The sequence below is a fragment of the Pleurodeles waltl genome, chromosome 12, assembly GCF_031143425.1.
Source record: "Pleurodeles waltl isolate 20211129_DDA chromosome 12, aPleWal1.hap1.20221129, whole genome shotgun sequence".
Lineage (NCBI taxonomy): Eukaryota > Metazoa > Chordata > Amphibia > Caudata > Salamandridae > Pleurodeles > Pleurodeles waltl.
The window spans coordinates 510,980,035-511,196,215 of record NC_090451.1 but is presented as its reverse complement, the minus strand read 5'-3'; the positions used below and the strand labels follow the sequence as shown (position 1 = coordinate 511,196,215).

Below are 216,181 nucleotides of genomic sequence, written 5' to 3'. Positions count from 1 at the left end.
TGGATGCTGCTGTGGCCCAGGAGGGACCAGGATGTCGCAAATTGCGTCAGGGGACAGAGGGGACGTCGATCAAGACAAGGAGCCCTCTCAGCAGCAGGCAGCACCCGCAGAAGTGCCAGAAACAGGCACTACGAGGATGCATGAAACGGGGCTCACCCGAAGTCGCACAAAGGAGTCCCACGTCGCTGGAGAACAACTTAGAAGGTCGTGCAATGCAGGTTAGAGTGCCGTGGACCCAGGCTGGACTGTGTACAAAGGATTTCTGACGGAAGTGCAAGGAGGCCGGAGTAGCTGCAAAAGTCGCGGTTCCCAGCAATGCAGTCTGGCGTGGGGAGGCAAGGACTTACCTCCACCAAACTTGGACTGAAGAGTCACTGGACTGTCGGAGTCACTTGGACAGAGTTGCTGGATTCAAGGGACCTCGCTCGTCGTGCTGAGAGGAGACCCAAGGTACCGGTGATGCAGTTCTTTGGTGCCTGCGGTTGCAGGGGGACGATTCCGTCGACCCACGGGAGATTTCTTCTGAGCTTCTAGTGCAGAGAGGAGGCAGACTACCCCCACAGCATGCACCACCAGGAAAACAGTCGAGAAGGCGGCAGGATCAGCGTTACAGAGTTGCAGTAGTCGTCTTTGCTACTATGTTGCAGTTTTGCAGGCTTCCAGCGCGGTCAGCAGTCGATTCCTTGGCAGAAGGTGAAGAGAGAGATGCAGAGGAACTCGGATGAGCTCTTGCATTCGTTATCTAAGGAATCCCAAGAGACAGAGACCCTAAATAGCCAGAAAAGAGGGTTTGGCTACATAGGAGAGAGGATAGGCTAGCAACACCTGAAGGAGCCTATTAGGAGGAGTCTCTGACGTCACCTGATGGCACTGGCCACTCAGAGCAGTCCAGTGTGCCAGCAGCACCTCTGTTTCCAAGATGGCAGAGGTCTGGAGCACACTGGAGGAGCTCTGGGCACCTCCCAGGGGAGGTACAGGTCAGGGGAGTGGTCACTCCCCTTTCCTTTGTCCAGTTTTGCGCCAGAGCAGGGCTAAGGGGTCCCTGAACCGGTGTAGACTGGCTTATGCAGAAATGGGCACCAAATGTGCCCATGAAAGCATTTCCAGAGGCTGGGGGAGGCTACTCCTCCCCTGCCTTCACACCATTTTCCAAAGGGAGAGGGTGTAACACCCTCTCTCAGAGGAAGTCCTTTGTTCTGCCATCCTGGGCCAGGCCTGGCTGGACCCCAGGAGGGCAGATGCCTGTCTGAGGGGTTGGCAGCAGCTGCAGTGAAACCCCGGGAAAGGCAGTTTGGCAGTACCAGGGTCTGTGCTACAGACCACTGGGATCATGGGATTGTGCCAACTATGCCAGGATGGTATAGAGGGGGCAATTCCATGATCATAGACATATTACATGGCCATATTCGGAGTTACCATTGTGAAGCTACATATAGGTAGTGACCTATATGTAGTGCACGCGTGTAATGGTGTCCCCGCACTCACAAAGTCCGGGGAATTGGCCCTGAACAATGTGGGGGCACCTTGGCTAGTGCCAGGGTGCCCTCACACTAAGTAACTTAGCACTCAACCTTTACCAGGTAAAGGTTAGACATATAGGTGACTTATAAGTTACTTAAGTGCAGTGTAAAATGGCTGTGAAATAACGTGGACGTTATTTCACTCAGGCTGCAGTGGCAGGCCTGTGTAAGAATTGTCAGAGCTCCCTATGGGTGGCAAAAGAAATGCTGCAGCCCATAGGGATCTCCTGGAACCCCAATACCCTGGGTACCTCAGTACCATATACTAGGGAATTATAAGGGTGTTCCAGTCAGCCAATGTAAATTGGTAAAATTGGTCACTAGCCTGTTAGTGACAATTTGAAAGTAATGAGAGAGCATAACCACTGAGGTTCTGGTTAGCAGAGCCGCAGTGAGACAGTTAGTCATAACACAGGTAACACATTCAGGCACACTAATGAGCACTGGGGCCCTGACTAGCAGGGTCCCAGTGACACATACAACTAAAACAACATATATACAGTGAAAAATGGGGGTAACATGCCAGGCAAGATGGTACTTTCCTACACAACCCCCCCCCCCCCCCCCAAACGAAGGACAATAAGACTAGCCATGACCTGATGAGTCTTCATTGTCTAAGTGGAAATATCTGGAGAGTCCATCTGCATTGGAGTGGCTACTCCCAGGTCTATGTTCCACTGTATAGTCCATTCCCTGTAGGGATATGGACCACCTCAATAATTTAGGATTTTCACCTTTCATTTGTTTTAGCCAAAGTAGAGGTTTGTGGTCTGTCTGAACAATGAAGTGAGTGCCAAACAAGTACTGGCTCAACTTCTTCAGTGCCCAGACCACAGCAAAGGCCTCCCTCTCAATGGCAGACCAACGCTTTTCTCTAGGGGTCAACCTCCTACTAATAAAAGCAACAGGTTGATCCTGGCCCTCAGAATTAAGTTGTGATAGGACTGCCCCTACTCCTAATTCAGATGCATCAGTTTGGACATAGAATTTTTTAGAGTAACAAGTGCTTTTCAGGACAGGTGCAGAGCACATGGCCTGCTTCAGCTCCTCAAAAGCTTTCTGACAGCTAGCTGTCCACAATACCTTTTTAGGCATCTTTTTGGATGTGAGGTCATTAAGAGGGGCTGCAATGGAGCCATAGTTCTTAATGAACCTCCTGTAATACCCAGTGAGGCCTAGGTAGGCTCTCACCTGAGTCTGAGTAGTAGGGGGAACCCAATCTATAATAGTTTGGATTTTCCCCTGTAGTGGTGCAATCTGTTCCCCACCAACAAGGTGTCCCAGATAAACCACCTTCCCCTGCCCTATCTGGCACTTTGAAGCCTTGATAGTGAGGCCTGCCTTTTGCAGGGCCTCTAAAATTTTCCATAGGTGGACCAGGTGATCATCCCAACTGGAGCTAAAGACAGCTATATCGTCCAAATATGCTGCACTAAAAGCTTCCAGCCCTTGCAGGACTGTGTTCACCAACCTTTGAAAAGTGGCAGGTGCATTTTTCAATCCAAAAGGCATTACTGTGAATTGGTAATGGCCTCCAATGGTTGAAAATGCAGTTTTAGGTTTAGCATCTTCTGATAATTTGATCTGCCAATACCCTGCAGTCAAATCAAAAGTGCTTAGATACTTGGCAGATGCCAGTGTATCTATGAGCTCATCTGCCCTGGGTATAGGGTGAGCATCAGTTTTGGTTACCTGGTTGAGACCTCTATAATCTACACAAAACCGCATTTCCTTCTTTCCATCCTTGGAATGAGGTTTTGGTACAAGTACCACAGGAGAGGCCCATGGACTTACAGAGTGCTCAACCACTCCCAGTTCTAACATTTTCTGCACCTCTTGCTTTATGCAGTCTCTGACATGGTCAGGCTGCCTATAGATCTTACTTTTGACAGGCAAGCTGTCTCCTGTATCTATAGTGTGCTCACACCAAGAAGTGGTACCTGGCACAGTAGAGAAGAGTTCAGAAAACTGACCCAGGAGATTTATGCAATGGTCTTTCTGCTCAGCAGTAAGACAATCAGCCAAAACTACACCTTCCACAAGAGCATCTTGTTCTCTGGAAGAGAAGAGATCAGGTAGAGGATCACTGTCTTCCTCCTGTCCCTCATCAGTTGCCATGAGTAGGGTGAGATCAGCCCTGTCATAGTAGGGTTTCAGGCGATTGACATGGAGCACCCTATGGGGACTCCTGGCAGTGCCTAAGTCAACTAAGTAGGTGACTTCACCCTTCTTTACAACAATTTTGTGGGGTCCACTCCATTTATCTTGGAGTGCTCTTGGGGCCACAGGCTCCAAGACCCACACTTTCTGCCCTGGTTGGTACTGAACCAAAACAGCCTTCTGATCATGCCATTGCTTCTGGAGCTCTTGGCTGGCCTGAAGGTTTTTACTGGCCTTTTTCATATACTCAGCCATCCTTGATCTGAGGCCAAGTACATAATAAACTATATCTTGCTTTGGAGCTTTTAAAGGTTGTTCCCAACCCTCCTTGACAAGTGTTAGTGGACCCCTAACAGGGTGTCCAAAGAGGAGTTCAAAGGGGCTGAAGCCCACTCCTTTCTGGGGTACCTCCCTGTAGGCAAAAAGGAGGCATGGTAAAAGGATATCCCATCTCCTGCGGAGTTTTTCAGGGAGTCCCATAATCATGCCTTTGAGAGTTTTGTTAAATCTCTCCACCAGTCCATTTGTTTGTGGATGATAGGGTGTAGTGAACTTCTAAGTTACACCACACTCCTTCCACATGGCCTTTAAGTAAGCAGACATGAAATTGCTTCCCCTGTCTGATACTACTTCCTTTGGGAAGCCCACCCTGGAAAATATTCCCAGGAGGGCCTTTGCCACTGCAGGTGCTGTAGTGGTCCTTAAAGGAATTGCTTCAGGATATCTTGTGGCATGGTCCACTACCACCAAGATAAACCTATTGCCTGAAGCAGTAGGAGGGTCAAGGGGGCCAACTATGTCAACCCCTACCCTTTCAAAGGGAACCCCAACCACAGGCAGTGGAATAAGGGGTGCCTTTGGGGTGCCACCTGTCTTGCCACTGGCTTGACAGGTTTCACAGGACTTACAAAAAATGTTTGTGTCCTCAGACATTCTAGGCCAATGAAACAAGGGAACAAGCCTGTCCCAAGTTTTCATTTGACCCAGATGTCCAGCTAGGGGAATGTCGTGGGCTAGAGTTAGGAGGAACTTTCTGTACTCCTGAGGAATCACTAACCTCCTGGCAGTTCCAGGTTTAGGATCCCTTGCTTCAGTGTACAAGAGGTTGTCCTCCCAGTAAACTCTGTGAGAGTCACTGACATCCCCATTAGCCTGTTTGACAGTTTGCTGTCTTAGACCCTCTAGTGTGGGACAGGTATGCTGTGCCACACTCAGCTCCTCCCTGGCAGGCCCCCCTTCACCCAAAAGCTCAGCAGTGTCTGCTTCCAGCTCCTCTGGTGTAGGTTCTGCACAGGGTGGAAATTCTTCTTCCTCAGAAGTAGAATCCACTGTAGAGGGAGGGATAGTAGGAAGTGCTTTACTTCTACTAGCCCTAGCTTTAGGGAGCCCTTGGTCCATTGTTCCAGGATCCAAGCTTCCCTGTCCTTTTTGCTTTTTGGCCTGAGCCCTGGTTAAAGCAAAAATATGCCCTGGGATGCCCAGCATTGCTGCATGGGCCTCCAACTCCACATCTGACCAAGCTGATGTCTCCAAATCATTCCCTAATAGACAGTCTACAGGTAAATCTGAAGCTACCACAACTTTCTTTGGACCAGTAACCCCCCCCCCCAGTTGAGATTTACAACAGCCATGGGGTGGCTAAGTGTGTTGTTGTGAGCATTGGTTACTTGGTACTGGTGACCAAGTAGGTGTTGTTCAGGGTGGACCAGTTTCTCTATCACCATAGTTACACTGGCTCCAGTGTCCCTGTAGGCCTGAACCTCAACACCATTTATTAGGGGTAGTTGCTTGTACTTATCCATGTTAAGGGGACAAGCAACCAAGGTGGCTAAATCAATAGCCCCCTCAGAGACTAACACAGCCTCTGTGGTCTCCCTAATCAGACCAACCCCAACTAAGTTACCAAAAGTGAGCCCAGCTACTCCCTTGGATTGGCTATTAGTAGGTTTGCTCCCACCACCACTGCTATTAGTAGGGACACTAGGTGTAGCAGTAGGGGTTGTAGTGGTAGGAGGCTTGGTGCTTTTCTTTGGACAACTGGGATCTGTTGTCCAATGGCCTTTTATTTTACATAAATAGCACCATGGTTTCTTTTCTTTGTTTTGATTTGAAGAGGATTTGGGCCCACCACCCCCACCAGAGTGTTTTTGTGGGCCTGATGAAGACTCATTTTTAGATTTGTCCCCACCCTTGTCAGAAGACTTACCATCCTTCTTCTTGTTGCCATCTTTGTCACCCCCTGTATGAACTTTTCTGTTCACCCTTGTTCTGACCCATTTGTCTGCCTTCTTTCCCAATTCTTGGGGAGAGGTCAGATCAGAGTCCACCAAGTACTGGTGCAACAAATCAGACACAGAATTATTAAGAATATGCTCTCTCAGGATCAAGTTATACAGGCTGTCATAATCAGTAACTTTACTGCCATGTAACCACCCCTCCAAGGCCTTCACTGAATGGTCAATGAAATCAACCCAGTCTTGTGAAGACTCCTTTTTGGTCTCTCTGAACTTTATCCTGTATTGTTCAGTGGTTAAGCCATAACCATCCAGGAGTGCATTCTTAAGAACTGTAAAATTATTGGCATCACTTTCTTTCACAGTAAGGAGCCTATCCCTACCCTTTCCACTAAATGATAGCCATAGGATAGCAGCCCACTGCCTTTGAGGGACATCCTGTACAACACAGGCCCTCTCAAGTGCAGCAAACCACTTGTTAATGTCATCCCCCTCCTTATAAGGGGGAACTATCTTGTGCAGATTCCTAGAATCATGCTCTTTTGCAGGATGACTATTGGGAATACTGCTGCTGCCACCATGGGTTTCTAAACCCAGTTTCTGTCTCTCCTTCTCTACTTCTAAGGACTGTCTATCCAAATCCAGCTGTTGCTTCTTGAGCTTCAGTCTGGTTTGTTCCACTCTCAATCTATTGAGCTCCCTTTCTAACAATTTGTCATCAGGGTGGGTGGGAGGGACATTCCTAGACACAGAAGTATGGTGAGAATGGACAGAAGGAGACCTGTCCCTTACAGAAGGCACCCTAACAGCTTGGCTAACAGTGTAATGTGAGAGCACACCATCTGTATGATGTGACCCAGCATCTGTACCAACTATGCTAGACTGTCTAGTAATGGGCAGGCTAGGAAGTTTCTTTCCTGAATCTTTTCCTGGGGGAGTCCCTGGATCAGATTGGGAACCATTTGCTACTTTTTCAACAGATGTGGCCCCTATGGCCTTATCTTGTTCTCTAAGCATGTTAAGCAATAATTCCAAAGAAGGATTCTTCCCTACACTCAAACCTCTTTCTACACAGAGACTCCTTGCTCCTTTCCAGCTAAGGTGGTCATATGCAAGTTTGGACAGATCAACATTTTGGCCTGTGCCAGACATTTTAGAAAGAGTTTAAGTGACAGAAAAAGTGATAAAAAAGTTTTTAGAGATTTTAGAAAGTCAGAAAAAAAAGCTTTTAAAACTTTTAAGAACTTTTAGAAAGTTTAGAAGTACTTTTCAGCACTTTAGAAAAGAGTGAAAAGAGGAAATGCAAAACTTTTTAGTTATGTGTACATACACTGAACTTGTTTTGTATATTTTTCTCTTATGAAAAGTACAATGACAAGAGTGGTAAGTAGTCTCAAAGCACTTATCCCGCCGCTGCACAACCAATGTAGGAGGCTGGACTGGCTTGTAGTGAGTACCTAGGGGTACTTGCACCTTGCACCCGGCCCAGTTATCCCTTATTAGTGTATAGGGTGTCTAGCAGCATAGGCTGATAGATAATGGTAGCTTAGCAGAGCAGCTTAGGCTGAACTAGGAGACGAGTGAAGCTCCTACAGTACCACTTAGTGTCATATGCACAATATCACAAGAAAACACAATACACAGATATACTAAAAATAAAGGTACTTTATTTTTATGACAATATGCCAAAAGTATCTCAGTGAGTACCCTCAGTATGAGGATAGCAAATATACACAAGATATATGTACACAATACCAAAATATGCAGTAATAGTATTAGAAAACAGTACAAACAATGTATAGTTACAATAGGATGCAATGGAGACACATAGGGATAGGGGCAACACAAACCATGTACTCCAAAAGTGGAATGCGAACCACGAATGGACCCAAAACCTATGTGACCTTGTAGAGGGTCGCTGGGACTATTAGAAAATAGTAAGGGTTAGAAAAATAGCCCACCCCAAGACCCTGAAAAGTGAGTGCAAAGTGCACTAAAGTTCCCCAAAGGACATAGAAGTCGTGATAGGGGAATTCTGCAGGAAAGACACAAACCAACAATGTAACAACGATGGATTTCCAGTCGAGGGTACCTGTGGAACAAGGGGACCAAGTCCAAAAGTCACAAGCAAGTCGGAGATGGGCAGATGCCCAGGAAATGCCAGCTGTAGGTGCAAAGATGCTGCTACTGGATAGTAGAAGCGTAGGTTTCTGCAAGAACGACAAGGGCTAGAGACTTCCCCTTTGGAGGACGTATCCCTCACGCCGTGGAGAGTCGTGCAGAAGTGTTTTCCTGCCGAAAGACCGCCAACAAGCCTTGCTAGCTGCAAATCGTGCGGTAAGGGTTTTTGGATGCTGCTGTGGCCCAGGAGGGACCAGGATGTCGCAAATTGCGTCAGGGGACAGAGGGGACGTCAAGCAAGACAAGGAGCCCTCTCAGCAGCAGGCAGCACCCGCAGAAGTGCCAGAAACAGGCACTACGAGGATGCGTGAAACGGGGCTCACCCAAAGTCGCACAAAGGAGTCCCACGTCGCCGGAGAACAACTTAGAAGGTCGTGCAATGCAGGTTAGAGTGCCGTGGACCCAGGCTGGACTGTGCACAAAGGATTTCTGCCGGAAGTGCACGGAGGCCGGAGTAGCTGCAAAAGTCGCGGTTCCCAGCAATGCAGTCTGGCGTGGGGAGGCAAGGACTTACCTCCACCAAACTTGGACTGAAGAGTCACTGGACTGTGGGAGTCACTTGGACAGAGTTGCTGGATTCAAGGGACCTCGCTCGTTGTGCTGAGAGGAGACCCAAGGTACCGGTGATGCAGTTCTTTGGTGCCTGCGGTTGCAGGGGGACGATTCCGTCGACCCACGGGAGATTTCTTCTGAGCTTCTAGTGCAGAGAGGAGGCAGACTACCCCCACAGCATGCACCACCAGGAAAACAGTCGAGAAGGCGGCAGGATCAGCGTTACAGAGTTGCAGTAGTCGTCTTTGCTACTATGTTGCAGTTTTGCAGGCTTCCAGCGCGGTCAGCAGTCGATTCCTTGGCAGAAGGTGAAGAGAGAGATGCAGAGGAACTCGGATGAGCTCTTGTATTCGTTATCTAAGGAATCCCAAGAGACAGAGACCCTAAATAGCCAGAAAAGAGGGTTTGGCTACCTAGGAGAGAGGATAGGCTAGCAACACCTGAAGGAGCCTATCAGGAGGAGTCTCTGACGTTACCTGATGGCACTGGCCACTCAGAGCAGTCCAGTGTGCCAGCAGCACCTCTGTTTCCAAGATGGCAGAGGTCTGGAGCACACTGGAGGAGCTCTGGGCACCTCCCAGGGGAGGTACAGGTCAGGGGAGTGGTCACTCCCCTTTCCTTTGTCCAGTTTCGCGCCAGAGCAGGGCTAAGGGGTCCCTGAACCGGTGTAGACTGGCTTATGCAGAAATGGGCACCAAATGTGCCCATGAAAGCATTTCCAGAGGCTGGGGGAGGCTACTCCTCCCCTGCCTTCGCACCATTTTCCAAAGGGAGAGGGTGTAACACCCTCTCTCAGAGGAAGTCCTTTGTTCTGCCATCCTAGGCCAGGCCTGGCTGGACCCCAGGAGGGCAGATGCCTGTCTGAGGGGCTGGCAGCAGCAGCAGCTGCAGTGAAACCCCGGGAAAGGCAGTTTGGCAGTACCAGGGTCTGTGCTACAGACCACTGGGATCATGGGATTGTGCCAACTATGCCAGGATGGTATAGAGGGGGCAATTCCATGATCATAGACATATTACATGGCCATATTCGGAGTTACCATTGTAAAGCTACATATAGGTAGTGACCTATATGTAGTGCACGCGTGTAATGGTGGCCCCGCACTCACAAAGTCCGGGGAATTGGCCCTGAACAATGTGGGGGCACCTTGGCTAGTGCCAGGGTGCCCTCACACTAAGTAACTTAGCACCCAACCTTTACCAGGTAAAGGTTAGACATATAGGTGACTTATAAGTTACTTAAGTGCAGTGTAAAATGGCTGTGAAATAACGTGGACGTTATTTCACTCAGGCTGCAGTGGCAGGCCTGTGTAAGAATTGTCAGAGCTCCCTATAGGTGGCAAAAGAAATGCTGCAGCCCATAGGGATCTCCTGGAACCCCAATACCCTGGGTACCTCAGTACCATATACTAGGGAATTATAAGGGTGTTCCAGTCAGCCAATGTAAATTGGTAAAATTGGTCACTAGCCTGTTAGTGACAATTTGAAAGTAATGAGAGAGCATAACCACTGAGGTTCTGGTTAGCAGAGCCTCAGTGAGACAGTTAGTCATAACACAGGTAACACATTCAGGCACACTTATGAGCACTGGGACCCTGACTAGCAGGGTCCCAGTGACACATACAACTAAAACAACATATATACAGTGAAAAATGGGGGTAACATGCCAGGCAAGATGGTACTTTCCTACATTGTGATTCTAAAATAAATTAAGAAAATATATTTTTCTATATATAAACTATTGGCCTGGAGTTAAGTATTTGAGTGTGTGTTCCTCATTTTTTGCCTGTGTGTACAACAAATGCTTAACACTACCCTCTGATAAGCCTACTGCTCGACCACACTACCACAAAATAGAGCATAAGAATAATCTAATTTTGCCACTATCAACCTCGAAGGGGAACCCTTGGACTCTGTGCACACTATCTCTCACTTTGAGATAGTATATACAGAGCTAACTTCCTACACACACCAGAAGTCAATAGGCCTACATTTGTTATTGCTTTTCTACAAGTTAATGTTAAAAGACCTCTACTATGTACTCCTGACAGGATAGTACCTTTTAACAAGTGCTATTTCTTTGTGTTTTACTGAATCAGATTTCAAAACTCACCTTCTCCTGGTAGGGTTGCCACCTGGCAGTTTTATTATTGCCATGAACAGTATTTTAATGCCCCAGCAGCTCCACAAATTAGGATAAAATGTGATTAAAGTCAGTATTTTCCCCTTACCAGTGCAGACTTAGAACAATAAATATATAGAAGAAAACACATTGAAGAGTGTTCTAGAGCTCCCTTAATTATGCCTGAACGATAACTAAAGTAAACAAAGATGGAAAGGCTATGTTAAAATTGAAATAAATACTATTTTATACAAAGGGACATTTAAGTGTCATGTGTGGGCCTTTGGAGACTGCTAAAACATGAACATATAGACAGTATGTTTCTCTTGGAAAGGTGAAAACTCTACCTCCGAGACTGAATCTTAAATGCTCAATCCCACCATAGATCCATTTAGGAATACTTGGAACTTATTGTGAAGCACAATTTTACACAAGACACTTGCGGCCTCAGTTAGATTTGGAGGATGAGATACTTCATCACAGATGTAATGAATATCATGCGCGCCTTATTTCAAGTGCCATAAGATTGAATTAATTTGTAACAGGATATCTGTCATGTTTGTGATGGAGTATCCCATCTGCCAAACTCTAAGTCAGGTCCCCAGACATAAGAGGTGCACATTAGTCAATCAGTATTAACTGCACAGTTGTCACTGATTGCCTCAGGAACTGAATAGGAAGCATTATATAGTTTGAAACAGCCAGTGGTCCTACAGCTAATACTGAATTATTACATCTCTGATTTCTGAACACTGGGATCACATAACTTAGAAATGCACCTCTAGGGTTAAAATAGGATTCCATTTTAAAAGGAAACCTTTACCAGGGTTCACTAACACTTTGTGCCTGATTTGGTCACAAAAGAAACACAAACCTAGTTCAAAATGTTGTAGTGGGATTTAAGTTCCAACACAAATTGTTTTTTGCAGTGAACTTTTGCCAAAAATAACACAAAGTTAACGCAATACACTACTTAATGTGAAAGGGGCATACTATGTGTTCTATATGGGTATTCCCACAAAACCACACAGATTTTTTTTTTTACAAATCTCTATCTGCTAACATTTGTAGGTAAGGATTTTCACAAAAAAAGGTGATTCCTGAAGGCAGAAGGAACGGGTATTACAAAAATTGCATTCAATTTGGGTCCTATTCATATTTACAAAATTAAAAATCTCTGGAATCAAATACAATATTTCAGGTGTTAGGTGCAAGAAGGCTTGGGGTGCTTGTGCCTTTCAAATCAGAAATGTTATAGAACGTAACAAAAGGGTTTAAAAATCATCCCACCTGGAGCCTGGAAAACTCCTTTTCTTCAATTCATGTGAAAGCCAGATCAAGGTGGCCAGGGCCTCCCCTGTTAAAGATACTGTGTGTTTTTTGTTTTTTTAATGAACAACAGCTTTCTCCCAATTCTCTAGGTCAAAATGATACTGTTGCTGCTCACCATGAGCAGGAGAGTGCCTCTCTGAGATCCAGGAGGAGAAGGTGGTGTGGACACAGAAGTAAACAACTCTTACATCCCTGTTTCCCTACTCCTAGTGCTGCTCCTGCAGCCTCTGAGGCTAGGGGTCGCAAGGAAAGTGCCAGGGGTTACAGGGGCAAACCAGGGGTTGCAGCTGCGACCCCTGTTGACATCTAAATGACATCCATGTGTTAGAATCACACACACTCTAGTAGTTGCATGCTTCATCATCTGGGCACATGAGGATGCGGGTGCTTAAATAGGGGTAAAATCTTTTCCTCATAGCAAATACGTTTGGTATGGGATAGTTGTATGTGTAGTCTGGTATTAAATCAAAGCGTTTTTTTGTTTGGGCGCACAAAATCTGCAATATGGAGGTAGGAAGGTTGTTGAATTTCATGCAAGCTTGAGAAGCATGCCTTGTAAAGTCAGAGAATCCTGTGTAATCTCCCTTGTTCATTGTAGCATCCAAACACTTCTTACGATTTCATTACAACCCTGTTCTACCATAACAATAACACAGCAAAAGATGATTTCAAAAATCCTTTTCGCCTTTGTTAACCATGAAGGTATTCATGAGGTTAATAAATGCTATGTAGAAACCTACTATTCTAACGACAATGTGATTTGCTCCTTTATGCTTTTGATTTGTTCTGTGCTATATAAAACTTGAAATAAGATAGGGATAACATAAAAGTGTTGTGGGACTGCTGCCATAGGTACAATGTTTGAGCTTGTGCAACGCAATAAGACATAGGTAAAAGAAATGGCAAGTGTCAAGGATTACCAGATGCTCAGAATTGTACTAACATAGAAAATATTGTTATTTGTACAGGGCAGTTTAAAATTGGAAAAGTAGCAGAAGCCAGGGTTTTTCTGCTCTGTAATATAAACTTAAAACATCAAAATTTGAGGAACCAAGTTACTTCAAAAAAGTAAGATTTAAGCCTTTTTTAGCCGCCTTCAAGGTTTGGGCTCAGATAAAACGGCGTATGGGACTGGGAAAGATTACGGCTTATACACCAATGAAATTTTCAGCTATCTCAAATCACATCTTTAGGGATCCCATAATAGATTTTTGGCGCTCTAGGGGAATAAACAAAGTTGGAGACTTGTATTGTAAATCCGGTTGTAAATCATTTACGGAATTGCAGTCCCAATTTGGCTTACCTAAGTCCAATTTTTTAAAATTTTTGCAAATAGGAAATCTTTTACAGTCTCAGAAGTATGACAGAGTACAGTTGTCGGAGATCCCGGTAGTTGAGGCTGTTAAAAATGGTGCAAAGATTGGCAAGCTATACAAGTTACTAACAGAGTTACAAGTAGATGATATGGTACAACAGAATGAGCTGGATTGTACGAATTGGGGTGGCTGGAGAATGGGTGGACCAATCTTTAGCCATGGCTGATACAACATTTCTATCAGCTAATTTGAAAACCCAGCATTACAAAACATTGATGGACTTATATTATACTCCAGCAAAGCTGAAAAAGTGGGGGACATCCTCTGGAAGCTGCAATCGATGTGGGGGAGTTGAAGCTGAGATAACGCATATGTTTTTTGCATGCCCAATGTTGCAGGGAATATTAAACGAGATAGAGGTATTCCTTAAGAAGATCACGCATTGCAATATTCGGGTTACTGTTATGCTGGTAGTATTAGGAGTCGTGGACTCACCCGAAAGTATGGAACCTGCACTGTATAAAATAAGGCGATTTTGATTTCTGTCAATGGCAATATACCGCCTATGTATTGCCACAGATTGGCTCAAAAAAGAACCCCCCACGTTTGAGGGTTGGCGCTCTAGATTACTTGCCATCTATAATACTGAATTAAGTCTTTATAAGTTAAAGGGTCATAAGAAGAGATATAGAGGAGAACGAATGTGGGCACCATTGACTAGATGGTTGGAATATCAAGACACAGTGTAAAAAAAAATTAATTGTTTCGATATGTGATATACATAACTGTTTTATTTTTTAAGGTCCTCTTTCTCCCGTTGTTTCGTTTGTGGGTATTTTTCTTTTTTTTCCCGTTTTTTTGTTGTTGTTCCGTTTCTCTGCACGGATATACTATGTCTTCTTCTCTTGTTTATTTCTTGTATAACCCCCTCCCTCCGACATATTAAAAAAAAAAAAAAAATGAAAAATAAAATACAAAAAGACACTTCAAATGGAGATTAAAGCTGCTTAGACTATTTCTAAGTGATTTAAAACAAACAAAGACAGAATTGTCATGTTTAAAAGAAGATAGCTATTTGTACAAACATTCCTATTCAAGTATCAGTTGAGCTGGTAAATAAACAAATGGTCAGTAATTTTCTTTGCGACAAGTACCACGGTGTGTATACACAGTGATGCTTGTGACTAGTTTGCAGCAGCTCTGTTAGGGTTGTGAGAGCAATACATATTTTCAGGTCTGTAATCTGCTGAACTCTGACTTGTAGGGAAGGTCGGACTGGTCAATGGAGTCCTGGCTATAGCGAATTTGCACCCTTTGTGTTTGCTGACTAATTATTGATTTGCCTCAGCTGCCACATAATCTATCATCTACTGCACAATCTGTAGATGTTAACAAAACAAATTGTTTCAACACAAACGGATCAAAAATTACTAAAAACATGGAACACTTTTTGCTGCACAGTAGAAGAGCTGTCACGAAGGTTGGCTGGTCATCTTTCTGTTACTTATCGCTATATTTGGGTTCCAAAGTGGTACTAATGAGGTGAAACCTTTGCCCAGATAGTGTTAATGTGTGAAAATGACAAAATAACAAATTGTTAATTATGGGGTAATACTATCAAAAAAATTGGCATTATGCCACATAATTTGTCTTTTCTTGGAGCATAATTTAGTAAACCTTGCCACATAACTTGGTCCTACCCCACTGTATAATCCCAGTGGTCCTGCCAATAAGATAATTTGGCTGAACCAGAAGGTTTGATCTTGCAGGTCAGTAGGAGGGCCAATTTTGGGGCTGTTTGTGCACACACACTCCCATGTAAACACCCACCCACCAACCTGCAAGCACGCACACAACATACATTTAAAAGCATGTTTTTAATATGAGCTGCCACTGTGTTCCAGGCACTGACTTTGCCGCCTCTGAGGACAGGGATTGCAAAGGCATTATTAGGAGTCGCAAGGGGCAAGCCGGGGTTCGCACGTGCGACCCTCTGGCTGCCCCTAAATGAGGTCCATGGCACGAAGTCCCCAATTCCTTGCAATTCGTTGCAAGGAACCTATACAGATATATTTGTACAAGTTCAATATGTCCCTGATTTGCAAATAGGGAACCGTTTTCTGATTCACTGATGAGGGCCACTTTAGTTTTTCTGTCCCAGTCCGATCCTGCCGGCAGCTAAGCGCGCCCTGCCTTCCAGCGGTCGAAGCCTGCACTGCTAGGCCGTTGTCACTGCTGCTGCCTGTCAGTGTTGGCGCCTCCTCCAGTATCTGTTCATTTTCTCCAGGCTGCCCCATCCGTCTCCATTAGCCTGACAGGAGGCTGGAGCTGCGAGTCCTGTGAGGCACTTGGTACCTCCCTAATGCGTCCTGAGGGAGACCAATGTCAGGCCCAGGCCCAACCTCTAACTTCAGCAGCTGTACCTGTCCTCCTGCAAACCCAAGCCTGAGCTCTGCCACTTCTGATAGCTGTAAATTCAAACCAAATAAACTGTACACAATACCTCCCTTCCCGCCCTTCCCCTAATCTCACCCAGTCGTTGTGCTACCCTGCATTCCTCGCCATCTCTTCGCCCTCGCGCTCCCCGGGCCTGGCAATGTCCTCCTCGCCATTCTCCTGTCAGCTCCCGGCTCTCCTCGTCGCGTTTCTTGTCTCGCATTTCCACTCTTTCCCTTTCCTAGCTCCCTCCTTTCTCCTCCCCCCCTAAACTCATGGCAGCCCCTACCCCGCCAGTCTCCTGACTCCCATTTCTTGACTGTTTTGTGCGTTGGTTCTAATTTCAGTTTATTTGTTCTCATTTGTTTTGCTTCCCTTTTCTCTCTCCGGTGTCTCTCTGCGCTGTCTCTGTCCTTTCTCCGTCCGTCCCTCCATGTCTCGTCCTTCTCTCACATTCACAGGCTCCCCATCCCTTCTCGCGTTTTCCTTCTCTCTCTCTCGGCCCCTAACTCTCCCCTCGAGCTCTCCTAGCCAGTGCCCGAGGACAGGTACTCACTACACCAGGGCGCCACCAGCGACATAACACGGAGCACCTGTTTGCTACTGAGGGGTTCAGGGACTCTCCCCGTGGGTCTGCTGGTGACGCAGACACACTCAGCAACAGCGGAGCTATGGGTGACAGCAGACGCACCAGAAGAGCAGCGGGGGGTGACAACAAACACACTGTTCACCAGCAGATATGAGGGTGACAGTATACACATGCAGCAGCAGCGGAGCTCAGGGTGACAGCAGACACACAGAGGTCAGAGCGACAATGTATACAAGTTCCTATAGCAGTGACAGGGCCCGGGTAACAGTAAGTACTCGTTGCATCAAGAGTGACAGAGCTCTCGGGGTGACAACAGTCACACGTGGCACCAGCAGAGATCAGTGGGATAGCAGACACACATTACACCTCAGATAAGGGTGACAGCAAACACACACCAGAGATCAGGGTGCCAGCAGACACACACGACACCAGCAGAGCCCACAGTTACAGCCGACACACATGGCAGCTCAGAGATCAGACACCCATGGCACCGGCAAATATGAGAGTGACAGTATACACATACAGCAGCAGAGCTCAGGATCACGCAGACAGAGATCAGGGGGACGGCAGACACGCATGAGATCAGGGTGACAGCAGACACACATGTCACTAGCAGACATAAAGTTGACAGCTGATCGCACTGCACCTCAGAGATCAGCGTGACAGCAGACAGGCAACTCTGCTGAAAAGTGCCGGCACTTTTTTTGCAAATTAAAAGCGTAGGGAGTGTTTTACCTCCCCTCGTTCTCCTTTCCCGTTCATCCCACCCACGCTATTCCCTTCTCTCTTCCTCTCTCTATGCGGCTCTCTCGCCTCTCTCCTCTCCCTCCCTCCTTCCCCGGCCTCACCCCTCTCGCGGTGGTAATTACAGTGGAGCCAGCTGCTGTCTGGTCCAGGCTCTGCGTGGGCCTGGCTCGGGCGCAGGCCTGTCTGGGCCTTTTGGAGCCCTCGAGTCTCTGCAGGGGCCTAACTTCAGACGGGCCGGACTGACTCTCTCCCCTGTGACTCCGTCTGGACCCAGAGAGCAGAACCAAGCTCCAGTTCGCCAGAGAAATGCCCGATAGAATAAAAGGCCATTCTGGCCCCTAGGGCGCAGTTGGGGACCACGTGGGTTCTGCGAGGAGAGCTGTGTGAAGTTTTTACAAAGCAAGTTGAGTTTTGCTAAAATCCCTAAATACCGCCCTACTCATGGTCGAGTTTCCTGTTTTCCTACATATCCCCCTTGGTTTAGTTTGCCCCACTTACCAGACAGATGTGGTGTTGTTTACTCGCAAGTTACATTTTAAAATCAATTCCTCCTGACTTTGAAACTGGATGAATGTTTATCTTTTTCTCTCAATCTTTGAAAATGGGAGGTATGTCTGTACGTAATTTCCAAGTAAGCAAATGCGCAGTTAGCGGCCTTATGCAGCACGTGTGGGAAGAACAATGCCAGATTTGATCTGCTATCAAATTATATGTAAGTAATTTATAAGTAAGCAAGATTACAACTGGAGACTCGAAGACTGACAATAATAGGCAAGAAATGACACTCGTGGTCGATTTATCTACCAGTTCATACTGGGTTACAATGTTTATGTAAATACTAAGTAAACAGGGTAAAGCCGGAGACCATTCTGGGCGTTTGTACCAGGAAGAGTGCTTAATGTGCAGGTGGTGGGCTCAGAGCGCATTTTGGACATCGTAATTTGTTTTTCGTCATCCGATTTTGACCAACAGCAAGTTAGAGGATGGTGGGAAAAATAAAAAAGGCGAGGAAAATAAATATGTGAAAAGATTGACAAAATGTGAAAGCGGTATGAAAAATAATCTGCAAGAGTTACATAAAGTGGCAGGAAGTGTAAACTCATTGAAGAATTTGAAAAGGGGTGAGGTGAAATTCGACAATCCTTTCATTCGGAATCCTCAGTGCCAGCATCTAAGAAAAATGTTGGGCGCCAGCACTTTGCTGTTTTTTTTATTATTTTTTAAATATATATATATATACACATATATATATATATTTTTTTTTACAAATCAAGCACTGGCCAAGAGTAGGCAGACTAGGTGGGTTTGGTGATACATTGAACCGTGTTCAAATCTGTGTATGCAAGTAACTGAAAGAAGAAAACATGATCGCTCTAGAGAAGTCAGTGAAATACGAATTCTGGGAGAGGCAGGTTACATCTGTCATACAGGGTCGGTATCACAGTGTCAGGAACAAGCAAGTGGTTAGTGGGCATGGCGGACGTACCAAGATAAAACGGAAGACAGAGGGATTTTTTTTCTTTTGGTCGACGTCAAGCGCAGACAGATGGGCCAGACCATTTCGCTATGACTGTGTCTTTAAACCCAGTCTATATAGTTCTCCCAATTTCCAGAAGGGTGTGACGGCAGCTCTAGAAACGGGCAGCCACTTTGGGATTGGCACGCCAGGAGGGATACTACTCGCATCCCTGCTGGTGCCATCCACAAGGTGGCGGTCACGCCCGCGCTGCCAACCAAACCCCTCATTAGATAAGCGCTTCAGCAAGCCCGGCCCGCTGCACGCCCCCCCTCCGCCGCCGCGCAGTGGTGCCGTCCGGGGATGGGAGGGAGATGTCATCCTGTGAGCTGTCATTGTTATTTTCCAGCCGGGGATGCTGAAGAGGTGAAGGAGCTGCCGGCCGCGGGGGGCACCGAGGACTAGGGACGTGCCCCCCACAAGGAGGAAGACCAGGGCAGCCCGAGGGAAAGGGGGGTCAGGAGACCGAGGGGGGCGCTGGAGGAAGGAGAGCCGTGATCACCGGACCCTCCCTTAGGCACCTGCGCCCCCCACCATGGCCACCAACCTGAGCGATATCATCAAGCAGGGCTACGTGAAGATGAAGAGCCGGAAGCTTGGGGTGAGTGCGGCTCATGGGGAGGGTGCGCCCTGGGGAGAGGAGGGTAGAAAAAAATGGGAGGGGGCTGAGAGGGCTTCCCGGGCCTTCGGCGGCAACCAGTGGCTGACATCCATAAGCATAAAAAGGGGGGCACGATAAGTAAAGATGAAGGGGACACAGTCCGTGGTCTTTTGAGGGAAGCAACGGGTGGCAGCTGCAGGGCGATCAAGAAAAGACATCTGTGAACACGACGGAATGCATTGGGTGACATCCGTAGGGGGTCCCGGGTGGTCATAGACGACATACACGAACGAGGATAAGCATCACTTACAAGGGCGTTCATAGGAGAGAGCCCTGGATGAATGAGCAGCACACACCTGTGGACTGAAGCGAATCTTGGCGTTTCCATTTTTTTGGCGATAAGAGAGCTGAAGCAACGGGAGGTTAAGTGATTGGCCCAGTCTCACACATTTCAGCGACGTGGGGAACCGGGATTTCAGTTTATGTCTCCTGATATTCAGTGGTCTCGTTTATAGTTAGTGATAATGGAAACTCTTCCAATTTCTGGAATCATCCGGCTGTATTTCCTCGATCATACTGTCCCCATCGTAGAAGAAATTCCCCTGGTGGATTCTCTAGATCTATAATTTCTTCCAGAAATTGGAGAACAGTTCAATGCCACCGAAGACCATATAAGACCCTTGTGGCTTCAGCATCCGATTATTACCTGGGAAGTAGGCGTGAACAACACAGGCATTATCCAAATAGTGTCTCGGATGCTCTGGGTGACATTGTACAGCATTTGGGAACGATGGGTGTCACCCATAGGCCGTGGTATTCATATGGTATCTGGGGTGCAGTGCCTGAAGAGGGCAAAGAAGATGCCATTCAGTGAGCATTTTGAGGGGAATGGCTGAACGCCATATGGCATCTGGGGTGCAAAACCTGAGGAGGGCAAAGAAACCCTCCATCGAGGTATCTGGAGGGGAATGGGTGAGCACCATGTGGTAACTGGGGTGCAATATCTGAGGAGGACAAAGACACTATCCATCGGGTATCTTAAGAGGACTGGGGGAAGGGTCATATAGATCTGGGGGTGCACTGCATGAGGAGTGCAAAGATACCTTCCAGAGGATACCTTGAGGGGAATGGGTATGCGCCATATGGTATCTGGGGTCGTGGGTGACCAGGTCATGGGTAACATCCGGAGCAGTATCGCTAGCATATCCGTTGGACGTGCTCAGCATCAATGTCGTATTTGCGGATAGGTTTTGCCGTGGGGCACGGCTACACCCTTGTGCTATGTGGAGAACAACAGGTAGCGAGGGCTCATGCACAGTAAGTAGATACATTATTTGGGGGCGACTGGTGACTTGGATATGGTTCTTAGTTGGTCGTGAGCGAGGGGGGCATCCCCCATGTGGGTTCCCAGGAAGGCGATGCTCAGGTATAGCCAATGCTTAATTTGTAAATAAAAAGGTGCCGGTGCCCAAAGCCGTCCTCAAACACTCCGCTGCTGCAATTAATGTGTGAACATGGAATACTCAGGGAGAGTAATCCTGAAGCCATCTCGGGCCTCTTCAATCCATATAAAGCCACTCCCTGTCCCTCCAGCTCACTCTTGCAGCTTTCTACTTTCTCTCTTTGTGACGCTTTTTCGTTTTTCCCTTCATCCGTCTTTCCCATGTGTCTTTTGCTCGCAGCAAATGCTTGAGGCAGAAGAGTAAGCCCCGGCCCTCAAAAATAAGTGCCGGTGCTCAGCACCGGAAACAACAAGCACAAATTACGCACTAGTGTATAGAACAGCCACAGGTATTTTTAAGGACTACTGGTGATTTCGGGGACTGGCGGTGACATTCGGAGCACAGGTAGTGACCTGGGACTTACAAATGCGTTCGGCACTAAATAGGGGACATTGTAGGCAGCGAACAGCGGCGTCAGTATCAATAGTGTAGCAGGTGCAGTGGCAAACCAGATGTTGGGGAAGCATTTTCTTGGCTTTCAGAAGGGCTCGTTACTCCCCGCAGCGCCACGGGTAGCAGAGATTTTCTTTTAGGATTCTACACTTGATATCCATGCATTGTAGATGTTACCGGTGCCCTGACGCCGATCCTTAGGACACTACATGTGATATTTCAAATATGTAAGGCGACAACGAGGGCATCACAGCTGATATTTTTGGCACATGTGATTTGAAGTCGCCTGGGTAGCTTGCGGAATACTCCGGGTGATACAGAGAGGAATGCCGGTGACACTGGAGCGACACCTGTGCTATCCGCCCTCTGTACAAGGGGCGGTTGCAAGTAGAGATCCCTGGCATTAACAGGGCGAATGAAAGGCAGTAGGTAGAATAACCCCTCATTCTCCTTCTCTTCTTCCTAGAGTGTTTTCTTTCAGTGAGAGGCCAACGATGGAATGGGACTGTAAAATTAACCTGCTTACTATTTAAAGATGCGTTTAGGCCACACTCCCCTGTCACCAAAAGTGCCTATACCATTAGAAGCCCAAAGGTCGAATATGTACAGAAACTGAGCTACTGCTAGAGTGACCACGGAGAGAGGCCAGGAATTGAATTGCTTGAGGAGTAACCAGTGCTCTAACGAATCTGGTGCCTACAGAAAGAGGCCAAAGGACTTTACAAAGGAGAACATACCGTCAGCTCCACCCCTGGTGTTTAGAGAGTAGCGCGGCTACCCCCCTCCCCCGAAGTGTTAATCAGAGGACTGACTCCTCTGTCGCCTCCACTCCCGAGAGGGTTAATTACTGAGCGGGCGCTGCCGTCCCTTCTGGGCTCCCGTTTTTCCCATGTCCCGAGAGCCAGTCCCCCTGCACGTGTGATAACGTGCAAGTAGAGGCACGCTGACAGCACACACTGCACCTGAAACACACTGCACCTGCAGAGGTCATGCTGACAGCGCACACTGCACCTGCAGAGGACATGCTGACAGCACACACCGCACCTGCAGAGGTCATGCTGACAGCACACGCTGTATCTGCACACACTGCACCTGCAGAGGTCATGCTGACAGCACACACTGCACCTGCACACACTGCACCTACAGAGGTCAAGCTGATAGCACACACTGCACCAGCACATACTGCACCAGGACACACTGCACCTGCAGAGGTCAAGCTCACAGTACACACTGCACCTGCAGAGGTCATGCTGACGGCACACACCGCACCTGCAGAGGTCATGCTGGCAGCACACACTGCACCTGAAACCCACTGCACGTGCAGAGGTCATGCTGACAGCACACACTGCACCTGAAACACACTGCACCTGCAGAGGTCAAGCTGACAGCACACACTGCACCTGAAACACACTGCATCTACAAAGGTCATGCTGACAGCACAAACTGCACCTGCACCCACTGCACCTGCAGAGGTTAAGCTGACAGCACACACTGCACCTGAAACACACTGCACCTGCAGAGGTCATGCTGACAGCACACACTGCACCTGCAGAGGTCAAGCTGACAGCACACATTGCACCAGCACACACTGCACCTGCTGAGGTCAAGCTCACAGCACACACTGCACCTGCAGAGGTCATGCTGACAGTACACACCGCACCTGCAGAGGTCATGCTGACAGCATACACTGTATCTGCACACACTGCACCTGCAGAGGTCATGCTGACAGCACACACCGCACCTGCAGAGGTCATGCTGCAGCACACACTGCAATTGCACACACTGCACATGCAGAGGTCAGGGTGACAGCACACACTGCACCAGCACATACTGCACCTGCAGAGGTCAAGCTCACAGCACACACTGCACCTGCAGAGGTCATGCTGACGGCACACACCGCACCTGCAGAGGTCATGCTGACAGCACACACTGCACCTGAAACCCACTGCACGTGCAGAGGTCATGCTGACAGCACACACTGCACCTGAAACACACTGCACCTGCAGAGGTCAAGCTGACAGCACACACTGCACCTGAAACACACTGCACCTACAAAGGTCATGCTGACAGCACAAACTGCACCTGCACACACTGCACCTGCAGAGGTTAAGCTGACAGCACACACTGCACCTGAAACACACTGCACCTGCAGAGGTCATGCTGACAGCACACACTGCACTTGCAGAGGTCAAGCTGACAGCACACATTGCACCAGCACACACTGCACCTGCTGAGGTCAAGCTCACAGCACACACCGCACCTGCAGAGGTCATGCTGCAGCACACACTGCAATTGCACACACTGCACCTGCAGAGGTCAGGGTGACAGCACACACTGCACCAGCACATACTGCACCAGGACACACTGCACCTGCAGAGGTCAAGCTCACAGCACACACTGCACCTGCAGAGGTCATGCTGACGGCACACACCGCACCTGCAGAGGTCATGCTGACAGCACACACTGCACCTGAAACCCACTGCACCTGCAGAGGTCATGCTGACAGCACACACTGCACCTGAAACACACTGCACCTGAAACACACTGCACCTACAAAGGTCATGCTGACAGCATAAACTGCACCTGCAGAGGTTAAGCTGACAGCACACACTGCACCTGAAACACACTGCACCTGCAGAGGTCATGCTGACAGCACACACTGCACCTGCAGAGGTCAAGCTGACAGCACACATTGCACCAGCACACACTGCACCTGCTGAGGTCAAGCTCACAGCACACACTGCACCTGCAGAGGTCATGCTGACAGCACACACCGCACCTGCAGAGGTCATGCTGACAGCACACACTGTATCTGCACACACCGCACCTGCAGAGGTCATGCTGACAGCACACACCGCACCTGCAGAGGTCATGCTGCAGCACACACTGCAATTGCACACACTGCACCTGCAGAGGTCAGGGTGACAGCACACACTGTACCTGCAGAGGTCCTAGAGGTCATGCTGACATCACACACCACACCTGCAGAGGTCATGCTGACAACACACACCACACCTGCAGAGGTCAGAGTGGCAGCACACATCGCACCTGTAGAGGTCAAGCTGGCTGCACACACTGCACCTATAGAGGTCAAGCTGACAGCACACACTGCACCTGCAGAGGTCAGGGTGGCAGCACACACCGCACCTGCAGAGGTCATGCTGAGAGACCACACCGCACCTGCAGAGGTCAGGGTGGTAGCACACACTACACCTGCAGAGGTTGGGTGACAACACCAGCTGACAGCACACACGCACCTGCAGCGGTCACACTGACTGCACACACCGCACCTACAGAGGTCAGGGTGGCAGCACACACTGCACCTGCACAGTGCAGACTGACAGCACACACCGCACCTGCAGAGGTCAAGCTGACTGCGCACACTGCACCTGCAGAGGTCAGAGTGACAGCACACACTGTACCTGCAGAGGTCCTAGAGGTCATGCTGACATCACACACCACACCTGCAGAGGTGATGCTGACATCGCAAACCTCACCTGCAGAGGTCATGCTGACAACACACACCACACCTGCAGAGGTCAACCTGACAACACACACCGTACCTGCAGAGGTCAAGCTGACAGCACACACTGCACCTGCAGAGGTCAACCTGACAGCACCCACTGCACCTGTACAGGTCAAGCTGGCAGCACACACTGCACCTGCAGAGGTCCGGGTGGCAGCACACACCGCACCTGCAGACGTCAGGGTGGCATCACACACTGCACTTGCAGAGGTCATGCTGACAACACACACCACACCTGCAGAGGTCAGGGTGGTAGCACACACCACACCTGCAGAGGTCATGCAGAGAGAACACACCGCACCTGCTGAGGGCATGCAGAGAGAACACACCGCACCTGCTGAGGTCAGGGTGGTAGCACACACCACACCTGCAGAGGTTGGGTGACAACACACACGCTGACAGCACGCACCGCACCTTCAGAGGTCATGCTGACAGCACGCACCGCACCTGCAGAGGTCATTCTGACAGCACGCACCACACCTGCAGAGGTCACGCTGACTGCACACACCGCACCTGCAGAGGTCAGGGTGACAGCACACAGCGCACCTGCAGAGGTCATGCTGACAGCACACACCGCACCTGCAGAGGTCAGGCTGACAGCACACACCGTATCTGCAGAGGTCACGCTGACTGCACACACTGCACCTGCAGAGGTCAGGGTGACAGCACACAGCGCACCTGCACAGGTCATGCTGACAGCACACACCACACCTGCAGAGGTCAGGCTGACAGCACACACCATATCTGCAGGGGTCAGGCTGACAGCACACACCGTATCTGCAGGGGTCACACTGACAGCACACACTACACCTGCAGAGGTCAGGTTGCTGACAGCACACACTGCACCTGAAGAGGTCAGACAGACAGCACACACTGCACCTGCAGAGTTCAGGGTGACAGCACACACTGCACCTGCAGAGGTCAGGGTGACAGCACACACTGCACCTGCAGAGGTCAGGGTGACAGCACACACTGCACCTGCAGAGGTCAGACTGACAGCACACACTGCACCTGCAGAGGTCAGACTGACAGCACACACTGCACCTGCAGAGGCCAGACTGAAAGCACACACTGCACATGCAGAGGTCAGACTGAAAGCACACACCGCACCTGCAGAGGTCGGGGTGACAACACACACACTGACAGCACACACTGCACCTTAAGAGGTCAGACTGACAGCACACACTGCACATGCAGAGGTCATGCTGGCAGCACACACTGCACCTGCAGAGGTCATGATGACAGCACACACTGCACCTGCAGAGGTCACGCTGACAGCACACACTGCACCTGCAGAGGTCACGCTGACAGCACACACCGCACCTGCAGAGGTCACGCTGACAGCACACACCGCACCTGCAGAGGTCACGCTGACAGCACACACCGCACCTGCAGAGGTCACGCTGACTGCACAAACCGCACCTGCAGAGGTCATGCTGACTGCACAAACCGCACCTGCATAGGTCATGCTGACTGCACAAACCGCACCTGCAGAGGTCATGCTGACAGCACACACTGCACCTGCAGAGGTCATGATGACAGCACACACCACACCTGGAGAGGTCACGCTGACAGTACACACCGCTGACAGCACACACCGCACCTGCAGAGGTCACGCTGACAGCACACACCGCATCTGCAGAGGTCACGCTGACAGCACACACCGCACCTGCAGAGGTCACGCTGACAGCACACACCGCACCTGCAGAGGTCACGCTGACAGCACACATTGCACCTGCAGAGGTCACGCTGACAGCACACACCGCACCTGCAGAGGTCACGCTGACAGCACACACTGCACCTGCAGAGGTCACGCTTACAGCACACACCGCACCTGCAGAGGTCATGCTGACAGCATACACTGCACCTGTAGAGGTCATGCTGACAGCACACACCGCACCTGCAGAGGTCATGCTGACAGCACACACTGCACCTGAAACACACTGCACCTACAAAGGTCATGCTGACAGCACAAACTGCACCTGCACACACTGCACCTGCAGAGGTTAAGCTGACAGCACACACTGCACCTGAAACACACTGCACCTGCAGAGGTCATGCTGACAGCACACACTGCACCTGCAGAGGTCAAGCTGACAGCACACATTGCACCAGCACACATTGCACCTGCTGAGGTCAAGCTCACAGCACACACTGCACCTGCAGAGGTCTTGCTGACAGCACACACCGCACCTGCAGAGGTCATGCCGCAGCACACACTGCACCTGCACACACTGCACCTGCAGAGGTCAGGGTGACAGCACACACTGCACCTGCAGAGGTCATGCTGACAGCACACACCACACCTGAAGAGGGCAGACTGACAGCACACACCGCACCTGCAGAAGTCAAGCTGACAGCACACACTGCACCTGCAGAGGTCCTAGAGGTCATGCTGACATCACACACCACACCTGCAGAGGTCATGCTGACAACACACCCCACACCTGCAGAGGTCAGAGTGGCAGCACACATCGCACCTGTAGAGGTCAAGCTGGCAGCACACACTGCACCTATAGAGGTCAAGCTGACAGCACACACTGCACCTGCAGAGGTCAGGGTGGCAGCACACACCGCACCTGCAGAGGTCATGCTGAGAGAACACACCGCACCTGCAGAGGTCAGGGTGGTAGCACACACTACACCTGCAGAGGTTGGGTGACAACACCAGCTGACAGCACACACGCACCTGCAGCGGTCACACTGACTGCACACACCGCACCTACAGAGGTCAGGGTGGCAGCACACACTGCACCTGCAGAGTGCAGACTGGCAGCACACACCGCACCTGCAGAGGTCAAGCTGACTGCGCACACTGCACCTGCAGAGGTCAGGGTGACAGCACACACTGTACCTGCAGAGGTCCTAGAGGTCATGCTGACATCACACACCACACCTGCAGAGGTGATGCTGACATCGCAAACCTCACCTGCAGAGGTCATGCTGACAACACACACTGCACCTGCAGAGGTCAACCTGACAGCACCCACTGCACCTGTACAGGTCAAGCTGGCAGCACACACTGCACCTGCAGAGGTCCGGGTGGCAGCACACACCGCACCTGCAGAAGTCAGGGTGGCATCACACACTGCACTTGCAGAGGTCATGCTGACAACACACACCACACCTGCAGAGGTCAGGGTGGTAGCACACACCACACCTGCAGAGGTCATGCAGAGAGAATACACCGCACCGGCTGAGGGCATGCAGAGAGAACACACCGCACCTGCTGAGGTCAGGGTGGTAGCACACACCACACCTGCAGAGGTTGGGTGACAACACACACGCTGACAGCACGCACCGCACCTGCAGAGGTCATGCTGACAGCACGCACCGCACCTGCAGAGGTCATGCTGACAGCACGCACCGCACCTGCAGAGGTCATGCTGACAGCACACACCGCACCTGCAGAAGTCACGCTGACTGCTCACACTGCACCTGCAGAGGTCAGGGTGACAGCGCACCTGCCGAGGTCATGCTGACAGCACACAGCGCACCTGCAGAGGTCAGGCTGACAGCACACACCGTATCTGCAGGGGTCAGGCTGACAGCACACACCGTATCTGCAGGGGTCACACTGACAGCACACACTGCACCTGCAGAGGTCAGGTTGCTGACAGCACACACTGCACCTGAAGAGGTCAGACTGACAGCACACACTGCACCTGCAGAGGTCAGGGTGACAGCACACACTGCACCTGCAGAGGTCAGACTGACAGCACACACTGCACCTGCAGAGGCCAGACTGAAAGCACACACTGCACATGCAGAGGTCAGACTGAAAGCACACACCGCACCTGCAGAGGTCGGGGTGACAACACACACACTGACAGCACACACTGCACCTGAAGAGGTCAGACTGACAGCACACACTGCACATGCAGGGGTCATGCTGGCAGCACACACTGCACCTGCAGAGGTCATGCTGGCAGCACACACTGCACCTGCAGAGGTCATGATGACAGCACACACTGCACCTGCAGAGGTCACGCTGACTGCACAAACCGCACCTGCAGAGGTCATGCTGACTGCACAAACCGCATCTGCAGAGGTCATGCTGACTGCACAAACCACACCTGCAGAGGTCATGCTGACTGCACAAACCGCACCTGCAGAGGTCATGCTGACTGCACAAACCGCATCTGCAGAGGTCATGCTGACTGCACAAACCACACCTGCAGAGGTCATGCTGTCTGCACACACTGCACCTGCAGAGGTCATGCTGACAGCACACACTGCACCTGCAGAGGTCATGCTGACAGTACAAGCCCTGCAGAGGTCATGATGACAGCACAAACCGCACCTGCAGAGGTCACGCTGACAGCACACACTGCACCTGCAGAGGTCACGCTGACAGCACACACTGCACCTGCAGAGGTCACGCTGACAGCACACACCGCACCTGCAAAGGTCACGCTGACAGCACGCACTGCACCTGCAGAGGTCACGCTGACAGCACACATTGCACCTGCAGAGGTCACGCTGACAGCACACACCGCACCTGCAGAGGTCATGCTGACAGCATACACTGCACCTGTAGAGGTCGTGGTGACAACACACATGCTGACAGCACACACTCTACCTGAAGGAAGGTCTCCTGCATAGGGTAAAGGTGAGTTCCAATACCCTGAGTGCCCAACTGCATGTATGTAGTATCTTGCCTTTTGATATCCTCCCACCCCCCAGCGTCACACTAGTCTTGCATGTGCGCAGACGTGTGGCCTGTTTCTGAAATTAGTAGGCCCTGGACTTGTTCTGTGAGCTGGAGGTGTGCACTAAGCATGCCCTTAGAACTGGCAGTAGACTACTATCAAGTTCATGGTTTTAGTATATAAAAAGATGGTGGCATCATACTGTGTTCTTAAAATCAACAATGTGAGCAGTCCTTTTTATTGAGTCACTAGGATGGAGACCTACATGCCCACTTGTGTAACATTCAAATTTTATGTTCTTACCAAGTTCCTTGCAAATTCGCCCAATCTAAATACTAAAAAGACTGAACTCATTCTGCTCTCTCCTGAGCTCACACAATTCTTCAGCCCTGACTAGCTTAGGCATCTAAACATTACCAAATTATCTTCCTTTCTTTCACCAACAGTCTCATCCCTTGAAATCACACAAAGAAAATTACTAAATTAGCTAACTTTTGCCTCCAGGTTTTTTACAAAATGAAGCTGTTCTTGCAGTCTGACCCCTTAAAAGCTGCAGCCCATGCTCTCAATTTTCCATGTCTGGCATTCAGTAATGCTATCCTGCCAGGAATCTTCCAGTCTGCTGTTTTCCTCGTAATTCTGTCTTATAGGCCTCAGGCAGACTTTGATCCTCGTCAAATAAATTGAATCTCTTCAATCTTAACTGAGTTACACTAACTCCGTGTTGAGGTCCAAATCAAATTTAAGATTAGGTATCTATCCTACAAAGCAGTATAAGCAAGATCCCAACCATACCTGGCCAAACCTCTTTAATATATCTGGAGGCATGAGAAAGCTCAGAAGCAAAGACAACCTACTTCTGTAAATCCCTTTATTCAGAACCACCCTTATCCTGCATCAGTAATTCTCCGAAGCTGCTTGCCTCCTTCAGAAAGATGTACCTGTGGAAAGTAGGGCCAAACCCACCTATAAGTCCTTTCGCCATTGCGTAAAGACCCATCTCTTTAGACTATATTTGACCCATTGACTGTTTGTTGTACTATAGTTGAAGATGTGGGTAACCCATTTTATTATTTCTACTATTAAACTGGTTGCTTTGATGCTTGTGTTCATTTTCCTTCTTCTTCCACTAAACTGCCTTCACCCTACCCCCATTACACTTCTATTTCGCTTCCCACTTCTTCTCTTTACATACCCCATCCCTTCTTCTCCGCCTTCCCTTTACCCTCTATACTCCATCTTTCACCCCTTCCCCACCGCCTCCCGTTGCTTCCTCTCCTCATTTCTCTGGCCCCTCCTCTTTCCACTTCTTCCCTTTACCCACCCCACCCCTCCCTCTCCACCTTGGCCTGTCCCCACTGCCACCCTGTTGCTTCTTCTCCTTCCTTCCTTGGTCTCCTGCCTTTCACTTTCCAGCATTTCCCCACCCACAGCCAGTTCCTCTGTCCTTGGCCTTTACCTCATCCCTTCTCTCCCTCTTCTGGCTCCCTTCCACTTCTAAGGCTGCTTCCCTGTCCTTCCCTCCTTACCACACCCCAATCTCCCACCTTTGCCTCCTCCCATCTCACTCCCTTTTCTTGCACCATGCACTATATACAATTGTTAAATAAAATAAAATCATGCAGATGGATGGGCTGCTTTGTTGTGTGCCCAGTTTTCAAACCTTTCAGCATCTTTCTAGAATGGGCAGTGAAGGCAGAGGTGTGGTCAAGGCAAGTGCTGCACCATCTTGACAATTTTTTGATAGTATGCAAGAGAGGGGGTTGCAGAGAATGGTGTTCTCTGAGCAGCAGTGGCTCCTTCGATATGGCGGAGGAATGACACCCCCCACCAGCAGCAGCTGCTGCAAACCTTTAACAATGAAAGGATAATAAACTATGTTTATTATCCTTTCATTGTTAAAGGGGCAGAGCCAATGGGAATGCCGGGGATGAAGGGAGTGCACTCTGCACTCCCCTCAGTGCGAATGTGTGTTTGGCCGGCCGTCTCGAGTCGGTCAAACACACATGCGCACTGTGCTCTCTCCAGCCCGGCACTGTGTTGACAGGCTGGAAAAAAAAGGCACAGGCTCCTAGTCTGCCTGGGAGAGGCCTGGCTGGGTGCTCCAGCCAATCCTAATTCTGCTCTGAGCAATGTCAGGATTGTCCGCCTGTGCCTGCTGAGGGAACAGAGGAGCGGCGGCGCAGGCCGCATGTACGTTTTTCTCTCTATTTTTTCTATTATTAATATTCCCCCCCCCCTGCTGCGCACCGCATCGGCCCTTGTGGCCTCCACGAGCCGCAACTGTCTCTGAGTACAGTGGAAAGGGGTGTAGAAACGTTTGGGTGCTGTTGACCTTTGGGAAAATGAGTTGCCCATCCACAAGGATAACATTTTGGGCCTAGGACTTGATTCAGTTGCCCTGATTTCATGCCTTCTGAAAGACAAGCTAGGCACATTGAGGGACCTACTGAGATAAGTGGCAGGGAAGAAAGAGTGCAAATACAGGAAAATGCATCAAGTGCTCGGCCATCTGAACTTCATGTATATGGTGGCAGCCCCGGATCAGGCATTTTGCAGTCACATGGTCTTGTCTATGAAAGGGGTCTCAAAACTGCATCATAGGCTGGGACAAACTGAAGGTTTGAAGTAGAACATATTAATTTGGGTCAGATTTCTGGACATCTACAATGGAATGACTGTGTGGCTCCTGACTGACCCTCTTACAGTACAGATATGATGCCTTGGGGTGGCTAAGTTCGGGCTATGATGGAAGGGACATTGGTTTCTGAAGTGGCCGGCAAGTGGAAGAAACACAATTCCAGCATTACCTTTTTTGGAATTGTTCTTGATCTTACAGGTTGCGAGGTTGTGGGGCAGGATACTGGTGAACAGGGAGGTGATTTTAGTCATAAGCAATAAGGCAGTCGGTGTGATCAAGCAGTCAGTTCTGGACCGTTGGGTCCTGCATCTGCTGAAAAAACTAGTGGTAAGATGTCAGCAGTGAAACACTGCGTTCTGCTCTACACGCATCCCAGGATTGAAGAATGGTACTGCTGACTCACTGTGTCTATTCCAGTGCTTGAGATTCTGTGGGCTGCCACCTTCTGCGGACGGACAAGGGGAGGAAGCACTGGAAGATATGTGGGCACAGAATGGTGAGGGCATTGCAGCTAATGGAGAGCTTTCTGGCTAAGTCTAGGGGACATTCATATTGATAAGCATGGGTTGGAGTTCATCAGGAGTGGAACGACAAGGAGAGACATTGATGAGACAGAGATGTGTGGTTGGTGAACTTTGTCATAGAAATGGATGGAAAAAAAGCTGTCCCCATTGACCATATCAAGAAAAGTGTCAGGGATAGCATTTTATAGAAATTGTGTTCGAGGCTACGAGCTGAATGGTGGCAAATATTTGAGGAGAATTGTTGAATGGTGGGGTCGGGGGAAGGGTAGAGCAGAAGAAAGAAGGAATGCCATAACAGTGGACATTCTGGTGGACATCATGGAACAGGGAAGACCCAAGTTCACATCCACCTGGGAGACTAAGCTACGTTATGCCATCTGTGTGGTCTTGGTTTTTTGGGGGCTTTGAAGGTTTTGAAAGTGGCAGTGTCAAGAAACTGTCAATGCATGAAGTGTGGGGATGTAATGCAGGAAAGGAGTGGTCTGCAGTTCATGGTGCACAGGAGCAAGACTGATCGGGGATGGGGAATGCAAGTGTACTTGGGAAAGTCAGGCAAAAGATACTTTTGGCAAGTGCTGGCATGGAAGAAGTATGTTGGAATGCGAGGCATGGAGATAGGGAATATGTTTAGGCATGAGCGTGGAAGAGGGTGATGGACAGGCAAGTTTTAAGGGTCTTAAGGAAATGCTTTAGGGATAAGAGTTGGCCATCAGAACAATACTGGCCACACTCATTCATGATATGGCAGCAACAGATGACACGGTTTAGGATGGAATAAGGAGAGACTGGAGAGTTTAAGCTGTTGGAAGTCACTGAAGGTCCAGGAGTAAGTCTAGTTCAGGTTAGGGTAGAGAAGGACTTAATAACGAGGGCATTGTTTCTTCACAAAAGAGAATTGAAGAAGGTGACAAGGATTTATGGTCACTCTATAGTAAAGTAGTAAAGTGGGCATGGGAACCTGCAAAGCAACAGTCATGTAGGCAGTAGATGGGTGTGTATGATGAGAAGGTGCTGGTGGTTCACCATGGAAAAGGGGGCATGAGATGGGAGCCATCTATTACCCATGCTTACAGAGTTGAATGAGTAACGCCTCTGGCTGCATACAATACTAATACACTTAGAAGACAATGATTTGGCTCGGATGTCGGGGTTAGAATTGTTGAAGATGATAAACAGGGACCTGAAAGTGGCACAGGGAGCACTGTGATATTTTTCTGGACCCATTTTCTGAGGAGGGTATAGAGAGGGGCTCATAAGTTGGCAGCACCAAATGGGGCACGCAAAGAAGTAAAAATACGTCAGCTTTCTGTAAAGCCAGAAACGTGGTTGCAGTGCAACATGAGGCAAATGATCAGTGTTCTTCAGGTAGAAATGGGCACACTTGTCTCTGCTGGGGAACAAGATGTCCCTGTTGAAGTTGCTAGAGATACTTAAGAAGTAGTGGGGATGGATGGCTGTAGAGTAATAGTCTGGGGGTGTGGTCTGAGGGTGGGGGGACAGGGAGCATGCACCACATTAGGCAGGGGGAGACCAGGGAAGGTTTATGAGTTGAGAAGTAGGGTGTGAACCTCCTTCCTGACCCCAGAATATTGATGGGGCACAATATGGAGGTCATAATATTGGAAATAACATTGACAAATAAGTAAATCTACATTTTCCATACCTAACTCCAAATATATGTACCTAAGCATTACACATACTTTCAAGGTACTCAGATGTGGTGTTAGGAATAGTAAATCTGTACTTCCCTATGTGGCTTTACATTTCAATATTTTGTCCCTCAATATTCTGTTCACAATATTCTTGTACCACAGTATTCTTGGGGGGGGGGGGCAGTATTCAGAAGGACAGACGATAAGAGTAAGGAATAAGAACAGCAACAAGGAAGAAAACTGAGCAAGCCTGGGCTGGCAGGTTGGAAAGGAAGCTGTTTTGGATTATGTTTGAAGAATAGGAGTGTATTAGGCACAACAGTAATGAGGGTTTGGCATTAAGGAAGGGAGAGGAGATTAGACACACTGGAGTGAGTTTTTTAGGAGGGAGGGGATTATTTAGAGTTGATTTGTTAGGACAATGTTAGGGACCTTAGTGAGTATGACCTGGCTAAAGGATTTGTTACTGTCAATGCTTAATTTGTTAACAAAAAAAGCAGGGCCTTTGTCAGGAGGCCACAGCAGCTTGCACCATCTGTTGCTCTGGCAGTGCTGCCAATGACAATACCAACTCAACTACTAATCATCACACGCTAACAAGTTTGACAATTAATACTGTTTCAAGCCCCCAGAGCAATAAGGATGGCTTGGGAAGCAGCTATTGGCCACTCTTAATATATATATATATATATATATATATATATATATATATATATATATATATATATATATATATATATATATATATATATATATAAATATATATATAAATATATATATATGTATATATATATTTTCAGTTAAAAAATGATTGTTGTTGTGCTCAACCCTACTTAAGCAGACAGCGCCACCATGTGGCAGACTGTCATAAGAGCCGGTGCTGACATTTAAGTGCCCCAGTGTCAAGCACTGGAAACCACCTGCTCACATTAAGCACTGGTTACTGTGAGCTCTGTTTGCTTCACAATAAAGTTTTATCCACGAGATGAAACTGTGTCAGGAGACGGTCCTTCCCAAGGTTCTCTGCTTAGTTTGGGGTGTTCATGTAACAGTCCAACTCATGACCATCCCCTCCTTCTTTTTTTCAAAGGTTGATGTAATGATAAATACTAAGTACACAAAACAGCTGCCACAAGGAGAGACGCATAGAGTGCAAGCTGTTACTATATTATAGACTGTGAAAAACGCTGTCAGCGGGGCTGAGAAAAGTGTTACTTAGAAGAGATTTACTTTCAGAAAAGAGCGTTACCATGATGAGAATGTCTGTGTAAAATGTCTGTCTCTCCCGTGAAGACTGTTATTAGCCTGTCTTTGCACCAGCATGTATCTGACAACTGTGGGGGGATGTTGTCTTTTTGCACCAGGTTAAATATGAAGGCAGTACTTTTTTTGCATGATTGTTGCTGCTTGCGTGATACCATATGCAGGAGCAAAGCTTGTTGCTTAGACCTAAAGTAAAGTTGTGCTCCAGAGCAGAAAATGGAGCAAAGTGAAGTTATACTATTGTTGCTATGACTACATTATACCAAAAGAAGAAAGCACACTGTATCTACTTTTCAAATGGACAACATAGGAAGAATGTTGACACAGAGCGGGGTGGCCAACGCCACGTTTTTTCATATTTGTCCCTCTTTTCGGTTGCCTGTCCAGTTGCCTAACCTCAGCTGCTGGTGGATGGTGGTGGATATCTGCCTGATGGGAGGCCTTGAAACTCTTGGTAAGATGCCCACCCCACCACAATTTCTGAGCCGTGAAAGAGGCGTCTCTCTATGGTTGGGAGATCGGAGCTGCAGCACAAGAGGGATCCTGCATAATGTAGCTTTAGACATGTTAATCGGGAATGTGGACACCTACAGTTAAACAACCCTGAATGTGTGAGTGAAAACCATGCAGAGGGTTTATGCCGGGAAAAAGGCCCTGATGATCAGTTAAGTCTCCTTCAATGTGCACACATATTGAGCGATCTGGGCACAGAGCCACAGGGAGAGTATGATGTTTCCCCAGTTCTAACATTTAGTAGAGTGGAGACCCGCAATTGTAAAGCAGGACTGCTTATTCAAAAGGTAATTACTTCACCACCATATTACATTTTGGTGACTAGACCATGTTAGTGGGCACTGTCTACCCAGCTTCCACCGAGGTAATATTCAGTGCACGTTTTACCACAATGTATTAACAATTTATAGATGATTTTTAAATCTTCTCCATCTTACACAAAAATTGTGCACAGGGGAATCAGCTAAAAGGAAGATTGCGGAAGAGCACTTAATTTAACCAAATGGAGAGATTGAGAATAAAATCCACGGCTCCTATTTTCACAGTTTCCAACTCGCCCATTAAACCACAACTGGGGTGAAAGTGATTCTGACTACCTTCCCAGGAAAACGTCTCTATATTGTAGGCCAAGCAGAGATCAATAATTCAGTGTGTCTTTCCAGCATATTTAGATAAAGTGGTAAACCCAGGATTAGGTGTTAAATCCATGAGTGATGTTTGCAGACCCAATTAACTGCCCACCTTTCAGGGATCTTGCCAATGTGTATCTTTTTTATGTAAGCTCACTACCAATATTGAGCCTATTCCTAAGCCCCTCCCCCCATATTTTCTTACAAAGGGTAAAGGCACAAGTTGATTGAAAGACATTTTCTTTGGGCCGTCCGGCAGTTGGCGGATACTGGGCAGGATCTGTGGTAAATATTGTTGCTTAGCTTTGGGGTTTCAAGCCTTAAGATTGTTTCATTCCATTTAGATGATGGAGTTATTTATTTTGCAACCTTCTCTCTCCAAAGCTGCCAAAAGCGAGCATTCAGAGCTTACTCAAGGGGGTGGTAAAGGGGTTGGAACTCAAAAAGAGTGTGGCACAGTAATCAGACTCGACCAGCTCAATATCAGGCCAAGTGATAAATGTAAAAGAGTGGCCTGATTTAGTAGAGGGAAGTGTGGACTTAAACCCCAAAATGAGCTTCGCGACTAATAATCCCCCCACTCCCCCACGAACATCTTATAAGGTGTCTGTGCTCACAGACCCACACGTGGTGTCTCTATGCATGTGTGCAAAGTTTCCTGCGAAGTGATAATAGAAAGTTGGCATTCCTAACACCAACTCAGTTTGTTCCATTTATTTTTATTTGAGCAGCAAATTGGGCCTAAATTCAGTCCGTGCCCAGCTTTTATTTATTTAAGAAAATGAAATAGTTTTATAAACAACAAACGCGATATTTTTGCAGCGTTTTTACAACATCTTTCTCCCGTTTTGCCGTGGTACAAAAATCTTTCTGTAATATGGCTGCATCAAACTCTGCTTGTGCCATTCCATATTATACAAGCAGCAAACAAATAGTCAAAATTAAGTTTCTTTTTAGTTACACTAGCACAAAGTTCATGCACCATGTCCCTGCTGCTGCTCTAATTGGTTACATAACTCTTACAGCTACTCTTTAAAGATTGAATGGTCATTAAAAACTTCAATTATGCTGAATAGATTTTTTGCAGCACCAGCATTCCTCTCAAGCGCCTTGAGGGCGTAGCAGGCTGCACTCTTATGGTGTGTGCCATTACAATGGCCAAGGTCGGATAGGCTGTTAAAAACTCTACTGTAAGTCCTTGGGTGTAGTTAGACTGCCACCCTGAGAATTCTCTGTCTGGGGTGTGACATTGTATCTTTAGATAGATTGTACAACTCTGTGCCAAGTATCTCTTCATTCAGTCTAATGCTGTGGCATTTCATCTGAGCCGACGCGCCACTACACAGGAGGCACTAGGCCATTAGTCAGTCTATGCACAAAAGCTCTCTTTACCAAACTGTCTTTACTATAGAGGTGAGTGTCACTAGACTATCTCTATCCTGAAGGTCTTTGTGTGTTTATATTATCAGTTCGTTGGCTCTGTGCCATAAACCTGACTGTCCTCTGAGCCCAGTATTATTCGCCTCTGGTTGACTGAAGATTTGCATCCCTGGACCTTTTTTTTAGGATGTCTGGGACTAGACTACCCCAAATAGACGGATCGCCGTGTTTACACTGTCTTTGCACTATTGTATGTTGTTACACTTTCCCAACTCTAAGGGCTTGATTACGAGCCAGATAAAGCTGTATCTCTGGGGGTGATGCAACTCATCTTGATAACGACTGGCCCTGTGGTCCTTCTTCTACGTTTTCCAGTTGTGTGAACCCTGGACTCGATTTTACAGCCCTAGGCCCCGCCCCCTATAGCATGAGACAGGACAGAACGCTCCCCCTTGCCTGGCACCTGTCTCCTCTGCCCTTTGACACCCTCTTCAACCGCCTCATGAGCAGGTGGTACACGGGAGTGGATATTTCAACGAAATCGGGACTGCACATGCAGATTTAGGCCTGGTAATTCTCAGTGTGTGAAATTTTCCCAATAGCATGACTAAAAAAACATAATAGCCGAGGGTAGGTCCTGGGATACTGGCTAGACAAGCATTGACAAAGCTAATAGGTTTTGCCTATGCAATATCTATTGGCTTTGTCAATGTTTTTTTGTATGTTGCACAGCAATTGAGATTCTGTGCAACATGGCCTAAATGAAATAAAACAAAGCACTGGGATGCAGTCAATGCTGGCTGCATCACAGCGTTTTTTTCACTTTAAGCAATGTAAAAAAACATTGACAAACCCCACAGATTTTGCAAAAGCAAAACCTATTGGCTTTGCCAATGCTTTTTTTTTAATATTTACTTTCAACCAACACGAGGGAGGAGGGTAAGGAAAGACCTCGGAGGATGGAGGGGTGGGTGATACCACAGGGAGCATTTTGTAAATGGTGGAGTTAGAAAAGCATGCAAAATACAGTGCAAGATTCAGCACAATCTTATTACCTGTCTTTTTCTCTTCACATCCTTGAATGATATGTGGAGAGGTAAAAAAAGAAGCGCTCTGACTCGCCCAGTGCTGACCGCATTATAGCACTTTTTTTTTTACTTTCAAGCAGCATAAGGGAGGAGAGTAGGGAAAGATGTTGGGGGGGTTGGATGATACTATGGGGAGCGGGAAGTGGATGGGGGAGTTTGAGAAACATACACAAAAACAGCACAGGGATCAAACAACATGAAGGAGGAGCGGGTGGTATTGGAAGGGACTTCTAGTAAAACCAGGGTATGGACAAGAGGGCACACAAACTACGACATAGGAGAAGGGTGGGCAAACAACCAACATGGGAGGAGGGCGGGAAAACAACAGACAGCGCAGGAGGGGTGGGTGGGGGATGAAGAAGATAGTAATTAAAACAAATAGTACCTGCACAGGTCTGTGGCTAGTGTATGGACACCAGAAGCAGTACATCCAGGCTCCACAGCACAATGACCGAGGCGAGCAGAAGGTGTTGACCAGCAAGGAGCCAGCCAATGGTAAGTAGAGCCATGTGGGAGCCAGCCAATGGTAAGTAGAGCCATGTGGGAGCCAGCCAATGGTAAGTAATGTGATGTAGGAGCCACGTGGGAGCCAGTCAATGATAAGCCAAGGTAAGTAATGGGTGGGCTCAAAGCCCGTTCCCAGACTTTTTTTTAAATACAAGCGATTTTGTAAGCACAGCGCTAGCGTTAGCCTAAAAAATCCAGCTCACTCGTAATCAGTGCCTAACTAACATTGCTCCTAAACTGTCTTTGTTTAAGAATCAGTACTTCCTTTTACGCCTGTTCACTCAGTTCTTGATGAGGCAAAGATATAAAGAAAAGAGAGACTTCTCTGTCTCTGTTAATGGATTTCAGCTGTGAGACTAGGCATCATCTTAACGTCAACAGTACTCGACAAATCCACTCACCCACTCACTATGGCAAGTCATATTTTATCAGGGCAGGCTATATTTAGGGTCCACTCACCCCTTTTGGTGAGCTGACAAACAAAAGGTGTTCTTTTATCTCACAACGTGAACGAGCAATAAAGATGCCTTTAAATCTTGTTTTTATCTTGTCACATTTATTTTGTTTTCGGAGACGGAGGTCGAAAGTTAGTTTACATCTACAATCACTTTTCCTTCTCTGACTGCAAAGTTCAAGGACCTTGTAAGGGGAACTGTCTGACAAAAGTGCTGTACAAAAGGTGTGAAATGAAAAAGGCTGTAGGGTGTCACATTTTATTCTAACACATATTTAAACAGCTTAAAAGTGAACTGTACAAATATTTCACAATACATTTCAGTAGTTATGAAAACCCTGGTTTTTAATTCTGTGTGATGAAATAAAATATCGCAATAGGATGAAATCAACTCAGAACTTGGTTATGTGCAAATGCTAAATATGTTTGCTAAAACTCAAACTCAAAAGATTGTTTATACACTATATAGTTCTATAAGTAAAACTGCACGTTAGTGGGAATTCAATGGAAAATGTGCTGTCTCTAAATGACAGTGCACTACTACCTCATGCTTTAGTAATATGTTTACTAAAAGTGAGTTTTAAAGATGAACTGAGAAACATTCCTGCCCTTGCCCTGGTAGCAATGGTATTAGCGAACTAAGAGGCCATATGTACCCTATATGTGGGCTAGATTCTTATTATGCATGGAGCAAATGTTTAGTCTATTAAATCAAACAAAATAGTTTTTTTGTACAGCAGGAATACTGAACTCACATATTGGAAGGTGCTCTCCTATGTAATAATGAAGTAAAAGGCAACTCTGCAAAATAATATATTTGCCTAGGATGACATAATGAGACCAGTTTATGGGTCAAGTACATTACAGTTAGGTCATGTAGATTATTCAAGTTACTAGACTAGTAACATTTGAATGATTTTACAAGGCCTGGTCCACTGTTTCCTTGTTATTGAAGGGCAGGAGGCGTTGCTCCTTACTCACACGCAAAGGAGATCAGGAACGGCTTCTGTCCTCTCCTGAACATAGGAGAGCAGAAATAGCTTCCACTGCCCTCCCCTGGACATAAGAGAGCAGGAATGGCTACATCTGTCCTCTCTTGGGCATGGGAAAGAAGCAAAGCCTCCCTTCCTTTGTCTGGGGTTGGGGTAAGTAGGGATGATTCCACAACTCCAGCCCCCACCCCGGAGGCTTGTAGCACATGCCTGCTCAGGGACTATATATCATTGGTATTTAGGTTGTGTTTTTCATTTCTCTTGTGAGGCCTAGAGGGATCCACACATCCATTCTTAAGCACTAGTATATCCATTGTTTTGTAGAGCTACAAAATGGTTTATGGTGATGATGATGGTGACGATGATGACGGACTGTAAGGTGGCCTGCTCTGTCTATGAGGACGCCGGCCTCCGTATTAGTAGAACCTCATGCAAGCACCTAAAGATGCTTTAGTGCCCAGATTCAGCTTTGCCTGTGCGGGTGGTTGATGGGAACCCTTAAACTTTGCTATATAAATAAATGTGCTGAACATAGCGTTGACACAGACTAAAGGAAACGCCAGATTTGTGTGTTGGCTGAGTGTGGTTGCTCCCTGAATGGTCCTGTCACCTCCTTTATTGTTACGACGCCAAAGATATAATTTGATCCCTCGCTCATCCATTTCTGTCCCCCAGGGACATGTGGTCAGTTCCGTAACAGCTCGATGAAACTAGAGAGTGCCTGGAGGAGCGCCAAACCCGATGCCTCGAGCACTTCCATGTCATGTTCTCACGTGTCCAATCACTGGCGGCAGCTGGATCGCGTCTAAATAAATGATGATTCCCTGCTCCACGGGACGCGCCTGCGCAGATCACTCTCTGTCTGTGAAAGGTGTCTCTGTTGTTTCTCATTGGAACATGACCACTGTTACATAAAGTAAAATTGTCAGAGGGTGCCCTGCCAATAAATCCTGCTCGTTGCTCTGTGACGAGCCTGGCTCTGCACTATTCTGTCTTCTGATAAGCTGCTTGTAGTATAAGTGTCCATATGGTTTTAGACTATTTTCAAACTAGGTAGGGCATTGTTTTAGGTTTTGTGGTAACTGCAAATCTTCCCATTTCTGGATAAAATGCTAAATGCGAAAGAGAATCCTCCATTGGGAACTGGTGGAAAATTATGGCACTAAATTCATCTCCTGATTTAGCTTATCTTCTAAAAACTGTAGTTGCAAGTGACGGAAACTCTGACAGGATTACCTCTGCTCTAAGACAGTTTCTTAGCGTCATCATCTTTAATGCTGTGGGTTTAAAGACTGGCTTTTACAGTGATACAGTGCTTTAAAGCCACATCCGAGCCAATGGTGTGTTCATTATTGTTGCACTAAAGCTGTTTTATCACAGAGTTTCTGCATCAAAGCTCGGTTTCAGGTCTGCGGAGGCCGGCGATCATTGGACAGTTATATGTCACAATATTGCAATCAAAATATTGATCTACAAAAAATTGTATTCCCCATATAGATTACTACCATATCGTCAACATAAGTGCATATAGAGAAGTATACATGTACTAGTCCTAACACCATATCTCCTTTCCTTGACGAAATTGTGGTAATCCATATTGTGGTTGCAATATTTTGTAGGTTGGTAACCCCCATCTTAGACAGTCCCTAGTCTAAGGCTTCATGTTAGATGATAGCCTCTATACTGATAGGACATCTGTGCTCTAAAGCTATATATATATATATATGTATATATATATATATCGGCCCAGCCCCCTGCATCACAGACACTCCAGCTGCTGGTTCACAGTAACAGAATATGGCTCTGTCAAACAGGATTGTCTGCCACTGAAGCCAGATTTGTGTACATATTTATAAGTTCTTATATCTTGTATATGAGATTCATTAATGCAAAGCCTTTACCATGAAAGCGGGTGCTGTATGGAAATGTAGTGAGCTCGGATTGCGTTGCATTACTGACAGTGGTTTCAGTTTGAAAACGTGTACACATAAAAATGTAACACTTTTGAGTTACCTACAATGCTCCGAGAATGGTCCCTAATTATAGGCAAATATATGCAAAAGCCTGGAAGCAAAATTCGTGATTATTGGCCTTCAAACTAAAAAGGCCACACAAAAAATTAACTTTGAAGAAATTATTTCGCTATACCATTTTGCACCTTGGATATCATTTCTCCAAGGCATCACTTAGTAAAATGTGTGTGATGCTAGACTGTATTTTTTTGTTTTGTTTCTAAAGATTAATAATAGTGAATCAGTGTAAAACGGTTATGTACAAAATTATGGTCCATATAATATTATGAGCAACATTAAGGCCACCATGAAAATAAATTAGGGGCACAATTTTTAAAGACCGGCACAAAAGTACACCTGCAGGTATATGCCCTTGCATTGGTGGAAATTTAAGACTTTAAGGAATTCACAGCAGTGGGAACCATACTCCTAGCAAACAGTTTGTGAATTTCATTTTTTCATGATCAAAGGTACAAGCACATATTCGCTCATGCTAAAATCTGCTGATTGATTTGTTCTTACCAAAGCCAGACTGGTCGTACTGAGCATGGGTGTTGCCCCAGGAGACTGGAAGATTGTGTGGCCACTTTTGTTACTAAGGGCCAGTTTTGTACCAGTTCAGCAGTTTTAATAGCACTGCAGAGTTACTTGTATATCCAATAGTTTTCAGGCAACAATAAAAGTGGCAAGATAACTCTGGTGGTTAATGTACCTGCTGGAGAGAGAGCAGGGTTTAGTCTATTGACAGTTTTGACTCATCTAAGGTAGCACAGAGGGTTAATATGCCTGCTGCAAAGAACGTGTACTATGCAGATGACAGACCAGTATTTTATGTGCAATGATTAGTGGGATACTGCTTTTGTCACTGATATCCATTTGTTACAGAGATCCTTTTGTTACTGTGCAGTTCATAAGATAAAATCCTAATATAGCACAGTGAGCGATGAACTGCCATCAAAGAGCTGCGCGCGAACTGCATGGATCAGGTTTGAAGGTTGTGTGTTTTACCCGTCTATAAGTATCCTAATTTAGCTAAAAAGAGCTTGGGTAGAAATAAATAATTAGTAAGGTCAGCCCTAACCACTATGTTACATTTTTAAACCCTGAGTTTATGCTTCCCCAGACCAAGCACACTTAAAACCTCCTACCAGTATGGATTGCAAGTGAATCCTACGCCTTATACTACCCTTTGTGTTATGTAACATTTTCTATACCCTGATCTACACATGTATGATTCATTGTCTCTGTATGTGTGTGTGATGTAAAGTGGTCCAACACCCTGTGCTGGTAAGAGAGGCGCTATAAAACAAATGAAATACATGTGAGAGAGGGGCTATGGAGAGATGAGAGGCATTGTTAGAGGGTGATGGTGAGGGAATCATTGAAGCACCCCAATAAAGATTTCTGTATCCTGGTGCACTCTAAGGTAATCATTTACTATGCTTTAAAAACGAATACAATTGAATATTTAATGACAAATGTGTTTGTTGAATGCACAGTTTTTGCCATTTTCCCCCAAATTTACTTGTGTGGGGGGAGAGCTCCCAAAGCTCCATTGTAGTGGTCAAGCTGACTTGCTATGCACCCTATGGGGGCTGGCCTGACAAAATTTGCCAGGGCTGCTTTGGGTTCCCAGTCCGGCCCTGTTCTTGACAACCCCTACTTTTCCACCATGGAAAATGCTTTACTCATGCTCTTGTCAGGACTAAAATTCCAATCTTTTTCAACGTGTTAAGAGATTGGAGAGGGTTTGGTCCATGCCCTTAAATATTAGTTTTTTGGGTGTTCACAGACTCACAAGGCATTCCAACCCTGCATCTACTACTTCCCACCTACATATTGTTACTGTATTACGCTCTGCAGAAAAGTGGCAAAATCTGAGTCTTTCCAGAATCCAAAACATGATATAATGTGAGCACTTGTATAATTAGAGAGGGTATGATCAATGCACTAATATAACGAGAATGCTGTCATAAGTTGTCACTTCAATGCATGGCACAAAAAGGGGCAAGTGGATTTTTTACAGGTCAAGTAGATTTCTGAAGCACCCACCCCTTGGACAAGTACTATTGTATAAAATTCCACACCCTGCTTTTTGTTGTGACACCATGTGTGCTGTTAACTAACATTGGCAAGTTACATAGTTGGTAAAGAATCTCGTTAATTGTACCCTTTACTCCACAGTGAGAGTGGAGTGCTTTTAGGGCAGGGTTAAAATGGTTGTGGTTCCAGAGGTTGAGGCATGCTTTGGATAGCTGGATTTGAACCCACTTCAGTCTTTCTAGGGAGACCTATGTAGATTATAACAGGCCATTTCCAAGCATCTAGTCAACTCCACTCTCTGGTTAATCTGCAATACAGTATTTTCCTTAGTAGAAAACGTTGATTTGTATCTTTATTTGTGGTGGGAACGACATACCTGTGTCGAAAATGATCACCAGATTTCTAGATTTATTTGGGGTAGTTCCTATAGTGTAGCAAGGTATGTGTGCTTTCAGATAGATGTTTCTTGGGGTCACGGACTCCTACTACCAGAATCTCATGTTGGAGTCAAAAGTAATACCTGGATAATTAAAAGTTCTAACCTTGGGAATTTCACTCCCACATCTAGGGTATACCGTAGATTTGTAAAAATAAATTGTACCGCTAATCATTGTAAAAGATATAGACAAATTAACTTTTAGACCAAGATCCTCCACAAAAGAAGTAAAAAGGTGTCAAAGGATAGGTACTGGGCACTTCCCAACCTGTGGCAGGTCTTTCTTCCTACTCACTCAGTGATTTTCTAGACCATATATATAGAATAAAAAGAGGTATGGTGCCAACATGCAGTCTTGCCTCCTTGCCTTACTCCCTGGTTAGAACATATGGATGGTGAGCATTCCCCGCCTGATTGTAACAGACTTTTACTGCTGTATCCTTGTACAGATGCCTAAGCAGGTCAACTAATGCTGCTTCAACTCCCATCTTTTCTAGCATGGACCACCATTTTGTATGATTTACGGTACTAAAAGCACAGAAGAGGTCTATGAAAGTCAATTGCAAAGAACCTCTCCTGGCGTTGACATATTATCCAATCAGCAATAAGTTTAAGGACAGTTCCAGTGTACCCAGCCTGGGACGAAAACCTTATTGAACATCGGATAAAGGTTTATTTTGTTTAGCCCAGTACCCAAGTCTAGATAAAAGGGGTGAGGCCCTATATTTTCATAGAAGAATCAATTAATGAAATGTGTCAATAACAACTCGGCTGATTTCTAGCACCCTTTTTAAAGATCTGAACTACTATTGCTTCACTCCAGGATCTGGGCAACCCTCCCCCAATAGTTTCTGGAACTACACTTGTAAGTAATGGGGCCCAGACCACTACATTCTGTTTAAACACATCCACAGGGATGCCATCTGGTTCTGGGTCCATACCCAATATACTCTTATATAGACATTTATTACTTCCAAAAGTTCTACTTAATCGCTTAACTTTTGGGCCTTTTCCTCGCTGACTCTAGATAAAGATATCTCCATGTCTAAATTACCAGTTGTTCCTTCTGGGGCAAAAACCCTTTCAAAATGGGCTACCCAATAGTGCCCAGAGATATGGCATTCAACTTTTGAATTAATACCATCTGTTTAAAAAGGGTGATTTATGACTTCCCAGAACTTTCTATTGTCTCTTAGATTGGCTGATACATCTAGATCTTCTCAAGCAAATCCTCTGAATTCTTGTTACCTTTGATCTAAAGCTGCCTTTTCTTTTAAACTTGTCTAGCTTGTCCTGTAGCTTTGTTGGTATCAGGAACAGCTTTAAGAGCCGCTTTAAGTTTCCTATGTGAAGATGAACAAGATGCACTGAACCACCTATATAAAGTAGAGGGTTCTCACTGGTTTCCTAGATATGAGCATCTCAGATATAAATTGGCAAACCTTCCCTTGGGTATCAGGAATAAGCACATGATTTGTCTCTGAGGTCAGACATGTTATAATCGTTCTCTCTTTTTTACCAACTAGTCTTTGAGGAATTGGGTAGAATCAACGTTAGCCCATTTTTTTCTCAGGCCACTATTTGTGGAGTAATGCATTGCCAATTCTTCTGAAGGGCTGTCCCTCCCTGTTGCATCAAGGTTAATGACAAGTGCTAATGGTTTATGATCACTTATAACATTTGATATGAGATTAAAGTGCACACTTAAAGGAGACAGGACAGAAGAAATTAGGATAAAATCTGTGGATCTACTTCGACCAATCCCAGCCAAAGTAGGAATGAATGAGTTAGCTCCTTACAAACAAATCATTGGCAAATATCAGATTATTCTCAACAACTAAGCTGTTCAACGCATTACCATATGATGGGTGTTTATAATGCAAAATAGCCTCTCCCCACCCATCCACTAAGTCACATATGGGTTGGCCATTAAAACAACATTTCATAATGTTAAAATCTTAGCATTTCTGAAACCTTTGTGTTTCTGATGGTTTTGTATCTTCCTTGTTGTATCTTCCTCTGGAGGGCAAAGACCTACAATAGCAAGAGAGACATATTGAGTAGATTCAGTTGTGCTTTTTAGAAAGGGATGCTGCATGACAGACTGGTGTGCTAACTCTTCCGGTGTGCTTACTCTTCCAGCTAAGGCACAGGCACAGTCATGCCTATATGCTTAATTTTTTGACAGACATCCTTCGTTTTGGCAGAAACATTTTGGATCAGGTGAAAGGAGAATTAATGTATGCCTCCTATTAACCCCATGACTCAGGATAATAAATACAGTTGAATTTCAGGTGTTTGGTACCTAGTGGTGGCACACCCTTCGCCTCGATTTCTGATCTTGGTTCCCTTGTTCCTGAGCCATTGTCAAATGAAAATGCACCTCCAGTAACTCAGAGAAAGAATGTTCTTTATTTCAGAGAAAAGTTGTCAAATAACATTGTGTGGTACTCTATCAAACCTTCATTAGGTCGCAGAAAACTGAGCTATATGGTTTGCTAAAGACAACTTGTTTACTTTTCTTTTTCTGATTTCAAAGTGAGAGGATTTTTGTGACAATCTTGCTCGATAGTTGGGGTACAGAGGAGTGGTTTCTGGCACACAACAACATTTAAATGAATTGTGTTAGTATTTCAGAATATATCAGAATTATGAATGCATAAATTAAGCACATTTTTGGTTATTTCTGAAGCGTGTTGGATACAAATACTTTAATATGATCAAATGAAGCATTAAACTAGGTAATGCAATCTCCGTACATTTTCATGTGTGCAAATGTAATGGTCATTCCAGTTGAAAATGTGTTGTCTGTAATGGCAGTGTGCTACCACACATTGAACACTCCAATTGATGTCACGTCTACTCTGCACCGCTCCACACCACTGCACACTACACTGCACCACTGCATTCTGTACCACTCCATGCCACTTCATGTTACACCACTTCACGCTATGCCTTTCTACTCTAACCTGTACCACTCTATGCCAATGCACTCTTCACCACTGCACTCTACAGCACTCCAGTTACGCCACACCAATCTACTCTGCACAACTCCACTCTATGGCACTGTATTCTGACACTCTGCAACACTGCACTCAATGCCACTGCACTCTATGCCAATACGCTCTATGTCAGTGCACGTCACTCTATAGCACTCAGATCTATGACCATGCACTCTACTCAAATCCACTGTACGCGACTCTAATCTACTCTGCACCACTTTACTCTACGCATTATGCTCTGCCATTCTACGCAACTGCACTCTATCCTGCACCACTTGTCTCTATGCCACTTCATCCTTCTCTGAAACAGTCTACTGTATGCCACTGCAATCTATGCCATTCTACTTTCAACCACTGCACTCTACGGCAATGCACTCTCCACACCTGCACTCTGTCACTGCACTCTACATCACTGCATTCTACTCTGCATTACTGTACTCTATGCCACTGCTTTCTCCTCCACTCTGCTATACTCTTCTCCACTCCATGCTACTCAACTCTACTCTGCACCACTGCCCTCTGCATCACTCAGCTCCATGCCACTCCACTCTGCACCACTCTACAGCACTTTACACCACACCACTGCACTCTGCGCCACTTCACTCTGCACTGCTGCATTGTATGCTGCTGACTTCCTTGCTATTGCACTCAATGCCACTGCAATTTACCCCACTGCACTCTACACCACTGTATTCTGCAACACTCTACACCAATGCACTCTACACCAGTTCCACCCACCTCTATGCCAGTCCGGTGTATGCCACTCAACGTGACTCTGCTCTATGCCACTCCAATGCACAACACTCTCTACCACTCCACTCTACAACACTCTACTCTGCGCCATTCCACTATACGACACTCCATCCATCTCCCCTCTATGCCACTAACTTTTAGCCATGCTGAACAGCAGTCAACGTTGATGTGCAACATGGCTAAATTACATTGGCAAAGCCAACAGCTCTTGTATAGGCGAGACCTATTAGCTTTGCCAGTGATTCCTTTTGGAGATGATGTTAAAAAAAATCCTGTGGGTGAAACCTTCAGGGTCATTCTACTTTCTGGGAATTCTAAATGCATACTAGTTTTAGAGTAGATAATTTCCACAACAATAAATGTAAATCAACAGTTAAGGTAAGGCGAGAGGTTGATGCTCCTTTAAAACTTTCAGTTGTGACAGGAAAGTGGAAAGCAGCGTGGCTAACGAGATGTGTAAGCATCAAACTAAGCGCTGTAAATCCCTTCACTTAGCCAGTTTCTAAATCCAAAACAGCTTGTTTCTGCAGTTTGTTTGTCAGTCAATAAAGTGTCCATCCAGATCAAGTAATTAGGCTGACTGCGATGTTGCCAATGACTTCATTAAGAGCTGGACTTTAAACTTTAATTAGGGTTTTCTAAGCTTGCTGGCAGCTGAGTGCTATCGAGGAAAGGCCCTTATTTTGAAGCTTGTGCATGGGGATGAGTTCATGGATGTTTTTCAGCAGAGTTCCAACTCAATGCACCAAGCTTTCTATTCCACCTTATAGGACTCCAAGAAATGGGCAGGCCACAAAAAGCTTCTCAGAGGAAGAATACATGTTAGCCTGGGAGACAGGAAACACATTTAACGAATGTGAATGATGGATCTTGATGGTAGCAGGCTTTGTGCAAAACACAGAGACATGAACTGAATATTCTCCTGGGCGGCCACTGAAAGGCTCTCAATCAGTGACATGCACCCAGCTTCCAATGCACATCAAGCTTTACCTGCAAACACTGACGATTTGATTTCGAGTGTGTGCCTTTGAAATTAAATAGCTTGCACAAACCACAGCTTCAATCTGAAGGTCCAGAGGTAGCATAATTTATTGACGGTGGTAGCACAAACTAGGTAGGAGCTGACGTCAACTGGACCACGTCAATGGGCAGAGCAAAAAATCCACCACCCACTCTAAAGTATCTTTGGCTCCATTTTAGTGGGATGGATGGACAGTAAGTATATCCTAGTCTAGCCACTGATGAACTGAAGACGAGAACAGCAGTTGAATTGATGCTACTGTTTGCAGTACGTGGCTGTACTTGATTTATATCTTATTTGCATTTGAATAAAAATGGAACCCCAAAAAGCAACTCAATTGAGGTAGACTAGGGCGAAGATCCTGACTGAAAAGTAAATGTGCAGAATCCAAAGATATTCATTAATTACTCAGTATTGCTTTGGTATGAGGCCCACGTGATATATAATCTGCAACTCTGCAAACAAAGTGAATTCACTCCCTCTAGTTTTGGTTTATAAATTGCATATCAGCTAGTCTTCATGCAGATGATGATGGTCTCCGTAGCTGGTGAATCCTTCTGGGCTCCTTGATGAGCTGGATTCTGTTCTCCTTACCTTGTCTAGGTCTAGCAGTAGGTAAGGTCTTTTGATTAAACTAAACTATTAAAATTATATGAAAAATATTCTTACATGTAAGTGCTTGTGACCAAACCTCTTCATCTATTGTTCATTGTGTCATTCACACATTTCTTCTGCCGCCTAGAGCATGCAGCATGGGGCAATGAGTCAGTTCACTTCAGTCATTGGCTAACTTCACTGTGAGTGATAGCATTCAGTTCTTTCCCAAGCAGCACATCCACACACAAAGTAGTTCTCTTCAGTGCCAGGAACTGCAATGACATTGTGTGCTTTTTGAGACCATATAATGTTTCCTGATTGCAAAAGGCATGACAAAACCAACATTAGCAAAGCCAAAAGTGTGACAACCAGTGCCACATCTACTGGTTGCAGATGCTTGTTCACTTATGTGTTAGATTATTTATAGATTGAATTATTTTTCTCACAAGAAAGTAGTGGCTAGGAAGTGAAGGATGATTTCAAAAAGAGCTCTGCACCCCCCTGCACGGACACACAAAGAAAGTCCAGAAGAGATGAACTTGTACTTGACTGATAAATAAATGCATAGTTAATAACTCACTGATCAGATTAAGAATGTATGAACAGGAATAGCAGAAAATCCTTTCTTTCAAAGATTAGGCTAATCAGAAAATATAACACAGATTCTGGGTTAAGGATAAGATACGGGCATTTCCAGAAGCCCACAGAGGACAGGAGGGCTCACATCTAAGAGACAGTTGCTTCCAGAAAAATGTGCATTCTGTGAAAAGATGTAGTCTGAATGTTCAGCTGCTTTTAATTAATTTACACCCTCAATTTAGTTTGAATAATTTTGTAAAACACCTCTGTAAAGCTGAAAAGGGCGGTGGAACTCATTGCTCTCAATGAGGAAAGGCTGTGAGCACTGTTTGTCTTAATGTGAGTACTCTAAAGCTGAAGACTGTATGCAATGGTGGATTCTGAAGGTGTCCATAAGTGGTCCACGAATAGAACCTCAAAATGTGTCCTGGAGCAAGAGGGTGGAATAGCAGTCATTTCTTAGAATAAACCAGAAAGATGCATATAATGTGGGGCATGCACCCTTTTCTGGGTTGTGGAAGGTGGATCTGTAGGCTCGAGGCCTCTGTATACATGACAAAGCTCTGCTCATGCCCTGTGACCACTGTGCAGGGGTCGCCTCTGATGCATTCTTGGATAGAGCAGCAGGAGGAGCATCTAGTCTCTGCTGCGGACCTCTGTGAGCCCACCGAAGCCAGACGCGATGACTCTTGGACACCAAAACAAAACAAGCTGCAGTCAACCATGCCCCTCAGGAGCCCACACCACACCATCTGCTCTTCCTAATGTCCCCGCTGGCATTGCAACCAATTGTTTCTGTTGAATGTGCTGCATCTCATGGACCTAACTAGCTAAGTAACACCACTCACTTCAGTGGCGCACAACATATTCTACTTTGGTGATTCCTCTCCTCAGTCCCACCAGGGAAGGCTCTGTATCCAACCATTTTTGTTTAAATTATCAAACATCAATCCTGGCTTAGTCCAGAGGCAACCCCTTATAAATAGGGGCTTTATGCATCAGCCCTCGCCTACCACAAGTCTGAGACCCCTCCCTGGAAGGTATTTTTTCATTAGATTTAAACCAGTGACCCCTCCCTGGAAGATAACTCTTCAGTAGATTTCCACACTCCCTGGTGGCTGGGGGAAACAATGCGACAATCCACCGTAGGAAATTGAGATTACAGTCGCAGGCGGGTCCGATCTATTGGCTTTCCTGGGCTCGTTCCACATCTAAAACCTTTAACTGCAGGAACCCTTTGACTCCCTTGGTTCATCGCTTCAGCCTTGCTAGTGGTCCTCGACCTCTGGTGGAAAAGTGATCATTGAAAATAGTTTTTTAGATGGACTTTCTAGTGTTTCATTTATCAAGTAACCAAAACAAATGACCCCCTCCCAGTTCTATGATTTACTGCTTAATCAAGCTTTCAATTATATTTTGTTCAACATACAATTCTCATGGTAGGTATTTTAACCATATTTTCATTCCAAGAGACACACAATACAGACAATAACATTTCTAACTTCAAAAGGAAACGTAACCTCTGTAAAGAATACCATATTCCAGCCCTCATTAGTTCTGCGTTGGTACTGTACAGTGGAGACAACATTGTCTATCTCAGTGTTTTAACCACTTCGCTGCCAGGCCTTTTCCCCCTCCTGTGCCAGGCCTTTTTTTGCCTATTTGGGGCAGTTCGCGCTTAGGCCCTCATAACTTTTTGTCCACATAAGCTAACCAAGCCAAATTTGCGTCCTTTTTTTCCAACATCCTAGCGATTCTAAAGGTACCCAGACTTTGTGGGTTCCCCTGAAGGAGGCCAAGAAATTGGCCAAAATACAGTGAAAATTTCGTTTTTTTCAAAAAAATTGGAAAAAGGGGCTGCAGAAGAAGGCTTGTGGTTTTTCCCCTGAAAATGGCATCAACAAAAGGTTTGCGGTGCTAAACTCAGCAGCTTCCCAGCTTTCAGGAACAGGCAGACTTGAATCCGAAAACCCAATTTTTCAACACAATTTTGGCATTTTACTGGGGCATACCCCATTTGTGCAATTTTTTGTGCTTTCAGCCTCCTTCCAGTCAGTGACCGGAATGGTCATGAAACCAATGCTGGATCCCAGACACCTAAACATTTCTGAAAAGTAGACAAAATTCTGAATTCAGCAAGGGGTCATTTGTGTAGATCCTGCAAGGGTTTCCTACAGAAAATAACAGCTGAAAAAGAAATATATTGAAATTGAGGTGAAAAAAACATAAATTTTTCTCTACTTTTTACTCTGTAACTTTTCCCTGCAATGTCAGATTATCGAAAGCAATATACCGTTATGTCTGCTGGACTCCTCTGGTTGCGGGGATATATAGGGTTTGTAGGTTCATCAAGAACCCGAGGAACCCAGAGCCAATAAATGAGCTGCACCCTGCAGTGCGTTTTCATTCTATACCGGGTATACAGTAATTCATTTGCTGAAATATAAGGAGTAAAAAATAGCTATCAAGAAAACCTTTGCATTTCCAAAAAGGGCACAAGATAAGGTGTTGAGGAGCAGTGGTTATTTGCACATCTCTGAATTCCGGGGTGACCATAGTAGCACGTGAATTACATGGAATTTCTCAAATAGATGTCTTTTTTACACACACCCCTATATTTGGGAGGAATAAATGTAGAGAAAGACAAGGGGCAATAACACTTGTTTTGCTATTCTATGTTCCCCCAAGTCTCCCGATAAAAATGATACCTCACTTGTTTGGGTAGGCCTAGCGCCCGCGACAGGATATGCCCCAAAACACAACGTGGACACATCACAGAAAACAGAGCTGTTTTTAGCAAAGTGACTACCTGTAGATTTTGGCCTCTAGCTCAGCCGGCACCTAGGGAAACCTACCAAACCTGTGCATTTCTGAAAACTAGAGACCTAGGGGAATCCAAGGAGGGGTGACTTGTGTGGCTCGGACCAGGTTCTGTTACCCAGAATCCTTTGCAAACCTCAAAATTTGGCTAAAAAAACACATGTTCCTCACATTTCTGTGGCAGAAAGTTCTGGAATCTGAGAGGAGCGACAAATTTCCTTCCACCCAGCATTCCCCCACGTCTCCCGATAAAAATGATACCTCACTTGTGTGGGTAGGCCTAGCGCCCGCGACAGGATATGCCCCAAAACACAACCTGGACACATCACAGAAAACAGAGCTGTTTTTAGCATAGTGACTACCTGTAGATTTTGGCCTCTAGCTCAGCCGCCACCTAGGGAAACCTACCAAACCTGTGCATTTCTGAAAACTAGAGACCTAGGGGAATCCAAGGAGGGGTGACTTGTGTGGCTCGGACCAGGTTCGGTTACCCAGAATCCTTTGCAAACCTCAAAATTTGGCTAAAAAAACACATGTTCCTCACATTTCTGTGGCAGAAAGTTCTGGAATCTGAGAGGAGCCACAAATTTCCTTCCACCTAGCGTTCCCCCACGTATCCCGATAAAAATGATACCTCACTTGTGTGGGTAGGCCTAGCGCCCGCGACAGGATATGCCCCAAAACACAACGTGGACATATCACAGAAAACAGAGCTGTTTTTAGCAAAGTGACTACCTGTAGATTTTGGCCTCTAGCTCAGCCGCCACCTAGGGAAACCTACCAAACATGTGCATTTCTGAAAACTAGAGACCTAGGGGGATCCAAGGAGGGGTGACTTGCGGGGCTCGGACCAGGTTCTGTTACCCAGAATCCTTTGCAAACCTCAAAATTTGGCTAAAAAAACACATGTTCCTCACATTTCTGTGGCAGAAAGTTCTGGAATCTGAGAGGAGCCACAAATTTCCTTCCACCCAGCGTTCCCCCACGTCTCCCGATAAAAATGATACCTCACTTGTGTGGGTAGGCCTAGCGCCCGCGACAGGATATGCCCCAAAACACAACGTGGACATATCACAGAAAACAGAGCTGTTTTTAGCAAAGTGACTACCTGTAGATTTTGGCCTCTAGCTCAGCCGCCACCTAGGGAAACCTACCAAACCTATGCATTTCTGAAAACTAGAGACCTAGGGGAATCCAAGGAGGGGTGACTTGTGTGGCTCGGACGAGGTTCTGTTACCCAGAATCCTTTGCAAACCTCAAAATTTGGCTAAAAAAACACATGTTCCTCACATTTCTGTGGCAGAAAGTTCTGGAATCTGAGAGGAGCTACAAATTTCCTTCCACCCAGTGTTCCCCCAAGTCTCCCGATAAAAATGATACCTCACTTGCGTGGGTAGGCCTAGCGCCGGCGACAGGAAACACCCCAAAGCGCAACGAGGACACATCCTAAATTTTGGAAAAAAACAGAGGTGTTTTTTGCGAAGTGCCTACCTGTAGATTTTGGCCTCTAGCTCAGCCGGCACCTAGGGAAACCTACCAAACCTGTGCATTTCTGAAAACTAGAGACCTAGGGGAATCCAAGGAGGGGTGACTTGCGGGGCTCGGACCAGGTTCTGTTACCCAGAATCCTTTGCAAACCTCAAAATTTGGCTAAAAAAACACATGTTCCTCACATTTCTGTGGCAGAAAGTTCTGGAATCTGAGAGGAGCTACAAATTTCCTTCCACCCAGCGTTCCCCCACGTCTCCCGATAAAAATGATACCTCACTTGTGTGGGTAGGCCTAGCGCCCACGACAGGATATGCCCCAAAACACAACGTGGACATATCACAGAAAACAGAGCTGTTTTTAGCAAAGTGACTACCTGTAGATTTTGGCCTCTAGCTCAGCCGCCACCTAGGGAAACCTACCAAACCTGTGCATTTCTGAAAACTAGAGACCTAGGGGGATCCAAGGAGGGGTGACTTGCGGGGCTCGGACCAGGTTCTGTTACCCAGAATCCTTTGCAAACCTCACAATTTGGCTAAAAAAACACATGTTCCTCACATTTCTGTGGCAGAAAGTTCTGGAATCTGAGAGGAGCTACAAATTTCCTTCCACCCAGCGTTCCCCCACGTCTCCCGATAAAAATGATACCTCACTTGTGTGGGTAGGCCTAGCGCCCGCGACAGGATATGCCCCAAAACACAACGTGGACATATCACAGAAAACAGAGCTGTTTTTAGCAAAGTGACTACCTGTAGATTTTGGCCTCTAGCTCAGCCGCCACCTAGGGAAACCTACCAAACCTGTGCATTTCTGAAAACTAGAGACCTAGGGGGATCCAAGGAGGGGTGACTTGCGGGGCTCGGACCAGGTTCTGTTACCCAGAATCCTTTGCAAACCTCAAAATTTGGCTAAAATAACACATGTTCCTCACATTTCTGTGGCAGAAAGTTCTGGAATCTGAGAGGAGCTACAAATTTCCTTCCACCCAGCGTTCCCCCACGTCTCCCGATAAAAATGATACCTCACTTGTGTGGGTAGGCCTAGCGCCCGCGACAGGATATGCCCCAAAACACAACGTGGACATATCACAGAAAACAGAGCTGTTTTTAGCAAAGTGACTACCTGTAGATTTTGGCCTCTAGCTCAGCCGCCACCTAGGGAAACCTACCAAACCTGTGCATTTCTGAAAACTAGAGACCTAGGGGGATCCAAGGAGGGGTGACTTGCGGGGCTCGGACCAGGTTCTGTTACCCAGAATCCTTTGCAAACCTCAAAATTTGGCTAAAAAAACACATGTTCCTCACATTTCTGTGGCAGAAAGTTCTGGAATCTGAGAGGAGCTACAAATTTCCTTCCACCCAGCGTTCCCCCAAGTCTCCCGATAAAAATGATACCTCACTTGCGTGGGTAGGCCTAGCGCCGGCGACAGGAAACACCCCAAAGCGCAACGTGGACACATCCTAAATTTTGGAAAAAAACAGAGGTGTTTTTTGCGAAGTGCCTACCTGTAGATTTTGGCCTCTAGCTCAGCCGCCACCTAGGGAAACCTACCAAACCTGTGCATTTCTGAAAACTAGAGACCTAGGGGAATCCAAGGAGGGGTGACTTGCGGGGCTCGGACCAGGTTCTGTTACCCAGAATCCTTTGCAAACCTCAAAATTTGGCTAAAATAACACATGTTCCTCACATTTCTGTGGCAGAAAGTTCTGGAATCTGAGAGGAGCTACAAATTTCCTTCCACCCAGCGTTCCCCCACGTCTCCCGATAAAAATGATACCTCACTTGTGTGGGTAGGCCTAGCGCCCGCGACAGGATATGCCCCAAAACACAACGTGGACATATCACAGAAAACAGAGCTGTTTTTAGCAAAGTGACTACCTGTAGATTTTGGCCTCTAGCTCAGCCGCCACCTAGGGAAACCTACCAAACCTGTGCATTTCTGAAAACTAGAGACCTAGGGGGATCCAAGGAGGGGTGACTTGCGGGGCTCGGACCAGGTTCTGTTACCCAGAATCCTTTGCAAACCTCAAAATTTGGCTAAAAAAACACATGTTCCTCACATTTCTGTGGCAGAAAGTTCTGGAATCTGAGAGGAGCCACAAATTTCCTTCCACCCAGCGTTCCCCCACGTCTCCCGATAAAAATGATACCTCACTTGTGTGGGTAGGCCTAGCGCCCGCGACAGGATATGCCCCAAAACACAACGTGGACATATCACAGAAAACAGAGCTGTTTTTAGCAAAGTGACTACCTGTAGATTTTGGCCTCTAGCTCAGCCGCCACCTAGGGAAACCTACCAAACCTGTGCATTTCTGAAAACTAGAGACCTAGGGGGATCCAAGGAGGGGTGACTTGCGGGGCTCGGACCAGGTTCTGTTACCCAGAATCCTTTGCAAACCTCAAAATTTGGCTAAAAAAACACATGTTCCTCACATTTCTGTGGCAGAAAGTTCTGGAATCTGAGAGGAGCTACAAATTTCCTTCCACCCAGCGTTCCCCCAAGTCTCCCGATAAAAATGATACCTCACTTGCGTGGGTAGGCCTAGCGCCTGCGACAGGAAACACCCCAAAGCGCAACGTGGACACATCCACAATTTTGGGAGAAAACAGTGCCTACCTGCGGATTTTGGCCTGTAGCTCACCCGGCGCCTAGGGAAACCTACCAAACCAGTGCATTTCTGAAAACTAGAGACCTAGGGGAATCCAAGGAGGGGTGACTTGCGGGGCTCGGACCAGGTTCTGTTACCCAGAATCCTTTGCAAACCTCAAAATTTGGCTAAAAAAACACATGTTCCTCACATTTCTGTGGCAGAAAGTTCTGGAATCTGATAAGAGCCACAAATTTCCTTCCACCCAGCGTTCCCCCAAGTCTCCCGATAAAAATGATACCTCACTTGTGTGGGTGGCCCAGGTGCCTGCAACATAATAAGGCCCAAAACCTGAAGGGATAGAAGGGATAGCACAGCAAGTTTATAAGGGCATATTCTTTTATACATCTTTAGACGGACTCTGCTTTGGGGACCCACATAAGTGAGGTGTCATTTTACTTGGGAGACTGAGGGGAAAACTGGGGAGTAGGAATTTTGTGCTGGAGCGGTGATCCTACTAAGAAAAATCAGGAAAATATGCTTTTTTATGCAAATTGTGAGGTTTACAGAGGAGTCTGGGTAAGAAAATGTTGGGGGAGCCACACAAGCCACACCTCCCTAGACTCCTTGGGGTGCCTAGTTTTAAAAAGTTTCTGGGTTTTGTAGGTTTCCCTACATGACGGCCGCACCCAGGACCAAAAACATAGGTGGGCCCTCCCCCCCAAACACAGGTATTTTTGGAATATATCACTTTGATGTGTGCACATACGTCCGTGATGTGCCAAACACTAAAATTGTGAAAAGAAACACACTTAGGTTATGTGAAGAAGACCCCTCACCCACCAACCAAGTTGGTGGCATGCTTCATCATCGGGGTCCCACCTGAGGCACCTAGCGTGTCTCAAGTGTGCTGCGACGCCTGATTACAGCGGAGCAGGTTTTGTCATTTGTACCACACATACTGGTTGGATTTGGCACGAGGGTGAGTGATGGTTCAGTAGATCAAATTTTATTAACAAGAGATTTCACAAAAGTGAAATGCACTGGTAATAACTGAAAGGCCAAAAAACTGAACCAATGACTCACAGCTCGTGAGCTGTAAAGCCACGACAAGGCACCAACCGCTTTACAGTCCATTCACACACCTTTCATACATGACATGCACTAGACCATTCACGCCGCCAGCCACGGGCCCAGCACATTACAAGACTCGCATCCACAGACAGCGCCAGTCAAGGGCCCATCACTTTCATACGCCCACATGCCTGATACAGCAATCACACCAGCTGATGAGTGTGTGGACTGGCGTTTGGCCGGCACTGCCAGCCAAGCGCCACCCCACCCACACCACCAGCCAAGCGCCACCCCACACACACCGCCAGCCCAGCGCCACCCCACACACACCGCCAGCCCAGCGCCACCCCACACACACCGCCAGCCAAGCGCCACCCCACACACACCGCCAGCCAAGCGCCACCCCACACACACCGCCAGCCAAGCGCCACCACACCCACGCCGCCAGCCAAGCGCCACTCTACACATGCCATCCCCTTTTTTTTTTTTTAAACAACAAAGAAACCACTAATCATAAATTAGTACAAAACTACAAACACAAAAGCTCTAACTGAATACATGACTAATGCCAACCGTGAAACCGAACATATAAAAATATAAAACACCAGTTTACGCTCACGGAATTTCCCAATAATTCTTCTGTGTGTGGTAGCTCCTGAAACAGCCACCCACACACAGCCCAGGCTTTGAAGGACAATCAGGGCAGTACATCCTAGTCTCCTTCCTGATACCTCTTCGAGCACAGACTCTACATCTCTTAGCAGGAAAGTTTTTTTTGGCCGTGGGAGGAATGTGCTCAGCAAAGTGACGATCTTTCAATCTAGCCACATCCTCCACCACTGCTTCTCTAGGAACTCTTGCCTGTTCCAGCACAACAAGGCTAGCTATGATAGACTCCTGAAATTTCACAAATGTCATCCTTGACTCTGGAGAACTATCCTTAAACACAACAAAAGCATTAAAAGTTGCCAAGTGGAACAAGTGAAGCGCTAATTTCTTATACCACACATAAGACTTACGAGCAGCAGTGTAAGGTTCTAACCTCTGATCTACTCTATCAACACCACCCATGTGCTTATTATAGTCTAAGATGCACACAGGTTTGCTCACTTCGGCAACCTGACCCCAAACAGCCACAGGTGAAGTACTCTCATCATGGATGGTGCTTAGCATGTATACATCCCTCTTGTCTACAAATTTCAGAGCTAGCAGCTCATCATTCCGCAAGGCACTGCACTGTCCCATCTCAAGTTTTTTACAGACAAGCTCTTTTGGATAGCCTTTCCGATTAGAGCGGATTGTGCCACAAGCAACAGTGTCCACTCTGAACAACTCCTTGAACAACCGAACTCCAGTGTAGAAGTTATCTACATATAAATGGTGACCTTTGTTAAACAGTCGTCTACCAAGTTCCCACACAATTTTCTCACTAACTCCAAAAGTGGGAGGACAACCAGGGGGGTCAATATTGGAATCCCTACCAGTGTAGACCCGGAAATTATAAACATATCCTGTACTACTTTCTGACAGCATATACAATTTAATTCCATACCGTGCCCTCTTGCTAGGAATGTACTGCCTAAAAACCAAACGACCCTTGAACAGGACCAAAGACTCATCTACAGATATTTCTTTCCCTGGAACATAGATCTCTGAAAACCGATCTACCAAATGATCAAGGACAGGTCTAATCTTAAAAAGACGGTCAGAATCAGGATGATCTCGTGGCAAGGCTAAAGCATTATCTACAAAATGCAACATCCGAAGAAGAAGCTCATACCGGTTACGACTCATGATGGCAGGAAATATAGCAGTTGCCATCAAGGGACTAGTAGACCAATATGAAGACAGCGACGGCTTCCTTATCAGCCCCATCAAAAAAGTTAAACCCAAGAACTTTTTCAACTCTTCCAGATTTGTGGGAATCCACCGGCTAGCTCTAGAGTGTGGCCTAAGTCTGGCAGCGTTGTCCCTCAAAAACTGCTCTGCATACAAATTAGTCTGCTCAACAATCTCTTCCAAAAATATATCGTCCATAAACAACTCAAAAAAGTTGACGGGCAAAAAGTTTTCCGTATTAACTCGACACCCTGGAAAACCAGTAAACGCAGGCAACTGTGGCTGCTCCATGTTTGGTGCAACCCATGCGTCAGGTCTTCCAATGGGAAGCCTTTCAGCCGCTGGCTCCTGCACCATTGGCACATCACTGTCCTCCTCTAAAAAAAATAGGCCTCTCTGCCCCCAAGGGGGGCAGAACTGCCCAAAAATACATGAGGGCCCCTGGGGGCGACCCTTGCCCAAGGGGCCGCCCCCCAACACAAAAAATACACATCAACAATAAAATCCCTGGTGTCTAGTGGCTTTCTGCCCCCCTTGGGGGCAGATCGGCCTAAAAATAGGGCCAATCTGCCCCCAAGGGGGGCAGAAACGACAATAAATACATTGCGCCCCTGGGGGGAGCGACCCTTGCCCAAGGGGCCACCCCCCAACACAAAGCACACATACATACATACTATTTCTGGCGCTATTGGGATTCTGCCCCCCTTGGGGGCAGAAAGGCCTAAAAAAAATAGGCCTCTCTGCAGAACTGCCCAAAAATACATGAGGGCCCCTGGGGGCGACCCTTGCCCAAGGGGCCGCCCCCCAACACAAAAAATACACATCAACAATAAAATCCCTGGTGTCTAGTGGCTTTCTGCCCCCCTTGGGGGCAGATCGGCCTAAAAATAGGGCCAATCTGCCCCCAGGGGGGGCAGAAACGACGTAAAATACATTTGCCCCCAAAGGGGAGCGACCCTTGCCCAAGGGGCCGCCCCCCAACACAAAAAATACAAATCAACAATAAAATCCCTGGTGTCTAGTGGCTTTCTGCCCCCCTTGGGGGCAGATCGGCCTAAAAATAGGGCCAATCTGCCGGGCAGAAACGACGTAAAATACATGTGCCCCCAAAGGGGAGCGACCCTTGCCCAAGGGGCCGCCCCCCAACACAAAAAATACACAGCAACAATAAAATCCCTGGTGTCTAGTGGCTTTCTGCCCCCCTTGGGGGCAGATCGGCCTAAAAATAGGGCCAATCTGCCCCCAGGGGGGGCAGAAACAACGTAAAAAGCATGTGCCCCCAAAGGGGAGCGACCCTTGCCCAAGGGGTCGCTCCCCTACACTAATATTCACTCACACACACACACATACAGAAATCCCTGGTGTCTAGTGGGCATTCCTGCTGCCCGATCGCATCGCGATCGGGCAGCAGGAATGCTCAAAGAGACATCGAGGGAAAGGAAAACCCTTTCCTTTCCCTCGATGCCTCTCTGAGAGCACCCCCACCCCGCACGAAGGTGAAAAACTCACCTTCTCCCTTAGACGCGCTGGAAGCAAATGGCTTCCAGCGCGTCATTCCCCGTTTCCATGAAATCAGCGCGCGATCGCGCGCTGACGTCATAGGGGGGGGGCGGGTGGGGGTGGGCGTGAAAGGGGAAGGGATTCCCCTTTCAGCCCTGGCCTGGGGGTGTTGGGGGGCGGCCCTCGGGGGAAGCGCTAGCGCTTCCCCCGACTGCCAGTCCCTGGACGTAATGGTTACGTCCATGGCGCCACACGGGCGCTGCCATGGACGTAACCATTACGTCCGTGGCGGGGAAGGGGTTAAAGGCCCTCCCTTGGGGCAAATCCAGCCTCATTTTTCCAAGTCACTTGGGCTGCGCAGCCCACAACACAGAGATGCTGTTTGACCTTCCTGATCTCCGCCTCGTTGCCTAGTCTTCGTTCTTCTGAGGTCTGTGGAAGCACTTGTTCTCTCGTCCCTTCTTCATCTTTAAAAGCCAGGGATGTAGCTTCCCATTCCTTTGCAAAGTCGGGCTTCCTCAGTCTCTTTTAATATCCCTATGTAGAATGGTACTCTAATACTCAGCCCATTTCACTACAGCTCGTCTCCACTTAATGACTGGTGGGAATGGGGGTTCCCTTCTTTTCCAACACACTGCTACTTGCCGCTTTGCCAGCATGAACACAAGTGCAAGGAATCTATTTATGGCTCTACTTGCAGTAGGACAAGGGTGGGCATCGAACAGGCAATTCTCTGCCGTGCAGTCCAGTCTCCGGGCCATGACTTTGTTGACTAAGTTTGTGAGCTGTAAGCAATCATTTTTCAAATTGGATCCCAAAAATCAGAATACGTTTTTGACACATAGGGCAATCTACCCCAGTGCTCGAGAAGTATTAATGTATGTGATTATTGCAAGTACTCCATTTGAGCTCTATCCCTCTGTAATCATGTGGTCACCCAACACTCGTGGAGCTTCAATCCCGAGGGAAGCAACTAGACTAACATTGCCTGTGTTCAGGCATAACCCTTAGGTGAACGGTGGAAGTCGCTTCTTTCACCACTCTATAAACAGTGGTTAGTGAGTATGCTAGTGAAAGCATCTACCACGTCAATTCCATGGCGCCACCCAAGCCCACAGGAAGTACTCAAAGATTGGCTAATCTTTCTGCTCTCACTGGACAAGTGTGGCCCATGCATAAATGTGCAACTGTGATTCTACCCCAACTCCTCATTGTACTGGACAACGCGGTCAAAGGGTCATTGCCCTTGCTACAGGCATTGATGCACTCAAGTATGAGATTCACTTGTTTGAGCACCAGGAATGCTGCCCCTGTGTACAGACAGAGGAGACACTGCTGAGAAATGTATCCACCTGGCAAAGGAAGTTACTCACAGCAAATAAGACCCCCTGCTACTAAGATTCTACCATGTTTCACAAAGAAGAATTGTTTGTCCACGTTTTTAACTTTAAAATCCTGCTTGAATGTGTGGGTCTTATAGAAAGCTCACAGAGCTGAAGGAGTTATCCTAAAAAATAACAAAGAGCTGGTGTTGAAAATGATTGCAATTTAACGGTGTTGTATACTCAGCAGATACGCTAAGACAGGAGGTAAAGTGAGTTAGCTGCTCTGTAAAATGGGTGAAATTGGGCATAAATATTTTAAATCAGTGCTTTATGAGACTGTCAGTAGTGTGACAGAAACAAAAACATTCTAACGCTGGAGACATTATACAAGTGAGGGAGGATCTAGTGATGTAAAAGACAAATACTGAAATGGCTACCTAAAATCTGGCAGGAATGGGTATAGGTAGCTCGATCTCTTGGATACTTACAAATCTTCGGATAAATTATGTGCATGGCTATTTAAAAAAAATAAAATGTGTTTGCCTGCTTGATTTGGACTGCTTACTCCCTGAAGAAGGATTGCTTCTATATGTCCCGAAATCAAACACATAAAAAGTTATCGGCCGTTTCAGGCCTCCCAGGGAGTGATGTGATCTCTGTCACGACCATATGGTGTTGAATCTGGCGAGGGTGGATATGTGTAGCTTGATCGCTTGGATACTTAAACATCTTCGGATGAATTGTGCATTATGTGCATATCTAGTCAAAGAATACAAGGACACACTGAAATGCCCCGACATACAGGACATACAATACAAGATAACTCACTTTTTTGCTCCACATTTCAGGACATACAATACAAGATAACTCACTTTTTTGCTCCACAGTTGTGACCCCTAGGATAATTATTTAAAACCCCAACTCTTTTCGCTACAGGTAGAGAGGCAAGAATAGGTTTCACAACCATTTCAGGGGTGCGCCAATACAATTTTTGATTAGGTGTAGGGGGACAAGTTATATACCACTAGGAGCTGAAGAAGATTTATAATCTACCTCCTTACCTGTAACAACTTGTACGAACTCAAGCTTTACTTCCTTCATGAGACGTGCCTCAAAAAAAGGAATACGTGAATTAACTAAGATGGCTGGAAAATGTGGAACAGAGGGTGGTGGTTCTATACCTACTAGCATTCGGACAAAAACGTACCAGCCCACACATAAAACATGGGCAAGTAGAATATTTGAGGGATGTAAATATTTTGAGAACTCCCTTCATAGAAAACATATTGTAAAAAATCAGAAGAAACGCAATGGAGATTGTCACTTGGCACTCCAAAAAGGGGCCCAGTACAACCCATGAGTAAGTAATAGATAGGCAGGGTTCCATAATAAAGTTTCCAGCTTCAAAGTATTGGAAGATTCCAAAATACTAGTCTCTCATTGAGATCGATCACAACCCTGCCAAACCGATCGGTCATCTGAGAGATTGCTTGATTACCATTGAAGACTATGTAATATTTAAGAACTCACTGAAGGTGCACCTTTTCTGCTGGTTCACGTTCTTGACTCTTGGGTAGGACTTGAGACTATCTCTTCTTATTGTGCATGCTATGTGATATTGAACTATGACCACGGATTTGTAGGGCTCAGGAAGTCTAACGCAACAGAGTTTGTTTATTGTGACCTTGACTTACCTGGAAACTAATGTGAGTACAAGATATCTTCTACAGGTGCCCCATACAGGCGCCCCATACAGGCACAGGATATTCTATCTACCTGTGAAACTAGTAGGCAGCCACCCCCCACCATCTCCAGAACCATTCACCTGGTGAATGCTGTAAAACCAGTGATAGTGCCATTGACATTTTCAACGGGTTGGAAAATCACATATTACACACAATATAACTAAAAAAGAAAGAGTGGCATTACTTAATTTGTGTAATAATGAATCATTGGTTATTAAAGAGGCGGACAAAGGAGGGAATAAAGTGATTATGGATAGAGTGAATTATATTAATGAGATCAATCGACAATTGACTGACGAAGCATCATACATTAAATTGAAGAATAATCTTCTACCCCAGATTGTCCGTGACTTGGAGGCATTGTTACATGGATGGCTGGAAGAATGCTTAATATCTGATTTAGAATACAAATATATCCTCAACAAACATCCTAAGGCACCATGTATTTATACGCTGCCAAAGATACACAAACATACAACAATGCCACCGGGTAGACCGATTATATCAGGTATTGATTCACCAACTGAAGCACTTTTTGAATACATTGACAGCTATTTACAACCATTCGTAATAAATCTACCTTCTTACTTACAAGACACACGTGATGTCTTGATGAAATTAGAGGATGTCACTTGGTCTCCAGAAATTACTTGGGTTACTATGGATGTCAGTTCTTTATACACATGCATACCTAAGTCCAATGGCTTACAGGCAATTCACCACTTTCTTTCCAACCGATCAGCCTCCTATCTGGAACATACGGATATGTTGTTGGCAATGATTGACTTCATATTAGAAAACAACGTATTTATTCATGAAGGAATATGGTTCAAACAGGCACAAGGAGTAGCTATGGGTTCACGATTTTCACCATCATATGCTAACCTATATATGGGCTTATTTGAAAAGACACATATTTGGGTGAATGGACCCCCAAATTTGGCTGAAGTTTCTGGCTGCATTTTCAAATCACAGTGAACTTTGTAATTACAAGCAGAACTATTCCTGACTGAATCCTATGATTGGACTGAACTTTATTTTCACAAGCAGGACCATTTCCGGATGGAGTTATCATGGACATTACTGTAGTTGTTTTTTTAATCATTTGTATGTAATGTGCATTGTGAGGGTTATACTTCTAATGTTGTCTAGGGTGTTGTAATGATTTGTTTTCCGTATTGAAACTAGAGAATTGGTTTCTACGGGTTGCAATTTTTAATGTTTATGTAGATATATATTAAAAAATTGTATATATTTGTTTTGCCACATACATGCAGTTCTTTTTTCTAGACTGCCTCGATATGACTATATAAAATATACATTATGGTGATTTCAGTAGATGTAAGAATCAATTACATATAGTTTTTGAGTGCTCCACATGTTTTTCTATGTATAATGCTGCAAAACCATCAGGATCACATGTAAAAGCACTATTTTGTAATTACGTTGTGGTATTGGTTGCGCATGCCATACACTTGCAAACGACTTAGAATGGAGGAGGATGGAATGTGGAACGTGATAAGCCGGGAGAGGGGACGTTAACTGAAGCCTAAGTGGGAGGTGCGTTGACCTGCTCTTACAATAAAGGAATTACTTAACTCAACTGAAGCTGCAGTGTATCGATATATTCTACATAAATTTGGCGACGAGCGGAGAAGTCGTTTCCACGTTGCTGTATTGAAGCCTTCCACGTTGCAGTGTTGGACTTCGTGACGCTGTTGGTAAAGAGCAGGTTTGCACCAGTTACGGCCGTACGTTTGCAGTTGTCTTCTTGTTACCGCTGACCAGTCACAGTGTTTTTTTAACAGCACCATGAAGCTGTTAAAGTACTGGGGAGCAGCCACCATCACTTGACATTCAATGATGTAACATGCGGCTGCCATCTTTGAATCAGGTACTGGACGCAGTGCCTTGAAGGTCTGTGGCAGCCATTTTGGAATCAGACAGTGGACGCGGTGACGGTAGGAAGCTGTGGTGGCCATCTTGGAGTCAGGCTGTGGATGCGGTGACAAGTAAGGCTGTAGCCCCCATTTTCTATGCACTTCCACTATATAGTGCATAGTAATTAAAGACACCAACAGTTTAAGGAAGAATTAACTTTATTTTTGTTGCTATTGCGAGCAGGTGTGCGCTGGTATTTTCGCTCACTCCTCCAGTTCCCTCGTGGTGATGTGTAAGGCTGTAGCGACAATTTTCTTCACATTTCCACTATATAGTGCATAGTATTTAAAGACACCCAGAATTAAGGAAGGAATTAACTTTGTTTTTGTGGCTATTGCGAGCATGTGTGCGCAGGTATTTTCGCTCACTCCTTCGGTGTCCTTCCTCCCCAAAGCGGGGGAACCTGCTATGAAATGGGGAGATTGGAAGGACTATTTTTTTTTATTACATGGCCGCAATTGAAGAGGAGAGCGATGATGCGTTTTCCAGTGCTAGGAAGAAACTAATTTGTATACATTGTATGGGTCCAAAGGGACAGAGAGTATACACTTAGATGGAGAAGAAACAGAGAGCAAGCGAGTAGTCAGATGTCTTCAAGCATGAGTTGGAGGACTTAGACGCATATTATCAACCAGTTGTGTGTGCTGCTGTAGACAGATACAGTTTTTCCAACGCAAGGAAGGCAAAGATGGGACTGTTGAAGACTATGGGCCTGATTACAACTTTGGAGGACGGTGTTACTAGTAAGAAACAAACTGCACGTACAAGTGACATAAAGATGAGTCAGCAAGGGAAAGTTGCTGTATGTTACAGATGTGGCAATAAGGGACATTATGCAAGAGACAAATGCTGCCCTGCAGTCAAATCCAAGTGTGCATTTTGTGGAGAGTTAGGGTATTTCACCAAGGTGTGTAAAAAGAAGGCTAACAATCCTATGGTTAAGTGTGTGGAAGAGGTTCAAGAATGCCATGCTGTAGAGTCTGAGTCTGAGGAGGATGATTGTGTTCTAACTATGGACAATGTCGTCTTAAATAGCAACGGGTTGCGGGGTAAGCCAGTTTGGAATATGGAAATAGGAGGGGTTCCGATACAAATGGTTGCAGATTCAGGATAACCTTTCACCATTATTTGTAGTGATGTTTGGGATGAGAAATGTGCTGAATTGTATGTATGTGATTTACCCCTCTCCCCCTCTTTGTGTACAACTGGTTACTTTTACGGGTGATAAGATCCCTATGGTGGGTTGCATAAATTTGTTGTTTGAGTTCCAAAGCAGGAAGGCACCTGGTGCTTTGTTGGTGGCAGAGAAAGGATCTTCTGTCTTGGGCTGTAAAGACCAAGGAGCATTAGGAGTCATTTTGAACTCGAATTGTGACACACAGGTTCTATCGTTGGAAGAACCGGGTAAGCTCTTAGAGAGGGAGTTATTGGAAAAATTCCTGCATGTGTTTTCTGGTAAGGTTGGTGAACTGGTGACGTTTAAACATTAAATATTTGTTAAGGAATGGGTTACTCCTGTTTCTCACAAGGTAAGGAACATTTCCTTGAGTGTAAAGGATGCAGTTATGGAGGAATTGGAGAAATTGGATAAAGAAGGCATAATTGAACTAATTGAAAGTGCTGAATGGTTGGCACCCTTAGTTGTGGCTCGTAAGGCCAATGGGCAGATTAGGCTCTGTGTGGACTTGAGAGAGGTTAACAAGTGCATTGTTGTCGGTAAGTTTCCTCTGCCCAAGATCGAGGAATTACTGACTAAACCGAAGGGGTGTCAATGGTTTTCTACTATCGACCTTAAGTCGGTGTACCATCAAATCTGTTTACATGGGGCTAGTAAGAAATCAACATCTTTTATTACGCCTTTTGGGTGTTATAGATTTGTTCGCATGCCATTCGGTTTAGCCTCCGCAGCAGCTGTGTTCCAACGACTCATGCACAAGTTGTTGAGTGGCATTGCAGGAGTCACTTATTTCCAAGATGACATACTCATCATGGGGAAAGATAGATGTGAACATGACACCAGGCTACAGAGAGTTATGGAAAGGCTTGCAAAAAATGGGCTTACAGCAGAATTAAATAAGTACAAGATTGTTAAGAATCCGTTACGTATTTAGGTCACGTAGTGAGTAAACATGGTATCCTTCCAAAGGAAAGTATCTTGTCAGCAATCAGAGATGCTCCTGCTCCGAAAACAAAAGATGATGTTAGATCTTTTCTGGGTTTAGTAGAATTTTATGCAAGATTTGTGGAACATTTTTCCTCTAAAACTTATCAGCTGAGACAGTTGATTAAGGAGAGGCAAGATTTTTTGTGGAATGCGGAATTGAATAAGGATTTTGAGCAAATCAAAAAAAGATTTGTTCGGCTATTCCCCTGCAGGGATTTGACAATCAAGAGAGGAGTATACTCACTGTTGATGCCAGTGGTAAAGGCCTTGGGGCAGTGCTTACTCAGATGTCATGGAAGGGTGAAGAAAGTATAATTGCTTTTGCTTCACATGCTTTATCCCCTTCTGAATAAACATTTTCTGTTATCAAAAAAGAAGTGCTAGCGGCTTTGTGTGGAATGGAGAAATTTAGGCATTACCTTTGGGGGTCGAAATTTGTGTTGAGATCAGATCATAAACCTTTGGTGAAGGTTTTAACTACCCAAGGCATCACAAAGGCTACTTCCTGCATTGCTAGATTGTCATTACAGTTATTGGATTATGTTTATGATGTAGAATATCTTCCTGGCATTAGGAATAAAGTGGCAGATTATCTGAGCTGCTCTCCTCTACCTTTCCAAGAAAGTGATGGAGGTGAATGGAATGAGTATAGTGCTGCCTTTGCTGATGTGGTGGATGATGACCAAGACGAATTGGAGTGTAGTGTGGTCAATGAGATGGAATGGATTGCTGCTTACAAGAGTGATTGTACCATACAAGAGATTATGGGCTATGTCCGTAGTGGGTGGCCTTGTAAGAGTAAATTGAACCAAAACTAAGTCAAATGGTGGGAAGTCAGGGATGAATTGACCGTTAATAATGACAATTTCCTCATGAAAGGTGTGAAAATGGTACCTCCCAAAGTGCTTAGAGAGAAATTTCTTGCGATTACCCATGAAGGACACTTGGGAATAGTCAAATCGAAGAAAAGAGTGAAAATGTTGTATTGGTGGCCTGGTATAGATGGAGATATAGAACGAATGGTGCAGAATTGCGTGGTGTGTGCAAATTCAGACAAGTCTTTGAAAGTGTTTAGACCAGCTCTAGGTATGAGTTTGTGCCCAGAGAGTCCTTGGGAAGATGTAGCAATATCTAATTCTGCTGGTGACGATTATGGAGAGTACAAGTATGTGATTTTACTGCTAGATCTTTATTCAAAGTGGCCTGAATACAAAGTGTGCGAGAAAATTGACTCATCTACTGTGATGTCGTTTGTGTCGGGGGTGTTCTTGAGGGAGGGCATACCCAGATCTATTTTGAGTGATAATGGGCCACAATTTGTGTCTGAGAAGTGGAAAAAGTTTTTATCCAGGAATGGGATTAAGATAAAACATACTCCGGTATACCATCCAGCAGGGAATGGTGCTGTAGAGCGCTTCACCGGGTGATAATGGGTTCTGTTCAAGCAGCCATTCGTGCCGGGTTGGATTGGGAAAAGGAACTTGTATTCATGATGTGGGCTTATAGAATCACACCGATGGTTACAGGATGTGATCCTAAATATTCAAAATATTAAGAGGTAAAGAGCCATTTACTAAAAATAACAGAGCGTGGCTAAAACTGAAAATTCAGAGCAAGCGGTCCCCTGCTATGGTCAAAAGCAACATTTTGAAAGCACAGGAGATTTTTAGAGAACATTATAATCATAGTCACAAAGTTATGGAAGTCAAACCTGTGCTTGGTGATTGGGTTAAAGTTAAATTGATGTGTAAAACTCAGAAGGGGGCCAGCAAATTTTCTGACCCACTTCAAGTAAAAATAATGTTCAGGTGTTCAGCGTTACGGAGTGATGGGAAGATTTGGCAGTGAGGTAAATTGTCCAAGTGCAATGACAATGTGAAGTGTTGTGATATGAATGAACAGAGGAAGTCTAGTTCTGATTTTGAGTGGCTGGAGCCAGAAGTAGAAGGTGAAGATGAGCATTTGCAAACAGATCAAGAACAACCTAGTACTCATGGCCTACATAGGCAATCCACTCTTTCAGACGTCCGTAATGAGTTGTCATCAGCTCAAGCGTTTCAGTCAGTTGTCAAACACCCCTTGCAGTGATAACCAAGAGGTGTTGCGGTTACTACACGTTGTGGAAGGGTGGTTGGACTGTCAAAAAGTATCAGGATTTTGTGTCAGACATTTTAAAACAAATCTGTTTTGTTGCTTTGTATTATTGTGCTTCTATTTATTTTTTTATTCAATTGCCTATTTTTGTATTATTAAAGAGAGGGGATGTGTGGTATTGGTTGCGCTTGCAAGTGAATACACTTGCACGCAACTTAGAATGGAGGAGGGTGGAATGTGGAACGTGATAAGCCGGCGAGGGGGCGGTTAACTGAAGCCCAAGTGGTAGGTGCGTTGACCTGCTCTTACAATAAAGGAATTGCTTAACTCAGCTGAAGCTGCAGTGTATCGATATATTCTACATGTGCCCCTTGCAGGTACAGGATATTCTATCTACATGTGAAATTAGTGGGCAGCCTCCCCCCCCCCCCCCCCCCCGCCCTCTCCAGAACCATTCAGCTGGTGAATGCTGTAAAACCATCAGGATCGCATGTAAAAGCACTATTGTGTAATTACGTGTCCGATCTAACACCGGCAACCTGACAGCAAGATAAATTCTCAGGGTATATTGACACCTGGCCACCAAAGCGGTGTCCATTTAATTACAGAATAGGATCAGACATGATTTTTTTCACCAGTCCTAGGCCCTGATCCTCACCTAGCTAACGGGCCACAGAGAGTGCTCGAGATGTTTGACACTCAAAAACAAGTGTGTGAAAAGGAACAGCGGTTGCATAATCCTTGGTGGCATATTCTGATAAACTCAAAGGAATAAAGATACGGACTCAGAAACGCTGCGTGTACTGCAGGATATGCTCTGCTCCCTATGGATTTCAAACTAACCGTTCGCATATAAGGCGTCATTTAAATAATAGAGGATAGTTTGCATATTTTCTAGTGCAGTGGATGGCGCTTGTTCTGCCACCGGGAGGCCACACACTCCACACACTTACAGATCCCTGCCAGCTTGGCGGCGATCGTTTTGTGCAAAGTGCTTCCGCTGTAATATCAAAAAGTGTAACAGTGTACTGCTGGTTAGCTGCTATGTCAATGTGGCTGATCAGCATTTTTTTGTTCTACGGAAACAAACCTTCAAAGTGTGTGTGAGGGGAGGGTTTTTGCAGTACAAAAAAAATCAATGGTCCAGATGCACACAGAGATTTTTCCATGTTTTTGTATGCAATTGATCACCTTTCCTGTTGTATGTGCCTCAAATGGTGGTCCCTGGTACAAAAAATATGCAGCTGTAAGTTCATCCTAAATGGGGGGGAGGCTTCAGACAAATTGACCTGATGGTTCTATGACGAATGAGCTGCTAAGTTATAGGCTTTGCTGTTGGAGACCTAGAGGATTCCCCACCTCCAAGTGCCGTAGGGTACATTGAGTTTGGTGGTCCCATTCCTATGGCCTCTAACTTACCCCAATAGTATATAACAGTGTTTAAAAATCTGCTGCTGTTGCTTCTGCCACGACTGTTTGCTCATATGTTCAAGGTTATCATCTCTGACCTCAACTACTACAGTGGCATCTATACAGGCCTGTGGCCAAAGGACTAGTTAAACTACAGAATGGGCATAACGATGCACTTCAACTCCTCTTCAGCCTGAAACCCACAGATTATATCTTCCAATGCCTGCCATCCTGGTCAAGCAGAGGGCGGAATTCAAAGACAGCTGCTTTGTTCACCATGCCTGGCACAGCTCGGTGCCCCACTATCTAGTCAACTGATTGTACTACTCCACCTGACCAGAGGCCTAAGGTTGGCTACCCAGAACAGACTTGTCAGCTGCATGGAGAAGTGCAAAAACATTTCTGGCAGAGATCTACATGTACAACTTTCATACTTAGCAATACCTTACCTTAAAATATCCTCTTCCAAGAGGATCTGATGAAATTCAGAAATTGCCTGAAAACCTGCCAGTTCAACCAGACTTTTTGCCTGATCTAATTGTTTGCATTTGATCGTCGACCAACTGTTCTCTTCACTGCGGGATGAGCCCACTCATCCCTTTTTCATATCCCATGTCCTTGGCACTGTGTAATAGCACTGGATACACAAGAGTTTGTTGGCATCACAAAGATCCCAAAGTAGATGTCCTTTCTAAAATGTGAAATACCGGGAAAATTAACGACAAAGGGCCACTCACGAGGTCCTTTTTAATTCCGATGGTGCCAATAACAATTTCTACTCACTCCATTGGAATTATGAGATCCTCGTGGACACTGCTGAACTGAATGTCTGGTGACAAATGAAGAATTCCTAGGTTGAGCAGACCTGAAATTGCTAATTCCCTCCATAACTCCTCAGTTCTCAGGGGATCACCGGGGTTCAACCTGCAATCCCTGTTAATTCTGCACCCCTGTAGTTATCAAGACGCCTGGTATTGTTATTGTGAACTCCAGGAGTGCAGAATTAGCAGAGCTGTATCCAGGACTACAGTAATGAGTCCTGGAGTGGGCAGACCCCACTGGCACTCTAAAGATGTTTCTATTAACCATTACACATATTTAAAACATACTGCAACAACTATACACGCTATAATCCGTTGCATACGAGGTTTAGGCGCCAGACCCACGGCCACAGGACGCGTATTCGATCCCCTAATCCCAAAATGCAATAATCACCAAACTCAAAGAAAGTCCCTGATTAAAGTTCAATGTCCAGCTGTTAAAAGGCCTCCGAGAATATCCCAGTCAGCTGTCTAATTACTCAGGCTGGGAGGACACTTAATTCATTGACTGGTCATCAATGAAACTGCCTATTGTAAGCACAACCATTAGAAAACTCGATTACATCTAAGAAGTTTCCGCGAGGGTGGCAGATAGGACCCGTGTTTACAGGTTTTTGCGAAAGCCCCTCAAGTACTTTTGTCCCTTTGCATCAGAAATACCACCCATGGGTGCAAAATAAAACAATAGAATATGAAAATGCTTTATTAGTTTAAATACGTATTCGCAGACAAAGCTCCATTGAGTTATTTTGCACTTTACAGCAATCATTTTTATTAGTTCCAATGTTTTTGAGTTATGGTAAATATACCTGTAACAAAACATATAAACAAACATGCGAGACTCGGGAACAGTTGTGTATGAAGACAAATTGCCTGTATGTAGGTCCTGGAGAAATATAAAACAGTGGGCATAAAGGGCATTGTGGTGGACTTTTACAAAAGTACATAATTATAACAGCACACTTAATTTGAGACCTGTACAAAACTCAGGTTATTTACATTATAGCAGTCGTATTTACAGTTTGAGAGGGAGGGAGACAGCACGATTTTAAGAGAAGCTCAACAGTCTTTGATCAAGTGCCGAAGGAGGGATCAGAGTCCAGGTCTCCGGGTTTTGAGGTCAACGCAATATGAATCGCCTAAAGACCATTTCATGTGTAACCACCCCTCGGTACCATGCCGTGGCCGGAGCCTTCTCCAATGCAACAGCAATATGGCCCTGGAGTTGGTCTTTGAGTCTGCTGTCCTTAGCACTTAATTGACATCGAATGGTCGTTTCTGGCATATATTGGTCATTCATTGCATGTGATTAGCATTTTTCGCATATGATTGTCAACAGAGGAATAATAAATTAACACCTGCCAGAACCCTGAAAATAACAGAACTTTGTGGAGTAAACTTACAGTTTTCACTGAGAGTGGTAAGAATGGGGAATGGGAGAACATTAGCAGCTGCTGGTGCTCTTTGAAGGTGGCGGCCATATTGCTTGCCTTGATGAGATAGTCAGATGATGGCCGCTGGCTGTGAAATGGCTCATGTGAACCCTACCAGTGCTTTCATTGAGGGCCACCACACTTGACCACCATCCAGGAAGGTTATAGGTTCATCATCCCCAAGATCATTTAGAGAAAATAATTGTGAAAATAGTGCGTTCTTCAGCACATTTGTATAAAAAAAGGTGTAAACATTAAAAGGTGCTACAGGTAATTCAAAAATGCGATTTCACATCCCTATCATTTACTACAGCTTCTATTTACACTTCTACCTTTTATTGTTCTATTCTGCCCCTTTCAAGGAGATTCTCAATCATGGTATGTGCAAATATTTAATACCAGACAATTGTGTCCTAAACATTGTCTGACAAAAAATATTGTATCCTAAATATGATTTACAAAAATATTGCCATTGGAACTAATAATAGAAATGTACACGCAATGGATTGATATTTTAGGTTACTATATTTATGTTAGACAATATTTTTTCTCGATATTCTTACATTCAACTAATACCCCAGAAACATAAGAGTTAAAGCATAATCTTTGACGAAATCAGACTGAATAGCTGTTACAAATGGGGTTCCTGGTTGGCTAGGGTAAGCACCTAAGCCAGGCAGTAACCACCACTCTAGTCATGGCAAGGAGCTACACAGCTCAGATAACCCCTGCTCACCCCCTTGGTAGCTTGGCATTAGCAGTAGTCGCAGCTCACAGTGATTCCTGGGGGTGGGGCGGCACGCGGAGGTGGGGGTATTGACAGGGGCATGGGAGGAATTGATAATTAAATTAACTTACCTCTGCTCCCGCGCTCCTCTCCTTCCTCTGGATGCTGCAGGCACAGGCTCCCAGCCTGCCCTGCGGCCAATCCTGACGCTGCTCAAAACAGTATCAGGACTGGCTGGGAGCACCCAGCCAGGGCGCTCCCAGGTAGACTGGGAGCCTGTGCAGGCTCTCTCAAGCCCGGTAACTGTGTTGCCGGGCTTGAGAGAGCCGACTGCACATATATTTTAGGCCGGCCCGAGAGGGCCAGCCGAACATACATGCGCAGTGATGGGGAGTGCACAGCTCTCCTCCTCAGTGCATGTCACCCCTGCTGCCCCGCCCCTTTCATAGAAAAGGATACTAAACATAGTCTATTATCTTTTTCTTTGAAAGGTGCTGCATCTGCCGCTGCTGGCAGGGGGTTTGGAGTGGGGGGCAACGCTCCTCCACCTTATTGGGGAGCCGCCCCTGACTAGCAGTCAGGCTTATCTCCGAGGCAATGTGTAAAGCGTATGCACAACACACACAACCCAATGACGCAATAAATACACTACAAAAGAGACTTCATGACAAGTTATGTAAAAATTAAGTGTGTTGCATAAAAACCATAGACCAAACCGACATGAATCAGTAATACTTTGCCAAACAGGCAATTGTCAAACCATCATAATGCAACTAAACTGAAGCATTTCCATAGTGCACCTGTCATAAACAGTACCTTCCCAATGCCTGTGATGCAGATCCTGAAATAGGCTTGTTATGATAGCCAGGCAAAAACGACATATCCAATCAGGGTATAACATCAAGCATCAGTAATAAGGACAACAAACTCCATAGGGGGAAGGCAGAACCTAAAGGAATCACTCCCAAAGCATTGCCATATACATATGGACATCGATCATCCCACCCTGAGACACAGCGCTCCTTTTATAAATTACACAGTACCCTGTCTCTGACATAGTTAACAGCCACAACTGCACGGCTACTATGGTGAGTATTAGTGGTAAACCGGAATTAGCAGGGCTGGGATCTCTGACAAGGACTCCTTCCCGCCCTGCCAGTTGATCTAGGAATGCACCCACAAGGAATGTGCAAACATGGGGGGAAGGGTGTTCACACCTCCTATGCAGACAGGGAGATAGTTCCTGATCTCCTGGCATTGAACCAGCGAAAAGGCCGCTGGGGCCAGGAGCTTCTCTGCTCCTAATACATCAGGGCGGTAGCTAAGAAGAAAACACACCCTGTCCAGTACAGGAGCTTCCACGCTCCTGCCATGGTAAATGCGGTAAGCACCTAGCACTAACAGGATCGAGGACCTCCGTCAAGGATCGCCACCCTGTCCTGCTGTTTCAGCCGCAAAGACCCCACCACGAGGGAGGGTCCAGACTCCCTCCCTCGCTGGAAACCTGATCAGTCCCCGTGCTCAGCCTAGCATAGCAGCTGTCCGTGTCCACGTGGTGCAGCTGCCATTTCCAGTGCTGTGTTGCGAGGCACCCCAAGGTCTCTTCCGATTCGGGCGCATCGTGCTCTAATGGGGCGGGCAGCCCACTTCACAACATGGGATGCTGGATCTGTTGTCAGCCTCTTGGGGCTCAATCCAATCTCTTTGGGCTGCGGCGGTGAAAAAGCCCAACACTAATGGCAGAGCGCACCCTCGCTCCAGAATGCAGTGGCCAGAGTGAGATCCTGTTTGTGCCCTGGGAGCACTAAATTGTGCGTGCCTCATTAGTGCTACAATTCTAAGCACTTGAGTGGGAAGGGTATGCCCAGACATGGGTCACGCGCTTGCTGTGCCACCGGATTCAAGCTAGCCTGGCTGCTGAGGGGTGATACCCTGAAACCGGTCCCAGGATGCTTGTTTCTGATCCAGGGAGGACCTGGCCTGGCAGTTTGGGCTGGACGGTTCCCATGAGGAACAGGGTCAAGACTGATTTGCATATGGCTGGGTCCATATTGGAATGGTATGGCAAGCAAAAAAACTGCTGGGCTAAACCCAAATCTGTGAGTAGGGGTGAATGTTTGATTTGTTCTGCATTCTGTCCATCATCAGTTGTTTTTAGCTTTCTAAAAGTGGCATTTCTACAATAGTAATAAAAAGTCCACCTACACCAATAAGCAGGATTTCTCGTTACCATTCCAAACATACTAAACATGCCCACGCCACTCCTCATAGATCAGAAATTACCACAGAGACATATATAACGGAATTCCTAAAGAAAACCTACGAGAGGGGCAGCACTTACAGCGGTGAGAAACCAAGTTGGCTGTTTGTCACTACCAGGACATGTCACCCACGAAGGCAAAGTCCTACCTTTTACCTACATAGCACCCTGCCCATAGGGTTACCTATGGCCCACCTTGAGTTCCAGGCCTGAAAAGTAATTTTAGATGCCAAGTCAAGGTGGCAGTAAAATGCAAATGCAGACCCTGCAGTGGCAGGCCTCAGATAAGTTTGAAAGGCTACTTCTGTGGGTGGTGCAAAGCTGCGCTGCAGGCCCTCTAGTAACATTTAATTTACAGGCCCTGGGTATATGGGATACTCTTGTACAAGGGACTTACAGGTAAATTACAAGTGCCAATCAGGTATAAGCTTATCAACCCAAGTTTTTAAAAAGAGAGAGTACATGCACCTTATCACTGATCAGCAGTGATAAGATGCACAGAGTCCTAAAGCCACCCAAAGAGGGTCAGGAAAACAGGAGGTGGGAGGCAAAAAGTTTGGGGATGTCACTGCAAAAAAGGCCAGGTCCAACAATAGCCAACTGCAGTATATTCACTATAGCCATCCAAAACATGGAAGGTGTTTATAATCCCACGAGACTCCATGTGCTGTGAAGTGTAACATCTAAAGTCTCAGACAGAACAGAGGTGATAGTTTTGATTTGTATGTCTTAAGAAATGGCAATTAGCACACAGAGGAGCAATGTCAGAAATGTAGGGCCTAATTTACAAGTGAGTGGTTTAGAAAATTCTCCGATTGCTGGAGTAGGTACTAAATAGGGATGAAAATCCACTGATGGATTTTCCTCTACGAAATCATCCATGTAGGTTAGTACATTTAACTCTGGATTCTTGGCTATGTTTAGCATTCCCTAGGGGAATCTGAAGATTTTTCATGGCTGCCCAACTTGAAAGCATGCTACAGATTTGCAGATTTAAAACTGGGATAATGATGATACAATTGAATGATGTGCTTCCATCGGTGGGCAAAAGGTAAGTGCATATGAGAAATGAGGCAGAAAGTGTTGAATGAAGTGATCGGAGGAGGTATGGCCTAATGGCTGTAGTTTAATTAGACCTAGGCTCTAGACCCAGCTTAGCTTACCAGCTTGACCACATTTGTGTAAATATAGGAAAATCTGTTTGCCTTACTTTCAGTATTTGCTAGAAAGCTTGGAAAGAAGCCTAAAAACAGTATTATGCACTATTAAAAAAAACTCAGAGATCTGTATTTCTCTTTACAACGTTGCAAGAAAACAAGACAGAACAGAAGGTGATGTTAGGCATGGAGATTCTCACTAGACCGGTTTGACGAGATTCATGAGTTAATAAACATGCCAGAGGCAAAAAAATTGTGACCTCTGTGACAGAGAGGGAAAGGATCCTCCAGTGAGGAAGGCAGTGGAGCAGAAAGAACAGCTGTAACAAAACTGGAAACAAGGCAACCACAATGACTGATAGGATGAAGTTAGATACACACCGTGGTAGCTAATGCAACAAGGTAACTTTCTAATGTTTTTATTGGTGATTTGTAAGCTACAACTACTGCTCATGTACTTTTTCAGTATTCCTCAGGTGGAGTCTAGTGTACAGTAAGACAGAGGGATTGTAACACGAAGATGATTTTACAAAACCCAAACGTCGCTGTGCAGCATGTGTGGTTGTGGATCACAGGTGGTATATCTCTCCTACCATCACACCACCTTAATTTGTTCTTCTTCACAGCCTGTCTTGGATTTGGGAGTGTGTCTCATGAAAGTAACCACTCATAGGCATAGAGACAGTTCATATGCTTGGTGGAAGAGGATTTTATTAACCTTTTGAAAGTTAAAGTATACTTTGTCAAGCTGTTAGGATAGTCTTGGATCTGTTTTAGCTTGGAATTGGTACTGTTATTTTGGCCAGCATGGTTCTGTTAATAATGTTGTACCAGTGAGACTGGGTATTTAGGCTCTGGGCCCTTGTGTTTGCGTAAAAGAGCTCATGTCTTAAAGAGTCGGTTGCTTGTAATTTTGCAAGCCAGATTAACATTACATTTGCCACTATTCCAGGTTATGGGGCCCTTTGTCTCAAAAGTTAAGACAAATCCATATGATGTTAGAGTGGCGGCAGCTGCCAGGAAGGGGTGGGTGGGCAATAATTTTTTTTTTAATGTACCTGCCACTTCGGTGTTCCGCCACTCCCACCGCCTCAGTTCTTCTTGTCTTCTTACTCTGTTCTCCATCCAATCCTGATGCTTCTCTCATGCTGTTACCCAGCATGAAAGAAGCACCAGGATTGGTCTGAGCAGGCTGAAATGCCACTCAGGGAGAGGGTGAGAGACTGTGCTTGGTCTCCACCCGGCTGTGCAACACAGCCGGGTGGAGATCTCTATATGTGCATGTCAGTTTGACAACCTCAGGTGGCCGGCCTAACTGACATGTGCACTTAGAAGTGCACATGCTACGCCTCCTCCACCTGCTGACACAGAGGATGCTGGCCCCGCCCACCCCTCCCTAACTGAGCAGAAAAATGCTACGCCTCCTCCACCTGCTGACACAGAGGATGCTAGCCCCGCCCCTCCCTAACTAAGCAGAAAAATAAAGTGATAATAAAATACTTTTATTATCACTTTATTGTTCTGCTTTGAGCAGCAGGATGACACTCTTCCGCCATAGCGGAGTGGCCACCCCTGTGATGTTATCCTTCAAATGAGCTGTAAAACTATGTGTTTGAAAACCTTTTTTTGAGAGCTGCTTATTCTGCCTATCCTCTGGAGGTCTTAAATGTATTTACATTGCCTAACTGCTATTTTGTTCGTTAAATTTACAGCACTTGGATGCTCATGGTCTTGGCTGAGAGTTGTGCTCAACAAATTCGTAGGTTAATGTGTGTGTGTGTTCACTGTGTTCTAGACCCAGGACATTCTAGCTGTCTGGTCTCGTTTCAGCGCCTTCAGAAGACCTGTATCTTTTGCATATATTCTTGTGGTGGTGTATATAGGATAACAAAGACTTACATTGAGTCCACTTTGTTCCTTTTTTTGGTACAGTGTTCAATGACGTAGAAAATATAATGAAAGGTTGGACTTGGCCTGCCCATTTTTTGGGACTGAAGTTAGCCTAGACTTATTAATTTTACTAAAATTATATGTATAATATACTCATAGGGCCTTTCAGCCAGCCCCCTTCGCCCTTTGGTCTGTTATTTTGTCATTCCCATTTGTATTCCACCCACTATAGCATATAGCAGGGGGTAGTGGGTAAGCACATTTTAGCTGTTGGTTGACTTCACTTGAAGTGACAGCATTCTGCTGTTACACAAGGAGTAGATGTGCACACAAAGTAATTCCCTTGAATTCAAGGATCTTGTGCGATGAAGCGTGCTTTTTGACACAGAAAATATATTTGCTGTTAGCCAATTTGTTTTTTAATATTGGTTGAGGACCCATCAGCTCCCTCAAACATAAAGTTTCATACAAACCATTGTAAAGCAAATATTGAACAAGACAAAAGCCTGCCAACATAAAGTTTCATACAAACCATTGTAAAACAAATATTGAACAAGACAAAAGCCTGCCAGCCGGCACTGGGCGTATTTTGCCAATGCTTGTGTTTCTCTTGGGGCGAGTATAGAAAGCACACTAAGATAGGATGTCAAGGATACAAGACTCGGGATAACATCCAGGCTTATGTCACTGAAACATTATGACATCCCTCCTTTACTGTGCTGCAGTTTTTGATGGATGCTTTAATACTGCTTTGACATTTCAGTAATAGAGCACCCTAGCCCAGAATACTTCAGCAGGATACAATAGACAATGGACAATAAAGTATGCAATCACGATATTAACACACGTTGTTCCCAATTTATGGTGCAAAACTTGTAAACCCGGGGCTCACCCTACACCTCACAGCATAGTGTTGGATAGCCCTAGACAGCCTGCAGTCTACTCAAGTTAGAAGTGCCTTCCTGCTTGCCTGATTGGACCCATTTCTACTGAATGCTGTATTTAAACTTAAGGGTTGGCAAGCACCAAAGAATTGGCCTGCTGAACTTTATTTGAACACAGTTCAGCCCTGAAACCACCGGAGGGACTGCTGATGAACCACTCAGCAGTGTTTACAGTCAATTTCTTACAGACTTTACTTTTATTCATTCTTGATGAGCACTGAACCTTTGGCAAGTGAGCGGTTGACCTGTTTTACTTATGCCTATCCTTATTGTTCGCACCCCTACTTCTTCATTTACTTCATCTCTTGCTGTGCTATGCCCATCAACAGGAATAAAGGACTTTAGTACCTCTACAACATACCCCTGAAAGTGAATTAGCGCTAGTTTCTCCAGCATTCTTAACATCAACAAAGTACTAAAAACAATTTTGGGTGAGAGATCGCTCATCAGGAACTTATTATTATTGCTGGATATGGTTCTTTATTTTCTACCTATTGGTTTATACTTTGCTTAATTGTATGTCTTTTTGTATGCCCTATGCCGATCTGCATCTACTGTGTACTGCATACTGACTTTGTGTCTGATAATTGTATTTAGCGGTGGTCTGAGTTACCATTTTTACTTGGGAACTCTGTACTCTAAGGAGTAAACTCCTGTGTGCTGTTGGTGTGTTAGGCAGTATACTGTGTGAGTCTTGCACCGTATGGCAATGTTACTTACAGTGGGGGTTATGACTTTGGCCCAAATGTGTCTTACGTTTACCTGAGCCTACAGTTTCTGGTGATGGGGCAGGGATCCTGCAACCCAAACTGTACCTACATTCATGTTGCTGGTGATGGGCATTTGCACTGTGCCCAAACCCTACTTGCTTTTACTTGTACTGGGTTACACCAGACATTACTTACTGTTACTGGTGATGGGACACCTGTGTTGCACCCAAACCATACTCATTTTTACATGTCTTGGGGCATAGTTTTGCACCCAGCTGTTGATTTGTGAATGGCTTGTTATTTGCAACCCAAACAATACTTACATTTCTACTGCTTACTATAGCTGCTGAAGGGGGCATTTTCTTTGTGCTCAGGCCTTTTATTTGGGGAATCTGTGTTGCTCCCACAGGGGCATATGTTTTTGCACTTTATCATATCTACCTTTGTGGTTGGTTGATGGGGATGGTGTATTGCACCCATTGGGGCACATGTATTGCACCCTTGTGCTACATTATAGAGTCTATGTCTCTAGTTTGGGATGACATTAATTTTGCACCTCAATATTTTATTTTCGGCTGAGGGGGGAGAGTCTGGGGGGTTTTCCCATGTAATTTCCTCCCCTGTTCTTAGTATTTCCGTTTAGGACTTTTAGTCTATGTGATTGCTATTTCTGATCTTGTGTTATCATGATTTCCTTCTCTGGTCCATTTATTTTATGTATTGTGTGAATGAATTTGTACTTCCATCATCTGTCTTCTTTTTATGAAGTTTAACATTCCTCCTTATCTGCATTGTTATGTTATATTGTTTCCATAAAGAAGGAAGGTGTGTGGTGCCCTTATTTCTATGCCATGCATTTTCTCCCTAGTAATATGTCCCCTGCTGCTCAGCCAGTGTGACTGTGTGGTAACAGAATGCTGCTGTGTGCATGAATTGAGTGAGTGTCAGTTGGAATGCGTGCGCTGAGCAGCAAGCATGCTGCTCCAGGTGGGGCCTTTCTGCTACCTTCATAACATCTTCTACCTGTAACCTGAGACTCCTACCTTTTGAATAAATCTTATCCTGTTTCACCTGTTCTACTGTTTACCCCTGCATCATCATTTACCACACCATTCATACCCCACCACTGGAGATCCGCTGCAGTGTCTTAAGAGTTCTTGACTGACTCTGAGATTCCCATTGTGTTGACACCACTGCCTGCGGATGCACCACTGTAGGACCCTGATGTGCCAGCATGCATGAGTGACCAACAGAATGCAGGAAGCGAACAGACCGACCAGGCGTAAGTCTTTAGGATTGGAACAAGCACCTCATTCTGCAATATAGGAATCATAGCCTGAATGTCTGAAATCCTCTGAGGAGGAGGGTAGACATAATTCACTGTGGTGTCCAGTACTGCCGTTATATACCTCCTGGCAATAGATCTCGACATCGCGTGAGCCAACACAGGCTTCTGCCACACCTCCAACACTGACTCAATCAAGGCCTCATTGAATGGTAATAAAGGCTCTGAAGTGGACATCAAAGAATGAAGGACTTTCATTAGTAAATTTAATTTCATCTCCGTTGTTGGAAGAGGCAAGTCCAACATTTAAGCTGCCTCTCTTATTACCCCATGGTAAGATGTAACCTCAGGTGGAGGTATGCCCCTGGAGATAATAACTCCCACTCTGAGGGAGTGACTAAACCACTTGCCCCGTCTATATCTTTGAATGCCTGGTATGGTATAGGAATTTCACCCCCTTCCAGTTCAGGATCCTCATGTGAGTCTAAATATTGCTGATCTTCTAGAAGCCTCAAAGCCTCCCTACGAGACCTCAAACTCGAATCCAGCAATGGCATTGGAAGAGAAAATACCAGCATCAGTGATGTCAGTTGCGGCACCAGTGAAGCCGGTGTCAGTGCCAGTATCCAAGATGTAGAATCCATTCAAGCTGGCGTTGAGTGACACGACGTCGGCTGTGACCTCTCCGACATGAGTACCGGTGCCACTGGCGTCGATGTTTCCTGCCGAGAGTCAGTGGGCGAAAAAGTCACCGTCCTCTGCGCTGTCGAAGGCCGGGGGTACTGGGCCATTGGCATCAAGGGTAGGAATGGAGCCTGCCTATACGAACCAGGAAACCTCCAAAGGAGAAGGACAACGGACCCATGGGGCAAGCAGGCGCACCAGAGGGGAACACACCCTGTTGAATATGCTATACATAGCATTTAAGAGGTTCCTCAGGTCTGTCCCAGGAGTTGTGTAAGTAGGATACTCACGGGTCTGTTGAGGAGGTCAATCAGTTCCTGATGTTGGCGTGACCACTTCAGCCTCCCAGTCTGGTGGAGTCACCAGAGAAAATTGGGCCACCAGAATCGTAGGTGATGCCGAGATCTTCACTAAGAAGGCGCTGGGGAAACTTCAGGCGACTTCAGAGGAAGAGTTAGAGACCATGACTCATTTCCCAAGATAACCGGTGCCAGGACTTCGTAGTAGTAGATAGAGGTCGTGGACTCACTTCTCAGGAAGACCGACACCAGGAACCATGACGTTGTCTCTTTTTATGCAACCTCAAAGACCGATGAGACTGTGACTCTGCCCGAGATCAGGATCTGTGATGGCTTTGTTTGTCCTTCTTCGCCTTGGACAATAATAATTTTACTTCTCTCTCCTTCAGAACCTTAGGGTTCATATTCTGCCACAAAGCACAGCCCCCAACATCATGATCAGAGCTAAGGCTCCATAGACAATCTTCTTGCGGATCTGTAACTGACATCTGCCCTCCACATTCCTGACAAGGTTTGAAACCTGACCTTCTCAGGTGGAGACATTGTTGCCTATCAAGATAACAAATCCTCGATTCCCTCGAAACAGTGTAACCAACACGGAGAGGTAGGAACAACAGTTACGTGCCGAAGGCACAGAAAAAAATGAAATTACGTCAGCACTCTGGCGAGGACTTACGGCTCTGATGACGTCAGACTGAGTCGCGTGCGGAGCAGTGCTATTGTGACGTCCTTCTCGATGAGGACAGCTTGAGAGAAAACATTGCTGTTGAATACTGGCTCATTGGGGTATTCAAAAGGTGAGGAATCCATCAGTAGATGTATCCATCAGAAATGGGTGATTGGCAAATAGCTGAATAACTGTTGCTTCTGGTTTATTTGTGGGGATCTGACAGAGTGGGAGAAATGTTTTTTAGAAGGATGCCAGCTGTTTCTTCCAGGATCTGTTCTGATAAAAAAGCTGTAGCACAAACAGAATGTATCTGCATCAGTTTGGGGAATAAACCTACTTGATTGCATTCATATATGAGAGAGAGCTAGAAGTGATTAACAGCATGGAATCTTGCTAGTGTGCATGGATGTCCGGCATGGTTGCCCTACTTGGTGAGCATCCTTTGTCACAAATCCGATCTCTTTCAACAAAACTTTGCCTACCTAGTGAGGCATGGCTCGTCATTGGATCCCTCATTTCTGGATCGCATCCAGAGGTGCCAATGTCCTTTTGTTTCCTATTCCATTTGTCCAGGAAGTTAATGTGAAGATGGGGTTGAATGCTCTAGCAACATCAGGGGTTATAGTCAACAGCATATGGCCTAGACTACTGTTGTATATGGGGTGGCCCTTAGATTATCTTTATTATTTTGGGCACCCTGTCACAGATAAAAAGCAAGAGAGAGCTCAACCCTCTTGAGTTTTAATTAGGTTTTTCACATCCTGTCCTATATCCACTCTTGAAGGCCATCATTACCAGTTAGGCAGGATAGGATTGATTTATCAAACTTGATAAATACCATTACCCCAGAGTGAAGTATTTACCACTGTGTCACATTCCACCACCTATTCTGAGTTTCCAACTTGCACGTGAGTGATTACACGCAGAATCAATAATTAGCACACCAAATTCCTTGTTTCGTTTTTTTTTTTTTGTACTGACTGCTCCTCCCATTAACATTTGGCAGGTTTGACCTGCTGGAATGTATCTGTGGAAAAGAGTGAGGGTCTGATAATTATGACACACCTCTTAATTACAATATCTGTGCGAACATGTGCTCATGCAGTGATCATAGCTTAGCCCTAGATTTGTAATGAGCACCATATGCTTCAGTTCTGCTCCATTTAGTCCCAATCGCAAGCCTGTGCACTTTGGTAACAGGTCGGTGCTTCTAAAAGACTGTTAGGGTGAAAAGTTGGGTTCCTGCTGTTGCACTTTACCTTCTTTGCAGCGAAGCCCAAATGCCACTACTAGGCTATGTCTCTTCATATTTGAGGAAAAGTTACACCGTTGCTCACATACAATGTCTGTTTTTAGGTCTTGGCTCTAGATGGCATGCATGCGCTCTCTCAAAAGAGTTATCCTGTATCTACTTTGTGGACTTACCACCCCCTCATTGCTTCCTATTTGCTGGCACCATCGTCGCTCCATTTTTTGTTCTCCCCACTGTCAGGTCATGCATATGTCATGCCTCTTCCAGTGTTTGGCCCTCCCTGAGAGTACCGGCCAAGTACTTTAAACCTACTCAGCAGCCATTTTGTATCCATTGTTTTATGACTACTTTTTTTTTTTTTTTTAAATGGGTGACAGGTCCTGCCACGCACTAATTTTATATATTTTTAAAATCCTGTGCTGCTTCCTGACTCCTGTTCGCCCCACGGTGCGCCCACAAGAGCTGCAGCCACCGCTTCCTCCTGCTGTGCCAGCCGTGACCTAAAGCCTCCAGCACTGCCCCCCCCCATCGTCCCAGCACCACGCCTCTGCAGGGCTGCTGCCAGCAAGGCCGCTGCTTTTGCTTGGCTTGTTGGCATTGGCAATTGGCGCACAAATAGCTGGCCAGGAAGAGAGCTGTTGTGGGAGGTGGGCGGCAATTCCCAGCTGCATACACAGTGTGGACAATGGCGGGCGAGATGCCCTTCAGAGGGGTGAGTTGCCATCTCCATTCGGATGTGCAGCGGAGTAAGGAGCACTGTATTTGTTTCAAATGCCTCAGAGTTTTCAGAGGTCAAAAGCTCGGAGCTTGAGCTATTGCTGAGACCTGTTGGCTTTGGCAATGCTTATTTGAAGAAAGGAAGCATGCACTGCTGCTGCCATGCAGGTCATGCAGGGAACTAAAACTAGCCATTGAAAAAATATTCAGATCAGCTCAACACTAAATCGTGCAAACGAGTGTAGCAAGCAACCACAGCATTCAGTTGAGGCCATAATTAAATAAAAATTTGCCTGAACCACATTCAGATCTATTCACGTACAAAACACAGCCTACATGTCAGTTGACTTAAGCCAAAGTGTTCAAATCTCAGCGGTCACCAAGGGCCAGATGTATCAAAGTCCCTGTTTGCATTTCCTAAATAGCGATTTTTAAGAAATCGCTATTTAAGAAATGCGAAATGGGATGTATGAAAATTGCGATTCGATAATAGCGATTTCTTAAAAATCACAATTGCTATTACCGAGTCGCCATTAGGGAAAAGGACTCCATTCATCCCTAATGGCCTGTAGGCCCATAGGTGCAAATGGTTTTGCATTACCTAATTTGCAAATTCCTGTTAGGATTTTGCAAATTAGGTAATGCAAACCCCAGTGTGCTGGGGGCCTAAAGCCCCCCTTGATGCACCCCCAAAAAAAAATTCTGGACATGTGTAGCACACACATGCCCTAGAGGCATGTGTGCGCTAAATGTCATTTTCAAAAATGCATTTATAATACATTTTTTAAAATTGCATATGCCTACCACCAAATTGAACTTGGTTGTAATTGCATTTCCTAAATGCCAAATTTGCATTTAGGAAATGCATGATACATGTGCTTTGGAAATCGCAAAAAGGAATTCCCTATTTGCGTTTTCCTATTTAGAGAATCTCAATTTGCGATTCCCTAAAAAGAGTCGCAACTTCAGGGAATCGCTATTTTAGCGTTTCCTTAAAATTGCACTGCGAATGCCCTTCATAAATCTTAAAAGGCATTTTTGCATTCGCAAAGAGTCACATTTTGCGATTCGCACCTTTTGCAAATGCAAAATTGTTTGATACATCTGGCCCTAAGTTCTTCTCTGATGCAGCCCAGTATTCCTGTAACTCCCTACCAGAAGAATTCCAGCGTCTTGTAGACCTCCTTCAATTCTGCAAAAAACTAAAAACCTACCAGTTTAAAATCTGTCATGACCTATAAACCCCTTTCATTATTCACATTCCCCTCATGAGTCCCCATAAGTCTTCTCCTCTATTTACCTTTCCTAAAACACTGCTTTCGCTTCTATCTCTTCTCTATCTCTAGCACCCATTCTGGATGGAAGTTTCTGCTCTTCTTTTGATGCTGAATTTAATTTAAGTTGAAACGTGATATTCTTTGTCTCCCATGTGATCATAAAAAGATACTGGTCAGCGCAATATTGGAAACTCGATCCCTATTAATTGTTTCTTATATAAAGCAAATGATAGCTATTTTAGGTAGAACAGTGATATATAAAAATTAATAAACCTGACCCTCTGATGTGGGTTTATGTGGGATGGTCCCACTCGAATACATTTTTAGAAAAATGGTTCTAAACAGTGCATATCACAACACAGTTTTTAACATTTATTTACTAAGCTCTTTTGAGGCTGGTTCCTGGCAGTTCATTCAATCCTATCTTGCAGGCTACCGGTGCAATGATGGAATGCCAAAGTGGTCACTCTGCCCCTTGCCATGCAGTACCTATTCTGTGAAGCAGGACAACTTGTCCTGCCCACCCCTTATCAGTTCAATGAGGAAGGAAAGCTTACACTGCTGGTCTGTGAGGGAAGGTACACTTCTCAAGGGTGACTGATTATGTATGTGTATAGTTTCTAATCCACATTCTCGTTCATGTTTTTCCAGTATCCTATTGTACGTAAGAGGCAGCCACAAAATGTATCTAGCCGCTTTCATTATTGGATATTAATATTTTCAGAAGTAAGCAGGTATTGTTCATGGATTCCAGGATTCTAAAATGTTGTTTCTGAACTTGGTACTTTGAAGAGCTGATAAAATCACCAAGGAAAATTCCTTAAAGGTGCTATGTCACACTGAGGCCCCCATTACGAGTTGCATGGTGTTTGGTGCAACACTTATCACCCCATATAGAACCCTGCAGGGGTTGTGATTTATCCAGTCTGATAAATAGCAAGACTTATAAGTTAGCAATATTATCTAATTATATGCAATATAATATCGTCTATTACAAATGTTCATGTTGCTGTAATTACCAAGCTTTTTTCCATGGTAAATTTTGGCACGTTGACCTGCCGGAATGTACTTGGAGAAAGCTGCGGCGTGAGCTGCAAAACCTATAATTCAGGTGTGCGCCGTAACAGGTTACCGCACATACTGGAATTTCATGGGCCACTTGTAATGAGTGCTCAGGTCCCCAGAGCTTTAGTCTCTAGTTGCCACCTCTGAACACAATGGGATTGGAGAACTGCTATAACTAACCAAGAGCTCAATCTTTGATTATTACTGATGAAGTGTAGAATTTGACAGAGGCCATGACGGGGGTACAGTCTTTGTGGAGCAAACATGTTTTGACATCATTTAGTGGAGACCTCCGTGGGTGCTCAGGATAAAACCCATCCGGGTGCCTTTCCACAGATCATGTCAGCAGCAGCAGGTGAAAACAAGGTCCAGTTTATTGCAAAAACATAATGTATTCAGGCAAACTGAAAGGATTACAACATAAGAGTAAACTAAAAGAGCAGCGTCTGCTCTTTTAGATTATGTATGTAGCATTCTCTTGTCTTTCAGAGGAAGTGGCCAAGATTCCCTCAAAAATGATAAAATAATGGAATTCACTGGTTGCAGTAGAGTGCAAGGGAATGGAGAGATTTCCCTGTGCAGTTATCCAATTTAAATGCTACTAACTGGGTGGACTCCGGTCCTCTTCCACATATGAATGAGCTGCTGTTTATCTTTAAGAGAGTCAGTGTTTTTTCTAAAACCTGATCTTAAAGCAGCCTACCACCAGGTTGAGCAACATGATAGATAGGCCGGCCAAAATTTCCGTAATGCTGATTTAATCTGTAATTTCTGACATTTTGTGTTATGCTTGTCACGCAAAATGCTCAAAATGGCACCATTATTCATGTAGCATAAATTACTATCCCTTCGAGGTAAAATCCTATTTCTAGAACATGGGAACAACGTGAATGAACTGAATTAGCGACTCTGATAATCATGTTGTGCGATTTCCTGCTGTATCGCGCTAAGTGTCGGATTTGCATTTCGTATAATTTCATGTAATGGCCCAAAAATTTCACATAATTACACAAAAGAAAATTATACAAATTTCGCACACAACTAATAAGAAGCTATATCTCCTCACACTAATTATTACTTCAGATGGTGCATACCTTTTCATCCGAAGGCCATTTGAGCTCATGTCAGACTCAGTAATGTTCCAGTGAATCATGCACACTATATTTCATGGAGAAAGCTGGGAGACAACAATTCAAGATGATATACTCTTTCAGAATAAAAATTCTGAATAACATAATAATGTAGTGCAGTATTGAGAATTCTGCTGTCATGCCTCTGACCTTCCTTCATTACTTCTGTATTTTATGAGTTACCAAGATAACTATCTGGGACGTCTATGTAATTAGCAAGGACATAATTTTCCAAACTCAGGCTCATGCCTTTATAATCGCTACTCCTTGATCTAAGAACAGAGATTAGTTGACCTTATTTTGTTGGCTAACGTTATTCTAAGTTGTTACCCAACCTTGCCTCTAAGACTAAGGTGTCCTGCTGGGACAGTGGAAGCCCTTGCCTCCACTCTGCCTGAGGACTGTCCAACCTGTCTAGAGATCCCCGCCTGCCTGATCATGCTCTCTCTGTCAAAAATCCATATTCCAGTCCAGCACATGCACTTTCAGCGCATATGCATGCCAAGTGGGTCACCATGTTGATGTGTCCTGCGCCGTTTTCTTTGTTCTGTCACGGCAACAAAGCCTCAAAGTAGGAGTTTTTCTGTGCATATTAGGAACATTTTCATGTTTTCTGGCCTGGGACTGCCAAGCCAAATATGACGGACGAGGACAGGAAAAATCTGTGGTGAACATTCTTACCTAAAAGGTCCACGGCCACTGTGACTTGGTAGCTACTTGGTAGATAGGCCTTTTGGTGAAGAGTTTACAACAGTCAAGCACACTGAGGCTTCATCATAAGCAACATGAATGCTCAACACCTCCAAATGGGGTATAGGAAAGGGAATGATAAGAGTGCCGGCAATTTATGGATGGATTTCAAAATGTGGTTCATTTGTAGTTTAGTGGTGTAGTTGGTCAGAGTGCGCTGAGCATCAAAGAAGAAAGACAAAGTCAACCTTGTGAATGAAGAAGGTGAATTAGTTAGAATTATGGGGACTGTGGTTGTGAAAGTGGCAGTAAGTGAGCAGGGAATGTTTGTGTATTAGGGGCAGTATAAGGAAACCATTTCTGAAATGAATGTTGATGGGATTGTTTCCAGGGATTGATTCCAGCGCTCAGGTTAGAGTTATTTGTGAGATGGTTGAACATTTGTAGCAGTCTAGGGAGTTCAGCATATTAGTGTTTTCAGGAAAGATTTGAATATGCTTGGGGGACTCAAAATAGATTTGACTAGGTATTTTAAAGCTTGTATTTAATTCAAAGGGAAAGACATTTATGGGAAGTATATGTGTCATATAAGGGGAAGGGTATTATAAACTGGTTTTATAAATATCTTTTGGGAATTTTACTGACGCTAGGGAGGAATGTGCAAGTTATAGCAGAGCATGAAGGTTGAAGCTTGAAGGGTGTGTGCTTAAAAAAGGAGTGATGGTGGTTGAGGAAGGAGGTGGACAGATGAGCGCGGGAAAAGCCGGATTGTTGTAAATGAAGCATGTTTCAAGACCAGATGAAAGAACTGTTAGACTCCGATCATGTCATCAGAATGAAAGAAAATTCTCAACCCATGAAGCCCAAATTTAGGAATGTGCCTCTGTTTCTGACTAATGTGGTGACATGATTTATGAAGAAGAGACGTTTCACCCTGCTGAGACATCTTAATGGCGTTTCCACATTCTTGTGGTGCCATGTTTAAACCATGCCATTTGGATAGCAGGAAATCCTCTTCTGAAAACTGATGCTATGATGGCGTATGTAAAGGGCACACAATATTTCACATTGATAGATTTAAGATCAGCCTTCCACCAGGTAGTGGTAGCCAGGAGCTTGTGTTATATCACAGCTTTCATCGCCCCGGAAGAAGCCTTTCAATTGAAGAGGATGACTATTGGGCTGGCATATGGCGGCTGTGTTTTAGGTTCTGATTTACAAATTATTCAAGGTAAAGCATTTCAGGTTGACCTGTTGCTGTTTGGGGGAAGTAGGAAGGAGCAAACTGAAAGAATGGCTGGCGTGCTGTGAAGTGCTGGCAAAAGGAAATTGCAGTCAGGCAAATATAATTGTGAATTGGGTAATTTTTATGTTGAATATATAGAACACATAATTTCAGTTAAAGGAGTTTAGCAAAGGCAATAATTATTAAAGGTCACCAGGGCCTTCTAACACAGATCATACATTGACTTTCTTACACTCAGTGAATTTCACACAATCGCACTGTCACCCATGTTCTGAATAAAATAGGAAAATACATTTTGGAATGTACATAAATAGTCCAACTTCCGAAAATAAAAGAGGAATTGTTGGGAGAATCAATATTTCAGCATTTATGCCTGTGTTGCATGTTTGCAAAACTGTAGATGCCAGTGACCACAGTTTAGCTGCGGGGAGATTTGATTCAAAAGTGGAACAGGGGAGAAAACTGTGAGGCTTTTGCTTCACGTACCAGGAGAACAGAGGAAAGGCAGTGCTCCCTCATTGAAAAAGAAATGAAATGCTTGCCAGAATGTGTGCTGTGTAAAAAAGTGTAGATCTACATTTGGAGATCCAAAGTCACACTCAGGACCGATAATAACCCACTGATATACCTCTGTGATGGATCACATGTAGACTCTGCTAATCTGACAGCATGGTTTGCCGGACTGAGTACTAAATTGATAGAGGACAAATTTGCAGCAGAACACATTGCATGCTCTGTGAACAAAAATGAAGACTGCTTATTCAAATTGCCTTTACATGTTATTAACAAAGTAGGAAGGTTTGGGTTCGCACATGGAGTTTCATTGCTAGGAGGATTCGAAAGAAGGGGAATGGACGATTGAGAATGGACAGACGGTGAATTTAGTGGATGGTTTACTATTGCCAAGGAATTTAATCAGAAAGGTGTTGCTCAGAGAGACAGATGTTGGCGGGAGAAATTAAGATATAGGAAGAGGTATCATTTTTCTCTTCCTCCCAACATTTCTCTCTCAGAGTTACATACAGAGCATTCTTTTTTATTGAGAGAGTACAAGTTGATCCAGTCTTTTTCAGTCAGAAGTCAGATAGACTCAGTGCAGGGGGTCATTTGGAGATGATGCTTAATACAGAAGAGGCTTAGGGGAACATATTGATCTCCCTTAATGTAAAGGGAAGTGGAGTGTAACATGTTCAAGTGAAGAGTTTCTAAAGCAGAAGGGAAGGATTGGTTTCACAGGACGGGACCTATGGTACCTGTTGAATTACCAAAGAGACCTTGGAAACATTGGTGTCCATTTCTTTGAATCCTTTCATCGTTCCTCTCAAGATCTGTATTTTGCCATTGTGTTGATTGGCTATTTATTTTTTGTAAACATATTTTGTTTTTCCAAAATTCAGCATCGTATACATACAGCATCAACTCTCTGTTACTCCGGGAGTATCTAATGATAGCAGTTAAGATGAATCCAGGGGACATGTTACAGTTCTGACTCAGTTGGGGAATTTCAGGTTCATGTCATAGATGTATCTTACAATATTGCTCTTGTAAAATCTTAAACCACAACAGGTTGATAACGTAAGAATGCCAACCATGTGAGATCACCCCAGGGCCCCTTTTATGTCTGTCCTCGTATGTACGACACATGTCTATTGCCACCACTGTCAATCTAGCCAAGCAGAAAACATCTGATCCTGCACCATTGCTCATTAGGTGCTGTGGGGGATCCACAATATGCAACCCATCCTGTTGAATGCTCAGACAAACGACACCCCTGATCATCTCCCTCTACAGATATTGAGATCAGTATCTTTGATAGATTATTCTTTGGGCAAGTAGAATTGAGGTGTGCAAAATTCCCCAGATACCGGATGAATAGTTGAGTTTTTAACAGATTTTATCTCAGGAGAGGGGCAACTGAAATTCTTAGTGTCAGACAACAGGTAGTTTGTGTCAGTGAAGTTATCAATAAAAAAAACATCTCTTTTGAGAGATGTTATAGAAACATCACAGCACATCATCCTCAACCACAGGTGTCTTGCCCTTGGGGGCTGGGACGGGTGTCGGGAGGAAAGGACATTACCTGTATTGATCCCAGGTTCTGAACTGTAAGGACGGGGGATTTGTGGAGATGCAGAGAGAAGAAAACGTGCAGTGGAATGGAAAATATTCACAAAAGGAGTGAAAAGAGATACGATGCATTGCCTTATGCCAAAAGCAGGTTTACGTGGGATATCAAATGGAGGGTCAGACTGGACAAGGATGGCAGGAAAAGAGACTTAAAATGTCAGCCAGAACTAGCAGTGAAGGAGGTCCCCTAATCAGCAGGGTGCTCCAAGGTAGGTAGATGGTGCAATAAGGAAGGAGTGGCCATAATAAATGTCAGTCTGAAGAGGCGAGCGCGTGAGACATTAGGGTGAGATTAGTCAGCAGGTCCAGAATGAAGAGTGGAGTTGCTAATGGGTTAAACATGCTTCTCAAATTGAAAAAGGATTATAATAATAAAGTTTAATGTTTTCAGCGTTATCTATGACATAATAAATAATAATGTGTGACAATTATGTGGCAAACACGAATGAAAGTAAGCAGTTCCAGCTGGCTGTTTAACAGTTAGTTAAAAAGGACATGATAAAAAGGTGAAGAACAAAGCGATCCCTGTAGGCATCCACTCTTCAAAGCGAAAACCCATTATGATTCTTTCCTTTGCATAAGCCATGCAGACCAAATATAGGGAGCGACTGTGAAAAGTAAAATGTCATCAGTCCTTTGCTATAATGATAAAGCATCAGGCTAGAGTCTCGCGCCATTGTTCTTAACTGGGGGAGAAGCCAGCTCTGTCTTGGGCCATCAGCAGAGCAAGAAGTGCGGCATTGATTCTGCACCCACAGACTCACAGTTGCAGAATTATGACATTTGAGTATCGTATTTTGAACAATAGACTCTAGTTGGAAAGGTCCCTAGTTTGAATTTTTGTGCTTCATTTTTGGGTGCAGCTGGTCAATACAAGACCATGTTTGTGACACAACAAATAGTTAAATATCAGGGAACTGATTTTCCGGGTGTCGGTTGCAGACTTTCTTAGCCAGTGTGCCTCCTTAACAGATGTAGTGCTTTCATCATTAATTTGCCCCAGGTCATTCCATAGATGACTTTGTTTCAAGTCTTGAGCAGACTACTTACATGCCCATGCGCATGTTACACCTATGAAAGACTCCCCTTCCCGTGTCCATCTTAAGTAAACTTTAGGAAAATGTTTTCCATATATTCCAATCCAGTGCAAGACTGGGTATAGAGCAGTTAAAAGTCAGAAATTGGTCTCGTGCCCAACTATAGATACACAGGGATAATAATGTACCAGAGCCCGATTTAGCAAATTGTTCAAAAAACATATTTTCTGACACTCGGGCTCAATAAAGTGCTGCTGCAACCACTGAATGCATATAGACTTTTAGAGTACCAGTTATCGGTTGGTTCCTACTTTATTAGAGAATATTTTTTCCCACCTGCATGCACCAACTGAGGTTAATGCGAAACCGCATGCCTGGCTTCTAGAAATGGTTTACCCTTTTAAGTAATATTTATACCATTTATTTTAAATGATCTTTTTAAAGCTAGCACAGATTTCATCAATATTTGTGTACATGAACGGATTAAGCTTTATTCCTACAATACACAGACAATGTTTCTTTCATAGCTTGCACAGATTGTTTTGTTGGGAATAATATAACATCATCCTCTAAAAATATAGCAAAATAGACACTTTCGTACCAAGCAGCTTAGGGACATCAACCTGAGTTGCTCTAGGTAAGCAGTGACATCTTTTATGAATAGACTAAAAAATGCTTATGCATTTCTAATGCTGCATCATGTATAGCTTTGAATGTGTTGTGAAAAACGGAAAAGTATTTATAGAGAAGGTTTATGTGTCACATAAGGGACAGGGCATTTTAGGTGGTTGGATAAAGGTTTACATTTTAGAATTTCTTACACTTTTTAGTTTCTGGTTCTATTAGTTTTTTTCTTTCTACTATATTCTATGCTGTGTTGTGTCTTGTTTCTGCGTGTGTCTTGTTCCATAAAAGAAAAGGTAAATCATTTATGTTTTAAATATGGACTTGTGCCCCAGGTTGTTATTATGTCTATGTATGGATGGAAAATAATCAATTCATTGAGCGACTCTGCACATTGGGGTAGGCTGTTAATAAAGACTGTACGTACATCTGAGTAGCTACTGTCAGACTTACAATTCCATGCAGCAAAGAGGAAGTAACTTTAATCAAGATGCAATCAACTTGTGGACATAGTGTGCTACATTAAGAGAACCCTCGTTAGTAGGAAACCAAAGCCCAAAAGGGCTCTGTATTTTATAAGGAACGCACGATGCAGCCAGTAGGGAATGGCGAAGCATAGATAACACTAACGAGGTTAGTAGTTCTATAGCCTAACGGATACAATACCTGCTTTTGGAAGTATCTACAGGATTTATAGCACAGGTTTTTTAATACCCGTCTCTTAAATGCACACTGTGAATGACCTGTAGATGCGTTGCTTTTTCTAGGTTATGATTGGTGCTTTGACTATTGTCAACAAAATGCCTACAAGGTCTCCCTGAGATTTCAGGGATTGATTTGGCTGTACTTTAATGTGTGATGTATGAATGTATTTTATATTTTCGTCGAAATAAAAAAAAATGTGATTGAATCACTAGATGGGATGAGCAGGCCACCCTTCCTTGAAATAGGTGAAAAGAAAACATATAGTGTACTCCTTAACAGTATAAGGGTCTGTTTTTTCCTGGGATCTTAAGGACCCCCAGGTATTAGAATGCCAGGTTTTTAGGATTAACAGGGAAGCTCTGGTGTGAATCTGTGTGAAAGTAAAGGTGACAACAGCTTGGATCCCATCATACATTCCAAAACTGATCAAACCCACAGGCGAAGCTATCAAAGATGCAGTAAGTGCAGTGACGCCGGGGCCCAGCGGCCTGAGGGGCCAATCGAACCCTCCTTATAGCTGCATTTTAATACTCAAAGTCGGTGAAGGGGAGGGTCCCTGTCCTTGCCTGCGAGGCCAAGGTACCACTGACCAAAATATCACACCGTTCTTCCCTTCTCTCACAGACGTCAGCAGAAGCTGTGCATGCCACCAAGTGTGGCAGCTCATGAACGAGGGAGCTAAACGTTCATGGCTGCTGTGGACATTTTCAAAAACAATTCATCTGTTGCTTGCGGCTCCCAACAACGTGCTGCAGCCAAGCGGATTCGGTTAAGAAACACCCAGAGCTCCCGAGGCAGACATCTTAAGTACTGCTTGAAGCTGGAAGCTGAGTGTACATTGGTATTACAATCCCGAATGGCGTCTTCAGCTTTAACAATGTGTACAATAATAACAGGGTCACTGAACAGTGTTGCAATGCAGAAGAACCAAATTAAAGGTTGGGCTTGTCTGAATGATGGGGCAAGGAAAAGGCAATTAAGCACCCGTGTTGCAACTAGAAGCAAATTGTGAGGCACATTTAGTTCCTTTAATATCTAGCTATTAGGAATTTTATCACAAACGGAAACCAAAAAAACCATACGCAATCTGCCTATAGTATACAAATTAATATTCTAACGATGGTTTTTGTCCCGCAGAAAAGCACAATAATGCCATTTTATTGAGTGTGCTTTTTTTTGAATAAACATATATTTTGTTAGATTTAGTAGAAAACAAACCTATTTTTACCCACTCATTGTAATGTAATGCAGACCTCTTTTAGTCTCAACATGTTTCAAAACCCTTCCCCGGTAGATCAGTGCAAGGTTTATGCTGCTTTACAGTAGTGTAATTTTCTTGAAACAGCTGTGTGAGCAGTACATTACATATGCATTATGCACGTATCTCACTAGGGGGGCAGCTCAAGATGTCAGATCTTAAAAAGAGATGAAAAATGTTTTGATCCATGAAAATTGTGAGGATCCTCTTGAGATAAAGATTGCTCTGATAAAATTGCAAAGTAAACATGAATTACCATTTAAAGAGAAGAAACGCAAGTTCTGGAAAGACAATTGGAAGCCTGTGTACATGGGAACCTCTCCTAAACCAGTATTGACTGCTCACTAACTGGGTATGCGGTTTGCCTCTTGTTTGACCTTCAAAACCCTATCAACAAGGTCATACCTACCTGATTTTACTTACTGGAGGTCCAGGGGGAAATTATCTCCATTCATGGTCATCCTTGCAATTATTTTTTATCTTGACTATTGCAACGCTCTCTACCTTGAGTCTTCCTATGTATTCTACTGACTTCAGGTAGTACAGACTTACAGGCGTTTGCCTTATCTTCAGACTCAGTAGGTGCACTCACAGCTCTCAGTTTGTTACACTTCTAAGACTTTCCAAAGCTAAGTCCTCTCCATGCAAGTGCCCTGGCCTTTCTCGGAGAGCAGTCAAACCTCCGGGTTTAGTCTGCATCCTACTGCAAAGCTTCATCAACTATCAGTCCATGCAAGTTCTTCACTTTTTCTGCTCAGGATCCTATCAGTAGGTTGGACCATTTTGGGTAATGGTGCTCTTCCGTTTATAATTGCCAGAGACTGAAGTTAAATTCAAAGCGCACTCTTTTCCATCAGAAGTATAAAGCATGTTTTTTTCTCCATTTATCTTCCATATCGTTTCAGGGTCTTTTCTGCCTTTCGGTTCTCATCTTTACACCCATCAATTATTTCACTCTTTCTTCCTCCATTATTTCATTCATCTGCTGTTCGTCCATGCTTCCATTCATTCACCCTATCAATGCTTTCACTCTTCCATTCATCCTTTATCATTTCCGCCTATTTCTCTTTTAACCTTCCATCCACCCTTTCACCATTGCTTTTATCCGGACTTACTCTCTTCAATCAAATCTTTCTATCTTCCTTTTTTCACCATTTCATCCTCCTTTTTTTATCTTTTCTTCCTTCCATGTTTGCTTCCTCTACTCATTCTTCCTTTACTCCTTCCATCAACCCATCTTATTCTCCCATTCTGACTTTTGTTTTCTTTCTTAACTTTATTATTCATGCTCATTCTCACTACTGCCCCTCGCCCTCCCCGTTCCCCTATTGTGTACTCTTTCTGTCTGTCACTGTGCATTCCATTCCACTGCTCAAACACCTCGGTCACCGGGTTCTCCTTACACTGGTATTTGTGAGCAGATTTTGTGCAAACTGGTGGACAGAAGACACCGATAAACAGCTAATCACTCTTATAGTGGGACCCAGTTCACCAGCCCCTCGGGCCTAGGGGCAGCTCCAGCTTAAGCTGCTAGAGAGGGGGGTTCATCACCCCACTTATCCAGTGACAAAAGACTTGGAGTTCAGATATACATGTTTGAAAATGTGTATTTGTATTTCTCCCGCATTCAGTCTTTCATAGATTAACATGCTTGAATCTTCCCATCGTCGAGGTGGGAATCCCACTGTAATTATAGCAAGCAGTAAAAGACCAAGCATCTCACAATAAAGCCCATAGGAGGGATACTGTTAGCCATTTCACATAATTTTAGGAAAAAACAAACTCCAGCTTGACAACAGTTCTTAACCTTAAGGGTCACCACACCTCAGATTTCTAACGGCACCGCGGGTGAAGGGAATCTCCCTGAGTTCCCTCAGTTCTTTTAGTAGCATTTGCTTTGAACTTTTCCTGACCTTTTATTGCCAGGTTACATTGCATCTGTCATTAACCTGACAATTGTACAACATGTCAGAAAGATCCAAAAAGGCACTCCAGGCTCTGGGGAGGATGAATCAGAAATGTCAACAGCTGCCAAGAAAGGAGAGAAAGGTATGAGGCAGACTCCTGTAACGAGACACCTAAAATGCTGGCAAAAGGGAAAGAAAAACAAGATGCCTGGATGAGTCCACAACACAGATGTATTAATTTAGCATGTCTGGGATGTTATAAAATGAGAAAAACAAGGTCAGATCCATCTACTTCTTTTGATGTTGCTTTGGTTTCTTCAGATGTGAAAAGATTTGCCTCATGATCTGTTAGTTGGAGTCACACCTCAATGACTACTCCATCGATGGTGGTGTCATCAACATCTACACAGGCAATGCCTACCACCACTATATCAGTGGCATAATCGTCATACTGTCTACATCCATTCAAGTGTTAGCAACGTTGATTACCGATTCATCTATGAGATAGTCAACGACTGCTACATCATCAAACCTGTCAAAGACCACTTCATCAACTGCTCTGTCGAAGACCACTTTGTCACCAAAACCATCAACAGCTGTTTTGATAGCACTCTCCTCGACGGCGATTCCATTGACGACCCCAGCAAAGGCTACGCAACAGTGGTTTACACCAATTTATACAAGGCAGCGCCGTCGGCAGGCATGCAGATGAGAATGACTGAAACCCTAAAACCATACCAGACGTCACCAATCAGTGTTTGTCCTTTGCCACCTGTCAGTCTTCTATAGTTAGGAGGCTCAGATGATGATGATGAACCTTTTGGGGCCGCGTGTAGGCTATCACAATTGCATGTTAAATGTCAGGATACAGATGCAGAGGAGAATGAGGAAGGGCAGGCGGTAACAACTTACCTGTCTGAAGTTTGCTCATTTCAGGGCGGAACAAGTCCTTTTGAAGAGTTTCTAGAACAAAATCCATACTAACATACCTTAAAACACCAGCCATATCAAGAGCCAGTGATGGATATTCCTATAGCTCTGATAACAGATCTTCACCAGATTCTTAATGACTACTACAAAAGGTTTCCAGAACATGAAACTTAAAGTTTGCAACAACAGTATGCACCAAAATCCTCTGCTGCAACAATGTTGGTTCCAAACTTTTCGTGGTGCCAGGGGTAGAGTATAATAAATTTTTTGGGGAGGGTACCAACCCAGCAGGTACCAAACCTACCGGCAATTTCAGCAAGTATATCTCCAGCAGATTTACCAGCAATACAGACCTCCAGCTGTGGCGGCTTACAATAGACAGACTCTAGTAGAAAATCTACTGGTACAGGAAGGAGGCATGAACCTTCCAGAAGACAGTGACAGTCTTATGACTCTGGCCGCCCCTACACAGGCAGCTTCCTTGAATGTAGGCAACACTCTTTGTGACTGTTACAAGCACTGAAGAAATACCTCTTCAGATTGTTGGGTTCTAGACATTATCCAACAGGGTCACACTCTAGAATTTACACAGAAATTTCAGAGAAATCCACCTTGCAATAGGTCACAGCAATACATTTGTCTGCTAAGAGAGGAAATAAGGTTGTTTATACTCAAGGGAGCAATAGAAGAAGTCCCAGTAGAACATCGAAACACTGGATTCTTCTCTAACTTTTTTCTTCTAGAGACAAAAAAGGTAAGAAGAGACAGGTGTTGAATCGGAGACCACTAAACAAATAACTCAAAAAGCTATCTTTCGGGATGGTTAGGCTTCAGGATATACTCCAACCTCTCCAGCCAGTAGATTTTATGGCATCTTTGAACTTCTTGATGTTTATGTTCACATTCATTCCATGTCAGACACAGGAGGTATTTCAGATTTGAGGTGGCTGGATATCACTACCAATTCAAAGTCCTCCCTTTTGGCATAAAGTCAGCCCCAAGAATATCTACCAAATGCATAGCTTCAGTGGCAATGTGCTTGAAAAAGGACATAGGATTTTCCCATATTTAGATGCCTGGCTAATAAAGCCTCCAAAATACCAGGATGCTCTTTCTTCAACAGAAGATTGTCTTCAAGTTTTTAAGAAATTAGACCTCAAACTAAACAGAGAGAAATCCTGCTTTGCCCCAAGCACTCAACTTACTTTCCTAAGGGTGATTCTGGACATGAAAGAATGCAAGGAAGGCCTTTCCTACAAAGGAAATAATTACCAAGATGCTTTTGATGGCTTTTGCTCTGTCAAGAAAAAAGTCAATTTCAGTCAGAAACTACAAGTGGTTCCTATGGATGATGTAGTCAATTCCAAGCTGTTTGGCTGTTCATGAGACAAATGCAGGAACAAACCTACAAGCAATGGAAGCTGGTAATGGGATAATTCAGGGATGTCATCGCCATAAAGCCGGAAATGAAAGCTGCTGTCAAATGGTGGATGAAGAAAAAGAACATTTACGCAGGCTTAAAAGTCCTCTGTGCACCACCACATCACTTCATAATAACAACAGATGCCTCAATGGAAGGATGGAGAGCCCATCTTTAAGACCTCAAAGTAGGTGGGAAATGGTCAACCACAGAGAAGACAAAACATATACATTTTTAAGAGTGGTAACTTTGGGGCTGCAAGCCTTTCTTCCGAGGATAAAAGGATCTTCCATCCTAATAAGCACAGACAATGCCACAACAGTGTTTTACCTGAGCAAACAGGGTGGAACAAAAGTGTTCCTCATATCCAGGGAAGCACAACGTATTTGGAATTAAATCCTCCATCACAGGATTTCCTTGACCGTAGAACATGTACAAAGGATGGTCAATCAGTGTACAGATGATCTAAGCAGATCTTTAAAGGAAATGCCTCCGGTGGGGGCTGTCACATACACAACTGTCCACAGTCTTCCACAAATGGGGACACCCCTTATTAGATCTGTTTGCTACCCTTCTCAACTGAAAATGCATTTTTTACGCAAGCAGATTTCCCCTAAAGGATCGTGTGGTAACATCTTTCAAATAACATGGACAGGCATATTTGCTTACACTTTTCTGCCCTTCCCTATGGTTCCTCAAATTCTCACCAAGATGAAAAGAGAACCATGTTTCATCATTCCAAGAGCCCCAGCATGGCAGAGGCCATTTAGCTTCATTGAACTTCTTGTTCTGTCAGAACAGAGACACATTTCACTCAGACCAGTACCAGGAATGTTCTCCGGGAACAATGGGCAGGTGATTCACCAGAATCCGGAATCAATCATCTTAGTTGCCTGGCTCCTGAATACAATGAATTCCACAAACTGAAAATACCTAATCAGTGCAGAGGCATCTTTGCCAAGGCAAGGGAAGACTATGAACAAATCATACAGAGTGAAGGGGCTACAATCTTGCAGTTGCTGATCCACTGACAATTGCCATCCTTTTCCTCAATCTCAGCACTGATTCTACCATATTTGTTTAATTTGGCCCAGTCTAGCCTCTCGCATAGCTCAACTAGAGTTCCCCTTGCAACGGTTTCAAGATTGATTTAGACGCTCCTGGAATCAGAAGTCCTTCTGGTACAAAGGAATTTTTGTGAGGATTGTTTAGAGTTTACCCTACGATCAAGAAGCCTCCAATTGCACGGCAACTCAATACAGTACTGGCCCAGATAATAAGAAGGCCTATCAAACCAATTTATAAATCAGACATCAAGTATCCCTCATGGAAGATGGCTCTCCTGCTAGCACTGATATCGGCTAGGAGAATTAGCAAAATACAGGCCTTTACAATTCAACAACCTTACATTCAATTTAGAAAGGATAAGGTTATTTTACAGACTAATCCTTGATTCATTCCTAACGTCCCAACAGAATTTCACCTTAATAAGCCAGATGTCTTAAAAACATTTTTCCAAAATCAGTTAAATACATTTGAAAGAGCACTGCATTCTCTGGATGTTAAGTGATGCCTCAAATTCTATATCAGAGAACTAAACCCTTCCAAAAGTTTGATCAGCTTTTAGTCGAATTTTGCACCTCCAAGGAAAGGACAGGCCTTGTCAAAGTCCAGCATAGCCAGATGGGTTTCGGCAGCTATAGCTTTGTGTCATGAAAAGGTAGGAAGACCTCTGGACCTAAAGTTAGATCCCACACAACTAGAAGTATGACAACCTTTATAGCATTGTTTGCACGACTCAGTGCCTGATATATGCAAGGCAGCCCAATGGACAAATCAGCATACATTCAGCAGGTTTAAACGCTACTTCCAATCAAGATGCAGCTGTGTAGCAAGCAGTTTCAATGAGGTGAGTCACTTTTAATCTCTTTTTTACAATAAAGACATGTTTACATGTCGTACATTGTTTATCTCCCACTGATGCTTTTTGTTTTTATCTCTGTTTGATTACTGCTTACTAATAGATTCAAGCATATGAATCACTGAAAGATTCAATACTGGAGAAAAACAAGTTACTTACTTGTATACTGTGGTTCTCCAGTTTTGGTATCTTTCATAGATTCACATGCAACCCTCCTGCTTTCCCTTGGTAGGACTCACCACATTGAATACATCATTTACTTCCTTTGGACACTGGTGCTTAGAAATCTTACGTGTGGTGACCCTTGAGGGGAAGGACGATTCAAGAAGTGTTCTTTAATTGGCTGGAGTTTGCTTCTTCCTAAAACAATGTGAATTGACTAACAATGTCACTACTGGGGTTTTATTGTGTGATGCTTGTTTTTTTAGATCAAGCATAGCAGCGTGCAAGCATGGCTTTTCAACATGTTGTAATCTATTCTGTGGTCTTTAACCACACCCATCTCATGCCCATCACTTTCATTTGTTTTGGGCCTCTCTTTCAAAAATCCCTTGATGTTGTTGGTAAATGCCTTACGTTTGTCCCGCCTTGAGGCTGACTTGTTATTGCCTTGCAGACTGACCCTGTTACATGGATTATCGCACAATCAGTCATATACTTTAGTGTGGGTGCACTACTTTTTCTTCTCTCTCTCCCCTTCGCATCGCGCTCCATGGCGGCCATGGCGCTTTAAAGTTTCATTCAGCACAAATTTGATCTGAGGTATTGGAGCGTTTTGTATGACTACCAGTTAATGAACTACAGTTCCCAGAATTCATTATGTTGCTAAAGGAACGCACAGGACTTGAAAATAGAACTCATAGTGATTGATCCTAATCTAGAGTCGTAACTTCAGGACAAAAAGCAGCTTTTCCCGTTATTTGAGAAGGCTGCAGGAAGTATTCGGTGCTGTAATTAACTTTAACGGTAGGATTTCCTTAGAGGTCAGGATAAGCTCTTTGATTTAAACAGTGGAGGTCTGACTTGAGCCGCACCTGCGGTTGTAAACTTCAGCTTGGAGCTTACCATGTGAGATCAAATTGACTCCAAAATGGCACTCAAAATGCGTGTTGCTCGCAAACAACCAGGGACGCAAACTCTCCATGGGTATACAAGACAGGATCTCAGAGAAGAACTCTCAATATGGCGGTTATGATTAGCATTTTGTGTCACTGGGCATGGACGAAGGGGAAGAGACCTCAACAAGATGTCTTCTTGGTTTGCATGTGATACTAAGCAATCTAATTTGCGCACAGCAGCCGTCATTCTGATGCTGTACCTGCAGCTTTGCTAAAAGCGCTGAAGTATTATAAAACAGCGCAGGGCTGCTACTGTTGACCCTGTTCACGGGAGGTTATATAAATGGAATTTACACATGCTTGCTACTGTTGGATTCTCAAACAACCAACATAATTGCCAAACTTCTATTCTTGATGTGCGTTTTAGGCGAGGAGGGCACTTTTTCATGTGCTTTTAACTCCACCACTGTTTTGGTGTGGCACACGTCTCAGCATGAATGTTACTGCCGCCATGTCGGGTACGTTTCGTGCGTGAGAGAGCCCGCGTGAATGTTACTGCGGCCATGTCAAGTAAAGTTCGTCAGTGAGAGAGCACGCATGGGAATATGTATTGTTTCTGTCAAAATATTCTCCTGTTTTCTCGTTTAGAAATAGTATGCATAATGAACAGTATCTGTATGTCGCTGTATAAACAAATCCGTCACAGATCCTAGACTCCGCAAACTCTTAGCATGTTTACACTAGTGGGAATAAAATGTTAGCAGATTAAATCATCCTATATGACAAAGCAAACACATATGGAAGTAGATTTTATTTAAAACATGCTGAGTCGATGACTTATTCTAAAGCCATATTCGTAATTGCTTCTCTTTTCTGTAAAATAATTTGGCACACATGTTAACTAATGTTGTGCTTTATTTTGGGCGATCTTCAGAATTATAAGAAAACTGTTGACTTGCCAAGATATCTTGTAGGGCAAAGTTGTGAAAATAGAAAAACAACTTCGCAGGACAATACTTTCCAAAAATAGCTCTTTGCATGGCATTTTAGCAAATCATTGTTTTCCACTGGACACGCATATTTGTTACCAGATGGAATTTTCCTCCTTGTTTCTCCAAGGTACCAATGAAAGCGGTCTCCTTTTTAAGTCGAGGATAGCAGCGTGCAAGAGCTGCTTTTCAACGTGTTGTTCTGATAAAGGTTTTTATTGGGCTTATATGATGATTGTATATGTTTTATCAATATCTCCTTATTGCAGGTATGACCATGATTCATGCCAACTGTTTGAACACTCTTGATATGTTTGGGTGACCCTTCTAGTTTATTTCTCTCGTTGCTCTGTGGCTTTCTTGTGTCTATTTTTGGGAATGGTGTTAGCTATCCAGCAGCACTGATGGTGGGGTGGTGAAAGTGGTATTCTATTGGAATTAGCATGGCAGATTTAAATTAGGATGCTAAATGGCAACATCTTCATTTTTTGCTGCAGACAGAGGAAGAAGGTAAATTGAAGTGCTTTAGTTATATACAGGGCCACAGGAATTATGTGGCAGGAAAGGACTAAATTATAAGGCAAGGTTGACCAATTTATGTGACTAGAAAAGTCCAACTAGGCATTTACAACACCATTAGCTCTAACTGTAGCAAATTGCATTGCAAATGCTTGGGACTGCTTGCTGTAATTACTGCAGGACTCCTCCTTGACAATGGGGAGGATTCAAGCATGTGAATCTATGAAGACATCAATACAGGAGAACCACAGTGTACAAGGTAAGTAACTTGTTTTGTTAGTGCTAAGTTTGCCCTTCCGACACCCAGAATTAACTTCTGTGCCATTATAAAGTAAAGAAGAGGTCTCTGGCACCACTTCTAATGTCCCCCTCCTTAGCCACACCCACCAGTTTCAAGGCAAGAACTCCTTAGCCTGTAAATCTATTAATGTGTGCAAAACCCATACATTGTAACTAGTTATGTTACTACTGGGGCTGGTCTGGACCAAAAATAAGAATGTATCCTTCTGTAATGTAAGTGGCGCTCATGTAAAACGCTCCAATACCTATGGGTCGAGCTCGCGGTACGTAAAACTGCCAAAAAACAAAAACGGGTGAGTAAGGTTCCATTATAGCGAGGTTGTGCGTTTAAAGTGGGGAGTGAGAACGAGAAAGTGGGGAGTGAGAACGAGTGAGTTTGTAGGCGGGTGGCTGGCGGAACGAGGATGTATGAGCATAGGGGATAAGTGAATGAATGTATTCACTCTAAGAGGCCTTTACCATCTTGCCTCTCTTCAACGCTTCATAGCAACCTTTGGAGCTACACGTTCATAGGGTGTATTTGCACACCGTCACTAACACGATATTTCAGCTTAGCCAAAGTGCCTTTTCCTTTCCATTATAGTAAATAACCCGCTGCTGAAATACTTCTAATGCCTGATGGGCACTACTGTCTATATTTTTGATGTGCCTCTGCTGTGTTTTTCGTGTTTGTAGAAATCTTAGTGGTGTATGTACTGCCATCTAGTGGTAATATGTTTTAGTTGCACTAAATTATATATGCATGATCAAGCATCAGGTTTTTAGATCCATTTGTCGAAGATACCTTGCTGTTGTTAGATTCGCAAACGTCATAACGGCTCGCGCACTTTTGGTAACTTTATGTATTTTGGTCTGGAGGGGGGAGAGACAGCACTGGAAAGCAAGCACTGACAAAGGCAATAGGTTTGACACTTGCAGTCGAGCGCGAACAAAAGCAGAACAGTTACTGTTGCAATGTAAAGAATTTAAAAAGGGTTTATTGACGTGTGCAATGCAAGGATGAGATAACAATTAAATATACGATAATACAGTGTACTTTGCAGATGCAAAAAGTCGCTCATGCTCTAAAATGGAGGTAGTAGGATGCAGCCAAACATCCAGTAAAAAGGTGAGATTAAAATACTCCTGTGGGCTGATCAACGATGTGATTGACAATGTCTCATACCAATTGATGACGGTTCACGGCTCTTGAGCCAAAATGGCAGTAGGTGAAGATGCCAATAGATCAGTGGTCTTCAAACTTATTGCCACGCCCCTCCTGCCCCCAGTAGAAGAAAAAAAATCATCGGCCCCCCTCTAAATTTTTCCCAATTATTCTATTAAATTGGCAATGTTTAAATACGTATAGATTTAAACATTGCAGCTATGTTCTGTTACCGTTTTAAAAATGCAAATACACAATGCCAAACAAACTATTCTGGTCAGGCAGGACTTACTAACATGTAAAAGTATCCACAGTGTGATTATTGGGGGTGGGGGTTTTGAAGGGTATTTGGAGTCCCTTCCTTTTTGAAACTTAGTGCCAGCTTGTAAATAAATGACAAAACATATTAGTGATGGCCCATTACAGAGCGGTTTACTGCTGCTCATTATTTTCAGTTTAGGACAATTGCCAGCATAATGCTTTTTTTGGCCAAAGTCTGAGGGCGGTACAGGTGGTGCTCCTGTTTATCTCAGGCATGGTGTCAGGTCTGTCTGAGGTCCTGGTGAGCTCGTTCCTGATGATGTCAGTCTCCATGCGGGTGGTAAAGTGGGTGCTCGGGTGGTACTTTCTTGGTGACCAGAAGACCGAGCCCTTGCATGATTCTTCCTTCCTGGCGATGTGCTGTTATTGGGCGGTGGGCAGTCCAGAAGAGTTCAGCATTTCCCTTAATATTGTTTTTTTTTTTCTGTTGCAGATTTATCGACGGTGTTGGTTGGTCTTTAGGAAATCTTCAAGCAAGGGGCCCCGGCGGCTGGAGAAGTATCCAGATGAGAAGTCAGTGCTCCTGCGGGGATGTCCTAAGGTTCGGATTGTTACCACCTCGGACTGGCCTTTATCCAGGGCAACTGTAATTAAGCAGCACGAGAGGGCCAAATTATGGCGCATGGTTGACTAAATTATGTGACAAGGAAAGACAAATTATGCAGTGTAAAACAGCACATTTTGTGATAATATTGCTTCATACCTTTCTAATTTTTTACACCTGTTAACACTCTGGGCATAGGCTGCAAATCATTAGTATCAGTGTAAAACCCAGATATAGCAATAAGCAACAGAATGGTTACCAGTCAACCTTTTTACAAGGGGCTTTCCAATGTATGGCAACGTGTCACTATGTTTTTAGCGACTTTTGAACCGTTTGAGCTAGAAGCATTGTTTTTGTTAAAATCTACAGATTATGCAGCAGATGATGGATTATGTGGCACCTGCAGCAAATCCATTATTATGCGAAAAACACCACAGCCGCAAAATGGCATAATTCCAGTGGCCCTTCCTACACCACACCTTAAACCTCATCAAATGCAGTTTACCCACAGAGAACTCCATCTCCTATGTGTAGAGCCCCTCTGCCCACTCCTATACCTTCTGCTGCAGCCGCACGCCTGTGGCCTTCTCCTATATTATCTGCCTGCCCACATGCTAGAAGCAACCCAAATACTTCCTAAATCACCCATCATCTCTCCTGTCATCTACTTTGCCACCATACATCCAGTTCTTACATCATCCAGTATACCTCCTTCACATCCAGTGCTCCCAACATCATCCTTTCCTGGTTTCCCATGCAGATCCAGAGCTTCTACGTCATCCCCTACAGCATTTCCACATCCACTCAGTGCTCTTACATTATCTCCTACAGCTTCCTTATATCCAGCACTTGTGCATTATATCCTACAACTTTCCTATTGTTCCCTTATACCCATTGCTCCTTCATTATTCCCTGCTGCCCCTCACATCCAACACGCTTACATGTACAACTTTTCCCTAGTGTCCCACACTCCTACAATGTTCCCTACTGCTCTCTCGGATCAAGCTTTCCTTCTATGTTGCCTATTTCTCTCTCATATGCTCCGCTGCATTCCCCAAGGCTTCCTCACGTTCACCGCTAAAGCTATTCCCTGCAGCTCTCTTTATCAACACATTTTAATTTGTTTGTGACAGCTCCTTCACATGCAGCAATCCTTTGTATCACCCACAGACAGGTTGCATTTGTATACCACTTCCTGCAGCTGCCATACCGCCAGGGTTTCATTACCTGAACTTACAAAGCCCAAAATGACCCCTGCCATCTGCGCCACTCTTGAGGAAAAAGGTTTCTCTAGGAGTGACTTCACATTCGAAAATTGGCACTTCTGGGGTTGGTATTGTGCTATTGTGGGTCATTTAAACAGTCAGGATTTTGGTAGGGCACTCTGTGGCTGGGGGTTATTGTGATTATATTTATAATGAAGTGTTCTTTAGATCACAGAGATCAACAACGTGAAGAGCATTGCTCGGCTACCGAAAGAGACTAAGCGCCAAGCTGTGGCCATCGTGTTCACAGACGACACTGCCAGAACCTTCACCTGTGACTCAGGTAATGCTGTAGCAGGTGCATCAGTACATGTTTTTCAGATTACTTCAATGATCGGTAAAGTTTATCCCTCATAGACCACACCCTGGACGTTTCTAAGAATCTGCATATTCCCGCTCTTCTTGTCCTGGTTTCCTTTAATGCTGTTTCATTTCACTCACACCAGAGGGCAGCATAGTAAACTCAAAATGCAAATAGAAAAAGATTCCAAGGACAATTATGTTTCTAACAAAACACAGACTGCTTGAATGTTTCTTTTGGCCATGCCTGCATGAGGGCTACTGGGGAAGGGTGGTGTTATAGCAGTGATGGAGAGTTAAAAACAGGTGTTTGTTTAAGGGGAACTGAATGGTAAGGGGACTAGGCCACCACCCTGATTGCCTGATCTCCTGTTAAACTTTGACCCCCTCACTTTTCTCCAGACCTTGATCGGACAGTGTGTCTTACTCTTACCCACAGGTGGAGGTGTCCTCAGACACTTCCATCCCTCACCTGTGGTTCAGTACTGGGTTTGAATTATTTCTGCCATTGTGAAGCAGAATCCACCAAGGGCGGGCACTTTGCCCTCAAATTAGCCATTTAGTGTAACTTGGAGCCAATAACCCAGATATCAAGAGGCTGGATAAGTTAGCAACTAGAAAAGAAGGACCCAGTGCCAGGGAAGAGTGGTGTGGAAATACCTACATTATAGGAAACCCTCTTGAGTTTGGATATTAATCTTTGCCTCGGTAATAGAAATGGCGAGGTCCATTCTCGAAGCTCATGCTTTGAAAATCAGAGACAACCCCTACGCACATTGTCATTAACCTGGCCTATATACAGGCTTTGTTGCTTGCATAAATGTATGTATGTAAGGTACTTCTAAGGCACAAACTGTGAGGCATATTTACGTTTTTGTTGTTGTCACACAACGTAGTAAGGCAACTTGCTCCACTGTGTTGCATGAAAGAGAGACAGCAGAAATGCCCCATATTTACAACGATATGGTGCATTCCTGCTGCCTGGTAGCGCTGGTTCATTGTGTGCTGCCTAGTGTCAATGCAGACACCTTTGAAGCATGGTGCAAGAGTGCTAGTGTTACAGGCAGGATTGTTTTTGTGCAGGAAGGGGCATCTTTCTGCACAAAAACAATCCTTAATGGTGTTGTCTTCCTTCTATGCGTGCTGCGGAATGCAGCACACAAGAAAAGAAGAAATAACAATGAGAAATAAATATATTTCTCCTCATAGTGCCTCATTGAGAAGGCATACCATTTGACTCATGCCCAGGTTTACAAGCCTTTGTAAGTCTAGGAATGCACTAAATTCCATGAGTGGATGCATGGGAACGCCCATGCTTCACCCATGGAATACTTTCTCAATGGAAGGTAAAGCAAGGCAGTGCCTTACGATGCATTGCATTACTTTGTAATTACTAAAGCACACAAAGCCACGCAAAGGGGCTTTGCATGGCTTAGTGAATCCCAGATACAGACTTGTGTTGCTTTGCGATGACTTGTGTCTGGGCCTAAGTTCTACAGAACTAGAATACTAAGTGTGATTGGGAGGAGGGAGTGACTGCTTCGTGTGTCTGTGGTCAAACGAGATTCAGACTGACTGAAGTCATGAGCTACAGAAGCACAATGTGCCAAGATGGACACCAGAATTGGAACAGTTTGCAACCAGTACTTGTTTACCGTGGGGTTAAGTAGACTGGGTGTGTTGATCACTTTAAAAGTATATTCAGGGTACAAAAACTGGATCAAGATTCCCAGAAATAAAACTAAAATAGAAGGAGGTTCAACAGCAATATTATGAAAATGCAGAAGAATGGAGGGGATTTGTGGAAATAGAGAGCTGTGCTTACACTTGGGGACCCTGAATATGAATCGCACTGCTGCGTTTGCAGTCTTTGGGGTTTAAGTCATCAAGCTGTACTATTGGCTGTAGCAGGAAGGTCTACACTTATGTTTAGAGTCAGTGACAACATAAAGTGACAGGTAGCAGGTGATTCTGGTAGGAAGTAAAATGTTGCATTCACAGTAGGTGATACTGACAGGAAGTGTTTTGACTGTGTAAGCAGTAGTTAACTCTAACAGTAAGTGAATCTCCTGTGTCTACAGTCAAAGGCCCAGGCTTTCTTTTAAAGTCAGTGATAATGAGAAGATCTTAAAAGGCTGTGTTTACGGTATGTGACACTGGATATGAGTGAACCAAAAATACTGTCATTAAGGTTTTTGTAATGAGTGATGGTTACATGAAATTTCACTATTACATGTTTATAGTCAATGGCTTGATATGAGTAGTCAGTGTGGTGTCTGAAAATATACCATGCAGGTGATGGCAGGATTGTTTTTTTCCAATGTGTTAAGTTGATAGTAAGTTTCAGGTAAGCATCTACTTACATCCAATTATACTGGGAAGTGGTCCTAGGTCACTGAAATAATGTGGCAGGGTAGGGCTATGGCACAGTGCCTACTGGCCACTGGGTTTAAGAGGCCTGCTGTTTGTACATGCAATAATGAAATAGAGAACATTAAAATGAAGAGTTAACTTAATCATTAAGGTAACTTTCATTGTAATTTTCTCTGATTTAATAGCATTCAGAAACACCATTTTGTTTTCAGCTTCAATACTGAATTGACAAAGACTTTAATTTAAGAGTTAAATACCGTCAGTGCTTCAGTTCTTCACCTCTGTGCCCCAGCCTGGGTCAGAATTCTGATTGGGCACTGCTCATTATCAGACCCTGCTATCTGATGATTGTAATGTAAAATAAACACAGCCTTCCCTTAGGTTTAGAGGAAAATGCAACCCTCTGCTTATTTAAAAATGAACTTCTTTGGTCCTGCAGTTAGAACCCAATTTATGTGTGGTCAGCATAAACAAAATATATATGAAAACTCAACTAGTTAGCCCTGTGCTTCTTTCTTCAGTATGGTACACAGTGCTTTCAGATAACCATCACATATGGGCCCTTATTACGGGTAGGTAGGAACAACTGTTATTACCCTCCTCTCGGATTACCATTATACAGTATACAGGATACAGTAACAGTAAACAGGATACAGTAATTCGGGCTGTTAGTGACAGGTGTTTGTCAATGCCATCCAGCAACAGTGTGTTTACAACCAGTGACATATTGTTACAGTGCTTTGTTTATAACTAATGACAATGGCACGGAGTTACTGACCTGGGTTGTAATCAAATACATTTGAAAATGTGTATAGTCACTGTCATTAACCGATTAGTAGGCAGGGTTGTCACTGATAATAAAGTTAACGTGTGTGTGTGTTAATAATTGTTGACACTAGCAGGAAGTTACATAACTGTTTTGAAGCTGTATTTCATTTTATTACAAACAGACCACTCATTGTTTGTTAACTTAGCTACACATACAGATACACAATGTATAAAGGGCTATGCACAGTCATGCTCCAATATACTGGTAGTCGTTCCTCCTGGGGTTGGTTCACCGTTAGTAGGAGACTCAGGGGGCATCATCTACAATCATAGGCATACAATTAAATACATGAATGGTACAGGTTGGATCTGCAATATGAACACGTAGTACAAAAGGCAGGAGAGTTTATAGTTTGCACTTTCTGGTTACTCAGTTACTTGCTCAAGCCCTCATGGAGGTTTTTCCCGTATTTAGACCTTATTTCTGAAGATTACTGTCACTCTTCCATCACTTCTTTATTATCTACCATAGCTGACACTGCTAGATATGCTTGATACAGCCCCAGATATCTTTCGGATGGCTACACAGGGACAGTAGCTCTCAATATATATCTGACTGTGTGATACAGTATGTCATGTCTTTGTGCCATTCGCTTAGCGTTGGGAGCAGATCACAAGCCCAGCGGAGTGCTATCCGGCATCTTACCAGCAGTAGGCCTATCACCACCAGACAGTTGCCGGCACTTCTCTAGCCCAGGAGGGCCATCAATGATTCCGGTTCCAGCATCTCGGGTAAATAGCCTCAAGCTTCTTGAACACTTCTTCCCAGAAACTCTGCACTCCAGGACAGTACCAGGCAAGATGTGTGAATCCCCCCATGGAGCACTTTCAGTGTCCATTACCACATAGGCCATATTGGAATAGACAGGCTGGTGTACAATATACCCTATTGACATATTTAAAGTGTAAGAGTCTATGCCTATTGTTTAGTGAAGCCATTTTTACTACTGTGCAACAATCCGTCCATTGTTGATCGCTTATAGTGAGCCCAGTTTTCTCTGCCATTCAAGTTTAACCTGAGAGATTCCCAGGCTACATGCCTCCTGCGCATACACATAAAATCTAGGCACAGGGCGTTATGGTCTGTAAAAGAAAGGCTACCGCTGGGATCTCGGGCAGTTCCAGAACGTCCTACCCCAATAATCCCCATAATGTGTGACGTGCTCTGTAGTAATAAAATTGAGTAAGGGCAGTGGGTCTACTGCATCGTTTATGGACTATGTCCCAGGTGCACATGGAACCCTCACTGAAGAAGTCTCCCATGGTCTGTATACACAGCTCTTATAACACCCGCACAATGCCTCTTTCCTGACCTAGGGGGAACCAAAGACACCAGTTCAATGGACAAGGGGAGAATATAGCTGCAACCCAGCTTGCTACTCTAGAAGACGCTGCCAGGAGCAAATCGTTGTATTAAATGAATCTAATGCTGTATAGCGCCTTACTGGCCCTTCCAAATAGCGGCTGAGGCAGAGTCCACAGTGATGCAAGCATCCCTCTCTAACCGTAGATGTTGCAGTTCCCGAGGACCATGTATCCCATATTGTGCAAATGAGCATTGTGCTGCCCTATAGTATGTTTCTAGATATGGGGCATCAATATCCCCATTTCATAAGGTAAGGTCAGGGTCTCCCAACTCACCTGCAGCTGTTTGCCTACCCAGGCTATCAAATCATAAGGGCACGGAGGCCATCAAAAACCGCTCAGGGAAGCAAGATTGGTATATTTGTAAATAGGATTAAAAATCTGGGTAACACTACCATTCCTATGATGGCTATGCGCCCAGCTAAGGATAGAGGTAGCCTGACCCACCAGTCTATCGCTTCCGACAATCTCTGCATAGCCCTACCCAAGGTGTCATGCATCACTACTGCTGGGTCTGTGTGCACCTGTATCACTAGATTGCACACTAAGGGCCATATGTACAAACACATTTTCCCATAGACACAGAATGGGCAAAACTGCTTGCTACATCTGGCCCTAAGTTTGTAGTCCACTGTATTGGATATGTCAATTGTACCCATGTTGTGGTGGGCATTCGCAGGAACATAATAGATTTGTCCCAATTTATGTGGAGCCCTGAGTGCTTGCCAGACAGCACCACCTCTTGCAGTACTGGCACCAGGCTGCTCTCTAGATTGCGACTCTAAAGTAACGCGTGGTCTGCGTATGCGAATATATTTAGGTTGTAATTGGGGAACTTTAAGCCATGATGCCCATGACATTCCCGGAGTGTGCATTCCAGAAGCTCAGCCACCAGGGCATATAATAATGGGGACAGAGGACAACCCTGTCTCATGCCTCTCTGAATGTCGATGGGGGCATTGACAACATCATTCACCCAGATACGAGCAGTGGGCCGTGTATAGAGCACATTGACAAGTTGGAGGAAAATATCCCCCAACACGATGCGTCGCAGTACCACCAGCATGAAACCCCATTCAACCGAATCAAATGCTTTCTCCTTGTCGAGAAAGACCGCAGTGGCTTGCATGGCAGGGTCTAGACTTTGGAGTACCGCAAAAAGTGTTCTGAGATTAAATGTTAAACTGCGACCCAGAGTGAAGCCAACTGTTCTGGCCCCACCAAACCCAGTAGCAGCGGGGCCAGCCAATTGGCCAGAATCTTTGCACTTCTCATGGTATATACATTCAAAAGCAACAGGGGCCTATATGAAGAGCAGTGATTAGTCTGGTTTCAACAGTGTTACCAATAGGGACTCACACATGGAGGGCGGCATATGCCCATCATTAACCATTTCCTCATATAGTGTAAACAGATGTGGGATACGTTGGTCCTGGAATACCTTATAGAAGGTGACAGTGAGACCATCAGTGCCCAGAGCTTTGCTTGATGGCATGCCCTTGAGGGCTGTGTACATTTCCTCAGGATGCAGGGGTGCCATTAGGCACTCCCTCTGCTCTCTGGTGAGCCACTTCATTCCTATATGTGCTAGCTAATCAGTGGTTGCAGTGTTATCATAAGCATGTTGCAATTCATATACAGTGGTATAACACCTATGGAACCTATGGAACTGATCCAAGACCAGTTCTGTTGTACGCAAAATCCTGCCCCTTTTCATCTAACACTTTTAAGATTTCATCATCGTCACGACGGGGGTGCAGCTGTGCCACCAGAGTCACTCCTGGGTGTGCACCCTCGTTGTACATTCATGCGATCATGTATTTCTCCAAATGATTCACTTAACTGCGTCATTTTCTGGTATTCATCCACTTTAGTTCTGATAGTGCCCAAAAGGCCCCATTCCCCGGTCTCCCTGTGTTGCCATTCCAGTTCCTCGAGTTCCTCCTCTAATCGTGTTAAGCACCCCCGCAATGACCACAAACTCCAGCATTCTTGGACAGGGTGACACCCGTATGTATACCTTAAAGATCTCCCATACGGTCATGAACCCGGTAACTGAGCTCACATTTATGCTGAAAAATTCTTCAATTACCTGCACCAGCTCTTCCCGGAAGACTGTGTCCTGAAGAGAATACAGGGTAACTGTCAGGTGAATGCAGTTGGCTGCGGGGAATGCAAATCCAGCTCTAACAGAACTGGCAAATGACCGGAGTACGTGCAAGGCAGTGGTTCACTCCTCTGTACCCAAGAGGCCATCCTCTGGGACATCAACCAAAAATGGGTTATCTGGTAAAGGAGGCATTGCCTATTTCATCCAAGATTCCCCGGCAGAACACCAGTCCCCCTCCCAGAGCTGGCACCAGAAGGGCACATTAGGGGTGCCAAGACGTCCACCCTGATGAGGAGAGCCTACTCCTCCATCTCTGGGGTACTGCCATGTCTTCAGTGTCTGTCTTCCTGCAGCCTCCCATCACTGGAGGTGTTAGTGCAGCTGTTTTGGATCAGTGAAAATCATAGCTTTTCCATCTATCAGTACTCTCAATCTAGCTGGGTACAGATGCTGTATTCCAGCTGGATCTCCCACAGGCGTTTCTTAATCTGGATAAACAGTCTCCTCGCCTCCTGCACTTGCTGCATGAAGTCCGGATACAGAGAAATCTTTGAGCCCTCATGGTGGAGTTCCCCACGGTCTCATGCCTTGTGCAGCGCTGCATCGCGATCCCTGTAATTCAGCAATCTGGCTATAATAGGACATGGTTTGGCCCCTCGGACCGGGTACGGTGCAAGAGAACGTTGAACTATCTCTACTATGGTGACCTCAGAAAAGGTCTCCCGCCACAGTAAGTCCGCTAGAGGTCATTCGACAAACCGCTCCTTGTTGAATATATTGGTAGAATCTGCAAAGCCGGCTATTCTGAGTTTATTCCTTCGCAAGCAGGCCTCAAGATCTTCTGCCTTCACCTGTAGCGTATGCAGTAACTTGTTAATTTGTTTTTGCCATGCAGACATAGTAACTTGTTCATCTTCTGCTTCCAAACATCGCCACTCCACCTTGTCTATGCACTCTGTGTGCTTATCCAGTCATTCAGACATGCAATCTATTGTGGTGATGCTGTGTTGCATGGCTGCCAAGATCTGTTTCAGATCAGTGTTTATTTCTGCATCAGGTTCCCGTGCATGGAGCCAATGCCACTGCGCCATCCTCTCAAAGTTTAGAGGTTTTTCTGAGATCGACTGGCAGCTTGGGCTGCAACTTGTCCGCCTTGCCCATATCTCCAAAGTACAGTTCTGGCTCCCCACACTTGGTCTTACTTTCACTTGCTGATCACACACTAGGGCAGAGCACAGAGGGACCCCCCTCCTTCTTCCCTCCCCCAAGTGGCACTTTTTCTACCTGACTAGACAATTGAGATTGACAGGACAACCACAGAGGCAGACACCTCGGGTCCAACCAGTACCACCGTGCTGTCCACTGGTTAACAGGCCCTTCGCAATCGGGGATGGGAATTGTCACTCAGTTAGGTTTCTGCAACTCATGCAATCTGATCTTAGCTTTGAGGCCTAAGGATTGGCCGTAATGACACTAAGCTGCATACGGTTCTGTTGTAGGCCTTATCTTAGGGTGACAGTCTTTGGAGGAAGTCCTTTTCCCTCACCTGCAAAAGGGAGGGTCGCACATCCAGTGCCTTCATTGACCCCAAGCAAATCTGTCTGTGACCTGCTGTACAAGTCTCTCACTGCCCCCAGGGGGTTGTGTGCGAGTCCCTACCGACTGTGATCACACAATCTCTTCCTTAATAACGGTGTTGCGACAGCCATCTCATGAGCTGACAGTTAGTAGCTGTCGCAACACAAAAGGATGATGGACGGAGTGTTGAAACTTTTCAAACACTCACCCCGTCACAGATCTGGGTTTAATCCATTGTTCTTCTGCTCACCATGCCACCCCAGTTTGAGGTGGCGAGCAAAATAACGATGGATTAAACCCAGATCTGTGACTGGGGGTGAGTGTTTGAAAAGTTTTAACACTCCTCCTTTATTTTATTTTGTTTTGTGATGTTGCTAGGTGCGCCCTAAGTGGCAGGGGTATGCCCAGACGTGGGTCCCTTGCTTGCTGCGCCACTGGATTCAAGCTAGCCTGGCTGATGAAGGGTGATACCCTGAAACCTGTTCCAGGATGCTTGTTTCCTGTCCAGGGAGGACCTGGCCTAGCAGTTCGGGCTGGACTGTTCCCATGGGGAACAGGGGTCAAGGCTGATTTGCATATGGCTGGGTCCAAACTGGGGTGACGTGGCGAGCAAAATAACAATGGATTAAACCTAGATCTGTGACTTAGGGTGAGTGTTTGAAAAGTTTCAACACTCCGTCCATCATTTTATTTTGGTTTGTGATGTTGCTTTGTGCGCCCTAAGTGGCAGGGGTATGCCCAGACGTTGGTCCCTTGCTCGCTGCACCAGTGGATTCAAGCCAGCCTGGCTGTTGAAGGGTGATACCCTGAAACTGGTCCCAGGATGCTTGTTTCCTGTCCAGGAAGGACCTAGCCTAGCAGTTTGGGCTGGACTGTTCCCATGGGGAACAGGGTCAAGACTGATTTGCATATGGCTGGGTCCAAACTGGGGTGACGTGGCGAGCAAAATAATGATGGATTAAACCCAGATCTGTGACTGGGGGTGAGTGTTTTAAAAGTTTCAACACTCCGGGCAGAAAGAGTCCGGATGCGAATACTGCAGACCACTGGTCTCACCACTACATGAGCTCGGTGCATGTCGTTTTCCCGGGACACTCATTCAACTTTTCCCCCTAGCGTCACTCCATGAATGGGGTGACTAGCAACCTTCTTTTCTCTTCTGCGCTGTGGGTGAGAGAAAGGATCCCTTGGTCCCGGGGACTCATGCGCCTCAGTTCTGCTGCCCTCTCCACCGCACTACAATCTTAAGCAGAGCTCGTTGGGCACTGCACCAGGTAGCACCTCCAGGGCAGGGTCCCGAACGCACGAGGCAGGGCGTCGGGGTGTGAGCGCCTCCTCTCAGTAGTCTCTCGGCCTCGCAGAGTGTCAGGTAGGCTACGTTTAATGAGCGTCATTCCTCGGTCCAGGTGCCAGATGGACAATCCGACGGGTCCGCCTCTCACGCACGCGCCGCAGCTCCCACAGGTCTCTGCTCGCAGCAGAGACCGGTCACGAGACAGGCCCTGGGTTGGTGTTTGGCTGCAGTTTACCTTCCGAGGCCCTTTTGTCTGCCGGTTTCTTAGCAGCAGGGTCATCACAAAATGAGTAGACAGTTGCAGCAGTTACAATGCGATTTCTGCAGCAGGATTATGTCGGATTGGTAAACAGCCTGGGGAGCTAGCCTAGGCAGCAGCCATCCTTGAGCCAGGCAGGCTCCGCCCCCGACAAGGTGTGCATGAAGACAGCTGGGGACATTGTCAGGGAACATCTTGGTTGCGTTTTGGCAGTGCCTCCGACAGAAAACAGCGCTCCGCTTACAGCCAACAACAATGAAGTGAGAAGACACTCAATAGCCATTGGCAGTGTCAGGTTTATATTTACAACGAGTGAAGATGGTGGGAGAGTGACAAGACTATGCATACAGAGGATGACCCTGACATTGAATGACAGGACTGTATTTACATTCAGTAACCCTGGCAAGGAGTAATGGTAGGGACCAGGAAGTGACATACCTGTTTATCACCAGTGGCCAGTCAGTGACTAAGGGAGTGAAGAGACTATTTAGAGTCAGTGTCCGAAAGTGAGAAGGCTACTTACATCAGTGACAAGGAAGCAAAAGATGAAATGCTTAATGTCTAATGTCAGTGACCATAGTCAAGGAATTATAAGATTCTCTATGTTCCATGATTGTGGCCACAAGTGATCATTTGTTGATAGCCTGTATGCAAGGAGTGGAGGTGTTTTTATGCAGTGACCAGAAGAAGAAAGTGACAAGCTTTGTTTCAATTCCCAGAGCTGGAAGCCGATGACTGGTACAAGACGCTGCACTTGGAGTGCTTGGGGGCTCGAGTCAATGATATCAGCATGGGGGAGCCAGACCTACTGGCCCCCGGAGTGCAATGTGAGCAAACAGGTAAGTGATGAGCAATGAGATCCAAAGCCTGACCTTCACAAGGGGAGGAGAGGTTAAAAGTCCAAGAAAATATACTGCTGACACCGGGACATAAGTGGGGTTAGGCCAGATGGAGTGCTCAGTGGTAACAAGGCCAAAGAGAGATCTCGAATGTGATACAAGTGTCATTTAGAATATGGAAGAGTCACATTTTTTTAAACCAGTGGAGCTCTGTCCCAGTTAAAGTTAAGGTTCCCACTCGATTTTGACTCTGGAGAAGCGCTGGGGTTACACTGGCGGAACCTGGTCTGGTTCCATTGGTCTCACCTCTTCAACTGGCAGTCCATCTGCTTCTGGGCCACCAGGTCACAGCAATGCTTGGGAGGAAGTGGTGAAAGTAATTTGTTTTCCTTACCTTGGACCACCATTCAAGGCATACAAGGCATGGTGGTCCCTGGCAGGGAAACTGCAAAATGGCCACCACACGCAGGCAGAAACGCTCTGCATGTCAAAGCAATTGTTATTTTCGTTTTATGAAAACCAACACCTGCTTTAGGAGCTTGTTGTCACAAAACAAAAAAACTTCGCCAAAAGGGTGCATCAAACATGACATCTGCTCAGGAAAGGATCACTGCCTTCAGAGGAGCTGCAGCAGTAAGATCCCCGCCAGCTTGATGGGGATCTTCAAATCTAGCAGACTGACTTTTGCCCAGGAAGTGGAGGCATAGCCTTCGCTCCCTTTGGGAGCCACAGGTGGCCCAGCTGAATGCCAGTCTCTAAATGAAGCCCTGAGTCAAAGACAGGGATTACAGAGGGTCACACACGTTTCTGAGCACGTGATAGGGCTAGAGATATAGGAGTGGTGACCAGAAACAGAGTTCAATATATAAATATTTTCAAAGGCAGAACAAAGCGAATCCAGTGCTAGAGACAAATGGCTACGTCTAGAGACAGGGTGCAGAAGTATAAGGAGAACAAAAGGGTTAAAGCCTAGGTAACCAGGACTAGAGAATAAGCCCATAGGTTAGGGGAATAGAGGAACATTACAAGAGGAAACGGGGCTACAAGCAGAGTTTGGAATATAACCATACTCGGAGGTAAGGGGTAGGTACCATGACAAGAGAATGGTTGAACTCTGAGGTTATAGAAACGGGTACTAGTATCCGAGACAACGCTAATGCCGAGCAGGACCAGAGGAAAATCTCAGGCAGGAACAGAACTAGAGAAAGAGTAAGAGGTAACCGGGTCAAAGGTAGAACCAGGCAGTATTAAGGCAAGAGTGTTAATATTAGTTCAGATACGGACACCCCACCGGTACTGAACATTATTCGGTGATAAGAAATACATTTTGCTGATTTTCATATCTCTCACTGTTCCCTGACCCATTTCTCTCCACTCCTCCAGTGTTCCCCCATTCGTTTCATTTCCTCCCCCACTTCCCACCACTTCTCCATCTATTACCTGCTCTCCATCACTCTGTTTCACACATTCCTGCCCATCACTGCTCTACTGTTTCCCTCCATCCTCCACATGCTCTCTCCACTCTCTGTATGCCACTTACGCTCTCTTTCATTTCCCTTCATTTCTTCACAGAGCGATTCAATGTCTTCCTCTTGCCGTGTCCCACCCTGGATGTATACGGCGAGTGCAAACTGCAAATCACCCACGAAAACATCTACCTCTGGGACTCCCACAACCCTCGCACGAAGCTGGTGTCTTGGCCACTTTGCTCCCTGCGCCGATATGGCCGCGATGCCACCAGGTTCACCTTCGAAGCTGGACGGTAATGCTAAGTCCACCCATGTACTTATAGAAGAAATGTGGGGATCCTAGAGCTCATGTATTATTTGGAGATAGGTTGCTCCAGAGCAAAGTCTAGGCTGCAGAGGATCAAACTGAGCACTGGAAAAGCAGGTTGAACTCATAGGCTCTGGAAGTGGGGGTTCGGGTGCAGGAGGCGGTGCAGCAGCACCACCAAAATAACCATGCTGGAGTTCAGAAGGTGAATGAGCAATAAAGATATTTTTACATTTTATATTTATCTTGACACAATTGTTGCGCTTTCAAAGATAGAGGTCAAACGTGAGTCCCTGTCTTCTGGTAAATTGCTGCTTATTCTTTTAACACAGAGATTGATCTTTACTTTTCTTTCTCTGACTGCGAAGGGAGACAATTTTATAAAGTGAGCTATCGGACAATGCTGCTAGAAAAGAGGGAGTGTGGAGGGAAAAGCAGTAGAAAAGTATTTTTTAACACAAAACAACACTTAAATACCTGTAAATGAACTGTACAAATATTTAAAAATATATCAATATTTAGGAAATGAAAAATTGTGAAGTGTGATGGAAACAAAGATTTCAAATGAATCAAAGCATTTCAAGACACTTTACTTGGTGGTGCGCAGATTATAAATATTTTCTGAAAACTGATTTCCAGACATTATAGTCCGTAGGCCATAGAGTTTTAATTGCAAAACTGCATGTCATTTCGAAATTTGTGGCCATTTCAATGGAAAATGTGCTGTCTGTAAATGACTGTGCACTACCTGAGCATATTTTAGTGATATATTTGAAACTGTGTGCGCCAGAATGCACCACTGGCTACATACCACCATTACTACGCTCCTGCTGAATGGGCAGAGCTCATTTGCTATACTTATTCTGATTTTTCACAGTCCCTATGACTTGAGTGATATAACAATAATGCCTGTGCCCCCACTCCAACTCTAAAAATTGTTTCAGTACCAGTGGTTGAACTTCCTATTAAACCAAATCTGAATATTTACCTAATTCTAGAAATCATCATTACTATGGGCCTATTCCTTCATCACACCCTGCACAGTGCTCAATTTGTAATCTTTTTTTTTTTTTAAAGTGCAGGAGGCTCAAGTTTCCCCTAGCAGGCTACCATTGGGGTTACCCAATACAAAGGCTACCTAAGCTTGAGCCCACCTCCAACCTTTTTCTTCTACCATCCTACACGACATGTCTCTTTAGCTCACTCTTACCTGTTTTTTCATACTTTTCTGCTTTTCTCTTTCGTGTTCACTGTCAAAGTCTGATGATAAAAATGAGCACAGGACCAAAACTGAGCGTTGTGGCCCCCCCTTACACATTTTAAGTACAGACCCCATCTCAAAGTGACAACCTCTCCGCCCCAAGATTCAGACAACATTATTTATAATTAATGAAGAACGCCATTTCTCATTGGGCCCTGTTTGCACCCCAACCAGAACATGAAAGTTATACCATTCAGTAGCACTGCAGATGTAGAGGTCAAAGTGTTTTCCCCACAAATGTGCTGATAGAAATGCGAAACAGCCAGCTGTAATCAGATAAAAAGCGGATAATAAAGTGGGGTTAATGCGGATATGCAGTACCTACCTACCTCCTAAAAGTGCAACCTGCCTGAGCTCCCTGAAGCCACACACTTAGAATATATAACTTCTGAAACAGCTGCTGTAAATCTGCAGTAGTGAAGTCACAAACTATTCCACCCAGGAGGCGGCCCTTCCCCCTTTGCCCTGATCAACCAACATGGAAGGAAGGGTGTTGCACTAGCAAATACAAGATGGAGGCGGTGAAGGGCCGACTAGAGTGATTGTGTCTTGCAGCTTGCTTTTAGAATAGCCATCTGAGATAACTCCGCTCACTAAGTAGAAAACTTTAAATGTTGCATAATCTGAATACGTTGCACATGCTTTTCACACAGCTGAATTCTGCTGAAGGTTAGGAGATCCAAAGCCGCCATAGTTCCAAGGTCCATGCATGATGTGCTACTTCAGTCCAGGGTTTCCTTGAATTCTGCGACCTGTTTATTCCATTAGAAGACAATAAGTCCCAGAATACAAAGAAAGAAATTGGACTGGAGCGGCACATCACAGGATGGACCTGAAAACTTGGCAAGACTGGTTGCTCTTTATAAACAGCTTTGAAATCCGGAAGCACAAAGGTGTTTTAGTAATGATTACTTGTATACATTTGTTCATATAACAGTTTTTGCCGGTTCCAAGTGCTGTTAATAAATGATGTTACAATTACCCAATTTAATGCTGCTCAATTTATAGACACTAGGAAATAAATGACTGTTTATTTATAAGTGCCAGTCATGGGAGACCGAAAGTTGCTTCCTTAAACAGCCCTGTGTAACACACCTGTCAGTTACCTCCTAGTTGCAAAAACTAAGCCCTTAACCGCCCCTCCCCCCTTCCCCCCCCCCAATTTACAGTCAATTAAAGCTTTGCAGGAGGAAATACTTCTAAGTTCTACCGGGCAGTTTTGAGTTATCGGCAGTGTGCATTAGACTAGTCTAAAATGCGTAGCAGCAACCTGGCCTCTGTACAACCAGACCAATCTAAAGCAAGCACATAGCTGCAGTCTGAGCATGGGAAACAAGGGCAGTGGAAAGGCCAGGCCTAAGCATCGCCACCTTGGGACTGGACACGCTATTTTGAGGCCGCTGTAACTATCTGTGAAATACATTACCAATGCATTGTATATGTATTCTTGATTTTTAAATTTTAAACTTCTGTATTTTTGGTTGCCTATAAGAGCTATTTCTGATGCATGTTTTGCCTTTGTTCTATTTGGTTTTATCTTCTACTCTTCAGCCGCATGTGTGACGCGACAGAGGGACTATACACCTTCCAGACCCAGGACGGTGAGCAGATTTATCAGCGCGTGCACAGCGCCACCCTGGCCATCGCTGAACAGCACAAACGTGTCCTGCTGGAGATGGAAAAGAATGCGCGGGTGAGTGTCAGATCTGTGTACCTTCCTAATAGCCACCTGTCCACCTTTGCCACAGTGGGGCTTCATATTCAGAGTACCATCCTAAATTTCTCTCGTGTGACATGTGTATACCAGTTCCCAGCATAACCACAAACGTGCCATCCTTTGAGATCATTCTCATAGATGCCAACACTGTCCAGTATAGTATCTGTTTTTCACAAACTCACTTGTACTTTACGTGCATTGACACCAGAGGGCATCCTAGTTAAATCTGTTAATTCCCTTTCTTCCCAGCAGGGACAGAGAGCGAAACATTCCCTCAAATACACAGTCTTTAAAACGAGGAAAGGAAGAAGGGCAATCAGACTGGCAAAGGAACAAAAAAATAGACTTAAAAAGAAGAGGCTCCGATTATTCAGTCTGTCAGTCAGAGCAGGGAAGTGATATCAGAAAGCTTTGTAAGGTGCATTTGTGTCTGTGGCTTTCCCAACCTGCAGGATGATTCCTTCTCTATGGAGGCGACATACTGACTACACAGATAGGAGTGAGTAACTAGGCTCAGGAGTTTGTCTTTGTAACTTTTTCGATGAAAAAACGGAATCAAATCCTACTTTTCTCTCATTTGTGTCTGGTTGTGCCCCGTAATCAGTAAAGGCACTGGGTACTTGCTGAAAGGAAAGTCTGCACCTCCTTCACCTGCCACCTATCAACTAAGAACGAAGACAGTCCCACAGTTGATTAATTGACTGACATACAATAAGAAAATCAGGTGTGCAGTATGTTGTAATCTTGAAATTACATTTTACATTGATCTTCTGAAAGACAGGCTTAGCAAATTCCCCATATTCAGGACCACTGAAATGAAATCAACTAGGGATATTGTGGCACAAATAGAAATGTAGCAAATTACCCACCATATGACGTCATTTAGTGTCTCTCACTCCAAAAAAGTTCCTTGATCTCAAGTAAATCAGAAGTTCCAAAATCCTCCATAACTGTTTCAGATTACTAAACAAAATGGCTGATGTTTCACTTTTGTTTAATGGCCCTCTTTAGCTTTGTCTTTCACACTACATGATTATAGGGATCTTCAAGCAACAAAATGTAGAAGAGCTATTAGAGGATTTTGATGAATCTAGCCAGGTCAACTATCAATCTGCTCTAAAGTCCTACAATCATCATATTCAACAAGTGAGTGAGGTGTCAGTTCTATACTTACAAAATTAAAATTGCCCAGAACTCATTGCGAGAAACCTTCTCAATTTTCAATTCTTTATCCTCCTTAGACTGTGTCACAATGTACAGTCCCCTTTCGGAGAAGAGCTGCAATGTTCTCGCTCCTTTTTTCAGCACAGAGTAGCATCCATCTACTGCTCCTTTCCGGAGAGCTCTAGGAACACTCCATGTTTACAGGTATGGTTTGAACCATCACAAGATCCATCTCAATTCAAACCTTGTGATCCTGTTGAGTTACAGCTTCTGCTGCTCTCTATAAAATCGGGCTCTGCTCTTGATGCGGCCTCCCCTGCCATCCTGCAATTAGGAGTGGAGGAGATTTACCCAGTGCTGAAAACCTTTTTAATAACTCTTTTGCTTCCACCCAGGTCCCACTCGCTGGAAGCATGCCGCAGTTGTATCACTTTTGAAAAAGCCTTTTTTGACCCTTCCAAACCAGAGAACTACAGACCTATCCCACTGATCCCTTTTTCCGCAACAACTGTGGGAAAACTCGTTAACCAACAGCTCTCACTGTTTGTTGAATCTAAGGATCTTCTTCACAATGCACAATCAGGCTTTCGACCCAGTACAGCACAGAATCTGCCTTATTGCTGGCCTCTGAGTTGCTGCACGAGATTCTGGCCACAGGTGGCACAGCAGCATTACTGCTGCTGAATCTGAGCATGGCCTTTGACACTGTCCCACAACCTTCTTTTAGAGTGGTTGTGGAGCTACGGGGTTGATTATAGGGCCTTGTGGTGACTTACGTTCTTTCTCCAGAGACACACTTTTCAAGTCCTGCAGAAACCTTTTCAGTCTAAGGACCTGCCACTGCAGCATGGAGTGCTCATCCTTGAACCCCACGTTATTCAGTCTCTACATTCGCCCCCTGGCAGATATCATTGAGCGGCACAGGTTTGAAATCATGTCATACGACGATGGTACTCAGATCACTGTCATCATGTTGCAGAACTCGGCCACGGCTGCTGCCTCTTTGAGGACTTGCCTATCTTAGGAGGCCCTATGGATGGAACTTAACTGCCTAAAATTAAACTCAGGCAAAATGGAGGTCCTCATTCTGGGGGGGGCAGGCTTCCATTTGGACTCCCAATTAGTGGCCACCTGCACTTGATTCCCTTCCGGTGCTGAAACCCAAGGTCAAGAACCTTGGCGTTCTGTTTGACGTTCGATAACCAGATCACCGCAATAGCTGGAAAATGCTTTGGGATATTAAATTCCTTTAAAAAATCGGGCTCTTGCCTGAAACTACCAAAAAAACATGAATCCAGGCTTTAGTCATCTTGCAGCTGGATTACTGTAACGTTTTATATCAAGGAGTCCTGCAGCCCCAGCTGTTGAGGCTCCAACATGTACAGAACTCTGTAGCTAGGCATTGTTGAACCTCCCTAGAAGGGCTACGATGGGCTCGGCCCTGCAAAAAATTGCATTGGCTGCCTGTGAATAAACATCTGTCCTTCAAGGCTCTCTGCTACTGCTACAGGGCCTTCAATAAAGCAGGGGCTAGCTACTTGCACCGTTTTATCAAACCCTACCTTCCTCTGAGGAGTCTGCGATCTTCAGAGACTCTGTTGGTGGAAATTTCCTCAGTGAGGAAGGCTCGGATTGGAGGCCGCTCTTTTAGATTTTTGGCACCCAAGCTATGGCACTCCTTCCCATTGTGCCTCAGGCAATCTAAGTCAGAGCTTCTGATCTGGAAAAATCTTAAAATGTGGCTCGTTTGATAGGTTTCTTGTTTTCCTGTGGCTTTTCTGTGTCTTCTGTTCAGTCGGTAGACCTTATCAGCTCTGGGGCACTTCTTCGAAGTAGCCATGCGCTTTATAAATTGCATTGTTATTATTATTATTAATATTATTATAATTATAATGATCCGTTAAAAGACACAAAAGATAGTAATAAAGGGAAATATAAATTGGAAATGTCACAGGCCGCACAATAGGAATTAGCAAACTGACAATGTTTTTAGAGTGACTGGCGTGCAGGAAATGAAATACAAGATCTATTTGTAGCTTTATATTCCCGCAACACACCGTGATTCTGTTAATGTCTTTACTATGGGGAGGGGGAGGTCGGCGGTATTCCCTCCTCCCAAAAGAGCAACCGATAACACGCTGCTCTAGGTGACTGGAGAGGGTCCATTTTCTATGAGTAATGTGTACCACAGCTCCCTGGAGCAGGAATGAGCTTGTGAGGAGGGTATGTGCTGTCTTGGCTCAACTATTGTAATGCTGCTAATTTTGTTTCCCCAGACAACAAAAGATTAAAGCTCAATAAAACCTCTGAGATGGCTGAGTAACCATGGGTTAATTAAACCTAATCAAATCAAAGTCACCTCTAAAGTCAGAGGATTACATAATTCTGCTAGGTAATTATTTGCTTGCAGGCTCTCTGAATAAGCCTGGACATTGACAAGCAGGCCAGATCCAGAGACCTCCGCACTTCCAAGTCTGAAATTTACAGACTGATGGGATGGTTCTGAGTCACATTATAAATGACAAATTTGGCGCAAGTGGTGATTGTACTGAGTTAACATCCTGAGTCTGGTGAATACTGTGAAGGGATCTTTATGTTTCCCTGTGCAAGTCCCTCTGAGTGGTAACAATATTTTATTGGTCATTAAGAGCACACCTTATGTTATACCCCATTCAGACATGCTTAACTCTAAATTGCTTGATAAAACAACCTAGGGGTAATATCACAACATGTGGTGGTATTTCCCATGTGACGTTTTACCATCAGCGTTACCCTAGATTGAGCAAACCCAGGTTGGTGCTGAACAAGGGAGTGGTGTTTCATCCATACAAATTCTTCAAGGTATTACTTGGAAAAATTTGATGAGGGAACATATTGGAAATGGGGGTTTCCTGGTCAGTGAGAGCAAACCCATATGTTGTAGCCCCAGAACTTGTCAAAGCAGTCCATTTTGCAGTGTGTTTGCTCATCATATTACATTTGATGTTCCAGCCCTCCACATTAGTTAATTTGATTGGCTGCCTGCACTGGCGCTGCTACATGCATTCCGGGCATCAGATAAGTAACCCAGAATGGGAGATTAGGGCGCTCCCCAAGATCTTCCATGGTAGGAAATTCCATGATAATGAGAAAAATGTACCCCCTCCCCTCCCATAAACAACCTGCAGCTCATTCTGCCCCTTACAATGTCAGCCCGCGCACCAGTGTTCACAAGACATGGTGGAATTCCAGTTCAAAACATTGTGTATTTTACTAGTTAAGCCCACCATTAGGTGTAGATAGAAGGTTCATAGACCAGAGCTGCAGAAATATATGCTGTATGTACTCCAACTATATGGGACGGCCAGGTGTGCATGACTAAAATATCTACTAATGTCGGTGCATACCATCATTTTAACTTGGTTCCTTGTAAGTAATTTTGCCAGATACAGCCTCCAATCCCACCATTTCTAAAATATAACTGAATGTCTTGAATCTTGTTGTGTTTAATATAGGCATTAGAAGTAATTTGTTCCATCCTAACCGTAAACAGCAGGATATTTGGGGCAGCTTATGCCACATAGTACTGCCAACTTAAATACCCAGCAAGGACACTGCTTCAAGTTGATATAAGTGACTGTCCCACTCTTATTTCTCAAGTAGTACAGAGATCGCAAAATATGGCACTCTCTACCAAACTAATGCTTCTTCTGCATCAAGATTAACCTTACAAAGGATGAACCAAAGTCCCGCCCTATACGTCAAGGTTGGCATATCTTTGGCAGGTTAGGCTTTTCTTTGAACCTAAGATTGAATACCCCTAACCCCATGTTCACGTCCTAATCTAGCGTGGCATCAAGCCAGAACTCCAACGGACTGCCTCTCAGTGTTAAAGACTGGAAGTCAGCTTACTTTGCTGTTGAATTCCAAACTCTAGTATCTGTAGGATTAAATAATATCTAGTTTACCATATACCCAGCAGTCTGTGTTGCCTAAAAGTACTACAGTGGAAGCAATTCTAAGTTGACATTTAGACTGCATAGAACATTGATGCTATATGCCCACTCCCCAGCTTTGACAGACACCTCAGACAACCCTCCTGATTGGCCAGAACAGGTGTCTCTCTACATTTTACTGATGACATGTACCAGCCATTGTGAGGCACCTCTATTGATCATCTTCTTCCACAAAATGCTCCTGTTTATGGTGTTGAAGAAATAGAAAAATGAACAAATGAACAATACAGAGGCACATCTGTCCCGTGTATTGCACACTCCGCCAACAGTGCAAGTGCCGGGTCTTTTTGCATTGCGGAGATCCCAGGATAATTCTACAGCTCTTGACCCATCCCTCTAAGCTGTCCATCAGAATTTTAAAGAAAACTTTCAAACTTCACTCGTTTCCAAAGGGGTTTACCATAAAAGTTCACCCATTCCAATACATGCTAATAATGCTTGCAAGGGCCTTGTAAATAAATACACAAAACAGAACCCGCCAAGATCTAAGTAAATGAAGCTTGATTTGTCAAGCATGAAATGCAGCTCTTTTACCCATGTCATGGAACTCAGCAAGAGGTGCTGAATAATCCCATCGGCTCCTTTAGTACGCTCCAGACATTAATGGTGCACATTCAAGACAGAGAGTCACATGAAAGTTGTCTTACTGTTAATGTTTTCCTACATTTGGTTTATGTCCTCTATTCCCCTTGTAGCCCCTCAATGGTCGCACGCCTATCCACATAAGCAAGAGAAATCAAAACTGTAATAAACGGAGTGATCGTTTCGGATGGTGTTGTACATAAGTGAACTAAGTGATACTAACTGGACAGATAAGTCTTTTATAATGTGCTGTTTTCCTGGTCACAATGCACAACTTCGATGAAAAACGCTAAAGGGATGGAGGGGATAACCTGTAATGCCTTGTGTTGGAAAAAGGGCATTAATAATAATGGAACTGCTTGCTTCTTCCACAGTTGCTGAACAAGGACAGCGAGCACTATTCATACCCCTGCACGCCCACCACGATGTTGCCACGCAGCGCATACTGGCATCACATCACCGGCTCCCAAAACATTGATGAGTCTTCCAGCTACGCATGTGAGTATCCCTATAACATGTTGTGGGAAGTGGTGTAGCATACCTAGTGTGAGCAACAGAAGAGGATGGCACATATGGGGGTTGAATAGCAGAACTGAAGGCACAGTGTAGGAGTGTTGGCTAAAAGAGAGCTTTGAAGAACAGTGTAGGAGTATCCACTCTGGGAGAGCTGAGAGTAATGGCAGAGGCAAGCAGTCTGGGGAAAGGGGTGTAGGGAATGGCATAGGGGTCTTGACTTGGCAGTGGAAGAGCTGTATTGAATGAGTTAGGTGTACTGGTGTAAGGGGATCTGTGGAGTGGTGCAGCAGTACTAGCTATCTGAAAACTGCACTGAATGGTCTAAATGCATTTGTTGTGTTGGAGTTTAATTGAACAATATAGGTGCACTTGTTGTGTTGGAGCACTATTGAATAGTTAAAGTGTGCAGTTTATGGTAAAGATGTTTGAAATGGTGGTGATGCAGTGTTGTGGCGGAACTGTATTGGAAAGTCTAAGTGCAATGGTGGTGGTATTGGATCTGTATTGAGTGGTGTAGGTGCACTGGCCATGCATGAGCGTTATTGAATAGACTAGTGCACTGTTGTGATGGAGCTGTACGTAATGGTGTTAGGTGCACTGGTTTTAATGGATTTGCACTGAGTGGATTGTCTAGGTGCAGTGGTTGCAGTGGAGTTTTAATGAATGATTTAGTTGCATTGGTTGTGATGCAGCTGTATTTATTGGTGTTAGGTGCGTTGGTTGTTTTGCAGCTATAATACATTAGTTAGGTGGAGGTGTATTCAATGGTGTTAGGTACGTTGGTTGTGCTGTAGATATATTAAAAGAACCAGGTGGAGTTGCATTGAATGGTGTAGGTGTACAGGTTCGGTGGTGCTGCTTTGAATGATGTAGGTGCAGAGGTTGTGGTGGAGCTGTGCTGAACGGTCTATATGCACCTGTTGATTTTAGAGAGGTGCATTGAATAGTATAGGGGCACAGGTTGCTGTGTAACTGTATTGAAGGGTTGAGTTGCACTGTTTGCCGTAAAGAGCGGTAGTGAATATTCTCAGTACACTGGTTGCCGTGGAGCTGTATTAAAAAGTAAAGTTGCATTTATTGAAGTGGAGCTGTATTTAGCATGGTTGTGCTGGAGATTTGACCCAGATTGTTGCTATCCAATGAGTGAATTGTTTGCTGCTATAATTAAAATTTATGCATACGTCTTTTTAATTGCCTTTTTTAAAGCAAAACTTGATACTGGGACCTTCTGTCACATAATCTTCATTTTTAGAAGCTGAACCAAATCATCACTTTATTTAGTACCACCTCATTGTTAACACACCGCTTCGGCGACATTTACTTAGACAGTCTTCTCTAGTTTTGGCTCCCTAGGCCTCCCATAAAATTTAACATTAGAGTGATAACAGTGGCCATATTGTGTGGGGGAAACAATTGAGAGTTTGGCTGCAGTCTAGACACAAATTTGGCCAGATAACAGGCAAGATAAAAGACGGTCTGCTGTGCAGTCACGCCAAAGGCAAACCCTTCTGTACCCATCCACACCTGAGAAGTGACAAGTGGCCTGGAATGCTGGCCATTTTACCACAGGTTTAATTGAGGACACCTTAAAGCACCAGGATGCTTCTTCGAAGCAGCTGTTTGCACTATAGAAAATGGTCATTCATTCATTCATTAACCTGCTCACAAAGGGCTCCTCTCGCTATTCCTTACTGCCAGTTTATAGACTAAGTCTAACCTACTCAGCTACACATTTAATATACCTAGCTTAGCATATAAGTGCCTTTGATGGGCAGACAAGGGGAAACCTAATAAAACTGAAAGTCCAAGCCCATTGACTGAGAATAATGCGTGTCTGCCAACAGAGAAAGGAAGTCTAAAGGTTAAAACTGGCAAAGGTGGCAGATTGAAGGCCATACTGTCGAATTCCAGATTGGCATCACCCCTAATCCCCATCAAATAGACAACAAGAGTTTAGCTTTAGTTTCTTTACTAAAATGTGGTTTAAAAACTTTCAGAATCGAAGTATAGCTGAATTTGTCACAAATGGATTTAAAATCTATTGAATCGACAATACAATCAAACTAGGGCAGAGGTCTTCAAACTTTTTGATGCAGGGACCCCCTCTCAAATAAATTTTAGGCGTAAGGACCCCCTCCTGACAAATTCTAGAACCTGGTAATCCTAATCGTTGACAATCATAAGCATCCCCAATTCCCACTGCAAATCATTTTTACGATGAGGAAATAATATGAAACAGTGTTTAGCAAACCAAAGATCAGTGAGTGTGGGGGTGTGGTCAAGGGTCTGGGTAAAAACAAAGGTCCTCATTTATGAGGAATTGGCGTGGGGCAGCACCGCAAGTCTTCTTGCTACACTGCCCTACCTCAATATAAAAGGGCAGGAATGCACCATATTTATGAAATACAGTGCATTCCTGTCCTTTTCCCCTGCGCTGGCACACAAATTTCTGCCTAGCGCCAACGTAGGCAGGATTGCTTTTGTGCAGGAAGGAGCACCTTCCAGAACAAATACAATCCTGAGAGGTATTTTCCTCTTTCCATGTGTGCAGCAGAATGCAACACACATGGAAAGAGGAAAAAATGAGGAGAAATGAAAGTATTTCTCCCCATTATGCCTGCGTAAGGTTTTGGCACTTCTCCAGTTTACGTGATTTTGTAAATCTGGGGCAGCGTCCAAATACAAGGGTGTTGTGTGGGAACACCCACCACAACGCCCATGGAACGCCTCCTTGACGCAAAGTAAGGCAACACAGCGGCTTGCGCTGCTTTGCCTTACTCCATATCTATGAGGCCATGCAAAGCCGCGTAGAGTGGCTGTGCGTCGCCTCATAGGTATGACTGAGAGGCTTGTGCGGCCGAGCGTCAATAAAAGTGATGCTCTGGTGTCGCAAGCCTCTCATAAATATGCCCCAAAATATTCTGTACGTTTTTTATTTTAGGTCTTTCTTCGTCAGGCAGCTACATATAAAATAATAGGCAGCTTAAAAGAAAAATAAATTTAAAAAGTGGTTACTCATTGGGAAATGCACTGTAGTGCATTATGAAACCTCTATTAGTTAATTAAATCTTGGTTGGTACAGTGGAGAAAAGTGACTTGTGTATTTTTAGTGCCACAGGGTAACAGCCTGTGACAGAGAGCACTGTGAAAATGTAAGTCATTATTTTATATTTGAATTACACACAGTATAAGATAGGCCACTGCAAAATGCAGAGAAATGTTTAAGATAAAATGGTGATTCCAAAATGTAGATTTAAGTAATACCACACAATATATAATACATTTTTGTAATGTGTTTAGAAGCTTTGATAGGAGATATTGGACATAGTATGTTATCCAGAAATCAGTTATTTGCTAGACAACTTTAATTTATGGTTTTATTTTAAATTCAGCCCCATTCAAAAATGCAAATCTACATTACAATTTATTTTATTTAATTTTTTGCAACAACCAACCAACACATAAAGCTGGACATCTGCTTGATGCACGTTTTAGCATTAACATAATTTAAATTATAGATCACCATCTTTTAGGTCGGAGTGATCACTTCACAGTTTTTTATCCAGTTATCGGAACTTGTAAAACAGTGAGTTCAAGGAAATAAGAAGTGAACATAAATCAAATCTGTGTACTCCGGAACAAATAAATAACAAATCTTACAGCACCAAATTTACATCTTTGTCGATTATCATAATAATTGCACTACTCTTACATGAAGTGCTGGTTGAAATTTTAAAGCAAAACATTCTCTTAATATAGCAAACAACAGAATCTAAACGTCATTAGGGTACGCAATCTTTACCACACATGTCATTACCGCTCAGGTAAGTAACATGTAAGCACGTATTTGGTGCTTTACCCCGTGGTACATTAACACGCAGGTAAGTATTTTTTTATGATATAAGTATTCTCTCCTTCAGAAAAGGAATTTAAGAGCTAAGGGATGGGTAATGATAATGTGGGGTAGGGGATAGTAAGGTGTTAGGGTTTAGGAGAGGTAAGAGATTTTTAGCATACAGAGAAGGGTAGACGTAAATGAAGGTAAGGGTTTTTAGGGCTCAGGGTAAGGTAGAAATAAGGTTTCTTAGGCTTCGGGTGGGTAAAAGTAGGGTTTTTTTTAGGTTCAGTGATGGGTAAAGAAAAGTTGGGCTTTTTTATTGTTTAGGGGCAAAAGGATTTTAGAGTTCAGGGGCAGGTAGTGGTAAAGAGAGGCAATAGTTTTTAGGATCAGAGGAAGGCAAAGGGGATAGGGTTTTTAGGGTTCGTGGGTAAAGGTACAGGGGTAAGGTTTATTTTTAGGATTCAGGGGTGGATGGAAAGTAGACTGTTTTTAGGCTTCTGGGGAGGGTAAAGGTAAAGGGAGGTTAGTGGTTTAAAAAGAAAGAGGTAAAAAGGGTGAGGTTTGGGGGGGTCACCACCAAAAACAGAAAAATATAGAGGTTCGGATCTTACACGCACAAATCCATAGAAATTTAACAGTTATAGCTATACTTATCTTAATTAACTCATGTCTTGAGGTAACTATAACTTGCACCCCTTCCCTGTACCTCAGGTGACCCCATCTCCGACCATCAAAAATGAGGGGAAGGGGGACATGTGGCCCCCTCCCCAGGTCAATTTGGCCCTGGGGACCCCATCCCTTGGGACTGTCTACATTTATGATTTAGGATGGAGGCACGCAGCTCCTCCCAGGACTCCACCCATGGCACTTCGCTTCTTTTTTATGTCAACAGCGGGGGGAGCCCCAATGCCCTCATGGTCCCTGCTGGCTCCCTGTGCTTCCACCATGCACAGTATTCTCATCAATAATGTTATTGCAATTGTTGCAGTGATATTATCAATGATTTCATAGAAGATGTCATAACTGACGCAGTATGTGGGGTAATTAGCAATGCATGATGAGGGCATGAGTTACAGTTACCTTAGGGCACAAGTTATAGTTTCTTGTGATAACTATAACTATAACTGTTGAATTTTTATTGTTTGTGCGTGTAAAATCTGACCCTAACTATAACGTCCATGTAACCTTTAGTTTTCTCTGAATTTCTAAATTTAAAAAAATTATATTCCCTAACTATAACGTCCCTGTCATCTTTGTTTTTTCAGTGAATTTCTGGATTTTTGGACATATAATATTTAATTACTTTACGTTAATCCAAACCCACACATGCATGGCCATGTGTAGTGGTGGCTGGCAGCAGGTCCTGTTCTGCTGCCAAGCTGTGGCAAGGCCCTGTGGCCAACCCCTGTAGACACCCAAACCCGCATCAGTATGGCCTCTGGCCGTATGCACTCTAGGTTGACCGCAAGTCCTGGTCAGCAGCCAGGCCCTTCAGCCAACCCCCTGTAAACACACAACCCCATGCCATGTGCGGCGGCGAATCTCCCCTAGACACCCAACATCGCACGATGCACGCCCTCCGGCCTTTGGCTGTGCATGGCGGGGATCGACCTCAGGGCCTGGCCTGCGACCTGACCCTGCGGCCAAACCTCCATACACACTCAAACCTACACCATGCATCGTCTTTAGCCATGCGTGGAAGGAGTTTGCCATAGGGCCTGCAGCTGACCCCTGGCAGGCACCCAGACCCCACGTCTTGCACGGCTTATGACTGTGCACAGTGGGGGTGGCCACAGGCTCCCAACCCCAGTGCTTGAGGGGGGTCGCCGCAGGCCTGGCCCAGTGACTCACCCCTATATTTAGGCAACCAGGGAGAGGATCACTGGCCTGCGACCTGACCCTGCATCCAAACCCCCATGCACACTCAAACCTGCAGCCAACCCCGGCAGGCACCCACACTGCCTGTGTCTCGCACAGCCTATGACTGTGCGCAGCGGGTGTTCAGTGGGTCGTCGCCGCAGGCCAGGCCCAGTGACCCACCCCTATATTTAGGCAACCAGGGAAAGGGGCATATAGCTCTCCTGGGATGATTTCAGCCCCAGGGACCCCACCCCCGGGGCCCAGCCAGTTAGCCCCAAGGATCTATATTTTCACTCTTACAGTTTAACAGTTTACAGCTTAACACCTACTTCCTTCAACCAGCAAATCTTCTGTTTGGCATGGGAGGCTTTTCCTACATGTATGGCAACAATGAACAGCTGATTTTGCAACTACCAAACTCATCCTGTGCCTTGGCTGATGGCACAATTACTGTTGCATATTTCCTCAGAATCACTTGCAGGTGGAAGTCGACCAACTACATGAAGTTGAACTTTGACAAAACCGAAGAGCATCTGGTATAAGAACATACCAGTTTATATTTCATTATTCTGCCTTAGGCCAGCTGAAATAGTCTGAAATGTTGTCATTCTGACTGATACAAATATGTCACTAAAGCTACAAGTGAGCCAGGAAACAAAAACTAACTTGTTAAAGCTAAAGATGCTAAGATCGACACTCTCAGTTATTCAACCAAAACCTCACATCACATTGTAACTGCCATTTCTTTTTTTGATCCTTTTCTCTTGTTTTATAGGAAGAATTAAGTTTCCTGAAAGCTGGTTTTATTTCAAATGTGGCTTTACATGTATGCACTTAGAAGATTGCCAATGATAGGAATAAGAAAGTGGTTTTGGCGAAAAAATGTCTTCTATTAATGAAGCATATTCCAGGGTTCCACAATAAGGTGGAGATATTCAAGTGTTTATGAATTTAATGATGGTACTCTTGTTGAAGAACTAGGATTATAAATTCAACTTTTCCACTTTCAACAAATGTTGAATTTGCTGTTCACCGTTCACTGCTACTGGGGCTACATCCAGTCTCCGCAGAGCCCCAAGAGGCGGCCCTCATCCCATGCGACACCTGTGTCAAGTAAAGTTATGGTGATATAAAGCGTGAACCCCTCCGTCAGCGACAGGTAGCAGCAGTATAGGACCACCCCCCTTGGTCCTGCATTTTGCCCCCACAGACTGATTTTTCTTTCCTTGTTTAAGTGAGCGCTCACGGACCAATCATTGTAATCATCACCACTTTAACTATAGTGGGCACTCTTAGGGAATGTACAGCCACTTTTGATACAGGTCCGAGGGGAAGGCAAGCTGAGCTGGTACCTCTTCTGCCTCCCGTCTCACAGCTTGCTACTAACCTTTCACTACAGCTGCTTGCTGCTGGCATTTTATTCCATCTTGGTTTGGTCCACGCCGATCTTTCCGAGTTGCTTCTATGGACCTTCGCAAGGCCATACTTTGACCTTTAAGTAAGACATATGATGTTTATTGGCAATCTAATCATGCATGTTATGAAAATAAAAGTTAATCCACAAGAAGAGGTGTGGGTTGGTTTAATTTTGAGAGATTGTTGTAAGCAAATGTATTGGGAGCAAATGCAAATGTATGGGTGTATTTGAAAGTGATGGAAGTGGGACAAGTGCGGGAGTTGCTTGTATGGACCTTCGCAAGGCCGTACATTGACCTTTAAGTGACACCACTTGTTGATGTCAAATATTAAGGCAGCCCATATAAAGGAGCTGTTTTCCCTTAAAATTTTAATAGACTTTTTGAAGGGTTTTACATCTAGCGCTGCCTGGCTTTTTTCCTTTCCCCTCAGTGTACTGCAAAGTGTGGGGGCACATCACTTTCCGGCAAAGAGTACCAAGTGCGCCGGGTAATAAAGCTGATAAGCTGTTACTTTCAGCATGGGTAAGAAGAAGGCCACTGAGGCCGGGCCAGGCAAAGGGGAATTTAAAAAATAAGGAAAATTGCAGGTGAGAACTGCACTTTAGCTGACATAATCGAGGAGGTTGAGTTGATGTTGCGTGTCAAGCAAAAAGTGCCCAGTTCGCATAGAACTGAAATAACAGATTCATATAAAAAGTGTGAAGATGTACACCACCCAGAAAATGCAGAGTGGAGCACTATTGCAGACATTACATACAAAGACGCAGGAATCCCCAGACTAATACCCAGGTTGAGCGACACTGAAGGGAAACAGTTAGCTAGCTGTCCACATGTAGAAACTGTCCGATAACATGGGAGAGGGCGGGGGATCAATAGCCATATTGCGTTGTTAGCCCTCCCGGAGGCGCCAAAAGATAGCGCAGTTCAAATCCCAGTACCTACTCATAACATAACTGCCCACAAGTGTGATCAGCAGACCTCCCAACCCTCAGTACGTTCTGGCCTACTAATCGACTCTCCAGGTCCACTTAATCAGGTACAACGCAACCCTAGTGTTACAGAGGCAACGGAGCTCCATTTAAGACTCCACGCTCTGACAAAAGAGGTCACAGATTCAAAGGAAATTATAGGGAGATTAGTAGCCCAAATTAGCAAAGAAGAGGTTAGTTTGGGATATGATGTTCGCAAGCCCAGTGTTTCACAAACTGAGAATTCTCAGGGACTGAATGTATGTCGCAAGGTGTTGCAGCCATCACCACACCCTTATAGATTGACACCTCAAACTGCCTCTAACACCACCTGCATGCAAGATCACAGCAAAGCTACCAGAGGGGCGATCAAAAGTAACTGGAGTCTAGGAGTTAGGACATTTAGAGACTCCCTGTCAGAATCCCTGGCAGAGAAGTGGGGGCGGGGGGAAAGCATTGGGGAGGTATACTGACCATAGGACAAGCCTACATAGCTGCTATTTTGACTGTTTCCTTCATTGGGTGGGCAAAGAATAAACCCAGAACCGAAGACAAGATGGGTGGGAGCTTCCAACCACCCAGATGCACACAAACAGCAGATATCAGTACCTGAAGTACCATTCAACAGGCAGCTTAAATAAGTACTCACTGAATTCTGGGGTCTATAAACTGTTTATGATTAATGTCCCCAAGCTAAAACCAGAGGACAGAGAAGATGAAGACTCCCTCGAAAACAAGGTGACCTATTGGATCAGACATGACCACCAGTGTCTGTCAATGGTTCGTGGCAATATAATTAAGGCTGAATGCTTGACATAGCGAAAATGGAAATTCAGGTGATATAACTTCAGTGTTTAGATCTAAGAGTCTAGTCAATGGTTTGATCACTTTAGACCTCAAAACTAGCCACCTCCAAACTCAGCAATAAGGTTCAAGCTGAATAAACCCAATAATCTACAGACTTTCGTAGTTCCACCTGTGTCAAGGACGATCTAGAACTTGTTGTTTGACTGGTAAGACCAAAGGCCCTTAAGCAAATATAGCAGGAACTCCGTACAAAATCTGTCTAACCCTACACCCAACAATCCAGATAGCAGTGATCTGGGGATTCCCGCCATGTATCCCGGGTGGGTGGTCAATGGAGTGACCACTCACTCAGACTATGTAGGACACACTCTAGCCAAATTAACACCCAGCAGACCAAAGAAGACCTGAGTGGCTACTAAATCCATAGATTTCTGGAACATAGGAGGGCTAAATCAGAAACCAATTAACCCAAATTAGCAGGAATATATGGACCAGATTGACTTCTGCTTGCTCCAGGAATCTTGGCAGACAAAGCCTCCATAAAAGCTAGCGTATAGGACTTTTAGCGTCAACGTAGTCCCTTCAACAAGAGGCAAGCCCTCAGGGGAACTGGTTACATGGGTCACTATCTCCCTAAATGTGACAATAGAAGTACTGAGAGTCCCCTCATTGGATGTACTTGTGAGGTGAAGCTCACATCGAGCTGAAGTTTATTTGTTTAACGTTTACATCAGACCAAGATTGGCTAGTGCGGCGTCTCCAGTGGTGAAAATACTAGACCGTGTCCTTTGCTCAATAAGCCCTGAGTCCGTAGTGTTCATAAGGGGAGATTTTAATTGTAGATTTGAGCCTTCCGTTGTCTTGGAATCAGTTTTTGAGGAAGAGGACACATCAAGGAGTATCCCCTCCTTGGACGCAGGCACCGCTGGCCCAGGTACAGTGGCCACTGTGCAACTTGTCAATTTTGTGTCAGAGCATTGGCTGCATGCTTGTAACAGCAGATTGCCATCTGACAGCCGTAGTGCATTTACTTTTAAAAGAGGTGCCAGTAAACCTAGAACTGATTATGAATTGGCAAGTGTTATAAACTGAGGCAGCTTAGTGGATTTTAAGTTGGGCAAGAGGGAAGATAACAACCACTTTCCACTGTGCCTAGTAGTGTCAGGGATGCTATTGGAGACCTGGGCCCAGGATACAGCTAGTAACTCAGTTCAACCAATCATCAGAAACAATCATAGGTCAAATAAATGGGTGCTTATTGTGAACAAACCTGACACCATGTCTGAGATTTACGGCACATTCTCTAAACCTTTATTGCCCTTTGCGGACACCTTGCCTCCTGACATTCCCATAACAAATATCCACGAGCCCATATTGAGAACATAAAACTGTACCTGACTAAGGTCCATTCTAAATGTTCGCCCATAGCTACATTCAGGTGCCCGCCAAATAACCCCTGGTACACTAAGGACTGTCAAGCAGCCAAGAGGTGACTATTAACGGACCTGAAGTCCAAAAATATGGAGTTAGTGAGTGAAGCCTGGGCAGAATCTAGGAAAGTGTTAGCTTCAGCTGAAGGGAACTGGGGCTAGACCAATTGGAACGATCTGATATTATCAGCTAGAAATAAAGATCATACCCCATTTTGGAAAATAATAGCTCATGGCAGTAAAGATGGCTACATTAGTACAGATGATTGTTTGGATCCTAATGCTTGGTGCAGGCACTTTACCCAATTATATTGTGAAGCAAATCCTATGCAAACCCTATTCAGATTGACTTTTACCAAACTAAATCATGCTACACCATTTGTTCCTTATTTCTGCTTATATGAGACCAGGGAAGCGATAGACTTGATTAAGCCAGGGAAAGCTCCAGGCCACGATAAAATAACAAGGGACCTTTTGAAGCATGATAAGGCAGTATGGGTTCTATATGTAAATTTGCTATGCAACGCAGTGGCCTCTGGAGCACCAGTACCAGACACTGTGCCTATTTTCGATAAGGGTAACAAGCAAGACCCGGCCTACTACAGACCTATCAGTCTAATTGACATCTTGCAAAAAGTAAATGCTAAACAAGTTTTAAATAAACGTAGTAATCGGAAAGACGAGAATAACATTATTTCTCTGTACCAAGCAACTTTCAGACTGATCATCAGTAAAATTGGCCAGGTGTTTAGGCTCTTATGCATAGCATGGAACTATTCCAAACATAAGGCAGGGCATCTGTATATAGCCTTCATTGACTTAAAAGTAGCTTTTGACCTGGTCCCAAGGGGTTCCCTATGGGACTCGCTGCAAACCCAAGGTGTACCCAACAAGCTTTTGGTTTGGATAGCTACTCTTCATCAAGGCAATTTATGCCAAAGTTTGTTGGGGTCCTGGGGCGAACTCACAAATGCCATACCTGTTAATAGGGAGGGGGGGGTGAGGCAGGGGTGTGTGTTGGCACATACCCTGTTTTCATTGTAAATCAATGATGTTGTACAATATTTGTTGGAATGTAATCATGCTTCCCCAAAGCTAGGTGGGGTTTCAATACCTGCACTATTGTTCGCTGACAATACAATCTTCATGTTCCAGACACCGAAAGGTTTGTAAAGGCTATTAGACCGATTTAACGATTACTGCAGTTTAAAAGGCCTAGAAGTCAATTCTAATAAGACAAAATATATGGCCATCAGACTGCAGAAGTCCTTTAGGAAAAGTATTGCTGTCCACCAACAACAACTAGAGCATGTGACTAATTTCAGTTACCTTGGTATTACAATTGACACAAACTTGTCATGGAAACCTCAAATACACAAATCCAAAACAGCTTTGTTGCAAACTTCTATGACAATTATAAAAAGTAACAAGCAACTAAATCCAAGGTAGTGTCACCAACCCTGGGGGGTTACAAATACAGAGCCCAAACAGCAGCGCTCTATGGGGCAGAATGGAGGTGGGACAAATTGGATTCACATACTGTAGGTGACAATAAATTTGTAAGGATGTTACAATGCCCCCCTAAGTGTACACCCATGATATCAGTGTACCAAGATCTTGACATCAGGAGACTAGAACATCTCTCCAGTTTGAGACCCATATTATTCTGGGTAAGACTCTATACCACACATGAACTCACTTGTTATAGGGAGGGATCAAGGGAACTTCTGGGGCTTGATTACCATATTACTTTTCCATGGTTTCACCACATACAGTTCTGGCTTAATAAGTTAAGTTTGAGTAGCTTCTGGGAAGATCCCATTTCATTAACAGTTCATTCTGAATAGGTCTTGAAGCAAACCTACTGGGCTTACATTTCAAACAGTGTCCACAGTAATCCCAGTTTAGACAGGCTTTCTGCACAATTGTTAGCCTGTAAACCTTCTCCAGGCTTTGAAGGCTTTGAAGCTTATTTGGACGCTGTGCATACTCAATTAGCAAAGATGCTGTTTATGAAATGTTGCTTTGATATCCTTCTGATCAAAGCGAATACGGCTAGATGGACACCTGGTTCAATAGTATGGGAGGAAGTTAATTGTACATTATGCACCTTAAATGCTGAAGAAAATCTTGTTCATATTTTGTTTTTTTGCCCTGCCTATGCTCACTCAAGAAGGAAATGGATTAAAACTATCATCCGCAGTTTGGGTACTAGGAACTTTTCAGAGGCACTGCAATTCTTCCGAGCTCATACATTTGGTCTTAGTAGATATCTCCTTGCTGTAAGCTTAGTGCGGCAGAAGAAGGGCTTCACATTTTAACTCACTGAGTGATTATGTTTTTTTTTCTTTTATTGTTTATTAGCACTTATTTTAGGACGGCTTTGAATTTTGAATACTTTGCACTTATATGTGGATTTGATGTTTTGCATTGTTTCAAATATTGCATGTGCCTTTTATGGTTATTAACCAAAATAAAAGCTACTGAAATGAACTGTATTTGTCACAGTATTATATTATGTAAACAGCTATGTGTCCTTTCTAGTCCAAGATATTTTAGGAGATGGGGTTAGTTCTAAGGAGTGCTAACGATATGTGATACTTTGATACGTTCTACAATGAAGTAAATGTTACTGTGTTCTTTTTGTTTTTTTTTTGCACAGCTGAGGTCTTCCTAGGTGCCCAGGCCTGTTCCGAGTCGGACCTCCTCACCAAACTGTCCTTGGAGAGGCCAAAGCCCTCCAAGAGTGACAGGAAGGACTTCAAGCCCTCCACGCAGTGACCAGTCCATCGAAGCAGGCTGTGTAGCCATGATGTAGCACACGAGGGACCTCGCTTACCACGGAGCCAATGTCATCAGCTGCTGCTCCCGATCACAATACATTCCCAGGAGGCTCAGGGACCGAAGGTGGGAAGGGAGAGCCATACATCTGTTCCCTGCAGTGGTTTGACTCTGGAAGGTCCTAAGGGACTGCTTCAAGGACACAAGAGCACCTCCTTCCAATGCAAAAGGAGAGGTGAAGATGGGCTGCATTTCCCACTAAACACCTTGCCTCTAGTCTGCAGCCACATGCACATAGCCTCGCAGCCCAGAGGCCACTGCACTGAACTGAACTGCTTTCTCTCAAAGGGATAGTTGACGGATATGCAGAGTTGCGAAGTGGGATATAAAAGGCATGCCGTCCAGGGTCCAGCACAGACATTTCCTACTTTTCAGTGGGTCTGAACAATTTCATATGGAATCTTGTTTTGGCATGGGAGCCTGTCTCCGATACAAGCCGCGGGGTGGTTAAGACTTGACTATGCCAGCCTTTGGTATGCTGGTCACTTTATAAACCTCTCCCTACAGAGAGGAGTTAAACTATTTAAATACAAAAAAGCCAGAGGCATGAGGAACAGGAGTTCTTGTTGAGGCCTCATTTTGCACTTAATAAACAAAAGGAAGACAAAAACAGCTGTGAGTGAAATATGTACAGGAAGCTGTGTCGAATTCCTTTATCCTGTTTGGCTTGGTGTTTATTCTAGATCGAAATCAGGAAGGGACCTTCCTGGGAGTAAAGCCCTAATGCAGGCTGTACTGCTGCCTACTTTTGTGTTAGTGTAAAAGGACTCTGTCCAAAAACCATAATAGCCCCAATGGTCTTGTCTGACATACAGTGGTTGGAGGCTGCATGTTTTGAGGGAGGAATCCTGGCATCTGTACCCTTTCCCACAGTGATGTAGTCCTGGGCGTGGGCGCTTTCTGTAGTGACTGAAAATATGCTTTTTAGGCTTAGCCTACTGTGAGCTCAGAAACCGACATAGCAGTATCAATGGTCTGCTAAATACGTATATGGTACATTTTGGGGTCTTTGTTTGGCAAATGAGTGGCCCTAGATGCCACTTTATGCTAGTACCTTTGTCCTAACTCATGGCACTGCCTATGGATTCAAAGATATTGGTGCGGGTGGCACCAAAATCCACGTTATTCTCCAAAATTCAGAATACAAGATAATTGGCACATACAATACATTCAGAACACCTCTGTGTCCCATTCTTATTGGATCCTATCATTATCGCCCTACTTGTAATCAGGCCCCAACTATCAGCCCAGAGCACATCTGCACGTGGACACACCAATGTTTAGCTAAAAATATACCGTAGTTGAATGCTACTATAACCGTTGCAGAGGCCTTGTGGGTAAATTCCTGTTGCATCAACTGTTGCTGAAAGATTAATGCCGGAGCTGGACATGTGCAAATCATTGATAAAGCATTGCCAGCATCTTACACTACACTACTGAGAGGGGCGACACAAAGCTTAGATGCATCGACCTGCTTCCAGTTTCCATATCACATCCCAGCTGTTTGTTAAGGGTTCTTTAAGCAGCATTACTATCTATATCAACTGTAAGGAAAACAACATTTTGTCAGATGTTTTTATTTTACTAAAGTCTTCAGCCATGCATATTCTGCTTTCACTAGTTTAAATATGCTGCCTATTAGAAACTATTCTTTTTACGTAGAACTGCAGCTCATTCCGACTTTTCCCCTGACAGGCCTCTCTCTGATCCTGGTATAATGTGGATCAAATGCATTCATGAAAATTGCAAAATAGTGTTAAAAGCCACGCCCCACTGCTCTGATAGTCTCCTGGTCCTCTTGCTGTGCTGGGTACTGTTTTAAACGGCTCGTCAATGGTCACCCACCTTCCGTCTTGCAAAAGGCCAGTGCTTTCTCTATCTGTCAAGGACTTCAATGCTCGTAGCGTCTGCTCTTTCGGTTCTGGGTTCTTTGTGGTTACGTGTGAGTGGTGGGTCCTGCAGTTAACCACTAGTATCCAAGGGACGTGAGTAATGTTGTACTCCACGCCAAGTTTACCTATGGCTACCCCACTGAAGAATCTCAAAATAAAACAGCTGGCCATACATGTACAAAGAGGTCTCTTCTCATACTATGGAATGACGTAACCATCCATCTAACACGCCCTCTCAATGCCTGGTCAAGTTTGCAACCCTGCTCTGCTTCTTTCAGAAATACAGGGCTGTAGGTGAAATACGTGGAGCATTGTGGCAAAGGATGTGGGGTGTGCTAAACCTGGCAGAAACGCACACTTAGTTTGTCTGGTCAATCCTTTCAGCCCAAGGCTACTGGCACGCGATCCAACCACTCAACAGAAAGTACTTGCACTTAAACCAAATGCACCAACCTTCAAACACAAGTCACCATCTGAAACAACCATCTCCTCACTGTGTCTACGATGAGCAGTTTGACATTAAAAGTGTAAATGACAGAATGGCAAATATGTCAGGAAATCTCATGGCGAAGTAAAATAGATAGAAGCCTACAATCCCTATATAAAATTCTGTCTCCAATATCATTATTACATTTTGTTGAGTTGTGATGTAATGCGTCCTCCAAGAGCAATCAGTCAAGATGAAAGACAGACCACAGGGCATACTTACGGAGTCAACCCAAAAGAGAACTTTGATTTTCTGATCTGTTTTCCCAAAATGAATAGTGATGAGCAGGAAGGACATATTTATGGCAACATGTTTATTTTTCCATGCTGTAGGCTATTACAGGAAAGATAGAATCTCTATGCATGTTTCTACACATCCAGGGCTACAGCATTTTTTATCTGAATTACATTAAACTGATCCTAGCATCTTTTTGCAACACATTTCAACTGCTTTTTGGTGTGTTTAATTTCACACTACAGGTTTCACTTTTATTCATGTCTGCAGCCATGGCATCTTTTTCACATGTTAAAGAGCAATCCACCAGGGATTTAAGTGGCTTGTGGGGAGGGCGATGTTGGGACCATATATTATTACAAATAAAATACCCACTGCCTTATGTTAAAATGGTATTGCTAGTCACTTCTGCATTCCATGAGCTTATATAGGAACTCCTCTTCCTGCTTTATTTGTCTATGGTCACGAAATTCCTCTGTGACTTGCAATATTATTTTAATGTACTCCAGGGAGTAATTTATCCCGTATATAAAGTTTTGTTGACAGAAACTGACTGCTACAGTACGTGACAGTCAAGTTTTAATGCGATCAGTGGTTGTCCTTTTTAATTATTACAAATCACATAAGGAGAATGCTGAAAGATTAGTGTGCATTAAGTTGGCATGGGGATTAAGAAGGCATACTTAAAATACCTACCATGAAACATGGGTGATCAGAACTGCATTCCAAATGCTTCTGACAGTCTCTCTGGTTTGTTTATCGGAGTCTCGTCGGGTCACTATGCCTGTGACATTACCCCCCCTGGGAAGGCTAGCTATAGGGTTGAGATAGGAGAGGTACCACTAAGCCACAGCTTTATTTTTCATGCAAAACGGTACAATTGTAAAACATGTTTACCAGGATGCTTTCCCTGAACATAATGTTTTGTACGCAGATAGCTTCACATATCATAAAAAGCAAATTTCTTTCCAAATAGCATGATCTTTTGACTCTGAAACTGTTTATCCAATAAATAACGTTTATTTTTCCTACCTATCTCTTCCTTTGCTAGCTACCACCAAGGTCAATTTTCCACTAGGGTATGCAGACATACAATAAATATACGTTTACCAAGTTCGGCTTCTGCGACAAGTCTGAAATAAACAGATTAAAGAGTAATATGCTAAGACACATCTCTGCTTCAGTGCAGACTGGGTGGGTGTTTTCCTGCACAGTCTGCTCCCATCACCTATCTTCACCTGCAGCCAGGAGTGTGTCCACAAAGAATGTGTATAGCACTGTTGTAGTTGAGGTGCTCTGCATGCACTGAGGTAGAGCCGTTAAGCTGGACAGTGTCCCTGCGCTCTCGGCGGAAGCCAGTCTGATTCCAGGGAACTGCTGCGGGTTGTGATGACCACTTTTGTAGATCTTGTAACAATGGGCTGGCAAAGTACTTGGCCTCATTATCTAAAAGGGCTATAAAATGGTATTTGCCAGGTTAGGCTTTTTCGCCACTCTTGAAGATTAGATGTATCGGCGATCCCTTCCACGACCCGGAGCCCCCTCCACTTCTCGCACTCTCAGTAAACCATACGTAGCTGGGCGCCAGAAAACATCATGTGCTATAAAAAAAAAAGGCCTGGAGGAGTCTGTTGGGCCTGCTGCTCAACCGGCTTTAGCTTTATTGATCACCTTTACAAGTTCTTTTGTGGAGTAAATAGGCTGAACGCCTATCTCAGCATGATAGGAAGAAACAACTTAGTTCCCTGGGGATTCTGTTCCCTTTGTGTTTGAGTGAAACTTTGCTTCCAGACTTGGGGGCATTCTTGGGGGGCTTGCAAATGAGCCTAGGCCAGTCGAGAAGTAGTAGTCTTGAAGGTATAAAACACAGGTAGATTCAGTGATGTTCACGTTGGAGGCTTGCATGCCTCCAGGCTCCAACCAGTTCAGAATTTCAATTTGACATTGAGTGTAGCCCATAAGGAGGAGGAGCCTAGCCTGTCATCATGGCGGACACGTAGCGAGTTAGCTCCGCTTCGGCGCAAATCTAATCCTGACTACAGCACCCCCATTGGACCCTATCTAGCCCCTTCCTGGGCAGCGGTGAAGTGTGTCGGGCCCGACCCATTGAAGGCTCGGGGAGAGGGCGCTGACCGTGATTGCACACGGGGTCCCTGAGAGGACTGTGATGCCGGCCGAGGGGCCTTCACCATGTGGGCAGCCAGAGACTGGGTGAGTGCTGCCGGGAGATGATTGGGATGGCACCAGGGAGGGTCTTGTGTATGAGGAGTGAGGATCTGCCGACCCGGACGTAGCACTGACAGAGTGGCTGCAGGCGCGGCCCTGAAGTCCCCCCGCCCCTGGAAAACGGAGAGGCCCAAGGGTGTGGCGCAGCTGTGGTGGTGCCGCGGAGCGGTGCCGGTGACTTCCCCCACCCCCTCCTAAGACAAAGCCTATAGGTAGAAGAGGACGAGTGGGGCCTGTCCAGTACTTGGCGTGGCCCGAGAGCAGGAGTGGGATGCTGCTGACCTGTGTCCACCTCTCGGATGCCAGGGCATTGTGGTGGCTAGGCTGAGGCCTTGCCATGCTGGAGAACAGAGAAGACCCATGGGTGCCCTGACGGCATGGTAGAGCAGCTGGGTGACACAGCGGTCTCCTCAGATGGAAGCGCGTGAGCCTGGTTGAACAGTGGCCCTGCGGGGTCAGACCAGGTGAGTGTTGGTGAGCTCTCCCCGGTCGGACCAGGCATGGAGTCAGGAAAGATTGGGCTGGTCCCCCATGGACCGCTCAGGTAGGGCAGGCTGCCGCTAGTGGGGGCCTGAGGCATGTCTCTGGAGAGAGAAGTGGACATGAGTTGCCACTGCCAGTGGCCTGGGCCCAGTGTGTCTTGTTACTGGACGACTCTGGTGGATTGCTCTTGGGTGCCCTGTGGGGCCCCTTGCCTCGGGGGCCTTAGCGGCAAGGCGGAGAGGGCCAGCTGGGCCCATGCTGAATGCAGCTAGGACTTAAGATCGGGTGAGGCTGCCATTGCTGTGGCCTGCCTTCCCCTGTCTGTGAACCAGCAGCGATCCAGCATCCAGGGGGGCCATGGGCCCATGGGTGGGGTGGCCAAAATTGGTGGCAAGCAGCTACCCCCACCCCATCTCGGCAGAGAAGGCAGCTAACATTGGTGGCAAGAAGCTGTACTCCCTACTGGCTGACCGCTTACCTGTCTTTCACTGAGTCCCGGATAACACGTCCCTCGGACTGGGCGTCAAGTGCCAGAGCTGTGGCTAAGGGGGGTGGGTGACCCCTCAGGACGTGGCCCGTTGGGCATGCCTGTCCCCTGCCTTGCCGCCCCGCGGACACCACTCGCTGGCGTAGGGGGTGCGTTCAAGGACCCCGGTGGAGGATGGATCGGGGAGCGCCTTTTGCTTTACCGATGACTACCAAGGATGAGCCGAGGGCTAACCCCAGGGACAGCACCAGGCGACTGTACCATACCAGCCTGCTGTGATACACCAGGAATCCGTCGAGGAGTCTCAGCAGACCTCTCTACAGTGAACCTTGGATAAGATCCTTGGGACCATTGAGGACTCCAAGATGACACTCCAGATCGAAATCGGCCAAGTGTCCATTGAACTGAGTCTGATGAGTGTCGACCACCAGAAACTATCTGACAGGGTTTAGAACACGGGACAAGCCATTGCCAACCTGAATCCCTCCCACCAACTCATGAAAACTCTGCTTACGCAGCTAACTGACCAGGTCCACTGCTTGGAACGCAGGGTGGAGGATGCGAAAGGCTGCAGCCGTTGAAATAATGTGCGTATAATTAACCTCCCAGAAGGTACAGAAGAAACAAGCATGGTGGCTCACTTGGAGAAGTGGTTGAAGGAAGTGGTTGCACTGGCTGCCCACCCCGGCTAGTGGTGGCAAAACTATTGCACTATAGGGACAGAGACGTACTGCTGTAGCAGGCAAGGGATGGCGGGCCCCTTCAACGCGGGCAATGGACAAATGACCCTATTTCCAGACTTCACTGCCGAGGTCCAAACCGGCGGGCCACGTTCCTGGGGGTGAAGAGGGCACTCCGAGAAGTGGGTATCCAGTACTCGCTCCAGTTCCCGGCCAAGCTCAGGGTGATCCTGGATGATCGCACCCACTTTTACCAAACACCACAAGATGTCTGGACCTGGCTAGAGACGTATAAATTGGGCACTGATGGCTCTGTGCATATGTGGATGGGGCCCTTGCGGAGCTGCAGGAAGAGCCGTGGTTCACGCAGTCCGCTCCACTACCAGCGTGTGTCCAAGCCCACCCCGGAGCAGAACGAGACAGATAGGAGAGCAGCGTTGAAGGCAGCAGAGACACTGCAGGACTCTGAATTTCTGGGTGAAAGTGGAGAAGATGACTCCGACCAACCAGAACTCTACTTGTAGGAAGCTGGCCTGGTGTGTAGTGGGTACCTAAGGTACTTACACCTTATACCAGGTCCAGGTATCCCCTATGAGTGTAATGTAGGCAGTGTCTAGAAGCCAGGCTTTCTAGAGGTAGCTGTTGATGAGCTGCCAAGGCTTATCTAGGAGACATGCAAAGCTCATGCAATACCACTATAGTCACACAACACTTACACACATATGAAAGAAAAGACCCAGTTGTACAAAAATAAAGGTACTTTATTTTTGGAACACAATACCACAAAATACTAGAAGGGCAACCCTCCAATAGGAGGTAAGTAATAAACTAGTTGTGTACACTAGTAAACAGTAATAGGCAAAGAAAGGGTTAGAAAACAGTGCAAATGTAGATAACCAATAGTGACCCTAGGGGGAGCCCAAACCATATACAAAAAAAATGAAATGCGGACAGAGGACCCCCACCTAGGTAAGTGGGATGTGTAGAGGGGAGCTGGGAGTACTAGAAAACCACAGAGGTAAGTAACACTGTACCCCCCCCAGCTAACAGAAAAGCATGAGTAAATCACTGGAATTTCCCCAAACCACCCAAAAGGAAGGAAAAGAAGAAAAGAAGACACCCAGACAAGACTGCAAGAAACCACCAGTGCATTCCTAGAGAAGAAGACCTATGGAGAGAGGGGACCAAGTACAAAAGTGTCAGGGGGACCCAGGGGGAGTAGGAGCTACTACCCACCCAGCTGTACTTGCAGGAGCTGGTCGACAGTGAGGAGGAATAGGTCAGCACTGCAGCCCTGGAGCTGGAGAATACAGAAGATATCCCATGCTGGAGTGAAGAATTCTACCAACAAGCCTTGGCAAAGGCAAATTTGCAGTTAGTGAAAACGTAGAGCTGTCAGGGACCAGCAAGGCCCAAGAGGACTCAACCCAGAAGAGGTAGTCAGAGGGGGCCCTTAGCAACAGAGAGAGCCCACAGGTGCAGAGGTAGCACCCACAGGAGTCCCACAGGACGGGGTCACAGGAGTAGCAGAAGGAGCCCATGAAACACTACAGAAAGGGATCCCACACCGCGGGAGAATCACGCAGAGGGCTGTGCATGACAGGAAGGCGTGCTGGGGACTGGAGCTGTACGTCGCCTGAAGATCCCTTGGAGGAGATGCAATCAAGCCTTGGCAGCTGCAAGAGATGCAGTGCACAGGGGTACTGTCCTGCGTGGGAAGGCAAAGGCTTCCCTCCACCAAAGTTAGATAGCTGGTAGAGAAAACCAAGAAGACCACTTTGGACCACCACCCGTGATGCAGGATCCATGCAGCTGAAGATGGGAGGAGATCCACTTAGCTGGTTGTCGCTGCAGCAGGTGCCTGCGGATGCAGGGGAGTGACTCCTTCATTCCAAGGGAGATTCCTTCTTTCTTCTAGTGCATACGCCGCCATCAGTGGATGCACAGTCGGAGCAAAAGTTACAATTGCTGGCAGGAGCCGTGGAAACAATGTTGCAGAAGAGTTCTTCTTCTTGGAGGCAGCTTGTCGGGTCCTGGAGGTTCCAGTTACACTTCTGGAGGCCAGAAGTCGAAGTGGAGCTTGCAGAGGAGTCCTTTGGAATCTTGGAAGCCTAATCTGAGGACCCACCCAAGAGAGAGAACCTAAATAACCCTGAAATGGGGATTGGTCACCTAGCCAGGTAAACACCTATCAGGAGGGGACGCTGACCGTCACCTGCCTGGTCTGGCCACTCAGCTGATCCCAGAGTTCCCTGCCTACCTTGTATTCAAGATGGCAGAACCCGAGGCCCTCTGGAGGAGCTCTGAGCACCACCCCTGGGGTGGTGATGGACAGGGGAGTGGTTCATTGTACAGTTTCGCACCAGGGCAGAGACTGGTGGTCCCGAACCGGTGTGGACTGGTTTATGCTACCTCTCCCAAGCCAGTCATACCGATTTCCAAAGGGAGAGGGTGTTACCTTCCTCTCCCAAAGGAAATCCTTTGTTCTGCCTTCCTGGGCTTGATCAGATCAAGCAGCAGGAGAGCAGAAACCTGTCTGAGGGGCAGCAGCAGCTTGGGCTGCCCGGAAAAACCCTGCAAGACAGTTGGTAGCAATGCTGGGGGCCTCTAAGGAGCCCCCAGAGTGCATGGAATCATACTTCCAGTGCTTGCAACAGTATTGGGGTATGATTCTGACATGTTTTATACCAAACATGCCCAGGTTCGGAGTTACCATTATGTAGCTGCACATAGGTAGTGATCTATGTCCAGTAGACCCATAAAATGGTGTCCCCACACTCACAAAGTCTAGGAAACTGAGCCTGGAGTTTGTGGGTGCACCTCTGCTAAAGCAGGGGTACCCTCATACATAGGTACCTGCAACCTGTCCTATCGGCTGAGAGGGCCTACCATAGGGGTGACTTACAGTGACCAGGTGCAGGCCTCCAGAACCTTTTGCATGGGCTCCCTAAGGGTAGCAGACTAACTGCTGCAGCCCATAGGGATCCCCTGGAACCCCCAATGCCCTGGGTACCTAAGGTACTATATACTAGGGACTTACATGGGGGGACCAGTATGCCAATTGTGGGAAGAAGAAGGTACAGTTACCAAGTTAGAAGGGAGAGAGCGTAATCACTGGGGTCCTGGTTAGCAGGATCCCAGTGAACACAGTCAAACACACTGACAACAGGCAGAAAATGGGGGTAACCATGCCGAAAAAGAGGGATCTTTCCTACATAACTAATTCCGGCTCTCACCACACCAATGAAGCTCTAGTTGTGATGACTCAAACGGCAGACAATATAATACAAATACCGACTCCACTGCATCTGCATCTGACATTGGCCCACAGGGGGAATCATTTGCCAACCATCGGGCCAGGGCGTGCACTGCTTCCCCCAACTCTTGCCACACTTTTCAGCTGATGGCGAGATTGTTATATGACCTTCTGTTATGTTTGATCACTATGGATTGAGCAACTTGCTGTTGTGGGTCTGCCCTGGGGTGGGGATGTTGGGCCATTTGCTTGTTTGCACCTATGTTTCCTTCTATTGTCTAGCTGGTGGGGATGGGGAAGGGGGATGGGGATGGGGATGGGGACGGGAGACTGAAGACAGAGACCCTCTGTGCCGCTCTTTAACATCATGCTATACGCCTGACTTTAAAATGATGACATGGAATATCTGAGGGTTGGGGGTCAGCCACCAAGCGCCATAAGATTCTGGCATACCTTAAACAGCGAGGGTTCCCATTGCCCTCCACCAAGAAACACACATTACCACATAAGAGGCTGAGCGCCTGCGTCGCTGGTGGAGGGGCCAAATATATGCCACCACGTATTCTGCATTTGCACGGGGTGTTCTGATATGGCTGAGGATGGGGGTCCCTTTCGAGGCCATCACTGCAGACATAGATGAAGAAGGCCATTGTGTCTTGTGGAGGGCAGGTTTCATGGTAAACATGTGACCCTGGGTTTCATATACGCACCAAATCAAGACCGAATCCCATTTCTACACACCCTCTCGGGCCACTGCTGCTGGGCAGGGACTTTAACTGTCCACTAGATGTGGTCTTGGACTGCTCCACGCCTCCGCTGTTTTATGGGCCGCAGCTCAAGGCCATGAAGGGTTTGATGGTCCGGGTTGACCATTGGAACATGGAGGACCCCTGGTGCATTCGGCACCCCCAGGATAGGGATTATTCCTATTACTCTGGACTACACAACCTCCACACCAGAATAGATCTAATGTTATACGTACCGAATACTTAGGACGCACCCTGTCGGACCATAGTCCATTACTATTGACTTGGCGTTGCACGGATGATAGAACCCCCATAACCACATGGCGGCTTCAGCCACTGGCCCTTGAAGAAGCGCCTTTAGAGACTCCCTAAAAGCCAACTTACTGGAATACATTAATACTAACTCCGAAACCACTGCGACTCGTAGTATAGAATGAGAAGCCCTTAAGGTGGTGTGCGGGGGCACTGCATGGGCCAGACTCTAGGTATCAGGTGAACCCTTGAACATGAACTTACACAACTAGAGGCCATGATCATAACAGAGATAACAAACAAAGAGCCAACCAGGAGACCTCACAGCGGCTACTAGATGCCCAAGAGGCATATCCAGAGGCTTTGGAAAGATTGCAGAGCCATGACTATCAAAAATACATGAACACAGTACACAAGGAGGATGGAAGGTCAGGCAGGTTACTAGCCTGATGTATCCACTCTGACAACCGGAACACCCCCATCACCAGCTTATTTGCGGCGGGAGGGACGCACTTGTACTCCCCTCAAAGTATAAACAGCACGTTTAGGACCAACTGTATGTCTCTTTACCGCCAACCTGGGGACAGGTTGACGACGACATTAGGCTTCCTCCTGGAGACCCTACCACTGCGATCACTCGGGCCGGGGGAGGGGGGCCCCTAGGGTGTACCGGCTACTGTAGAGGAGGTCAAGACAGCCATTAAGCAATTGGCACTGGCAAAATGTCGGGCTCTGGCGGAGTTCTATAAGGCCTTTGCTGACATACTAGTGCCCAAACTAGTAGACTTGTACGTGGAGGCATATGAGAGGGGCATACTACCAGAGACAACAAGAGAGGCACTAGTGATACCCTTGCCCCAAACTAAATCTAAAGATGCCACAGTGACTGACTATCGCCCCCTTTCCATGCTGAACTGTGACTTTAAAATCCTGAGTAAGATCCTGGCAAACCAGCTACTACCCCACATGCAACAGCTCATACATGAAGACCAAATTGCTTTAATTCCCACTTGCAACAGCGCCCTTAACCTCCGACGGCTATATTCTCTAGTCTATGCTCCACGGGACTCACGGTATCCCAATGCAATGCTAATGTCAGTTGATTTGGAGAAAGCATTTGATTCCCTGAGGTGAAAGCAGTGAAGAGCTGCATGGGGCTGGGTGCCTGATGGGTCCGATGGGTGGACCTGTTGTACAGCCACCCCATGGCAGGGTGAGGATGGGAAAAACAATCTCTGATGGCAAGGGTGAGGAGGGGGAAAACTATCTATGATATTTACAAAATAATTTGTGGCACCTGACAGGGCTCGCCCCTCCTTTTCGCCATTGCCATAGAATGGCTGTGCAGTTCTGCCAACACGGCCAAGATAGGGGGGGGTGGTGAATGGTTATACCAACCACATCATCTTATTGTACGCGGATGACAACTTGGGCTATTTACACAATGGGGAGACGGGAACCCCTGGGCTTTACAAGTACTTGAGGAATTTGGTAGCTCCTCTGGCATGAGGGTGAACAGAAAAAAAACATGCATGTTCCCAATGGCTGCAGAAGTTGCCCGGCCTGCCCCCCGACATACCCTGGTCTCACCACACATTTAAATAACTGGGGATACAAATATTCCATGACCTGGTGGACCTCCGGGATGGAAATCTATGTAAAGCTCTCACGTCCCTAAAATCCTGTTCGGAGCTTTCGCGCTCCCTCAAGCGCCACACAACAGCGTGGATAGCACTTTCCTCGTCTACTATATTTTTTTGTTAATCTCCCAGTGAACGTCCCAATGCACTGCTTTAAAGAATTTGATGCACTCTTTAGAGAACTGATTTGGGACGGAGGTCACCAACGAACGTCCCTGTCCACACTCTGTCGCCCCATGGAGGAGGGGAGACAAGGGGTGCCAGACTTTGAATTATATTACTTACCTGCCCAACTGGATTGCATGGTGGTTAGTGGGTAGAGACCTTCCCGAGCTGGGTTCAGCAGGTGGTGAGGCTGGTAGAGGTGTATTGCTGGCACACTGTTAGATTCCAGGGTCTGCTTCCCTGCTCCGAGTGTCCTGCTGACAGTAGTGCTGACCTGCGGGAGGGGGGGGGGGGGGGGTCTGCGGCGCACTGGAGTGAGGGTCTTATACACATCTGATCTGCCGGTGGTCGGCATTCCTCATGGCCAGTGGGTTTCTTCTCTTCCAGACAGATGTAACCCTGGAAGGTGGGGGGGTTGGAGACATTGGGAGATTGTTTCCAATCCAGTGTTCTTGTCCCAATTGGGGACCTGACGGAGCAGACCAGCCTCCCTGTGAGCAGAGCAGCCCTTTTAAGTACATGTACTGGACACTGTTCCCCAGCTTCATGATGGCCACTCTGCACCCTTGGTTCTTTAGTATCAAACAACTCAGGATGATGAATCCAAACTGGTACCAGTAGTGGATTTATCCCTAAATGTACCCGGGGTCATCTTAGAGGTGACCCCTGTAAAAGTTAACCTAACTGGCATGGTTGCTGACTGGTTCCATCCAGAATGCCACCTCCAGACAGGCAATATACAAACCTGGGGGAGAGCCCTGGCTCTCTGGTTTATAAGACAATGCCTTCCTGGGTGTAGGAGATAACACCCCTCCCTCAGGAATGGCGGTGAGCTTCAAAGGGCTACCGCCCTTGAAACTCGAGCACCCAGGCCTGCTGCTAGCAGCAGATGGCTTCCCCCTTTGTCAACCCCCACTTTTGGCAGGAGCTAAGGCAGGAAACCACACAAAGGGAAGGAGGAGGGGTCTCACTGAGCATGCATCATCCCTAGGGGCTTGCAGGTGAAGTAGACTCCTGTAACAGACAAAGCCCCGCTTTTGGCAGCAAGTCCAGCTGGAAGATTTGGGACAGGAAGGAGGAGTGCCCACCTCAGCTGGGACCACCCCTAAGATGTCTAGAGCTGAGGTGACCCCCTCCTTGCAAAATCCTCTATCTTAGTTTGGAGGACAGGGACCAATAAGGTTAAGTCTGTGTCCCGTTCCCCAAAGGGAGTGTACACAGGAAGGGTGTAGCCACCCTCAGGGACAGTAGCCATTGGCTACTGCCCTCTGACCCCTGTAACACCCCTAAATTCAGGATTTAAAGGCCGTCCTGAACCCAAATCGTCAGTTTCCTGGTGACCTCACAAGAAGAAAGAAGAAGGACTGCTAAGCTGGTACCCCAGCAGAGAAGACGGAAGACGAAAACTGACTTGACCCCAGCTCTACCGGCCTGTCTCCAGCTTCAAAAGCCCTGCAAAACAAAGCAACGCATCCTGCTGGTCCAGCGACCTCTAAGAAGCCCTCAAAGGACGGCCTGCATCACAGAGGACCAAGAACTTCCGTGGACACTGGGCCTGTCCAAAAAGAAACTGCATCTAATGACTCCAGAATCGCCCCGGATCCGTGACTCCTGCCCATTCTGCACCCGACAGCCACGGTCCAAGTCCAGGTGGCCCAACCAACTAGAGCTCGTCCCCAGGTGATTCTGAGCAGGACCCCACCCTGGGTTGACCCCTCCAGCCCACCGCGATGACGCCTGCAGCCTCAATCCAGAGGACCCCCCCCTGACCGTGACAGAACCGGACAAAGATTCCAGATGCCAAAAGGCACCCCTGCACCCGCAGCCCCCTGGCCTTGGGGAATTCAACCTTTGGTGCAGCAACATCCAGGAGGAGGCCCCCCTTCCTTGTCCAGCCTTTGGTTTCCCGGAACCAACCCCGTGGACTTCACCTGCAGCATCTTTGTGGCCCCTGGGATCCCCCTATAGGACAGCATTGGGAGCCCGAAGCTGTGCTTCCACCCTGCACCTGGCCACCCCTGCGCTGCTGAGGGTGTGTGTTTGGTGCTGACCTGTGCCCCTCCCCCTGGTGCTCCTCTAAACCCCCCAGGTCTGCCCTCCAAAGACGTGGGTATTACCTGCAAGCAGGACTGATTCCGAGTGCCCCCAGTCTCCATAGGAGCCCATGTTAAATTTGCCTCCATGTTGCTGGTGGTGGTTGTTTGGGGTTAACTTGAACCCCAACCTGTAGACATCCTAAACCCCTGGAAAGTGGAACTGTAAGTCCTGTACTTACCTTCAAATCGTATTAACTTTTCTCTCCCCCCCCCCCCGGAACTATTTCTGAAAATTGCAGTGTGTCAACTTTAAAAAAAGATTATTGCCATTTATTTGAAAACTACAACTTGCCAATTCTAATCAAAGTGGTATTGATACATATGTGGAATACTTATTTTTTCATGTACTTACCTGCAACTTGAATCATGTGGTTCTAGAAATAAATTAACAAAAGATATTTTTGCTATATAAAAACTATTGGTCTGGAGTTAGTCATTGTGTGTGCTTCCCCTTTAGAAACTGATTTTTGAATTTGGCAGATTTTTCTAACTTTGCTAGGGCCTTGGTTACGTCCCCTTAGCATTTCCTTTTAGATTTAAAAAGTTATTTTAAGTTAGGGGTTAGTAACTAGAAGTAGTATTTAGTTCCTAAAAGTAATCCCCAACTTTAGTAACATAATGAGCAGCTCAGAGGAAATGGTTGTGGAACTCAACCTCACCCCTTACCTCCATCTAGGGATGGGAGAGTTAAGGTCCCTCTGCAAGCTGAAAAAGATTAGAACAGGTTCCAACCCTACCAAGGTCAAGCTGGGGGACCAGCATCTGAACAGCAAAATAAGCAAGGCCTCTCTTCTCAGGAAGATGTCTTATCCCCTGAGGGAACTGAGTCCATGAAGCTGGACCCTTACCAGGTAGAGCCATTGGGCACAGGGGGACCCTCAAGGGAACAGCTCTGCTAGGGACAAATTACTTTTCCCACTCTTGAAGTCCTGAGCCATCAAGCAGCTGCACAGGAAAAGGGAGATGTCAGTGGCTCCCACAGGGTCTATTGGGAACATGGGCTCCTTTATACTGAGGCCAGAGACCCCAAAGCTGCTGCAACCAGGAGAGTGGTAGTGCCTCAGCAGTTTAGAGAGTTTATCCTAACTTTGGCCCATGACATCCCCCTAGCTGGGCATTTGGGATTAAAAAAAACATGCAATAGGCTTGTCAACCTCTTCTATTGGCCCAATATGTCGAGAAGGTGAAGGTGTTTTGTAGCTCCTGTGTCACCTGCCATCCCAGTGGTAAAGCAGGTGGTCACCCAAAGGCCCCTGTCATTCCACTTCCTGTGGTGGGTGTTCCCTTTGAAAGGGTTGGTGTGGACATTATAGGTCCACTTGAGCCACCTACAGCTTCAGGAAATCCGTACATAATGGTGTAGGAAGCTGGCCTGGTGTGGTGGGTACCTAAGGTACTTACACCTTCTACCAGGTCCAGGTATCCCCTATCAGTGTAGTGTAGGCAGTGTCTAGTAGTCAGGTGTTCTAGAGGTACCTGTGGATGAGCAGCCAAGGCTTATTTAGGAGACATGCAAAGCTTATGCAATACTACTGCAGTCACACAGCACTTACACACACAAAGGAAAACACTGTGTTACAAAAATACAGGTAGTTTATTTTAGTGACACAATTACCAATAATACTAGATAGCCAATTACCCCAACAGGAGGTAAGTAAACACACTAAATATGTACACTAGCAATCAGAAATAGGCATAAATAGCAAAATAAAACAGTGCAATAGTAATATACAATAGTGACCCTAGATGGAGCCCAAACCATATATTAAAAAAACTGAATGTGAATGCAGGACCTCCACCCAGGTAAGTGGGATCTGTAGAGGGGAGCTGGAGAAACAAGGAAACCCCAAAGGTAAGTACCACAGTGCCCCCCAGTGACCAAGAAGAAAGGAATAAGTTACTGGATTTTCCCCAAACTACCAAAAGGACTGAAAATGAAGATAATGCAACACCCAGACAAGACTGCAAGAAGCCAGCAGTGGATTCCTGGAGAGGAAGACCTGTAAAAGAATGGGATCCTGTCCAGAAGTCGCAGAAGTGTCTGGTGGTGGCAGGAGCCACTACCCACGTGTCTCTGGTTGAGGGAGTTGGTCGACTGTGGGACTAAGACGGTCAGCAATGCAGCCCTGGAGCCGGTGAAGAGTTCCTGGAGGATGCAGTTGATGTCCCATGCCGGATGGCAGATTGCAGTCTGTCTGCGGCGTGGAAAAGCCACCAATAAGCCTTGGCAAAGGCAAGAATTGGGATAGAGGAAAAGTGGAGCTGCCAGGAACCAGCAAGGTCCAGGAGGACTCAGCCCACAGGGGACAGTCTCAGGGACCCTCAGCAAGGTAGGGAGTCCACAGAAGAAAAGGCAGCCCCCACAGGAGACCCACTGGAAGAGGACCCAGGAGTCGCAGGGGAGCCCACACCACACAACTGAAGAAGGGTCCCACGACCCAGGAGAAGCACGCAGAGGGCTGTGCATCGCAGGGAGGAGTACTGGGGGCTGAAGCTCCATGGAGCCTGAAGATCCCTTGGAGGAGATGCCAACAAGCCTTGGTAGTTGCAAGAGACACACTGCACAGAGGTACTGTCCTGAGTGGGAGGGAAAGGGCTTACCTCCACCAAAGTTGAACAGCTGGCATATCGGACCAAGGGGACCACTCCAGACCACCACATGTGATGCAGGATCCACGTAGCTCAGGATGAGAGGAGATCCACATAGCCGGTTGTCATTGCAGTTGGTATCTGCAGATGCAGGGGAGTGACTCCTTCACTCCAAGGGAGATTCCTTCTTCCTCCTCATGCAGACTGAAGATTTGCCACCCTCAGAGGATGCACAGCCGGGGAAATGTTGCAGAAGCTTGAAGGAGCTGTGGAAACAATGTTGCAAGCAGAGTCTTCGTCATTGCTGCAGATTGTCGGTTCCTGGAAGGTCCAGTCACAGTTCCAGTGGCCAGACGTCAAAATAGAGGTTGAAGAGGAGTCCTGCTGGAATCTTGCAAGCTGAATCTGAGGACCCACCCAAGAGGAAGATCCTAAATTTCCCTGGAAGGGAGATTGGTCACCTACCCCGGTGATCACCTATCAGGAGGGGGCTCTGACATCACCTGCCTGACCTGGCCACTCAAATGCTCCCAGAGGCCTCTGCCCACCTTGGATTCAAGATGGCAGACTCAAGGGACCCTCTGAAGGAGCTCTGGGCGCCACCCCTGGGGTGGTGATGGGCAGGGTAGTGGTCAATCCCTTTTCCATTGTCTAGTTTTGCGCCAGAGCAGGGACTGGAGGTCCCTGAACTGGTGCACACTGGGTTATGCAAGGAGGGCACCAAATGTGCCCTTCAAAGCATACCAGTGGCTTGTGGAGGCTACCCCCTCCCAAGCCATGTAACATCTATTTCCAAAGGGAGAGGGCGTTACCACCTGTCCCAAAGGAAATCCTTTGTTCTGTCTTCCTGGGCTTGAGCTGATCAAGCAACAGCGGGTCGCAGCAGCTTGGGCTGCTTGGAAAACCCCAGAAAGCTGGTAGAAGCAATGCTGTGGATCCCCTTAAGAGCCCCCAACGTGCATGGAAGCATACTTCCAATACTGAAAACAGTATTGGGGTATGATTCCGACATGTTTGATACCAAACAAGCCTAGGTTTGAATGTTACCATTATGTAACTGGACATAGGTAATGACCTATGTCCAGTACAAATGCAAAATGGTGTCCCCGCACTCAAGAAGTCCATAAAAATGAGCTGGAGTTTGTGGGGGCACCTCTCTTCATGCAGGTGTGCCCTCACATGCAGGTATCTGCAACCTGTCCTCTGGGCTAGGAGGGCCTACCATAGGGGTGACCTACAGTGACCTGGTGCAGTGACCTATAATGAAAAGGGTGCATGCACCCTTTTACGTAGGCCGCAATGGCCGGCCTGCAGATACACTTTGCATAGGCTCCCAATGGGTAGCATAATACATGCTGCAGCCAATGGGGGACCCCGGGTGCCCCAATGCCCTGGGTACCTGGGCACCATATACTAGGGACCTACAAGGGGACACCACTATACCAAATGTGGGGTGGGTGTGGTCCAAGCAACTAAATTTAAAGGGAGAGAGCATAGTCTTTGGGGTCCTGGTTAGCAGGATCCCAATGAACAGTCAAAACACAATGGCAACAGGCAAAAAGAGGGGGTAGCCATGCCAGAAAGAGTAATTTCCTACAATTGGTAGTAGTGGATCATGCTACCAGATACCCTGAAGCAATTCCCCTTAGGTCTACTACAGCGCCTGCAGTAGCTAAGGCCCTGATTGGTATTTTTACCAGAGTGGGGTTTCCTTAGGAGGTGGTTTCTGACAGAGGTACAAACTTCATGTCAGGTTACCTGAAACACATATGGAATGAGTGTGGGGTGACTTACAAATTCACCGCACCATACCATCCACAGACCAATGGACTTTTTGAGAGATTCAACAAGACATTGAAGGGCATGATCATGGGGTCCCTGAAAAACTCAAAAGGATATGGGATGTCCTCCTGCCATGCCTTCTTTTTGCTTATAGAGAGGTGCCTCAGAAGGGAGTAGGGTTTACCCCCTTTGAACTTCTGTTTAGCCACCCTGTGAGAGGACCACTGGCACTTTTAAAAGAAGGCTGGGAGATACCTCTCCATGAGCCTAAACAAGATGTGGTGGACTGTGTGCTTGGCCTCAGCTCAAGGATGGCTGAGTACATGGAAAAGGCATCCAAAAACCTTCAGGCCAGCCAACAGCTCCAGAAGCTGTGGTATGACCAAAAGGCTGCACTGGTAGAATTCAAACCAGGGCAGAAGGTATGGATTCTGGAGCCTGTGGCTCCCAGGTCACTTCAGGACAGATGGAGTGACCCTTACCTTATTCTAGAGAAAAAGAGCGAGGTCACCCACTTGGTGGACCTCGGCACTAGCAGGACACCCAAAAGGGTGATCCCTGTGAACCGCCTAAAGCTCTATTGTGCATATATGTACAGGGCATATATAACCATGCTGATGGTTACTGGTGAGAGGCAGGAAGCAGAGAGTGAACCTCTCCCTGACCTCCTCTAAAATGACCTTAAAGATGGGTCAGTTGATGGAGTTGTCTATTCAGACACTCTCACTGCCCAACAGCAAGCTGACTGCAGGCAATCCCTTCAACAGTTTGCTGGGCTCTTCTCTTTGACCCCTGGACAGACTTACCTTTGTACCCATGATGTGGACACAGGAGACAGTTTACCTGTCAAAACCAAAATATAGACAGTCTGACCAAGTCAAAGAGAGCATCAAAGTGGAAGTCCACAACATGCTGGATTTAGGGGCTATTGAACCCTCTGACAGTCTCTGGGCTAGCCCTGTGGTATTGGTCCCCAATCCTAATTCCAAAAATATCGAGAGAGAAATGAGGTTCTGTGTGGACTACAGGGGTCTCATCTCTGTCACCAAGACGGGTGCTCACCCTATACCAAGAGCAGAAGAATTGATTGACAGATTAGGTGCAGCCAAATTCCTTAGTACCTTTGACTTAACTGCAGGGTACTGGCAAATTAGGATGGCACCTGGAGCAAAAGAAAAGACAGCATTCTCTACATCTGATGGGCATTATCAGTTTATTGTTATGCCCTCTTGCTTAAAGAATGCCCCAGCCACCTTCCAAAGGTTGGCAAATAAAGTCTTTGCTGGCTTGGAGTACTTTAGTACAGCATATCTAGATGATATTGCTGTCTTTAGCTCCTCCTGGCAGGATCACCTGATTTACCTGTGGAAGGTTTTTCAGGCCTTGAAATCAGCAGGCCTCACTATCAAGACATCAAAGTACCAGATAGGGCAGTGCTCTGTTGTATACTTGGGCCACCTTGCAGTGGAATCCAAGTGCAACCCTTACAGCCCAAGATCCAGACAATTCTGGACTGGGAAGCTCTAAAAACCCAGACTCAAGTTAGGGCATTCCTTGGCTTGATTGGTTACTATAGGAGGTTTGTGAAGGGATATGGGTCCATTGTGACTCCCCTCACAGAACTGCCCTCAAAGAAAATGTCCAGAAAAGTAAACTGGACTCTTGACTGTCAAAAGGCCTTTGGCACCTTGAAGGAGGCAATGTGCTAAGTACCAGTTCTCAAAGGTCCAAATTATTCTAGGCAGTTCATTGTGCAGACAGATGCCTCTGAACATGGGATAGGAACAGTCCTGCCCCAAACCAATGATGATGGATTTGACCAGCCTGTTGCTTTCATTAGCAGGAGGTTACTCCCCAGGGAGCAGTGTTGGAGTGCCATTGAGAGGGGGGAGGCCTTTGCTGTGGTTGGGTCATGGAAAAAGCTGAGAGTATACCTGTTTGGGACTCACTTTATTGTTCAAACTGACCACAGACCTCTCAGATGGCTAATGCAAATGAAAGGTGATAACCCTAAACTTTCGATGTGGTCCATCTCCCTACAGCGAATGGGTTTTTAATGGAACACTGACCTGCGACTGCCCATGCCAATGCAGATGGTCTTTCCAGGTTCTTCCACTTAGACAATCAAGACTCTCTTGGGAAAGGTTAGTCTCATCCTCTTTCGTTTGGGAGGGGGTTGTGTAGGAAAGTGCCCTTGTTGGCATGGTTACCTCACCACACACACATTTTGCCTGATATTGATGCCAACCTGACTGCAAGTGTGCTAGGATCCTGCTAACCAGGCCCCAGCACCAGAGTTCTTTCCCAAAAACTGTACCATTGTTTTCACAATTGGTACACCCTGGCACACAGTTAAGTCCCTTATAAAAGGTACCCATGGAACCAAGGGCCCCGTGGCCAGGGAAGGACCCCAAGGGCTGCAGCATGTATTACGCCACCCTGGGGGACCCCTCACTAAGCACATGCACACTGCCACTGCAGCTTGTGTGTGCTGGTGGGGAGAAAAAGACAAAGCCGACATGGCACCCCTCTCAGGGTGCCATGCCCACATACCATTGTCTGTGGCATAGGTACATCACCCCTCTAGCAGGCCTTACAGCCCTTAGGCAGGTGCACTATACCACAGGTGAGGGCATAGCTGCATGAACAATATGCCCCTACAGTGTCTAAGTCAATTCTTAGACATTGTAAGTGCAATGTGGCCATATTGAGAATATGGTCTGGGAGTCTGTCATTACGAACTTCACAGCTCCAAAATGGCTTCACTGAATACTGGGAAGTTTGGTATCAAACTTCTCAGAACAATAAACCCACACTGATGCCAGTGTTGGATTTACTGAACAATGCACCCAGAGGGCATCGTAGAGATGCACCCTGTATTTTACCCAATCTTTCAGTGCAAGACTGACTGGTCTATGCCAGCCTGCTACTAAGAAACGAGTTTCTGACCACATAGGGTGAGAGCCCTTGTGCTCTTGGTGGCCAGAAACAAAGCTTCACACCTCCCCCCTACAGAAACTGGCAGTGAGCCTCAGAGGCTCAGGCCTCCTATTACAGTGCCCCAGAGCACTCCAGCTAGTGGCGATGCCCACCCCGGACAAAGCCCCACTTTTGGTGGAAAGTCCAGTGGGAAAATCAGGGAAAGCAGGGAGGGGTGACCACCTCAGCTCGGACCACCCCTATGGTGTCCAGAGCTGAGGTGACCCCCTCCTTGCAAAATCCTCCATCTTAGTTTGGAGGACAGGGACCAATACGGTTAGGTCTGTGTCCTCCCCAAATCGAGTAGACACAGGAAGGGTCTAGCCACCCTCGGGGACAGTACCCATTGGCTACTGCCCTCTGACACCTGTAACGCCCCTACATCCAAGCTCCTCTGAACCCAAATCATAGATTCCTGGCGACCTCACGAGAAGAAAGAAGAAGGACTGCTAAGCTAAAACCCCAGCAGAGAAGACAGAAGACGAAAACTGACTTGGCCCCAGCCCTACCGGCCTGTCTTCAGATTTAAAAGCCCTGCAAAAGAAAGCGATGTATTCTGCGGGTCTAGAAACCTCTGAGAAGCCTTCAGAGCACTGCCTGCATCACAGAGGACCAAGAACTCTTGTGGACAGCGGCCCTGTCCAAAACGGAACTGCCTCTAAGGACTCCAGAACCACCCCAGATTCACGAATCCTGTCCACTCTGCACCTGACACCCACAGCCCGAGTCCAGGTGGGCCAACCAACTAGAGCTCGTCCTCAGGTGATTCTGAGCAAGTGCCTACCCTGGGTTGACCCCTCCAGTCCACCACAACGATGCCTGCAGCCAGAATCCAGAGGACCCCCCTGACCGCAACAGAACAGGTTGAAGAATCACGACGCCAAAACGTACCTCTTCACCCACAGCCCCCTGGCCTTGGGGAATCCAAACTTTGGAGCAGCAACAACCAGCAGGCGCCCCCCTGCCTCCTTGTCCAGCCTTTGGTTTTCTGGAACCGACCCCCTGGACTTCACCTGCAGCATCTTTGTGGCCCCTTATAGGAAAGCATTGGAGCTCAAAGTGTGTTTGGACCCTGCACCCAGCCGCCGCTGATGGTGTGTGTTTGGTGCTGCCCTTGGCCTTCCCCAGTGCTCCTCTAAACCTCCCAGGTCTGCCCTCCGAAGGCGTGGGTACTTACCTGCAAGCAGGCCTGATTCTGAGTGCCCCCCAGTCTCCATAGGAGCCATGTTAAATTTGCCTTATCTTTGACCTCTGCACCGGACCGGACCCATGTTGCTGGTGGTGGGTGGTTGGCGTTAACTTGAACCCCAACCTTTGGACATCCTAAAGCCCAGGAGACTGGAACTGTAAGTCCTGTACTTACTTTCATATTGTACTAACTTTTCTTCCCCCTAGGAACTGTTTCTGAAAATTGCACTGTGTCAACGTTTAAAACAGATTATTGCTGGTGGCATGGTGCCGATGTTTTCAAGAAAATCGTTTTTACTGTGTGCTGCAACATTTTTGGCTCCATGGTTTTTATATTTTAACACATATATATTGCTAAGTTAGATTCAGTCAGTCTCCTGCAATATACTCTACGTGTGAAAATAAAATATTTTTTCAATCTTCCCCAACAAATAATTTTAATTATACAGGAACACATTTTGATGGGAAGAACTAAGGGTCAGACACTATCTTCTGTTTTAGCTGTTGCTGCAAAGGATTTCTCAATTAATACTGTTAACTCATTCTCAATCTTTGCAACAACTTTGTATACAAATGCATTGGAGACTGTTGCACCTTCTTCTTCCAATGGGATTCCAATACAAAATAATACGTCTTCTTCCAAACAAACTGCAGACATGACTTTGGCCATTAAACGAGCTAAAAAAGATCCTTCATCACTCATTAAATCTCCTAATACTATTTCAATGGAGCTACTGTTGGATGAAATCCGAGTCTTGAGACCTTTCATGGAGGAAACCAATAACAAATTTCAGGCCTTAACGGATCATTGGTCTCTTTTGGATAATAGAGTCACTCAAGTGGAACAAAGAGTCAGTGATTACTGAGGAAAAAGTTCAAACTTTACAAACACTTAAATCCAAAGTATTTCACCTCAAGAAGCATGCTGAGGACATAGAAAATCAAAGTAGAAGAAATAATTTACGTATTTATGGTTCACCAGAAGGAACGGAAGACTCAGATCCTATTAAGTTTTTTCAATCCTATCTTTCTATGCTTTTAGACCTCCCATTACAACATTATTGAATACACAGCGAGCCCACATTCATCTCACTGAGCATCTTCATCACAAAAACCGAGATGTGTTATTATCTATTTTCTAGAATATGTGGAACTTCTTCACATTCTCAGAGCTGTTAAGTCTAAAGGAAGAATTTCATGGTCTGGTTCACATTTGTTTTTCTCACAAGACTATGCTAAACCTACTACTGACAGAAGTAAGCAATTTTTGACATGAGATCTGCTCTCTGTACCCTCAATGCAAGATTTGGTCTTTTTTCATCCATGCTCTTTTAATGTAACCTATAAAAATAAAACTACAGGATATGAGGAGCCCAAGGTTCTGCAACACTTTATCGACACGTGTAGCAAGGAAGACATGGACATTTCAAAACAGCCTGCAGCTTGATTTCCATTTAATCTTCTTTAATTTCTAGTCAACATTTTCTTCATGTTTAGTTAATCACTACTATCAGTATAAGTAACATTTTATGTTTCTTCCCTCGTGCATCTCATACCTCTTAATGGCCTTTTGTTGTTCTTATCACGTATTGTTTGTTAGACGTCTCCACAATTACATCGTTATCTCTGTATTTGGTCTGATCCTTCTCCTGTTGACCTCGTTGAAGTTCCAGTAGCGCCATCTTCCCTTTGTAGTATCACCACACTCAACTCCTTATGTGTTATATAGGTATGTTAATTTTGTTAGTCTATATCTTATGTCTTGCATTTTTTCTTTATTACACTTCTTACTGTTTTCCTGTTCCTCCTTTCTTTTTTCTTTACTTTATTCCTTTTCTCACTTTCCTTCTTCATAGCTCTGTTTATATATATATTGTCATCTCTATTTGTCTAAATGTAATAATATTGCATTCCCAAGTTTGTTTATATGTGATCAACTATTGTATATTATTAATTTATATCATTTTATGTTTAAAGATTACCTTGTAATTATCCTGATTCAGCAGTAATTTGATATGCTTCTATATATACAGGTTCTTTCTGTTTATCCTAAAGGTTTTCTTATAGACATTACTATATTAACTTATCTGTGTACGATTATAGATATATTGTTAATCTTGTAGAATTTCTTAATTTTAATATAAATGATTTCTTATGTTTCTTCAGATAATTACTAGGAATGTTAAAGGGTTAGGATCACCTATTAAAAGGCAAAGGGTACTTACACATTTAGCCAAATTGAATACAGACATAGGATTATTACAAGAAACGCATCTTATTGACAAAGAAGTTTGTAAACTCACATGTAATTGGGTAGGATATGATTTTACATCCCCTGGCAAGGGTAAACATAATGGCGTTGTTGTTTTATTTAAAAAAAACTTCACATGTTAAATTATTATCACAAGAAAATGACACGGAAGGAAGTTAGCTATTTTGAAAACTATTTATCAATAATATACCAATAACAATTTTTTATGCATATGCACCCACTCATCTAGATAAAACGTTTTCACCAAATATTGCTAATAAATTGATGTCTATCACAAATGATTACTTTGTTTTTGGAGGTGATTGTAACCTTGTTTTTGATCTTTTTTTAGATTGTTCTTCTAAAACTAATTGTATTCCTACATCCATACCTAAACAACTTACTTCGACTATTACACAGACAGCTCTTATTGACTCATGGAAACTTAGCAGTCCCATGTTGCGAGAATACACCTTTTTTTTCTCCGGTACACTTCTCCCAATATAGGATTGATTATTTGTTTATGTCCAAATCATCATCTCAACATATTTTAGGTTCAGGGATCGGTACTATTTTAATTTCAGATCATGCCCTAAAAAACAGAAAGCAAACACAAAAAATCTATTGACATTATTAAACATATTAAATCACTTGCGCATACTTATTAAACATCCAAATCCAAAGACTATCTAAATGAGTTAGTCAAAGTTAAATTACAATTCAATACATTTTCTACAGATAATGCTGCCTCATTTCTTCTTAGATCAAGTGCAAATATTACGAAGGACATAGCAAAGCTGGCAAGCTCCTAGCAAATTATCTGGAAAATAAAAAAGATAGAACTAAAATTTAAACCATCTTACATTATGATCAAACCCCAGCAACTAATGATAAAGATATCTTGTATGAATTCTCCGATCACTATAAAAAATCTTTATACACCAGAAAATTATCCATCTAACATAGATATTATTAAATATTTAAAATCTTTTAAGCAAGAATTTGACTCCAACAATGATTTTACTTATCTAGATGCTTAGATTTATTTCCAAGATATTCAGAAAGCAATTAATTCTATTAAAACAAATAAAGCCCCTGGACTAGATGGTTTTCCTATTGAATTCTATTTATATTTCCCAAAATTATTAATTTCCAAATTACACAAACTTGTCACCTTTTTTGCAACATCTAACACAGAGTCTGGCACTTTTCAAGATGCTTTGATTTGTCTTATCCCAAAAGAAGATAAGGATATTAAATTATGTAAAAATTATAGACCAATATCCCAAGTTAACTCCAATTACAAAATGTTCGATAAAATTCTTGCAATTAGACTAGAAGCTTTCCTCCCCATTTCAATAGGTAAGGAACAGTCAGGTTTTATTAAAGGAAGATATCTTTCAGATAATACTAGACTTTTCTTTGATATTTTTTTTAAACTGTTTTTATTAAGTTTTTGAAAAATGCAAACCAACAAAAACATACAGTACAGTACAGGTTACAGCAAGACAAAACATCTTTATTACGTAAGAGTACCAGAGGGCATATACACCAGAGTTCAAGTCAAGAGAGAGTCATAACCACTGCACAGATCTTATCCTCTGTCCCACCTTCCCAACCCATGTCCTTATTAGACCAGGCTTTAAACAACTTAAGCATGTATGAGCATATCGAAACCACAGTTGGTCACCACCTGTTCACAAGGGGATGTGTGCATCCCCACCCCTCCTCCTCATCGCTGCTTATAGAGCTTACATCGTCCCCACTGGTGAACCATTCCAACAATGTACCCCAAGCCGCCACATCAGCGAGTGCCCTCTAATCTCTTCGCGTCAAGGGGATATGCTGCTCCTCTGCCGCCCACCACTCCAGTAGATCTCACAGCCAACTGGAAATCATCAGATTCCGAGTGCTCATCCAACCAATTGCTACTCTGTGCTTGGCCAGTACCAACACTAGCTGTGCCAGTTTACATGCAACTCCCCTACCCATCGACTTCGGCACCACTCCCAGGAGACAGGTCGTCGGGATTGCCTCCATCCCCAATCCTGTGGCCTCCTTAATCACAACTACTACTTCCTGCCAATAGTCATATACCCGCCCTGCAAGTCCAGGCTAGGTGTAGGAAGGAAGTACCAAACTGACCACACCTAGGGCAGCACACTCTACGGTTCGGGTCGATCCTGTTCAGTCGACAGGGTGTGAGATACGTTCTGTTTACAAAGCTTGAACCTGTGATTACACGACACCGTACACACCAAAGACAAAGCCAAATCCCAATCAGCATCCGCTATGGGCTCCCACAGATCAGATTCCCACGCTCTACGTCCCACGCTTATCACACTTGGTTGATCCTCCTGCAGAGCTTTATAAAACCGAGTAATCAAGTGCGTCCCCTCACCCTAATTAATCAAACCGTTCAGTACTGAGGATGCCCTAAGAGCAACCGGAAAACTACCCCAAATCTCACACACCACATTCTCGATTTTCACATATTGCAGAAACTGACCAGGACCCAGATCAAACAGATCCTGAGCATCGGTAAAAGATAGAAACTCACCATTAGGATAAAGATCCCTAGCCATCTCGCATCCTCCCAGTCTCCAGGCCTCTGTCGACATTGACCTCTCCACATCGCGAAATGGGACCAGATCTCGTATCTTCAGCTCCCTATCAAAAGGGGCTCATCGGAGTACATGTTTAACTACCTGCTCCCAGCTCCCAGCAGTGATTCTGGCCAGGGAGGGCGCGGCGGGTTCAGATCTACCCCCCAATATCAGTATATGCACCAATGACTGCCCATTGCACATACCAGCATACAACCTCTTCTCCCAGGTATCAGCGTCCATCATCCACTTGGCAGCATATAGCAAATGTGCTGCATCATAGTAATATCTAATGTTGGGAATCGCCAGCCCACCCCCCTCAAGGTCCCTCTGCAGCACAGACAATGCCACCCTGCTCTGCCGACCAACCCATACCAGAGAAATCAGCAGACTGTCCAAACGACGACAGAGCCCCGCTGCCAAAGGATACAAAGAGTTCTGTACCAGGTATAAACACCGGGGCAGGAACACCATCTTTGCCACTGCTGCCCGATTCATCACTGAGAGGGGCAACCTATTTCAAAAGGGGACCGAGCGTTCCAGGCACGCCACTACTCGCTCAACATTGTGTTTATCATGCGCGGCCGCAAAATTTGTGACCATATACCCATGTACCTGAAACTCTCAACCTCCCACCGAAGCCCCGCTTCAGGTAGCCTAGCCTGTGGAACCACAATGAGGGACCCCAAAGGGAACAGGAGTGACTTCTTTCTGTTGATCCTAGGACCAGAGACAGCCCCAAAAACATCCAGCATCTGCAGCAGCATTGGCACCGAAACGCTGAGATCCCGTACATAAACCAATGCATCATCGGCATACATGCAAATTACACGTGTAGACCGTCCCACTGGAATCCCCCACTGTACCAGTCCCTCTAGAAGCCAGATCACTAGAGGCTCCACCGCCAGAGCAAAGAGAAGAGGCGAGAGAGGGCATCCCTGCCGTGTACCCCTGCCTATTTCCCAAGTATTCGAGAGCTCTCCCCCCACTCATACCTGTGCAGTTGGAGCAGTATACAGCAGCCGAACCCAAGCACAGAAACCAGGGCCAAACCCCATGCCTTGCAAGACCTCCAAAAGATATTTCCACTCAACTGTGTCAAAGGAGAGACACTAGCGCCAATTCTATCTCCACACCTTTGGTCTCATGCAGAATATGTGCCAATCAACGCAGATTATAGGACATACTACGATCAAGGATAAACCCACATTGGTCCTCGTGCTCCAGACCATGGATCACCACACGAAGCCGGGTGGCTAAAATCTTGCAAAGTATCTTGCCATTGCTATTTAGCATTGTAAGCGGGCGATACAAGGAGGGGTTACTTGACCCTCCCGGCTTAAGCATCAAACATACAATACCCTGATGCATGGTGTCTGGCAACGTACCACACACTTGCGCTTCCTCAAAGACCTCCAGGAGCTTCTCCCGTAATGATAAGGAAAACGCCTGATACAACTCAACAGGAAAACCATCACTACAAGGGGATTTGGACTTTGGAGATGCACAGCCAATTCCCATAGGACGCCCGTGAGCATTTCACCCTCAGCGTTCCTAATATGCAAAATAGGAGGGGCCTCCACCTCCCGCTTCAGGATCCATGCTAAAAGCTTGGCAGATTTATCTCCCTCTCGATGCAGTCGCTGCCTATACCCTCTGAGTGTTGTCCGGCTTAGCGTATCCCAACAATTATTAACCTCCTTGTATAACCGGAGCTCCTCCCCCCCAGCCATTCTTCCATCCGGTGACTGCTGCTGCATTTCCCCACAATTTCACGTCCAGATCTGTAAGATCCCGCTCCAATTGTCTGTGTACCCCACATACCATGCCTATGCACTCTCCCCTTATGACTGCCTTCATAGCCTACCGCTCCAGTCCCGAGACTCAGTTGTGTTCCAATTCAATTCCATATACTGTTTTATTGCTGTACCCACCCTCTCCTGACACCCCGCAACAGTAAGTAAATCCGCAGGCATACGCCAGCCCCACGCTCTGCAGGTGGCCGCCGCTTTCCACTGTAGCTGTAACTGCACTGGTGCATGATCAGACAAGAACCTACTCATTTGCGTGACGTCCAACACTTGTGAGCCACTGAGACTACCCAGCAGAAACCTGTCCAGTCAGGTATGAGTATTATGTGTTCTGGAGGGACAAGTGTATTTCCTGCCCTCAGGGTGAAGTTTCCTCCAACTATCCCATTGCCCCAAGTGTGCCATCACTTCAATTGGAGATTTCACCATCAGGGGCTTAGTTCCCAGCTTCGGCGGAAGACAGTCCAGATCCCCATGCAACACACAATTGTAATCCCCTGCCCAGACCAAAGGCCTATCCACATTGTCCCCTAAAATCTCAGGTATTCTGGTGCAGAAGGAGTGATCATCCGTGTTGGGGGCATATGTATTGAGGATAACAATGGGTATACCATCTAACATGCACTCCACCAGAACATATCGGCCCTCAACATCTACCTCACTGTATACATGAATGAAGGTAACTCCGGGAGCCACCCACACAGACAATCCCCGTGCATAGGAAGAGAAGGAGGATGAAAACATTTTTCCCCGCCATTTCTTAGCCAGTTTGTGTGCTTCCTCATCAGTCATGTGTGTTTCCTGGAGACAGGTAATATGAACCTTATGCCTCCTAAGGAATGAGTGCACCCTATAGCGTTTTGTGTAGCTCTTCAAGCCCCTGACATTCCATGTCAACATGTTAATAGAACGACCCATAATGGTATATTGTTGTCCCTCCTCCTCCTCGTTGAACACCTCCCCCTGTGTGCCACACCCCGGCGATAAGACAAGAAAAAGACATATTGCACATCTCGCCCTGATACCCGCATTGTTGATTGAACTTCAAACATTGACAAATTCGACCCATCAAACCCCTCACATCCCCCCACCCTCACCCTGGAAATACAGTAAAACAACCAGAACAAACCATACTGTAAGTCCATTTCGTGAATGCTGCCAGGACCACAGCCTAAACCCTAATGTGCAGTGTCAAAAGTCCTATCACAGTTGTGGAGTGACCACATGCCCTCCCACCCCCTACATAAATCTACAGATGTACCGAGTAACCTTCAACCTCAGTTCCCTAAGTGTTAGCGTCATCCCCCCGATGATCGGTGCAGTTCAGCCTTTAAATAAGACCCCATCGGGACCCGAACCAGACTGCGCTGCAGCTCTCCACCAGAGAAATACCTTCTCCATTGTCACCAACCCTAAAAAGAGGCACGTTGGCATCCTGAATCATGAAGATCACAGTCAGGCTACCGCAGGATCTCCACTCGCTCCCAGCCCCCACTCCAGGACTGTATCCCCTGCCAGATCAGTAGCTACCACCGCCATTGTTCCGTTCTGCTGTATCTCAACTCTGTGATGAGAGTCCACGGCAGACCCACCAGTCCCTGCGTCCACCAACCGACCAGCATCACGTGACCTCCAATACGGGCTCTCCATTCCAGAAGCCTGATGAGTGACGCCACCAGTTCCCTCCGTCCCCCCCGGGGCTACCTTGTCCCACATCTCCAACCATCCCCACACCTCCTCCGGACAATCGAAAAAATGTGATCTTCCGCCAGAAAGAACCTTTAAGCTTGCCGGATACAAGAGCATATATCTAATGTTCATAACTCAGAGTTTCGCCTTGACCTCCATGAACCCCTTGCGAGAACTCTGCACCTTATTTGTGTAATCAGGATAAATAGATCTCTTACAGTTTTCCTATATTGCCTTATCCGACTCACATGCGGCCCGCAACACACAGTCCCGATCCTTGTAGTTCAGCAGGCGGGAAATAATAGCCCTAGGCGGCGCACCGGGCCGAGGGGGTGCAACAAGGGCCCTATGCTCGCTCTCCATCACAAAAACCCTATATAGCCCAGTTGGCTGCAGCACATCTCTGATCCAGTTCTCAACAAAGGATTCCTTGGCGGACCCCTCTGCATGCTTCGGGAAGTCCAGGAACCTGACCTTGTTCTGCTGGGACCTCCCCTTCGTATCCTCCAGCCTCGCCTTCAGTCGTCCAGCCGTAGAGTTGGCATGCACCATTTGTTTTCGCAGTGCCCCCACCTCTGTTTGTAGCTCCACAATAGAGCCCTCCGCCACCTTAACCTTGTCGGATAGCTTCCGGACGTCCACCCGTAGCTGATTGACCTCCGCCGCCACAGTCTCTATCTTACCTTCCAGTGCCACCCTAGAGCCCTGAATGGCCGTGTGAAGGCTCCTCGGGATTCAGTGGCACCCTCATTTCATCTCCACTCACCTGGCGCTGCGGGAGAGGCACTGGAGTAGTATACTGCTCCATGGTGTTTCCCTGTAATGCATCTGTCTGCTTGTGTCGCCCCATTCCACCCCTCGCCTGGACCCGGGCTAGGATTCAGTCCCAATTGTAGCAGGTAGACACCAGTAAGGTCTCGAACACAAAGTGCCACAGAGATAGTGTCCGCTGTTCTCCACACCTTTAGGCACCACTATCTCACCTGGTGGCCAGAGCAGGGGTCTCAGATATCTCCCTTAGCGGAGGACCACTCTTGAGGCAGTCACAGGTAGGGGCCAACAAGATGCAAAATGTAAAGAGGAAGTGAGTAAAAAGAGAAAAAGTTATTTGGGGGTCCAGGGGCCACCGCCACACACACTCACTCCGGTGTGCGCCAACCAGCCAATGTTGTTCCGCAGGCCCCAGTGTAATCCTCCGGGTGCCGACCAGCCGCCCAGGCTCCCCAACAGGATGCCACTGTTCACCTCCAAGCCCGGGCGACTGTCTCCATAGGCTAGAGACCTTGTGTTCAACAGGCCCACCGTGGTCAGCGGCGCGGGAGGAGCACCCACTCTCTCAAGCCATGCCCGAAAGTAGACCACCAAAGCGGCTGCCCCGCCACTTCCACTCGAGCTCCACGGGCCCGCTGCCCTCTCCCGCGCGGCCGAACAGAGGCACGCGATTACTGCCTTGGCACCGGATCTGCGGACCCCCAAAATAGGATCCAGCCGCGCCCGAGCCCTCTGAGCGATATCCAACTGCAGGAAGGGGGTCCCCCACAGTCTCGAGTACCCCGGATCCCTGAAGGATGTCACCTGTGGCGGGAGCTCGTCCTGCAGGCCATGTTGCTTGGCCGTGCCCCCTTTTCGTTGATATTTTGAGTAAATCTAAAAAATATTCGAAATCATTAGCTGCTATATCTTTAGATGCTGACAAAGTGTTTGATCGCATTAATTGGGATTACCACTTTGCTACCCTTTCTTGGTTCGGATTTGGCCAAAAATGTATCAGACTAGTATCTATTCTATATTGTTCCCCCCCCAAGCATCAGTTCTCCTTAATGTTATATCTTCTTCCTCTTCACAGGGGGAGTTAGACAAGGATGCCCCTTATCTCCTTTACTCTTTATTTTGGCACCTGAACCTTTCTTATCTTCTATTTGTCAAAATACTAACATGCAAGGATTTAAATATAGAGACATACATATCAAATGCTCAGTATATGCAGATGATATTATATTTATCTTCCCCTGAATTTTCCTTAAAAACTTATTTAGATACAGTTTCGGATTTTGCAAAAAATTTCAGGTTATAAACTTAATACAGATAAACGTGAGATCCTTCCACTTAATAAATGGTGTTTTAAGCAGGAATGTACATCTACAAATTTTCTTTGGAGCCCTTCAAAAATAAAATATTTGGGCATGTAGTTCACTAATTCTGTGAACGATACTGTAGCCATTAATTTTGACACTCTTTTTCTACTCTTAAAAAATCTGGAGTTCTTTATTTCTTTCATGGTGTGGTAGATTGGATTCTATTAAAATGATGCTCGTCCCTTTAATAATTTTTTATCTCTTCAATATTCCCATTAATATTTCCTCTTGTGTTTTTAAGAAAATTAATTCTATTTTAATTTCCTGTTTATGGAACAATAATAAATATTGAATAACTACAATGATCTAAACAAGATGGGGGAGTTTTAATTTTCCAAATTTTCAACTTTATCGTACTGCCTTTTTTCTAAAACATTCATTACATTTACATCAGATGCTTTATATCACAAACCTTTATGGGTTGATTTAGAATTATCTTTTAATTCATCCTTTTATGTTCATGGAATTTGTTTCTCTCACTCAACGCCCCGCTAATATGTCATTACCTGTTCTTCAAACTACTTGTAAAATATTACATCCGATCTTTATTTCTAAATTTTCCAATTCAGGTCATTTTCTTAATTCCTCAATTTCGTTTTGGCATAAAAGGGCTTATTATAGATATATCAATTATTACATAATCATTCATTAATTTCTTTTACACAGGCCAAACAGTTATTTAATTTTCCTAACTCATATCAAAAAAAATATCAACTCTTAACCACAGCCATTCCACAAACATATAACTCTCTCTTGTCTGTAACTTCCCAAACCCCTACACCTTCCCCTTCAGTACAGATATTGCCATCCTTTCCCTCATCCTCTTAACTCTGTATCTCAACCCAGGCAGAAAACCTCATTGGAATTACAATGGGAAAATGACTTACAAACTTAATTTCCTATTCCCTTATGGAATAAGATATGGACTGAAATTCGCAAAACATGCAGTCAATACCACCCAAACATTATTCTTAATATATAAGAGATAACTACTTACACCACATATTTTCAATAAAACAAATCATACCATACAGTGAACTTGTTGGACGTGCCACATTTCTAATTCAACTTTGAAACACATGTTATTTGAGTGTCCAGATATATATCAATTTTGGCTTCAGGTATGGGCTCAAATTAATTGGATTTTCCGTACCTCTATACCTGTTTCTTTCACCAATGTATTCTTAGGAAGCCTTTCTGATATTTTGACGCGAACTGTGAAATGAGTGTGCAAATTGTGGATTTATTAATTGCTGTAGCTTTCCAACAAATAACGAAATATTGGAAAAATGCATTTAACATCTCTTTTCAAGCATGGTGGTATGGTGTTTGTTATAATCTTAGATTGGATAATAATTTTGTTACTCCATTATCTTTAGCTATTTAAAGACAAGTCTATTGGCTGCCTGTAACTAATATGTTAAATTGTTATGCTTTAGGAGCTAATTTACACCAACCCATCATTGAAAACATTTCAAAACCTCCTTGATTCTCCCTCTTTACGTACCTTAATGTTAATTGTTGAATCGGTTTTATTTATCAATTTGCTTCTCAATATATAGTGCTAATATATTTTTATATTACAAGGAATGCTTATTTATATTCTACTATTCTCTTTTCTTTTCTTATTCTTCTTTCCCGTCTTTCATTATGATTTTGGGGGTCATTACAACCCTGGCGGATGGTGGAGAACCGGCGGTAAGACTGCCAACAGGCTGGCGGTCTTACCTAGGTGAATTATGACCATGGCGGTTACCGCCATGGTCATCCGCCGGTTCTCCGTTCCGCCCGCCGAGCTGGAGACCTGGGTCTCCAGCCCTGTGGCCGTCACTATACCGCCGGCGGTATCTGGACCCGGCTTACCGCCGTGGATTTCCAGCGGTTTGAACCGCCATGAAATCCATGGCGGTAAGCACTATCAGTGCCAGGGAATTCCTTCCCTGGCACTGATAGGGGCCTCTGCCACCCCCACCCCGACTCCCTCCCCTACACCCCCCATCACCCCTGCCACCCCCCAAAGGTGGCAGGGCCCCCCTCCCCAACCCGACCCCCAACATAACATTACTGACACACACCCCACACGCATGCAGGCACCACCAACACACACACGCACACACCCCGACATACATGCCCACAGCCACACACACTGTCAGGCACGCACACCCACATTCAAACATACAAGCACACATCCATACAGACGTACCCACAGACATACACGCACTCATTCCCATACACACAACACCCCCGCAAGCATACACGCACTCACACACCCCCTCTACATACACACACGCACACCCCCATGCACGCACACAACACTCCCCCACCCCTAACGGACGATCGACTTACCTGTTCCGTCGATCCTCCGGGAGGGGACGGGAGCCAGGGGGGCAGCTCCGCCAGCACCACCACGCCAACAGAACACGGCCACAGCGAATCACAGGGCGTGATTCGCTGGGTGGTGTTCTGTTGGCGTGACGGTGGCGGTGGAGGTGGGGCAACCTCCACTTCCCCGCCGCCCGCAAGTATGGCTGTTGGCGGCTCTCCGTCGGAATAACAACAGAGAGCAGCCAACAGTCATAATACGCCGAGCGGCAAACCGCCTGCACAGGCGGTCTTCCGCACGGCGGTCCCTCTGCGGTCTTGCAAAAAGACCGCAGAGGTCGTAATGACCCCCCTTGACTTGTGAATTAAATTCTTCAACACAATACTTGTAATAATCTAATTTTTATCCCATACTTTATCCACTTTGTTTAATATCATTGTTTTCATCCTTTTAAAGATGTTGTTTTTATTCTTAATAAAATTCTTTAAACTTAAATGGAACAAGAAAACAGATTATACCATTTATTCGAAAACTGCACAACTTGCCAATTCTAATTAAAGTGGTATTGATACATATGTGGAATACTTATTTATTCATGTACTTACCTGCAACTTGAATCTTGTGGTTCTAGAAATAAATTAACAAAATATATTTTGCTATATAAAACCATTGGTCTGGAGTTAGTCATTGAATGTGTGCACCCTTATTGTCTGTGTGTGTACAACAAATGCTTTGCACTACCCTCTGATAAGCCTAACTGCTCAACCACACTACCACAAAAGAGAGCATTAGTATTATCTACTTCAGCATCTGTAAAGCCTCTGGGAAACCCCTGGACTCTGTGCACACTATATCTCATTTTGATATATACACAGAGCCAACGTCCTACACTGGCAAAGCGCTGGGTGGCCATGGCCTGGAAGTCCCACAATGGCCTGATACTTGAGTCGTGGGGAAGAGACGTGATAAAATGGGCGCAAGCTGAGGAGTGGGCAGAGAGAAGAGGCATGCGGGATACAAGCCCGTCCCATTGCCTCCATGTGGACAGAGGTAGTACAGGCCTGGGAACTGGGTGGGCGGGTCTTGGATCGGGCTGAGGAGGAATGCGGACATCCGCCGCAGACAGGACCGGATACAGCCTCTGGACTGGGGGGAGCCCAAACAGAGGGACCACAACATTGATATCCCCGCCATACACATATATCTGACAGGTGATCATGGTGATGAGCGGTAAACCACCGAACCATGATGTTTCCTGACAAGACAGCAGCTCCTGGAGGGACTGGACTCTCCCCTTTTTTGAGACATAGTAGTGGCTTTTACACCTGGGCAGATGCCCTGGACTGGCGTGGTCCCCCATCCACGCTAAGTAACCCCGCCCCATAACATAATATACATACTCCAGAAATAATGTTACACACAGGTGCTTTGTTTAGAGTTTATTTAGTTGAAAATTACCATTATGGTAACTAGGATGTCTGGCATACAGTTCTCCACTGACTGGGATATAAGTATATAAGTACATGCACAATATGCAAGCAGTTCCTAACCACTAGGATTACGACATTTTTAGGATGAGGGCCTATCGCCACTACCAAGAGTACCATGGGACAGCCACCCTTTTCAGAATGTAGACCCAATGTTACATTACGAGGTAATATGCTTTACTATGTACTATTTGTAAAAAATGCCAATAAACAGTTAAAAAAAAAAGAGTGTAGCCCATAAGTCTGCAGGGTAACACTTGCGAGGTTTAACGCTCCTCCCTGAACCTGGAGCTCCCTATTCCACATTCTAATTGCTTGGCCTGACACCCCCCCATCAATATGAATTTTTGTGCTATATATAAACAATGTCAAGCTATTCAGAATTTTCCAGAATTAATTTCCACTCTTACATGGGCTTATTTCGAGTTACTTGACATTATTATAGAATGTAATATCACATTGGTAAATACCTGTAAACCAAAGTGCAATGTGGCCTTGGCATCCCGAGTTCAGAACCTCGGAATGGGGAATAATGCTGCAATATTACATGTTTCCATCATTCCTTGTGGCATAATTATGAATGTGCAGCATTTTCGCTTCACATTTTGCTCAACAAAACTCATATTTGCGGTCAAATCTGGATTACAGACCCTCCTGGCATAAAGGCCATGGAATCTGGATTACATGTAACAGGAAATTCTTTCTTGCTGGGGAATGCAAATTATAAATTTTACTTCTGTTACCAAAATAAGAGCCACGTTTAGATGATGGGTTGGTGTAGTGCTCTGCTGGACACAGTCTAGTGTTTTGCTACACAGCCACTCCTTGAGAGTTATACATTATACCCACCCCACACCCATCCAGTACATGCGTCACTGGTAATAAAAGAGCCAGAGTGCACGTGCTTGTGGCCAGTTATCTAGAATGTATCCTGGTGTCTGTCTGGTCATTCATTGCATCATGTGGGCCTATGGCCCAGAACATTACAGTTGGGTAACTAGGCCGAACTAGCTGTGCCACAGGCCAACCGTCTGCACCCACTCAGCTCTAATGATGCAGCCCACTCCCTGGGCTGCCAGCAGAACAGGTTTACAGAGCACCTACATGGACAGCAACGATAGTGCGGACTTCGCGTTTCAATCACACAGCTCCACAATGTCACACCCATCCTTCAAGCTGCATTCACACCTGGGGACCCAAGAGGTCTGGGGCCGTGTTTGCCATCGACTGCTGCAGTTATGAAGAAGTGCAGATAGTGGGATACACAGGGTCGAACTAAGACAGAAAATTGATCTGGGCACTAAAATAAAAGTGCCCCTCCCTCCATTAGCGAATCAGATAGCTAAAAAAGTGGCCTACATTTGAAAATTGGGGTAGTTTTGAATTTGGAAAGCCACGTTGTATAGTGTTTTGCAAGGTATGGGAGATTGCATGGATTTGTGCTTGCTACAGTCTGTGGTAATTGAAGAGAGCCACCCAGGCTCTACTTTACTTTGTTGCCATGTTTCAACCTGTAAGCCGGGCTCGGCTTCAAGGGCTATAAATAAAGGGGCACGCAGCCGCTCGTGGCTTGCAGCCGGGGTTGAGTGGAGCCGTACTGTGTGTCTGTGTTGTTGTGCATTACTGCTGCATGTGAGGCTTACCGTTTGAGGGCTGGAGCACCTCAACACTGGCGACGAGGGCAGTGCAGCCCATCGCAGTGCATCTGCTTGGCTGCTCATAGTGCCCGCTGCATCACTGAAGGTACAGCACGTGTGCGCGCACCCCAGCATGCCTGCCGGCGTTACCGCAAAGACGGCGGTAAGGCTTCGGGCTGGCAGTCCCCACCCTGTGTGCACACTCGCCTCGTGCCTCCACAGCTACGCCCCTCCACCTGGCGTGAGAGGCCTGCGGCTCACCTTTGAAGCCTCCGCCGGTCCAGGGTCTCACCCTGTCACAGCTGGGGGAGCAGAGCAGCTGCGCTCTGTCGGTTTCCCCACAGTTCCGACTCCCTCGCAGTAGCTGGCCGGCGACATGAACCCTTGTCAGGCTGTCTCTGAGCTGGAAGGCCCCGGGGCTGCCCTTGGCTGGGCCTGTCTGGGGGAAAGGACTGTCAAGGCTCTGACCCACGCCCAGCATTGAGATCAGGTGATAAGGTCAGTAGCTCGTCCTCATTGAACCTGGAGAAAAGTTAAGTTTGACTAGAAAAACTGCGAAGAAGCCTACAGAAGGGAACAAACACCAACATTATGAACATCTAAAGGTCTGCCAGAGCATTTCCTGCAGAGTAACACATTGACTAGTAAGGGCGTGCCACCATGAGCAAATCACCCCAACATGACCAGCCACGCCCGGTGCTCAACCCAGGGGCCCAATCGTCGGTCACTGCCCTACCATTGTTCAGTCAACTCGAGGACCCGCCATGGCTGCACCCCGATGGCTCCATTGGCTTGGCAAGCTGAGACATTACTTTTGCACCACAAGGGACATGGATGGTACTGTGCAACAGTCCCTCATGATGCATTTTAGGGGTCACAAGTTCTACGAGCTGTTCGAAACTACCAAACATTGGTACTGATGAAGACTTTGATGTAAGAGTGACTGCCCTCAACCAGTACTTTCACCCCCAGCTGAATCCGGACTATGAGCAGTTCAAACTGCGGCAGGCCAAAATGGACAGAAAGAGTTGGTGGACATGTTCTTCGTGTGGCTGAGAAAACTAGCGAGCACCTGTATAGGCCTCTACCAGCAAAATGAAATACATGCATAGATCAATCAACTCAATCAATCATGGATTTATAAAGCACGGGTAATCACCCACAGGGTCTCAAGGGTCTGTTCATAGATCATCCAGCGGTGCGCCATCAGTTGCTCACCATGCCACCCCAGTTTGGACCCAGCCATATGCAAATCAGTCTTGACCCTATTCCTCATGGGAACAGTCCAGCCCATCGACCAAGCCCCCCATTGGGAGCTCCCAGGCTTGTCCCCAAGTCCCTCTTTGCAGTCTTTATCTAGGTGCACCCTGTCGCCAACAGTGTAGTGCGCAAGGCACCCAACTTGACCAGCAACACTGCACCCGGACGCCCCAGGAGAGGTAAAACTGTACTGCTGGTGTTTTTAGTGACCTTGCACCCTTAGCACCCTACAACTGACAGGGGTTTCCTGAGAACTGTCTCCAAGGACCCCATTGCAGTAGAAGTACCTTTAGAGCTTTACATCGTAAAAGTGCATCTGAGTGAACTAGTTACTCAATTGCTACATTGATACAACTGCAACAGCTCTTTATTCATTGAAGTTTTCTGTTGTTTCTATAAAAAAAGGAACTATATTTTTCTAAACATTGGTCTTGAGTTTCTTCTTGAGTGTGTGTCTCATTTAGTTATTCTGTGTGTTCAACAAATACTCAGCACTGCCCTCCGATAAGCCTAAACTACTCGCCCACACTATTACAAAAGAGAGCATTTTGGATTATTCCTTTAAACCCTGTAAACCAAAAAAGGTAACCTGGACTATCTGCATAGTGACCCCTTCCATCAGTACACTACATAGTTAGCCAGCTTCCTTTAAATAGGTGCAGGGGGAACTTTGTAAGCATAGGGACATATTTAAGAGCTCCTAGCGCTATCTTAGCACTGCCATAGCGTAATTGTTTTACACTAAGGTGGCACTAAAGTGGCTTTTCTGCTGCGTCATATTAGAAAGTGGCGCATGGATGCATTGCGCCACTTTGTAACCCCTTGCGCGACATTATGCCTGTACCAGGCATAATGTATGCAAGGAGGGGGTTTTGGTGCTAGGAGGCCCGCAAAAATGGCACAGCAAAATTTAAAAGATTTCACTGCGCCATTGGTGCACTGTATTACAAACAGGGGGCAACCATGGTGTTGTTAGGTGCCGGTGGTGGAGGGGCAAGAAAAGTGGCACACCAGAGCAGATACAGAGGCACTTCTGGTTCTTCAATGCCCCGCAAAAGGCCTAGGAGTGGCTCATGAAATGTCGACCAACAGGGACAGGATGGCATGGCACCCATGAAGAGACCCAGACTTTCACACTTCCATAACATTTATTCCCTTGGGGAACGAAAAGAGTGATGGAACATAAAGGTTTAGGTTTGCTAGTAGGGTAATAGGTAAGTCAAGAATTGGGGATGCAGGTACTTCTAAACCTGCAGTTTGAGGATGCAGGGAGCGGGAAGTTTGGGTTGGGACAATGGGACACAGACATGGGGGGAGGTGGCACACAAGCATGCAGACCAGTGAGAGTACTCAAAATGACGGTTCCCAATGACAACTCAATGGGGGGTTGATTCCCTCATTGGGGGGATTACAGTACTCTCATGGAACGTAAATGAGCTTTGGCGCACGTTGAAGAGAGAGGTGGTATCCAAGTACATTTACCAACACAAACCTGACATAGTCCTACTGCAAAAGACACACATGGTGGGGAATAAGTGTGGTTTCCTGGGGAAGGGTCAAAACACCATTCTTGCAATATTCAGGGGTCACAACAGGCTCTTGTGGGGTAGAGATCCTGGCATGTACATCCTTGCCATTCCAAGTCACACAAACATGGGCAGACCTGGGGGACTGCTTTGTGGAGGTAAGCAGTGTACTCAAAGGGGAATCCTTAACAGTGGCCTCCTGGTACCTCCTGCCAGGACTGAAGGCTAAATCTGGGAACACCGGGGAGCTGGATAGTCTGCCTGCCCCAGTTGACTACACGGTTAGTCGGATGAGAGTTCAACCTGACTATGCGGGCCGACTGGGGCAGGGTCATCCGAGGATTGAGAGCTCTTGAGGGCGACGCCCATGTGCAGGCCAGCATGAGGGAGTTGGGGTTGGTTGACTTACGGAGGGAAGAAAACCCTAGGCACGGGTAATACTCTTATGCCTTGGTGACAGCCGGGCCTATGTCCCCTTAAAGATTACTTTTGTGTGCCGGGACCCCAGCGACCCAAGTTTGGTGGTACGCTCGATTTGGCACGTGAGTTCTTGGACCATTCCCTTATGGGTACATGGCTGCGGGTCCCAGCAGACTTGGCCTTGCAGAGCTAGAGACTGGACCCATGGGAGATGTCTGAGTGGCAAACCAAGGAGGACATGAGGGCAGCTAGTGACTAATACTTCCAGGAGAAAAGAACTCAGTACAGTCCAAAATCAATAACTAGGAGGCATACAAGCCAGTGATGTGGGGATGCCTCATATCACACATCACCCGGAAATTGAACAAATGGGTCTAAGAGGTCCATACGCTCCGCTTGAGGAAAGGTTATGTTGGTGGGAGGCAGACATTACTGATACTCACGACCCAGACCTCACCCACAAAAAAAATCGCCTTTGCCAGAGACAAATACCCCAGAATGATGGAAAGGGAGGAGAAGCCTCAATAAAGGGCCAAGCAGCACAGGCTCTATAAGGTAGAGAATTAAGGAGGGCAAGCTACCGGCCTGGTTAGCACACAGGGAAGAGGGTAATCGGTGGGTACCCATGTTGGTGAATGGTGGGGGAGGTATGGCCCAAACGGCAACTGATATAGTAGAAGCATTTGCCACACACCTACGCACACTATACAAGTCGTGCACAGAGGTAAAAGCGGAGCACCACCTGCAGTTTGTTGCAGAGATCCCAACACCGGTAGTTGAATCTGATGACAGAGATGTACTGGGTGGGAATTTAATGGTTGAAGAGACTGGGATGGTGATAGGCCAGTTTAACAGAGGGAAAACCCCTGACCCAAATTGGTTCCCACCTGCATTTTATAAATGTCTCAAGGGCGGACTGGCAACATACATGTTCTATGAAGCAAAACAGACAGGACCCCTGCCTAGGGACCTCCGGACGGCCACAATCATAATGATACTCAAGGAGGGCAAGCCAGCGGAGAAGTGTGGCTCCTACAGGCCCATTGCACTGCTAAACCTGGAGGTGTCGATCCTAGCCAAGGTGCTGGCAAGTTGTTTGCTCAGTATTGTGGACAAACTGATATGCCCAGATCAATCTGACTTCATGCCTCCATAGGCCCACAAGACCCAATCTGCTAAGGCTGTTTGGGCAATTGGCATGACAGGAGGAATTGGGGAGCCAGCGGTTCTGCTGGTGCTGGTTGAAAAGAAGGATTTTCCACTGGCAGGAATGGATCTTCCTGATATTGCGGGTAAGGATGGGGTTTGGGCTGGAAATTCTGGCTTCGGTTCAATTGTTATAAGCTAAACTATGGGCACAGGCACGGGTCAATTGGGAGGTGTTCCAAAAATTGGACATGGGCATGCGTACGAGGCAGGGCTGCTCCCTCTTGCCCATGCCTTTGCAATGGCGCTAGAGAGCCTGGCCAATTAGGTGAGGGTGGATGTGCAGATCTGGGGACACCGTTGGATCCTGAAATGGAAAGACATGATTTCACTGTATGCTGATAATATACTATTATATCTGTCTTACCCAGACCTGTCCATAACCAGTATCTGTGAAATCCCAAGTTTGTTGACTACTTGGGGGTGCACATTAACTTGGCAAATTCAGTGGTTTTCCCATTTGCCAGTGGCCAGCATCGGGTGGTTGGGGCAGGCCCCCTGCACTGGTCACCAGAGGGTTTTAAATATTTGGGTATACAGGTAATATGGGACCGAGTGAAATTCCACAGGTGCAACTTGGGAAGGATCCTCCAGGAATACAGGGTGGATGATGCCTACTGGCGGGGGCTTCCGATCTCACTGATGGGCAAGGCTTCCCTGTTTAAATGATTACCCTATCAAAATTTCTTTACATACTCCAAAATTCGCCTTATGAAGTGCCGGAGTAGTTCTTCAAAGAGGTGGATCCAATGACAAGGTTGCTGTTGTGGGATGGGGAGTTCTCCTGGATTGCCCTGTTGACTCTTACAAGGGGCCGGAGCAGTTCTTCAAAGAGGTGGATCCAATGACCAGGTTGCTGTTGTGGGATGTGTGGGGAGGGGCTCCTGGATTGCCCTGTCAACTCTTAAAATGGGCCCCTATGAGGGAGACATCGCCCTCCCCGACCTGCAATTGTACTACTGGGCGACACAGCTACTGGTTGAGAATAGGTGCACTTTCGACTCTCAACAGGATCTCGCACTACTGTCAGAGAGAGACTAGATGGGTCCAGGGGGATATTCGTGCCCCCTATATAGCACCAGTTGCGTGGGGCCAGCAGCCAGCCCCACACAGGTAGTGATCGGGGCCTGAAGGAAGGTCACAAAGAGATTGGGATAGGCAGAAAAACTAATGCAAGAGACACCACTATGGGACTCTGGGATACTGGCAGACCTGCAGCACCTGTAGGACATGATAAGGACTTCAAAGGTGGGTGATGTCTGGAGGAGCGGTGGGCTCCTCCCGAATGAAGAACACCACACTAAGTATGAGATGTCTGATACACAATGCTTTCGGTACCTCCAGCTAAAATATGCCCTGACAAACTATGGGAGGCCCTCTGAGTGGTCCCCAATGAGTCTTCCATAGAATACAGAGTACTGGCTGCCCTGCTTCACAGACAAACAATGTCCCAGATCTATAGAACCCTCCTTAATAATAGGCAACAACCACTGTCCTCATTGAAGGAGAGGTGGGAGAGAGATCTGGTCCTGGTGGAGGGTGAGGACAGGGGAGACACCTGGAAGCATCCAAGGGAAGTGGCAATACAGGTGGGGTTCTGCCTGGTCCAGTTAAAAATCCTACACAGGTCCTTTTATACCAGGACTAGATTACGGTGCTGGAGGAGGATAGATACAGATTAGTGCCTGATAGGATGCGGCCAGCTGGGCACATTAATGCACACACTGTGTGGCTGCCAGAGGCATTGACACTACTTGGACAAGGTGGGTGATCAGATGACAGAGGCCACGGGGGAGAGAATTTTGCTGGCCCCAGCACTGGTCATGCTGGGCATTTAGAGGAACCAGTCGATACCAACATAGGCACTGCTGTGGTGTAACATAGCTTTCATGGTGGCCAGAAAGGGCTTAGTTCAGCAGAGGAGCAGTGAGAACATCCTCACCATTGAATGCTGGACGACTAACCTGGAATGGTGCCTGCAGGCTGAGAACTCACTGTATGAGGCCCGTGGATGCCCAAGGATATTCACTAAAGTCTGGGACCCAAGGCAAGATCACAGAGATCCGGAATAATTAACATTCTCTGTGCTGAGAGCAACAGAGGGGAGATGGGGTGATGATGTTCTGGGCACAGTTCAATAAAAAGAATTTTAAAAAAGACAGTGCCAAAAAGACCATTCAGAGCAAGGAGCACCACACCGTCTGCATCTTTGTAACATCTTGAAACCTGTTGGCCCGACTTTCGAGTGCCTTTTTTCTGCTGGGGCGGGAGAGGGCAAACAATGAAGGAGAAGGAGGTGGGTGAATCAGGCAAACTACAACTGGGGAAAGATGAGGGCGGACCAGACATAGACAGGCAACAACACAGGAGGAGGGTAGGTTGGCAGAGCAAGCAACAATATCGATGGGGGAGGGAGGGAACTGTACCATACAGTATCACTTTAAAACAACATTATTTTTATTTTATTTTAAAAAGTGATTTTAGTGTTTATGGATGGGTGGCAGTAAAGGGAGGTGAAGGTGACTTGAGGTTTGGAGATGGGTAGAGGTAAAAAGAGGTGATGGTGACTTGGGCGCTCAAGGGTGGGCAGAGGTAAAGGGAGGTGAGTTTGACTTGAGGATTATGGGGTGGGTAAAGGTAAAAGGGTGATTTGAGGGTTTCGGGTGGGTAGGGGTAAAGGGAGGTCAGAGTGACTTGAGGGCTATCTGGTGGGTAGAGACAAAGGGAGGTGAGGGTGATTTGAGGGCTTAGGTGTGATTAGGGGTAAAGGGGGGTGAGAGTGATGAGGGTTCCGGTTGGTAGAAGTAAAGGGAGGTGAGGATGACTTGAAGTCTTATAGGTGGGTAGAGGTAAGAGGAGGTGAAGGTAACTTGAGGGCTAAGGGGTCAATATAAGTAAAGTGATATGAGGGTGACTTGAGGGTTCAGGAGTTGGTAGAGGTAAAGGGAGGTGAGGGTGACTTGAGGGTTCGGGGGTGGGTACAGGTAAAGGAGGAAGAGTTGGATGAGGGCTCAGGGATGAGTACACAAAGGGATGAGGGTGACTTGGGGTTTCAGTGGTGGGTAGAGGTAATGGGAGGTGATGGTGACGAGGGTTCAGGGGTAGGTAGAGGTGAAGGGAGGTGAGAGTGGCCCGAAGGTTCAGGGGTGGGTACAGGTAAAGGGGATGAGGGTGATGTGAAGGTTTCAGGGGTAGGCAGAGGTAAAAGAATGTGAGGGTGACTTGAGGGTGGGTAGAGGTAAAGTGAGGTGATGGTGAATTGTGTTCAATAGTGGGTAGTGGTAAAGGTGGGTGTGGGTAACTTGAGGGTGCATGGGAGTAGAGGTAAAGGGAGGTGTGGGTGACTTGAGGGCTCAGGAGTGGGTAGAGGTAAAGGGGAGTGAGGGTAACTTGAGAGTTTAGGGGTGGGTAAAGATAAGATGAGGTGAGGGATACTTAAGGGTTCTAGGATGGTGGGGGGAGATAAGGGTGATTTTAGGTTTCGGGGATGGTTGTAGGTAAAGGGAGGTAAGGCTTAATTTAGGGTTCGGGGCCGTGTAAAGGTAAACGGAGGTAAGTGTGATTTTAGAGAAGAGAGGTGGGTAGAGGCAAAAGCAAAGCATAACCCTTTTGAAATCATTGTGTGTTTGGTGGTAAATAAACATCTTTTAAATTATAAAAATGGTACTCAACAGATAAGTAAATGTGACACAGCAGCCAATGTTAATTCAAAATCACATACTGTATGGCAACAGTCTTAAACAAAGGGAGTATGTTTACAACTTCATCATCAAGTAAAGTGACAGGCTGCTGAAATGCATGTTCCCGAAATTGGTCATATGCTATAAAATGTAGTTATTGTTAGTTGTGTTTAGTGTCTTGGAAATCCTGCGAAGTTCATGCTTCAACTCTGATATTTCCAACTTGTCTTTCAAGCAAATGCAAAAAAAGAAAATTCCACAATTGGAGCTCAAGCAGTGCGGAAGAACACCTATCAAGAAATCAATCAGTACTTGATCCATGCTCCTGGAAAGAAGACAACAAACAAAGGAAGACAAAGTGAAGACAACATGCGCTGAAACCAATGAAAAGGAATAAAATAAGACTGACAATGTAGCCAACCAACAGTAAGTAATTGATGGGATAAAAGCCCCTTTTTAAGAAACAATTGATTGTCACAAGCAGCAGAGCATGCGCGGTCTCAAGTTTGGACCTAAAAATGTTGCTACTATTTTGAGCATGCACTAGATAGCAGAAGACTGCACACCAAGTGATCTCCCCCAGCAAATGCTGCAAATCAGATGAAACCTAGCTACTGGGCTATGTACGAACTAACCAAGCACCATGGGAATATCAGTGACAATCTCCCAGAGACACTGGGGCTCTCAAGGCATGTTACAGCAATATTTAAAAGATTTTAAGAACAAGTTAAGACAAAATTCCAGTTCTGGAAGTGAGAAACATCAGCCTGAAACTAAGCCTTTCCCTATTAGGGCAACCTGCAAGATCTTAAGCACATCATCTTATCTACCTGTGTCACCAGTCTATTACCTGACAAAGGTAGGTGCCATGAGGTCTAACAGGCAGTATTAAGTGCCTTCATAAAATTTGGATATTTACGTTTAGGATAAACTTCCGGAATTTAGCATTTGGGATGCTCTGTTTTATTTTTTCAATTTCCATATCCGCACATCAGCCACCAGCCTGTCTCGTAGCACAGTAAATTTTAATCAAAGGGCTATAACAGATATCAGCGATAATTGAATGATCCTTCCTGAAAGTAGCCTTGTAATACACTAGAGAAACAAATGTACCCAACACAAAAGGCTTCCCACAAAGCCACCCCAGTCTCAGAGAACAAGTTTCTTTATATATCAGGTTGCCATATTGTCTATTTAGGCATGCAACGGTTCTTCCCACCAGGGCAGAGTGCAGCATTGCTGTCTGTGGTATTGTGGGCATATGTGAGGATGATCTGTAATGGGGGCTTCCTCCACTCTGGGGCTCCCATGAGTGTGAAGAGGCCCAGGAAACAACCCACAGCCATTCAACATTCCGTAAAAGCTGTCTCTTTGTCAAGAACACTTGGAGTTAAATGGATCCCGCTGGCATCTTCTGTGGCTTAGAGCCCATTGGTTCGAGTCTCAGCAGAGACAGCACTGCCTTTTGCTATATTGAGTCGATATTTTGAGTGCCCTTAAAGAGAGTAAAGCTGAAACCTGTTATGTAGAGCACTTCAAAACAGCCCCAAGTATAGTTTTAGATACAATACAGAACAGTAATTATTATAGTAAAAAGGAACTAAGCAGTAACAGAACACCTTCCTGCTGTACAGTCATCCAATTATAAGGTAGTTTAGGGTAATATATGGTTCAAAAGAGAGTCCCTGTTCCACTGCCGATCTCAGCACCAGGGACCCTATCCCCCGGGGCCCGGCCTAAACATTTTATTTTTGGGGTGGGGTGGTGGGCCACGCAGCCTCCCTCCCCAGGGTGATCACAGCCCCAGCAACCCCATCCCTGAGGCCCAGCCTTAACATTTGATTTTTTTGTTTTTAGGAGAGGGGTGCCGCATGGCCCCCTCGAGAGGTGGAACTTGGCCCCATAGACCTCCTCTCCCTGGGCCCGGCAATGTCATCTGGGTGCTTCTCGGAGCACCCAGTCAAAATGGTTGGGGACCGAAAGGGGAGGATGAAGGCCCCGTGGTCCCGGTTGGCTCCTCGCCTCCTGTGGGAGCCAGAATTGCTGTCACAGAGAGGGAGCTGCTAAAGATGCAGAGCAATTGTTTCTTCTGTTTCCCTGCCTGCATGTCTACAGGCCGGAAAAAAGGGGAAACCTCCGCTTCCAGCAAGCCTGAACTATTTGCTCTGACTTGGCAGGAGCTGTCAAAGCTTCTGCCAAGTCAGAGCAAACAGCTATGTTCCCGAGGTGGGCACTCTGGGACATAGCAGGTTCCGGCCCTGTGGGCCATCACTGGCTCCTCAAGGGGGGCCACGTGCCGCCCCTCCAACATGAACTATCCCTGGGGAGTTGATGGTTCCCGGGGCTCCGGGTGGGGGGGCAGGGCAGCCGACTAGCATTCAAAATTCCAATGCCCCCGGGGCCTAGCTCACCCACGCTTGTTATTTTTAAATTTTCAACAGATTTGCAGATCCGCCACATCTCCCACTGATTTTTTTTTAATGCTTTATTGCTCTGGTGTACCTACCCTGGCCCCTTTTCTTTTTGTTAATCATTCTTTTCTGGGACTTGACTGAAGCCATGTCCCAAGATAGCATTCAACACTTCCTGGCTGAAGAGTTGACAGCCAGTCAGATCTCAGTATGAGATCGGTAGGATTTGCAGAGCCTTCGAAACCCTAAAAATACAAATGTGTTTTTTCTTTAATTACTCAAAAACTACTGAATGGATTTACACTAAATAACAAAAAGGTCCCTTTTCTGGACCAAGAGCTACCTTTCTGCCCCAAATTTGGTGTAATTCCGTCCAGTGGTTTGGGAGCTAGTCCTGTTCAAAATCCCTTTGGAAAGAAGGAAAAAAAAATTATATATATACATATATATATATATATATATACACATACATACGTACATACATTACTCACACTTCCTCGTGCAACCCCTTCCCGGACCCATGGTACGGTGGCACACAGAAATATCGTCCAAAGCCAGCTCCTGTGTTAAAATTCACAAGAAAGGTTTATTTAGTAAGCACCCACATAGGTACTAATAAAGTGCAAAAAAAAAAATGAACAAATAAACAACCAACGCATTTTGGCTCAGCACCTTCTACTGGTCCTCTCCTACTATCATGGCGGACATCGTTGTAATACCTACATAGTCCTTTTGCTATTTCCATAGCCCCCAGAGCACTAGAACAATAACCATTATTTTTCACAGAGAATCACAATCAATTTCAACAGCATAATAGTAAGTTCCAATCATCTCAGCAAGAATGCATCTGTCATTCTGCACAAAATAAAGGGGTGTGAAGATCACAACTCACCCCATTCATGATACAATACATAATTCTTTATGCTTAATTTTGACCCCCACACGTCATCACCTTGATCCAGTCCTTTGACGATTATATCCTTCCACCATCTTTCAACATGTTTTCTGGCGACAAGACACCCAAGTTAGTTGATCAAAAATGATTTCCACAGTTTGACAATAGTACCATATTATTCCAAGTTCAACTTAAAATAAAACATTCAAATACAATGTAACTCCCTTTTGATACATTGTCTATCCAGATTGTTCTATCAACATGTTCCTTATACACACCCACATATAGGCCCTCATTACAACATTGGTGGTAAAAGCCGATTACCGCCGTGCAGAAGACCGCCAACACACCGCCGTGGAATTCCGCCACAGCAATTACGACCCACTGCTCGGAATCTGCCAAAATTGAGACACCCACAGAAGTCCGCCACATCAAAGGTCAGTGATAAACTGGCGAAAACAAAACCTCCACCATCATGCCAACAGAAATACGCCCACACTATCACGACCCACGAATCCACGCGGCGGTCTTTCAACCGAGGTATTCCATTGGCGGTACACACCGCCACGCTCAAAATACACACACATTTACAAAACACTACCACATTGGACAAATCGAAATACACACACCTGATACACATACACACACCACTCCCACACACCCAATACAATATAAAACACACACCCACCTCACCGACAAACTCCTACGACAACAATTGAGAACGAAGCACAGAGAGAGACACTACAAACTACTACCAAGCATCCACAGGCACACAATACCATCACCCACATAACTTCCACGCACTTCACACAACACACCACTAAATATCACCCCACTTATCACTACACACACCACCCCACACATCACCCACACCACCCCATGGCAAGGCAAAGACACCCAAGGCTCTCTGATGAGAAGCTCAGGGTCATGGTGGAGGAAATCATCCGGGTACAGCCACAGCTATTCGGATCACAGGTGCACCACACCTCTATAGCTAGGAAGATGGAACTATGGCAAAGAATAGTGGACAGGGTCAACGCAGTGGGACAGCACCCAAGAAATAGGGATGACATCAGGAAGAGGTGGAACGACCTACAGGGGAAGGTGCGTTCTGTTGTCTCAAGACTCCACCTTGCGGTTCAGCCGACTGGCGGCAGACCCCCACCTCCTCCCCCACAACTAACAACATGGGAGGAGCAAGTCTTGGCGATTCTGCATCCTGAGGGCCTCGCAGGAGTAGATGGAGGAATGGACTCTGGTAAGTCAAATCTTAACTATTACATCCCCCACCCTACCTGCATGCTATCACATACCCCCACCCTCGCCCTCACCCCCATCACTCAAACTCCTCACAAATGTCCCATTATCACAAACCACACATCCCAACACCCAGCCCTGCAAGCAACACCAAAGCATGGACACCCATCACCAATGCATGGCCACTGCACATACCCATACAACCCCCTAAACAACCATCACACAAGGTCCCACACAGGAATCAAAGCACTGGGGTACACGGTCACCCACCCATTGCACACCATGGCACACACAGATGCAATAAACATCCTTTTATACCCCTGCAGGACCCCTACCCAACGTCACGGGACAGGAGGGTCCACACATGTCCACACCACCAACAGAAGAGGCCCACAGTGATGACAGCAGCTCTGTCCAACTGGATCTAGATGACCAGCCAGGCCCATCTGGGACCTCGAGACAGTCGATTCCCCACACACTGGCACAGGCCACCACAGAGCTTCCCCCCTCTGGAAACACCAGCACAGCACCCACCCAGCGGGTCCATACCTCTGTCCCCAGGACACATCAATCAGCAGTGTGTCCACCACTACAGGGAACCCAGGCTAACCCACCACCCCAAAAACAACAGGGACCCGGGGGCAGTGGCAGTGGGCACACGGTCCAGGGGACAGAGGCCCAGGAACACAGGGGAACTGGGAGGGCTGCTGTGCGACAGGGGGAGGACAGGCCCAGGGAACCCACTCTCCACGAGGCCCTCTCCAACATCATGGGAGCCTACCATGATTCCCAGGAGACGATGGCAATGGTACTGGCCAAGTTTCAGGAGACCCAGCGGCTGCAGGAGGAACAGTATTTGGGCTTCAGGGAGGAACTCAGATCCATCAACTCAACCCTGGGCACCATCGCAGGGGTGCTGAAGGAAGTCCTCAACACCAGGAGGGACACTGTGGCTCAACAAGGGGCCCCTGACACTAGCCAGGACGATGGATTGCCCACCACCTCCGCCGGCGCTAGTGGACAGGAGGCACCGCCACAGGACCACCACACCAGCACCCCACCCCCTGCAGAGGGAGAACCAATCAATTATATCAATCATACACATTTATAAAGCGCGCTACTCACCCGTGAGGGTCTCAAGGCGCTAGGGGGGATGGGGTTACTGCTGCTTGAAGAGCCAGGTCTTGACCACCCCACAAACGGTCCCTGAGATCAAGGACAAAGACAGAGAATGATGCCAAGACCCCCGCCAAGAAATGAGACCGCCCTGATTGTCATCCTTTTGTCCCACCTTGTCACCCTGTCCATCCTTAAACTGCCCCAGCTCCACTTCCTATGCCCCTTTGGACAATGCACCTGTGAGACTAATAGACTGGACTCTGCCATGGACACTCCTCCACCATCACCCCTCAACATTTTACAACCCCCTCCACTATTTAGCACTTAAATAAACACCCTTAAAGCACAAAACAAACTGGAGTCTGTCTCTGATTTCGAATTAGTGTATTAGCAATTACAGTGTCAAAATGCTCTTTCAATTGTAATGTCAACATACCTATGTCACACAGCTCTAGTCCATGAGGAAACAAAGCAGATGTCGCACAGTGGACCCACATCTGTTGAATCGTAAGGGAAAGTGACAACTCAGTGAACAAAACACTGGGTGAAAACGACAGACAGTAGAGAGGTAGTAGTGTTAAAGTACATGTAGTAGGCAGGTTTGTATTCTTACCTGTGTCTCACTGGAAGTATTGCAGGACCATCGAGTTCCTGTTGTCGATGTCCTCTTCTTCTGCTTCCTCGTCTTCACTGTCCACCGGCTCCACAGCTGCCACAACACCTCAATCTGGACCATCCTCCTGCAGAAAAGGCACCTGTCGTCGCAAAGCTAAGTTGTGAAGCATACAGCAGGCCACGATGATCTGGCATACCTTCTTTGGTGAGTAGAATAGGGAACCACCTGTCATATGGAGGCACCGGAACCTGGCCTTCAGGAGGCCGAAGGTCAGCTCTATAATCCTCCTACTTCGCCCATGGGCCTCATTGTAGCGTTCCTCTGCCCTTGTCCTGGGATTCCTCACTGGGGTTAGTAGCCATGACAGTTTGGGGTAACCATAGTCACCTGCAAATATGGAGGGACAACTGTTAGCACACACTAACCTGTAGGGATATCCCCAGACCCAGACAACCATTCCCACTGACTTGATTCCAGGTACTCACCTAATAGCCAAACATGGTGCCTCTGGAGTTGACCCATCACATAAGGGATGCTGCTATTCCTCAGGATGTAAGCGTCATGCACTGAGCCAGGGAATTTGGCATTAACATGGGAGATGTACTGGTCGGCCAAACACACCATCTGCACATTCATCGAATGATAACTCTTCCGGTTTCTGTACACCTGTTCACTCCTGCGGGGGGGTACCAAAGCCACATGTGTCCCATCAATGGCACTTATGATGTTGGGGATATGTCCCAGGGCACAGAAATCACCTTTCACTGTAGGCAAATCCTCCACCTGCGGGAAAACGATGTAGCTCTGCATGTGTTTCAGCAGGGCAGACAACACTGGACAACACGTTGGAAAACATAGGCTGGGACATCCCTGATGCTATGGTCACTGTTTGAAATGACCCACTTGCAAGGAAATGGAGCACTGACAGCACCTGCACTAGAGGGGGGGATTCCTGTGGGATGGCAGATAGCTGACATCAAGTCTGGCTCCAACTGGGCACACAGTTCCAGGATTGTGGCACGATCAAGACTGTAGGTGATGATCACATGTCTTTCCTCCATTGTCGACAGGTCCACCAGCGGTCTGTACACAGGAGGATGCCGCCATCTCCTCACATGTCCCAGCGGACGGTGCCTATGAAGGACAACAGCGAACACAGAGTCAACCAACTCGGAGGTACGTACACACAGTTTACACAGAACACGATTTAATAATCTGAAATTTGCATGTATGAGTGTTGAGGCAAAGCCTAGGTATGTGTGACACAGTTACAAATTAAGCCATGTGGGCCCCTGAAATGGAGGCTGCCTGACCTGTAAAGTGGGACAATGGGATGTGAGGTACCTGCGCTGGCGTTGTACACCGTCGCAGTAGGCGGTCGAAGACCACAGCGCAATTCTGCATTGGTTAACATTGGACCCTATGGGTCCTAGGAGCCAATGCCAATGTACGCCGGCGGTGACGGTACGCACCGCCGCAGACGTGACCGCCATTTTCTATCTGTTCAATCACTCGATACCTGATCTTCGACAGGAGAGGACCTACACTGCAAGTGCTGCTGTGACCTCAGTCTGGAAGAGACAATGGCTCGTGTGTCTGGGGAAAGGGCCCCTGCCTTCACATCGGAGTTGGAGTTGGAGAAACTCGTGGATGGGGTCCTCCCCCAGTACACGCTACTCTACGGTCCTTCAGACAAACAGGTTAGTACACTGGGAGCATGCTGTATTGGCTATGCCTGTGTGGAGTGGGGTGGGGTGGATGAAAGATGGGGGGGAGATTGAGGCGTGAAGAATGTTTGGCGTGCCATCGCCAAGGACGTCCGCACCCTGGGGGTCTATCACAGACGGAGCACCCACTGCCGTAAGAGATGGGAGGACATTCACCGCTGGAGCAAGAAGATGGCGGAGGCCCAGCTGGGGATGGCCTCCCAACGTGGGAGGGGTGCCCGTCGCACCATGACCCCCCTGATGTTCAGGATCCTGGCGGTGGCGTACCTGGAGTTGGAAGGGTGCTTGAGGGCATAACAGCAGCACCAAGGGGGTGAGTACACTCCCATTCAGCTGACTCAGCGCGCAGTGGAGGTGTCTGGGTGGGGGAGGTGGGCTGTGGGTTTTCCTAGGCCAGGCCGAGTGTGCTAGTTAGGTCCCCTTCTTCTGGCAGACCCTGTGGCACCCCACCCCACCTGTGTACAGTGCCAACTACACCTAGTCAGGCTCCTGTGACATCCATGTGTGCAGATGTCGGCCCTAGCCTTGTAGGCCATGTCCCAGGGATTAAACAGTCGGCCCTAAGTGCGCGGCGTAGTGCAGGGGGCTTCTGTGTCTGTCGTGTCCGCCAACAGTAGCGGTAATGCATGCACTCAACATGTCTTTCTTCTGTCCCCCCCCCCACTTTTTGTGGTCTCCCTGTTCTTGTGTGCACTAGCATCATCAGGTGGAGGAGCAGTGGCACCAGAGCAGGAGGGAGCTGCATCCCACATGGCTCTGGAGTGCGAGAGCTACGGACTCGGAATTCACCAGTGGGACGGCGGGCGAGGGGAGCTCCACGGTGGGGACCGGAGCTGAGACCAGTGATACGGACTCGTCCTCTGATGGGAGCTCCCTTGTGGTGATGGCCACATCTGTGCCCCCCGCATCTACAGGTACAGCCGCCACTCCCCTACCAGCAGCGCCCTCCTAGCAGCCCCTCAGCCTTTGCCCCGTGCCCGCTCACCAAGGAGGGTGGGCATCACCTTTGCCCCAGGCACCTCAGGCCCTGCCCCAGTCACCCCTGCTGCCCTCAGTGAGGAGGCCATTGACCCCCTCAGATCCCTCACTGTTGGGCAGTCTACCATTTTGAATGCCATCCAGGGTGTAGAGAGGCAGTTGCAACAAACAAATGCATTCCTGGAGGGCATTCATTCTGGTCAGGCAGCAATTCAGCAAGCTTTTCAGACTCTGGCCTCAGCACTGATGGCAGCTATTGTCCCTGTCTCTAGCCTCCCCCTCCAACTACCTCCACCCAGACCCACACCCCTGTACCTCAGCCTACCCCAAGCACACCATCAGACCAGCATGCACACACGTCAACACACAAGGGAAGCTCTGGCAAACATAAGCACCACCCATCCCACAGGCACTCATGCAAGCATCACACACATGCAGACACACCAACATCCACTGCCTCCACTGTGTCCCCATCCTCCTCGTCTCCCTCCTCCCTCCCAGTCTCGTCTCCACTCAGACCTGCATGCACTACATCTACAGCCACTACTTCCATCACCAGCACACACACCACAACACCCCGCTCACGTGCAGTCACCAACCCCACTACCATTCACACGTCCCCTGTGTCCTCTCCCAGTGTGTCTGTGATGCACCCTCCCAAGATACACAAACGCAGGCACCCACCCAACAGCCATCCACCTCACAACAGCCTCCAGCGCATGCACCTTCACCCAAAGTCACCAAACGAACACCTCCTACAACCACAACGTCTTCCTCCACTCCCAAACCCCCTCCAGCTACCCGTCCCAGTGTTCCCAAGAAACGTTTCCTGTCCACCCTTGACCTCTTTCCCTCACCTCCCCCACCCCGTCAGTCTCCTAGGGCCTGACTCTCCAGGTCCCAACCTAGCACCTCAGCCACAACATCTCCGGGACCAGTGGTGCCAGTAGTCACCGGATTCAGGAGTGCACCAGGCAGCAGGGCAGCCAGGGTGGCAAGGAGCCACAGCACGGACAGTCCCCCCACCTGTCAAGCATCAAAAGTTGTCCAGTGCCCGGGGTAGAGGGGGAAGACTCCAGCCACCAAAGCCGCTCCCAGGGGTACAGGTGGGAGTGTGGATTCAGCTGCGACACCTTCCAAGGTGGGGAAGGGGCACAAGAAACTCAGCAAGTCTGGGAAGAGCAGCACGGCGGAGAAGACCGCCATCATCCCCGCTGCCCAGGAGGCCACCACCATCATCCCCACTGCCCAGGAGGCCACCGCTGCCCAGGAGGCCACCGCCATCATCCCGCTGGGCCAGACAGGGCCACCAGCCCCGCAGGGCCAGACAGGACCACCAGCAACAGCCCCGCAGGGCCAGACAGGACCGCCAGCACCAGCCCCGCAGGGCCAGAAAGGACCGCCAGCACCAGCCCCGCAGGGCCAGAAAGGACCACCAGCACCAGCCCCGCAGGGCCAGAAAGGACCACCAGCAGTTGAGTCGCTGGGCCAGACAGGACCGCCAGCAGCTGAGTCGCTGCCAAGGACCCCGCCGCAACAAGCACCGCTGAACAGGACACCGCCGCCACAGGCACCGCTGAACAGGACACCGCTGTCACAAGCACCGCTGGCCCATGAGCGCCAAGGGCACTGACGCTACTGTGTCCGCCACGAGCAGGATGAAGCACTCTGGGCACAAAGCCCCCTCCAGAACCAGTGGAAATTGACATCCACTACCTCAGTCCTTGGCAGGATGAAGCACTCTGGGCACAAAGCCCCCTCCAGAACCAGTGGAGATTTACATCCTCTACCTCTGTCCCTGGCAGGATGAAGCACTCTGGGAACAAAGCCCCCTCCAGAACTGGTGGAGAAAGGCATCCACTACCTCTGTCCTTGGCAGGATGAAGCACTCTGGGCACAAAGCCCCCTCCAGAACCAGTGGAGACTGTTATCCACTTGAGAGACTGTGGCTTTACACTCCCCAGGACTGAACAGTGGGCAAACCACCCACTGTAGAGACTTGAGAGACTGTGGCTTTGCACTCCCCAGGATTGAACAGTGGGCAACCCACACATTGTAGAGACTTGTGAGACTGTGCCTTTGCACTCCCCAGGATTGAACAGTGGACAACCCACCCACTGCAGAGACTTGAGAGACTGTGGCTTTGCACTCCCCAGGATTGAACAGTGGGCAAACCACCCACTGTAGAGACTTGAGAGACTGTGGCTTTGCACTCCCCAGGATTGAAGAGTGGGCAAACCACCCACTGTAGAGACTTGAGAGACTGTGGATTTGCACTCCCCAGGATTGAACAGTGGGCAAACCACCCACTGAAGAGACTTGAGAGACTGTGGCTTTGCACTCCCCAGGATTGAACAGTGGGCATGTGGCCCCCTCGTGGATTTGGCGTCGTGCACTCAACCGGCTGAGGTGCCCCCCCCTTTCCCTTCCCCCTGAGGTGCCTGTTTTATTGCTATCTGATGCCCCTGCAGTGTTCTCTCCGTCATGTTTGGGTATTGGGTGTGGGCCTCGCCCATGCCGTGTGGGCCCAGTGTTCCACAGACCTCAATGGTGCAATACCTGGACTACTATTCTTGGTGTATATATTTGTTAATAGTGTATATATATTTCTGCGTACTGGATTTTAATATATTACAATGGTTACACTCATTTCCTTTTGTCTTTGCATTCTTCCAGGGGGTGTAACTGTAATGTATCATGCTGTGTTAGTGTGTGTGTTGTAGTGGGTGAGGGTGGGGGTGTTGCGTGTGTGTGTGTGTCCCTGTTTTTTCCCTCCCCCTCCCCTGTGTCGTAGGTGCAGTACTCACTGTGGTCTTCGCCACCGGTGTTCGTGCTCCTGGTAGAGGAGCAAGAAGATAAGGGCAGGGAAAATGTGCAGCTCTGGTTCCATGGCGTCCTGGTTCCTCGTGGGGTGTGTAGAGGTGAGCGTTTTCCCTTCAAAGTCCTGTTTCTGGCGTGTTTTTGTTCGCGGTGAATCCGCCCCGGAAAAGGTGGCGGATTGGTAGGTTGTGATACTGTGGGTGGTACATTGTCCTCCGCCTGTCTGTTGGCGGTGACCGCCATGCTGTTTGTTTGTACCGCAGTGGCGGTCGGAGTGTTAAAGTGGCTGTCTATGTTGGCGGTTTCCACCTTGGTCGTGATTCCATTTATTTCCCCGCAGGCCTGTTGGCGGTCTTACCGCCGCTTTAACACCGTCCACCAGGGTTGTAATGACCACCAAAGTGTCAAACTCAAGATAAAGTGACATGTGCAGGTGCAAAATACTCCTATAGCTACTTCTTAATTACAATGAGAATCAAACCCAAAATAAAGTGATGTGTAAGTACAAATTACACAAGTTCCTGCTACTCATTTATATATATGTCATAGCCAATTCATTCCTAAATATGTGAGTTAGCAAGAACATGGGATATGATAGTGCAAACAACAATGCATCCTCCCAACAGGATCACCCACTGGGTTAAATTGATATGGCTCTTAGTTACGAGAAAGTGACTCATGCAAGTGCAAATTACACATATGGCTACTTTTAAGATATGAAGATCTGTAGCCAATCCATCCTTCAAAAAGAGGGACCAACAATGAAGTGACATATGTTAATACTCATGATGCATTAGGGGGGCACCACATAATCCAATATTCCAAATGATCCGTCCCCTCTCTTTAATATAGGGAAGTGTCTTGTGCTCATGCAAACACATATGTAGTTGTTAGCCAGATGATTCTCATGTACTGGTGCAAAAGTATTGCTCATGTGTACCTATTCACAGGATAATCCGTCCCATGTACATAATATCATATTCAATCCATAAAGTGTCAGGTGCAGGTGCAAAAAGTGCCAACACAGGGTACTTGGTGGCTCAACCGATTAATATGAAAGGGATCCTAATTGTCATAATTCAAATGTATATGTTCTAAAGTGGCTGATGCATATTCTAAGTAAACAAGAACATACACTAAAGTGTGCAATACAGTGGATCAAAGTTCAATTTACAAATTGTTTGCACACGTACTGCCTTTCTGCTCCGGCCCGGCTCCTTAAGGGCCTTAACCACAGGCTTATCAAGGCCTTTGCTACCCTACCTTTTTACGTGTTCAATAATTGGATCCACCATACCTGACGATACTTGGATACTACCCCCACATCTTTGCTCTACACTACAAGATCTCTACCTACCGCTTAGGGCCCACCTGCCTTACCGTTGGGATCTTTCGTGCTCTGCTTCATTGGCCGGACAGCCCAGCCTTGATGAAGTCACCTGAGTGACGAAACACGTGTTGGCTGTATTTTGATGAAAGATCAACCCTGAGGCCAACTGTGCCTACTAATAAAGACACTTTCCACAAACAGTTTCGGGATCATCACGTTAGTATCATCTCCAACTACAACTAAACCTCCAGGGATATATATCCTTGCTACATTATTGGACTATTTATCTCTGTGTGCTGTGGTCACATTGTCTGCAATCATGGAATCTGTTCAGCACTGATATGAAAGAGTTAGAGTGTATGTACTGCTAAATTTTTTATAGGAAGTCACCCAAGGACCCACAAATCAGCCCTTGAGTGTCTTAGTATGTATCAATGAAGCCTTTGTGTTCTACTTGTGTGGCACAAGCTATACGCTAACACTTACTAAATAGGGGGCCTAATATACTAATGAATGAAGTAGAGATTATATTATGCAAGGGCATTATTAGGCAATATCGTTACATAACTGATGATGACTATCACAATCAAAGTCACTTGCAGGTCAGCTAAATGGTTGAGTATACCCTGAGTAATGTTAGGTTGCACATATCACAGACTTTCCTCAGACAGAAGACACTCAGCAACAAATGGCTGGAGTAACTGTGTGTACCCATGCAAAAGTATGATCATCCAAATCAATATATGAAGGTGTTGTGACCAAATCATAAATGTAATTCTCGGGCCTCCCATATACTATTGACAAGAGTAGGAACTTATGTATCGGGGATACCTCATACATTTTCACACACACCCTCCCACTACTGTCATTAAGTGAAACATTATATGTTGCATTTACCACAGAGCCATGTCTGCATTTTGGATGGGTTACTGACCACTGAACTTAATTTTATGAGTGTTATGAAATGTGTACATTTCTTTTTGCCTTCTGGGACATTGTCATGTCTAAGCCTTGGATTTCACATGCAGTCACCCATAAAGGAGATCATTATATGCACAGTAAGTTGTTTTTTTGTATGAATCCAAGTAAGACATATGCTACATTCACAGTGTGCTATATTGATACAGAGGGAGTTTGAGTGTTCTCTACGCACGATGCCTTTCACAGTTATAAAAGTGAATGTAAGCAGCTAATGTAGGTCAACATGGAGACAATGCACAATGCCAGAGAGGAGAACGGCACTGTGAACAAATATGGGCTTACACATTACCTTGTGAGGCATGTTGATATGGCTGTACCCACAGTCATGGCCATCCTTCCCAATGTAAACATCGTTGCCAACTTTACCATGTTGACATGTTCTTGTGAGGATGCTTGGTTACAGCATGAGGAAATTATAATCTGCCTGCACTCGACATGCAGTGAATAAACCTGTCTTTCCCTTTAACACAATCCTAGTTAGTACCTATGCATTTAAGGAGCACTGGTAAGAACTCATGTTGTACGATTGAGATAGTAGTGGAGTACTGACACAAATCTTCGACAATAGGTTAAGAAAAACTCACAATTTCTGCCTTGTCATATGGTTTGTGATCATCTAAAATATACGAAATGAGAAAATGGTTACATTTAGCCACATAACACACTAAGTAGAGTTGTTAGGAGCACTGTTAATAAATAATTATTAGATTAATAATGTCTCACTATATTACATACATTTCACAGCAATATATATATATATATATATATATATATTTATTTTTTTCAGCCTCTGCACTCCTTCAAACAAAGATCACAAAGCGAATTTATGGATCTAGTCAAAGCAAGCAGGCCTCCCAGCTGCCCTTCCGGTCCTTGTCCACCACACATCTTCAAGAACATTCTTTTATCTACCTCTGCTGCCCCACCAGTAAGAGGAATCATCAATAATTCTTTAAGTACAGGAATCGTTCCTGAATACCGTAAAAAGGCATACATATGCCCATTATTAAAGAAAACAAACCTGGACCCGCATGACCCCAAAAACTAGAGACCGATTCCAAATGGGCCTCTCCTTGGTAAACTGATAGAAAGCGCAGCTTTCACCCATATGTTACAATTTATTGAAGATAACTCCATACTTTCAGACTACCAAACTGGATTCTTTCCAGGAAGAGGCACTGAATCTGCCCTCATCTCCATCTGGGATGATTTAAAAACACAATAGACAACAATGGAGTTGCTACAATACTTCTCCTGGACCTCTCAGCTGCCTCTGACACAGCTGACGATGAAACACTAGTACAAAGACTCTACGAAGCCGGCACAGAGGGGACTTCTCTCAACTAGATCACATCCTACCGTCAAAACATAAATGCTATCCAAACTCCCCCTTTCTCATTCAAACCCCCACTTCACAAAAGCAGGAGTCCCTGAAGGCTCTATAATCTGACCCATGCTTTTCAACATCCACATGTCATTGCCAGCAGTGATCAAGGAATTTCAACTCACATGCTACAACTATGCAGATGGCACACAAATACTCCTTAAAATGGAAGGCCCCAAAGACAGTGGAAACTCACAAATCTTCAGTTGCCTCATAGCCGTTGATCAGTGGATGACATGGAGCCATCTCAACCCGAATGCTTCCAAAACAGAAATACTCACATGTGGCAATTGGAAAAATTATGACAGACTTGACTGATGACTTAAGACCACCCCCTAATGTATCTAAGGAAGTTAGAAATCTTGGAACTATCATGAACTCCAAGTCAACAATTAATGGTAAGAGTGGACAAATTAGCAAGATCAAGCTTCATCATCATTAAAACTCTGCAACACATCTTCCCCACCTTGGATTTCCACACAAGGTGTAGGTTAATATTTCTCTTGTACTATCTAAACTGGATTATGCCATTGCCTCTACCATGGATCATCTCAATCTACTATGAAAAAAACTACAACACATTCAGAACTCAGCTGCCAGACTACTCCTATATGTTAAGCCACAAGCCCACATCTCCCGTGCCTTGAGAGCCCTACATTGGTTACCGGTTGCCAGAAGATCCACCTTCAAGCTGCTTTGTATCACCCACAATGCAATACATGGAAAAGGACCACTTTTCATTAGGAATAAAATCACAAAATACACTAAAAAAAGTAAGCTCCATTCTAGATTGGGACCCAGCCTCAAAACACTACCATAAAAGAAAAAGACAATAGGTGGTACATCTTTGTGTGATCAAGCAGCCAAACTATGGAATTCATAACCCCCAAATATAAGATCCACGGATAACTATCTTATCTTCAGAAGACTACTCAAGAGTTGGGTCTTTCCTACATAACTACCATACTCAAACAGCAATTGACTGCATATCCCTGTATAAGTAAACAGTTATAATTTCATTATATGTATATATCTAGATATGTGTATTTCCTTGTACAAATAGGTATAACTATTTTATCTTGAAATATATACATACACTTTAAGCCTGTTTTAACAAATGTATAGTTTATCTCTGGTTAAATATATATATATGTGTGTAGATGTATGTATGAGTGTGTGTGTGTGTATATATATATATATATATATGTGTGTGTGTGTGTGTGTGTGTGTGTGTATTATTCAACGCTTAAAATGTTCATAGGTCATTGTATAATGTCTATATAAGTTGTTTGATTAGTTGCTGAAGAGTCTCCATTTTTATTTTATCTATTGCAATAGGTAAATATTATCTTAAATATTTATTTACCAGCATTTCACTATTGGATTACTGAGGAAAGATAACGTAGGGTTATAAAAGTACACAAATAAATTAACTTTAAATACTGCAATTCTTAAAAGTCTGTGTTTATACAATACAACTTAAAGTTCAATATATTATATTCCTTACACATATTTTCCCTTACTATGTAATCATGTATCTATACATTTATTACATTAGTCCTACCGTACAAGAGGGAAAATATAACTAAAAAATAATAATTAAAAAAAAAAAAACTCTCTCGAAAGCTTTGCTCCGTCTCACTCTGACCCTATACCTCTATCAATCTATCCTCTATCTCTATTCTCTGACTCATCCCAAACCCATTCTACCTCTGTGATCTCCAAAATAACCTTCCTAAACTCTTCCCTCTTCTACCCCTTCTGGCTAACCCCAAACCTCAGTCTACCACTATGATCTCTCAAACAACCCTGCTAAATTCTCCCTCCTCCATCTCTTTTACTCATCCCAAGCCTCATTTTGCTACTATGATCTCCCAAATAACACTTCAATTCTTCCCTCCTCTATCCCTCCATTATTCTATTCAAACCAACTCACGTCCTTCACTCAAATTAACTCATAAGTCCCTATAATACTAATACTGTACTCATATTTCCATATACTAATCCAGCACTAATCCTCTTGGGTTCTGGAGTAGCGTGCTACTCGCCGAAAAGCGCTTTCATGCCTTGTTAGGGGTAGTAAGAGCTATATAAATACAATTACAACATAACTTATTACTTCTATATATCATGGCTTTAGGGTCCCTTTTCCTCACATGTGGGAAGTGATGTCTTATAACATATGCAGTGACATGAACCAATGCAGAACAAAGATAACAGGGTAGTGTGCAGGACATGTATTTTTGTTGCCTATCAGAGTGTGGACTGCCCATATAAAGCGTGCCCTATTCACATAATGAGGTGCAAACTATGTAGTTGGGCACAACAATTCTTAAGGTATCATGAATGTAGTGATTGCAAACCTTGCACTGTGTATAATGGGAAAAATACATTTGCACATACTCTACAAAGTAAGATATAGTTTGTGTAGTTCCCTATATTGGCTCAAGAGATAAACTATTATTGTGGTTGACTGACGTTCACAGTCACATTCCCACTCTGTGGTACACAACAAGTTCACTAATTAAGTTTAGTAATATGGTAAAGTTACCACATGGACTTTGTACAGATTTATATAGTATTGTATATTCACTGTAGTTGAGTGCCTATGTAATTCACTGCAGGACAAACGCATCCTTTCATGGAGAATGTATATGCATAACAAATGTATCTCCAATTAAACTATTTCATGGTCTACATAAGGTTAAAATGTCATAAAGCACATACATATCAACAGGCACAGCAATCTCCAGTCCCAGTAGGTCCACCAGTTAGGCCTCCCTGGAAACAACATCCAACCAGTCATTTGGTGAAATATAAAGAGTGAACAATAGGTATCAGGGAAACCTTTGCATTTCCAAAACGGGCACAAGATAAGGTGTTGAGAAGCAGTGGTTATTTGCACATCCCTGAATTCCGGGGTCCCAGTAGTAGCATGTTAATTACAGGGCATTTCTCAAATATACGTCTTTTTCACACACTGTCTTATATTTGGAAGGGAAAAATGTAGCGAAAGACAAGGGGCAATAACACTCACTCCCCCTACCTCCTCTCAGCAAAGTTAGGCACTCTTCCTTTACCAGACATACTTTCCAACACTAGAATCGTAACTGACTATAAAATCCCCCACACACCCCTGCACGACTATACACCAATAAAACCCCAAACAGACAAACACATTTAAGTTAATACATAAGACTTTATAATACACAAATTGCACACTAATACAGACAATACTTTCCACTAACAAAACACTTCTCACAAACCACACAATCTCAAGCACAATCATAAGCAACTCTCTAAACATCAAAAACAAACACCATACATCAAGCACAAGAAAGTTAAAGTAATTTCAAACACTTCCTGCTGTGCAGCCACATCCTTTGAGTAATTTCCTGGGTGTTTCCAGCAGATTTGCATAGCTTTGCATCACTTTTTCCAATGCAAGGCCACGCAAGACATGTTTGCGTCATGCAGCATCGTTTTAAGCAACGCACCAACACGCACGTTTCATCACATTGCATTTGAAAATATCACTGCAATGCCACATAACTCTGCAAGTTACACCCCAAGGGTCAGATTTACTAATCTTTTATGCAGCACAGAGCAGCAAAGCAACTTCCTGCGCTGCGTTGTGTGAAAGGGAGAGAGCAGAAATGTGCCATATTTATTAGGACACATTGCACTTCTAGCCTCATATATCACTGGTGCACTTCAGAAAGTCCAACGCAGGCACCCATGCACCATGGTGACGGGTGCTTACGTTATGAGCAGGATTGGTTTTGGACAGGAAGGAATGCTTTCCTACCCTAACAAAATCCCTCAGGCATTTCCTCTATGTGTGCTGCAGAATGCAGCTCACATAGAAAGTGGAAATAACAGGGAGAAAAAAGATTTTTCTCCTCGTTACGGTGTGAAATCCATGGGTGGATGCATGGATTCGCCCATGTTCCACCTCCCAGAACTAGAAGTAATGTAATGCAGCGCGAGCAGATGCACTGCTTTACACTTCTTTACAAACCCACCAAAGGTAGTGCAAATCGCTTCTTGCATGGCTTTGTAAATATCCACTAACATTTTGAGTTGTGTCTGGTCCCAGATATAAGGCACTTGACGTTGGATGCCTTGCTGGCCATTAGGTAACTGTTGTTGTACATTCCCTTTTGATGTGCGTCAGAACATTGTGCACAATATATACATAGATGTATTCTGCATATGAGATTTCTGTGCATTGTATTATGTTATTAATACATTAGTGTAGTATATAGTAGCAAAGAAGATATGTGAGAGCTATTATTTGAACATTTGTATGCGCTTTCTTAGCATAAGTGCTGGGTTAAGTTGGATATGTGTGTTTATATATGCACATTTCAGTTTAGATGAAGTATCATGGTAGGTATGTATCATTTGTGTGATCTACATTATGAGCCTAATTTATATTTCTGCGGACAGGCTACTCGGTCACAAACTTTAGATATCCTGTCCTCCATATTACAGGTGCATTATATTCTATGGCACTTGTAATGTGGCAGACGGGATATCCGTTATGTTTAGGATGGAGAATCCGGTCTGCAAAAATATAAATCAGGTCCTGTCAGGTACGTTGTGTGTTCAAATTCTTAATGTGAGGGATGTAGATGCACCAATATGGTTACTACTGCGCTAACACCCTCAGATACTTTGTGATGCTGTCCATTTCATTCAGGCCTATCCACTTCTGTAGACACCAGTGCAGTGTGACACAATACACCAGCATCTGCTCCCAGCGAGCATGGTGGAACACTCCGTCCACCAACTTTTGCTCCTCTGGTTGGATGTAGTGTTGCACGTGCCAGACTTGATGGTACATCTGGGGCTGGAGGTAATAGGATCTGTTACAATTTATGGTTTGTCTTTGTTAAATGTGAAGACTGATGAAGTACATATAGGCTCAAACGTTTATTTTGTGCCTGTCATGTAGTGACATAATCTAACGTACGCCATTATACTGGATTAATTCCATGGATTCACACATATTCGTAAGCAATTTGTTTTTGAATATTTTTAAAGTGCATTTCTTTTACATCAGATGTAAATTTCAAAATCGTGATAACAATAAGCCAATCCATTTCAGAAAGTTGTGTAGCTACACTACATTGTGTGTCATACCAGTACACCTGGCCCACAGAGATATTTCTGTATTGTGTATGGTCGAATGTATACAACGTTATCACAAATGTCATTCATGTTGAATGACTTGAGATACCGATCTCCATTATGTGTGCCTTAAACTGCACATTCTTCACGTACTCAAGTCTCCAATGAACTGTGTGATGCAACAAAACATACAAACAACTCCGAGACATTTACTGATGTGAGGTAATTTACATATGTATCACAGCCATAGCTATCTGTATGATAAACCTAATGAAGGTGCTGAAGATACGCTAACAATTCCCAATACCTCCACAGTGCAAGCACCTAACAATTTTCACATTGACGTTGCCAGACTGTACATCACGTGATCTACCTAGTGTGTGCACATCATATCAGTATGCAATACGTTCATGTTGACACTTGTTGTGGGATGTGTTTTTTTCCCCCCAGTACATTTTGTGCAGGTGAAGTACAAATGGGTTCTATAGCGCTATGATATATAGTTCAGTGCAGGTATCATGACCTAGAAGAATGATATACGGAGTGGGAAACTTGCATTTGTAGCAACTCTCGTTTAGTAGATTGGCAGATACGGACACACAGAATGCCTTCTATTTAATAGTCAAATGAATTCAATTATGGGATGTGACCATGAATGTGGACAAAGATGTGTGGGTTCATGGGTAAACCCACTATCCTACAATGAAATGCCTTCACAATGCAAGGTAAACCACAGAAGCATCATGCATAGGTGCACATATATTTTTAATAACTACACAATGCATATACACACAATCTGCCTTAGCATGGTGTATTAAATTGCATTTAATAGCTTTAGAATTCATTAACTTACTTAAGGAACTAAAACGGTTATCTTGCATTATTACGAGTCCATTCATACAACATACTTAATGTTCTTGGACATAACGCCATGGCCACTTTTTGGTCAGGGTTTATAGAGGGTGGGGTGGTCAGTCGATGGAGAAAACTAGTTTTAAGAGACCTAGAAGGGATATATCTCAGCACCTCGGACGACAAACATAAGGATGGATCGATGAACACTTTTCAGAGCTGTTGCAGCAAACTGTAGGCATATAAGTGATGCAACCAAAAGCCAACGGTAGCTTCTGGCATTGAAGTGATGGGCCCTTTTTTTTAAACAAACTACCAGATAGGATTTTTGGGCTTCCTGAAATCTCTTTATGAACCCAGAGTAAGCATGCATAAAGAGAATTACTGTAAAGAATAATGGCACAAGTGTTTTGGCTTAACAGCGGTACAATGGGCCACGGGTAAGCCAGTTAGTAGCAATGAAAATATCTGTACCAAAACGGGCAACTCCAAATGAAACAGAACTCCAGGATTTTGTGTTTGTATTTGTGACAACATTTTGAAGGGGACAAGGGCAAAAGGTTG

The 216,181-nt window shown here is 45.6% G+C and overlaps 1 protein-coding gene across 1 annotated transcript; it reads left to right on the top strand.

Moving 5' to 3' along the window:
- Nucleotides 1-18,986: 18,986 nt before the first annotated feature.
- On the top strand, nucleotides 18,987-149,717 carry DOK4 (docking protein 4). Its single transcript, XM_069217327.1, has 8 exons — nucleotides 18,987-19,303; nucleotides 110,401-110,508; nucleotides 111,945-112,059; nucleotides 122,603-122,722; nucleotides 124,295-124,484; nucleotides 127,311-127,452; nucleotides 133,592-133,715; nucleotides 146,720-149,717. The coding sequence occupies exons 1-8, from the start codon at nucleotides 19,238-19,240 to the stop codon at nucleotides 146,836-146,838; spliced, it is 984 nt and encodes a 327-aa protein (XP_069073428.1). The 5' UTR covers nucleotides 18,987-19,237; the 3' UTR covers nucleotides 146,839-149,717.
- The last annotated feature ends 66,464 nt before the right edge of the window (nucleotides 149,718-216,181 follow it).

Coding starts and splice junctions, on each gene's coding strand:
- DOK4 (XM_069217327.1), top strand. CDS start 19,238: ATGGCCACCAACCTGAGCGATATCATCAAGCAGGGCTACGTGAAGATG. Junction 122,723..124,294: donor AGTGCAATGTGAGCAAACAG/GTAAGTGATGAG, acceptor ATTTCTTCACAG/AGCGATTCAATGTCTTCCTC. Junction 127,453..133,591: donor AGATGGAAAAGAATGCGCGG/GTGAGTGTCAGA, acceptor CTTCTTCCACAG/TTGCTGAACAAGGACAGCGA.